A 288,358-nucleotide genomic window follows, 5' to 3' on the forward strand; every position below is an offset into this window, starting at 1 on the left:
ATGATACTCAAATTTAAGCAGCCTTTAGTGCCTCAGAGTGTGAAGAAGTGAAAAACAGCGTGGGTTGGGAAGACTCACTGACGTCTTTTTTCACTCAAGGCCTAAAGGGCTAGTGAGAGGAATCCTGCATCACAGACATTATCAGGCTCTGTGTGGGATGCAGAGGTGCTAGAGGTTAGTCATTTAATCTGGTCATCTAATTGGTAAATGGAGCAGTCTGGATTCGAATTTGCAGCCATATTCTCAGATGCTTTTTGTCACTATCCCAGTGATTCTCAAATTTTGAGAGTGCACCGGAACCATGTGGAGGGCTTGTTAAAACAGATTGCTGGGCCTTACCCCTAGAAGCCCCCGGACTAAGCCTCTCAACATAATCTGTGAACTTTTTACAGATGCAATTACTGGGTCCTGCCCCAGACCTTATGAGTCAGAAGCTCTGGGGTGGGACCCAGCAATCTGCGTTTTAACAGACCCTGCAGGGGATTCTAATACACTGTCAAGTTTAAGAACTACTGCATAAGATATTAAGAACTAATATCTTGTCGTCTACATATTCCTCTCTTTTTCTAATTATTTCCAACAGGGATAACGCTTATTGGAGTAAAAGTTTCTCCTGTTGAGTTAAATGACCTATTGAAGCATTTTTATTCATGTTTTGCTCTCAGTGAAAGATGATGCTAGAAAAAATTACTATAATGAAGGATTCATTTTGATTACTTTAAATTTGTACTGAAATTTAACTAGATAATACTGAGTTGGGGGCAGAACTGTTTATTTGAGAATTACTCTGCCAAGGCTTTACATGTGTTTTCTAAATTAACCTTCACTACATTGCTATGAGGTTTTATGGTCTTAATTTTACAGATGAGGATAACTGAGACTTAGGTGAAGTAATTGACTTAAGGCCATATTCTTGTTAAGGAGCAGAATCAGAATTGTGCAAACAAAGATCCCTCTAATTACAAAACTCATGTCCTTTCCACTTCGTGGCTGGAGCCTGGAGAACCAAATTCCAGTGTGGGCTCCACCACCCCAGCTACACAACATCGAGTAAGCAATTTAATCTCTATTTCGATTCTCCATCTATAAATAATGTTATCATAAATCTGCCCCACCCACGTTGGAATGTCAGAACAAATGAGGAAATGGAAGTGTACGCACTTTGAGCCTTTTAAAGAAAAACAGTAAAAAGGCAAGTTATTAAGGCATTGTATGTTTGGGCAATTGTTGCTGTGTGATCCTGGACAGTGAAGTCTTTCCCATTTGTCTCCTGATTCATAAAGAAGAGTGCCAAAGAAAAATGTGTTTGACTTCATTGACCAGTGTCTCCTGGAGGTAGAAGAAGATAACAGAGATTGTATGCACCTCTTGTAAAAATTACAAGGAATCTCTTACCAGGCTCATTCAGCTCCAGGTTGTTGCCAAATTACTGGCCCATCCTCATTTTAGAGATGTCTTTTCTCTCAGCCCTTTTCTTTTGTCCATTCCAGGCATCCCTGTATCTGCCTGCCTCTACCCACTAAGAAAAACTTAAAATTCCTGTTACTTTATTATGTAGAAGGATTTAACTCTCAATCCTCATTTCAGGCCAGACTCCAGGCCACCTTTATTGACACAATCACCATGTTGTGCAATTCCAGGGGGTACTATTCACAAAGAATACAACATGAATGATGCTCAAGAGGTTACAAACACAAATGATGCCTCCTGGAACTGTGCAAGGCTGTGGCCCTGTCTATGCATAGCTCCTACCCCCAAAATCCACTAAGGTGTTTTGTTAAACAAATGAGCCATCTACTTGGGTGTCCACCCTTTGCCAAGCTTTGAGATACTGGGGTTCTTTGTTTTTGTTGGTTTAATGCAGACCTGATCCTAACCACAAAGCTTAAATTCTAACTTTCACATTCTACTGTGACACTTTTCACTCTCTTCTGTGACATTGTTGCCTATCTCCCCACTACACTTGTGAGTTTCTGAAGACCTTTTCATATTTTGTCTTCCTCATCTTTTATTCATACCTCAAAAACATTTGCTTTGAATAATAGCACAGTGTACTAGTATATATGTATTAGTGTAAATATTTATGGCAAAGATTGTGTATTGTTGGATCCAGGCAGTTTTGTACCAAAAAATAAATTCAATCTAAATTTTTAAATTGAGAAATGTCATGTAAAAAAAAATTCCCAACTTCTGGCATCTCTTGAAAATTTAAACACTCTGGTAGACATCTGGCATGCATCCACAAGGCATCAGTGACTTTAGCTCAGATGCAGCATCTCTCTTCAAATAGTGCAATGAGTTGGCCTTACCCACATGTGGCATCTTTATGGTAGACATAGTTTGGGACAACTGGTATATGGGATCATAGGGATGTTTTAAAGAAACAAGTATAGAATTTTGCCTTACAGATTTTACATGTGCTCATCACTATTCAATGTATTTTGAGATAATTTTAAATTGTTTTTCTGGGGTAGCAGTTGTGGGGTACCATGTTGTACCATTTCTTTTTTTGAGACAGAGTCTCATTCTGTTGCCCAGGCTGGAGTGCAGTGGCATGATCTCAGCTCACTGCAACCTTAACCTCCCAGGTTCAAGTGATTCTCCTGCCTCAGCCTCCTGAGTAACTGGGATTACAGGTGATCACCATGATGCCTGGCTAATTTTTATATTTTTAGTAGAGACCAGGTTTCACCATGTTGGACCGGGCTGATCTCGAACTCTTGACTGCAGGTGATCTGCCCACCTTGGCCTCACAAAGTGCTGAGATAACAGGTGTGAGCCACCATGCCTGGCCACATTGTACCATTTCTAAACAAGCAAGACAAGTGCAGACATCAAATTATAAATATCATTACCACCAACGTTTTAATGGAGTTGTAGCTAAGTTTATTTGCCAGCAGCCTTGGAAAGACAAAAGATGAATAATAGCAATTACTTAAATAGATTTGATGACAAACAACCCTATGGGGCATAATTCTTTTTTTTTTTTTTTTAATTAATTTTTCCCTGGATGGAGACACAGGCAAAGCTAGTTCAGGTAGCTAGCAAATGATGGGGTCAGGATTAGAATCCAGGCAGTCTGTCCCCAGAGACACACTCATAACCACTAAACTAATATTTATTGATCCTTTTCCATGTTTCATGGCCATGACTGCCTCCCAACTGAAAGAGACAACCAGATTTATAGAAGAATGCATAAATCTCTTCCAGGCCTTTTATAGGTCACTAAAATAAACCCACATAGATCCTTTTCCCCTTCCCACCCCAAGTCATATTGACATGTTTGTAATCTTCATTTTGAAGTGGACAGTCTGCCAGATGTCTAAAACTTCTTTTAATTTCCATATAATTCTTGCATGAAGTTTGTTTCTATTAAACGTTATCATGAAGAATTCTGTGCATGTGGTTTCACAAACAACGGAAGCAATTTGAAGCCATATAATATTGACATTGAAAACCAGTATCTCTAGTCAAATTGTGCTTGCGTGGAGAAATGAGAGATGTCAAGGTTGAATTTGAACAAAAATGTCACATTGACACAAATGCAGAGAAAGCTCAAAATAGAGAACCTAAAAGGGAATGATTATCAACCTTTGGCATATTTTACATTTAATTTTTAATTAAATATCATGAACAAGTATTGGAACTGACACTTTGCTTTAAAAGGTTTAAATTAATTAAATTTCTATCGTCCACATTGTATTATGTAGTATCAGGAATTTAAGAGGTTGCCTTCCACTCTTACTCCTTTTTTATCAAAACACTGCCCATCTTACCTTGCCTCAGCTTCTCTTTCCGCAAAATATGCATGATAAATGCATCTTTATATCTTAGAGATGTTGTGAGACATAGCTAATAAATGATTATAAAGCATAGCTCTTTGAAGTATAAAGCACTGCATAATTACTAAATACTATAATAATCATCCTCATAATAATAGTAATTTTCAACCAACACATCAACCAGACCCAGATGGCTTTAGTCACCTCCCAATTAGACAAAAGTATATATACCAACTATGAAATCAAGTAAATATCTTAAGCCACTGACTAGTTCTACTCCCTTCCTCTTTCCTATGCAGAATCTGAAGTCAGACTGCCAGTGACGCATCTGTCTCATCACTTGCTAGCTGTGTGACCAGCTCGTACAAGACAGTTAATCTCCAACATCTATTTCTTCACTATAAAAATTACAATAATAACAATCCTATGAGGTGTACCTCATAGGATTTTTGTGAGAGTTCAACAAATTAATACACGTAGAACTCTGAACTAGTGGCTGGTAGACTATAAGGGCTCAATAGACGTTAGCAGTGATGATGACTTGCAGCAACATCTGAAAAAAATAATAATAATGGGGCCAGGTGCAGTGGCTCATGCCAGTAATCACAGCACTTCAGGAGGCCAAAGTAGGTAGATCACAAGGTCAGGAGTTTGAGACCAGCATGGCCAACATAGTGAAAACTCGTCTGTACTAAAAGTACAAAAAGATTAGCCAGTGTGGTGGTGCGCGCCGTTAATCCCAGCTACTCAGGAGGCTGAGGCAGGAGAATTGCTTGAACCCAGGAGACAGAAGTTGTAGTGAGCTGAGATCACGCCACCATACTCCAGCTTGGGCAACAGAGTGAGACTCCGTCTCAAAACAAAAAACAAAAACTAAAAATAATAATGGGCAGCAGTCTGGCCATGTTATTTGATGGTAAGTCAATCCATTCAACTTGGAGGCTAATTGGCACTGCCTTCTAGGTTACCATCTTAAAATTCATCAAATATAAGTTACTGTTGAACTTTGATGTCAAAAGAAAAGATGAGACATTTCATTTTCCCAGGCTGGTTAGATTTTTTTTTTTTTTTGAGACAGGTTCTTGCTCCTTCACCCAGGCTGATGTGCAGTGGCATGATCGCTGCAGCCTTGATCATCCGAGCTCAAGTGATCTTCCCATCTCAGCCTCCTGAGTAGCTGGCACTACAGGTATGCACCACCATGCTCAGCTAATTTTGTATTTTTTGTAGAGATAGGGTTTTGCCATGTTTCCCAGGCTGGTCCTAGGCTCAACTGATTTGCCTTGCTTGGCCTCCCAAAGTGCTGGGACTACAGGTGTGAGCCACCGTACCCAGCTATTTTTACTCCTTATAATCATTGTGCATGTAATAAATGACTACATTTTGATTATAGATAATTAGGAAAAAAATTAAGGAAAATTTAAAAGTACCTCTTCATCACTAACACTCCCCATTCCCCAGCCCATTCTTCTCTGCAGATGTAACCACTATAAATGATTTGGTGTGTTGCTTTCCAGGTCTTTACGTGTGCATTTATATTCATATAAAGAAAACCCAGTGGTAACGTGAAACTATGTGGTTAAGGCACCCCAAAGATGGAGTTTCACAATGTTGCCTGGGCTGATCTCGAACTGCTGGGCTCAAACAATCCTCCTGCTTCAGCCTCCCTAGCAGCAGGAATAACGGAATAACAGGCATGTATGTGTCTGGCCCCACCAAAAACCTTTTTTTAAAGAATTTTGAGATTTTCAATCATTTTTAAGTAATTTACAAAACAGAAGAAGAAAAATATGGTTAAAATTTCAATGTAGAATAAAAAAAAATTACCAAAGTGAAATTCTTAGAGAATCTTTTGATAATAAAGATCTTATACATGTGTCAAAAAAAGAAGGAAATTTGTGTTTTTACAAATGCATAGAAATAAAAAAAATTGGAGCTTGTTGGGACTTCCTTATACTAACTTAATTTTAACATGGTTTTAATCTTAAACAGTAAAATACTATTTACTATGCACCATAAGCTCTTTAGTGCTTATGATCTTTCTTAAGATCTTAATCCGAGCTTGCTTTATCCATATATATGCACCAATATTTTTGAATACATACATGTAATCATATTGTTTGCAAATGGCTTTGAGTGAGCAATTTTATACATCGTGATATTTACTTAATGGCAATCTAAATAAGGAACTTATACCATATCTACCATTTTACTCCCCTAAAAACTATTCCTGTCTAAGGGTCCTGTTAGAGCAACTTGAGTTTCAAAAGCTTCCATTTTTGCTAAGGCAAATTTCATTTTCCATCACATTTCCAAGCCCATGTAATACAATCCTTTTTTAATCTCTACAGAGTGTATGATGGAGAGAAATCCTACCGACCAGGAGCTTTCTAAATGGTGACTATGGAGAGATGCCAAGGAAATTGAATGGTGCCAAATGCGAAATCCTCAAGTTGCTCTCTAAACCAACAGAAATTCACTGGGAGCTGGATTTCACGGAGGCAGGAAGTATTTCACCTACAAAGATAGAGCACATGTGGAGATTATATTTGGGACCAGGGAATAAAGAAGAAAAGTAAATCTACATTATATTTCAGGAGACTGTAAAAAGAGAATGTTCCCTGAAGTAAAAATAACCAATGACCTTTGGGGCAGGAAAAATATTTAAGCAATAGTTTATAATTACGTTTATTTAAATTTTTCCCTTATAGGAAATTAACTGCTGCAAATCTGTTATTCCTTTAGCAAGTTCAATGCACACAGAACCCACAGAGTGAGAGAAAGAGAGAGATCCAGAACTATTTCAAATTTCAAAAACTATATTTATTTGAAATAACCCTGAATCTAAACTACTACAAATGCTTGTTGCATACTCACTGTGCATAGGAGGTCAGGGGAATGTCAAGAACTCCAAGTTACAGAACAAGTCCTCTAAGTGCATAAAAGTGCTAGTTAGGGAAATACATTATGGGCTTATAGAAAAAGAAGCATAATGGCCGTGCGCAGTGGCTCACACCTGTAATCCCAGCACTTTGGGAGGCTGAGGCAGGCGGATCATGAGGTCAGGTGTTTGAGACCAGCCTGACCAACAGGGTGAAACCCCGTCTCTGCTAAAAATACAAAAATTAGCCGGGCGTGGTGGCATGTGCCTGTAATCCCAGCTAATCAGGAGGCTAAGGCAGGAGAATAGCTTGAACCTGGGAGGCGAAGGTTTCAGTGAGCCAAGATAGCGCCACTGCACTCCAGCCTGGGTGACAGAGCAAGACTCCATCTCAAAAAAAAAAAAAAGGAACCATAATAACGCTAAGGATCCTGTGGTAAATGCTGAATGAATAACAGAGCCATTCATTTTTGGAGACCTCTTCCCTCATTCATGGTCTTAGGACTAGGTAAGAGATAGAATTTAAATCATGTCTTAAAGGATTTGTGGAAATTATAGGAAAAGAATGGACATGAAAAGGATCCCAGCATTCATAAAAGTACAGACGCAGCAAAGTACCAAGCACATCTAGGAGACCTTGAGCAGATCTTTTTTAACTGCAACAAAGGGTTTGTGCCAAGTAGGAGAAAACTTTAAGTAGGGTGGGCCTCCACTCTGAAGGGCCTTGACTACTAAATTAAGATAATTGGGCATTAACTTTTTAGGTAATAAAGAATCAGAACTGGTTTCTTGTGAAGCAACATGATTAAAGTATGCTTTCTAAAAATCTTTATTTTTTATGAAGAAATTTGCAAAACGCAGAAAACCATTAAAACAAGAATAAAAATTGGCATGCACCTATGATCCCAGCTGCTTAGAGGCTGAGGCAGGAGAATCCCTTGAACCTAGAATGCAGAGGTTACAGTGAGCCGAGATTGCACCACTGCACTCCAGCCTGGGTGACAGAGCGATACTCTGTCTCAATCAATCAATCAATCAACGTAAAATAAAAAATAAAAATAAAAATTATCTGGAAACCCATCATCCATAAATATGTTGAACTTCGATGGATAAATGTATAGCATTTTATTTCTGGTCATATATTTTTGTGTGTGCATGTTTGTGTATGTGGAGACTGGGATTATGTTTTATTTATTCAACATTATGGTTCTTCAACATGATTTTTTAATGAATTGCAATGTATTTCATTATATAAATGCAATGTACTATACTTGTCCAATTTTTCCATTTTTCATCCAGGCATAAATAAGATTAATCCAAGGTTAACCTAAGCAGTATTTACAATGGATTGAAATGAGGATAAACGGAGAGCAGAAAGACCAGTTAAGAAGCTACTGGTAGAGAACTGCTTGAATAAAGGGCATGTTCACATACTGGAATAGTTGATAACTATTACATTACATTACAACTATTATTTCAAAGAATGATGCTGCTCTCAGTGTACTATTCGGAAGTGATCTCCAAGGTAGATTTTCTGGGTTTCTCTTCTTTTTCCTAGTCTCTTAAATTTGTAGTGCTCCAGAACTCAGTCCTTTCTCTTCTTGTTCATCTACATTTCCTCCCTTGGTAATCTCATCCAGTCCCAAGGATTTAAATACTGTCTATATGTTAACCACTTGATGGCCTGCAGAAAGAAAAAGTATTCTATATACAGAGATGGATACACATGTCCTGAAAAAGCATTCAAAACTGTAAGTTGGAAATGCCTGCTCAATGAATGCTATACAACAGGACAAATTACAAATATAAAACACTAGTGTACTGCCCTTGGAGGGGTGCTTGTAAGTGAGGGGTCTTGAAGCTGAGTATATGCTACAGCTCAAATCAAGGCCTAGAGACAGGAGCAGAATGATGTGTGAAGGAATTGGGAAGGGTGCACCACCATTACAAAGTCAGGCGATGGGATGTGGAGGGAAAAAAATCACCTTGGGAAATTTGGTCTTTGACTTCTCATTCAGATGTTTGTAGACTAATAACTGAAAGCATTGTTTGATTTAGGTTTCTAATAAATGGCACATAAGCCATTGTGACAAGGGGTGGAGGGAGAAAGACTCTTGATCAGTGAACAAAACAATGCTCCTGACACACAAAGCAAATATAGATGATTCTTCATTTTCAATACTTTCTCCATGTCAAAGTTTTTTTCATTGTTTCTATTATGAGCTCTGCTTTTCATCAAATAACCCCTTCAACTAAAATTTTCAAAGAATTCTTTCTTTCCATTTTGAAAAGGCCTACCTATTTTATACAATTGCACTTTGCCTTCCTTTTTGTGTAATTAGGTACAAACATGTAAAAATATTTATATGTCTCTCTAATCTATAGAAAACCATTTTGGGGGTCTTAAAAACAGACTCTTTACAGATGGAGAGAATGAGAGAAATGTCCTCCATGTGCTGGCTAAAAACTGCAATGTCTGCCCAGCACTGTGCCTCCTCTCATAACAGGGGATGCTCTGCTGAATGAGCCCTTGTATGTCAAAATTCAAAAAGTTCTTGTTTGCTCCAGTTGAACAAAGCTCTCACAGACAGTGGGATCTGCAGGGTAGCCACCAAGTGTGTTAAACCAATGCTCCCTCCACCACACTGCTGAATAGTTTATCGTAATGGCAGTTCTCACCTTCATGTATAGAGGCCGGTGTTCGTGTTGCCGTCCTGCACAGAGCTCCCACTGACTTCAAAGGAAATGACATAGAACAGAACCCCGTGGTGTAAGGAGAAACAAGCAGCATCTGATCAGAATCAGGCCATTTTTTTTTCATTCCCTCTGTATAAATGGCTAAATTTATATACGGAATATCTAAAGGCCACCTTTCACTTCAGCAGTTTATGAATTGTCAGATATACATACACTTATTGGGAAGTTCAACACTGGACTGCTTTTTATGTAGGAGGGAAAAGGAGGGGAGTGTGTGTTAGAAAAATCCACCTCAATCCCACGTATTTCTTGGTCTGTAAGACCCCCAAGAGACCAAAGTGATTTGGGGCTAGGTTAGTGGTTCTGTTTTACTTAAAGCTGGCCTTCAGGCACATGCTAAAGAAGAAGAAGGAGGAGGAGAAAAAGAGGAGTGGAAAAGGAAGATAAAAAAGAAAGTGTAAGTGTATGTTCATTAAGTCTCCGGATAGGGGAAGTCATTCTAAGCTGAAAAGCAAGGAGAGGGGTCTCTAGAATAAAGATTAGTAGGTTTAAATACAAAAAATTGGACACTTCTTCATATTAAAAATCAAAAGGAGATAGGTTAAAATGGCAAATAAAAAGCTGTGTCAGTTGTGACAGGTAAAAGATTAATATTCCTAATATATTTGAATTATCCACAAATTGGCTAAAAATGTAATAAAATAAATTCTAGATGGATACAGTGTTAAAATTTAAATTTCCTAAAAATGCTTAGCTAAAGTAATACATAGGTGAATATCTGACCTCTGGATAGGAAAGAATGTTTGAAGCTTAAAATAGTATAAGAAATCACAAAGAAAAAGACCAACATATTTGATCATATGAAAAATCAAAATTCTCAGGAGGCTGAGGCAGGAGAATTGCCTGAACCCAGGAGGCAGAGGTTGCGGTGAGCCAAGATCGCGCCATTGCACTCCAGCCTGGGTAACGAGAGCGAAACTCTGTCTAAAAAAAAAAAAAAAAGAAAAATCAAAATTCTGTAAATTTAAAAAATGAAGAAAAATTAAAACAGTCAACTTGGAAAATATTTGCAACAAACAATTATCCTGAATTTATAAAGAACTCAAGGCCGGGCTTAGTGGCTCATGCCTGTAATCTCAGCACGTGGGGAGGCCGAGGCAGGCAGATTGCTTGAGCTCAGGAGTTTGAAACCAGCCCAAGCAACATGGTGAAACCCCGTGTCTAAAAAAAAAAAATTTAAAAATTAGCCAGATGTGGAGATGCATGCCTGTAGGCTCAGCTACTTGTGAGGCTAAGGAGGGAGGATCACTTGAGCTCTGGAGGTGGAGGCTGCAGTGAGCCAAGATCACACCACTGCACTCCAGCCCAGGAGTCAGAGCAAAACCCTGTCTCAAAATAATAATAATAATAATAATAATAATAATAAAAAATACAATAATAATAATAAAAAAGAACTCAAGAAAGTTGATTTTTAAAAAAAAAGTAATGAAACATTTCCGTAGAAAAAAACAAAGGATTCAGACAATTCATGGAAACATACATTAAAATATGTAACAAGTAATAAATAACACTTGATATGTTAATATTAATAATAAACACTTGAAAATGTTCAATATTACTAATAACCAACGAGTAATGAAATGCAAACTATTTTTTTCACTTCAAATTGGCAAATATGAAAAAAATGAAACTATATATTGTAGCCTTTTGAAATACAAGCAATGAACAGAAAATATAGTGAAAAAGATATGCTTATTCAAAATAGCAAAAAAATAAATAAAATGCCAAAGACTATACTTAATGTGCAGAACCTAAATAAGGAAAGTGAACTTTCCTCCCTTTCTCTCCAGAAGGCAGCCTCCTGGGGGCCAGGCCTGGGAAGGAAGAGTGTTCTAGCAAGAGAGTACCCTAAAGGTGTCAGGAAATTGGCAACATGCAGGGAGATTAAGCAAATTAGTAGAATATTAATGATAATGACAGTCCAGTTGCTCAATCTCAGAGGAAAGAGGTATAAACATGGAAGGGGAAAGCTACAGTAAGCCCTGTGGCAATGGATTAGAATTGAACCTATCAGTGTGAACTTATGGTTTTCAATATATAAAAATAGATATAAAAAATAAACATAGGGCCGGATGTGGTGGCTCATGCCTGTAATCCCAGCACTTTGGGAGGTCCAGCCCACCAGATCACTTGAGGTTAGGAGTTCAAGACCAGCCTGGCCAACATGGTGAAACCCTGTCTCTACTAAAAATACAAAAATTATCAGAGTATAGTGGTGCGCTCCCGTAATCCCAGCTACTGGGGAGGTTGAGGCAGGAGAATCACTTGAACCTGAGAGGCAGAGGTTGCAGTGAGCCGAGATCATGCCATTGTACTACAACCTGAGCCAAGAAGTGAGACTCCATCTCAAAAATAAATAAATAATTAAATATAGATGTAAATGCATGTATGCATATATATAATATATATAAATGCATATGTGTAAATACCTATATATGTATATGCATATATGTATTTCCCTAGCTCAGTTAGTGAGGCAGCCTAGGAGAAGCAATGCCATAGTAACAATGAGCACTCCTACTGTCTCGAACTTGGTTTCTTAATATTGTTAAGGTCTTCTCCACATTTACTCTGTACTTTAGGGATCTTACCCACTTTTGAACGCTTCATGCCGATGACATCTACATGTATGTGTCAAGACTAGACCTTTTGTTTAAGCCCCAGATTACTATATTGAAACTGCTTATCTGACATCTCTACTTTGTTGTGTCACGAACATTTCAAACTTAGCACAGTCAAAATAGAATGTCTGATATCCCTGTGCCCTCCCAAGTTATTTCCCCCATTATTTGTATCTTATAAATGGTAGCATTATTCATTCAGTTACTGAAGTCAGCAGTCTGGGAGTTAAAATCCTTTTCCTTTCCCTTATCCTTCATTGTCAGTTCATCAGCCAGTCCAAATGGGATTCTACCTCCCAAATGCATCTTGAATTCATTTGCTTTTCCCCATCTTCACTTGGGACTGTGCCAGTTTACATTACTGTTCTTCCTCTCCTGGTTTACTCTGATGGCTTTCTGACTGGTCTCTCCACTTTTATGGAAACTTCCTTACATTCCATTATCAACATAACCAGAGTAAATTCCTAAAATGTAATTGGAACATGTCATTCTCCTCTTTAAAACCATTCTATGTTTTTCCAACCTTTTAGAACAAATCCAAGTGCCTGGCTATGGCTAAAAAGACCCCCGTGTGATCGGAACACCTGCCTGAAGTCGCCAACTTCGCACGATGTACTTTATCTCCTCAGTCACAGCCCTGCAGTCAAAGTGCACTCTGTAGGCTGGGCTTGGTGGCTCATGCCTGTAATCCCAGCACTTTGGGAGGTCGAGGTGGGTGGATCACTTGAGGCCAGGACTTTGAGACCAGCCTGGCCAACATGGTGAAACCCCATCTCTACTAAAAAAAATAGCCAGGTATGATGGTGCATACCTGGTCCCAGCTACTCAGGAGGCAGGAGACTCACTTGAACCTGGCAGGCAGAGTTTGCAGTAAGCTGAGATCACCACTGCACTCCAGCCTGGGTGACAGAGTGAGACTCTGTCTCAAAAAAAATGTCCTCTGCAATCGATGCTCCTAGAACACACCAACCTCTTTCCTCTTTCAGGATTTTAGCACTTGCTCTTATTTCTGTTTGTAATGCTCTTCTTTCAGCTTTTCACATGGTTGGTCCCTTCTCATTCTTTAATTTTTAACTTCAATGTCAATTTCTGCTGGGTGCAGTGGCTCACGCCTGTAATCCCAGCTCTTTGGGAGGCCAGGGAGGGTAGATCACCTGAGGCCAGGAGTTTGAGACCAGCCTGACCAACATGGTGAATCCCCATCTCTACTAAAAATACAAAATTAGCTGGGTGTGGTGGCATATGCCTGTAATCGAAGCTACTTGAGAGGCTGAGGTAGGAGAATCACTTGAACCTAGGGGGTGGAGGTTACAGTGAGCCAAGATTGCATCATTGTACTCCAGCCTGGGCAACAAGAGTGAAACTCCGTCTCAAAACAACAACAACAAAAACAAAAACAATGGCCCCCCCAAAATAATGTCAATTTCTCAAGGCAGAATTTCCTGGTCATCTTATCTAAGTAGGACCCTCTATTATTCCCTGTCACAGCCAACTGTTTATTGTCTTCCCGATATAAGCTGTAATTGTTTTATTTATTTGTTTGGTTAATTGTCTTTGTCTTTCACTGGAATATAAGTTGTGTGAGGGAGATGATCTTGTCTTTCTTGTTTTCTTTCTTATGTATTCCCATTGTTTAGCTTGGTGTCTGGTGTATACTGTATAGCTGATAAATTTTTACTGAATTCACATATCCATCTGACAAGGGATTAATAACCAGAATATGTAAGGAGCTCAAACAATTCAGTAGCAAAACTCCAAATAATCTAATTTTTAAATAGGCAAAAGATCTAAATAGACATTTCTTAAAAGAAACACTATTCACCATAGCCAAAATATAAAATCAACCTAAGTGCTCATAAATGGATGAATGGATAAAGAAAATGTGGTGAATATAAAAGATGGAATTCAGCAATACAAATTAAACCCTGTCATTTGCAGCAACATAGGTGGAACTGGAGGTCATTATGATAAGTGAAATAAGCCAAGCCCAGAAAGACAAATATCACATGTTCTCACTCATATGTGGGAACTTAAAAAGTGAATTTTATGAAGATAGAGAGTAGACTGGTAGTTTCCAGAAGCCAGGAAAAGTAGAGGGGAAGACAAGGATGAAGAGAGGTTGATTAATGGGTACAAGTATACAGTTTAACAGAACAAATAAGACCTAGAGTTTGATAGATCAGTAGGGTGAGTATAGTTTACAGCAATCTATTGTATATTTCAAAATAGCTAGAAGGTAATAGTTTGAAATGTTTCAAACATAAAGAAAAGACAAATATATAAGGTGATGGCTATCCCAGTTATACTGGTTTGAACTTTCCAAATTATATGAATGTATTCCTTTATCGCAGGTACTCCCAAAATATGTACATGTATGAGGTATCAATAAAAAATAAAAATAATAAAAATTAACAGAAATCTATTATGTGTGAGGTGCTAAGGACTCAGAAATGAAACAAAATTTTATCTCACATGGCTTATAATCTAGGAGAGAAGTAAGTAGGAAAGCAAATAAGAAATGGCTATTCTGGGCCGGGCGCGGTGGCTCACGCCTGTAATCCCAGCACTTTGGGAGGCCGAGGCGGGTGGATCACGAGGTCAAGAGATCGAGACCATCCTGGTCAACATGGTGAAACCCCGTCTCTACTAAAAATACAAAAAATTAGCTGGGCATGGTGGTGCGTGCCTGTAATCCCAGCTACTCAGGAGGCTGAGGCAGGAGAATTGCCTGAACCCAGGAGGCGGAGGTTGCGGTGAGCCAAGATCGTGCCATTGCACTCCAGCCTGGGTAACAAGAGCGAAACTCCGTCTCAAAAAAAAAAAAAAGAAAGAAAAGAAATGGCTATTCTGCATAATTAGTGCTATGGTGGGGGAAGTATGGGAGAGTATAGCACCATCTAGAAGAAGTCCCTATTCTGGGGCTCAAGGAAGATCACAAAAGGTTGTTTTTGGAGGATGTAACACTTTAGTGAAACCTACAGGATGGATCAGTTTGTCATCCAAAATACAGTGGGTGAGGACAGAAGCAAAGGACACGTATCTGGAAAGGAAGGAGTGCATGACATGATCAACAGGCCACTGGAAGGCTGTATGCAGGGAGTAGCATGACCAGTTTTGTGTTACACAAGGTGATTCTGGCTGTACTATATATAAGGATTGAGACCAAGAGTTAGGAGGTCATGGCAGCAACCTAGGTGAAAGCTGGCAGAATAACAGTGACCTCGACTGGGGTAGTAACAATGGGACTATAAATAAGAAGACAGATATGAGGGCCATTTAAAAAGTGGCAGTCACCGGGCGCGGTGGCTCACGCCTGTAATCCCAACACTTTGGGAGGCTGAGGTGGGTGGATCACGAGGTCAAGAGATCGAGACCATCCTGGTCAACAAGGTGAAACCCCGTCTCTACTAAAAATACAAAAATTAGCTGGGCATGGTGGTGCGCGCCTGTAATCCCAGCTACTCGGGAGGCTGAGGCAGGAGAATTGCTTGAACTCAGGAGGCGGGTTGCCGTGAGCCGAGGTTGCGGTGAGCCGAGATCGCGCCATTGCACTCCAGTCTGGGTAACAATAGCGAAACTCCGCCTCAAAAAAAAAAAAAAAAAAAAAGTGGCAGTCACAAAAATTAGCAATTCAATAAATACTTTGATAAATGATGTGGGGACAAGTGGTTAAATATTTGGAGGAAAACAGTTAGATCCTTATATAAAAATTACAACAAAATTAACTCCAGGTTAGTAAAAGGTTTGAATGGTTAAGAATAAAATTATAAAACTATCAGAAGACTTCTGAAATATCCCATCTCTTCCAAATCCACTTACAATAGGCAGTTAAAAAACAAAGCTGATTCCACTTCTCTTGCTGAGGCTATAGCATTATACAGAGCTGTGGACTGGAAGAGGAAGGACAAAGACACAGTAAGAACTGAATAGGCTGGCCACAGTGGCTCACGCCTGTAATCTTAGCACTTTGGGAAGCCAAAGTGGGCGGATCATTTGAGGTCAGGAATTCGAGACCAGCCTGGCCAGCATGGTGAAACCCTGTCTCTACTAAAAATCCAAAAAAAAATTAGCTGGGTGGGGTAGTGCATGCCTGTAATTCCAGCTACTCAGGAGGCTGAGGCAGGAGAATCGCTTGAACCCAGGAAGTGGAGCTTGCAGTGAGCCGTGATTGTACCACTGCATCCAGCCTGGGTAACAGAGCAAGACACTGTCTCAAAAAATAAAACAAAAACAAACAAAAAAAACTAAACCAAACCTTAAATATGAAAAGCAAACCTATAACACTTTTAAAACAAGAGAATATATTTATGACCTTAGAGTAAGGAAGGATTAATTGTCAAACTTAAACATAAAACCCTTTATTTGACAGGTGACACCATAAATAAGTAATAAGGCAATCCACAAACTTATCTTTGCAATGAAAGAAGATACTTTCAAAGCATTTTGCCACACTGGACCTGGACAAGGTGTAGGTGTGCTCCTTGCATTGGTGGTTCTAAATCTTTCTCCCTCTTTCCTTCCTGAAACCTGTTTTGATTGACATGTAATTGGACTATACCACTCCCTTCTGCTCCATGTTATATACACTCATTCTTGCATCCAGAGACACTTATCTTTCCTTGAAGATTTTATCTGGTGGTTCACTTTTACTCCAATATTATTCTTTTCATAATTCTTGGTGATTTTAAAATTGACTTCTAAGTTCTTTGGCCTCCTTTTCTCCATGATATTGTCTTCCATTCTTGGCAACTCACTAACATGGTTATCCCTTTAGATCTGCATTGTCCAATATGGTAATCATGTTTTTCATGTTGCTTTTAAATCTTAAATATATTAAATTTAAATATTATTTCTTCCACTGAAGTTCTACTGGATAGTGCTGCTTTAGATCTTATCATTACCAATAAATAACTGCAACTTCTCCATAATGTCATTCTTAAGCATCACATTTTCTGAACTTTCTTTTTTTCTTTTTCTTTTTTGAGGGACAGGGTCTCCCTCTGTTGCTCAGGCTAGAGTGCTATGATCACACAGTTCACTGCAGCCTCAAACTCCTGGGCTATAGCGATCATCCGGCCTCAGCTTCCTAAATAGCCAGGACTACCGGTGCATGCCACTACACTCGCCTAAGTTTTAAAATTTTTATTTTTTTTAGACGGAATCTCACTCTGTCGCCTAGGCTGGAGTGCAGTGCTGCGATTTTGGCTCACTGCAACTGCCACCTCCTGGGTTCAGGCAGTTCTCCTAACTTAGCCTCCCCAGTAGCTGGGATTACAGGTGCCCACCAAGACACTGCGCTAATTTTTTGTATTTTCAGTAGAGGTGGGATTTCACCATGATGGTCAGGCTGGTTGTGAACTCCTGACCTCAAGTGGTCCGTCCGCATCAGTCTCCCAAAGTGCTGGGATTACAGGTGTGGGTCACCGTGCCTGGTCTTATTTTTTATTTTTTAGAGACAGGGGGCTTGTTATTTTTTCCAGTCTGGTCTTGAACTTCTGGCTTCAAGTGATCCTACCATCTCAGCCTCCCAAGTGACTGGAATTACAGGCAAGATCTTCTGTTTTTAAAGCTTATTCTCTGACTCTAACCATTTTCAAATATATTTGCACCTATATTAATTCCTCAATCATTTATTGTCTCTAATCTATGTCATGTGCCAATTTTCATTATTATTCAACCTAAATTCTGCAATCAATCATTATAACCTTGCGTACATCCTAAATTCCCTTGTCTTGTCCTTCTTACTTTTAATTAATTGATTTATTTTTAACTTTCCAAATCCTGGTTAAATCTAAACTTCTGCCTGCTTGTTACCAGGATAAATCCAGTTCTCTATTTAAATCTGCACTGCACCTCTGCAGCTAAATGTGGTTGGAGGGAAAAACACATAACCATCACTAACCTTACTTGAGTGCCTAATGACTACCTACCAGTCATTATTGTTCCTTAGTCCAGACTCTCATTCTTCTAGACTATTCAGACTTTCTCCTAACTTTCAAGCCTCTGAAAACTTCTCCCCACCCTCACTCTCAACTAATGAGTTGTATCTTATTTTTATTGAAAAATAATGGCAATCAGACATATGTTCTCACTGTCACATCTCCTCACCTATCTGCACTTGTGTTCACATGCTCTGCCTTCTCACATGTTACTGTGAATGGACTGTCTATGCTCCTAATGAAGTCTAGTCCTCTATTCTGTGCTAGATCTCACTCCCTCTAGTCGATTTAGGAACCCCACTACAGCAATTGTCTCCTTTATCTCTTGTGTCATCAAGTTTTTTCTCTCTATTGGACCTTTTTCATCAGCATGAAACCATGGTTTTATTCCTACTGTAAAACAAAACAAAACAAAGAAGCAAACAAAAACACTACTGTTCACCTTACTTTTCCCTTCAGTTACTCCATTTCCTACCTTCTCCTTTTAGCAAAATTCCTTTAAAGAGTAGCCTGCCCATACCCGTTATTTCTAACTTCTCTCCTCTCATTCTCTCTTGAATTCACATTGATCAGGTTTTTTTTCCCCCATGTGTTTGTCCATTTTGTTCTACTATAACAGAATACCTCAGACTGGGTAATTTATAATGAGCAGAGATTTATTGGCTCATACTTCTGGAGGATGGGAAGTCCAAGATTGAAAAGTGCATCTTGCCAGGGCCTTCTTGCTGCATCATCCCATGGTGGACAGCATCCCATGGCGGAAGGGCAGAGAGTGTAAGAGAAGCAAAACAGGGCTTAACTCATCCTTTTATAAGGATTCCACTCTAATGATAACAACTCTATTTCTGAGGTAATGACATTAATCCATTTGTGAGGGTAGAGTCCTCATGACCTAATCATCTCTTAAATGTCCCACCTTTTAATACTGTCACAATAGCAATTAAATTTCAACTTGTGTAAGAGGGGACAAATATTCAAACTGTAGTACTAACTCTGTTATCACTATCACCCAGTATTTCCACATTGCTAAATGTCATGGTCAATGTCAGCCTCCATCTTGCTTGACCTATTAGCAGCATAGGACACAGCTGATCCCTCCTTCCTTCTTGAGACTTCAGACACTTAAGACACTTTCTTTTCTTTTTCTTTCTTTCTTTTTTTGGAGATCGAGTCTTGCTCTGTCGCCCAGGCTGGAGTGCAATGGCATGATCTCAGCTCACTGCAACCTCTGCCTCCCAGGTTCAAGCAATTCTCCTGCCTCAGCCTCCCAAGTAGCTGGGATTACAGGTGCCCACCACCACACCAGGCTAATTTTTTTGTACTTTTAGTAGAGACAGGGTTTCTCCATGTTGGTGGGGCTGGTCTTGAACTCCTGACCTTGTGATCCGCCTGCCTCGGACTCCCAAAGTGCTGGGAATTACAGGCTTGAGCCACCGCACCCGGCTGAGACACTTTCTTTTCTTGACTTCCAATGTTTCTCTCTACCTTACTATCTCTTCCTTCTCAGTCTCCTTTGTTGGTTTCTCCTTATCTCCCTGACCTCTGAATATTGAAATATCTCAGTCTTTGGATTTCTTCTCTTTACTATCTACACTCATTTTGTGGTAGATTAAATTATAATCTACCACAAAATGCTCTCTCCCTTCTATGAGTATTATACATCTGCACCCTTTGGATTTGTCTTAAAATTCCTGTGCTGAGCAGAGTATACATTTTTTGCCACATTGCAGGACTGAACTATGTGACTTTTTTTTGGCTGGTGGAATGGAATAGAATGGAAATACGTGGTGTGCGCCATATGCAAGGAGAGATTTAAATTGGATTGAATTGTTTAGTTTGGCCTCTCTTGCTTCTGCCTTTTGCCATGAGTATAGCACAGACAGGGGCTGTTCTTTTAGCCTAGGCCCAAGATTAGAAGACACTTGAATCAGACCTATTGCTGGCCCACAACTTAGAGCAGAGCTGTAATCAGTCTGTAGCCCATATGCAGCAAGAGCAAGAAATGAATGTTTGTTGCTGTAATCCACTGAGATTTGGTGCTTGTTAGTTACCGCAACAATGTTAACTAATAAAATTTTCTTTAAACTCTCCTGAGCTCCATGCTCATATATCCAGTTGCCAACTTGGCATCTTCATTTAGATGTATCAAAGGCATCTCAAACTCAGTGGGTTCAAAATGAGCTCCTGATATTTCCCACAAAATCTGGTCTTCTTGAAGTCTTGTCATTATCACTAATGGAAACTCCAACAACAACCAAAAAAAGGTCACCCTGATTTCTCTCCTTTGCTTACATTCCATGCTCAATTTACTAACCAACAAATCTTGTTGGTTCTATTTTCAAAATAAATCCAAAGTCTGGAAACTTCTCACCACCTTTACTAGTACCACCTTGGCCCAAGCCATAACCGTCTTTGCCCATTTACTGTTACAGCCATACCAATCCCCACCAATGGGGTGGTCACCTTTGCATTCTCCATCCCAACCTCTGCTCCTAAGCATTACTAGAGAAAGTTCCTCTAGAGTAGGAAAACAAAGGTTAACCAATAACTACCCAATGAATGTTACCCAAGCTCAGTTGGGTCATAATTACTCATGGGTTATCTTTTAATTGTCTCTAATAACTTTTTACCACCTCCATCACTGTCATAGTCCAAGCCACTATCATCTCTCATCCAGGTTATCCTGAAACCCACTCAGTTTACTCCTGCTTTTGTCCCCAAGAGTGGGCCTTTTAAAACAGTAAGTCAGATTGTGTTACTCCTTTGTTCAAATTTTCTTTTCCTCAAATGGAAAAATATCATCACACCAAGAGAAAAAATCATCATTATAATGGTCCACAACATCCTTACACTCTGTACAAATGCGTGCATGTACAGAACCAGAACAACTCTGGACCCTGCAACTATTGGGCATTCAGTGAAAGTCTACATATTGAACAACAAGGTCTCCAGCCTTTTTATATTATTGGCTCTAGACACTGGCCGACAGACTTATAGTACCCCATCTTCAGGGAGGAGATAAGAATATTTGTTATTGGAGTTGCTGGCTCCCCAAGAGAAAAGCATTTGGGGAAAGAGGGAAAGAGCCCTGCCTAATCAACCTGCCATGCACAGAGGTTCCAATGGATGTTTTATTGCCTTATTCTTAAATCAAGAGACCATCAAGGGTCACCAGATACTAGAAGATACAAAGAAGAAAGATTCCAATATAAAAGATAGAAAAAAAAAACCCAAACCAGCTGAGCACAGTAGCTCACACCTGTAATACCAGCGCTTTGGGAGGTCAAGGTAGGTAGATCATGAATCATGAGGTCAGGAGTTCGAGACCAGCCTGGCCAACATGTTGAAACTCTGTCTCTACTAAAAATACAAAAAATTAGCCAGGCTTGGTGGCAGTTGCCTGTAATCCCAGCTACTGAGGAGACTGAGGCAGGAGAATCACTTGAACTCAGGAGGCGGAGGTTGAACACGAGACTGTGCCACTGCAGTCCAGCCTGGGCAACAGAACGAGGCTTTGTCTCAAAAAAAAAAGAAAATGAAAAACCCCAAACCTTTGCAAATGAACTTATGTCTGGGCACAGTGGCTCACGCCTGTAATCTCAGCACTTTGGGAGGCTGAGGCAGGTGGATCATGAGGTCAGGAGTTCGAGATCAGCCTGGCCAAAATAGTGAAACCCTGTCTCTACTGAAAAAAAAAAATTACAAAAATTAGCTGGGTGTGGTCGCGTGCACCTGTAGACCCAGCTGCTTGGGAGGCTGAAGCAGGAGAATTGCTTGAACCTGGGAGGTGGAGGTTGCAGTCAGCTAAGACAGGGCCATTGTACTCCAGCCTGGGCACCAGAGCAAGACTCTGCCTCAAAAAACAAAAACAAAAACAAAAACAAAACCAACTTATAAGGAATAGAAACAGTAGATAGAACAGAAGAAAGCTTATAAATTATAATTATAATTAATATTCTTAGAAAGATAACAAAGTATTGCATCTTTGAAACATTAATAAGATATTCCTAAAAAGGAATATTCAGAGAATTAGAAAAATTTGTAAATATTAAGAATGTAATAGCAGAAATAGAAAATTTAATACAAGGATTGGAAAATGTGTTACGAGTAGCTCTAAACCAGCAGAAAAGAGGAAGGAAAGGATAATAAGATTAGAAGCTCAACACAGGAAATTTAGCATCCAACTGATCAAAATTTCAAAATGAGAACAGAGAAAAATTGAGAGCAATAGTCAAGTAGTTAAAGAAAATTTACAAGAATTAATTGCCAGAAATCCTAAAGTAATATGAGAAACCAAAAAGACCATGCAGGAAAGAGAAACAGAATGACATTAAGCTTCTCATAGCAATACTAGATGCTAGACAACAATGAAAGAATGGCTCCAAAATTGTCATCAAAATGGATTTCCAACGTTAAATTCTGTACAAATCACATGTAAGGGTAGACTAAAGACATTTTGGATATGCAAAGTCTCAAAAAATTTACGTCCAGGCACCCCCATTTTCTTTTCTTTTCTTTTTTTTTTTTTTTTGAAACAGAGTCTTGCCCTGTCACTCAGGCTGGAATGCAATGGCATGATCTCTGCTCACTGCAACCTCCGCCTCCTGGGTTCAAGCAATTCTCCTGTCTCAGCCTCTGAGTTGCTGGGATTACAGGCACCCACCACCACACCTGGCTAATTTTTTATATTTTCAGTAGAGACAGGGTTTCATTATGTTGGCTAGGCTGGTCTTGAACTCTTGTCTTCAAGTGACCTGCCCGCCTCGGCCTCCCAAAGTTCTGAGATTACAGGTGTTAGCCACTGCGTCCGGCCCCAGACACCCCTCCTTAGGAAGCTATTGGAGAAGGTGTTTCACCAAAACAATGGGAGAACCCAAGAAAGGGGCATACGTGGAATCCAAGCAAAATAATCTTATGTAGGAGAGAAGAGAAGGGAATGACAGAAGTCCCAGGTGACCTGCAGTGCAGCAGACCTAAAGAGCAGCCAGTCACAGATAGAAACAGGACAATTGAGGCCGCTAGAAAGGCTATTTTTAAAAGATGGTGGGGCGGGGGGGCCGGTACCCAAACTGTGAAACTGACAAATTACCTGATGTGTTAACCACAGAATATACAGAGAAATTTTACAACTCCGGGAGAAGAAATGATCAACTGAGACAAGTACATAGAAAACAAAACAAACAAAAAAACAAGGTAATTATTATCATAATTATTTTTATAAAAAGGAAATGTGGCTGGGCATGGTGTCTCACGCCTGTAATCCCAATACTTTGGGAGGCCAAGGTGGGAGGATCTCTTTGAGCCCAGGAGTTTGAGACCAGCCTGGAAGACATGGTGAGACCCTGTTTCAACCAAAAATTTAAAAAATGAAAAAATTAGCCCAGAGTGGTGGCATATGCCTGTGGTCCTAGCTACTCAAGAATAATGTGCCTAAAATGCATGCAATACTCACTCATGAGTAATATGCCTAAATTGCATGCAATACTCATGAGTAATGTGCCTAAAATGCATGCAATATAAAGTTGAAAGCACCAGCTCTGAATATTCCTGACCAAATGTTTAACTTGAATTGAAATCAGCCTTTCTATCTCACCATCAGCTTACAGGAAATACAGGGATTAGACAAACATGTAAAATGACACCAAAACCCACAAACAATCAGACAAATTCAGAAGGGACATTGAATAGGGACAATGGGACAATCTGTTCAACAATTCAATGACATAAAAAAGAGGAGAGAACACTGTTGAAATTAAGAGAGAATTAAGGAAGACAGCAACCTGTGCAAGCATGGTCTTTCATTTAATCTTGCTTCAAAAAAATAAGTGCAAAAGACATTTCTTGAGACCACTGGAAAAATTTTAATATGGTCTATTATACAATATTAAGACATTAGCATTATTAATTTTGTTAGTTGTGATAATGATTTTCTTAGAGATGCATTCCAAAGTATTTAGGGGTATAATGTCATGATGTCTAGAATTTAATTTAAAAATACTGCAGTAAAAGAAAGATGAAGCAAATATGACCAATTGTTAAAAACCAGGTGCATATATATTGGAATATATTATGGTATTCTATTTTTCTATATGTTTGGAGATTGTAATAAAATTAAAAATAAACTTAGTAGTGGAAAGAAAGTGATGAAGTAGTTGCTTAAGTAGGTGACTGGTGGAGGTTGTTTTTACTGTGGGCTTGTTTGCAAGCTGAAGGAAAGGCAGCAAGGAGGGAGGGAGAGGAACTGATGGAGCAAAGTCAATGAGGAAGTGGGATAAGATAGGACGTAAGGACACATGGAACATTCAGATCCAGAGAGGATGATCAGCACCCCTTCCTCTGAGACAAGAGGGAAAAAACAATGAGTAAGAGATGAGGACGTTCTAAAGTGGAGATAGCAAAGCTGGGAATGGCCTTCCACAAGAGGAAACCTAAGACTGGACCCAGAATAGTGAAGGTGGGTTTAGAGACTTGAGGAGAGTGAGAAAGCTCTGGAAATGGTGCTGGATAAATTCGGTAGGGATGAATTCACCACCTGAAGAGAGGTAGTGACGAGGTGAAGGTAGCAACCGCACCCGCATCATGGTGTGATTTTCTGAGTAGGAAAAAAGCCAGAGAATGCTGGATTTTCCCTAACGTGAAGGAAGGGAAAGTGACAATGCCACAAATTAAACAGAAGAGTGTGGAGTGTGAGTGTGCTAGGTCTTTAGCATACCCATACATAACTAGCCAACCACAGGAAGCTCGCTGTGTGGAGCTTTGAGTAAGACAGGAATGGCATTAACAAGCTATAACAAGGAAGGTTGAAAAGGGCATACAGTCATGTCTGTTCTGAAGGATGGTCCAATATGAGTGAAGAGGTGGGACAAGTAGAGAGAATGACAAGTTGTGGTCAATATAGCCAGCACAGAGGGTGACAGTTTGGAGAATATAAAATTCCAAGTGATGTTGAGGTCCCAGGTATAGCCATGCAAGCATGTAACTGAAGTAGAAACTAGTCAGCTAAGTTCCTGCATGAAAATGAACATGGATTTGGTAGGCAGCCTCTAAGACAGCCCCTAGGAATCCCTACCTCCTGTTTGTCCCACCTTGTATAATCCCCTACCCCACGAGTATAGGCCTAGTGACCCACTTCTAACAAATAAAATGTGGCAAAAATGGTGGACTTTTCCTTCTGAGATTAGGTTACAAAAATACTCTGGCTTGCCAGGTGCCATGGCTCACACCTGTAATCTCAGCACTTTGGGAGGCTGAGGTGGGAGGATTACGAGATCAGGAGTTCGAGACCAGCCTGGACAATATGGTGAAACCCTGTCTCTACTAAAAATACAAAAATTAGCCAGGTGCGATGGTGCGTGCCTGTAGTCTCGGCTACTCGGGAGCCTGAGGTAGAAGAATCACTAGAACCCAGGAGGCAGAGGTTGCAGTGAGCCGAGATTGCGCCCCTGTACTCCAGCCTGGGCAACACAGTAAGACTCTGTCTCGAAATAAAAATAAAAATACTGTGGCTTTCACCTTGTTTGCTTTCTTTTGTTTTTGCTTTTGTTTGCTCTAATGACACCACCTGCCATGTTGTGAGCTGCCCAGCGGAGAGACCAGCCGGGCAAGGAGCTAAGGCAGGCCTCTGGCCAACAGCCAGGGTGGAACCGAGCCCTCAGTCCAACAACCCATGAGGACCTGAGCCTGCCAACAGCCACATGAGTGAGCTTGGAAGCAGATCCTCCCCAGCAGAGCCTTAGACGACGGCTGCCTCAGTCAACACTCTACTGCAGCCTTGTGAGAGACCCCGAGATTCCTGACTCACAGAAACTGTGAGATAATAAATGTTTGTTGTTTTAAGCTACTAAGGTGAAGTAACCTGGTATGTAGTCATAGATAATTAATACAATGGATGTTGATGTCTTGAGAACAACAGGAGACAAGGTTGAGAAGAAAATCATGAACAATGAGTACTGGTCATCATTAAAGATAAAGCAGAGCTTCTTCCACTTTACTGTGCCAACAGAACACTTAGGGGTCTTGTGAGAAAGCAGATTCTGACTCAGTAGTTTTGGGACCTACCCTTAGCTAGCTGTACATTTCATTTCTTTCCTTTTTTTTTTTTTTAAAAGACAGAGTCTTGCTCTGTCACTCAGGCTGGAGCGCAGTGGCAATCTCAACTCACTGTAAACTCCGCCTCCTGGATTCAGGCGATTCTCCTGCCTCAGCCTCCCGCGTAGCTGGGGCTACAGGCATGTGCCACCATACTTGACTAATTTTTGTATTTTTTAGTGGAGACAGCATTTCACCATGTCAGCCAGGCTCGCTTCAAACTCCTGACCTCAAGTGATCCACCGCCTTGGCCTCCCAAAGTGCTGGGATTACAGGCGTGAGCCACTGCACATGGTGAGTTGTACATTTCTAATAAGTTCACAGAGGAGGCTGATGCTGTTGGTCCTTTACAAACTAGGGCTCTAGAGCACACTAAGGATTAGCAGAAGACAGTAGAGAAGATGGGGAAAAGGTGAGTTAGGAGAACCCAAATCAACATGCTTGAAGAGGAGATCAAATCGTTCACTAAAATAAGGAGGCAGTTCAAGGCATACGTAAGACAGGGCCTAAGATAAGGCTAGGGAATAATAGAGATGAAGCAGACAAGTAGATGATTCTAGGTGAAAACCTGAAGCGCTGGGTTTTGCCTACAACTGGCTTTTATGGGTTCCCCATAGTATAATGTTTGGGCAGGTCTGTCACCAGTAGGGGACAGGATTCTCTTTCTCTCCCCCTGACTTCCCACCAATTACTCTTAATATCTATCTACATCCATTTAATAAAACCTGATTTATAAAAGGCCTTTAGGGGCTGGGCATGGTGGCTCATGCCTGTAATCCCAGCACTTTGGGAGGCCGAGGTACATGAATTGCTTGAGCCCACGAGTTCTAGACCAGCTGGACAAAAAGGCAAATCTATGTCTCTACTAAAAATACAAAAATTAACCAGGCATGGTGTCACGTGCCTGTAGTCTCAGCTACTCATGAGGCTGAGGTGGGAGGATCACCTGAGACTTAGGAGGTTGAGGCTGCAGTGAGCTGTGATTGTGCCATTGCACTCAGCTTGGGTAACAGGAATGAGACTCTGTCTCAAAAAAAAAAAAAGAAAGAAAGAAAAAGAAAGAAAAGGAAGAAAGGAAGGAAAAGGCCTTTAGGGTAGATGGAGATATAATTTCATTCATTCAATTCATTCATTCGTTCAGTCAGTCAGTCATTCATTTAGCAATCTTGTCCTAAGCACCTATTATGTGATAGGTATTAGAGAAACAAAAGTGGATGAGAATCTCTGCCCTAATTACTGATCTAACAGGGTAGACAAGTACATCAGGAACTACTGTAATGCAAAGTGATAGGTGCTATAATGGAGGTACAAAAGTTATGGTAGCCTGGCAGGATGAATGATTAATTTTTCCCAAGAGCTCAGGAGTAAGAGTTTTGCAGACTAAGTGGCTGGGGGCCAGGCCTTTAGAGGAGTAGATATTGGAAGGGAATTAGGGAATTTTAGGCAGAGCAATTTGTAAGTAAGTATCTCTTAGACCCCTTCCTTATACCAATAACTTAAGCTCACACAGCAACAACCTTCTCATCTTTGGGCTTTCTTCATGGGAAGGGAACTCACACACTGGCCAACACAAATATCTTGGCTCTTGGCTGCTACATTTCTTATTATAAATGATTAAACTGATTTTCTCATACAAATCAGGCCCATGGAGTTTGGGAAGTTTGGGATGCATGAGCCAGTTTTGTTTTGTTTTTTAATCAAGCCACCATAAGCCAAGTTGAGGTTCCATTTTACAAAGGCAAAAAACCCACAGAATCTGGAAGGGCAACATCTTTCCTGACCATTCAACTTATTCCGCCACTGCACACAGTGAAACAGTAAACCTACAGAGGACTGGATTCATGATAACATTGTTCACAGAAAGGGGCAAGAGCTTAACACTCAGATTTAGGTGTATGTAGTGGGGGGAAAGAATCTTGAAAGAGAACTGGAAGAGACCTAATAAACACACTTGAATAGATACTGCAGTTCAGGTACTTCAGTCATTTGTGTGCATTAATAGTAAACCTTCAGCATCCTGCTTTTATGACTTGAACCACAAAAAATACCAATAAAGAGAGAAGAACTGGGTGAACTGTTCCTGGAGCCTCTTTGAAACCGTGCATAAGGTCAGCTTGACATGACCGCTCATGTTCTGCTTGATCAAGTCTGACCAGTTTTTCTCTTGCAGTTAATAGGGCAGTTCTTTTCCTGCTCTGTGACTTCTTACTGGCCTTGAACTGCTGTGGCAGCAGGAGCTGAGGTGCCTTCAGGCCAAGCATGCGTGTGAGAAATGGGTCCACCACGTCAGCTGTAGTCTGCCCGCCATGCCCCCATTCAGACTTGACCCAAACACTGACATTTGCACATAAAACTGCCACCATGGCTGGGCGCGGTGGCTCACACCTGTAATCCCAGCACTTTGGGAGGCCAAGGTGGGCGGATTGTAAGGTCAGGAGTTCAAGACCAGTCTGACAAATATGGTGAAACCTCATCTCTACTAAAAATACAAAAATTAGCCGGGCATGATGGCGCACACCTGTAGTCCCAGCTACTCAGGACACTGAGGCAGGAAAATCACTTGAACCTGAAAGGCGGAGGTTGCAGTGAGCCAAGATCGTGCCACTGCAGCCTGAGAGAGAGAGTGAGACTCTGTCGCAAAACAAAACAAAACAAAACAAAACAAAACAAAACAAAACAAAACTGCCACCATGTCCCCACTCTTGTTGTCTTATGGTTTTAATCTCAATATAAAATCCTATGGGAGAGCCCCCAGAAGAAAATAACAAAGGCATTGTCTTCTCCATTTAAATGTTTTGTCACATTTAAACAGAAGATGTGATTCACATACAATATCAAGTACTTTGCCCCTTATTGGTATCATCTAGTTTTTGTCAGTGTGTCTATTTTCACAGAGTTGAAATCAGGTTGTTCATTAGCCAGTTGATTAGGTTGATTTCACAATTAAACCACTCATAGATACACACTCATGCCACAGTGAAGAGCAGATTCTTATTATTTAAAGTAGGTACACAGTATTCCAGTGTATTGATATAGCAGGATTCGCTTAGTCCTGCCCTCTATTATTGGGTTTTGGGTTGTTTCCCATTTTTTAAAATAATTTATTTTATTGAGACAGAGTCTCATTCTGTTGCTGGAGTGCAGTGGCATGATCTCGGCTCACTGTAACCTCTGCCTCCTGGATTCAAGCAATTCTCCTGCCTCAGCCTCCCGTGTAGCTGGGAATACAGGCATGTGTCACCATGCTCGACTAATTTTTGTATTTTTAGTAGAGACAGGGTTTCACCATGTTGGCCAGGCTGATCTTGAACACTTAACCTCAAGTGATCTACCTACCTCGGCCTCCCAAAGTGCTGAGATTACATGTATGAGCCAGTGCACCTGGCCCCAAGTTTATAATGCTGTGAATAAAGCTACTATGTACATCATTGTACAAATTGCCTTTTTTTCCTTTTTAGATTGTTAACTTGGAACATATTTCCCAAGCCAATAGATGAACAGTAAGGAATTCACTGAATGATTATAAGCAGGGAAAGGGCATGATCAGATTTTCACCTTTAACATATCTGCCCACTGAGGGTCATACCTGTTACAGGGTTATTTTGCACACTAAATGGGGTCAGGAAGATGACGGCACAGCAAAGAACGGCGCAGATACAGATGCTTATACTCAGAGTGTTGTCAGGAAGTCTATGGAAGAATCATAGTTAATTGAAGATCATCATGCAGTCAAAGTGTTTCTCTTGGTTTCTTATTTTATCTTTGCACGCCAAAAATGTTTTCTTCAGATTCTTATTTAATCTTGGCATGCTAAGGATAGTGCAGTGCCCTGAGAAGCAGTGAAACCCAGCAAATAAACAGCTTCTTTGTGAGCAAGTACTTGCTGCGGAACTTGGGCTTGCCTCATAAGCATGGAAGTGGTCCACCCTTGAAGCATGACAATGTCTGTGACCTGATAAGGAGAAAGGAGACATTATCTGGTCTAGACATTGGCTTAAGAGATGGCTTTTCACATCTCTTCTCTCTTTTCATTTGATCCGTTGTAATCTTCTTGTTATATTTAAATCCTGTTTTTGCTTCTCCTTCTGCTCTTCAGTGTTCACAATGCCCTGGCTTCACCATCTCTGGATTGTTTTCTCACCTGGAAAGTGAGGAGGTGATCTTGACAGTCACTGTAGGCCCTTGCAGCTCTGACCTTATGGGTTCTATGGTTCTGTCCGTTCTGTCTGGATGGCAAGGCCCAGTCTTGCCTTAGCCCAGTGTCTCATTACTTCGGTTTCTCCACACTATGAGCCACTGGCCACTGGCTCCCTAGAGAAATCTTTGTCAAAGTGTGACACCCAAATCACCTGAAAGCATGCTAAAATGCAGGTTCCTGGGCCCCAGGGCTGCAGAATCAGAATCTCAGGGGTGAAGACTAGGGAAGCTGTTTTTATGTTATAAAAGACAAACAAGAATTCAATGCATGTGATTCTGGGCCAAATGGGGTAAAAGGCTTCCTGAGAGGAATACTTTTCCCCACAAATCTCTTTAGTCTTTGCCTTTCCTGTCTTCCTCCTATTCTTTAAGCTCTGCTTTCTTTTTGGAAATGTATTTATTATTTATTTACATTTTTTTTTTTTAGAGACAAGGGCTTGCTGTGTTTCCCAGGCTGGCCTTCAACTCTTGAGTATAAACAATCCTCCTGCCACAGCCTCTTGTACCCCCATATAACAGGGACTACAGGCACATGCAACTGTACCTGGCTTTCAAGATTTTGCTTCTATAAGCAGATCAAAAGAGTCACCTCAGAGTAACATCAAAGAAAACATGTTCAAACAATAGGACTGCCAGGCATTAGAGTGATGCACCAGGAAGACCCTTTCAATCCCATTGACCCTCAAATTCTACCTAGTCTACATTTGCCTAATCTACTGTCAAGCCTGACACTTAATGTAGCATTAGGAGACTTTTGTGGGTTGACCTTTGTCCCCCAACCCCAATTCACAGGTTGAGGTCTTAACTCCCAGTCCCGCAGAGTGTGACTTTATTTGGAAATACATGTGATTAGTTTGCAGATGTGATTAGTTAAGATGAAGTCATACTGGAATAGGGTGGTTCCTTAATTCAATAAGACGAGTGTCTTTATAAAGAGGAGAACCTTGGACACAAACAGACACAGGCACAGGGAGAACCATGTGAATATGAAAAGAGAGATTAGGGCGATGCGTATATGAACCAAGGAACATCAAATATTGCCAGCAAACCAGCTGATACTAGGAGAGAAACAGAACAGATTCTCTCTCACAGCCTTCAGAAAGCACAATTCTGCCAGCACCATGATCTCAAGACTTCTTCTACCTTCCAGAACTGTAAGACAATAAATTTCGGTCGTTTAAGGTACTTTATTATGTCAGTCCTGGCAAACTAATACAGAGAACTTGGTCACAGCCCCGGCTCAGTTACAGGAACTGTAGACTATCACTTTAGGTACTCTGAGTTGCTCTGTGCCATCTCACTGAAGAGATAGAAAATATGTTGCAGTTATTAGAAGACAAGTATCGAATGAGATCTCTGTGAATGCACCTGTAAAGTGTTCACGATTAGTGAAATTATCATTCATGAAGTGGCAAACAGGGAACCGCTTTGGGAAGATCATAAAGGAGTTACTCGGTAACCCAGAATTGCTTTTTACCATGCATAAAGGTAGGCACCAGGCTTTAGGTGCCTTCGCTTAACCGAAATGTGCCGGTAGCATAGATGAACTCCCTGCACCCCTGTCCAAAGTCAGTCCCTCCGCTCGTGCACCAGAATGGATCCCCTCTCACCTGTTTAGGGACATCGCTCCAGCACTCTCCCTTTCCTCTTCTAAACCTTCAATTTCCTCCTCCCATCCACATATAAACATGCTATTGTTTTTCCTAGCTTTAAAAAAAAAAAAAACTTTCATAGTTTTTTTTAAAAAAGGCCTGCCTCTCCTGTGAACTACTCTTCATTTTTTTCCTCCACTCTAGAGCAAAACTTCATGAAAGAATTGCTATAACCCAGTTCTTCTCTTACTATTTTTAATTTTTAGTAAACCTTATTTTAGACATTAAGAAATGTGCACATAATCCTAAGTGCTCAGTTAGTCTTCACAAACTGAACACTCCTGGCAACCAGCACCCATATCAAGAAATAGAATCTATCGGCACCCCAGAAGCTCACCTCCTGACCCCTCCCAGACACTCATCCCAGAGTAACCACTATTTTTGTTTGTTTGTTTGTTTTTGAGACGGAGTCTCAATCTGTCACCCAGGCTGCAATGCAGTGGTGTGATCTCGGCTCACTGCAACCTCCACCTCCTGGGTTCAAGCGATTCTCCTGCCTCTCAGCCTCCTGAGTAGCTGGGACTATAGGCGCATGCCACCACACCCAGCTAATTTTTTTGTATTTTTAGTAGAGATGGAGTTTCACTGTGTTAGCCAGGATGGTCTCGATCTCCTAACCTCGTGATCTCTGCCTGCCTCAGCCTCCCAAAGTGCTGGGATTACAGACGTGAGCCACTGTGCCCGGTAACTATTTTAACTTCTAGCACTTACAGTACTAGAAGAGTTTTCCTGATATAGACGAATCTTCCTGCTTTTGAACTTCATACACATGAAATCATACAGTGTGTACTCTTGTATCTGGCTTTGTTCCCTCAACATTATATTTGGGAAATTAATCGATGTTGCTATAAATAGCGATGGTTCACTCATTCTGATTGCTCTGGACCAGGACTGGCAAACTTTTCCTGTAAAGACTAGATAATAAACATTTTAGGCTTTGTAGGCCATAACGTCTATCACAACTACTCAACTTTGCTGCTGTAGCCCATGAAAGCACCCAAAGACAACACTTAAACAAATGGTCATGACTGTGTGCCAGTAAAGCTTTATAAAAACAGTGCCAGTGTTGGATTTGACTCTCAGGCTGTAGTTTGCTGACTCCTGCTTAGTCTATAATATTCCATGGAATGAATATGCCATGACTTCTAAAATCCATTCCAATGTTGATGGGCATTTGTGTTATTTCCAGGTTTGGGTTATTCTATGTCAACCCTCCCCTCTTTTAGTGTTTTTAAATCAACTTAGTTGAAGTATGATATACATATAATCAAATGCACCCATTCACTTGTAAATCTATTTCAGTCTGGATTTTCCCCCATCACTCCAACAAAGCTTTTGTTGGCAAAATCACCAATGATCTCCATGTTGCTAAATTCAGTGGTCAATCCTCAGCCCTCAGCTTTTTTTACTTCTCAGCAGCATTTGACACAATCAATTTCTACCTCCTCCTTGGCAGAGTTTCTTTACTTGGTTTCCAGAATTTAGCATATAGGTTTTCTTCCTGCCTCACTGATCACTCCATCTTAGTCTCCTCTGCTGATTCCTCTTCTCCCAACCCCTTCATGTTGGAGTGCTCCGATGCTCAGTACTTGGTCTAAGTCCTTCTCTATCCACACTCACTTCCCTGGCCGTCTTGTCCAGCCTTTAGCTTTAAATATCATCTGTATACCAACAACTCTCACGTTTATCTCTCCATCCAGACTTTTTCCCTGACTTCCAGACTCGTATATCCAACAACCTGCCCCACCCCAGCCTTCTCCATCGTGGTGTTCATAGTCATCGGAATCATCTTTTTAAATTGTTTTTCTCACACACTACATCCAATCCATAGCAACTCTACCTACTTCTATCCTCAAAATCTAACCACTTCTCACCACTTCTGCTATTGGTAACCTAGTCCAAGCCAGCATCATCTCTTTTCTTGATTGTTGCAATTTCATCCTATCTGGTTGTCCTGTTTCCACTCTTGCTGTCATAAAGTCAACTCACAACACAGGAGTCAGAGTGATCTGGTTATGACATAAGAGAAAACATGTCACTCCTCTGCTCAAAACCCGTTAATACAGTCACACCTCATTAAGAGTAAAGGTCCTACAATGTAAACGTAGAAGTCCCTACAATGGCCTGCAAGCCCACAAAGAATTAGCTCCTTCTTATTTCTTCCATCTTTCTGGTCTCCCCTCCCTCCCTGTGCTCCAGCCACCTTAGTAGCCTTAAAATACCAGGCATAGTCCTGCCTTTCTGTTTCCTTTGTTTGGTATACTCTTTCCCCCCATGTCCACTTGACTAATCCTCTCAACACCGTCAGGTCTTTGCTCAGAAATCATCTCCTCAATGCGTTCTGCCCTGATGATTCTGCAATGGGTTCCCCATGCATTCATTCCCTTTATTCTGCTCTACTTTTCTCTTTTTCCATAACACTTTCTAGCCTCCTAGAATGTACATTATTCACCCAGTTAGTGGGTCTGTCATTAATCACCTATCTCCTTACACTAGAGTATAAGGTCCATGAGGGTATAAATCTTTCTTTTGCTCATTGATATATTGCAATCTCCAGGAACAGTGTCTGTTACATAGTAGGCACTCAATAAATATTTGTTGAATATCTGAAAGATTTCTATTTTTCTGTAAAAAGCATTAGTCTTTTTTTTCGATGAAAAGTCTCACCCTGGTTTGAAAGCTAAAGGATTCATCTGTCAAGTTCCCAGTGAGTGGTTTGGCAATTATATCAACGACCAGCAGGTCCCCTTAGGTTGATGGACACCTGAGGCTATTTATTTTATTGGTGAAAGCTTCGTGTGAGAGCATTTTGGTCCAGTTCACGAAAACAGCAGTGTTCTAACCAGCAGCTCCAATAAATCTTACACATTCTTGAGCCCATAAGTCCTGGCCTCTTGCCTCTCTACACATCCATTCATCCAACTAAGAAGAACTTCTTGTTGGAGCACACAGGGCCACTTGATTAGCAAGAGCAATGGGAAGGAACACAATCCTCTTGCCTTTCTGCCCTGGGGACACAACTTCAGAGCAACCAGCCCTTCGCTCAGGACACTAAGACTTTGCATTTCTTATGACAGTAAGACTTTGTGACAGTAAGAATGTGACAGTAAGACTTTGCATCTCTTTCCACATCCACCAAATAGCTTGCCCACTGTCCCGAGTCAGTTAAAGTTAACACATGGTGCCCTGAATCGATACTGATTTATTCCAAGGTAATTTATGTTTACTTCTGAGACTGCCAGTTATTCTATGACCATCAAAATCTATAGAGACTAATAGGCTAAGAAATGCTTCATGCAAAAGAATGTCTTTCTCATGATAATTTTCTGATTCCATAGCTTTTTACCCATAATCTCTATTACAGAACTTTTTACATTTTGCACTGTAGTTGCCTACATTTTGATCTTCCCATCTGTATACCCCTTACTCAACCTTTGCCCCAACCACTACACTAGCAGTTTCCATAGCTGGGACTAATGGTTTATTAACTTAGCGGTACAGGGTAGTAGAAAAAGGCACAGACTCAGAAGCCATATTGTGTCACGTCCTAGCGTTAGTACTGTGTGATCACTGTATGATCTTGGACAAATTTCTTAACCTCACTGTGCCTCAGTTGTCTGACTTGTTAAAGGAGAACAACACTACTGCCTCATGAGGTTGTTGTAAGGATAAAGTGAATATATATATATATATATACAGTAAGGTATATTGCCGAGTTAAAATGAGGAAACTGAGGCCAGTGAGAAAAAATGAGAATCCAATTTATTCAGCTCCCGGGCGAGGTTCTGTGGTCCAGGAAGGGGCCAGAGAAGTCGCAATGGGCTTCTCAGGGCATGGGGTTTTATAAGAAGTGGAGGTAGTTGATTGGTCATTGGGAAACAAAGAGAAGACAATTTCATTGGTAAGGAGATTTGATTGATTGTTAGGGAAACAAAGAGCAGACAGTTTCATTGGTAGGCTGACTGGCTGGGGAGGTTAATGTTAAACTGCCGTTGGACAAATCTTCCGCGGGCTTTTTAAATTTTGAAAGGGTTGAGTGAGGAATGCAGGAGTGGGCATGTGGAGCCTGCATGGAGAAACCAGATAGGAGCAGGTGTGGGGAGCCAGCACAGAGAGGCCTGATAGGAGTGTGTGTGGGGAGTCAGCATAGAGAGATAAGTGTGTCCATTTAGCTCTTCAGCGAGGCAGCCGGCCTTACATATATATATTTCTAAATATATAGAAATATAAATACACAGAAATATATATCAATATGTGGAAATATATTTCTATATATAATATATAGAAATTTTTATAGATTATATATATATATAAATCACTTAGCACAACACCTGGTATATAAGAAGTATAAACATACACACACGTCCTTGTTTATGTAATTAGAAGCATTTTGTGTCTTTGTGAGGTGACATTATCTGAAATTGCCTTTCAGTGTGACTCCTGCTTTAGAATTATAAATGAGCCAGCTGTTTGGTGAAAAGATTCTAACAAGATGTTAAAGGGAAAAAATAAATTTGACCCTGTGCACATACACCCGGAATACATTCTGCCTTTTTTGGGGCAGGGCCAATCCCAAGAAACAAGCTCCCCAGCAAATGTTCTCAGAGGACTGGGGGTTTCCTCTGATACCACCAGGGGTAGAGGAGGAGAAAATGGCAGCAAAGCTTAGGGCATGTTTTCTGGGCTTCCTCTCCACTCCTCAAAAACACATATTGAGCCTGTGTGGCTGTTATATACAAACATGAGTACATTTGGCCTAGCCTACATTAGTTAGGTCCTTTAAGATTTGCTGTAAACAGAATTATATCCCCCACCCCAAATTCACATGTTGAAGCCCTAACCCCCAGTGTAATTGTATTTGGAGATAAGGCTTTTGGGAGGTAAATAAGGTTAAACAGAGTCATAAGGGCAAGATCCTAATCTAATAAAACTGGCAACCTTATAAGAAGGGGAAGAGCGCAAGCAATCTCTCTCTCTCTCTCTCTCTCTCTCTCTCTCTCTCTCTCTTTCTTTCTCACCCTGCACTGAGGAAAAGCCATGTGAGGACACACTGAGAAGGTGGCCCTCCTCAAGCTGGGAAGGGACTGCTCAACAGGAATCGATGGGCACCTAATCTTGGACTTCCCAGCCTCCAGAAATGTCAGACGTTTCTGTTGTTTAAGCCACCCGGTCTATGGTATTTTGCTGTGGTAGCCAGCGTTGACTAAAGCGGGTTGAAACAGGGAGCATACCCAGATCATCCCAGTAATGGGTGTTTATTGCCAGGATTCATGGGGCAGCCTGAGATGTCTTTGCCTCCTTAGCTGGGCAGCCGTTCTTGGTCTCAGAGCTTCGCAGCGATGTCTACAGGCTCAAGGAGAAATGGAATAAAGGCTCAGCATGGACTGGGATACCTACACTTTGTTTATCTAGTATTTCTATTTCCTGGTTGAGTGTCCCTATTAGTCAGTTGGACATCCGAAGTCCTTTTTGGTCTCCTTCTGACTAGCTCAGTCCCAGGGGAACTTTGGCTCCCAGCAAATGTGCCTAGAACAGTAGGGTTGATTTTATATGGCAAGAAATACGGCAACAGAGAGTAAGCCACTAGCGGCCTGTTTCTCAGAGGTGGGCTGTGGGCCTAGCAGGCACTTACAGACAAGGTGTTCTCCTCACTGTAGAGTCTAGTTTGAAAAGAGCAATTCTGAGGTTAACCCTCTTGTTCTAGTGCTTCTTTGACTTCCCTGGGGCTGCTGTGACTAAGTACCATAAACTGGGTGGCCTAAAATAACAGAAATGTATCCTCTCACAGTTATGGAGTTGGAGGTCTACAATCAGGTTATCAGCAGGCTGTGCTCCCTCTGAAGTCTGTAGGGGAGAATCCTTCTTTGCTTCTTCAAACGTCTGGTGGCCCCAGGCATTTTCCAGCCTGTGGCAGCGGAACGACAATTTCTGCATCCTGTGTCTTCATATGGGCTTCTTCTCCATGTGTATTTCTGTGTGTCTTCTTTTATTCTTATAAGGATACTAGTCATTGGATTCAAGCTCACTCTAATCCAGTCTTACCTCATTTTAATGTAACTAATTATATCTGCAAAGACTCTATTTCCAAATAAAGTCACACTCTGAGGTTCTGGGAGACATGAGTCTGGAGGGACACTCTTCAACCCATTACACTGCCTTGGTTCAAATCTTCCATTGAAAATTACAGAAAAACATGTGAGCCAGATTATTAAAATAAGACAGATTCTATTCACAGGACACAAGAGTGGTTTACAGACTCTCAGGTCAGTAAAGCCATCAGGCCTCAGGAGGAAGACCGGGTCGTGCACGGCTGTCAGACATCTCTGTCCCCTCTCTTCCTCTTCTGGGAGCCTCCCCGGGCCTGTCGGCTTCATTCTTTCTGCAGCTGGCCTTCTCTGTGTCTCCATGCCCTTGGCCAGCAGCAGATGACCAACGCATTGCTCCAAAGTTTACATTTCTGTTCAAGCTATCAGTCTAAATTGAATAGTCTTGGCCCCAATTCTAAATTCTCAGGAGGGAGAAACTGATGGTCTCCTCTAGGATCAGATGTTTAATCCTGGTCTAGTTAATTGTGGGTAGGTGGGTGGAGTGATAGAGTAAATCCTATGGGGAGGTAGAGGCATCCCAGTGGCTGGAAAGCCAACAGCCAGAGAAAGAAGAGTCACTGTAAGCTGGATAGATAGCCCAAAAAAGGTCTAGACATATCTTCTTTCATAACATTTAGCAGCATGCAAAGTGTTTTCATTTACACTCTCATTTGATTTGTGAAAATTCATATGGAGTAGCCATAACTAGCATTTTGCCCATTTTATGCATGTAGAAACAAACTCAGAGAGACAGAATGATTAGCCCTTAAAGATGGCCAAGCCAGAGGTCACACACAACATTAGATCTTCTGGGTCCTGACCCGATTTACCTTACTCACAACACAGAAATGTAACTGACTTTGTCATTTTTATTACAACCAATTGTCAGTTATATACAGCTTTATTATCCAAGTTCATAAACGTAATTTTAGAAAAACAAAATTTTAGTAGACTAAAGATTACAACCATTCTATTCCTGTCTGGTGGGTCCAAAGTTTTTCCCACTTACTTTCCTGCTTTCCCAGTTTACTGTTTCTTCACAATGCTCCTCCTTCAGTATCATTATTCTTCCAGAAAGTTCACTAGGATTTAGTACACTAAAATAAAAAAGACAACGATTTTCTTTTTAACATTTAAACTCAATTCACTTTTCCTTTCCATTTACTTATTTCCTTCTATTAATTCTGGTTTCCAATTGGAAAAATGGGGCTATTTTGAGCGACATCTTTGCAATCCTTTTATTCATCTCTTTTTAAATTTTCATTTTCATTTTTGAGACAGGGTCTCACTCTGCCCCCAGCCTGGAGAGCAGTGGCACAATCACAGCTCACTGCAGCCTCCAACTCCCAGGCTCAAATGATCCTCTCACCTCAGCCTCTCAAGTAGCTGGGAAGACAGGGATGCGCCACCATGCCCGGCTAATTTTTATTTTTTTATTTTTAGTAGAGATGGGGGTCTCACTACGTTACTCAGGCTGGGCTTGAATTCCTGGGCTCAAGCTATCGGCCCACCTTGGCCTCCCAAAGTGCTGGGATTTCATCATTCATCTCATATTTTCTCTGAGGTTTGTTTCCCACAGTCTCTGGTTCAGGCTCCCTCTTCTCATTTTGCTTTTTTTCACACATTGCTCTCCCCAGTGCTACCATCTCTTAGTGAAGGATTTTGCTTCCTGTTTACTGAGACTCCCTTAGTTACCCTGGCCTTGTTTAATTCCCTTGAACTTTCTGTCTCTATTTTATGTTTACCTCTTTCCATTATCTCAGGATAAAATCATTCCCCTTCTCTTTAGAGATAAGTTTTCTTTCTTAAAGCTTCCGAGAACCATTACCCTCACATAATTTCCTCTGACAATTAAAGCATTCGTTCTCAACTGCTTCTTCTTTTGCTTTCCTTTTTAGCCTCTCTCTTTTTTTTCTAGGAAAACCAAACAACAGCCTAGCCTTTGCCTTGCTACCACTGTCTGTCTTTCCAGCTGTACTTCTTGAATAAAAATGGTCTTTGTCCTCTTAACTTAATTTTGTTGTCTTCGCTCCTTTCTTTTTTCAGTATGGTGGTATTCTCCTGAAACTTCTCTCTCTCTCTTTTTAATGTCTTCAATTTCTTTCCTCACTTTGTTCATGTTTTCATTTAAGTAGTCAAAAATAGTTATAATAGGTGTTTTAACATTCTCTGCTAATTCTATCTCTGTCATTTCTGGGTCTGTTTCCTCTGAGTGATTAGTTTTCTGATTATGGGTCGCATATTTCTGCTTCTTGCCATGTTTAGTCATTTTTTATTGGATGCTGAACGTTGTAAATTTTACATTATCGAGTGCCTAGATCTTACTCTCTTCCTTCAAAGACTGTTGAGTTTTGTAGTGGCAGGCAGAAAGGTACTTGGTTTAGTTTGGCCCTTTTGGGGTTTGTTTTTAAGCTTTGTTAGGGCAGACCTAAAGTAGCTTTTATGCTAGGAACAGTTTAGTGACTTTTCCAAGGCATGGCGCTTCTAGTGCTTCCACTGAATGTTCCCAGTGATCAGTGAGGACACTCCCCTCTGGCTGGTCAGCCCTTGAGCGATTTCCAGCCCTTTGTAAGCTCAGGAACTGCTCTTCAGTTCTCAATCTCTCTTCGTTTAGTGGAGTTTCACCATATTCAGCAAAGGCTCAAAATGACACCATGCAGATTTCCGGAACTCTCTTTCTAAGAGAGAAACTCTGTAACTCTGCCCTACAATTTCCAGCTACTTCAACCCTCCTGAATTCTGATCTTGGGCTCCTTAACTCAATCAGACCATTGTTGTCTTACATGGGTCCCCTTCCCTTCTCCATTGCCAGACATGTGTCTTCAGGCAGAAAGCCCAGGGGATTTCAAGGCCACCTTCTTTCAGGGATCACCGTCCCATATTACCTATTGTCCAAAGTCTGGAAACAGCTGTTTCATATATTTTGTCTGTTTTTCTAGTTATTCAAGGTGAATTCCAGTTCCAGCTACTTCATTATGGCCAGAAGTTGGAATGTCTGAAACTACTCTTTTGAAGAATACCGTGATTGTTTCTAAGTAACTAAAGACTTTTCTTCATTCATTGCTCTTGTTTTAGAACAACACTAGGGTCACTGGCCATTGCCTTCTTTTTTTTGAGACGGAGTCTTGCTCTGTCGCCAGGCTGGAGTACAATGGTGCCATCTCGGCTCACTGCACCCTCCGCCTCCCAGGTTCAAGCGATTCTCCTGCCTCAGCCTCTCGAGTAGCTGGGACTACAGGCATGCGCCACCACACCTGGCTAATTTTTGTATTTTTAGTAGAGACAGGGTTTCACTGTATTGGCCAGGATGATCTCAATCACTTGAGCTCGTGATCCACCCGCCTTGGTCTCCCAAAGTGCTGGGATTACAGGCGTGAGCCACTGTGCCCAGTGGCCATTGCCTTCTTAAAATTCTGCTCCCAGAACCATCCTACCCCCTTACCACTCCCTCCCTACTTCATATTATCTTTCCTTTTCCAGAGGGGCTGGTGAGTGGGCAAGCTCAATCATAAAGCAGGTTGTAAATGGTGTTGGCAATTTCCAGGTTGATCAGGGACCACAGCTGGAGGAACCCAGGCAGTGGATTTTTGGCAAAAGTTTCCTTTTTAATCCTCATAGTTAGCATTTAACAAATTTGCTGATTGATTTTGGGCCCACTATACACTCATTTCTTTTATATTTATTTAGTAACCTTTTTTAGAGATAAGGTCTCACTCTGTTACCCAGGCCAGAATGCAGTGGCATGATAACAGCTCACTGCAGCCTCAAACTCCTGGGCTTAAGTGATCCTCCCTCCTCAGCCTCCCAAGTAGCTAGGACTACAGGTTCGTGCCACGAGACCCAGCTAATTTTTTAGTTTTTGTGTAGAGACAGGGTCTCGCTATGCTGCCTAGGCTGGCCTCAAACTCTTGGCTTCAAGTGATCTTCCTGCTTTGGCCTCCAAAAGTGCTGGGATTACAGGTGTTAACCGCCTTGCCTGGCCCTACTGTATTCTCATCAATTAGTGGGATGATTGAGAGCTGGCTGCATTTAAGATGTACATATTTCAGTATGAATGCTATTATTTGGCAATCTCATATGGGAGAGTTCTCAAGAAAGTATGATCAAATCATTTCAAATTTAAATTATCAAGATTGCCATCTTTGTTAGGTTTGTGGTACTCCATTTTAACCTTGGTAGGTTCTCAACTTGTACAATTCCCCTGTGAGTCCTTTCCAGACCCAATAGTTACTCTTTTTTCTTTTTCAGTTTGCATATGTGTTTCTGTTCTGGGTGGTTTAGCAATACACTAACATTTTTAAACTTTGTTTCTTATGTCAGATAAGATTAAGTAGGTTAATATCTCTACTGTAAATTACGCTTTTTATTTATTTGGGTTAATGATTTCAGACCCCTACAGGCAGAGGGATCTACAAATCCAAGCTGATTAAGCTGCCACTGACATTCAAACCTCATTTTTTCCCCTGAGAATATTTCTATTAATTATATTTAACTCCTACATGTATTTAATATAAAACAAATTTAACTGCATCAAAAAGATATCTGTGATAAACAGACTAATGCTTAAAAGTAATATAGTGTTTCACATCTGTCAAAGGAAAATAACTCAGATACACGTATCATTAGCTGTAAGTTTTATTGACATTAGATCACATTAAGATAGCCAAACATCAAGCAAAGAATAATTATGCATCTTCCAATTATTCTTCCAACTCTCTTTTGAAACTTGTCAGCACAGGCTTGATGTGTTGAGAAATAATGCCACTTTAAAGGAATCATTATCAAGCTTAAACTGATAATCTTTAAAATCAAGGACAATTAAACGTTTGCTTATCCTAGGAGTTAATTTGCTGCCCTTGAGACCTCACTTCACCTCCTCTAAGATTCTTTTTTAAATGAACAGATTGAATTTTTAAGAAATGCCCCCATGGATAATAGTTTCCTTAAACAAACAGAATGTTTGTTCATGGCTTACTGTAGCCTCAAACTCCTGGGCTCAAGTGATCCTCCCGCCTTAGCTTCCCAGGTATCTGGGTCTACAGGCACACACCACTATGCCCGACTACTTGTTTGTTTGTTTGTTTGTTTGTTTGTTTTCTGTAGAGACAGGGTCTCACTGTGTTGATCAGGCTGGATTTGAACTCCTGGCCTCAAGCGATCCTCCTGTCTTGGCCTCCCAAAATGCTGGTGTGAACCACCACACCTGGCCTAATATTGTATTAGAAGGAAGGAAGTACAATTCCAGGACAGCAAGAGTGAGTAAAAAGGAAGTCAATCAGGGATGGAGAGAAAGCAAGTGCAAAGTGGGGCATCAGGAAGCGGGCTACAGCTTCATGAGATCACACAGTGGGTTGCTTGATCAGGTTGTATGGAATTATGGTGCACAGAGTGGTCCACCAGGAGTGAGGGAGATGATTTAACGTGTGGCTCCTTTGCACCTCCTATCTCTCCTTGGTCCAAGTAGACCTTACAGAGTGATAATTCTCTAGCACACCCAGGCTGTGTAACCAAAGACCCCTCCAGGCAGCCACTGGGGAAGCCACATCCTGAGGCACAGTGCTATCTCTGCATCTGAAAGTCGCAGGAGGTGCCAAAGACTCCACAGTCTGGTTGGACTGACTTGAGAACCAGTTCTGCCACAGCTCTCACTATGTGGGCGGAATGGAGGCCATGCCTGAGGCAGTCATCCCACAGGAGAAGGTGCGCACCACCAGAGCTGTACCTTCTGCAAGCAGCTTGGAAGCCAGTCAGGCAAATCTGGGGAAGCTCATGAAAAAGCCCACGATTCTCCTTAATGTTATTTGGGACGCTTTCTCAAAATTCCATTTAAAACACACTTTCTGAGCACCTATTATTCATATTTGCCAGTCTTTCTGCCATAAGCACTAAGATAAAGAAAACAGAGCCCCTGGCCTGAGAATGAACTATAATTTATTATAATAAATACTAAGACCCTGGGACTTTGTATTAGTCTGTTATCATACCGCTATGAAGAAATACCTGAGACTGGATAATTTATAAAGGAAAGAGGTTTAATTAACTCGGAGTTCTGCATGGCTTTGGGAGACCTCAGGAAACTTACAATCATGGCAGAAGGCGAAGGGGCAGCAGGCACAAGGTGGCAAGAGGGAAGTGAGGGAGAGTGAAGGGGAAATAGTCCCTTATAAAACCATCAGATCTCATGAGAACTCACTCGCTACCATGAGAACAGCATGGGGGAAATCTGCTCCCATGATCCAATCACCTCCCACCAGGTCTCTCCCTCAACACCTGGGGATTACAATTCAAGATGAAATTTGGATGCAGATGCAAAGCCAAACCATGTCAGACTTTAAATGAGAAAAATGAATTCTGCCTGGTAGAGAACAAGGAAAGCAACGAAGAAGAGAATGTAGATGAATAAAAAAGCTTCATCTGATGGAGCTGAGACATGTGGAAGGGAAGGATAAAGACTGATGAGATTCATAGAAGATTAACCAAGAATCTGCATCCTGTCTCCTGAGTATGGAAATGAGGCTATCTCTGAGTGACCCTTGTAGCAGGTTAGGATTTTTGCTCCTTCACTTTTCTACTGTGATGACCACAGGTAAAGCATTGTGGCAATTAACAAAAAAGCCAACTAAGCATGATTTAAACCATACAAGCTTTCATTATTGACTTGGTGAGTTCAAAGCTGGCCATCTCAGAGTAGTTTTGGAGACCAAAAGTGTCACCAAGAATCCAGGTTCTTTCTTCTGTTCTGCTATCTTCAACTTACTGGCCTTCATTCTTAGGTTGATTGTCTCATGATCCCAAAATGATTCCTGCAGCTCCAAACGTTACATCTTCATATAGTAATATCCAGAAAGAGAAGGAAGGAAGGGACAATAAATGCTTTCTTCTCAAGCATTTCTCTCTTACGAAAGAACTCTTTCCCAGAGGCTCCCTTAGACATCCATTTATACCCGATTGACCAGAACTGGGTTGCATGTCCCAACCCTATGTTAATTAGTGGAAAAAGAGATTAAGAGTGCCATGATTTAGTTAGATCTATCAAGATATATCTGCTGTGACTGGGTTCATAACTGCATATCAAAATTGGCCTCCTTGTTTGTCAAGCCAGTGTGTTCTTTCTAACAAACTGATGATGTCACTGGTATGCCCGAAATTCTTCTATGGCTCTGTCTTGTCTACAAGGGCAAATCCAAGTTCCATAACTATTTATGTTTCTTCGTGTCAGCTCTTCAATTTCACCCCCACCCAATCTACCAAGGCACTCTGTTTCAGATCTGTGGAATTAGCCGAGATTCTCTGAATGCCCCGTGCTCTTTGCTCCTTCTAGTGCTTTGTATAGATTGTCTCTTCTGGCTTTCCGCATTGTTTTCATAGCAACTACAACTTATCTTTCAAATAAAAACTTAAATGTCTCCTCCTCAGAAAGCCTTCCAAGATGTTCCTCCTCTGTTTTCTCAAGTGTCCTGTTTATAACCCCTCTATGACATATACAGCCCTGTGGTAATTACTTGTTTCTTCATCTTTCTCCTTCACTTGACAGGAAATCTCTAGAGTTTAGTCCGGTACCCAGAATGAAGCAGACACTCAAGAAATGATGATGAAGTGAAATATCCCTATGGTTGTGTGCTTTCAACCTCAACCAGGGCTATACTGGTTTGATTTGCTGCTGGTTAGATCCTGACTCCGGGGACGGTTTCAGATACTTCTCATCCTCCCACAGCCTAAAGTCCAGCCTTTGTCTCTCTCATCCTCAGCAGATGATCTCATGCCCACTTTTTTTAAAAAGTATGATTGCCATTTTATTTTTTTCCAGAGGATAGTTTTCCATTTTTAAGACTGAAAACGCCTTACAGGCTTTCTCGGAGGTCAAGGAGCAGCACCTGTGGGTCTAAATTGGGGAGGAGTATTGGATCCTTCTGGGCTTCACAAGAATGACTCCTGACTACTTTGCCATGAATGGCACAGCTCATATCACAGTGCAGTTTCCCATACAGCTGGGAAGCACAGATATGGAAGACACTCACTTCAGAAATGGCTCTGATGGCTATGGCCTCTACTTTGTTTTTACTGACAAGCTTAATGGCCTTGTCCTTGGGTACACGTTGGGTGTGGCTGTATAGAGAATAGGCTGCATGTGGTCTTGGTCCATTTTGGCACAACCATTATTTCTTCTTTTCTTTTTCTTTTCTTTTTTTTTTTTAGACAGGGTCTTGCTTTGTCACCCTGGCTGGAGTATAGTGGCACGATCTTGGCTCACTGCAGCCTTGATATCCTGGGCTCAAGTGATCCTCTCGCCTCAGCCTCCCACATAGCTGGGACTATAGGCGTGCACCACCATGCCTGGCTATTTTTGTATTTTTTTGTACAGACAAGGTTTTGCCGTGTTGGCCAGGCTGGTATCAAACTCCTGGACTTGTGATCTGCCCACCTCAGCCTCCCAAAGTGCTGGGATTACAGGCATGAGCCACCACACCTGGCTGTTTCTTCTTTTCTTTGTCATCTTGGAAGCGAGGACCTGAGAGAGCTTAACTTCTACTTAGAGTTCATTGAGACACTAATTTCAGGGTCTTCAATGTTCCTTCATTCACTTTGACCCTCATCCTCAACACTTAACATGTCTGTTGCTCACTCTCTTCATCCCACTCATCTCAAAGGAAAAGGTCTCTCTTCTCGCTAAGGATCTCACGTCCTCCACCCCCTCCTTGGACCTCTCTCTGTAGAATTTTCTATCTTCCTTTTGACACCTATTAGCACTCTGGTCTCCTCCCAACCCTAACACAGCCATCAGACTGGATACCCTTGTGGTGTCTTACATTTCAAAAGATTGCTGTCCTGTTGTCAATGCCTCAAGCCAAGCCCTTAGAGCAGGGATTGCAGAACTGGCAGCTCAAATACCAGATAGAGGCTATTGGGGTGTTTTACTTGACTTTCATAGTGTTTTTAAAAGTGAAAAATTTCACTTAAAAACGAGAATTCCTGTCTCTTCCATAACAGTCACACAGCTGACTGGTCTGGGCCACCTTTTTCTACATGGCAACAATGATGTGGGCACAGCTGCTGGCACTACCTTTGGGTGGGGCATGTGGTCACCAGGTTGTCAGAGTATCCTTCCTGTAAGCATTTGGATTTGCATGCTCCTAGATTTGTGCTTTTGTCCTCATCTTTCACCTGGAAGTGCCCTCTTGAAAGTCACTGGTGATTTATTTCTTAGTCATGAGATGCACAAGTGTTTGCTCCATCTCCACTGCCCTTGAACTCTCTGTACCTCCTCACCACCTCTCTAGAAACTACACCCAGCTTGACTTCCTTAGACCTTATGTTTCTGCTTCTCTTAGATTCCTAATGCCATTTTTTTTAAGGTCCAATGATGAACACGAATTTGCAATAGAAAAGAAAGCACGATATAATATATCATTTTAATAGCTGACAAATACAAAAACATTACGAAATAAAGAAAAATAATGTTTTTACTAAGTATTTGCCTGATACACCTTTATAATTTTTCTTTTCCTACAAATTTTGGCTTCATGTTCATTGATAACCTTTTCATATGACGATTCTTAGTATCTATTTTTTTTGTGCAGGAATGTTGGTTGCAGCATTATTTATAATACCAAAAGGTGGAAGCAACCCAAATGTCCATCAACTGACAGATAAATAAACAAAATGTGGCCTATCAAAGCTGGGTGCTGTGGCTCACAAATGTAATGTCTGCTACTTGGGAGGCTGAGGTGGGAGGATTACTTAAAGTCAGGAGTTTGAGACCAACCTGGGTAACATAGCAAGACCCCATCCCTCCAAAAACGAAAACCAAAATGTGGCATATCCATAGAATGGAATATTATTTGTCAACGAAATTAAGTAGTGATGGCAGCCACAACATGGGCAAACCTTAAAAACACTACGCCAAGTGAAAGACGCAAAAGACCTCAAAGGAAATCATGATTCCATCCATATAAAGCATCCAGAATGGGCAAACTTATGGAGACAGAAAGTAGACTGGTGGGCACTGAGGGCCAGGAGGCAGGGGATGGAGGGGAAGGGAGTGGTAGCTAATGGTGCCTTTTTCTCCCTCAGTGTTTTTTATTGTGTTAAAGTTCATATAACGTGACATTTATCACCTTTGACCGTTTTGCTGGCTGTGTTCCTTCTGCTCTTAAATGAAGGCTTTTCCTAAGGTTTGGTCCTGCAGTTGTACAGCAAGGATCCCACCTATCTTCATGGGATGAGTGAAGTCATGTGGCTTTTGCCATCCATCCCTTTTTGTGAAGAGCTAACAAATTTCCCTCTGTCTCTGTCTCTCCCTCATGTTCTTTTCACACAATATCAATGATCTACTGGAAATATCCTCCTGGATGTGTTTCTAGCACCTTATATATATTATATCTGAAACACAACTTGTCATCTTGCCTCTGTCCCCTCCCCCTAACCAAACCAGGCTCCTTTCAGTTAATGAACTGTTGATGGAGTTCTCACAGTAACCCTTTCCTCTGCATATCCCTTTCCTTGGACCTCCACAGCATTTCTTCAGGCCTTTATAACACCTAGCCTCCCAACTGCTCTCCTTGCCTCCTGCCTCTCATCCAAATGTCCTTCCTTGCATCCTGGAAAAGTTATCTTTTTAAAAGATTGCTGTGGGCTGTGTGCGGTGGCTCATGCCTGTAATCCCGGGACTTTGGGAGGCCAAGGTGGGGCAGATCACTAGGTCAGGGGTTTGAGACAAGCCTGACCAACATGGTAAAACCCTGTCTCTACTAAAAATACAAAAGAATTAGCCTGGCATGGTGGTGCACGCCTGTAATCCCAGCTACTCAGGAGACCGAGGCAGGAGAATCGCTTGAACCTGGGAGGCAGAGGTTGCTGTGAGCCGAGATCGTGCCCTTTCTCCTTCTCTCTATTCAGTAGCTGAGAGAATGGGACATGATGATTAGTCAGGATTCTTGCCCACTTTCTTCTCAACAATCTGCTTACATTTTACCCTCAAAGCAATGACAATCCACCGTTCCCACATCACTCTTTGTGCTTAAGAAACTGTTAGTGGATCTCTATCACTTAAAGAAGAATTTTCAAAAGTTCTGACCTTCAACCACCCAGGCCCAGCCAGATTTTCAACCTTATCTCCCACTGCTTTTTGACATCTACCTAACATTACCTGGGCAACTTAAAGAAACCTCATGCTTTCTTCCTTTGCTGATGCAGGTCTATTGTTTGGAAGGTTCTCCCAGCATTCATTGATGCCTTTCTCAAATGTCTTACTGGCAATGCCACCTGTCACATACATTCTTGCATTGTATTTATGGCCAGGTCTTTTCTGGCTCACTGTATTGTATGCTCTTTGAGAGTAGGGACTGACTCCTTCTCTATCCTTTGTCCCATCAGAGTGCTCAACACATGACATTCTTTCCTTCACAACTATTTATATAAACCTTCTATAATGTCAGGCACAGAGCCAGGGCCTGGCAGGCACAGATGAGTGAGGCATAGTGCCTGTCTTCATTCAACCTAATGAGAATGACACATGAAGACATGACTACAAAGTTGGATGAGGCCAAGAGCTGTGGCTCAGGCCTGTAATCTCATTACTTTGAGAGGCCCAGGCAGGAAGATCACGTGAGACCAGGAGTTCAAGACCAGTCTGGGCAACACAGCAAAATCCCATTTCTATAAAACATTTTTAAAAATCAGCCAGTCGTGTTGGGGCAGAACTGTAGTCCCAGCTACTCAGGAGGCTGAGGCAAGAGGATGTCTTGAGCCCAGGAGGTCAAGGCTGCAGTGGGTCATGTTCACACCACCGCACTCCAGCCTGGGCAGCAGAGTGAGACCCTGTGTCTAAAGAAAAAAAAGTAAAGTAGGATGAGCACAATAGATGTACACACAAAGTATAGGGAGGGTTTACTCACAGAGGATGATTGAGAACAGGAAAGTGAGGCCTCAGAGAAGGTGATGTTTGAACTGGCCACTAAAGGAAGAATGAGCAGAAGTAAGCAGGGGAAATGACCAAAGTAAAATTTAAGCCTCATATATATATATACACACACACACACGGCTTAAATTATATATATATAGTTTTTAATACTATATATATAAAATATATATTTTTTTTTTGTGTGTGTGTGTATATATATACATATATGTATTTATACATAAAACATATATATTTTAGGAGACAGGGTCTCACTATCTTGCCCAGGCTGGACTGGAACTCCTGAGCTCAAGTGATCCTCCTGCCTCAGTCCCCCAAGAAGCAAGGACTACAGGCATGCACCATTGCGCCTGGCTCAAGCCAGCTACATTTACAACTTATTGGCAATTACGTTGAAGGTGGCAAAGTTGAAGGATTAGCTCAAATGCATTTAGATTATGTAGGTTATAGTTTGCTACGAAACAGATGAGAGTTAATGCTCTCACACAAGGATAGATTCTACCAAGGGAAATATGTAGGAGAAAAAAACAACTTAAATTACTCCAATTCTTGGTTGTTGACTCCCTCCAACACATACATTCCTTTGTTGACAAAGGAATGTTTGAGATGAACAAGTGTTTACCACAGACATTTAAAAAAGAAGAATAGCAAATTGACAGTCAAGATTTGGTGCAGATCAGAAAACCAGTCAACAATGTCTTCTTTTTTTTTGAGACGGAGTCTCACTCTGTCACCCAGGCTGGAGTGCAGTGGCACGATCTTGGCTCACTGCAACCTCTGCCTGCTGGGTTCAGGCAATTCTCCTGCCTCAGCCTCCCTGGTAGCTGGGATTACAGGCATGCCCCACGACACCCGGCTAACTGTCATGTTTTTAGTAGAGACAGGGTTTCGCTAAGTTACTTTACTGGCCAGGCTGGCTAGTAAATAATGTCTTATAAATATTGCAAGCATAGTATCTTCAGCCCAGAAATGACAGATTTTGGAACTCTTCCATTTACTGAACATGACTTGAACAGCATTATCACCTGCCAAAGCTGAAGTCACTGCTAAAATGGGTTCCCTAATATAAGACAATCCCCAGAATCTGTCTCTGTCAGAAGAACGACCTTTGATTTCATCTCTAAAATACACAAGCTTTATTTGACTAAGGTAAGCGAAAGAGCCAAAACTTTAAATATAGCTTATTTCATTTGATCATAACTGAAATCTCTATGTGAGAAAATATTTCCCCATCAGCAGTTTTTTTAAAGGGACATCTGGCTTCAAAAGCTTTTATTGCTTTTTTTTTTTTTTCTATTGTAAGAATATTAAGTCAAGCATTTCTGGGGAGACATGCAACAAAAATGCCAGCATTAAATTAAGTGCTGCTGATTTCCAAAGGAACCGTTTCTGCAGTAACAAGTGGCTGCTGCTGTTTTTACAGAAACAGCAATAAATAGTCACAGAAACACAGCACATGGGTAGTGATCAATAAAATTAAGTATTTCTTCATTTTAAAGCTAGTTCTAAAACAACACAGAATTACTAGTGGAGAACACAAATAATTAGACTTGACAAGCAACTGATTTCTGTAGAGTCACAGGATTTTTAGGCTCCTACCAAGGCAGCCTTATGTTTAGGCATTGGTCATACTTTCCCATCTGCTCAGAAGCCTCAGAGTAATCACTCAGGATCTTGATAATTTAAGTGCTCACTAGCCAGGCATGGTGGCTCACATCTATAATCCCAGCACTTTGGGAGGCTGAGGTGGGAGGATTACTTGAGCTCAGGAGTTCAAGACCAGCCTGGGCCACATAGTGAGACCCTGGCTCAACAAAACATCAAAAAATTAGCCAGGTGTGACGGCATATGCACCTGTAGTCCAAGCAACTTGGGAGGCTGAGGTGGGAGGAGGTTGAGGCTGCAGTGAGCTATGATCACACCACTGCACTCCAGCCTGGGCAACAAAATGAGATCCTGTCTCAAAAAAAAAAAAAAAAAAGTTAAAAAAAATTTTAAGCCATGACCAACTTAAGCATTATTTTATTTTTTTATTTGAGATGGAGTTTCGCCTCTGGAAGTGCTGGGATTACAAGCATGAGCCACCACGCCCGGCTGACCAGCTTAGGTATTGACCTTCCATCTCTCACCATAAACATTCTTATGGCTAAAATTAAGCACTGGGCATCAATTGTTACACACTGATCTGAGGGAAGTAGCCTGTCATACATGGCTTGTCATCGCGAACCCCAACCCTGGTGAAGCAAGTCCAGGTTACCTACTGGGGTGGGAGGGCTGCAGTGAGATGGGCAGGAATGTGACCCACGTGCTTCTTCGACTGCCCTTTGAACTGCATCCATGGAACGCTGTTCCTACTGGTGATAAATGCCTCTGCACACTGATAAGCACCATTTGGAAGCACCATTCTGATAACCATCACCAGGCCACTCTGAGTGTTGTTGAGTTCTGGATTTTTCCCTGGGACCAATTGCTTTGCCTCTCGGGCAAATCCCAGTTCCATAGCTGGAGGACTGTAAATTGTATAGAATTTGGGAGAATGTCTTTTTCTTTTTCTTGCTTGCTAGATAACAAATTAAACACATCAGAGGACTGGAGACGCTCTAAGTTGTTTGTTGTTTTATGGGGAGAAGAGCAATGGATTCACCAGGCTGAATTCTTAGAGCCTGTTTGCTCTTTGAAGCAGTCTGCAGGTAAGCGATGGTGGCAGCGGCACACACAGAGAACTGAGGCTGGGATGCACAGCGTTTCCCACTCATCCCCCACTGAGGTGGAACCACGGGCCTGGGAGATGCCAGGCCTGAAGGCTCCAGCTGCCTCTGGTTTCCAAGACTGGTGTAATGGCTCAGTTCTCACAGAAGTGCTGACAGAACATGACAAATAGAAAACAGATGTGAACTGACCTTCCAAAAATGTATTGCAAGGCTTCTTAATCTTCACAGCAGTTCTTCAGAGTGAGAGATGCCACCTTCAGGCAGCGATGCTCATGGCATCTTAAAGGGTTGGTGTTTCTGCCTGTGATCCCCTGGCCAGTTGGCCACAACTGTTCTTCTCACCCACTGCCCTCTCAGACATCTTTCTCTCAGCATCCATGTGTGAAATAGATGGATCCCCGACAGGCAGGGATCACTTTCCCTCACCTGTACACACAGTCTTGGCTTTCGTAGTTATAGCCGTGTTTTCCTATGCATTGAGGCTGTTCCTCTCCCATCTTTGCCATTGGATCTCTACTTGCTTTGAAATTGTTACTGTCACTGGGTCCACTGCTTGCTCCAAATACCTTTTTGTTTGTTTGTTTGTTTTTGAGACAGGATCTCGCTCTGTTACTCAGGCTGGAGGGCAGGGGAACGATCTCAGCTCACTGCAGCCTCTACCTCCCAGGTTCAAGAGATTCTCTCACCTCAGCCTCCCAAGTAGCTGGGACTACAGGCGCATGCCACCACACCCAGCTAATTTTTGTATTTTTAGTAGAGATGGGGTTTTACCGTGTTGCCCAGGCTGGTCTTGAACTCCTGACCTCGGGTGATCCACCTACCTCAGCCTCCCAAAGTGCTGGGATTACATGCTTGAGCCACTGCACCTGGCCTCAAATACCTTTTTGACACTAAATGTTGGTTTGAAGCTACTGAGTACATTGGACTTTTGCCCACTGAACAACTTAAGTTAGAGCTACTGAGTAGAGAGGTGCAAAGGGCAACAGGAGAATCAACATCCCCTGTTTCTTTCTGTCTTACTGCATTCCCAGTCCCTGGCTTCTAGGTCAAAGTGCTGCTCCTTATGTAGGTGAGTGTGCCACGCTCAGCATGCATGATTCTGTGGCTTTTTGAATTGCTCAGTTTATGTTCTTTGTGAACACTTGCATGCATCCTGCAGGAATTTAGGTGGCATTTCTCAGGTTTTTTGCCCCTCAATCACTATAATACATTGATGGAAACCTCTTTCTTGCCAAGTTGTTGATATCCCCAAAAGAACTGACGGCAACATTTCATCTGAGAAAGAAAGCCACGTAAGTACAAGGCAGGGCGAATTCATTCCCAGTGCCACTGATGAGCAATCAACTACATCACCCCAGTTAATCTCAAAACCATCTGGCTTCAAAGTCTGGGCATTTCTCAGTGGGCCAAGCCAGGTCTCACTTTGGAAGTCAAAGGGATTCTGTGCTTAAGAAGTCAGTGCATTGTCCTACCTCCAGACATTCATTATATGCCAAGAAAGTCCCATCTTATTCTGAAGCAAAGTCAACGAAATGTTCTGGACAGAAGTGGATAGAGTTTGTGGAATCTGAATTTTTTCCTATTCCTGTATCACTTAAGACTAAATAATTTGTCCAATTTTTGGGGCAATAAGAAATGTACTCTTGGGTCCAGGCGTGGTGGCTCACGTCTGTAATCCCAGGAGGGTGGATCACAAAGTCAAGAGATTGAGACCATCCTTGGTCAACATGGTGAAACCCTGTCACTACAAAAAACACAAAAATTAGCTGGGCATGGTAGGGCACTCCTGTAGTCCCAGCTGTTTGGGAGGCTGAGGCAGGGGAATTGCTTGAACCGGGAGGTGGAGTTTGCAGTGAGCCAAGATTGCGCCACTGCACTCCAGCCTGGCGACAAAGTGAGACTGTTTAAAAAAAAGAAAAAGCCCCAAGAGAGGGAGAGAGATCCAAGATGGCCGATCACTAGCAGCTCGGGCTCGTAGTTCCCAGTGAAAGCGCAGAGAACGAGAGGACGCCACACTTTCAGACGAATATTTGTTGCTCACGGACCAGGAGATTCCCAGCAGAGAAGCCCCACGGGTTGCCAGGGCGACTCTTCTGGCCGGCGCGGCGGTTTTGCTGGTGCCTTAGCGTGCCAGTTTTTGGTGCAGAGTCCGGAGATTCCCGGGCAGAAAAGCACCATCAATCTTAACACCGCTATTTTGGCCGACACAGTGGATTGCTCAGATTTCGGCGCTGGGAATCAACAAGTTGGACGTCTGCTCAGAGACCTAGTTAGAAAGTCGGTAATTACAAAGACAACAGATGGATAAATATATAATGAAGGGAAGAAATCAGCGTAAAAAGGCAGAGAATACTCAAAATCAGAATGCCTCTCCCTCTACAGGGGATCGCAATTCCTCATCAGTAACAGAACAAGGCTTAATAGACTATGAATGTGTTCCAATAACAGAAGCAGGTTTCAAAACGTGGGTGATAAGAAACTTCTGTGAATTAAAAGAACTTGTTCTAACCCAATGCAAAGAAACTAAGAACCTTGAAAAAAGGTTTGACGAAATGTTAACGAGAATGGACAATTTAGAGAGGAATATAAGTGAATTGATGGAGCTGAAAAACACAACACGAGAACTTCACGAAGCATGCACAAGTTTAAACAGTCGAATTGATCAAGTAGAAGAAAGGATATCAGAAGTCGAGAACCAGCTCAGTGAAATGAAACGAGAAGACAAGATTGGAGAAAAAAGGATGAAAAGGAATGAGCAAAGTGTCCAGGAAATATGGGACTATGTGAAAAGACCTAATTTACGTTTGATAGGTGTACCTGAATGTGACGAAGAGGATGAATCCAAGTTGGAAAATACTCTTCAGGATATCATTCAGGAAAACTTTCCCAACCTGGCAAGGCAGGGTAATATTCAACTCCAGGTAATACAGAGAACACCACAAAGATATTCTTCAAGAAGACCAACCCCCAGGCACATAATTGCCAGATTTATTAGGGTTGAAATGAAGGAGAAAATACTAAGGGCAGCCAGAGAGAAAGGTCAGGTTACCCATAAAGGGAAACCTATCAGACTTACAGCAGATCTCTCAGCAGAAACCCTACAAGCCAGAAAAGAGTGGGGACCAATATTTAACATCCTTAAAGAAAAGAACTTTCAACCCAGAATTTCCTATCCAGCCAAACTAAGCTTTATAATCGAAGGAAAAATTAAATCTTTTGCGGACAAACAAGCACTTAGAGAGTTCACCACCACCAGGCCTGCTTTACAAGAGCTTCTGAAAGAAGCACTATACATATAAAGGAACAACCAATATCAGCCTTTCCAAAAATATATCAAAAAGAGAAGAACATTAACACAACGAAAAATTTACACTAACTAATGGGCAAAACAGCCAGCTAGCATCAAATGCCAGTATTAAAGTTATATATATTCTAATCGGATAAAAAGCCAAAACCCATTGGTATGCTGCATCCAGACCCATCTCACATGCAACGATACACAAAGACTCAAAACAAAGAGAAGGAGGAAGATTTATCAACCAATCAGAGAGTAAAAATAAACAAATAAATGAAAAGCAGGAGATGCAATTCTCGCCTCTGATAAAGTAGACTTTAAAGCAACAAAGAGCAAAAGAGGCAAAGAAGGACATTACATAATGGCAAAAGGATCAATGTAACAAGAAGAGCTAACGATTCTATAGATCAACGAGACAGAAAATTAACAAGGACATCCAGGACTTGAACTCAGACCCGGAACAAGTAAACTTAATAAACATTTATAGAACTCTCCACTTCAAATACATAAAACATACATTACCACCTCACACCTATTCCATAAGTGACTACATAGTTGGAAGTAAATCACTCCTCAGTAATCGCATAGCATTTCATAGGTTTAAATGAAATATTGGTTGGCTGCTCGTTTGTTATTTTCTTCCCTTATTCCTTCCTGTTTACATCAAGTAGAATTATTGGTATAAAAGAGGTTTTCAATACCCATTACTAAACTGCATTCTAGCCTGGGCAAGAAAGCAATACTCCCATTCTCTCTCTCTCTTTCTCTTCCTTTTTCTTCCTCTTCTTTATTCTTTTTCTTTCTTTCTTTCTTTCAAAAAAAAAAAAAGAAAAGAAAAAGAAAGAAATGTACTCTTTGGGTATAGTGACTCATACCTGCTATTCCAGTGCTTTGGGAGGCTAAGATGGGAGGTTCACTTGAGGCCAGGAGTTTCAGACTAGCCTGGGCAACAAAGTGAGACCCCATATCTACAAAAACATTTTAACATTAGCCAGTCACAGTAGCATGTTCCTATAGTCCCAGCTACTGGGGAGGCTGAGGCAGTAGGATCACTTGAGCCCATGAGCTTGAGGCTACAATGAACTATGATCATGCCACTGCACTATAGCCTGGGTGACCCTATTTCTTTAAAAAAAAATTTTAAATTAAAAAATAAAATTAAAATGTTCTCTCTTTCCGAACAAGCAATCATTGTTTGGATACTTGAGTTCTGCAAATGAATAAAAAGTATCAAATAAGCAATTTGTATGCATTAGCTCAGTAGATTTTTGGTCAATAGATTTAATTAACCCAAACTTCTACTCTCTGCCAGTGTTTCTGATTCATTCTGTGTCACCACCTCAGCACACTTAGGATCCAACAACATCTGGGTTTTTTTTCTGTCTTTCCGATGTCCTGCTTTCTTACTTCTAGGTCTTTCTTTGCACATGCTCTTCTTTCCCCCTTCCACCGCTGCATTCTCTCCTCCCTATATCCACTCTTCTTCTGGCTAACTCCTATAAAGCCTCAGTTTCAATGTCACCTCATCCAGGTGGCCCTCCTGCTCTCCCTCCCATGTCATCCTATTATAACCCTCATCACACCCGCCATCTTCAGGGAGGGCACTCTGTAGCCCAAGCCTGTGCACTTGAATCTTGACTTGCCTGATTGCACAACTTTGGGCTGCCAACTCTCTCAGTGTTTGACTTTCCCCACGATTAAATGAGGACAATAGTGGCACCTGAGCCCTTGAGATAAAGTTCAGGTTCACTGAGAGAATACCTTTCAAGTGCTTAGAGCCAGCCTGACCTGCAGGGAACCTTCCATCCATGTCAACTCCCATGTTGTTTACAGTAATAGAAGAGAGACTGTGACCAGGCTGATGGCCACAGCACCCCAGCACATGGCATAGCGGCTATGCATATTTGCTAGATAAATGAATTTAGTTGCACAAACATATTAAGTGTACTGCTCCCAACCCTCATTACCTTGTGTCTGGACTCCGAAATGGGCTCCTGTCCCTCAGCCCTGATTCTACCCTTGCTCCTTTCTAAACCAGCCAGAGGGATCTTTTCCTAACTGAAGTCAGATCATGTTGCTCTTTGACTTTCTTGTCTCACTTGGAATAAAAAACAAAGTTCTTGCAATGAATCCCAAACCCCTCCGTGGTTTGGTTCCCCAGTATCCACCACTACCTCATCTGCTGCCTTCCCTTCGCTCACTCTGCTTTGGCCACATTGGCCTCTGGGGTGCTCCCCAAACACACCGGGAATGCTTTTGCTTCAGAGAGTTTGCCCTGGAAGTTTCTTCTGCCTGGATCATTATTTCCAGAGAAAATTGCCTACGCACTCCTTCACCTCCTTCGTGTCTTGCTCGGATGCCACCTTCTCAATAAGGCCTGCATAGAGCACTCCATTTAAAGTTGCAGCCCTGTCCACACTCCCCTTCAGCACTCTCACTCTCTTCCCCTGTTCAAATTTTCTTTTTCCCATATCGTGTAACACCTTCTAACTTAACACTGTAATTAACTAATTTATTATTATGTTTATTGTTTATTTTTTGACTTTCCCTTCTAAAATGTTAGCACTACAATGTAGGGACATTTGTTTATTCACAAGCACTTATAACAGTACCTGGGCCTGGCATGGTGGCTCACGCCTGTAATCCCAGCACTTAGGGAGGCCGAGGCGGGAGGATTGCTTGAGCCCATGAGTTCGAGACTAGCCTGGGCAACACGGTGAAATCCCACCTCTACAAAAACTACAAAAATTAGCCAGGCATGGCGGCACTGGCCTGCAGTCCCAGCTACTCATGAGGCTGAGGTGGGAGGATCACCTGAGACAGAGAAGTCAAGGCTACAGTGAGATGTGAGTGCACTATTGCACTTCAGATTGGGTGACACAGTGAGACCCTGTCACGAAAACAAACAACAAAAAACAGTACTCGGCACACACAGGTGCCTAATACATATTGTTAAATGGTTACTTGTAGATATACACATACATGCATATGCACAGCTACACATAATTTCTTTCTTTCTTTTTTTTTGAGACAGAGTTTCACTCTTGTTGCGTGGGCTGGAGTGCAATGGCATGATCTCAGCTCACCGCAACCTTCGCCTCCTGGGTTCAAGCGATTCTGCTGCCTCAGCCTCTCAAGTAGCTGGGATTACAGGTGCACACCACCACGCCCGGCTAATTTTTTTGTACTTTTAGTAGAGACAGGGTTTCTCTATGTTGATCAGGCTGGTCTTGAACTCCCAACCTCAGGTGATCCACCCGCCTCAGCCTCCCAAAGTGCTGGGATTACAGGCGTGAGCCACCATGCCTGGCCAATAGCTATACATAATTTCTGTTCGTAGTTACTATGGTTTAATAGGGGCAATTCTTCCACGTGAGAAAAGCAGATTTTTCCAGTTGCAGTTTTGACATAATGTCCTCGATAGATTTCATTTAAATAGATTTTTTTCAATGAAAGGGGCATTGCACAAAGTCCCTTCTTTGTGCAGCCTCAACGTTTTCTTTGGTGGTTTGGATGCTCTGCCATCTACGCTGTGACCCTGTGTATGTGGTCTTGATGGAATGTCCCAATTAGTTATGAGATGTGCGCAAGCAGCCCGGGGGAATAGCTTGTCAGTTCAAGTCTCACCAAAGAAGGCTTCTCATTAGCAGTTCTCTTGAAATTCTTCTTGGGCCGTCTGTATCCTCTGGCAACTCAAAATAGCATGCTTGCTTATAGTTTCTTTTGTCAATCTTTTTCCTTATTGATTGCTAAAAATAAATGGTTATTTCTTAAAATTATAATGACAATGGTCATTTTGACTGAATATTTTGATCCTCACTCCAGCAATTATGTGGCACATATAATAATTTTTGCCTGACTTCTGCTACAAATAAACTATGATAAGAATATGTTAACTGTGTAGAATAAGTTACAGGGCAGTAGATCTGGGCTCATTATTAGAAGTTTTAATAAGAAGCTGAGAAGGATATAGAATGAGCTGACTCTCAACATGTAGAATTTCCTAATCATTGGAGATGATTTATATGAAAAGCTCAGAAAAGGCAAATCTATGGAGGCACAAAGAAGGTGAGTGGTTGCCTGGAGCTGAAAGTGGGAGTAGGGAGTGACTGCAAATGGTAAAAAGGCTTCTTTAGAGGTGATGAAAATACTCTAACATCAGATTGTGGTAGTAGTTGCACAACTCTGCAAATTTACTAAAAATCACTGGCTTATATGCTAACATGGGTGAATTTTATGGCATGTGTGTTAGTTTGCTAGGGCCACCATAACAAAGTTTCACAGACTGGGTGGCTTAAACAGGAGAAATGTATTTTCTTGCAGTTCTGAAGGCTGAAAATCAAGGTGTTGGTCTGCAGAGTTGGTTTTGTCTGAAGGCTGGGAGAGAAGGATCTGTTCCAGGCCTGTGTCCTTGGCTTATAGATGGTTGTCTTCTCCCTCTGTCTTTACGTCATATGCCTCCTGTATGTGGCTATGCTCAAATTTCTTCTTTTTGTAAGGATGCCAGTCATATTGGATTAAAGCCCACCTTAATGACCTCATTTTAGTTTAATTACATATAGATATACACATGCATGCTAAAGATGTTTAGATATTATCTCCAAACACTTACATTCTGAGACACTAGGGTTTAGGACTTCAACATATATATTTTGGAGGAAACACAATTCAATCCATAACAGTATATAAGTTATACCTCAGTAAGGCTGTTAAAAATAGCATATATATGTTTTTGTTTTTGTTTTCTGAGACAGAGTCTCACTTCATTGCCCAGGCTGGAGTGCAGTGGCACAATTTTGGCACACTGCAACTCCTCCTCCCAGGTTCAAGCGATTCTCCTGCCTCAGCCTCCCAAGTAGCTGGGACTACAGGTGTGCACCATCATGCCTGGCTAATTTTTGTATTTTTGGTAGAGATGGGGTTTCATCATGTTGGCCAGGCTGGTCTCAAACTCCTGGCCTCAAGAGGTCCATCCACCTCAGCTTCCCAAAATGCTGGGATTATAGGCATGATCCACCATGTCTGGACAAATAGAACTTATATAAATTGAACACTTACTAGGTTCTAAGTCCTGCCAACATGTATCAAAAACTTTAAACACATACATGCACACACACACACATGCACACACACACAGACACACACCTCCTTTATTTCCCAATAATTTCTCATCTACGAATTTATAAGTGTTAACCCCTCCCATTTAGCAAGCAACACTCAATTTATAGGAAGCAAGGCATTTATACCATTACAACCTCTCTCCTGTCATGTCACCCACCCTGAATTCACTCATCTATAAAATGAGAAATTAGTATCAAATCTGAAGAAATATGTTACTAGCACTAGATCAACACTCTCCTTAGTCTCAACTTTCCAAAGGTCACTAGTAAGTTAGAAGGATCTATGAAAACTCCGATGACCTTGTAATGCCCAACAGCATCTCCCAGGCGTAGTCTTCCCAGAAGACTGTAACACCCAAGACTCTCTCCACATTAAGACACCCTTGATAGTTCTCTTCTTCTGATTCACTACACCACCCCAGTGGTTATCATAACAATCTGTAACTCATAATAATCAGTGAGAGCCACTGTTAAGACAAAAAGTAGCCAGGTGCTGTGGCTCATGCCTATAATCCCAGCACTTTGGGAGGCCAAGGTGAGCAGATCACCTGAGGTCGGGAGTTCGAGACCAGCCTGACCAACACAGAGAAACCCGGTCTCTACTAAAAATACAAAACTAGCTGGGCATAGTGGTGCATGCCTGGAATCCCAGCTACTTGGGAGGCTGAGGCAGGAGAATTGCCTGAACCCAGGAGGCGGAGGTTGAGGTGAGCCAAGATCGCGCCATTGCACTCCAGCCTGGGCAACAAGAGCAAAACTCCATCTCAAAAAAAAAAAGACAAAAATTATTTTTACTTAGAATACAGCACTGGGCCACTGGTATCGGAAGCCTCCATCTGCATCATGACATTCCCAGTCCAATGGTTCCCAATATCCCAAAATAGAGTTTTCTGGGCCCTTCACAAGTCCAGTTAGAAAATGACAACAATGCAGGACTCCACAGCAGCTATCCAGAAAATAGGATATGACAAACACTTCCCAGCTTCAGTATATGCTAATCCTGAAAAACCAACAAAAGAATTCTAGATCAAAAATATCCTTCATAATATTTTTCATAAAATACATGCCCATTTTTCATTTACCATGTACCAGGGACTGTGCAAACTATCTTACATACAGTTTCTCATTTGGTCCTCAGAGAAGGAAATGGAAGCTTAGAGAAGTTACTCACCCTGCAGATAGGTCTGTCTGATGATAAAACCTTTGCTCTTAAAGGGAATTCCTAGCTATTCATGATTTGCTTGTGAACGTCCTGAGCCATTCCTGTTCTCAATCATTCTTGCTGCTAGAGAAGAAAAAAGAATGTATAAATGTTAAGAGAAATTAGGCCAGGTATGCTGGCTCATACCTGTAATCCCAGGACTTTGAGAGGGCAAGGTGGGAGGATCACCTGAGGCCAGAAGTTCAAGACCAGCCTCGATAATACAGCAAGACCCTGTCTCTACAAAAAGTACAAAAATTAGCCAGGTGTGGCGGTGCGTGCCTGTAGTCCCAGCTACTTGGGAGGCTAAGGTAACAGGATAATTTGAGCTGGGGAGTTCGAGGCTACAGTGAGTTCTGATCATGTCACTGTATGCCAGCCTGGGTAACAGAGCAAGACCCTGTCTCAATAAAAGAAGAAAAAGAGAAAAGAAAAATTGGAAACCATCTAAATGTCCAATAATAAAATAATAATTATGGTATAATCATAGAATGGAATAATATGCAGTTTTTATTGATAACGTTTTTAATTATTCTAGATAAAGTTCATGACATATAATATTAAGCGAAGAAAAGCAAAAAATAAAACCAGTTACATGGCAGTTCACAGAAAAAGAAATGCAGATGGACAATAAGTCTATAAAAAAAATAATCTAACTCAGAATTTTTAAAAATGCAAAGCAAAACAATAAAATACCCAACCTGGGCAATATGGTGAAACTTATCTCTACAAAAAATTTAAAAATTAGCCTGGCATAGTGGCACGCACCTATGGTTCCAGCTACTCACAAGGCTGACATAGGAGAATCACTTGAAACCAGCGGGTGGAGCCTGCAGTGAAATACTTTTGTGCCACTGCACTCCAGCTTGAGCCACACAGTGAGACTTTGTTTCAAAACAAACAAATACTCAAACAAACAAAATTCACGAGATCTGCAAAGAGTTGAGCAGGGTGTAGAGAAGCAGGTACTCTAATGCACAGTTGTTAAAGTATTATTTGATACAAACTTTTGAGATAAATTTGACAAGATTATCATAAGTTTAAAATGCAGACTCTCTTTGACCTAGCAATTTTACTTCTAGAAATTTATCTTGTAGAAATATATACATATGCAAAGATGGTCATCATACCACTGATTGTAGTAGCAAAATAATTAGAAATAAATGTTTATCAATAGCCAAATGATTAAATAAATCATAGAACATTCATATAGTGGAACATATGCAGGTCTTAAGTGATGTAGAATTTGGTATGTGCTTATTTGCAAAGAGAGCTACATCAGTCAAGATCCAGCCAGGAACACAAAACTCATGTCAGCTAATTCAATAGGTAGAATTTAATACAGTGGTCCTCCCGTATTCACAGTTTTCCTTTCCATTTCAGTTTCAGGTACCTGTGGTCAACTGCAGTCCAAAAATATTCCATGGAAAATTCCAGAAAGTTTCATAAAGTTTTAAAGTGTACACTGTTCTGAGTAGCAGGATGGAATCTCTTGCAGTCCCACTCCATCCTGCCCAGGGCATGAATCATCCCTGCATCCGGCAGATCTGGGCTGTCTGCATTACCCGCCAGTTAGTCACTTAGTAGTCAGCCGTTATCAAATTCGCTGTCACAGTATCACAGTGCTTGTGTTCAGGTAACCCTTATTTTATTTAATAATGGCCCCAAAGCGCAAGAGTAGTGATGCTGGTAATTTGGAGATGCCAAAGAGAAGCCGTAAAGTGCTTCCTTTAAGTGAAAAGGTAAAAGTTTTTGACTTAATAAGGAAAGAAAATAAATTGTATGCGGAGGTTGCTAAAGGTCTTCCTCAGTAAGAATGAATCATCTGTCCATGAAATTGTGAGCAGCATATTGTTATAATGGTTCTACTTTATTATTGTTGTCATTAATCTCTTACTGTGCCTAATTTATAAATTAAACTTTATCATAGACATGTATGTTTGGGAAAAAAACATAGTGCTTACAGAGTAGTTCTATCTGAAGTTTCAGGCATCCACTGGGGGTCTAGGAATGCAGATAAGGGTGAGGACTACTGCATAGGAATCAATTACAAAGGTTTAGAGGCAAACCTTTTTGTATCCAGAAGGTGGTGACCAAGGACATGGGCTGCCCTGCAGGCTTTGACATAGGCAGGTGGTGAGTGAAGCGAGCAGGGCCAAGATTACTCTACCCAAGGCCACATCTTCCTCTCTCTCTGCTTCTTTCTGTGTATCAACTTCATTCTCTCTGTGTACACCAGCTTTCTGCTCTTCTTCATGCACATAGCTGTACCAGCTCTAGTTCAAGAATTAGCAATGGCTGAAGATAATCCCAGGAGACAGTCTGATTAATCTAGGTTGGGTTAAGCACCCACAAGTCCAATCAAAGCAGGGGGAAGGGTCACATAATATAAACATGGCCTTTGTGAGTGGAGGGTTGCAGTTCTCACCAGAGCATCCTAGAATGGAGAGCTCCTATCTACTACTGACAACGTGGGTGTCTTAGTTAATTTTGAACTGCTAAAACAGAATAACACAGACTGGGTAGTTTACAAAGAAAAGGTACGTATTTGGCTTATGGTTCTGGAGGTTGGGAAGCCCAAGGGTATGGTACTGGCATCTGCTTGGCCATCTGGTGAGGGTCTTGTTGTTCCATCATCCCATGGATGAAAGCAGAAAGGCAAGTGAGTGCATGAGACAGAGAGAAAATGAGGGCCAAACTCATCTTTCATCAGTCCACTCCCACAATAACTAACACATCCCTGAGATAACAGCTTTAATCCATTCATGAGGCTCTGCTCCCAAAGATCTCACCCAACACTGTCACAATACAACCAAGTTTCAACAGGAGTTCTGGAGGGGACATTTAAACCATAACAATGAGCAACTGCATTGGTACTAACACCATCTAACAGAGTAGAAAATTCATAAGGAGAAGATTGAACTAGGAGATGATAACTTAAGCTTGGAGCATACTCAATTGAGGTACCAGCCTGCAAAACATCCAAATATATCATTTAGGAGGTAACAGAATGGAGAGTCTAGGGCACAGCATGGGAATTTGGGCTAGAAATCAAGACTTGTGACAATTAGCATAAAACAGTGTTTGAAACCATGGGTAAGTAAGAAGAAAAGAAGATGGTTCAGAATAGAACCTTAGAGAATGAAACACATTTATAGAAAAGCAGAGGAAGAGGAAATGCTGAAAGAGACTGAGAAGAATTGGCCAAAGGACTGTAGGGAAAAAAAAGAAACAAAAAAACATGGTGAAAGAAAGAGAAGAGAAAGGAAGTTTCAAGTAAAAGAAAGTGGTCAATTGTGTAAAACGCTTCTGAGAGGTCATATAAAGCCCTGAAAACTGCTGGTTTGGATGTGGCCCCAAGAAGATGTCTGATGATTTGAGAATCAAAGTGAAGGAAGAAGCCAAATTGCAATGCACTTAGGAAATGAATTCCTCATGATATAATTCCTTTGCCACATTCATGAAACAGGTAGATGACAAGCTTTGTATAACATTAAATAGAAGAAATAAGCCAGTGTGCTTATACATCATGGTTCTTCCGCAAATTCCGCCCCCTCTTTTTTTTCTTTTTTGAGACAGAGTCTTGCTCTGTCACCTAGGCTGGAGTGCAGTGGCACGATTTTGGCTCACTGCAACCTCCACCTCCTGGGTTCAAGGGATTCTGCTCCTTATCCTCCCAAGTAGCTGGGATTACAGACATGCGCTACCATGCCTGGCTAATTTTGGTATTTTTAGTGGGGACGGGGTTTTGCCATGTTGGCCAGACTGGTCTTAAACTCCTGACCTCAGGTGATCTGCCTGCCTAGGCCTCCCAAAGTGCTGAGATTACAGGTGTGAGCAACTGCGCCTGGATGCAAATCCCTTTTTATAGGGTAACTTGGACTAATCTCATCAGTTCAGAACATTTACAAAGGCCAAATCTCAGGTTTTCACTCTGAATTCACAGAGCAAATCACAGAGGTCCCCTTGGGGTTGGTGATTCTTGTATACTCCCAGTCTAGAGAAACATCAGATCAGGGACGAGCCCAGCTACAGTCTTTAGGCTGTATCTGGCCTGCCGCAGGTTTTGTATGGCTTGTGAATAAAGAATATTTTTTACATTTTTTCAATGTTTGATAAAATATCAAATGAAGGGAAATATTTTGTGATACATGAAATTCTGTGGGATTCAAATTTCAGTGTTTTGGGAACACAGCGCTCCAATTTTATTGGAACTCAGCTCTCAGCTATGTCTGACTGCTTTCATGCTCTGATAGCTGAGTTCAGTATCTACAACAGAGACCATGAAATGCTTACTCTCTGGCCCTTTTCAGAAAAAGTTTGTGGATCCCAACTCTATAAGATTGGACAGGGCAGTTCTGGGCCTTTAGGCCATCCTTTGGAGATATAAAAATAGCTTAGTTATGGTCACCAAACCTCAACAAGAAGCATACTGTCTATTTGTCTAATCTCCTAACATTTTAGGTATAGGAACAACCCTAGCATAACTAGGCCACATGAATGGCCCCATTTTAGGCCAAATCTAGGGGTTTTCCCTGATAACATGTAGTGAGCTATGTACTTATTTGTGATGTCTTGGAACACAGCCAGACAAAACCCTGTGCCTGGCATTGGGACAGGCTAGAATACAGAGAGGAAGAACCAGGAGCTGTAACTAGACTCATGCCTTGGTGTGGAACAGTCCCAGGACAGGCCCTGGAAGTTAAGTGGCAGGGAGTAACAAAATGCTGTGGAGCACTTTCTAGATGTGAGGCTTCCCAAGGGCTTTACACACACTTATCAGGATAGACAAGATGAACGCCTTCTCTTTCACCAAGAAGCTTACCATCTGAAGAATGGGAATATAAATCTAGGGTTAAAATCCTAGGTTCACACCTGGACCTGGGAGATCACCCATTTTCACCGTAAAACAGAGGCAAGCAAGATGCTAAGGTAGTTTAGAGGAGGGTGAGCTTACTGGCAGGCAGGCAATTTCAGCCTGGAAGGATGGAAATATTTTAACAAAAGAGGGAGGAGTGTGAGAGACAAGAAAGTTCAGCATACATCTAAGAACAGCATGAAGATCCTACTGGCTGAGATGGAGGGTGCCTATGAACTAATTTTTAACTTACAAATTTAGTTTCAATTTCCAGCTATGCCCAGCAAGAGGTCTTTTAAGGTTCAACTAAACATGGACTCACAATCTAGACCACACTTGGATGCTGCATCGGAAACTCCAAAGGAAGCACAGATTGGTACTGGGGCATGGGAACGTCCTCCTGGGACTCTCTGCAGCAGTCCCCCCGTCTGCGCAGCTTAGGATCCCACAGCAAGATCCTTGTCAAACACCAAAGGTGGAGTTCTCATGCAGAAAGGGAAACAGTTTTACTAGCCCTTTACTCATGCTCCCCAACATCAGCTCCAGTTTCACTGCTTTCCCCAGAATAACTCCTGGTAATGTTTTTCTGAGAATTTAATGAAATTATGTAGCTATAGGTAGACATTTGGTTTATTTCTATTTTTTCACTATTAAAACAAGCAATGAACATCCTCAGGTACACATGAAAGTATTTCCTATCAGTGAAATTACTTGATGAAATGGTAAATTTTCAATTTTTTTTTTAAGATACAGGGTCTCACTATGTTGCCCAGGCTGGAGTGCAGTGTCTGTCTATTCACAGGTATGATCCCACTACTCATCAGCATGGGAGTTTTGACCTGCTTAATTTCTGACCTGGGCTGGCCCACCCCTCTTTAGGTAACCTGGTGATCCCCTGCTCCCAGGAGGTCACCATATTAATGCTAAACTTAGTGTGGACACTAGAGCAGCATAGCGCACTACAGCCCAGAATTCCTAGACTCAAGCGATCCTCCTGCCTCAGCCTCCTGAATAGCAGGGACTACAGGCACGCACCACTGCACTCAGTAAATTTTAAATTCTGACAGGTAATATTAAGTGGCTGTTAATTTTAATGCACACCAACAATGTATGAGTGCCAATTTTCCTTCACTCTCTGTGGCTGAATATTAGACATCTTTAAATTTTGTCTTTACAATGAACAAACAATTGTCTTGTGTTAATTTGCATTTCCTTGATTACTATTAAGTTCATACATCCTTTTTTTTTTATTTTCACGTTTTAAATTAGAGACAGGGGTCTTGCTATGTTGCCTAGGCTGTTCTCAAACTCCTGGACTCATGTGATCTTCATGCCTTGGCCTCCCAAAGTGCTGGGATTACAGGCATGAGCCACCATGCCTGGCCATATACCTTTCCAAATGTTTATTAAATCACCATTTGTATTTTTTTTTGTGTGTGAATTACTTGGTCATATTTTTTCCCTATTTTTCTATTGAATTTACTTTTTTCACTAATTTGTAGGAGATAAATGTATATATATATATATGGCATACATATTAATGTATTGTTTATATACACACAATAAATATTTTTATTTTATTGAGTATTATTAGGTATGTAATGGAAACTATTAGAAACTTTCCATCAGTACAGCTTGGTGGCTAAGTGAATATTAGGCCTTTGGAGTTAGACTTGTATCTCAGCTCTATGACTTCCTAGTATGTGACCTTGGGCAAAGCACTTAATCTCCCTGAACCCATTTTGCTAAGTGGGGATAATAAGATGTACTCATTGGTTTGTCTTTAGTTGAGTATGGGACACATAAAGTAATCAGTAAATGGTAATACTCAGCATTAATTTTTAAACTGAGATGTAATTCACATACCATAAAGTGTACAAGTCAGTAGTTTTTTAGTATATTCACAAGGTTGTGCAACCATAACCATTATCTAATTCAAGAACTTTCCCATCAACCCCACCTAAAAAAATTCTGTCCCCAGTTACTCCCCATCCTCCCTACCCCACCCATCTCCTGGCAACCACTAATCACTTTCTCTCTCTATGGATTTACCTATTCTGGAAGTTTCATATAAGTGGGGTCATACAATAGGTGGCCTTTGTATCTGGCATCTTTCATTTGGCATGTTTATAAGTTTCATTCTGCATGTTTAAGCACATTATTCATTTTTACTGCTGAGTAATAATCCATTGTATTGATACACCACATTTGACTTATTAATTCATCAGTTGATGGACATTGGGATTGTTTCTGATTTTGGCTATGCTAAATTTTGGCTGTGCTGCCGTAAATATTCATGTACAGGTTTTCGTGTGGACATGTTTTCCATTCTCCTGGGTATATATCTACCAGAATTTTGAGGTCATATGGTAACTCTATGTTTAACATTTTTAGGAACTCTGAAACTTTTTCTACAGCAGCGGCATCTTTTTACATTTTTACCAGAAATATATGAGAGTTTCAATTTCTCCACATCCTCATCAACACTTGTTATTGTCTGTCTCTTTTATTACAACCATTCTAGCGGGCATGAAGTGTTATCATCATTTTGATTTGCATTTCCAAATGATGTTACGCATCTTTTTATATGCTTATTGGCCATTTGTATATCTTCTTTGGAGAAATATGTATTCGAATTTTTTGTCGAATTTTTAATTGTCTTTTTATTGTTGAGTTGTAAGAGTTCTTTATGTATTCTGGATATGCAACTTTTGTCAGATACATGAATTGCAAATATTTTCTCCCATTCTTTGGGGTTGTTTTTTTTCTCACTTTTTTGAGAACATCCTTTGAAGCACAAAAGTTTTTAGTGATGAAAATCAATTTGTTTCTTTCTTTTTAGACACGATCTTGTTCTGTTGCTCAGGCTGGAGTGCAATGACATGATCCTGACTCACTGCAACCCCCATCTCCTGAGCTCAAGCAATCCTCCCAGCTCAGCCTCCCAAGTAGCTGGGACTACAGGTGCACACCACCATGCCCAGTTAATTTTTGTATTTTTTTTAGTAGAGACAGGATTTTGCCATGTTGCCCAGGCTGGTCTCAAACTCCTGGGCTCAAGCAATCCACCCACTCTGTCTGACAAAGTGCTGGGATTACAGGTGTGAGCCAGTAAGCCACTGCATCCAGTTTATTTATCTATTTTTTATTTGATTGAGTGAACTTTAGGTGGTATATTCCTAAATATTTTATTGTTTTAGATGTTATTATAAATGAAATTGTTTTCTTAATTTTTATTTTCAGATTGCTCATTGCTGGAGTATGGGAATAATTGATTTTTGCATATAACTGTTCGTCCTGCAACCTTGCTGCATCCGTTTATTACCTCTAATAGTTTTGTGTGTGTGTGTGTGTGTGTGTGTGTGTGTGTGTATTCCTTAGGGTTTTCTTTGTACAAGATTATGTCATCTCCAAATAGAGATCATTTTACTTCTTCCTTTCTAATCTAGATGACTTTTATTCCTTTTGCTTGCCAAATTGCTCTTGCTAGAACCTCCCACACAATGTTAAATAGATGTGGAGAGAGTCAACATCCTTATCTTTTTCCTAATCTTATGGGGAAAGGATCCAGTCTTTTACCACTATGTATGATGCTTCCCACTGAGGAAGTTCTCTTATATTACTACTTTGTTGAGTTTTTTTTTTTTAATCATAAAGGGGTATTGGATTCTGTCAAATGCTTTTTCTGCATTTATTGAAATAATCATGTGTATTTTTTGTCCTTTGTTCTATTAGTACGGTGTATATGTTAGTTTGTTAGGGCTACCATAACAAACTACCACATACAGGGTGGTTTAAACAAAAGAAATTTATTTTATCACAATTCTGGACATTATCGGTCTGAGATCAAGTTGTGGGCAGGATTAGTTTCTCCTGAGGCCTCTCTCCTTGGCTTGTAGATGGCTGTCTCCTTCCTGTGTCTTCACATGGTCTTCCTTCTGTGAGTGTCTGTGTTTTAGTCTCCTTTTATAAGGACATCAGTTGTATTATTTCATTTTCATGCTGCTAATAATGACATACCAAGACTGGGTAATTTATAAAGAAAAAGAGGTTTAATGGACTCACAGTATGGCTGGGGAGGCTTCACCATGATGGTGGAAGGTGAAGAATAAGCAAAGGCATGTCTTACATGGCCGCAGGCAAGAGTGAACATGTGCAGGGGAATTGCCCTTTATAAAACCATCAGATCTCATGAAACTTATTCACTATCACAAGAAGAGCACAGGAAAAACCCGAGCCATGATTCAATTACCTCCACTGGCTCCTTCCCACAACAAGTGGGGATTATGGGAGCTACAATTCAAGATGAGATTTGGGTGGAGACACAGCCAAACCATATCACCAGTCATATTGGATTAAGGTCCAACCTAATGATTATAATTACCTCTTTGACACTATATTCAAAAACAGTCACAGTCTGAGGTACTGGGGGTTAGGGTTCACTATGTGAATTGGAAGAGGGACACAATTCAGCTCATAATAATGTATAATACTTATTGATTTGTATATGCTGAACCAACCTTGCATTCCTGAGATAAATCCTGCTTGATAATGGGACTTACTATCCTTTTTATGTTGCTGGATTTGGTTTGAAAGTCTTTTGTCAAGGATTTCAGCAGATGGCCAGCATTATTACCTTCTTTATTCTCACCATTCAACATGCTTTTACATGTGCTGTGTCATTTACTCTTAAACAGAATTCCGTGAGGCAGGCAGTATGTTCACCACAGCAAACTGAGGCTCAGGAAAGTTTATTTTCTCTTAATTATAAACTTGCCATAGTACATAGTATAATTTGGAATTAAAATTACAGATGGGGAGAACATTTAGGGAGATGAAAGAAAGCAGGATTTGGTGAGAACAAAGAGAAACTTTGTATGGATGGAAGTTTACAGAATCAATTTGAATAATATCAGCGATCTCAGTGATGTAAGAACTGAGGTCATCTGCTGATGTGCAGAATAAGAGTAAATAGATTTGTGGTTTCAATTCATGCATGTAATTAAACCAAGCAGGAGTGACAATTCTCATTAATTTCGAGAACATTATTTAACCAGATTAACTGGTGGGAGAATAAGCCAAAATTTTAATAATAGGGATTTGACTGTATCAGTAACAGTAAACCTCAGCTTACAGATTCCTTCTTTCTTGGAAACTTTGTTTCTCAGTTGATTTTCAGTTTGCACACTCTTCTCTAAGCTTTAGGAGAGCTGCACCATGACTGTTTAGTCAGGAAATGCTGAATTAAAATTCTACCTCTGGCCCCAACAGATTGAGTGACTTTGAAAGACATTTAATTTCTTCATGACTTTACTTCCTTATCAAATGAGGGAACTAAGTTAGATGATTAACTCTCAGCTTTATGACTCTATTCATTTAGTGAATTAATAAGCAGACTATTCAGTCGATTGGAAATTATCAGACAGCAACCATGAGGAATTTACTAAGGGTAGAGTAAGGACTTACTAAAGAGTAATGAAGCCTTGTTGAGGGTAGAACAGTTAACGCAGGATAGCCAGTGAAAGTGAGAGTAAACAGACTAGGCTGGAGATCAGGGAGGGCCACCTAGAGGTGGGGATTGACAAGGGGCATATTACATAAGCCTACTGAAATCTGGGTTGTCAATTGGTTCAAATTTATCTTAAGTAAAAATAACTAAAAATAATTAAAAAGTCAGATCAGAGAGTACAGGCTGGGGCAGGAGATAGATGAAACCCATGCCTTTAACTGCCTATTTTTACATTAGGATCATGATGTTATTTATCCCAGTTCACTGGACAATGCACTGAAGAGCAAGGACCTTACCTATGAGTGCCTCCAGCAGAGTTACTGAAGGAGTCCTGGCCCTGGTCCCTTACATCATTTACAGGTCATCTTTAATTTCTTTGAACTGTCACATGACACTTCATCAAGGAGGCTATGTAAGATAATTAAGACATCTGTTTTTCCTTTCCATTTAATTTTAAAACTGTTTTTATTCTCTTTCACTCAAATGAAATGCATTCTTATTTTTTTTAAAAGCTAAATATTTAGACACATAATGAAGATAGTGACAGTCTCTATAATTCTTCCTAAATTTGGTGATGATTCTGCCAAGTTACTTTTCTTTGCTTACTATTACTTACACAAATTGAATCATAAACACTGTTTTTCAAACTGCCTTCCCTTCACCCCAACAAACCAGCATAGATCTGCTTTATTCATTTTGACAATCACAGAGGATTCCATTGTATCATATTATAATATAATTTACACAGCTTCTATTGATAGACATTTGCCTTGCTTCCAATTTTTTTCCTATATTTTTTGTAAACAATGCTGTGGTGAAAATTCTTGTGCATATCTTGCATATTTGGATAAACATTTGTAATTAATATAGTTTTTTTCTTATTTTGTCCTTTTCCCTTCTTCCTTCTGTGAAAACAAATAATACATTCCTAAAACTCTAGTTGCTTTCAATAAAAAAGTAAACAAAAGTGAATTTTTTTTTTTTTTTTTTTTTTTTGAGATGCCGTCTCACACCATTGGCGGGACTGGAGTGCAGTGGCTTGATCTCAGCTCCCTGCACCTCTGCCTCCCAGGTTCAAGCGATTATCCTTGCCTCAGTCTCCCAAGTAGCTGGGATTACAGGTGCCTGCCACCATGCCCAGCTAATTTTTTTTGTATTTTTAGTAAAGACAGGGTTTCACTATGTTGGCCAGGCTGGCCTCGAACTCCTGACCTCATGATCCACCTGCCTCGGCCTCCCAAAGTGCTGCGATTACAGGCGTGAGTCACCATACTCGGCCACAAATGTGAATTTTAAAAGTGAAACTGTTGAGTCAAAGAGTCTTTTAGTAGATATTCCTAAATTATCCTCCAAAAACATTGAACTAATTTACAGTTTACAATTGTATGAGGGTAGCTGTTTCCTCACTCTCTTGCTATCACTGTCTTTTTTTGTTTTGTTTTGCTTTTTTAAATCTAAAATTTTAAAAATAGAGTTAGCAAATAAAAATATAGTATGTTTCATTAAATTTGAATTTCAGATTTTAAAAAAGTAATACTCTATCTCTGGCTAGGCATGGTGGCTCACACCTATAATCCCAGTGCTTTGGGAGGTCAAGGTGGGCCGATTGCTTGAGCCCAGGAGTTCAAGACTAGCCTGGGCAATGATATGGTGAAATTCTAGAAAATATTCAAAAAAAAATTAGCTGGGCATGGTGGTGCCTGCCTATAGTCTGAGGAGTTTGAGTTGGGAGAATCACCTGAGCTAGAAAGGTTAAGGCTGCAGTGAGCTGGGATCGCACCATTGCACTCCAGCCAGGGCAACAGAGTAAGACTCTGTCTCAAACAAGCAAACAAAACTATCTCCATCTTCCAGGTGGACTGTTTCTGGTTTCTCTGTTGGTATCATCAGTGATGTCTTCTCTGTTATCAATTTATCTGTACCATTTATCTCATCCTACATAGATGAGAAATATTTGCTATTTAAATTTGCGTATTTTTAAGATTTAGTGGGATGAAGCATAAAATTGGTTATGTTTATGTCCTCTGTAGGGAACTACCTGTTTAAGTCTTTTGCTCCTTTTGCCAGTGGTTCACTTGTTTTCCTTAATGATTTATAATAATTCTTTTAATTTAAGGAATTAGATACATATATGTCCCAGTTTTCCTTTAGACTATTTTTATTTTTTTGTCTTCACTAGAAGTGGTTGCATTTTTATGTAGTACAACTGGTGCAATTGTGCCACTATGACCATTTCTGAAATTACCTGGATGCCTTGTACAAATGCAAATTCCTGGGCTCCATTCTAGACCTAGCTAATCAAATTTCTTTATTATTGTACTCTGTGCTATTAAGAAGCTCCCTAAGGGATTTTCTTTCTTCTTTCCTATCTCCCTCCTTTATTTTTTTCCTCCCTCTCATACATTCTTCAAAACTTCTATTACATTCAGTGATCAGTACTGAAGAATTTGCTAGAATTGTTTAAAAAAAACATAGAAGTAAACATGCTAACCATGCAATTGGAAGCTACTGTCATCTTGTGCTGATCCAGTAAGATCAAGATAAGATTGACTTATTCTTCATCAGTTGACTTCAGGGAGAAAAAATGATTTTCTCTGACATTATTAAAAACCCTTATTATGAAAATTCTCAAGAGTACGCAAAAGTACAGAAAATAATATAATAAATTCCCATGTACCTATTACCAAGCTTCAACAATCAGCAACAAACAGCCAATCTTGTTTCATCTGTACTTCCTATTCCCCCTACCATCCCCTTTCCCCAGATTTAGCAACTCCCAAGAAATTCCTAAACTCATTCAAATTTGAAATCTAAAGCTTTATGATTTCTGGGTTTTGCATTGTACTTTCCAACTCCAAGAAAATAATATATTTACTCTTCTTTTTGGTTTTGTTTTGTTTTTCTTTATCAATTATTGGCAGGGGCTGGATTGGGGGGAAGCAATATAATCATTTTTTTTTTCCCTAGTTGGTAACTGTATGATCTCATTTTCTTTCTTTCTTTTTTCCAAGAGACAAGTTCTTGATCTGTCACCAGTCTGCAATACAGTGGCCCACTCATAGCTCACTGCAGCCTCAAACTCTTTGGCTCAAGCAATCCTCTTGCCTCAGCCTCCTGAGCAGCTAGGACAACAGGTGCATGCCACCACACCTGGCCAATTTTTCTGTTTTTTTTTGTTTGTATGTTTGTTTTGGTAGAGACCAGGTCTCACTATGTAACCTAGGCTGGTTTCAAACTCCTGGCCTCAAGAGATCCTCAACCCCACAAAGTGTTGGGACTACAGGTGTGAGCCACCATGCCCAGTCATTTTCTTTGGTTTCAATCTCAAGAGCTTGAAATCTATTATTATTAAAAACAAAACAAAACAAAACGGAAGACATTAGGGGTAGTGCTAAGGAACAGGTACCTGAAATGTTTTCTAAAAGAGATTTCAAATATCTATGCTTTAGTATCCAGTCCAACAGAATTAACACTAGAATTTTCTTACATGTTATTAATGGCTAACAAGATTTTTATCTATAGTGTTTTGCATTTATGCTACCTGATGTTCATATTTCATATACTATTAAATTAATTTTCCTAATGATGAATGATGCTGAGCATCTCCTCATATGTTTATTGGCCATTTCAATACCTTCCTTGGAGAAATCTCTGTCCAAATGCTTTGGCCATTAAAAAAAATTTATCAATGACGTGAGGCAAAATGGCTAAATAGGAACAGCTCTGATGTGCAGCTCCCAGTGAGACTGACACAGAAGGCGGCGATTTTCAAATTTCCAACTGAGGTACCTGGTTCATCTCATAGGGACTGGTTGGATAGTGGGTGTAGCCCAAGGAGGGCGAGCTGAAGCAGGGTGGGGCGCCGCCTTACCCGGGAAGAGCAAGGGGCCAGGGAACTACCTCTCCTAGCCAAGGGAAGACATTAGGCACTGTTCCCTGCCCTCCAACCCAGACACTGTGCTTTTCCCATGGTCTTCACAACCCACAGATAAGGAGATTCCCTCTGGTACCTACACAACCACCAGGGCCCTGGGTTTCCAGCACAAAACTGGGTGGCCATTTGGACAGAAACTGAGTTAGCTGCAGCAGTTTTTTTTTTTCATACCCCTGTGGTGCCTGGAACACCAGCAAGACAGAACTGTTCACTTGAAGCCAGGATGCCAAGTGGTCTGACTTGGTGGGTCCCACCTCCACGGAGACCAACAAGCTAAGATCCACTGGCTTGAAATTCTTACAGCCAGCACAGCAGTCTAAGCTTGACCTGGGACATTGGAGCTCGATGCAGGGAGGGGCATCCACCATTGCTGAGGCTCAAGTAGGTAGTTTCAACCTCACAGTGCAAGCAAAAAAGGCAGGAAGTTCGAACTGGGCAGAGCCCAACACAGCTCAGCAGCTGCAGGCAAACTGTCTCACTAGATGTCTTTGCTGGGCAGGGCATCTCTGAAAAAAGGCAGCAGCCCATCAGGGACTTATAAATAAAGCCCCCACCTTCCTGGGACACAGCACCTGGGAAAAGCAGCGACTGTGGGTACAGCTTCAGCAGACCTAAACATCCCTGCCTAGCAGCTCCTAAGAGAGCAGCACACCTCCCAACACAGCGTTCAAGCTCTGATAGGCTCTTATAAATAACATCACTATTGTAGAACCTAAGGTTGGTCATTTGAGATGTTTTTCAGAGTTTTGCATTCTGGTCATCAGTTGATCCTACCTGGATTCATGACTCATGACTCAACTGGTCCTGTGGCCCCCACCCAGAGGCAGACTCAGCTCAGGAGGACAGTTTTCCACACCCCTATGATTTCATTCCCAACTAATCAGCAGTGCCCATTACCTAGCCCCTGGCCCACCAAAGTATCTTTAAAAACCCTAGTCCCTGAGTTCTCAGAAAGATTGATTTGAGTGATAACTCCAGTCTTTCTGCTTGGCTGCCTTGTCCTTTCTTTATTGCAATTAAAAAACAAAAAAAAAGATGAGGGAGCCAGGCATGGTGTCTCATGCCTCTCATTTTGGGAGGCTGAGCTGGGAGGATGACTTGAAGCCAAGAGTTTGAGACTATCCTGTGCAACAAAGTGAGGCCCCATATTTACAAAAAATAAATTAGCTGGGTGTCGTGGCATGTGTCTGTAGTCCCAGCTACTTGGAGAGCTGAGATGGGAGGATCACTTGAGCCCAGAAGTTCAAGGTTTCAGTTAGCTATGATTATACCACTGCACTCCAGCCTGGGCAACAGAGCAAGAACATTTCTCTAAAAAGAAAAAAAAAGGTAAGCACGTTCTGATAGTATAATTAAAAATCAGAGAGTGGGCAAAAGTAGAAATAGATTTACTCTCACAGTGACATAGTGCTGATGAGGAGCAATAGGATAATGGCGCATGATTTTAGAGTCACTGCTGTGTATTTTTATATTCTTCTATGGTGTGCTTTTTGACTATTTAAATAGCAGTTTTTAGTTCTTTCTTCGTGCCATAAAAAATTCTAGGATTCAGAAATTTATCATACATATATCACACAAATATGTATACAAATCCTTTCTAAATCTCTCAAAGGAATGCTAAAGTATTTACAGTTGCACTGTATTTATCCAAAATAAAAGAACTACTCTGTTTGGTTTTTGATAGACAACTTGCATAACAGACAGAAAAAACAGCCACAATTTCTAGAGAAAAGCTTATTAAAAAGACATACAGCTCTAAAAAACAAAGTCTATTAATACAAAAATAAAGGAACTATTTTTAAAAGATGCACAGTCCAGACTACAGAGTCCTTGTTTTAAACAGAGAGTGCTTGAGCTGAGATATATTCTTTAAATCTCTGAGTCTTACTGTTTAAACATCACCCTTTGGTAGTTTAGGGAAAGGATACAATCTTGGACCTTAATGAAAACCATCTAGCTTTTCACTAACAATTTTCATATCTCTAGCTATATATACCAATCTTTCCATTCTACAGCATTGCAAAGTCACTTTCTTTTTTATTTTTATCAAAAATGAACAAATCCAGTTTTGCTGGGGGTACAGAACTTAGTTGGGGGAGCTAGTTTGAAGGAGGTAGATTGAGCACTGGGGGAGGTACCAGGAACGCCTGGCTTAAGATAAATATCCAGACCCCCTCAGAAACATGGGAAACAGCAGACAATAGAATCATTGAGCAGAATTAGTACAAGGCATTATATTCTACATGTGAAATTTCAAGAAAATGTATCTTTAAAAAATACAACAAAATAACATAAAATAAGTTTTACCTTATTGGGTGGGTTATTTCTGAGCAACAGGCTTTAAAGTTTGACAAGACTGGGTTTCAATCTTAACCGTCCATGTGTGACCGTGGACAAGTTATTTAAGCTCTCTGGGGCTCGCTTTCCTTATCTGTAAAAAGATATTTAATCCTTACCTTCTAGGGTTGTTATAAGGATTGCATTAGATTCATATGTAAATCACTTAATGCATCATCTGACATTTTTATTCAGTAAGTTTTCATTAAATGCCTGCTATGTATCTGGGACTCTGCTCTATTCTCAAAATACAAGACTGAAGAAGACAGGTAAGTTCTTCCTCTTGCAGATCTTGGAATTCAGTAGGAACACTGTCAACTAAACAGGCTACTTCTTTGTCAGGGTTTGTGATTTTACCCTACTTGCAAGTTAATAAGCTAGCCAGTTAAGGCTTCATAGATGCTGGCAGAAGACATGAGACTCCTGGATCAGAGACAGATGACTTTATTAACCATTGCACAAGTAAGTCACATGGATGTCATGTTCATTGGTTGCTCCTGCTTTCCAAGTCCTGCAGGGGCAATGTGGAGGGGCCAAGTGGATGTTGCAAATGAAGCAGGTTTGCATCACAGCTGAGAAACACTGAGCTTGGAAATTCACTGCTTTTAAAGTAAACAGAAAACAGCCTATTCTTTGTCTTAGAGGAAGATGTTGCCTCACTGCAAGGCTGCTCATGGCAAATTTAACTGTGAAAAATAGCTGTCAGAGTCTTGCATTCTTGGCATACCCAGGAAAAATACACAGGGACACTCAGAGCTCACGATGGACTGCCTCTCCCAACATTCCTCATCTGAAAACAGGGATAATAACAGCATCTAACTTATAAAGATGTTGTGAGAGTTAAATGAGAAAATCTATGCCAAAATTGGAGGAACTGAAGCTTTTAACGAAGTCATTAGGCCAGGTGTGGTGGCTCAAGCCTATAATCCCAACACTTTGAGAGGCCTAAGCAGGCAGATTGCTTGAGGCTAGGAGTTCAAGATGAGCCTGGGCAACATGGTCAGACCCCGTATCTACAAAAATTTAGCCATGAGTGGTGGTACACACCTGTAGTCCCAGCTACTTGGGAGGCTGAGGTGGGAGGATCACTTAAGCCTGATAGGTTAAGGCTGAAGTGAGCTGTGATCGCACCACTGCACTTCAGCCTCGGCAACAGAGCCAGACCCTGTCTCAAAAAAAAAAAAAATGTCAGCAATACTTGTTACAAAAAGTAATAAGTGTAAGCTATTGTTATTGACAGTTGTAACAGTAGAATGAGCAGGATTAGGTGGTGTTTAAATGTTTGCTGAATTGAAGAGTTGGTGTGGGGTTAAAATAAACATAAATAATAGGTGATATTCAGATTTTACCATATGAGGTGCTGTTTTAAACACTATATAAATTTTTATTAATTTGCATGTATTATTTCATTTAATAACCCTATCAGGTAGGTACTTTTATTTTCCCAATTTTATAGACAACATTTTACAGATGAGAAAACTGAGGCTGAGGGGAATTAAGTGATTTGCTCATGTTTAGACAGTCATGGAATTGGGATTTGAACTAAGTATTCATTATATCGACACTCGATAGGAGATGAATCAATCTTTAGTAGGAAAATAAAGAATTTTTTTTTTTTTTGCAAATGCCCTTTCCCCTTACTTTTTCTTAATGCTTCTTGAGGTTCAGATTTTCTTGACATTAGACTGGTAATATCTATTAAGGTTTACACTTGGGTAAGAAGAGTTAGAAGACTATATGACTGCTTTCAATAAGCGTAACTTTCTTCTAAAGTCTAGGCCAATGTGTTCTTGACATTGAAATGCAGTAGTCAAGTAAAATTATCACCTCACAGAGAGATCCAAGATGGCTGATCACTAGCAGCTCGGGCTCCTAGCTCCCAGTGAAAGCGCAGAGAACGAGAGGACACTACACTTTCAGATGAATATTTGTTGCTCACGGACCAGGAGATTCCCAGCAGAGAAGCCCCACGTGTCACCAGGGCGACTTTTGTGGCCAGCGCGGCGGTTTTGCTGGTGCCTTAGCGCGCCAGTTTTTGGTGCAGAGTCCGGAGATTCCCGGGCAGAAAAGCACCATCAATCTTAACACCGCGGTTTTGGCTGGCGCAGTGGACTGCTCAGATTTCGGCGCTGGGAATTAACAAGTTGGACGTCTGCTCAGAGACCTAGTTAGAAAGTCGGTAATTACAAAGACAACAGACGGATAAATATATAATGAAGGGAAGAAATCAGCGTAAAAAGGCAGAGAATACTCAAAATCAGAATGCCTCTTCCTCTACAGGGGATAGCAATTCCTCATCAGTAACGGAACAAGGCTTAATAGATTACGAGTGTGTTCCAATAACAGAAGCAGGCTTCAAAACGTGGGTGATAAGAAACTTCTGTGAATTAAAAGAACTTGTTCTAACCCAATGCAAAGAAACTAAGAACCTTGAAAAAAGGTTTGACGAAATGTTAACGAGAATGGACAATTTAGAGAGGAATATAAGTGAATTGATGGAGCTGAAAAACACAACACGAGAATTTCGCGAAGTATGCACAAGTTTAAACAGTCGAATTGATCAAGTAGAAGAAAGGACATCAGAAGTTGAGAACCAGCTCAGTGAAATGAAACAAGAAGACAAGATTGGAGAAAAAAGGATGAAAAGGAATGAGCAAAGTCTCCAGGAAATATGGGACTATGTGAAAAGACCTAATTTACGTTTGATAGGTGTACCTGAATGTGATGAAGAGAATGAATCCAAGTTGGAAAATACTCTTCAGGATATCATTCAGGAAAACTTTCCCAACCTGGCAAGGCAGGGTAATATTCAACTCCAGGTAATACAGAGAACACCACATAGATATTCTTCAAGAAGACCAACCCCCAGGCACATAATTGCCAGATTTATTAGGGTTGAAATGAAGGAGAAAATACTAAGGGCAGCCAGAGAGAAAGGTCAGGTTACCCATAAAGGGAAACCTATCAGACTTACAGCAGATCTCTCAGCAGAAACCCTACAAGCCAGAAAAGAGTGGGGACCAATATTTAACATCCTTAAAGAAAAGAACTTTCAACCCAGAATTTCATATCCAGCCAAACTAAGCTTTATAATCGAAGGAAAAATTAAATCCTTTGCGGACAAACAAGTACTTAGAGACTTCACCACCACCAGGCCTGCTTTACAAGAGTTTCTGAAAGAAGCACTATACATATAAAGGAACAACCAATATCAGCCTTTCCAAAAATATATCAAAAAGAAAAGAACGTTAACACAACGAAAAATTTACACTAACTAATGGGCAAAACAGCCAGCTAGCATCAAATGCTAGTATTAAAGTTATATATATTCTAATTGGATAAAAAGCCAAAACCCATTGCTATGCTGCATCCAGACCCATCTCACATGCAACGATACACAAAGACTCAAAACAAAGAGAAGGAGGAAGATTTATCAACCAATCAGAGAGTAAAAATAAACAAATAAAAAGCAGGAGATGCAATTCTCTCCTCTGATAAAGTAGACTTTAAAGTAACAAAGAACAAAAGAGGCAAAGAAGGACATTACATAATGGCAAAAGGATCAATGTAACAAGAAGAGCTAACGATTTTATAGATCAACGAGACAGAAAATTAACAAGGACATCCAGGACTTGAACTCAGACCCGGAACAAGTAAACTTAATAAACATTTATAGAACTCTCCACTTCAAATACATAAAACATACATTACCACCTCACACCTATTCCATAAGTGACTACATAATTGGAAGTAAATCACTCCTCAGTAATCGCATAGCATTTCACAGGTTTAAATGAAATATTGGTTGGCTGCTCGTTTGTTATTTTCTTCCCTTATTCCTTCCTGTTTACATCAAGTATAATTATTGGTATAAAAGAGGTTTTCAATACCCATTACTAAACTGCATTCTAGCCTGGGCAAGAAAGCAATACTTTCATTCTCTCTCTCTCTTTCTCTTCCTTTTTCCTCCTCTTCTTTATTCTTTTTCTTTCTTTCTTTCTTAAAAAAAAAAAAGAAAGAAAAAAAGAAATTATCACCTCACCCACTAAGTCCCCAAAATGGGAAACACAGCATTCGGCAACATTTTTCTAAAGGTGGACTTAAAAAAAGAAAACTATCTTAATAATTATTAAAGCTCTCTCTCATACATATACACACATTCATGCAAACATATGTTAGCAAAAAGCTATAGGAAAGCACAAATAAACAGAAAGGCATTCCATGGTCATGGATTGAAAGATTTAATGTTGTTAAAAATGTCCATACTAGCCAAAGTAAACTACATATTTAATGCAATCCCTCTCAAAATCCCAGTGGTATTTCTTTGCAGAAACAGAAAAAAAAAATTCTAAACTTCAAATGAAATCTCAAATGACCCAAAGTAATCTTAGGAAAGAACAACAAAGCTGGAGGCTTGAAGACTTTCTGACTTCAAAACATATTACAAAGCTGCAAAAATAAAAACAGCCTCCCTGTCCCCTGTATCAGTACTAGATGCCAGTAGCACTCACCCTTAGTCATGGCAATCAAAAATGTCTCAAGATATTGCCAAATGTCTTCTGAGGGCAATACTGCCCCAGTTAAGAGCCACTGATCTAACTAATCTGCTATTGTTTGACATTTAGGTTGTATCTACTTTGTCACGATTTAAAGCAGCAGCACTTATGAAGCTCCCGAAATACTTATACTCAGCACATCTTCAAATTACTTCTGTAGGATGAAAACAGACAAATCAACCAGAAATTAGCCAGTCACAAAAAAACAAATATTGCATGATTCCACTTTTATTAGGAATCTAAACTAGTCAGACTCTTAGAAAGAATTGTGGTAGCCAGGAGCAGGGGGGACAGGGAAAAGGTGAGTTGTTCAGCGGGTATAGAGTTTCAGTTCTGCAAAATTTGAAAAAGTTCTAGAGCTCTATTACACAACAGTGTGCATAGAGTTAACACAACTGCACTGTACACTTAAGTAAGTAAATTTTGTCTGTTTTATACCACAATAATTTTACAAATATAGGAAGGACATAATCTCAGAATAAGGGCTATCTTCTATAATAAAAAACAATTTGCAACCCAATTCCAACATGTTAAGATGTTCTCTTCTTGTTTCAGTTAGAACTGCTAAAAGTCTCAGTGTCTCATCTAAGCAAGAGGAAGCTCACAGTGCCAAGTCCCCACCCCCGATCATTTGGATGATGGTTCTACTCAAACGTATGGAGACCAAAGCCCCAGTTGGTGTTGCCTGGCCTGGTGCTCTGGACATACACATTTCAGGAGAACCGTTGGTGGGTAGAGGTCAAGGATTGGAATCGTAGGTCCTGACAGAACAACGACTTCACATAATCAGCACACAGTTCACACACTAGATGAAAATAAATTCCAAGTGGACTAAAACTATAAATCTGGGGGAGGGAGAGAGGGATGAATAGGTGGAGCACAGAAGATCATTGGGGCCATGAAATTATTCTGTGTGATACTGTAACATTGGATGCATGTCATTATACATTAGTAAAAACTCATAGCATATAAAAACAGAGGGTGGGGTGGCCAGGACAGGGTACGTCGCAGGCTTGTTCAGGTTGGAGCACCTGCACCGCTCCAGATGTAAAGTGTAACATGGGGCCGAGGTGAGCAGCATGGGCCTGTGAGGCCTGTGGGTGCCCATGTCCCCCAGCGTCCCCCGCAGCAGGCTCTGCAGTGGTCCACTCTGGTTGCCACTTGTGGATTCCGGTTCCAGACTGAAGTCTGCATGTTCTTCGCCCTTTGTTGTGGCCCCCACAGGCCAGGGTTACTGTGGCGACCTCCAGAGCAGCCTTGGCACTATGGAGGAGCCCCGGGCTACCCCTCAGCCTTACTTGAGGCTGGTTCTGGAGGTGCTACACAGGGTTGTGGCAGCACTGTGTCAAAGTACGGGAGCAGATTGTAATTCTTACGGTTTTCCATGGGAATGGGTGATATGGGCAGTTATTTTTGGATTTTTTGCTGTTCTCTTTTTTGTTTGGAGAGGTTTTAGATTGGTTAGGAGTAGACTTTATGTGGGAAGAGAGAAAAAGCTTGCTGAAATGCTTTCTAGACTAATTGAGGAAAAATGTAAACTACTTGAAAAATTTAGCATTACTCAAAAACAGCATGAAGGCTATGAAGTAGTCATCTTTAAAGGATCCCAGCTTTGAGAAGGAGGCAACAGAAGCACAAAGTTTGGAAACAACCTGTGAAAAGCTGAACAGGTCCAATGCGGAACGTGAGGATGAAATACTCTGTCTAGTAAAAGAGTTAAAAGAAGAGAAATCGAAACAGTCTGAACAAAATGAACTGATGGTGGATATTTCAAAAAGGATACAGTCTCTAGAAGATGAGTCAAAATCCCTCGAATCATGAGTAGCTGAAGCCAAAATGATCTTCAAGACTTTATTTCAAATGAATGAAGAACCACTGAAGATAGCAATAAAATATGCTTTGGATGAAAATTTCCAACTTCAGGAAAGCCAGAAACAACTTTTGCAAGAAGCTGAAGTATGGAAAGAACAAGTGAGTGAACTTAATAAACAGAAAGTAACAGTGGAAGACTCCAAAGTACACGCAGAACAATTTCTCAGTGATAAAGACAATCACATCAAGACTCTGACTGAACGCCTGCTAAAGATGAAAGATTGGGCTGCTATGCTTGGAGAAGACAGAACGGATGATGATAACTTGGAGTTAGAAATGAACAGTGAATTGGAAAATGGTGCTTACTTATATCATCCTCCAAAAGGAGCTTTGAAGAAACTGATTCATGCTGCTAAGTTCAATGCTTCTTTCAAAACCTTAGAAGGAGAAAGAAACCAAATTTACATTCAGTCATCTGAAGTTGATAAAATGAAGGAAGAGCTTACAGAGCATATTAAAAGTCTTGAGACTGAATGAGCATCTTTGCAGTCAGAAAACACGCGTTTTGAAGGTGAGAATCAGAAGCTTCAACAGAAACTTAAAGTAATGACTGAACTATATCAAGAAAATTAAAAGAAACCCTACAGGGAATTAACAGAGACAGAAGAGAAACTTTCTAAAGTAGACAAAAGGATCAGCCATGCCACTGCAAAGCTGGAGACCTACAGAAAGCAAGCCAAAGATCTTGAAGAAGAATTAGAGAGAACGATGCATTATTATCAAGGGCGCACTATTTCCTATAAGAACAAAGCACAGGATAATTGGTTCACAGCTCGAACTGCTGAAAGACATCTCAATGATTTAAGGAAAGAAAATGCTTGCAACAGACAAAAATTAATTGAAATAGAGTTTAAATTTGAACTTTTCGAAAAAGATCCGTATGTACTGCATGTTCCAAATACACCACTTGGCAGAGAGCATTCCCCATATGGCCCCTCACCATTGGGTCGGCTTCATCTGAAATGGGAGCTTTTCTGTCTCCTCCAACTTCATGGGAGGGTCCACCCAGACTCTCACCTTTGCTTCCAAGGAGAGGAGGAAGAGGCTCAAGAGGTCCAGGGAATCTTCTGGACCATCAGATTACCAATGAAGGAGGAGAATCAAGCTCTGATATGTTAGCCAATTCTCACAAGGGTCCTTAAGACACAGAGCCCCTGTCACCTCTGTGGGAAAAGGGAGCTTCTGGAGATGATTTTCCACCAAGGGATTTCCCAGGTCCAGTACATGCTCCATTTGCAAGTATGCTCATTTAAAAAAAATTTTTTTTAAGCTGAATATATGTTTTATTAATCAGAGATACTAATTTTACTATCTGTTCATGTAGTAACACAGTGGAGGAAAAAAATCTTCTAGCATCCGTGAGTGTATCATTACTATTCTGAATTGGGAAGGCAGCCAGCCATAAGTGGACTGTAATAGGTTTCAAATGGATTCATCTTAATACTATAGAATTATTTCTGTATTTTGGTAGTCAAAAAATAATTGACTTTTTGCAGGTCTTATAAAACTAAAATTATCAGTATCTTATTGGTAGCAACTGGTTATTTGGTGAAAATTACATTACATGAAAATGTTTTTTGAGAAGGACTTTGATAATGAAAGAAAAAATATTATTGTTACAGTAAGTTTTATATATTTTGAAATAATTCCTCTTTTTGTAAAAACAGGTGTTAAAATAGGACCAAAATTACATTAAAAGTTAATATTTCCTTTAATCATCTGTATTTGAAGAGGTACATTTTTCTCAATGTTGTAAAAATTAATTTGTTAGATCAAGTAATTATTCTGGTGTCAATTTTCAAATTAAATAGGTAATGGAAGTTATAAAATAAATGATTTATTAGGGCACAGAACAGGTTCTCTTAGTTATGAAATGTCGTTTACCAATCTCTTAAACAGTGAAAAATGTCTATCTACTGAGACCTGGATTTTTCCTCCCACCTCCACACTGTGAAGGCAGAAGTGAGTTCCTTCAGGGTTGATTCCGCCTTCAAATGAGCCTGCTTCTGAACATCCAGAACCACAGCAAGAAACCCGACAAGATTTTTGCTCTCTTTAAATGTGATTTTGACTGATCTCATTTTCAATTTAAAGTAACTACTGTTACTGTTTAACTGCTATTTATACTTAATTTACTTATACTTTTGCTAAAATATAGATGTAAATAAAGATGATTTAAATATGAATCTTATGAGTACATGATTTCTTTTATTTTATTCTAGATAGTATAACTATTTTAATTTGATTAATCCACTATTATATAAACAATAGTGGGAGTTTTATATATGTAATCTTGCAGGTGGGGAGGCTTTAAATTCTAAAGGCTATGGCTTTATGCCAAGAACTATATTTACTGTGGTTGTAGACAAAGGTGAAAGTAAATTTATGCTTAATTACATAAATTTTAGTTCATTTAAAGACTTGTTTGACATTGATAATAATAAAATCAGCTAGTTTTTTCTATTAAAAAACCTCATAGCATATGTAATGTGAACTATAAGTTTAGTTGATAATAATGTATCAGCATTGGCTCATCAGTTGTAACAGATATGCCACACTAATGCCAGATGTTAATAATAAGGGAAACTGCATATGTGGGTGGGGCAGGAAAAGGGTATATGGGAACTCTATACTTTCTGTTCAATCTTTCTGCAAACCTCAAACTGCTCTAAAAATTCATTGAAAAAATGAGATGTAAGAAGGAAAAGTAAATGAAAAAATAAAAATACTTAAGAAATAAAAATAGAATAAACTATAAATTAATATATAATTTAAGAATAAATTTGGTAGGAAAATATCAAAAAACATGAATCAAGAAAGAAAAGACTAAAACACCACTAGAAAAATGAGAAAAAGATATTAATAGACTTTTTTTAAAAGAAAGAACAGTAAATGTTCAATAAGACTATGAGAGAAATGTTCAGTCACATTAATGTGAAAACTTAAAGTTATGAGATTTCATTTTTATCTATGAAATTGGCAAACATTTTTAAAAGAGACAGTAGTAATCACGAGGGGCCAAACAGGCCCTTTCACATATGACCAGTGAGGACTGTACACTGGGAGACCTTTGGTCAGAAAAAAATTTCCAAAACTTGGAAGGCAAAATATGATTGCATAACTTGTTTTCATGTGGGGGCATTGCCTAACTGGCCCATCTAAATTGAATTGAATCTTGATTTGTTATTGATTTGCACATTTTAGAACTGTAAATTCAGATGTTAGCTAGTAGAAAATTGGTAAGATGTTAATTTTTTTTTTTTTTTTGAGATGGAGTTTCGCTCTTTTTACCTAGGCTGGAGTGCAATGGCGTGATCTCAGCTCACCGCAACCTCCGCCTCCTGGGTTCAAGCAATTCTCCTGCCTCAGCCTCCTGAGTAACTGGGACTACAGGTGCGTGCCACCATGCCCAGATAATTTTTATATTTTTAGTAGAGACGGGGTTTCACCTTGTTGACCAGGATGGTCTCGATCTCTTGACCTCGTGATCCACCCGCCTCGGCCTCCCCAAGTGCTGGGATTATAGGCGTGAGCCACTGCGCCCAGCCAGATGTGAATATTTTTGTCCAATAGAGATATAATTTCTGTCCTGCACAGACAAAAATGATTTCTGCTCTGTAAAGAAGACAGCACCAAAAGCTATGGTTTATCACCCTGTAGAACATTCATCAGATTTATATCTAATTTAGCAATAATTTATAAAGATTTTAGTATTCTTTTTCTTATATATGTGTATATATATGTATAAATTACATACATATATATTTTATAGTCCATATACATAATATACATACTATATGTATGTACATAATATACATTATGGGATGTATATATACATATATACATAATGGATGTATATACATACATATGTATATACACATATAGATATACATACATAATATAGATATATGTACATAATATATGTATATACATATATAATATATATGTATACATTATATATATAATATATATGTATATACCTATATAGATGGAAATACATAATATATGTATACAGATATATATAGTTATACATTGTGTGTGTGTGTGTGTTTGTATGTACACATAACTTCTCATGTCTTTCTTTGAACTGGCTTTGTTACCCTCCTGGTTTCTTCATTAATGAGTTAAAATAAAGACTTTACCTGTGCTTACTCTATATTTGTATGAGAATACTTTTTAGCATTTTAAAAATTACACATTTAACATTGTATAGGAGTAAACTTGGCCAAATATTTTAAGTCTTAAAAATGTACATGTTTTTTAACCTCACAATTGCATGTCTAAGAATTGATCCTAAGGAGCTAAGGATGTGCTCAAAGACTTAGCTCTGAGAATGTTTAGAGATGTATTGTGTATAATAATGAAATACCAGAAACAAACATGCAACATTAGGGCACTGATTAATACCTACATGGGTGTGTGTTTGTTTGGGTTGGTTTTTTTTTAGACAGAATCTCATTCTGTCACCCAAGCTGGAGTTCAGTGCTGCGATCATGGCTCACTGCAACTTCAAATTCCTGGGCTCAAGCAATCCTCCCGCCTCGGCCTCCTGAGTAGCTGGGACTACAGGCGTGTGCCACCATGCCTCCTCCCTATAAGAATGGTTGTTTCCAGGTCCATAAAATGTGTAAGTTTAAAGTTTTTCTTTTGCCTTGTTCATATTTTCTTGTGACACTTTCAAAAGAAAAAAGTTTGAAAGTCACAAAGTCTAGTTCTACTGTTCTCATTCTTGTTGACATCTATTGAGGTGCTTAGCCCCTGACTATGGTTTTTCCCTCTGTCCCAATTCCTGCTACTGTCTTAGAAAATTCAGAGCCCTTAAACAGAACTGATCCAACACTCTGGCTTTTTCATTCCTGAATTTCCCATTTCCAGTGATCTTTACCTCCTCTTCACTTTTGTAATTCACTCTAAGACATGTTGATCCTGTTTTCATTCAGAATTAGTCATTGGTCCTCTGTAACACTTTTGTGCTTCTTTTCTCTGCTTTGCTTTTACATTAAAATGCTTTTGTTGTTTTTCCAATTTAAAAAAGAATGCAGGTTTACTGGGAAAACTTTTCAGAAAATACAGAAAAATTTAAAAAAGAAAATTAAAACATTGTAGCTTGTGGATTAGCACTCAGCATGTCGGTAACCTTAGAAACATACTTCTAGGAATGGTTTTTGTTTGCTTCATCTAAATGAGATCTTACTATTCATTTCACTTTTATTATCTGCTTTTCGCCACTGAACAATTTATCTTTCCAAGTCAGTGGATACAGATCTATATTGAAATTATTATGGCTGAAAAATAATTAATTGTACAGCTATCATATTCTTTATATTCTAGGATTTCTCAGCTTCAGCACTACTGACATTTTGGCCTGGATAAGTCTTTGTTGTGGGAGGCTGCGCTGTGCACTGAAGGATATTTAACAGCCTCCCTGTCCTCTGTATCAGTACTAGATGCCAGTAGCTCCCACCCCTAGTTATGACCATCAGAAATGTCTCCAGATATTGCCAAATGTTTGCTGTGGGCAATACGGCCTCAAGTTGAGAACCACTGATCTAACCAATCTGCTATTGTTTGACATTTAGGTTTTATCTACTGTGTCACAATTTAAAGCAGCAGCACTTGTGAGGCTCCTAACATATACAAATTCAGCACATCTTTAAATTACTTCTATAGCATAAATTTCTAGCAAGGAATGGCACACTTAAAATGTTGATGTGTATTCCCACATTTCTCTCCAGAAAGATTGTATTAATATAGAATATCATTAAAACAGCATAAATGTCATTTCCTGAGATCCTGTCTACTTCCAGGTATTGTCAATCTTTTTCATTTTGCTTTGTGATAAGGAAAACAAAATATTAACTTGTAATTCTTTGATTGCTTACCAGGTTGGTAATCTTTACTATGTTTATTAGCTATTTGTGTTACTGCTTTTATGAACGGCTTATTAATGTCCTTTGCTGATCCTTGATTTTGTAAGAGCTGTTAATTCCTTCTTCCAATTTGTAATTTTTCTTATAACCTGATTTAAACCTTTTTTATGAAAACTTTATAAGGTTTCCTGTACAGAAGTCATACATTTTTATGTTTTTAAATTATCAGCCTTTTAATTATGGTATTACATTTAATTGTGTCATACTTAGAAAGATCACCTCTAGAGCCAGGCCCGGTGGCTCACACCTGTAGCACTTTGGGAGGCTGAGGTGGGCAGATAACTTGAGGTCAGGAGTTTGAGACCAGCCTGGCCAACGTGGTGAAACCCTGTCTCTACTAAAAATACAAAAATTAGCCAAGCATAGTGACGGGCCTGTAATCCCACGTACTCAAGAGGCTGAGGCAGGAGAACTGCTTGAACTTGGGAGGCGGAGGCTGCAGTGAGCTAAAATCATGCCACTGCATTCCAGCCTGGATGACAGAGCGAGAATCCATTTCAAAAAAGAAAGGAAATAAAAAAGGAAGGAAGGAAGGAATGAAAAAACAAGATCACCTCTAAAATATTAAACTTCAGTATTTTACTCTATTAGGCTAATCTTTTATTTTGCTGATATCTTTCATACTCTAACACTAAATCTTTTTTCTCTCTAGATAAGTGCACCTTAAACTTGAATGTACATATACATCTGGAAATCCTATTAAAATGTGTGTTCTGATTCAGTAGGTTTGGCGTGGGATGAGAGATTCTGCATTTCCAACAAGCTCCAGGTGATGCCAGCGCTGCCCGTGGCCGCACTCGGAGTTACAACAAGCTCCAGGTGATGCCAGCGCTGCCCGTGGCCGCACTCGGAGTTACAACAAGCTCCAGGTGATGCCAGCGCTGCCCGTGGCCGCACTCGGAGTTACAACAAGCTCCAGGTGATGCCAGCGCTGCCCGTGGCCGCACTCGGAGTTACTAAACCTTCAGAGCTCAGTCCTCTGTACCCTCCAATCTCTGACTCCTTCCTGAAGTTGCTTCCTTTCCCACCTAGTGTGAACACCAATGGCAGCAATTTCAACTATAGCTCATCTCTGTGTTCTTCTGGAACAATAATCCTGGCAATCTCCATTCCAGTATTGATGAAGCCACCATTTCTTCCAGTCTCCAGCCACAGCACCCCTGCAGGATATTAGATAGCTTCCACATACTTCCATTAAAAACGTGATTTTTCAGGTACATCAGCAAGCCTTCACCTTGTTCCCTTTCCCATTCCTAGAGTAACTGCCTAAATGTAATCGCCTCAAGCTCCAGTCCCCCTCCTCTCACACCTCTTAATCAATGAACAACAATGAAAGGAGAACTTCTTCAAGCCATCCAGTGGAAATAACATTTAACATAGTGACTACTGCACAATTAAAAAAAACAAACCTACTCAAAGACTCAACAATGTCATATTAAGATTTTTCAACACTTGGGCCAGGCGAGGTGGCTCACGCATGTAATCCGAGGACTTTGGGAGGCTGAGGCAGAATGAACACTCGAGGCCAGAAGTTCGAGACCAGTCTGGCCAACATTGCAAAACCTGGTCTCTACTAAAACTGCAAAAGTTAGCCCGGTTTGGTGATGCACACCAGTAATCCCAGCTACTCTGGAAGGCTGAAACACAAGAATTGCTTGAACCTGGGAGTCGGAAGCAGCAGTGAGCTGAGATTGCACCACTGCACTCAAGCCAGGGCGACAGAGTCAGACTATGTCACAAAATAAACAAACAAATAAACAAACAGCTTGTCATTAAAAAAAAAAATTCCGGCCCACTGGCAAGATGGCCAAATAGGAACAGCTCCAGTCTACAGCTCTCAGCAAGATCGACATAGACGGCGGGTAGCTTCTGCATTTACAACTGAGGTATCCAGTTCATCTCACTGGGACTGATTGAACAGCGGGTGCAGCCCACGGAGAATGAATCGAAGCAGGGTGGGCATCGCCTCACCCAGGAAGCGCAAGGGGTCGGGGCATGCCCCTCCCCTAGTCAAGGAAAGCCATGAGAGACTGTACTGGGAGGAACAGTCCACTCCAGCCCAGATACTGAACTTTTCCCATGGTCTTCACAACCGGCAGACCAGGAGATTCCCTCCAGTTCCTACTCTATCAGGGCCCTGGGTTTCAAGCACAAATCTGGGCAGCTATTTGGGCAGTCACCAAGCTAGCAGCAGCTTTTCTTCTTTTTTCATACCCCAGTGGCACCTGGAATGACAGCAAGACAGAACCGTTCACTCCCCTGGAAAGGGAGCTGAAGCCAGGGAGCCAAGTGGTCTGTGGCCAGGTGACTCGGCGGGTCCCATCCCCACGGAACCCAGCAAGCTAAGATTCACTGGCTTGCGGTTGGTCCGATGGTAGTGGGTTATCAGAACTTATTAACATTAGTGTCACTAAAGTTGGCATACAACCCCCCACTGCTAAATTTGACTGGCTTAAAAAAAAAAAAAAAAAGATTCACTGGCTTGAAATTCTTGCTGCCAGCATAGCAGTCTGAGGTCGACCTGGGATGCTCAAGCTTGGTGGGGGGAGGGGTGGCCGCCATTGCTGAGGCTTGAGTAGGCAGTTCTACCCCCACAGTGTAAACAAAGCCACCGGGAAGTTCAAACTGGGCAGAGCCCACCAGACCAGCTCAGCAAGGCCACTGCTGCCAGATCACCTCTCTGGATTCCTCCTCTCTGGGCAAGGCATCCCTCAAAAAAAGGGCAGCAGTCCCAGTCAGGGACTTATAGATAAAACCCCCATCTCCTTGGGACAAGAGCACCTCAGGGAAGGGGTGGCTGTGGGTGCAGTTTCAGCAGACTGAAACATCCCTGAAGAGAACAGCAGATCTCCCAGCACAGCGTTTGAGCTCTGATAAGGGAGAGGCTGCCCCATCAAGTGGCTCCCTGACCCCCATGTATCCTGACTGGGAGATGCCTCCCTGTAGGGGCAGACAGACACTTAATACAGGAGAGTGCTGGCTGGCATCTGGTGGGTGCCCCTCTGGGATTAAGCTTCCAGAGGAAGGAACAGGCAGCAATCTTTGCTGTTCTGCAGCCTCCTCTGGTGATATCCAGGCAAACAGGGTCTGGAGTGAACCTCCAGCAAACTCCAGCAGACCTGCAGCAGTGGGGCCTGTTAGAAGGAAAACTAACAACAGAAAGGAACTGTATCAATGTCCACTCCTAGATCCCATCCAAACATCATCAGCATCAAAGACCACAGGTAGATAAATCCCCAAAGATGGGAAGAAACCAGCACAAAAAGGCTAAAAACTCAAAAAACCAGAATGCCTCTTCTCCTCCAAGGTATCACAACTCCTTGTCAGCAAGGGAACAAAACTGGACAGAGAATAAGTTTGATGAACAAACTTCTCCAAGCTAAAGGAGCATGTTCTAACCCAATGCAAGGAAGATAAGAACCTTGAAAAAAAATTAGACAAAATGCTAACTAACTAAAACAGTTTAGAGAAGAACATAAACGACCTAATGGAACTGAAAAACACAGCACAAGAACTTCGTGAAGCATACACAGGTTTCAATAGCCACATTGATGAAATGGAAGAAAGGATAGCAGAAATTGAACATCAACTCAATGAAATAAAGCAAGAAGACAAGATTAGAGAAAAACGAGTGAAAAGAAATAAACAAAGCCTCCAAGAAATACGGGATTACATCAAAAGATCAAATCTATGTTTGATTGGTGTACCTGAAAGTGAAGGGGAGAATGAAACCAAGTTGGCAAACTCTTCAGGATATTATCCTGAACTTCCCCAACCTAGCAAGGCAGGCCAACATTCAAATTCAGGAAATACAGAGAATATTACAAAGATACTCCTTGAGAAGAGCAACCCCAAGACATGTAATTGTCAGATTCACCAAGGTTGAAATGAAGGAAAAAAATGCTAAGGGCAGCCAGAGAGAAAGGTTGGGTTACTCACAAAGGGAAGCCCTTCTGACTAACAGCAGATCTCTCAGCAGAAACCCTACATGCCAGAAGAAAGTAGGGGGCAATATTCAACATTCTTAAAGAAAATAATTTTCAACCCAGAATTTCATATCCAGCCAAACTAAGCTTCATAAGCAAAGGAGAAATAAAATCCTTTACAGACAGGCAAATGCTCACAGATTTTGTCACTACCATACCTGCCTTACAAGAGCTCCTGAAGGAAGTACTAAACATGGAAAGGAACAACTGGTACCAGCCACTGCAAAAACATACCAAATTGTAAAGACCATCAACGCTAGAAACAAACTGAATCAACTAACAGGTAAAATAACCAGCTAGCATCATAATGGCAGGATCAAATTCACACATAACAATATTAACCTTAAATGTAAATGGGATAAATGCCCCAATTAAGACAGAGACTGGCAAATTGGATAGAGTCAAGACCCACTGGTGAGCTGTATTCAGGAGACCCATCGCACATGCAAAGACACACATAGGCTCAAAATAAAGAGATGGAATAATATTTACCAAGCAAATGGAAAGCGAAAAAATCCAGGGATTGCAATCCTAGTCTCTGATAAAACAGACATTAAACCAACAAAGATCAAAAGAGACAAAGAAGGGCATTGCATAATGGTAAAGGGATCAATGCAACAAGAAGAGCTAACTATCCTAAATATATATGCACCCAATGCAGAAGCACCCAAATTTATAAAGCAAGTTCTTAGAGACCTACAATGAGATTTAGACTCCCACACAATAATAGTGGGATACCTTAACACCCCACTGTCAATATTAGACAGATCAATGAAACAAAATTAATAAGGATATCCAGGCCTTCAACTCAGCTCTGAACTATGCAGACCTAATAGACATCTACAAAACTCTCCACCCCAAATCAACAGAATATACATTCTTCTCAGTACTACATCGCACCTATTCTAAAATTGACCACATAATTGGAAGTAAAACACTCCTCAGCAAATGCAAAAGAATGGAAAACATAACAAACAATCGCTCAGACCACAGCACAATCAAATTAGAACTCAGGATTAAGAAACTAACTCAGAACCGCACAACTTCATGGAAACTGAACAACCTGACTACTGGATAAATAATAAAATGAAGGCAGAAATAAAGAGGTTCTTTGACCAATGAACAAAGACACAATGTATCAGAATCTCTGGGACACATTTAAAGCGGTGTCTGAGGGAAATTTATAGCACTAAATGTCCAAAAGAGAAAGCAGGAAAGATCTAAAATCGACACCCTAATGTCACAATTAAAAGAACTAGAGAAGAAAGAACAAACAAATTCAAAAACCAGCAGAAGACAAGAAATAACTAAGATTAGAGCAGAACTGAAGGAGACAGAGACATGAAATACCCTACAAAAAAATCAGTGAATCCAGGAGTTGGTGTTTTGAAAAGATCAACAAAATAGACTGCTAGCCAGACTAATAAAGAAGAAAAGAGAGAAGAATCAAATAGATGCAATAAGAAATGATAAAAGCAGTATTATCACTGATCCCACAGAAATACAAACTGCCATCAGAGAATACTATAAACACCTCTATGCAAATAAACCAGAAAATTGGAAGAAATGGATAAATTCCTAGACACTTACAACCTCCTAAGACTAAATCAGGAAGAAGTTGAATCCCTGAATAGACCAATAACAAGGTCTGAAATTGAGGCAGCAATTAATACCCTACCAACAAAAAGAAGTCCAGGACCAGACGGTTTCACAGCCAAATTCTACCAGAAGTACAAAGAGAAGCTGATACCATTCCTTCTGAAACTATTCTAAACCACAGAAAAAGAAGGAAACCTCCCTAACTCATTTTATGAGGCCAACATTATCTTGATACCAAAACCCAGCAGAGACACAACCAAAAAAGAAAATTTCAGGCCGACATCCCTGATGAACATCAATGTGAAAATCCTCAATAAAATACTGGCAAACTGAATCCAACACTACATCAAGAAGCTTATCTATCACAATCAAGTTGGCTTCATCCCTGGGATGCAAGGCTGGTTCAACATATGCAAATTAATAAATGTAATCCATCACATAAACAGAACCAAAGACAAAAATCACATAATTATCTCAATAGATGCAGAGAAGGCCTTCGACAAAATTCAACAGCCCTTCGTGCTAAAAACTCTCAATAATTTAAGTATTGATGGAACATATCTCAAAATAATAAGAGCTATTTATGACAAACCCACAACCAATATCATACTGAATGAGCAAAAGCTGAAAGCATTGCCTTTGAAAACTGGCGCAAGACAAGGATGCCCTCTCTCACCACTCTTATTCAACATAGTACTGGAAGTTCTGTCCAGGGCAATCAGGAAAGAAAATGAAATAAAGTATTCAATTAGGAAAAGAGGGAGTCAAATTATCTCTATTTGCACATGACATAATTGTATATTTAGAAGACCCCATCATCTCAGCCCAAAATCTCCTTAAGCTGATAAGCAACTTCAGCAACGTCTCAGGATACAAAAGCAATGTGCAAAAATCACAACCATTCCTATATTCCAGTAACAGACAGAGAGCCAAATCATGAGTGAACTCCCATTCACAATTGCTACAAAGAGAATACAATACCTAGGAATACAACTTACAAGGGAGGTGAAGGACCTTTTCAGGGAGAACTACAAACCACTGCTCAAGGAAATAAGAGAGGACACAAACAAATGGAAAAACATTCCATGCTTATGGTTAGGAAGAAACAATATTGTGAAAATGGCCACACTGCCCAAAGTAATCTATAGATTCAATACTATCCCCATCAAGCTACCATTGACATTCTTCACAGAATTGAAAAAACCACCTTAAATTTCATATGGAACCAAAAAAGAGCTCAGATAGCCAAGACAATTCTAAGCAAAAGAAACAAAACTAGAGGTATCACACTACCTGACTTGAAACTATACTACAAGGCTACAGTAATCAAAACAGCATGGTACTGGTACCAAAACAGAGATATAGACCCATGGAACAGAACAGAGGACTCAGAAATAATGCTACACACCTACAACCAACTGATCTTTGACAAACCTGACAAAACAAGCAATGAGAAAAAGATTCCCTATTTAATACATGGTATTGGGAAAACTGGTTAGCCATATGCAGAAAGCTGAAACTGGTTCCCTTCCCTACACCTTATACAAAAATTAACTCAAGATGGATTAAAGATTTAAATGTAAGACCTAAAACCATAAAAACCCTAGAAGAAAACCTAGGCAATACTATTCAGGATACAGGCATGAGCAAAGACTTTCTGACTAAAACACCAAAGGCAATGGCAACAAAAGTCAAAATTGACAAATGGGATCTAATTAAACTAAAGAGCTTCTGCACAGTAAAAGAAAATAATATCAGAGTGAACAGGCAACCTACAGAATGGGAGAAAATTTCTGCATTCTACCCATCTGACAAAGGGCTAATATCCAGAATCTACAAAGAACTTAAACAAAATTACAGGAAAAAACCAGCCCCATCAAAAAGTGGGCAAAGGATATAAACAGACACTTCTCAAAAGGAGACATTTATGTAGCCAACAAACATAAAAAAAAGCTCATCGTCACTGGTCATTAGAGAAATGCAAATCAAAACCACATTGAGATACTATTACACACCAGTTAGAATGGTGATAATTAAAAAGTCAAGAAACAGATGCTGGAGAGGATGTGGAACAGTTTTACACTGTTGGTGGGAGTGTAAGTTAGTTCAAGCATTGTGGAAGACAATGTGGCAATTCCCCAAGGATCTAGAACCAGAAATTCCATTTGACCCAGCAATCCCATTACTGGGTATATACCCAAAGGATTACAAATCATTCTATCATAAAGACACATGCATACATATATTTATTGCAGTACTATTCATAATAGCAAAGACTTGGAACCAACCCAAATGCCCATCAATGGTAGACTGAATAAAGAAAATGTAGCACATATACACCATGGAATATTACGAAGCCATCAAAAGGATAAATTCATGTCCTTTGCAGGGTCATGGAGGAAGCTGGAAACCATCATTCTCAGCAAACTAACACAAGAACAGAAAACCAAACACTGCATGTTCTCACTCATAAGTGGGAGATGAACAATGAGAACACATGAACACAGGGAAGGGAACATCAAACATGGGACCTTGTCAGGGATTGGGGGGCTAGGGGAGGGATAGCATTAGGAGAAATATCTAATGTAGATGACAGGGTGATGGATGCAGCGAACCACCATAGCATGTGTATACCTATGTAACAAACCTCCATGTTCTGCACAGGTACCCCAGAACTTAAAGCACAATAAAAAAAATAAAAATTATCATTGAGTTATAAGAGTTCTTTGCAATGTCACAGTGAAGTCCTACCAAGATTAAAGCTAACAAAAAAATAAGAGCCAATAGAGAGCACGATTGAGCCATGACCACTATATGCATGCATCACCTACTATGTACGCATACATAAAGCCAGACCTACCTACATGGACGAAGTCTCACTCTGTTGCCCAGGCTGGAGTGCAGTGGTGCAATCTTGGCTCACTGCAACCTCCGCCTCCTTGGTTCAAGCGATTCTCCTGCCTCAGCCTCCTGAGTAGCTGGGATTACAGGTGTGTACCACTATGCCCAGCTAATTTTTGTATTTTTAGTAGAGATGAGTTTTCACCATGTTGGCCAGGGTGGTCTTGACCTCCTCACCTCAGGTGATCTGCCTGCCTTGGCCTCCCAAAGTATGGTATTACAGGTGTGAGCCACTGCGCCTGGCCCTTAAAATCTAATACATTTGTATGTGAAGAATAATAACACTGTGATAGGCAGAATGAAAGATATAATCTTCACCATCGAAGAGCTTCTATATGCTACAATGAGTGCCAATAAGAGATGTAAGGTCACAATACTATAGAGATACTTTAATTGTATTGAAGGATATCCAGAAAGTCTTCAAAGAGTAAGAAACACATCCGGAGGCAGAAATAGGATCTGTAAACTATGTTTATTGAATACTTCTTATACAAAAAAGATAGGATGGGGTAGGTAAAATCTTGAAGAAATTAAATATACACATTAATTTTATCACTAATTCTAACTACTAGAGAAGTACAAAATTTGTACAAGTAATACTTTATAATGAAATAAGCTATACATATATTACAATAAAAAATTTTTAAAATTGTGCTTAACATCATAGAACTTCCCTAAAATGGGTTAAAATGCCTACATAACATCCATTCTTACACACATATTTTCCATTAAAGATTGCTTAAACAGTACATATTCCCATTGCTGAGCAATCCATGGTCAACAGCTATCTATGAAGTTCCTCAAAAAAACATCATAGCATTTGCAGTAAGTAAATTTCTCCAGTGAAGCCCACCTTATTTTCAGTTTAGCTTACTACCAAGTTCTCTTGAGAACTGTTTATATGTCTTTTGCTTGGTCATCTTCTTCAAGTTTTCTGATTTCATTTTTTAAACAATTTATAGTTTCACGACTTGCTTTTAATCTCTCCTTAAGCTCTGCAATCTCAAAGCTTGTTTTTTTCTTAGCAGCTTCTAATTTTTCTCTGGTTTTCACTTCAAGTTCTGCAACTAAAGAAAACAAGTGTTTTTACTCAAGTATTTTTCTCACATGTTTAAGATATATGACAGGATAGTAAATATGGCGTTTCCTGACAATAATGTTTCCACGAGGAAATGTGGATAACTTAAGAATTACAACATTAAACATGGGTGTGGGTTGGGGGAGGGGAAGAATGACTGAATTCCCAGGGGAGGATCTAAGATGTTTCCTACAACTAAAAATGAAATTCTGGTCACCAACTCACAGTTAAAATTTTAAGACATAATGTCCTTTTTTCCATACACGTATTAAGATTGAAATAAGGGGGCATACAAACCCAAGATACACCAGCTAGTAAGAGCTGACTGGGTGCAGTGGCTCATGCCCGTAATCTCAGTACTTTGGGAGGCTAAGGCAGGTGAATCACTTGAAGCCAGGAGTTCGAGACCAACCCGGCCAACATGGCAAAATGTCATCTCTACCAAAAATACAAAATTAGGCATTGTGGTGACACACACCTGTAATCCCAGCTACTCTGGTGGCTGAGGCACAAGAATCACTTGAACTTCGGAGGCAGAGGTCGCAGTGAGTTGAGATTGTGCCACTGCACTCCAGCCTGGGTGACAGAGTGAGACTCTGTCTTAAAAGGGAAAGGAAAAAAAAGTGCTAACTACAAGTACTCTTAAATTTATATACAGGTGAAACTTTTATAAACAAAATCACATTATCAAAACAAGCCAATATTGTTTTTTTTTTCTTTTAAAAAAAAGGTAGCAATAACTGCTAAAGTCTGAATCCCAGCTCTGCCACTTACTAGCTGTAACACTGTAAGCTATTTCACCTGTGTTCCTTACTTACTACACAGAAATGATAATGGCAAATCCCTCATAATATTATTTGTCGAGAAGACTTTTTTTTTTTTGAGAAAGGATCTCACTCTGTTACCCAGGCTGGAGTGCAGTGGTATGATCTTGAGTCACTGCAAACTCTGCCTCCTGATTTCAAATGATCTTCCCACCTCATCCTCCCAAGGAGCTGGCATTACACGTGTGAGCAACCCCGCCCAGCCTAAAGAATTAATTTATGTAAAGTACTCAGAATACTGCCTGTACAAAAAAGCCCTATCAACTATTGTTATGAGAACAGAGAAGCGTTAAATGATATTCAAAACTATCTATCTGTAACAAAGTACCAAAGAAATGTTACTGTAAAACAGGACACATCTATTTAACTATGTCACTTAGATATGTAGCATTATGTTTTACAAAGAAAAATGCTTGCTTGTATCTAACATTTCCATCTTGTGGACATTTTTGGTAACTACTGTTCACTATTAAAGTACAGCTATACTTTAAATATGGTCACTAATGGGAAGCCAGATGGTTTGGTGGGGAAAAAACCCAACTACGGAATTAGAAAAGACCTGAGTTCAAATAAACTCTGGTTTATTAGCTGAATGCTGGCATTTATAAGGCTCCATCAATCTGTCTATGTGATACAGTTAAAACTAGGTATTTCTCAGAGGATTTATGAGAATTACATGAATTAATTATATGCGAAGCATGTAGCACATAAAAAACATGCAATAAATACTAATGAGTTATTTCCTTATTTTGCCCATTGCTGGTGACTTGCTTTTTGTGATTGCCAAAACAATTCATATTTTACTTTGTAATTATTCTCATTATTTTAAAAATTATTTTTAAGCATAGGTAGTACACACAGGATTACAAATTAAAAGGTTAAAAAGAGTAGACAGTGAAAAAATATGCTCTTCTAATACACTTGTTCCCCAGCTTGCCATGACCCATCAGTGCTTCTTCCCAGAGATAATCACTGTTAGGGTTCTCTGATATCTTTCCAGAAATAGTCTGTTGACATAAAAAGCATACACTCAAGTGCAGTTTCTTCTTCTTCCCAACCCAAGTGGTATCATTCTATACACTTGTTTTGCACTTTGATGTTTCACTTCTGGAAGCTCATCCTATAACACAGAGCTGTCTCACTCTTTTTAATGACTACAGAGGACCTAATTGAATGAATATACAAAATTCATTGAGTCTGCCCCTTATTGATATACATTCAGAGTATCTCCATTTTTTTCTTTTACAAACAATGGAATGATGTATATTCTGTGCATAATCATTTTAGTATATTTGTAGAATAAATTCCTGGAGATGGAATTGTTAAAGAATATATGTACTTGTAATTTTGGAAGAATGTCAAGCAACTCAAGAGGACCTACCAATTTATAATCCCATTAGCATTGTGTCTGTTTACCTATTTCAACTTTTTGGTCTTAGTTAACCTGAAAAGTTAAAAATAGTATTTCAGTGTAGTCTTAATTTGCATTCATCTTATTACTATTGGGGCTGATTAATCTTTTTTAATAATGTTTGAGACATTTCTCCCTTTCTGCAAATGATCTGTTCTCCCTTTGCTCATTTTTCTATTGGGTTTTTTGGCCTTGCTTATTGATTTGTAGGAGCTATATACAGCTTTATAGAGTAGTCCCCCCTTATCCACGGTTTCATTTTCCATGGTTATAGTTACCCACTGTCAATAGTTGTCTGAAAATAGATGAATACAGTAGAATAAGACTTTTTTGGCAGGAGGGAAGAGCACACATTTAGATAACTTTTATTAGAGTACACAGTTATAATTGTTCTATTTTATTAATTACTGTTATGAATATTTTATTGTGTCTAATTTATAAACTAAACTTTATCATAGGTATACATGTATAGGAAAAAACAGTATCTACGGATTGGTACTATCTGCAGTTTCAGGCATCCCCTGGACTTCTTGGAATGTGTCCTCTCCATATAAAGGAGGACTACTGTATGTTAAGAAAGTAGTTATTTGTGACATGAGTACAACATTTTTCCATGGCTTGTCAGTCTTTAGACTTTGTTCCCAGTGCTTTTTACTATGCAGAAATTTGTATTCCTCTGCACCCTCTTTCCCCACATCAATTTAGAAAACACACTGAATGATATGCACTGTTAGATGCTGGGGTACAGAGGTAGGAAATAGGCAAGAAAAAAATGCACTAATGTCATGAGGTAATCTTAGGGAACGACAAGAGTAGACTGGATTCAAATCAAATAGAAAGGGTAAGTTTTATGAAGGAGGGCTTCTTGGTAGTAGTAACATCTAAACTCAATTTTAAACAATGAGAACGGAGTTAGGTAAATGAAGTGGACATACAGGCCCAGGAAGCAGCATAAAAACAACAAGGAGTCCTGTATTACTGTAAGTGGTAGTTTTAAAACTAGCCAGGGAGACCTGATTAAACTCAGTCGTCAGAAGGACAACCAACACTGTAGATATAACATAGATTCATGTTGTTTGATTCATGATACTTTTATTGTTGACAACTTGTAAGACTGCGAAGGGTACAAGATGTGTGGAAGAAGACATGAGTTAATTAGCCATGAGATCCTGGGGGAAAACATTTTAAAACTTCTTTTAGCTTGTTCCAGTGTTCTTCTTCCTATGTGTTAAATGCTTATACAAAACAAGAAAAGCTTCTGTTTTTAATTCCCAATGAAGTCTCAATTTCGAGGAAACAAATCCAAAGAATTACTACTTTTCTAAAGTCAGTTCGACTTACTGGTTAGGAGACAGACTGTAAGGCTTTTTACATTTTGTTAGAGTGGACAGATTTTGGGTTTAAAATGCAGGCTCTACTGGGTAATTTTAGGCAAGTTATCAAATCTCTCTAGAGTCTTTACCTACAAAATGGTCCTAATCATAGTATCTCCCTCCTAGGGTTGTTTATTCAATAAGTTAAGAAATGAAAAGTACTTGTCAAGTACATAGTAAGCTTTCAGTAAGTGTTCACTATCATTTTTATTATATCTTGAAGAAACAACTAAAAAGCTAGATCATTAGTGCTTAAATAAACTTCCAATACACTCCATAATAAATATTCTCTATCTAAAAATACTATTAAATTTTTGGAGCCTAAGTTCTGAGGACTGCTGGAGATCAAGTTCTGATTCTACTATTAACCCTGGGCAAGTTTCTTAATCTCCTTATACCTCCATTTCCTTTTCCAAATATTACCTAATAAAGTTGTTATAGAACTAAGTGAGTTTATACATGTACAGACTCAGAAGAGTACAAATAGTAAGCATTCAAAAAATCTGATATTTTATTATTACTGAATATTGACTATCGTATGCCTTTGAACTGGTAAAACTATACATTCCTTTTTTAGACCTTTGATTAATATTCCCAGATAGCTTTCCTAAAATGGTGAATTTATATTCACAAAACAATCCATGAGAATCCAAAGTTTACCACATTCTTAATCAGTACAACTATTAAACATTCTTGGCTGGCATGGTGATTCACGCCTGTAATACCAGTACTTTAGGAGTCTGAGGTGGGAGAAACCTGCCTCCACAAAAAAAAAAAAAAAAATTATCCAGACATGGTGGCACATGCCTGTGGTCCTAGCTATTACTTGGGGGTGAAGGCAGGAGGATCACTTGAGACCACAAGTTTGAGGCTGTAGTGAGCTATGATCATGCCACTGCAACCCAGTCTGAGTGACAGAACGACACCCTCTCTCTGGGGGAAAAAAATATATTTTTGCTAATTTGATAGGACAGATATAGTCATTCATTTCTGTTTGGTTTGCATTTTAAAAATTATTAGCAGGGACAAATATTTTACCATTTTATTTACTGGTGATTTCTTATTCTGTCTGTCCATATCTTCTGTCCATTTATCTACTGAGGTTTCACATGTTTTTCCATTTATCAATTTTAGCATTAAAAAGATGATGTTAATTCTTTATCATATTTTCTGCAAACTGTTCTTCTTTGCCCTTTTGAAATGCAGAAATTAAATATATTTAATAAAGTCTGTCCTTCTTTTAATGTGATTTTTCCTAATACTTTAAATTTAGAAAGTCCTCCCTAGCTGGAGAGCCAGTAATCTAATTTTTCAAAAAAACAGACTGACTGATTTTCAAAAAAAAATTTAAATATCTTTAACTAAACTAAAATTTGTTTTGAAGTGATGTTCTAAATTAAGTTTTCCTCCCAAAAGCTTACCAATTATGCCAACACCATTTATGGAATTAGACTTTTCTTCCTTATTGATTTGGTACTGTTAAGAAAATGAACTAAAGATCACACAAAAAACGTAATTTATTGATAAAAATTTCCCAAGGTTATACAGCTCCATACATAAGCTTTAACACACAAAAAAAACATTTACAGCCTTTTAATATAACACATTACTTACACCTACTTGTTATACATAAATAAATAACAGATTTGTCAAAAACAAAAAAATGTGAGCACTTGAATTTTAGAAGAGAATTTTCACCATGAATGGGCACATTTCATGGTATGAGAGAAAGAAGATAAGAGAGAGTGATCAATAATGAAGCAGAGTAGTGCTTTTTACCTTTTCAAAGTGATCATACACTTAACTGTCTTATGTTCATAACATTTTTGCGGATGTAGAAATTAAAGCATACACATTTTCAATGATGACCAAGTGGCAAAATTATAATTAGTACCCAGATCTTTTACGTTGTAATCATTACCATCCCTCCACCTCTTCTTTTATTGGATCAATCCCTTTCAGCCTACAAATATACTAGTTTATTTCTCCCTGAAAACAATACTCTTTTGACCCAATATGTTGTTTCTGCTACTGCTTCAAAGACTACTGCTCCTCTTTACAGCCAAGCTTCAAGACAGAGTTGTCTATAGTGCCTGTCTCCAATTTATCTTATCTGATGGTCTCTTATCCACTTCAACTGATCTTCTGACCTTACTATTCTCCTTACACTGCTCCTGAAGCTCCATCTTGTCGGTAACCCCCCATATAGGCACCGAGGAATGAGAGCTAAGCAGAACCCTGGCACAGTTAGGGCTTGAGGAATATCTCAATTTATAGTGTTACTACTCAGCGATTTCCTTTTATATGATCCTTTACATAATCATATATTAGTTTATAGAAATAGGGCTTGATGAATCCCTTTATATAATAATCTATATATAATCATATAATAGTTGATAGTATGAGTGCCTAAAGAATATTTCCCTACATATATACCTATAATTATATCTTAGTTCGTAATTGGAGGAATGCCTAGAGTGGACACAGTACAGAGCATGAATTAAGGGATAAGTAGCTTACAATCGGAGGAATGCCTAGAGCAGACACAGTGCAGAGTATGATTTAAAGGAAAAACAGTTATACCAGGACAAGAATCCATGGCCCAAGCGGCAGCGTTCAGTATCGTAAAGATACCTGCTGCATGGCAGGCTTGGGGCGAGAGCCACTCCTCCTGATAAAGGAGTTGTAGGACCTTGCTCCAGTTCTTGTGGAAGGCTGCCCTCAGAACAGCAATCCACCTTGGTGACTGTGAACTTTATCAGCTCTTGTTACTGTGCTGCTTGAAAAGCATCTTCCCATAGAACCCATTGGAAGTTGCCAGAAGGTGGCGGTAACCTTGACAGCTCTGTCACTGCTATGTGACTTAAAGCATCCTCTTATAAATCTTCTTAGAAGTAGTTTGCCCATAGATAGAAGTATTGCACACTGCACCCTCTTCACTGCGCACGGCCCACCTTCAAGCCTTGGTGACCTAATGGGGGTGGACCCCTTACTGCACACGGCCTTTGCCTTCATGGGAACGAGTCCCTTGCTGTGCACTGTCCACCTCCTGGCCTAGGTGACCTAATGGGGGTGGACCCCATGTTTTATTGCTCACGACTCTATCACTATCCTTAAAGATGATTTCACTCACTGCCCTGCCCCCTAACCTATACACAATAAAAACTCATGCTTCGGGACATTCGGAGCCTTGCCTGACTCCACTCGTAAGTGGCATGGACCCCTGAGCCCAGCTGCATTTTCTTTGTACTTCTGTGACCTGTCTCTTTATTTCTCGGATCCTGCACCTCAGCACGGCATAAGGCTCACCCCACGACCCTGTGGGGCCATCAGCCCTACACCATCTTCCTCTATCCAATTACTGAGCCCTCATCTTACTAGACCTAACAGCAGTATTGGACACTCTCTAGTTCTTGACACACTTCTTTCACTTGGCTTTGAAGACATTACATGCATCTAGTTTTTCTCCCTCCACACTTGCTATTAGTTCTTCATTCCCTTTGTTGAGTGCCCAGGTCTCTTAGTCTTTGAACCTCTCTTTCTCCTTCACTTACTCCTTTGATGATACCATTTGGTCTCATAATTTATAATTCTATTAACTTTCAGATTTATGTCTCCAACCTAGACCTCTCCTTGAATGCCAGGGTGCAACACCCCTCTCAACATCTCAACTTGTATGTCTTACAGGCATCCCACACCCATCATGTCCAAACTTGGACTTTTTAATTTTTTTTTGAGACAGAATCGTGCTTGGGACACAGTGGCATAACAGCTCACTGCAGCCTTGCCCTCCTGGGCTCTAGTGATCCTCCCACCTCAGCCTCCTGAGTAGCTGGTACTACAGACATGTGCCACCACACCAAGATAATTAAAAACTTTTATTTGTAGAGATGAGGTCTTGCTATGTTGCTCAGGCTAGTCTTGAAGTCTTGGGCTTAGGCAATCCTCCCACGTTGGCCCCCGACTAATGTGCTGGGATTATAGGCATGAGCCATCACACCTAGCCAGCCAAAGCTGTAACTGTGAATTTTAGAAACCTGTGCCTCTGAGACTTCCCATCTATGTAAAAAGCACTGACTTTTTTGGAGTTCCTCAGGCCCAAAACCATGTAAGTCATCCTTTCTCCAATACCTCATTATTCAAAGCATCAGCAAATCCCACTGTACCTATCTTCAAAACAGGCCCAATATCTGATGCCTTCTCCCATTGCTATCATTCTGGTCCAAGCCATCATTCTACCACATCTGAATTATTGGGATAGTCTCCACACTATTACTTCTCCTTCTATTATATCTGCTTTGCAAAACCAGGGTGATGTTAGTTTGGGGAGGAGGTGGAGCAAGATGGCAGAATAGAAGCCTCCACCAATAGTCCTCCCAACAGGAACACCAAATTTGACAAGTATTTACACAAAAGCACCTTCTTAAGAAGAAAAAATCATGTGAACAATCACAGTACTTGGTTTTATCTTCATATCACTGAAAGACGTGCTGAAGAGGGCAGCAAAGACAGTACTCAACTGCCAACACCACCCCTCCTTCACCCCCAGCAGTGGCTGCACAGTGCAAAGAGAGAATCTGTACACTTAGGGGAGGGAGAGTAACTGGGGGTCTCTGCATTAGAACGCAGTGCTCCCAACACTAGGTAGAACTCAGTCAGCACCCATGTATAGAGTATTCAGACAGCCCTATCCAGAGGGGAATTGCCCCTTTCACTGGTCAAAACTTGAGTTTTGGCAAACCTCAAGCCTCACCCCCTTGGGCTAAAGTGTTCTGGGGTTCTAAATAAACTTGAAAGGCTGTCTAGGCCACAAGGACTGCAACTCCTAGACAAGGCGAGTGCTGTGCTTGATGATGCTAGTAGACTTGGGGGACATCTGACCTAGTGAGACACCAACTGGGGCAGCTAAGGGTGCTTATGCCACTCCTCCCCTAGCCCTAGGCAACATAGCTCATGGCTCTGAAAGGGATTCTCTCCCTTGCACTTGAGGAGAGGGGAGGAAAGAGAAAAGAGGACGTTGTCTCGTAAGTTGGATAGCAGCTCAGCCACAGCAGGATAGGGCACTGGGCAGAGTTGTAAGGCCCTGGGCCTTGGCTCTCAGACATTTCCAGACATACCCTGGACCAGAAGAGAACCCAGTGCCTTAAAGAGAAGGAACCAGTCCTGGCAGGATCCATCACCTGCTGACTAAGGAGCCTTTGGGCCCTAAATAACCAGCAGCAGCAACTACGTAGTACACGCCGGAAGCCTTGGGCAAGACAGATATGCTGGCTTCAGATGTGACCCAGGGCATTCGCAGCTGTGACTACAAGGAGAGACCCCTTTTCCTCAGAAAAGCAGAGGAAAGAGAAGAGGAGACTTTGTCTTAAGCGTTGGTACTAACTCCCCAATTCCAGGCCTTGGCTCTTGGATGGCATCTCTGGACCTACCTGGGGCAGAGAGGAGCCCACTGTCCTGAAGAGAAAGTAACAGGCCTGGCGGCATTCACCACAAGCTGACTGAAGAGCCCTTGGGCCTTAAGTAAACACTGGTGGTACCCTGACAGTACTCCTTGTGGGCCTGTGGTGGTGGTGGACACAGGGAAAGCATCCTTTGTCTGGAAAAAGGGGAAGGAAGTATGGGAAGGATGTTGTCTTATAGCTTGGGTGCCAGCTCAGCCACAGTAAAACAGCACCAGGTTTATTCCTAAGGTTCCCAACTCCAGGTCCTGGCTCCTGGACAGCAACTCTGGACCTACCCGCAGCCCGGGGAAACTCAATGCCTTTAAAGGATGGACACAGTCTGGCTGACTTCATCACCTGCTGATTATAAAGCCTTAAGGCCTCACAAAAACATAGGTGGCAGTCAGGTAGTGGTTACAGTGGGCCTTGGCAAGACCCAGTCCTGTGCTGGCTTCTGGTCTGACCCAAGGCCGTCCCAGTGGTGGTGGCCATAGGGGTGCTTGTGTCATCCCTCCTCATGTCCAGGAAGTTCAGCACAAAGAGGAACTCCGTTTGTTTGGGAGAAAGTAAGGGACGAGAACAAGAGTCTCTGCCTGCTAGTCCAGAGGATTCTTCTGGATCTTATCCAAGCCCACCAAGGTGGTACTCTACAAACCTGCAAGAACCACAGCATTACTGGGTTTAGGGTATCCCCTAATGCAGATACGGCCGCAGTGACCAAAAATTTAGATCACAACACCCAAGTTCCTTCAAATACCTGGAAAGCCTGCCCAAGGACAGGTACAAAAAAGGCTAGATTGCAAAGACTACAACAAATATCTAACTCTACAATGCCCAGACATTGATGGATATCAACAAGTATCAAGGCCATCCAGGAAAACATGACCTCACCAAATGAGCTAAATAAGGCACCAGTGACCAATCTCTAACAGAGATATGTGACCTTTCAGAAAGAGAACTCAAAATAGCTGTTTTGAGGAAACTCAAAGAAATTCAAGACTTATTGACCTTAAAGAGGAGATAGAGATAGGGGTAGAAAGTTCATTCAAAGGGATAATAATAGAGAACTTCCCAAACCCAAGGGAAAATAGCAATATTCAAGTACAAGATTATAGAACACCAAGGAGATTTAACATAGAGAAGACTACTTCAAGGCAGCTTATAATCAAACTCGTAAATCTCAAGGATAAAGAAAGGATTCTAAAAGCAGCAAGAGAAAAAAGCAAAAACAAATAAAAATAACATACAATGGAGCTCTAATACTTCTGGCAGTGGACTTTTCAGTGAAAACCTTATAGGCCAGTAGAGAGTGGCAAGACATATTTAAAGTGCTGAAGGTAAAAAGACTTTGTCCTAGAGTAGCATATCTGGCAAAAACAGCCTTCGAACATAGAGAAATATTTCCCCAGACAAAAGCTGAGAGATTCAATTAACATCAGAGCTGTCCAACAAGAAATGCCAAGAGAATTCTTCATTCTGAAAGAAAAGCATGTTAATAATACGAAATCATCTGAAGGTACAAAACTCACTGGCAAGCAAACAGAAAAACACAGAATATTATTACATTGCAATTGCAGTTTGTAAACTATGCATGTCTTAAGTAGAAATATGAAAAGATGAACAGATCAAAAATAATAACTACAATTTTTCAAGACATAGATAGCAACGAGATATAAATAGAAACAAGAAAAACTTAACAGTGGGAAGATGAAGCTAAAATTTAAAGTGTTTGTTAGCTTTCTTTTTTGCTTCCTTGTTTATGCAATCAGTGTTAAGCTGTCATCAGTTTAAAACAATGGGTTATAAGATATTATTTGCAAGCTTCATGGTAAGCTCAAACCTACAAACATAAAAGAGATACACAAAAAACAAAAAGAAAGGGAGCGGATCCAAGATGGTCAAATAGGAACAGCTCTGGAATGCAGTTCCCAGCGAAAACAACACAGAGGGTGAGTGAGTGATCACTACATTTCCAAACGAGTTATTACTGCCCATAGACCAGGAGATTCCCAGGTTGAAAAGTGTCGGGAGTTTCCAGCACGACTGTTTCAGCTGGCGCCTGGAACGCCTGAGAGACAGAGACACCCATTCAACTGAAAAAAAGGGGGCTAAAACAAGGAGCCAGGTAATCTGGCTTGGGAGGTCCCAACCCCAAAAAGACCAGCAATCTGAAACGCTCTGGATTGACAGTTTCACAGCAAGCACAGCTGGACCTTGTACGGTCCAGCTCTGTGGGTGTAAGGGAGTCCACCATTACCAGGAAGTCCATCACTACAGAGGCAGTCCGCCACTACCGAGGCAGTCCGCCATTACTGAGGTAGTCCGCCATTACAGAGGCAGACTGCTATTACCAAGGCAGTTCTAACAATACCTCTATAAATAAAACCACAAGGAAGTTCACACAGCACCTGGGCAGAACCCACAGCAGCTCAGCGACACATCTGGTGGCAGACTGTGACTAGGCTACCTCCTAGCTGGACAGGGCATCTCTGAAAACAGGCAGCAGCACATCAGGAACTTATAAATAAAGCCCCACCTTCCCATGACAGAGCACCTGGGAAAAAAGGCAGTTATGAGTTCTACTGCAGCAGACTTAAATGCACCTGCCCAGCAGCTCTGAACGGAACAACGGAGCTCGCAGCTGAGCACTTGAGCTCCTATAAGGGTCAGACTGTCTTCTCAAGCAGCTCCCTGACCCCTGTATATCCAAAGAGACACCTCATAAAGGAGAGCTCAGGCTGACATCTGGGGGGTATCCTTCTGGGAAAAATATAACAGAAGAAGAAACTGGCAGAAACCCTTACTGTTCTGCAGCTGCCACAGGTAATCTCCAGGCAAGCAGCATCTGGAGTGGACCTCCAGCAGTCCTATAGCAGACAGGCCTGACTGTTAGAAGGAAAACTAAAAAACAGAAATAACTTCATCATCAACAAAAGGGATGTCCACTCAGAGATCCCATCCGAAAGTCACCAACTACAAAGACCACAGGTAGATAAATCCACAAAGATGGGAAGAAACCAATGCAAAAATGATGAAAACACTCAAAACCAGAATGCCTCTCCTCCTCCAAGATATCACAACTCCTCACCAGCAAGGAAACAAAGCTTGATCCAGAATGAGTCTGATGAACTGACAGAAACAGACTTCAGAAGATGGATAATAACAAACTGCTCTGAGCTAAAAGAACATGTTCTAAACCAATGCAAAGAAACTGAGAACCTTGAAAAAAGGTTTGATGAAATGCTAACGAGAATAAAGAGCTTAGAGAAGAACATAAACGACTTGATGGAGCTGAAAAACACAACACGAGAACTTCACGAAGCATACACAAGTTTCAGTAGCCCAATCAACCAAGCAGAAGAAAGGATACCAGAGATTGAAGAAGAACTCAATGAAATAAAACAAGAAGGCAAGATTAGATAAAAAAGAGTGAAAAGAAATGAACAAAGCCAAGAAATATGGGATTATGTGAAAAGACCTTATCTACATTTGACAGTTGTACCTGAATGTGACAGAGAGAATGAATCTAAGTTGGAAAACAATTTTCAGGATTTTATCCAGGAGAACTTCCCCAGCCTAGCAAGGCAGGCCAGTATTCAAGTCCAGGAAATATAGAGAACACCACAAAGATATTCCTCAAGAAGAGCAACCCCAAAGCACATAATTGTCAGATTCACCAGGGTTGAAATGAAGGAAAACATGCTAAGGGCAGCCAGAAAGAAAGGTTGGGTTACCCACAAAGGGAAGCCCATCAGACTCACAGCACATCTCTCAGCAGAAACCCTACAAGCCAGGAGAGAGTGGGGGCCGATATTCAACATCCTTAAAGAAAAGAACTTTCAACCTAGAATTTCATATCCAGCCAAACTAAGTTTCATAAGCAAAGGAGAAATAAAATCCTTTATGAACAAGCAATTGCTGAGAGATTTCATCACCACCAGGCCTGCCTTACAAGAGTTCCTGAAAGAAGTACTAAACATAGAAAGGAACAACCAGTACCAGCCACTCCAAAAACATACCAAATGGTAAAGAGCATTGACACAATGAAGAAACTGCATCAACTAATGGGCAAAACAACCAGCTAGCATCAAAATGGCAGAACCAAATTGACACATAACAATATTAACCTTAAATGTAAATGGGCTAAATGCCCCAAACAAAAGACACAGACTGGCAAATTGGATAAAAAGTCAAAACCCATTGGTGTGCTGTATCCAGGAAACCCATCTTGTGTGCAAGGACACACATAGGCTCAAAATAAAGGGATGGAGGAAGATTTACCAAGTAAATGGAGAGGGAAAAAAAAAAAAAAAAGAAAGCAGTAGTTGCAATCCTAGTCTCTGATAATTAAACAACAAAGATTAAGAGACAAAGAAGTGCATTACATAATGGTAAAAGGATCCATGCAACAAGAATAGCTAACCATCCTAAATATATACATACCCAATACACAACCACCCAGATACATAAAGCAAGTTTTTAAAGACCTACAAAGAGACTTAAGATTCCCACACAATAATAGTGGGAGACTTTAACACTCCACTGTCAATATTAGACAGATCAATGAGACAGAAAATTAACAAGGATATCCAGGACTTGAACTCAGATCTGGAACAAGCAAACTTAATAGACATTTAAAGAACTCTCCACCCCAAATCCAGAGAATATACATTCTTCTGAGCACCACATCACATCTACTCTAAAATTGACCACGTAATTGGAAGTAAATCAATCCTCAGCAAATGCAAAAAAACAAAAATTACAGCAAACAGTCTCTCAGACCACAATGCAATCAAATTAGAACTCAGGATTAAGAAATTAACTCAGAACTGCAAAACTTCATGGAAACTGAACAACCGCCTCTTGAATGTTGACTGGATAAATGATGAAATGAAGGCAGAAATAAAGCTGTTCTTCGAAATCAACGAGAACAAAGGTACAACGTACCAGAAATCTGGGACACATTTAAAGCAATGTCTAGAGGAAAATTTACAGCAATAAATGCCCACATGAGAAGTAAGGAAACATCTAAAATTGACACTCTATCATCAAAATTGAAAGAGCTAGAGAAGCAAGATAAAAAGACTCAAAAGCTAGCAGAAGACAAGAAATAACTAAGATCAGAGCAGAACTGAAGGAGATAGAGACACAAAAAAGCCTTCAAAAAAATCAATAAATCCAAGAGTTGGTTTTTTGAAAAGATTAACAAAATAGACCACTAGCCAGATTAATAGAAAGAAAAGAGAAAAGAATCAAATAGGTGCAATAAAAAATGATAATGGAGATATCACCGCTGACTCAACAGAAATACAAACTACCATCAGAGATTACTATAAACAACTCTATGCACATAAAACAGTAAACCTGGAAGAAATGGATAAATTCCTAGACAGCTGCACCCTCCCAAGCCTAAACCAGGAAGAAGTCAAAACCCTAAATAGAAAAATAACAAGGGCTGAAGTTGACGCAGCAATTAATGGCCTACTAACCAAAAAAAGCCCAGGTCCAGATGGGTTCACAGCTGAATTCTACCAGACATACAAAGAGGAGCTGGTACCACTCCTTCTGAAACTATTCTAAACAATCCAAAAAGAGGGAATCCTTCCCAAATAATTCTATGAGACCAACATCATCCTGATACCAAAACCCAGCAGAGACTCAACAAAAAAAGAAAACTTTAGGCCAATACCCATGATGAACACAGATGCAAAAATCTTCAATAAAATACTGGCAAACTGATTGCAACAGCACATCAAAAAGCTTATTCATTACGATCAAGTAGGCTTCATCCCAGGGATGCAGGGCTGATTCAACATACGCAAGTCTATAAACGTAATTCACCACATAAACAGAACCAAAGACAAAAACCACATGATTATCTCAACAGATGCAGAGAAGGCCTTCGACAAAATTCAGCAGCCCTTTATGCTAAAAACTCTCCATAAACTAGGTATCGACGGAATGTATCTCAAAATAATAAAAGCTATTTACGACAAATGCACAGCCAATATCATACTGAATGGGCAATAACTGGAAGCATTCCTTTTGAAATCTGGCACTAGACAAGGATGCCCTCTCTCACCACTCCTATTCAATATAGCATTGGAAGTTCTATCCAGAGCAATCAGGCAAGAAAAAGAAATAAAGGTATTCAATTAGGAAAGGAGGAAGTCAAATTGTCTCTATTTGCAGACGACATGATTATATATTTAGAAGACCCCATTTTCTTAGCCCAAAATCTCCTGAAACTGATAAGCAACTTCAGCAAAGTCTTGGGATACAAAATCAATGTGCAAAAATCACAAGCATTCCTACACACCAATAACAGACTTAAAGAGAGCCAAGTCAAGAATGAACTGCCATTCACAATTGCTACAAAGAGAATAAAATAGCTAGGAATACAACCAAAACGGGATGTGAAGGACCTCTTCAGGGAGAACTACAAACCACTGCTCAACGAAATAAGAGAGGACTCAAACAGATGTAAAAACATTCCACGCTCATGGTTAGGAAGAATCAATATTGTGAAAACGGCCATACTGCCCAAAGTAATTTACAGATTCAGTGCTATCTCCATCAAGCTAACTATGACCCTCTTCACAGAACTGGAAAAAACCACCTTAAACTTCACATGAAACCAAAAGAGAGCCCGCATAGCCAAGTCAATTCTAAGCAAAAAGAACAAAGTTGGAGGCATCACGCTACCTGACTTCAAACTATACTACAAGGTTACAGTAATCAATACAGCATGGTACTGGTACCAAAACAGACATATAGACCAATGGAACACAACAGAGGCCTCGCAGGCAACACAACACATCTACAACCATCTGATCTTTGACAAACCTGTCAAAAACAAGCAATGGGGAAAGGAGTCCCTGTTTAATAAATGGTGTTGGGAAAACTGGCTAGCCGTGTACAGAAAGCAGAAACTGGAACCATTCCACAAGAAACTGGAACACCCTTACACTAAAATTAACTCCAGATGGATTAAAGACTTAAACATAAGACCTAACACCATAAAAACCCTAGAAGAAAACCTAGGTAAAACCATACAGTACATAGGCATAGGCAAGGACTTCATGACTAAAACAGCAAAAGCATTGGCAGCAAAAGCCAAAATAGTCAAATGGGATCTAATTAAACTCCAGAGCTTCTGCACAGCAAAAGAAACAATCATTAGAGTGAACAGGCAACCAACAGAATGGGAAAAAATTTTCGCAATCTACCCATCTGACAAAGGGCTAATATCTAGAATCTACAAAGAACTAAAACAGATTTACAAGGAAAAACAAACAAATCCATTCGTAAGTGGGCAAAGGACATGAACAGAGACACTTTTCAACAGAAGACATATATGAGGCCAACAAACATATGAAAAAATGCTCATCATCACAGGTCATTAGAGAAATGCAAATCAAAACTACATTGAGATACCACCTCACACAAGTTAGAATGCCAATCATTAAAAAGTCTGGAGACAACAGATGCTGGAGAGGATGTGGAGAAATAGGAACACTTTTACACTGTTGGTGGGAGTGTAAATTAGTTCAACCATTGTGGAAGAAAGTGTGACGACTCCCCAAGGACCAGAAATAGAAATTCCATTTGACCCAGCAATCCAATTACTGGTTATATATCCAAAGGATTATAAATCATTCTATTATAAGGAAACATGCACATGTATGTTCATTACAGCACTCTTTACAATAGCAAAGACCTGCAACCAATCCAAATGCCCATCAATGATAGACTGGACAAGGAAAATGTGGCACATATACACTGTGGAATACTATGCAGCCATAAAAAATGATGAGTTCATGTCCTTTGTAGGGACATGGACGAATCTGGAAACCATCATTCTCAGCAAACTGACACAAGAACAGAAAATCAAACATTGCATCTTCTCACTCATAGGCAGGTGTTGAACAATGAGAACACATGGACACAGGGAGGGGAGCATCACACACTGGGGTCTGTTGAGGGGGAATAGGGGAGGGACAGCGGTGGGTAGGGATGTTGGGGAGGGATAACATGGGGAGAAATGTCAGATATAGGTGATGGGGGGATGGAGGCAGCAAACCACATTGCCATGTAGGTACCTATGCAACAATCCTGCATGTTCTGCACATGTACCCCAGAACCTAAAGTGCAATTATATATATATATACTATATACATAAATAAACTGAGAGTGAGAATTCAAGTAGATGGCCCATTTTTATTCTAATAGATAGTGGCAGAACCTAGGTCTGTCAGATTCTGGAAACTGCACGCTCAAAGGCTATACAGTACAACACTGCCAATCATGAGTTCAACAGCAAATTCTTCAATTCCTCATTTATAGGAAATGAATGGACCTGATAGTATCCACAATAATTTACATCTATTTAAAGTTCCGTTTACTCTATTTTGCTGTTGATTTTAAGTGAGCTCATCTGTTTACCAAAATAAGCAAAGTGTACCTTGGCTAACTGCCTTAAATTATACACTAAGTTTTATGTGTAAAGAGATTTTTTTTTAAACCAGGGAGGAAGTCTACAAATTCAATTAATTTCTAAAAGGAATCTGTCCCATGGGTTACTTAGTTCTTTAGATTCCAACAATTTGAATATTTTACTGTCATCTTTCTGCACTGAATTGTAGTTTGATTCCATTCTTGTTGGACAACACAATCTGCATGATTTCAATTATTTTAAATTTGTTGAGGCTTACTTTATGTCCCAGGATATGATCTAGCTTGACATTTTTTCCATTGATATTTGAAAAGAATGTATGTTCTGCTGTTGTTAAGTAGGGTGTTCTACAAATGTTGATTAGATACTGTTGGTTGATAGTGTTACCTTTTAAAAAATACTCTTTTTGCCTTTTTTTGTCTAGTTCTATCAGTTGGTGTTGGGGTATCATCTTCTCTAATTCTATAGAGGTCTATTTATCTTTTTAGTGCTATCAGTTTTGGCCTGTGTATTTTGCAGCTCTGTTGTTCTAGGTATACATTTAGGATTGCTATGTCTTCTTTGTGGATTGATAGTTTTTTGCTATATAATACCCTTTTGGTCCCTGGTAATTTTCTTTTCTGTAAAGTCTACTTCATCTGATATTAATAAATCCCCTTCTACTCTCAAAAAGAAAAAAATCATGTTACCCCCTTTTTTTTCCTTGAGATGGAGTCTCACTCTTGTAAAAAAACAAAAACAAAAACAAAACAAAACAAAACAAAAAAACAAGAAGAAGAAATTAAAACATACCACCACCGAAAATCACCTTCACTAAAAGGAAAACAGGAAGAAAGGAAAGAAGAAAGAGAAGATCATCAAACAATCAGAAAAATAAAGTGGCAGAAGTCCTTATCAATACCAATGAATGTAAACATCAATATCAATGAATGTAAATGAACTAAAGTCTCTAATCAAAAGACATAAAAGTTGCTAAATGGATAGAAAAACAACACCCAGTGATGTGCTGCCTCCAAGAAACACACTTCACCTATAAAGACACAGATAGACTGAAAATAAAGGGATGGAAAAAGATATTGCCTGCAATTGAAAATCAAAAAAAGAGTAGCAATACTGACATCAGACAAAACAGATTTCAAAACAAAAACTATAAAAAGAGACAGGGTCATTATATTAATGATACAGGAGTTAATTCAGCAAGAGGATATAACAACTGTAAACCATATATGCACCTAACAGTGAAGCAGTCAGATACATAAAGCAAATATTGTTAAAGCTTAAGAGAGATAGACCTCAATACAATAATACCTGGAGTCTTCAACATCCAACTTTCGGCACTGAACAGATCAGACAGAAAATCAACAAAAAGTAACATTGGACTTAATGTGCAAAAGAGGCCAAATGGACTTAATAGATATTTACAGAACATTTAATCAAATGGCCGCAGAATACACTTTCTTCTCCTGAGCACATGGATCATCCTCAAGGATAAAGACCATATGATAGTAGGCCACAAAACAAGTCTTAAAACATTAAAGAAAAAAAAAGTAGTGTGAAGTATCTTCTCTGACTACATGGAATAAAATTAGAAATCAATCACAAGAGGAATTCTGGAAACTATACAAACACATGGAATTTACACAATATGCTCCTGAATGACCAGCAGGTCAATGAAGAGATTAAGAATTGAAAAATTGGGCCAGGTGTGGTGGCTCACACCAGTAATCCCAGCACTTTCGGAGGCTGAGATGGGAGGATAGCTTGAGGCCAGGAGTTCAAGACCAGCCTGGTAAACATAGCAAGACCCCTCCCAATCTCCATTTTAAAAAAAAGAAAGACAAACTGAAAAATTTACTGAAACAGATAATGGAAACACAACATACCAAAACCTATGGGATTCAGGGAAAGCAGTAGTCAGAGGGAAATGTGTACCTTCAAACATCTATATCAAAGTAGAGGAAAAACTCCAAATAAACAATCTAACAATGCATCATAAAAAAATGAGAAAAGCAATAGAAAACCAAATCCAAAGTTAGTAGAAAAAAAAAGAGCAAAAATAAATAAAATTGAAATGAAAAAATATAAGATGAATGAAACAAGAAGTGGTTTTTTGAAAAGATAAACAAAACCGACAAATCTTTAGCCAGATTAAGAAAAAAGAGAGAAAACTCAAAATAAGAGATGAAAAAGGTGACATTAAAATGGATAGTGCAGAAATTCAAAGGATAATTTGTGGCTACTATGAGTAATTATATGCCAATAAATTGGAAAATCTAGAAGAAATGGCCAAATTCCTAGACACACACAACCTACCAAGATTGAATCATGAAGAAATTGAAAACCTGAACAGACCAATAACAAACAACAAGATTGAAGCTGTAGTAAAAAGTCTACCAGCAAAGAAAAGCCCAGGACCCAATGGCTTCATTGTTGAATTTTACCAAACATTTAAAGAACTAATACCAACCCTACTCAAACTATTAGAAAAAATTGAGAAAAAAATACTTTCAAATTCATTCTATGAGGTCAGTATTACCCTGATACCAAAACCAAAGGCATATCAAAAGAAGAAAACAACAGGCCAATATCCCTGATGAACACTGATGCAAAAATCCACAACAAAACACTAGCAAAAAGAATTCAACAACACTTTAAAAAGATTATTCATCATGACCAAGTGGGATTTATCCCAGGGATACAAGGATCGTATGACATAAGCAAATCAATCGGTGTGATACATCATATCAACAGCATGATGGACAAAAACCATATGATCATTTCAACTGATGCTGAAAAAGTCTCTGATAAAATTCAGCAGAAGTCAAATTCACCTTGTTTGTAGATGATATTATTGTTATTATTTATTTATTTATTTTGAGACAGTCTCACTGTTGCTTAGGCTGGAGTGCAGGAGCATAATCTTGGATCACTGCAAACTACGCCCACCTCCCAGGTTCAAGCAATTCTCCTGCCTCAGCCGAGTAGCTGGGATTATAAGCATGTGCCACCATGCTCAGCTAATTTTTGTATTTTTAGTAGAGATGGGGTTTCGCCATGTTGGTCAGACTGGTCTTCAACTCCTAACCTCAGGTGATCTGCCTGCCTTGGCCTCCCAAAGTGCTGGGATTACAAGCGTGAGCCACCACGCCCAGCCTGTAGATGATACTATATTTTGAAAAACCTAAAGATTCCATCAAAAAAACTATTAGATTTGATAAACAAATTCAGTAAAGCTGCAGAATACAATATCAACATACAAAAAAATCAGTACCATCTCTATATGCCAACAGTGAACAATCTGAAAAAGAAATCAAGAAAGTAATCTCATTTACCACAGCTACAAATTAAATACCTAGGAATCAACCAAATAAATGAAAGATACGTACAATGAGAACTATAAAACAATGGCTGGGCGCAGTGGCTCATGCCTGTAATCCCAGCACTTTGGGAGGCTGAGGCAGGTGGATCCCGTGAGGTCAGGAGTTCAAGATCAGCCTGACCAATGTGGTGAAACCCTGTCTCTACTAAAAAATACAAAAATTATTTGAGCATGGTGGTGGGCACCTATAATCCCAGCTACTCAGGAGGCTGAAGCAAAAGAATCGCTTGAATCCAGGAGGCAGAGGTTGCAGTGAGCCAAGATCGTGCCATTGTACTTCAGCCTGGGTGACAGAGCAAGACTCCATCTCGAAAAAAAAAAAAAGAAAAAAAATGAAGAGAACACACAAAAAAGGAAAGATATTCCATGTTCGTGCATTGGAAAATCTATATTGTTAAAATGCCCATACTTCCTGAAGCAATCTACAGATTCAATGCAATCCCTATCAAAATACAAATACATTCTTCACAGAAATAGAAAAAAAAACCCCTAAAATTTATGTGGAACCACAAAAGACCTATAATAGCTAAAGCTATCCTCAGCAAAAAGAACAAAACTGGAGGAATCACATTAACTGACTTCAAATTATACTACAGAGCTATAGTAACCACAACAGCCTTGGTACTTGCAGAAAGAGACACATAGGCCAATGGAACAGAATACAGAACCCAGAAACAAATCCACACACCTACAGGGAACTCATTTTTGACAAAGGGGCCAAAAACATACACTTGGTGAAAAGATGATCTCTTCAATAAATGTTGCCAGGAAATCTGCATATCAACATGCAGAAGAATGAAAATAGACTCCTTTCTCCCGCCATATACAAAAATCAAATTAAAATGGATTAAAGACTTAAATCTAAGATCTCAAACTATGAAACCAATAAAAGAAAACACTGGAGAAATTCTCTAGGACACTGGACTGGGAAAAGATTTCTTGTGTAATACCCAGGCAACCAAGGCAAAAATGGACTAATAGGATCATATGAAGTTAAAAAAAAACTTCTGTACCACAAAGGAAACAATCGACAAAGTGAAGAGACAACAAACAGAATGGGAGAAAATATCTGCAAACTACTCATCTGCCAAAGAATTAACAATCAGAGTATATAAAGAGCTCAAACAACTCCTTGAGAATAATCTGATTTAAAAATGGGCAGAAGATCTGAATAGTCATTTATCAAAAGACAACATACAAATGGCAAACAGGTATATGAAAAAGTACTTAACATCACTGATCATCAGAAAAAATGCAAATTAAAACTACAATGACACATAATTTCATTCCTGTTAAAATAGCTTTTATTGAAAAGATGGGCAATAACAAATGCAGGCAAGAATATAGAGAAAAGGGAACCCTTATACATTGTTGGTGGGAATGTAAATTAATAAAACCACTATGGTCAGCAGTTTGGAGGTTCCTCAAAAAACTAAAAATAGATTTAAGATATGATCCAGCAATCCCACTGCTAGGTATAGATCCAAAAGAAAATAAGTCAGCATATCAAAAAGATATCTGCACTTCCATGTTTATGTTTATTGCAGCACTATTCACAATAGCTAAGATTTGAAAGTAACCCAAGTTTCCATCAACAGATGAATGGATAAAGAAAATGTGGTACGAAGATGGCCAATTAGGAGCAGCTCAGGATTGCAGCTCCCAGTGAAAGTGCAGAGGGTGACTCGATGCGGCATTTCCAGATGGATTTTTATTGCCCACAGACCAGGAGATTCCCAGGCAGAGGAGCCCCATGGGTCACCAGCGCAGCTGGTTTGGCCAGCGTGGCTGTTTTGGCCGGCATAGCTGTTTTCGCCAGTGTGGCTGTTTTGCCGGCGCCCTGGCATGGTGGTTTTCCATACAAAGTACATGGGTCTGGGCGCCATTTTAGCTGGTGATTGGAGCTCCGGGAAGGCAAGGTCGCCCATTACTCTGATTAAAAAAGGAACTGAAACAGGGAGCTGGGTCAGGAGATTCCTGGGCAAAAAAGTGCCACAAATCTCAGCGCTGCTGTTTCAGCCAGCGCAGTGGGTTGCCGCACGGGAAATCACATAGATCCCGGCGCTTTTTCAACAGGCGACTGGAACACCTGGGAGACAGTTGACCATTCAAAAAAAAAGCCTCTGAGGCAGGGAGCCAGGTGATCAGGCTCAGCTGGTCCCACCCCCACAAAAAAACAGCAATCGGAAACGCTCTGGATTGAGAGTTTCACAGCAAGCACAGCTGAACCTGAGACGGTCCAGCTCTGTGGGGGAGGGGCATCCACCATTACCAAGGCAGTCCACCACTATGGAGATAGTTTGCCATTGCTGAGGCAGCCGGCCATTACAGAGAGAGTCTGCCATTATAGAGGTGGGCCGCCATTGCTGAGGCAGTTCTAACTACACCTGTATAAACAGGACTGCAGGGAAGTTCACATGGCAGCTAGGCGGAGCCCACATCAGCTCGGCAAAGCCTCTGCAGGCGGACAGTGACTAGGCTGCCTCCTCGCTGGGCAAGGCAGCCCTGAAAAAAGGCAGCAGCACAACAGAAACTCATAAATAAAGCCCTAACTCCCCAGGACAGAGCACCTGGGGAAAAAAAAAAGGCAGGGTTTATGAGTTCTGCTGCAGCAGACTTAAACGTACCTGCCCAGCAGCTCTGAATGAACAACGGAGCTCACATCTCAGCACTTCAGCTCCTATAAAGGACAGACTGTCTCCTCAAGCAGCTCCCTGACTCCCGTATATCCAAAGAGTCACCTCATAAAGGACAGCTCAGACTGACATCTGGTGGGTATCCTTCTGGGACAAAGATAGCGGAAGAAGAAACTGGCAGCAACCCTTACTGTTCTGCAGCCGCCGTAGGTGATCCCCAGGCAAGCAGGGCCTGGAGTGAACCTCAGCCGTCCTACAGCAGAGGGGCCAGACTGTTAGAAGGAAAACTAAGAAACAGAAAGAAATAACTTCATCATTAACAAACTGGACATCCACTCAGAGACTCAATCTGAAAGTCACCAACTACAAAGACCACAGGTAGATAAATCCAAAAAGATGGGAAGAAACCAGTGCAAAAAGGATGAAAACACCCAACACCAGAATGCCTCTCCTCCTCCAAGGGATCACAACTCCTCACCAGCTAGGGAACAAGGCTGGATGGAGAATGAGTGTGATGAATTCACAGAATCAGGTTTCAGAAGGTGGGTAATAAGAAACTTCTCGGAGCTAAAAGAACATGTTCTAACCCAATGCAAAGAAACCAAGAAACTTGAAAAAAGATCTGACGAAATGCTAACGAGAATAAACAACTTAGAGAGGAATATAAGTGAATTGATGGAGCTGAAAAACACAATACGAGAACTTCATGAAGCATACACAAGTTTCAACAGCTGAATTGACCAAGCAGAAGAAAAGATATCAGAGGTCGAAGAGCAACTCAATGAAATAAAATGAAAAGGCAAGATTAGAGAAAAAAGGGTAAAAAGGAATGAATGAAGTCTCCAAGAAATATGGGATTATGTGAAAAGACCTAATCTATGTTTCATAGGTGTACCTGAATGTGATGAAGAGAATGAATCCAAGCTGGAAAATACTCTTCAGTATATTATCCAGGAAAACTTCCCCAATCTAGCAAGGCAAGTCAATATTCAAGTCCAGGAAATACAGAGGACACAATAAAGATATTTCCCAAGAAGAGCAACCCCAAGGCACATAATCGTCAGATTCACCAGCATTGAAATGAAGGAGAAAAAGCTAAGGGCAGCCAGAGAGAAAGGTCGGGTTACACACAAAGGGAAGCCCATCAGACTCACAGCGGATCTCTTAGCAGAAACCCTACAAGCCAGAAGAGAGTGGGGGCCAATATTCAACATCCTTAAAGAAAAGAACTTTCAACCCAGAATTTTATATCCAGCCAAACTAAGCTTCATAAGTGAAGGAAAAATAAAATCCTTTGCAAACAAGCAAGTACTCAGAGATTTCAGCACCACTAGGCCTGCTTTACAAGAGCTACTGAAAGAGGCACTAAACATAGAAAGGAACAACCAGTACCAGCCACTCCAAAAACATACCAAATGGTAAAGAGCATCAATGCAATGAAAAAAACCGCATCAACTAACAGGCAAAACAGCCAGCTAGCATCAAAACGGCAGGATCAAATTCACACATAACAATATTAACCCTAAATGTAAATGGGCTAAATGCCCCAATTAAAAGACACAGACTGGCAAATTGGATAAAAAGCCAAAACCCATCGGTGTGCTGTATCCAGGAAACCTATCTCACATGCAAGGATACACAAAGGCTCAAAATAAAGGGATGGAGGAAGATTTACCAAGCAAATGCAGAGCGAAAAAAAGCAAGAGTTGCAATTCTCGTCTCTGATAAAATAGACTTTAAAGCAACAAAGATCAAAAGAGACAAAGAAGGACATTACATAATGGTAAAACAATCAACGCAATAAGAGATAACGATCCTAAATATATACGCACCCAATACAGGAGCACCCAGATACATAAGGCAAGTTCTTAATGACTTACAAGGAGACTTACACTCCCACACAATAATAGTGCGAGACTTTAACACCCCACTGTCAATATTAGACAGATCAATGACACAGAAAATTAACAAGGATATCCAGGACTTGAACTCAGACCTGGACCAAGCAAACCTAATAGACGTTTACAGAATTCTCCACCCCAAATCCACAAAATATACATTCTTCTCAGCACCATATCACACCTACTCTAAAATTGACCACATAATTGGAAGTAAATCACTCCTCAGCAAACGCAAAAGAACGGATATCATAATAAACAGTCTCTAAGACCACAGTGCAATCAAGTTAGAACTCAGAATTCAGAAACTAACTCAGAACCACACAGTTTCATGGAAACTCAACAACTGGCTCTTGAATGCTGACTGGATAAACAATGAAATGAAGGCAGAAATAAAGATGTTCTTCAAAGCCAACAAGAACGAAGACACAACATACCAGAATCTCTGGGACACATTTAAAGCAGTCTTTAGAGGAAAATATATAGCAATAAATGCCCACATGAGAAGCTAGGAGAGATCTAAAATCAACACCCTATCGTCAAAATTGAAAGAGCTAGAGGAGCAAGATCAAAAAAACACAAAACCTAGCAGAAGACAAGAAATAACTAAGATCAGAGCAGAACTGAAGGAGACAGAGACACAAAAACCCCTTCAAAAAATCAGTAAGTCCAGGAGCTGGTTTTTTGAAAAGATCAACAAAATAGACCACTAGCCAGATTAATAAAAAGAAAAGAGAAAAGAATCAAATAGGTGCAATAAAAAATGATAAAGGGGATATCACCACAGATTCACCACAGAAATTCAAACCATCATCAGAGACTAATACATAAACTAGTAAAGCTGGAAGAAATGGATATATTCCTGGATACTTGCAGCCTCCCAAGCCTAAACCAGGAAGAAGTTGAAACCCTGAACAGACCAATAACAAGGGCTGAAGTTGAGGCAGCAATTAAGAGCCTACCACCAAAAGAAAGCCCAGGTCCAGACGGGTTCACAGCTGAATTCTACCAAACATACAAAGAGGAGCTGGTACCATTCCTTCTGAAACTATTCCAAATAATCCAAAAAGAGGGAATCCTTCCCAAATCATTTTATGAGACCAACATCATCCGGATACCAAAACCTGGCAGAGACTCAACAAAAAAAGAAAATTTCAGGCCAATATCCATGATGTACATAGATGCAAAAATCTTCAATAAAATACTGGCAAACCGATTGCAACAGCACATCAAAAAGCTTATCCACCATGATCAAGTAGGATTCATCCCGTGGATGCAAGACTGGTTCAACATATGCAAGTCTATAAACATAATTCACCACATAAACAGAACCAAAGACAAAAACCACATGATTATCTCAATTGATGCAGAGAAGGCCTGTGACAAAATTCAACAGCCTTTTATGCTAAAAACCCTCAATAAACTAGGTATCGATGGAACGTATCTCAAAATAATAAAAGCTATTTACGACAAACCAACAGCCAATATCATACTGAATGGGCAAAAACTGGAAGCATTCCCTTTGAAATCTGGCACTAGACAAGGATGCCCTCTCTCACCACTCCTATTCAATATAGTACTGGAAGTTCTAGCCAGAGCAATCAGGCAAGAAAAAGAAATAAAGGGTATTCAATCAGGAAAGGAGGAAGTCAAATTGTCTCTATTTGCAGACGACATGATTGTATATCTAGAAGACCCCATCGTCTCAGCCCAAAATCTCCTGAAACTGATAAGCAACTTCAGCAAAGTCTTGGGATACAAAATCAATGTGCAAAAATCACAAGCATTCCTATACACCAATAACAGACTTCAAGAGAGCCAAGTCAAGAATGAACTGCAATTCATAATTGCTGCAAACAGAATAAAATACCTAGGAATACAACTAACAAAGAACGTAAAGGACCTCTTCAAGGAGAACTACAAACCACTGCTCAACGAAATAAGAGAGGACACAAACAGATGGAGAAACAGTCCGTGCTCACGGTTAGGAAGAATCAGTATCACGAAAGTGACCATACTGCCCAAAGTAATTTACAGATTCAACGCTATCCCCATCAAGCTAACTATGACCTTCTTCACAGAACTGGAAAAAACCACCTTAAACTTCACATGGAACCAAAAGAGAGACCGCATAGCCAAGTCAATTCTAAGCAAAAAGAACAAAGCGGGAGGCATCACACTACCTGACTTCAAAGTATACTACAAGGCTACAGTCAAAACAGCATGGTACTGGTACCAAAACAGAGATATAGACCAATGGAACACAACAGAGGCCTCGGAGGCAACACAACACATCTACAACCATCCGGTCTTTGACAAAACCGATAAAAACAAGCAATGGGGAAAGGATTCCCTGTTTAATAAATGGTGTTGGGAAAACTGGCTAGCCATGTGCAGAAAGCAGAAACTGGAACCATTCCACAAGAAACTGGAACACCCTTACACTAAAATTAACTCCAGATGGATTAAAGACTTAAACATAAGACCTAACACCATAAAAACCCTAGAAGAAAAGCTAAGTAAAACCATTCAGGAGAGAGGCGTAGGCAAGGACTTCATGACCAAAACACCAAAAGCATTGGCAACAAAAGCCAAAATAGACAAATGGGACTTAATCAAACTCCATAGCTTCTGCACAGCAAAAGAAACAGTCATTAGAGTGAATCGGCAACCAACAGAATGGGAAAAAATTTTTGCAATATACCCATCTGACAAAGGGCTCATATCCAGAATCTACAAAGAACTAAACAAGATTTACAAGGAAAAAACAAACAAGCCCATTCAAACGTGGGCAAAGGAGATGAACAGACACTTTACAAAAGAAGACATACAGGAGGTCCACAAACATATGAAAAAATGCTCATCATCACTGGTCATTAGAGAAATGCAAATCAAAACTACATTGAGACACCATCTCACGCCAGTTAGAATGGTGATCATTAAAAAATCTGGAGACAACAGATGCTGGAGAGGATGTGGAGAAATAGGAACACTTTTATACTGTTGGTGGGAGTGTAAATTAGTTCAACCATTGTGGAAGACAGTGTGGCCATTTCTCAAGGACCTAGAAATAGAAATTCCATTTGACCCAGCAATCCCATTACTGGGTATATATCCAAAGGATTATTAATCGTTCTCCTATAAGGACACATGCACACGAATGTTCATTGCAGCACAGTTTACAATAGCAAAGACCTGGAACCAACCCAAATGACCATTGATGATAGACTGGACAGGGAAAATGTGGCACATATACACCATGGAATATTATGCAGACATCAAAAACGATGAGTTCGTGTCCTTTGTAGGGACATGGATGAACCTGGAAACCATCATTCTCAGCAAACTGACACAAGAACAGAAAATCAAACACCACATGTTCTCACTCATAGGCGGGTGTTGAACAATGAGAACACATGGACACAGGGAAGGGAGCATCACACACTGGGGTCTGTTGGGGGGAAATAGGGGAGGGACAGTTGGGGGTTGGGGAGTTGGGGAGAGATAGCATGGGGAGAAATGCTAGATATAGGTGATGGGGAAGAAGGCAGCAAATCACACTGCCATGTGTGTACCTATGCAGTAATCTTGCATGTTCTTCACATGTACCCCAAAACCTAAAATGCAATTAAAAAAAAAGAAAATGTGATACATATATACAACAGAGTACTATTCAGCCATAAAAAAAAGAATGAAACCCTGTCATTAGCAACAACATGGATAGGACTGAAGGTCATTATGTTAAGTGAAATAAGCCAGGCACAGAAAGACAAACATAATATATTCTCACTTATTTGTGGGAGCTAAAAATTAAAACAACTCATCCAGGCACGAGGCTCATGCCTGTAATCCCACCACTTTGGGAGGCCAAGGCGGGTGGATTACCTGAGGTCAGGAGTTCAAGACCAGCTTGGCCAACATGGTGAAACCCTGTCTCTACTAAAAATACAAAAAAAAATGAGCCAGGTGTGGTGGTACAAGCCTGTAAACCCAGCTACACGGGAGGCTGATGCAGGAGAATTGCTTGAGCCTGGGAGACAGAGGTTGCAGTGAGCTGAGATTGTGCCACTGTACTCCAGCCAGGCCAACAGAGTGAGACTCTGTCTCAACAACAACAACAAAAAAGAACTCATGAGATAGAGATAAAATGATGGTTACCAGAGATAGTGGGTGGGTGGGTAAGGGATGGTTATGGGTACAAAAAATAGAAAGAATAAATAAGATTAAGTATTTGATAGCGTAACAGGGTGACTATAGTCAATAATCATGTAACTGTACATTTAAAAATAACCAAAAGAGTACATTTGGATTGTAACAAAAAGGGTAAATGCTTGAGGTGATGAATATCTCATTTCCTGGATGTAATTTTTAGACAGTGTATGCCTGTATCAAAATATCCCATGTACCCAATAAATATATACACCTACTACATACCCACAAAATTAAACATTTTAAAGAAGTTAAATCTAATAATGTCATTCCTTTGTTCAAAAGTCAACAAATGACTTCACATTTCAGTTTAATAATCTAAAGTCCTTACAGTTTACCCACAAGTCCCTATATGACCTCGTTCCCTATTAAGCTCTCTGATCTCATCTCCTTGTCCTCTTGTTCACTCTACTCTAGTCATACTGGACTTCTTGCTGTTCTTTAGCCATGTTCTTACCTCAGGGCCTTTGTCTTCACTGCTCCTTCTACATATAACATTCTTCTCTTAGCTCATTCCCTTACTCCTTTAGGTCTCCAAATGTTCAGAAAGCATTTCCTCACTGATATTTTTGATATCAGTATGTAAAACTCCAGCCATCTCCTCCCACCAAAGATGCTCTCTGCTCCACTGTTTTTCTCCATAACACCTAATCATTAACTTATACTTGCTTATTCTATTTATTTAATACCTATCTTCCTCCCACTAGAATGTAGGGACCATGAGGATAGAGCTTTCTGTCTGATTAGGACTCTGCTCTAACTTCAGCACCTAGCACCCAGAACAATGCTTGGCATGCAACTGGTATTCACTATATGTTTACCCAGAACAATGCTTGGCATGCAACTGGTATCCACTATATATTATAATAAATGAATGATCAAATAAATGACTAAACAGTGACATAAATGTTAACACAGGGATGACAAATAGATTTTATATTAAATGCCAATTGAAATAACTGAGAATAGATGCATGGATCCATGTGTACAGGATTCTGAGACCATGTTAGCTTGGTGAGAAAATGTAACATGACCAATTATCAATGTGGCAGTCAGATAGTCAACACTTGAGCATTTATCTGAAACTATGTAAAATGACATTGGCAAAAATACAAGATAAACTAGTTCACAGTACACAAAAGTATAATTATGTCCTGCAAGGTTCTTCATACAGACTTTATTAGCAAAGACTAGTAAACAGAAAATGACAGGCTAAGCAAGACTAATGAATAACTACACTTAAATGTAATTAGGGAATAAAACAGACAAACAGTACTTTAGGGAATGTGAGAGGCTGTATTTCACCCTTCTTGACAGTAGGCTACTTGGCCTTTATGCTAAAAACTCTCAATAAACTAGGTATCAATGGAAAATATCTCAAAATAATAAGAGCTATTTATGACAAACTAATATCATACTGAATGGGCAAACCGAAAGCATTGTCTTTGAAAACTGGTATAAGACAAGGATGCCCTCTTTCACCACTCCTATTCAACATAGTATTGGAAGTTCTGGCCAGGGCAATCAGGCAAGGAAATGAAATAAAGCGCATTCAATTAGGAAATGAAGAAGTCAAATTGTCTCTATTTGCAGATGACATAATTGTATATTTAGAAGACCCCATCATCTCAGCCCAAAATCTCCTTAAGCTGGTAAGCAACTTCAGCAAAGTCTCAGGATACAAAATCAATGTGCAGAAATCACAAACATTCCTATACACCAATAACAGACTTAGAGAGAGCCAAATCAAGAATGAACTGCCATTCACAATTGCTACAAAGAGAATAAAATAACTAGGAATACAACTAAAAAGGGATGTGAAGGACCTCTTCAAGGAGAACTACAAACCACTGCTCAAGGAAATAAGAGAGGACACAAACAAATGGAAAAAACATTCCATACTCATGGTTAGGAAGAATCAGTGTTGTGAAAATGGCCATACTGCCCAAAGTAATGTATAGATTCAATGCTATCCCCCATCAAGCTACCACTGACTTTCTTTACAGAATTGGAGAAAACCACCTTAAAATCCATATGGAACCAAAAAAGAGCCCACACAGCCAAAACAATCCTAAGATAAAAAAAGAAAAAACAAAGCTGGAGGTATCATGCTACCTGACTTTAAACTATACTATAAGGCTACTGCAATCAAAACAGCATGGTACTGGTACCAAAACAGAGATATAGACCAATGAACAGAACAGAGGCCTCAGAAACAAAGCCATACATCTACAACCATCTGATCTTTGATAAACCTGACAAAAACAAGCAGTGGGGAAAGGATTCCCTATTTAATAAATGGTGTTGGGAAAACTGACTAGTCATACGCGGAAAGCTGAAACTGGATCCCTTCCTTACACCTTATACAAAAATTAACTCAAGATGATTAAAGATTTAAACATAAGACTTAACACCATAAAAACCCTAGAAGAAAACTTAGGCAATACCTTTCAGGACATAGGCATAGGCAAAGACTTAATGACTAAAATACCAAAAGCAATGGCAACAAAAGCCAAAATAGACAAATTGGATCTAATTAAACTCCAGAGCTTTTGCACAGCAAAAGAAACTATCATTAGCGTGAACTGGCAACCAACAGAATGGGAAAAAATTTTTGCAATCTACCCATCTGATAAAAGGCTAATATCCAGAATCTACAAAGAACTTAAACAAATTTACAAGAGAAAAACAACCCCATCAAAAAGTGAGCAAAGGACATGAATAGACACTTTTCAAAAGAAGACATTTATGCAGCCAACAAACATATGAAAGGAAGCTCATCATCATTGGTCATTAGAGAAATGCAAATCAAAACCACATTGAGATACCATCTCATGCCAGCTAGAATGGTGATCATTAAAATGTCAGGAAACAACAGATGCTAGAGAGCGTGTGGAACAGTTTTACACTGTTAGTGGGAGTGTAAGTTAGTTCAAGCATTGTGGAAGACAGTGTGGCAATTCCCCAAGGATCTAGAACCAGAAATACCATTTGACCCAGCAATCTCATTACTGGGTATATACCCAAAGGATTATAAATCATTCTACTATAAAGACATATGCATACATATATTTATTGCAGCACTGTTCATGATAGCAAAGGCTTGGAACCAACCCAAATGCCCATCAAAGATAGATTGGATAAAGAAAATGTGGCACATATACACCATGGAATACTATGCAGCCATAAAAAAGGATGAGTTCATGTCCTTTGCAGGGACATGGATAAAGCTGGAAACCATTACTCTTAGCAAACTGATACAAGAAGAGAAAACCAAACACCACATGGTCTCACTCGTAAGTAGGAGTTGAACAATGAGAACATATGAATATGGTGGGGAGGGAAAACATCACACACTAGGGCCTGTCGGAGGGTGGGGGATAGGGGAAGGATAGCAGGAGGTGGGAGGACTGGGGAGGGTTAGCATTAGGAGAAATACCTAACATAGATGACAGGGTGATAGATACAGCAAACCACCAGGGCATGTGTATACCTACATAACAAAACTGCACATTCTGCACATGTACCCCAGAACTTGAAGTATAATAAATTAAAAAGAAAAAAAAAGAAAGTAAGGTACTTGGGAACAATTTAAAACATCCTTATTACATGTTCTACTGTAATACATACCTTGTTTTTAACACCTAAAAAACTTACCTGTATCATTGTTTTTAAAGTTTAAAAGGTACTAATTGTATGATTATAAATCATTCTATTTTAAAGACATATGCACATACAATCCTTTCACCATTAGAGAATACAATATTTTTCAGAATTATGACTATATGGCACTTACATTCCGTTTCATGCTTATAGGCTCCTAATGTTAGCTGACGAGATGTTGTCAATAATTGTTGCATCATTGCTGTTGGGTCTTGAAATATCTAATGGGACAGAATGAACAAAAATCCAATAATTTCAAAGTTCTCCATTTCAAATAGTTTTAAAACTATCATTATAAAATCTTCTTACCATTTCATCATAGAACTCTGAAACCACTGTCTTTTTCCCCAGCATTGCATTGGTGTCTGATTGAAACAGCTTTAGCAAATGATAAAGGGTTACCTGTGAAATAAAAAGAGATGTCACATCTGATCTGTGCAATGGTTTTTATCATCATGAGACACTGTCTTTTAACTGAATTAGAGACTGGAATAAATGTATACATGTCAAATTCATGATCTTGTTTCAATTGCAACTTATTACAGCAAATCACCCAAACTTTCTGTACCTTTATTTTCCTATTACATACATTCATATCTACTTAACATGACTATTCTGAAGAGGGTAATTAAAGATCTGTTCAAGAATCTCTAGAGAAGAAACTATAAAAGTAGCACAAGATAAAACTATGGAAATTAAACTAAGAAATCACTGAAACATGAATTCTTTGACTTACATAAGTGGGTTAATTGTGACAACTGCTTTTGAAGATTAGAGTTTACAAATTTACCGTAGGGAATAAAAGATTTGATACTTTTAAAAGGAATGAAAAAGTTCAGTGAGGGCAAGATAATTTCTTTGGGGATCTATAAGATTATTACATAAATGACATAATACATAAATTAAAAGTTGGTCAGTGATAATTCACTTTGGGAAGAGCAACATGTCTTCAAATACTTAAAAACAGGTACAGTAAGACATCAAGGGAAAAGCTTCAAAGCACAATGTGTGATTATTTTAGCAAAATAAAATCTAGTTGGGAAAACATCAGAGTTCTTGTTGAAGTTGTGAAAACCTCAAATAATTTTCCAAAAAGTTAGCTAAAATCATTGTAAGAGAATGCTGTTCTTCAAAAAGTCACAAAATAGGGAGCAAGGAAGGGTACACTGAAAAAGTTAGAAAATATAAAATTCCTTGCAACTGAATTTAAACAAGCACCATCCATTCCCCATAAAGACAATCCAGCTCAATTAACAGAATGTCAGATTTCCCTGGATACGGCTTAGCAAGCAGAAGTATCCTACTTAAAGGACATCTTCCAGGCTCAAGATGATGCACTAAGAATATAGAAAAGCAAGGAGGGAAATACACAAAATTCTACTAAAATAACGGTAAAGACAGACTGTCTACAAAATGAGAGCATGAATTATATATCAAATTATTTAAAGCAAATAATTTGACAAATTTCTGGAACAGACAGAAAGCAGATAAGTCTACCAAGCAGGATAATAAACAGTAACAGAGAAAAGTCACAACCTGAAAACTTAAGGAAACTGCCTCAGAGGTGGGAGTCAGAGCTCCCAGGAGCTCTACAGTGCTCCAAGCTCAGAGTTGGCAAGTATGAAAGTCAAGAATGCTATAAGGTAGCTGGGCTTTTGGACCTTCCCTTCTCTCTCCACTCTAGACAAGAAAGCCTATCTACCTTTAGTGCCTAGTATTTTTCACCCCAACAATGAAGTACAAAGAAAAAATAAGAACATTTCAGATGGCCAATGGCTCTGAAAGTTTATTTCTCAGGTATCCTCTCTGAAGAAATTCCTTCAGCAAATTAAAAAAAGAAACTTGGAAAGAGGAAGAAAAAGGAAGAAAATGATCTGTAATCATTAGGCCCTGAAAGATACTATCTAAAGTTGAGAAATCCAGTATTAGGGATTTAAATATATGAGATGCATGGGAGTAATTTCTACAGGAACTCAAAACAGGTAACTGTTAAAAAGTGGTTTTCTTGGAAAAGGGGTCAAAGATGGGAGAAAGAAGATGGTATGGGCTGAATTGTGACCTCCCTGCAAAAGGTATGTTTTGTTTTGAGATGAGGGTCTCATTATGTTGCCCAGGCTGGTCTTGAATTCCTAAGCTCAAATGATCCTCCTGCCTCAGTCTCCCAAGTAACTGGGACTACAAATGCACACAAAAGATATGAAGTGCTAATTCTCAGTTCCTGTGTATGTGACATTATTTGGAAACAGGGTCTTTGCAGGTATAATTAAGATAAAGTCATTTAGGGTGGAGTATAATCCAATATTATTGGAGGCCTTATAAAAGAAGAAGACACAGAGACCAGGGAGAAAGATAAGGCCATGTGACAATGAATGAAGACATCAGCATTATGTTGCCAATAGCCAAGGAACATCTGGGGCTGGAAGAGGCAAGGAAAGACGCTCCCCTAAAGGCCAACACCTTGATTTCAGACTTCTAGCCTCCAGATCTGTGGGAATAAATTTCTGTTGTTTTAATCCACCCAGTTTGTGGTACCACAACTAATACAGAAGACTTGCACTTATTTCAAAAATCTTCTCTTAAAACCATGTGCACATCTGACTTTTATAATTAAAAATTCTTACATCATAAAACTGTCCTTCCCTAAATTTATTATTTGGACTTTCAGAGGCATTCATGCAGATATAGGCAATAAAAACATTTCAAGACAGATGTCCCTGATTTTGAGAGGTATTTGAAAATTCTTAGAACAATGAAACTGCCTATACTTGCCTAGAAATCCCTGTTTCTAGGAATGAAAACTCAATTTGGCATTTTGCTTTTAGGAACAACAATTCTTTGTATAGTGGCTTGATCTGTATGTTACTGGGTAACAGAAGTAAATCACAAGTTACCTTCCAATCAAGTTGTCTTTCTTATATATTTTAAATAAACCTTCATTTGACATTTTCTATAAGAGCCAACTATTGAAAAAATACAATAGTCTAATTATACTAAAAAAACACTATAATACTTTTTAAGAAATAAAATTCAGGCCTATGTAGATCTCTATGGGAACCTATTCAATAGAATAATCACTACAGCAGTGCCATAGTTTATATTATTTTACCTTTCTAAGAGTGACTTCGAGAGTTGTCTCATAATGAGGTTACGGGATATAATGATTTCTTTCATAGATTTATTTTCCAACTGGGGATGGGGGTAACAGATGAGGAGACAGGGAGGTAAGGCAGCATATTCTCAAAATAAAAATGAAAACGGAGTAATCTTACACAGTTAAAAAGAGCTTCTACTCTAGTAACATCATGGGCTGCTTCTTTCTCCCTGTCAACATCTGCTAAATTGTATGCTCTCTTTTCCCTAATAAACTATTCTCATTAAGGTCAGTGTCTCATCTTAGTATCCTTCTCAATCCCTTAAACAGTATCTTGCAAATAGCAGACATTATATTTAATAATTTCTTGGCCGGTCATGGTGGCTCACACTGTAATCTTAGCATGTTGGGAGGGCAAGGTGAGAGGACTGCTTGAGCCCAGAAATTTGAGATCAGCTTGAGCAACATGGCAAGTCCCCATCTCTACAGAAAATAAAAAAATTTGCTGAGCGTGGTGGCATGCACCTGTGATCCCATCTACTAAGGAGTCTGAGGCAGAAGGATTGTTTGAGCCTAGGAGACGGAGGCTGCAGTGAGTCATGTTTACGCTACTGCACTCCAGCCTGGGCAACAGAGTGTAACTCTGTCTCAAAAGAAAAAAAAGTTGCCAAACAAAATATAACATTAGTGTGTTTTCCTGAAGGGCAATATGGATGGTAGGAAATCTAAAAACTTCATCACATGAAAACATGAACAACTTTTAAAGGAGCTATGGATGTTTACTCATGAGAAAAGAAAACTAATGTATGAATAGTAATCAGTAAAAAGTTCAGGAAGCGTAACATAAAGTACACCTTTCTTAAAATTAAAATTACCCCAACCTTGAATAGGGTGTTTTATTTAGTGACATAAGTTAATTCTCCATATTGGAGATATGCAAGCCCAAATGAGATTCTCATTTGAGAGGTTGCCTAAATAAATTCCTACATAGGAAGAGAAGAGTAAGCCTAGGTCAATGGGTCCCAAATCTCGCTGTGCATCAAAATCACCTCGGGTACTGGCCCCATTCCAAACCTACTGAATCAGACTCTTCAAAAGGTGAGGCCTAGGAGTTTGAATTTTTAAAAAGTACCTCACCAAAAATAAATAAATAAATAAGCACCTCAGGTGTTTCTGATGCAGTCAGTTAGGAACTAGTTTGCCGAAATACTGGCCCAGGTAATATTTAGCTCCTTTAAAAATACATGCACAGTTTAAAAAACATAATCTGATAATTAAAATGTAAATGGTGATAAAAGAACGATGTGATTCTCCCATCCAAGTACTAACCAAGCCCGACCCTGCTTAGCTTCCGAGATCAGACGAGATTGGGCGCGTTCAGGGTGGTATGGCGGTAGACAGAACGATGTGATTCTAATGAGATAAAATTAATGGTGTTGAATGTTAAAGCCACATATGTGGAATGTGAAAGCCACTACTGAGTTTCAACCCTATAGTTAAAAAAAAAAAGGCTTAGTGGTTTTACCCAAAAGAAAAAATACTAGAAAAAGGTATGAATGCAAACATCTGGGTTCAAAAACTAGCTCTACCATAATTAACTGAATGTTTCTGAGCAGAGATTTGACCTCTAGGCCTTGGTATCTTGATCTCTAAAATGAGGATATTACAACCTAACAAAGTTGTTAAGGATGAAGGCAAAAGCCTGAAAAGCCTGGAGGGGCTTTTTACATTATCAAGCAACAATCTGATAAGATATCAAAAGATGAAAAAGCCAGTGGTTATAAAAAATAAAGGCTCATAAATAAGATACAAAATGAAGCAATAGTACTAATGACAGCTTAAAAAAGCAAAACACTATTTCTTGGTGTTTAGCAAAAACTATAAAAACCATTTTACACAGCATATGGGCTCAACTTGTCTATTACTAACAACCAAATGAAAATAACAGTTTTAATTTTTTTTTTTGCTGCAGTGATCATCTGATTTCCATGGTTTCTTTCCAATATATGTTCATATTATTTCTTCCCATACTTGAAAAAAAAGGATTTTGAAAAGTACTTCACTTAAAATGAAAAACTTAACTCATGTCAAGATACACTGTGCCATAAGTTTAAATAAAACACATGTGAATGAACGCTGTTCATTAAGTATTATTACATTTTCACATTTACTAAGAAATCTATTTTATATTTACAAAGATTAATGCTACTTACGGGTCTTTCATTGGGATCAATGAAAAATATTTTGATGATTATTTCGAATTCACCCCATCCTGTTTCAGTAATTTCATATGGAGGCTTAGTAACAACTAAAGAGATAAAACAATAGTAAATTATCAGTTTAGTTTCCTAGCTGTTTTTAACTTTGGATATTGTGTATCAAAAGACTATACTGTACCTCTTAAAGGATTGCCATAGCTTTCATGTAATTTAAACTGGATTTTCTTCACATATGCTGACATATCCTAAAATATAAGGAATTAATTAGTTTTATGATCTACATATGAAAAGTAGGAAAAAAATACACTAAACATACGGACCTAATTTTAAAAAAACATACTTCCCCTCAAATTTTATAGAACCTAATTTTCTAAAAAACATGAATTATACCTGGGAAGTTATTTTGCTTTTTTTGAAAAACAAAAACAAAGGAAGACTGTGTTGAATTCTTTTATAATTTTTAATATATAAAAATACATGTCCCTAATTCACTTTTTTTTGGCAAATCTTGTTTTCATATACCTCTATAGATAATACTCTAAATCAATTTTGATTTTTTTCCATTAAAACAACACTACATATCTGGTACTGTTACAGAAATAACCATATAAACCAAGGCAAATCTATAGTCAATTTCAAAGAACAAAATTACATTACATAGGCCAGGCATGGTGGCTCATGCTTGTAATTCCAGCAGTTTGGGAGGCCAAGGTGGATGAGGTCAGGACTTCGAGACCAGCCTGGCCAACATGGTGAAACCTCATCTCTACTAAAAATACAAAAAATTAGCTGGGCAGGGTGGCGGGCACCTGTAATCCCAGCTACTCTGGAGGCTGAGGCAGGAGAATCGCTTGAACCTAGGAGGCAGAAGTTGCAGTGAGCCGAGATCACGCTACTGCACTCCAGCCTAGGCAACGAGAGAAAGTCCGTCTCAAAAAAAAAAATTATATTACATAAAGCTAAGGACAACTAATTTAAAGCAATATAAGACTGTTGAATAACAAAAACTCCTCTTTTTCTTGATTTTATTTTGAAGTACAGAGAATATTCATTAGTTATGGCACATAAAAGGGCTTCTGTTGGCAAAGGTGGCTTTGAAAAAATATAACTCATTATAGAAGAATAAAAAATGCAAAACAATAACTCATGTTCAATAGTAATGTTGATTATTTTTAATTTACTTTTAGGAATTTTTAAATGTGCTTATATCTACATATCTACATTCATATCTAACTTTATTATTTAAAAAATAAACTGGAATCTTACTGTAATGATATCTTCTTTTATTCTTTTTTTTCTTTTTTTTGAGACGGAGTTTCGCTCTTGTTACCCAGGCTGGAGTGCAATGGCGCGATCTCGGCTCATCGCAACCTCCGCCTCCTGGGTTCAGGCAATTCTCCTGCCTCAGCCTCCTGAGTAGCTGGGATTACAGGCATGCGCCACCATGCCCAGCTAATTTTTTGTATTTTTAGTAGAGACGGGGTGTCACCATGTTGACCAGGATGGTCTCGATCTCTTGACCTCGTGATCCACCTGCCTCGGCCTCCCAAAGTGCTGGGATTACAGACGTGAGCCATCGCGCCCAGCTTCTTTTATTCTTTCTTTAGCAAAGGAGTCTTACTATGTTGCCTGTCTGGTCTCACTCTCCTGGGCTCAAGCAATCCTCCCACTTGGGCCTCCCAAAGTGCTGGGATTACAGGAATGAGCCACTTCACCTAGCCAATGGTTTTTAGTTATATTTACAGAGTCTCATAACTACAACTTTAGAACATTTTTATCACATAAAAGAAAGCCATATCCATTAGCACTTACTCCAATACCCTTCCCTGCCACCTAATGGCAACCACTTATCTATTTTCTTGTCTATGGATTTGTCCCTTCTGGACATTTCATATAAATAAAAGTATATAATATATGGCCTTTTTAATATCTGGTTTCTTTTACTTAGCATAATGCTTTCAAGTTTCATAACGTAGTAGCATGTATCAGTACTTTACTTTTTATTGGTTGATAATATTCAATTGTATGGATATACCAATTTTATTTATCCATTCATCAGTTGATAGACACGTGGGTTGTTTCCTCCTTTTGGCTATTATGAATAATGCTGGTATCAACGTTCATATGCAAGTTTTTGGGTGGACTTTGAAGGGTTTTAAATAGAGGAAAAATTTACTCACTCAAAAAATATCTGTTAAATACCTACTATGTACTGGCTATGTTCCAGGCACAGAAGATTCAGCAATGAAACAAAATTACCAGCAATCAGATGACACAGCAGAGCTATCTTTCACATTCTTTGATGGTCTTATTACCACAGTATCACTTTAAGGATTAGCTGCTTATTCCTGAAACTCCTGATTAAATACTATATTAACTTGAGATACGATGTTAGGAAGGTGTACTTGTACTATATTTATACTATAATAGTTCTTGTTACCTTAATTTTAATTAGAAAACATTTTTGGAAAATTGGTTTCTACTATTTTATGAAGATGACAGTTCTCTATTTTTTCAAAAACTTTTTGACAACATTCCTACAATGGGTCAATTTTATAATCAGAAAGTTACTATAAAAAATTACAGGTTATCTTTAAGCAAAACCAATTACAGACAACTTTAAGCAAAATAGTTACAGAAAAAAACGAGTGCCTACCTCATTTCTATATGGTTTTACATATACTGTCCACTGATGAGTGTGCCCATCTTCTTCTCTTTTCTTTCCAAAATACCGAGCAACATTACCATAAACTATTGGTTTAACAATAGTAACCCCCTAAAAGAAAAATAATTTTAAAATTAATGAATATTGTACCATTACCTAAATAAGCCGAATAAGAGCTCTGAAAACTTGTTTTAAAGAATAACAATCTATAGTTTGCTCACAGGATTTCTCTCAAATCAGACACTTATCCTCATTTCATATTAATACAAAAAAAAAAAAAACAGAATTACAATGTTCCCTCTGTAAAAATGTAATTTAAATTACCACATAAAGCACTTTGAGAGTTTTGTTAAAAGAAATGCAAAAGGCCTTTTACTTAAACACCGAAAGCTAGGCATTAAAATAAGATTTGCCAATTCTGACTGGCATTACCTGTGGTAATGCCTTTATCACCCAGCCTGTGGCAGTGTTTCCCAAAGTGTAGCATAAATATTAACAGCAATTTGTGAGAGGTAGAATAAAGGTCAAACATTTTTCACTTTTTTACTTATGTGTTTAATCAGTATTTAAAAAAAGAAAACTGTAACTAGAAATTAAAACCTACAATTTTACTGAGGCAGGTGGATCACCTGAGGTCAGGGGTTTGAGACCAGCCTGGCCAACATGGCAAAACCCCATCGTTTCTAAAAACACAAAAATTAGCCAGGTGTGGCGGCAGGTATCTGTAGTCCCAGCTCCTTGGGAGGGTGAGGCAGGAGAATTGCTTGAATCTGAGAGGCAGAGATTGCAGTGAGCCAGGATCATGCCACTGCACTCCAGTCTTGGGCAACAGAGTGAGACTGTCTCAACAATTACAACAACAACCCTATAATTTCAAAAACATTAACACTTAGAGGCTTTTAAAAATTAAATTGATTTAAATGTAAATGTTAAAATAAATACTACAGTTGGATTCAGACATAGCAAAAATGGCCAAGTGGCACTTGGATGACTGAAGCTTGGTAAACAGTGGCTGATGACATGTTTGCTACATTTGTCCTTAGTTTAACATACGTATTTCTTATATCTGATAAGTGCAAAGGCAGTGAGTATTGACAGATTATGGTGGAAAAGACAAAAAGTTTCAATTGAAGTGAAAATACTGAATGTTGCACATGAATCTGAAACCAATGGCTCAACTGCAGAAATGTATCTGAAGGAAAGAGCAAGATTTACCACATGTGAAAAATGCTGAGCAAATGTAATTAACAAGAAGAAATGAAGAAAAGTGGCTCACGCCTGTAATCCCAGCACTTTGGGAGGCTGAGGCGGGATCACTTGAGGTCAGGCATTCGAGACCCACCTGACCAACATGACGAAACTCCGTCTCTACTAAAAAATACCAAGACATTAGCCGGGCATGGTGGTACGCACCTGTAGTCCCAGCTATTTGGGGGGCTGAGGCAGAAGAATCGCTTGAACCCGGGAAGCAGAGGTTGCAGTAGGCCGAGATCGCACCCCTGCACTCCAGCTTGGGCGACAGAGTAAGACTCTGTCTCAAAAAAAAAAGAGAAAAAGAAAAAGAAATGAAGAAAATCAGTGAACAAAAATGGAAAAACTTTGTGGCTGAATAATTAACTACTCCAACATCCAACACCTATAAACCTAAAGTTAGTTCAGAAGAAGGCAAGCAGTTTGTATGAGAACTTAAAATCACAGTGCTACTGATGACACTTTTGTGGGAACCACAGATTGGGCTTCAAGTTGAAGGCCTGATAGAATGAGTACAAGGGCGCTGACACGGGGAGGGTATAATAGATCCCATAGCTGCTAAGGTGCTACTACGAACTTGCAGAGGTCATCAACGATGAAAAGGGAAATCACTTGTCAAGATTTCTACCTAGATGAAATTTAGCTAAATTGGAAAAATATGGTTGAAAGAACAAATTAACAATCAGCAAAGAGAAATAAATCCCCAATTTCTCAAGGGCAGTGTGCCTCCCGTCTGAAGCCCTAGCTACTCGGGAGGCTGAGGCGAGAGGATCGCTTGAGCCCAGGTGTTCATGGCTGCAATGAAGTATGATCAGGCCAAGGACTCCAGCCTGGGTAACAGAGACCCTGCCTGTAGTCAAACATAATAATAATTATGTAAAAATGACACAGATAAGGATTTTAAAAACCTACAGATTAACTATTTTGGTACAAAAGTGGGTGATTCTTCCAGCAGCATGTTAGAAGGGAATAAAAAAAAAAGAAAAGAAAAAAAAACCAAAGTGGGTGATTCTTTTTAAAGAAAATATCCTTTCCTCTATAAATAAAAATCGGGGGTACAATAGTTGTTTTAATAGGAGCCAGTGGCTCCTGCCTTAAAAATTAACATGCCAGAGGATGTGGGAAAGTGTGAGAAAAATAAATGTCACAATGTCAAAACATTACGATAGACTCTATGAAAATTTCATCAAAAACAGAAGTTGACATTTACTGAATGTTCCCCATGTGCCAGGCACACTGTTAGGCTTTTGCTTTGGGGCTTTGTGAACACTGTGAATTCCGGCAAATTTTCTTAGCTTTCCTCCGCCTCGGTGCCTCAGTTATCCTTTGGAAATACTGCGGGTAAGCGCTCAGCAACTATTTGCTACAGTTAGTTAGTTAGTTGAGACAGAGTATATTGATTGATTGATTGATTGATTGGAGGCAGAGTCTCGCTCTGTCGCCCAGGCCGGAGTGCAGTGGCGCTATATCAGCTCACTGCAACCTCCGCCTCCCAGGTTCAAGCGATTCTTCTGCCTCAGTCTCCCGAGTAGCTGGAAATACAAACGCGCGCCACCAAGCCTGGCTAATTTTTGTATTTTTAGTAGAAATGGGGGTGTCGCCATATTGGCCAGGCTGGTCTTGAACTCCTGACCTCGTGATCAGCCCGCCTTGGCCTCCCAAAATGCTGGGATTACAGGCGTGAGCCACCGCGCCCGGCCTGCTACAGATACTGTTATCTTTACACCAGTTGGGTGGCGTCACCGCTTTACCAATAACCTAGGTTGGCAGCGAATGTGCACCAAGCCGAGCTTTCCCAGCCCTCGGAGTGGCCCGTTTCCTCAGCAGCCATGCCTAGGTTTCCTGTAGCCACGTCTATGTTTCCCCAAGCCACCACGGATCTGTTTGTGTTTTGGCGGGGATGGGAGTTGGCAATGACGCGAGGAAGTTGGGGCCCAATGAACGCCGGCTTTGACTCGTTCTCCGCCTTGAAACCAGGGTTCAAATCGGAGGAGAGAAGGCGCGAAAAGAAACCCAGAAGGTCCTCCCCGCGCCGCTCAGGGAGGAGCCGGGGCGGAAGAACCACCCCGGAAGAGGCGCGAGTCGGCCACTGACCTTTACTCTCCCGCCGGAGTCAGGCCCAAATTCGGCCATTCTCTTGAACATATTGTCCCACGGAAGAAGCCGCCGCCGCCGCCAGGGAAAGAGACCGGGGCTGGCGGGGTCGCCACTCCCCTCAGAGGCTGCGCTCCTCTCACGCGGGCCCAGGCGGAGAGTTTCTCGCCGAGGAAGGGCGAGTTACTAGGGCTCGTGGCGCTGAGTAACCGTCAACTTATCTGGCTGACAGCTTTCCTGAAGGCCATTCAACCCCGCGCAGGTGGAGAGCGCAACGGAAGGAGGGGCGACGGCGTTGCCGTGCGCAGGCGCAACGGGCTCGCGTGTGCGCACGCAATGCACACTGCGCACGCGCTTGGCGGCTGCGATCACATTACAAAACCAGTCCAGAAGTTTCAAACCAGAAAAATTGGAAGGAAGGAAATAATCAATAAATGACTTTAGAAAGTTGTCCAGATGTTAAGGATATGAATTCACCCTGGAAGATCCTACCAAGCACCCCTAGCACAAATATTAAATCATCCACCTCAAGACATATCATTGTGAATTTTCCGCACTTCAAGGATAAAGAGATCCCACACCCTTCCATGTTATAAAGACTGTGGAATCAGAGTGGCTGCAGATTGCTCGATAGAATCATTAGAATCTAGGAGGCCATACGGTACTGTCTTCAAAACTCTGACGGAAAATTACTTCCAGTTTAGTCTTCAGTATTCATACAACTACCAATCGAGTGTGCGACTAGAATAGTTTCAGACGTGTTAAATCACTACACACACAAAATGGTACCTATCTTACTTTTCCTAGTACCTCCAGGAAGATCCTGTAGATCTGATCCACCAAAATGAGAGAATAAGCCAAGAAGGAGGAAATTATGAAATACAGGAAATATAATAATTATCAAACAGAAAATAATAAAATCCCAGGATGCTACTGAAAGAGCCCTGGGACAAAAGCTGTGTACAGGCATAGACGGCAACGCAACCAGATTAGAGTCGGTCAGAAATCTTTGGGAGACACTGCTTCGGAAGGATGAAATTGATAAAATTCCAGCTGGCATTGAATCCTCGAGAGGAGATTTGACCTAGGGTTTAGGAGTGTAACTCATGACAGGCACACACAAAACTAAGCAGCTGTAAGAATTATTATTATTAATTCTAGGGAAAACAAAATCTTATGCAAGAAAAGAATTGTATTTATGGTTACATAAATACTGAGTATTGATCACCCCCCTCCCCGCAAAAATAGAATTTACATTTGAAAGGATGGGCTTTGGAGAAGGGTACTGTGATGGGGATGGAGGAGGAAGAAATAGAGTTTAATCTTTAGCTTCCATAGTGGAAAGTCAGTATCTTAAAATGGAAAAATCAAAAAGAAACAATAGAAGTCTAACATTTTTAAGCATGGAGGTAAATATAAAAAAAAATTAAGCTAAAAAAGTAGAAAATACTGCTGATTGTAATTTTTAGTAATTCCATTTAGCAACTTGAAGAAAATATTTTTTAAATGGCTTCACTAAATAGAAGTGCAAGGAATGTGCTCAGGGCTTAGTTATAATTAGTGCCACATGAAGAGCTCAGTTGTCATATGGATGTCACTCTGCGTTTCAACCAACATAGGAACTGAGTTTCTTTTGAAAATGATCAAACACTGATACTGATTTTTGTTCTGTTCCCAGAATAAGAGTAGAAATTTGGTTTGGGGGCATAATTATATTAAAAACATTTGTTATGATTAAGAAATATTTATCAAAAGCTAAAACAAAATCTCCAACAAACACTGCTTTCCCTCTTCGGTCTACTTTGTCTAATCTCTGGCAGTTTCCTCAATCAGCCTGTGTTGGGTTATCCTGACTTCTTGGACATCTCTGCTTCTCAGCTGTCACTCTTCAAGTCTCTCTCCCTTACCTTGACTCATCCTTTGTACACCTCAGGGTAGCCCAATATGCATAAACTCAGATTCTTTCTGAGTTTATTCATAACAGAGTGGTCCAAAGAATTTTGAAGCCTAAGGTTGCAACCTATGTAATGGCCCTCTGCTGCCCTCCCATGGCTGGTCTACGTGCTGCATTTACATAGCCAAGAAGTGGCTTGGAATCCCGCAAGCTGTTGTACTGGAATCGTGTGGCCTTGAAGAGGAAAAAAAAAAAAATCTTAGAATGTTCAGCTTGGAAGGAACATACTAAATAATCAGCAAGAGATTAATTTGATCAACTGATATTTATTGAGCATGTACCATGTTCCAGTCACTCTTCTAGGTGTTTAGAATACAGAAGTGGAATGAGTGAAAAATTTCTGTTCTTCCTACGAGGGCAGTGGTTCAGCATATTACGCCAGTGATGTTAACATGGTAAAGAGGGTGTCCAGGTGTGGGGGACAACCCACTGAGGGATGTCAGAGCCTGAGTGGAGGGCACTCAATGTTGGGCAGAGTTGGGAAACTGGTTACATACAGGCAAACCCGTCAAATTCATAAATGCACTAAGGATACATTTTAAGGATATTGGGTATAATGAATGCTAAGTTTCTTACTGTCAGAGAAGAGAGTTAAAACACAGAAAAGAAGAAAACCAGAGTGAATCCTGTGATGTGAGGTTAGAGTTGGAGGTATTGGTGTGAATTCATGATTTTCAATATAAACAGATAGATACAGAGACAAATACAGTGTAAATACATATATCTTCCAGTTCTGTTCACTGATAGGGCCTGGGAACAGTGATACCCTAGTGCCCAGGTCTTGTTTTTTAATACTGTTATGCACTTTGAGGAATCAGGGCTCCTTGGAGAAATGCCTATTCCATTTCTGGAAGCAAGGAAGGAACAAAGTGAGCCTTAGAATACTTCATGCCAGAAAACAAGAAAGTGCTTGAAGAATGATGGAAATATGTGGAAATGACACAGAAGCCAACTTGCAGGGACTCGCTGGCCAAATCGAGGACAGCTGTGAACATCAAAATAAATAATAGTAATGGATTATAACTCATTATGATTTGAATAAAATAGAAGCCATGGGTCCATACTGATATAATAAAAAAATGCATGACCAGGCACGGTGGCTCATGCCTGTAATCCCAGCACTTGGGAGACCAAGGTGGGCAGATTGCTTCAGGTCAGGAGTTCAAGATCAGCCTGGGCAACATGGCAAAACCCCGTCTCTACTGAAAATACAAAAATTAGCCAAGCATGATGGCGTGCGTCTGTAATCCCAAATACTCAGGAGGCTGAGGTGGGAGGATCACTTGAGCCCGGGAGGCAGAGGTTGCAGTGAGCTGAGATTGCACCACTGCACTCTAGCCTGGGTGACAGAGTGAGATCCTGTTTCTAAATGATAAACAAACTGAAAATTTGATGAGCAGTAGTCTCAAAGCACCTCCTCCTCGAATACTTTACAGTGAAGATGGCTTGCAGGTATCTTCTTAATCAAGTGATCCAAATGAATATCACCAACAATGGGGCAAATCAAAACTGCATGCCACCTGAAAAGATGCAGTGAGAAGAACATTACTTCTGTGGTATTCCCACCAAAGATGCGTAACCTAGTGGAATTGAGAGAACGCCAGAAAAACCTGAGGAACATTCTATAACTGGTCTGTGGTCTTCAAAAGTGTCAAGGTCATAAAAATCCAGAAGAAAACAACTGAGGAAACAATTCAGATTGAAAGAGACTTAAAAAACATGACAACCAAATACAACACGATTCTGAATTAGATGCTTTTGTTACAAAGGACTTATTGGGACAATTGATGAAATTGAGTAGAATCTGAAGATTAGATGATAGTAATGTATCAGTGTTAATTTACTAATTTGGATAATTGTTTTGAGGTTATGTAGAAGAATGTCTTTGTAGGAATTACACACTGATATAGTCAGGGCCATTAGGTATCACGTTGGCAATTTACTCTCAAACAGTTCAGAAAAATAAAAGACCTTCATACAGTACTTTTAAATTTTTAGAAAGATTGAGATTATTTCAATGTTTTTTAAAAAGTGGAAAAAAACCTATGTCATTTTGGAAGTTATGTTTTGATGAGAAGAGACAAACAAGTAAAATATGTAGTATAAAAAATCATTATAGGGCCGGGCGCGGTGGCTCACGCCTGTAATTCCAGCACTTTGGGAGGCCGAGGTGGGTGGATCACGAGGTCAAGGATCGAGACCATCCTGGTCAACATGGTGAAACCCCGTCTCTACTAAAAATACAAAAAATTAGCTGGGCATGGTGGCGCATGTCTGTAATCCCAGCTACTCAGGAGGCTGAGGCAGGCGAACTGCCTGAACCCAGGAGGCGGAGATTGCGGTGAGCCGAGATCGCGCCATTGCACTCCAGCCTGGGTAACAAGACGAAACTCCGTCTCAAAAAAAAAAAAAAAAAAAAAAATCATTATAGGCTTGAGCCCCGAGACACTCTCGCATTTAGAAATTAAATAGCAGAGAAAGAGCGAGCAAAAAGGACAGAGAAAGAACAGTCAGTGAGGTAGGACATAAATGAGGAAACGCCAAGGGAGAAAAAATTGCTGGAAGTATGAAGTGGCTCACTTTGTCAAATGCTGCTGAGATGAACAAGATGATCACTGGAATTAGCACTGAGGAGTCATGGGAGAAATCCTGGAGGAGCAGTTTCAGCTGGGTGAGGATGGAAGCCAGATTAGAGAGAAAAGACAATGGGAGGTCAGATCATGGAGTTGGTGAGTACAGACATCCTTCCCCAGAAGTCTTGCTGTAAAGAGAGCAGAGAATGGGGTTGCAGTTGGAGGATTATGTAGGGTCAGTGGAATATTTGTTGTAAGATGGGAGGTTACTAGGACAGACTGTAGAATGGTGGAGGTGATCCAGCAAAGAGGAACAAATGAGGGATCCAGGAAACAGCCTAACTCAGAGTAGTGACAGGGATGGGAGGGAAACTGCATGTGGAGTCAATGCTGTTGGCAGGAAGATCTTCATCCTGTTAATAGGAGGGGAGGAAGGAAGGATGGGCTATGGGAAGGTATGACATTTGTTTTGGTGATGTGGAGGGGAAAACTTTGTATGAAGTTGCTTTTGTTTTATAAGTGTAATATGATGCCAGGTTATCTGCTGAGAGCAGAGAAGGGTGGAGGATGAGGGGGCAGAGGAGGAGGCTGAATGTGCGTATTTGGGCTTTGAAGAGAGAAGAGGAAAAGTAAAATAGTAACAGTCATTTTGGAGACTGGGGACACAAAAATGGAAGGATTGCAGAGAAATAACTAAAATGGCCAGGCAGACTTGAGATTTATGGTTATGAATTTAAAGTGACACCTGTCAGCATGCTTGTGGATTTTTCTCCAGCAATATCCAACTATTTAAGTGAGGATATAAGAGAGAGATTAAGAGCACCAAATCATATTTTTTCAAATATATGTCTTTTTTTCTTTAGAGACACTATAGGAATCTAAATAAAAACAGACATGGTATGTGTTGCAAAGCCTTTAATGAGAATGTTTGTATTTTTTACATCATGCATAATTTCACATTTGTGATTAATTAGTAATTATTTCAATACTTGTAAGCTCATCTGCCTCAGATTTAATCATAATACATGAATGAAATTAATCAAATTAAGGGACAGAAATTTAGAAAGGAACACACTTTATGAAAATAAAATTCTCAATTCAAGCAGTTTGTTTCTAGCATTTGGTGTTCCACCTACCCCTTTAAAAATTTCATATTGCCCAACAAAAAGTGGTTATTTTTAGTGTTTTTGGAGATGACTGAACAGATGCCTATACAGCTGGTATTTTGCCTAAGATTAATTTAAGATAACCTTTTGTTGTATTTTACTTAACATTGAGTATACTTGTATCACTTGAGATTAAGTCTGGGTTATTTCTTTGATAAAAACTGAATGTACTGGAGATGTATTTGACAACCAAGGTTTTAGATACATTTTCACCAGTATTAGCTCTGTTTGCAAACTGAAAAATGCTGTAGTCTTAATATAAAATAATAACCACATTAGTGAACATTACATCTCTTAGAAGAAAGGCCATATTTTGCTCCTGCTTCTGTAAAAATATTATTTGTCTGAAGGGGAATAATGGTAGTGTGACCTTTCACTTAATTACTACTCCCTTAATGTGAGAAAGAGACAAAAATGAGCTGAAGAAGGAAAATTCTGCAGTTATACTCCACAACCTTGAACATACTGATTGACATCTCTGTTTTGACAATGAGCTTTCCATGCCACCCTGTAGAAAAAGATGAAGCAAATGGTGAAAGGTTAACACATATGTTCACTGTAATATACATACTTCATACACCTTGGGGAAACAAAATATTTTGCCAATAGATAAAATGCTAAGATAGACCCAGCTATTGCTATTTATTAAATGAAGCTATGTATACAAAGTATTTCACTCCTCTCTAAATCTCCCAGTAGAGTATAGAATGCTGAACACAGTGAGTAATGTGCATTGTACAGCAGCAACTGCAAAATAAATTCCACATTTACTTATTCTCTTTTTTTTTTTTTGAGACAGATTCTCACTCTGTTGCCCAGGTTGGAGTGCAATGGCACAATCTCTGCAAACTTCCCCTCCCAGGTTCAAGCAATTCTCCCTCTCAGCCTCCCGAGTAGCTGGGATTACAGACACCTGCCACCACGCCCAGCTAATTTTTTGTATTTTTAGTAGAGATGGGATTTTGCCATGTTAGCCAGGCTGGTCTCAAACTCAGGTGATTCACCTGCCTTGGCCTCCCAAAGTGTTGGGATTACAGGCGTGAACCACTATGCTCTGCCCACATTTACTTATTCTAAAAAGAATTTCAAGATATGACAAGGAACTGGTAGAGTGTGAAGAATCTTAAAACTCTAGAAATCCCCTAAAATAAATTGAAGAGTAAAAAAGTAAAATTCTGGATCAGTTAAAGTAGATTGTTTCTTCAAGGATGTAGGTAATATGTTATTTAGCATAAGCCAAAAGCTGTAATTTTCAGGTGTCACTAGCATACTTCGGTATTTGAAAATCTGCTCCCGTTGTATGTATGAACAGTAGAGTAAAATAGTTTTCCCTTTTAACCCTTAAAACATACCATGCTCTAATGCCTTGTGGATCACGGACAACCCTCTTTGCACAGGTCACAGCTTCAGTGATGTCATCTTGCAGCAAAGCTGAAAGACAGGTGGTAAGGAATGAAAACAACTTTAATAGATATTTCATTTTAATTTTATGTTTAGCCAGCTTTATTCTGTTTGGGTGTGGAAAAAATGCTAAGATATTATTTTCTGTTAGTCCATGTATGTGTGATTGTTGAGGAAAACTTTCCCTTCATTCTCTCTCATTTAGCATGAAATGAAGCATTGTTTTCCTCATTTACCAAAGTCATTGGAAGCTCTGGAAGTATTAACAAAATGATTAAAGGTCCTCTTTGTACTAGACACTGTAAAAAAAAAAAAAAAAAAACTAGTGATATTTTACTTGGCAGTTCTATTATTGAAAATTTATCCAAAATAAATAAAAAATGCACCCAAAGATGTATGCACAAAGCTCTTCATAGCAATTTATGAGAGGGAAAAATGGAAACAAAGTACTCAATAGAAAGAGTTGGATCAGTAAATTATAAATATTCATATATTAGAATTCTAGCCATTCTTTTAAAATAATAATACAGATTTGTATTTTTTTCCTCATCTGGAAAATGGAGCAAAAGATAGTTAAAAATTGATTCGTATTTGCTGACATGCAAATAATTTTGTGTGATAAGCAAATTGTAAACCAGCATGTGTAATACAATTTAATTTTTGCAAAAGCACACATTACTTGCATGTTTATATGTGGGTAAATATGTGTATGATATAACTTAACGTTCATATACATGATTGATATAGTTCTGGAAGAATATATACCAGAATTTACCCATGGTTATGAACCTCTGGGTAGTAAGATAATGGGTTTTATTTTTTTCTTTGTATTTTCTAATTTTTATTGAATAGCCAAAGATTATTATATAATACAAAATGTTTTTTAAATTAACTGGATTTTTAAAATAACGTAAGATTAATGTTCTCTATTGGGAATTTTAATGTTTAAAAATTTAATAATATCAACTTTGCAAGATTTCTGCAATATTTTTTGCACTGGAGATTCCACGTGTTATTTCTATTTTTATTAGTTTAATAAAATATTTGTTTTACCCCAAATAAATAAATCCTTAAGTTAATTTGTCATCCAAAAAAATGATTCTAAAGGAACTGTATTTTTTGAAGATGCAAACTAAAGAATTTAGAAATGGAATGTCATAATGTTCCTAATTCACTTAAAAGTCTCTCGGCAGTAGCCAGATACAATGGCTCATGCCTGTAATCCCAGCACTTAAGGAGGCTGAGATGGGAAGATTGCTTGAGCTCAGGAGTTTAAGACCAGCCTGAGCAACACAGAATTTGCCTCTACAAAAAATTTTAAAAATTAGCCAGGCATCATGGTGTGTGCCTGTAGTCCCAGCTACTTGGGAGGCTGAGATGGGAGGATCACTTGAGGCTGCAGTGAGCTGTGATGGTGCCACTGCACTACAGCCTGGGGCACAGTGAGACCCTGTCTCAAAACAAAACAAAACACTCTCAGCAAAAAAAAAAAAAAAAAAAAAAAAAAAGACAGAAGAATCAACTATGGGAAAATGTTAACAACTGTTAAAGTGCATAATGGGCATATGGCTGTTTATTATACTAATGTCCCTAATTTTCTGTATATTTAGAACTTTTCATAATAAAAAGAAAAACAATTAAAAAAAGACCACACAACTAAATTATCCCTAAACCTCCCCAAAGTAAGCAGGAGGAATGGCATCTTTCTGGACAAAGCATGAGTGAAGCCATTGACAGTAAATTAATAGGTCATTCCAGAAACTTTCGTATATAAAAAAACTCCAACCTTTTATAATACTAGTTCTTTAATTTCTTAGGGAATTACAAGGAAAACAATAATGATTTTCTGGAAGTTAGGTGTAGTTTTTCTAAGTCCCTCATGAACCCTTCAAGGCTTTTTCATTTGCATTGAATCTCAATTCTTGTAAGTATAATCAGATTGGCCAAATATTAGCTTGTCTTACCATTGCAGGATATATGACAGGCATTAACTGCTCCTGGGGTTTTGCCATTATTACACCAATAGTGGCTATTGATCTGAAATATCCCATAATCAGTGCTTTGGTCTCCAGGATTGTAGTTTGTAGCACGTGTGTTATAATCACTCTCCCATTTGGCCAAACACATCCCTGAAAAGAACTTATTTTTAGTAATAAACAGCAATACTAAGTGACTTATACTCTATAGTGAAATCAGTTCTATTTAGCTACTTCTATTTTACTGATTGCTTTATAAGTATAAAGATTTACTTAACTTATAAAATATCTCAACACGTTAGTGGTAAGGGACTTGTGAGAGAATCCTTTTGTAATGCAAATCATCTTGTAACACTAATGAACAATATAACATAGTTTCAAAAATATTAAAATACATGTTTCTTCCATTGCTTTTATCCTTCCCCTGCTTCCATCCCTCAGGCAACATTTAGCCAAGAACAGAAAAATCAACAGAGCTGTTGAGTGGATTTTGTAAATTCATAACAGATAGGTAGGCTGGTGGAAACATGCTTTTTTTTAAATCAGAAAAACGTAAGGATTTTCTGACAGAGAGAAATTTTCTTATAATATCTAAAGGTGAATTTGGATATCAAGTTAGAATCTTGAAAACAAGACTATTCTGTGATTTCATCCCTTTACTCATTCATTCAGAAATAGCTATTGAGGGGAAATGTCTGAATTAAATCTGAAAAGTACAGAGATCACATTGACAACTATGGACTAAACTGTAAAATAACTTTTCCTCATGGCACATCTTGAATTGTGTGGAAGAAAATGAAAGATAGTTAATCAAGTAGAATAGATAAAAATAATAAAACATTTCCTGCTGAGTTTCAGGGATCCTATATAAAGAGTGACTGAAGGGAAATAGGTTCCTACTGCCCTTGTGGGGAATTCAATATATTCTTTAAAAACTTCACTGTTAAAAATCCTGCGTCAGCTGGGCGCAGTGGTTCATACCTGTAATCCCAGCACTTTGGGAGGCTGAGGTGGGCAGATCATTTGGAGCCAGGATTCAAGACATCCTGGCCAACATGGTGAAACCTCATCTCTACTGAAAATACAAAAAAATTAGCCGGGTGTGGTGGTACACGCCTGTAGCCTCATCTACTCGAGAGACTGAAGCACCAGAATCACTTGAGCCCAGAAGGCAGAGGTTGCTGTGAGCTGAGATCATGCCACTGCACTCCAGCCTGGACCACAGGAGACTGTCTTAAAAAAAAAAAAAAAAAAAAAATCCCACGTCATGGCAGGGGAATTGAAGAAAAGAAAAATACTGCTTCACTCTAGACTCTCAGAGCCCAATTTCGAAATGGGAAATAACTGGAGTCACGTACCAAAGACTTGAGAGAGCTTGGCCAGGTCCTCAAATGTATCTTTCAATCAGCTTACGTGTGCCATTAAATCTCAGGCACCCAGCAAACTTCCTAGCACTGGAACAGTACAACAGGTCCTGTTTTGCTTAGAATGGAGTTTTCCCCTGCCATGCCCTCATTCCTTTAACTGGTATCTCTGATTATAAAGAACCAAACTGATGTTTTTAGCCATTGTAAGTATACAAACCCACGAAGAAATAAAAACATCTATTCACTCAAAGCCCCTTCTTCTTATTCCTTCTCCCCTAGTGTCTGTTCCATACATTTCTAATTCGCTGGAAGTATGGAGAATAGACTTACAGTTTGCTAGGCTGATTCCCCTGTAGCCATCCATTCCAAACCTTTTCAGAGTTCTGGCCAACTCACACCTTTCGAAGACCTTGCCCTGGACCATGACAGAAAGGAGGACAAGCCCCAGAATAATGAGAGCCTTCATGTTGACTGGTAAGTCGGACAGCTAGTCTGACCAGGGTGAGCAGGCTCCAGTATTTAAAGTCTTTTAATTTCCTTCTTCCCTTCGTGGTTTGAGGGCTCCACCCTTTCAGCTGTGGGGAAAACAGGAACTGCTGTATTGCTCCACTAACTCTAATGAGATTTTTTAATGCTTGAAGAGAGTTAAGCTGATTTCCTAAGAATTAATCTACAGGAAAATAATGAAATGACATTGTTTAAAGTACTGGATCTGGAAGAATTGTGTGTAGCACTGTTTCCAAGACAGGAACTTCCTTCTGTTTTATTATGAATTTGAGCAACTATAAAGAAAAAGAAAATGACTCTTTTGTACAGCTTAAAACAAGCTGTGATTTCTGACTAACATTCAGTTTCATGAAATTGTTTTGTATGCATTCACTATTTTATATTTATCTTTTTTACCTAAAATTATTTTATATATAATTTTCCACAAAATGAACATGACACATGTAACTGTTGTCTTAATGGGTGTATAGTGTGACACCATGTTGCTCAGCTAGTTTCTTACTTCAGACTCTCTTTGTTTCTTTATTATTATAAATCAGTGTTTATAATAATAATAAACACAGTGTTTATTGTGTATAGCACTGTTTCCAAGACAGGAACTTCCTTCTGTTTTATTATGAATTTGAGCAACTATAAAGAAAAAAAACAATGACTCTTTTGTACAGCTTAAAACAAGCTGTGATTTCTGACTAACATTCAGTTTCATGAAATTGTTTTGTATGCATTCACTATTTTATATTTATCTTTTTTACCTAAAATTATTTTATATATAATTTCCCACAAAATGAACATGACACATGTACCTGTTGTCTTAATGGGTGTATAGTGTGACACCATGTTGCTCAGCTAGTTTCTTACTTCAGACTCTTTTTGTTTTTTTATTATTATATATCAGTGTTTATAATAATAAACACAGTGTTTATAATAAAAAACAGTGTTTATAATAAAAATACATTTTTTATTATTATAAATCAGTGTTTTACTATTATAAATAAGGCTCATGTGAATAACTTTACCAACTTCATGACACTTTGCCTCCCATTTCCATATTAGAACATAAGGGGTCATTAGAAAGCAATAGCATTTTAAAAATCAAGCCTACCCAAGCACATATATCCAACTAAATGCTACCTTTAAAAATAGCAATCTCAGGAGGCTGTGCACAGTTTTTTCTTATTTTTAGTAGAAACACAGTCCTGCTATGTTGTCCAGGCTGCTCTTAAACTCCTGGACTCAAGCAGTCCTCCTACCTCAGCCTCCCAAAGTGCTTGGATTAAAGGCATGAGCCACTGTACCTGGCTCTGTTAGGCCATTCTTGTATTGCTATAAAGAAATACCTGAGACTGGGTAATTTATATATATATAAAAAAAGAGGTTTAATTGGCTCATTGTTCTGCAGGCTGTTCGGGAAGCATGGCATCGGCATCTGCTTCTGGAGAGGCCTCAGGAAGCTTACAATTATGGAGGAAGGTGAAGGAAGAACAGGTATTTCGGGGGCTGGGGGTACCACACTTTACAACAATCAGACCTTGTGAGAACTCACTATAACCAGGACAGCACCAAGCCACAAGGGATCTGCCCCCATGACCCAAACACTTCCCACCAGGCCCCACCTCCAACAATGGGGATTACAATTCAACATGCACTTTGGGGTCAGATGATCCAAGATGGCCAAATAGGAACAGCTCTGGAGTGCAGTTCCCAGTGAGAATGCAGAGGGTGAGTAATCACTGCATTTCCAAATGAGTTTTTACTGCCCATAGACCAGGAGATTCCCGGGTGGAAAAGCGCCACGAGTCTCCAGCATGGCTGTTACAGCTGGTGCAGTGGGACTCTGCACAAAAACTCACACAAATCTGGGCAGCCATTTCAACTGGCACCTGGAACACCTGGGAGACAGAGTTGCCCATTCAACTGAAAAAAAGGGGGCTGAAACAGGGAGTCAGGTGATCTGGCTTGATGAGTCCCATCCCCACAAAGACAAGCAATCTGAAACGCTCTAGATTGAGCGTTTCACAGCAAGCACAGCTGGACCCAGGATGGTCCTGCTCTGTGGAGGGAAGGGCGTCCAACATTACCAAGGCAGTCCACCACTACCGAGGCAGTCTGCCATTACCAAGACAGTTCACCATTATAGAGACAGTCCACCATTATTGAGATAGACTGCCATTACTGAGGCAGTTCTAACTATACCTCTATAAACAAAACCACAAGGAAGTTCACACAGCACCTGGGCAGAGCCCATGGCAGCTCAGCAATGCCTCTGCTGGCAGACTGTGACTAGACAACCTCATTGCTGAGCAGGGCATCTCTGAAAAAAGGCAGCAGCATGTCAGGAACTTATAAATAAAGCCCCACCTTCCCAGGACAGAGCACCTGGGAAAAAAAGGTGGTTATGAGTTCCACTACAGCAGACTTAAACATACCCACCTAGCAGCTCTGAACAGAACAGCAGAGCTCACAGCTGTGCACTTGAGCTCCTATAAGGGATAGACTGTCTCCTCAAGCAGCTCCCTGACCCCCATATATCCAAAGAGACACCTCATAAAGGAGAGCTCAGGCTGACATCTGGTGGGTATCCTTCTGGGACAAAGATAACAGAAGAAGAATCTGGTAGCAGCAACCCTTAGTGTTCTGCAGCCACTGCAGGTTATCCCCAGGCAAGCAGTGTCTGGAGTGGACCTCCAGCAGTCCTACAGCAGAGGGGACTGACTTCTAGAAGGAAAACTAAAAAACAGAAAGAAATAAATTCATCAGCAACAAAAAGGACATCCATTCAGAGACCCCATCTGAAAGTCACCAACTACAAAGACCACAGGTAGATAAATCCACAAAGATGGGAAGAAACCAGTGCAAAAAGGATGAAAACACCCAAAACCAGAATGCCTCTCCTCCTCCAAGGAATCAAAATTCCTCACCAGCAAGGGAACAAGGCTGGATGGAGAATAAGTCTGATGAATTGACTGAAATAGGCTTCAGAAAGTGGGTAATCACAAACTTCTCTGAGCTAAAAGAACATGTTCTAACCCAATGCAAAGAAACTAAGAACATTGAATAAAGGTTTGATGAAATGCTAATGAGAATAAACAGCTTAGAGAAGAATATAAATGAATTGATGGCACTGAATAACACAACATGAGAACTTCATGAAGCATACACAAGTTTCAATAGCCAAATCAACCAAGCAGAATAAAGGCTATCAGAGATTGAAGATCAACTCAATGAAATAAAACAAGAAGGAAAGATTAGAGTAAAAAGTAAAAAGAAATGAACAAAGCCTCCAAGAAATATGGGATTATGTGAAAAGACCTAATCTACGTTTGATAGAATGTGATGGAAAATGGAAAGCACTCTTCAGATTTTTTCCAGGAGAACTTCCCCAACCTAGCAAGGCAGGCCAATATTCAAGTCCAGGAAATACAGAGACCACCACAAAGATATTCCTCAAGAAGAGCAACCCCAAGGCACATAATCATCAGATTCACCAGGGTTGAAATGAAGGAAAAAATACTAAGGGCAGCCAGACAGAAAAGTCGGGTTACCCACAAAGCGGAGTCCATCAGACTCACAGCACATCTCTCAGCAGAAACCCTACAAGCCAGAATAGAGTGGGGGCCAATATTCAACATCCTTAAAGAAAGAAGTTTCAACCTAGAATTTCATATCCAGCCAAACTAAGCTTCGTAAGCGAAGGAGAAATAAAATCCTTTACGAACAAGAAATTGCTGAGAGATTTCATCACCACCAGGCCTGCCTTACAAGAGGTCCTGAAAGAAGCACTAAACATAGAAAGGAACAACCAGTACCAGCCACTCCAAAAATGTGCCAAATGGTAAAGAGCATCGACATAATGAAGAAACTGTGTCAAGTAATCGGCAAAACAACCAGCTAGTATCAAAATGGCAGGATCAAACTGACACATAATATTAACCTTAAATATAAATGGGCTAAATGCCCAATCAAAAAGACACAGACTAGCAAATTGGATAAAAAGTCAAAACCCATTGGTGTGTTGTATCCAGGAAACCCACCTCACGTGCAAGGACACACATAGGCTCAAAATAAAGGGATGGAGGAAGATTTAACAAGCGAATGGGGAGAGAGAGAAAGAGAAAAAAAAGCAGGAGTTGCAATTCTAGTCTCTGATAAAATAGACCTTAAACAACAAAGATTAAAAGAGACAAAGAAGTGCATTACGTAATGATAAAAGGATCCATGCAACAAGAATAGCTAAAGATCCTAAATATACACACACCCAATACACGACCACACAGATACATAAAGCAAGTTCTTAATGACCTACAAAGAGACTTAGACTTCCACACAATAATAGTGGGAGACTTTAACACTCCACTGTCAGGATTAGACAGATCAATGAGAAAGAAAATTAACAAGGATATCCAAGACTTGAACTCAGATCTGGACCAAGCAAACCTAATAGACATTTACAGAACTCTCCACCCCAAATCCACAGAATATACATTATTCTCAGCACCACATCATACCTACTCTAAAATTGATCACATAATTGGAAGTAAATCACTCCTAAGCAAATGCAAAAGAATGGAAATAATAACAGTCTCTCAGACCACAGTGCAATCAAATTAGAACTCAGGATTAAGAAACTAAGTCAGAACTGCACAACTTCATGGAAACTGAACAACTGGCTCTTGAATGTGGACTGGATAAACAATGAAATGAAGGCAGAAATAAACATGTTCTTCAAAACCAAAGAGGACAAAGTCACAACACACCAGAATCTCAGGGACACAGTCAAAGCAGTGTCTAGAGGAAAATTTACAGCACTAAATGCCCACATGAGAAATGAGGAAAGATCTAAAATCAACACCCTATCATCAAAATTGAAAGAGCTGGAGGAGCAAGATCAAAAAAACTCAAAAGCTAGCAGAAAACAAGAAATAACTAAGATCAGAGCAGAACTGAAGGAGAGAAAGACACAAAAAAACCCTTTAAAAAATCAATAAATCCTGGAGCTGGTTTTTTGGAAAGGTCAACAAAATAGACTGCTAGCCAGATTAATAGAAAAGAAGAGAGAAGAATCAAATAGATGCAATAAAAAACGATAAAGGGGATATCACCACTGATTCCACAGAAATACAAACTACCATCAGAGATTACTATAAACAACTCTATGCACATAAAACAGTAACCCTGGAAGAAATGGATAAATTCCTGGACACTTGCATCCTCCCAAGCCTAAACCAGGAAGAAGTTGAAACCCTGAATAGACCAATAACAAGGGCTGAAGTTGAGGCAGCAATTAATAGCCTACCAACCAAAAAAAGCCCAGGTCCAGGTGGGTTCACAGCCAAATTCTACCAGACATACAAAGAGGAGCTGGTACCACTCCTTCTGAAACTCTTCCAAACAATCCAAAAAGAGGGAGTCCTTCCCAAATCATTTTATGAGACGAACATCATCCTGATACCAACACCCGGCAGAGATTCAACAAGAAAAGAAAATTTCAGGCCAATATCCATGATGAACATAGATGCAAAAATCTTCAATAAAATACTGGCAAACCGATTGCAACAGCACATCAAAAAGCTTATCCACCATGATCAAGTAGGCTTCATCCCGGGGATGCAAGGCTGGCTCAACATACCCAAGTCTATAAATGTAATTCACCACATAAACAGAACCAAAGACAAAAACCACATGATTATCTCAATAGATTCAGAGAAGGCCTGTGACAAAATTCTACAGCCCTTTCTGATAAAAACTCTCAATAAACTAGGTATCGACAGAATGTATCTCAAAATAATAAAAGCTATTTATGACAAACCCACAGCCAATATCATACTGAATGGGCAACAACTGGAAGCATTCCCTCTGAAATCTGGCACTAGACAAGGATGCCCTCTCTCACCACTCCTATTCAATATAGCATTCGAAGTTCTATCCAGAGCAATCAGGCAAGGAAAAGAAATAAAGGGTATTCAATTAGGAAAGGAGGAAGTCAAATTGTCTCTATTTGCAGATGACATGATTGTATATTTAGAAAACCCCATCATCTCTGCCCCAAATCTCCTGAAACTGATAAGCAACTTCAGCAAAATCTCAGGATACAAAATCAATGTGCAAAAATCACAAGCATTCCTACACACCAGTAACAAACTTAAAGAGAGCCAAATCAAGAGCGAACTCCCATTCACAATTGCTATAAAGAGAATAAAATACCTAGGAATACAACTAACAAAGGATGTAAAGGACCTCTTCAAGGAGAACTACAAACCACTGCTCAAGGAAATAAGAGAGGACACAAACAGATGGAGAAACATTCCATGCTCTTGGTTAGGAAGAATCAATATTGTGAAAATGGCCATACTGCCCAAACTAATTTACAGATTCAATGCTATCCCCATCAAGCTAACTATGACCCTCTTCACAGAACTGGAAAAAAACCACCTTAAACTTCATATGAAACCAAAAGAGAGCCTGCATAGCCAAGCCAATTCTAAGCAAAAAGAACAAAGTTGGAGGCATCATGCTATCTGACTTCAAACTATATCATAAGGCTACAGTAATCAAAACAGCATGGTACTGGTACCAAAACAGAGATATAGACCAATGGAATACAACAGAGGCCTTGGAGGCAACACAACATATCTACAACCATCTGATCTTTGACAAACCTGACAAAAACAAGCAATGGGGAAAGGATTCCCTGTTTAATAAAAATGGTGTTGGGAAAACTGGCTAGCCATGTGCAGAAAGAAGAAACTGGACCCCTTCCTGACACCTTACACTAAAATTAACTCCAGATGGATTAAAGACTTAAACATAAGACCTAACACCATAAAAACCCTAGAAGAAAACCTAGGCAAAACCATTCAGGACATAGGCATAGGTAAGGACTTCATGACTAAAACACCAAAAGCATTGGCAACAAAAGCCAAAATAGACAAATGGAACCGAATTAAACTCCAGAGCTTCTGCACAGCAAAAGAAACAATCATTAGATTGAAGCAGCAACCAACAGAATGAGAAAAAATTTTTTGCAATCTACCCATCTGACAAAGGGCTAATATATAGAATCTACAAAGAACTAAAACAGATTTACAAGAAAAAAACAAACCCATTCAAAAGTGGGTGAAGGACATGAACAGACACTTTTCAAAAGAAGACACATATGAGGCCAACAAGCATATAAAAAAATGCTCATCATCACTGGTCATTAGAGAAATGCAAATCAAAACCACATTGAGATACCACCTCACACCAGTTAGAATGGCGATCATTAAAAAATCTGGAGACAGCAGATGCTGGAGAGGATGTGGAGAAATAGGAACACTTTTACACTGTTGGTGGGAGTGTAAATTAGTCCAACCATTGTGGAAGACAGTGTGGTGATTCCTCAAGGTTCTAGAAATAGAAATTTCATTTGACCCAGCAATCTCATTGCTGGGTATATATACAAAGGATTATAAATCATTCTATTATAAAGACACATGCACATGTATGATCATTGCGGCACTGTTTACAATAGCAAAGACCTGGAATCAGCCCAAATACCCATCCATGATAGACTGGACAAAGAAAATGTGGCACATATACACCATGGAATACTATGCAGCCATAAAAAATGATGAGTTTGTGTCCTTTGTGGGGACATGGATGAATCTGGACACCATCATTCTCAGCAAACTGACATAAGAACAGAAAATCAAATACCGCATGTTCTCACTCATAGGCAGGTGTTGAACAATGAGAACACATGGACACAGGGAGGGGAGCATCACACACTGGGGTCTGTTGGGGGGGACTAGGGGAGGGACAGCAGGGGGTAGAGAGTTGGGGAGGGATAACATGGGGAGAAATGCCAGATACAGGTGACGGGGATGGAGGCAGCAAACTACATTGCCATATACGTGCCTATGCAACAATCCTGCGTGTTCTACACATGTACCCCTGAACCTAAAGTACAATAAAATATATTTAAGAGAAACCATGTAATTTGAGTGTGGAAAAATAACCAAACTATATCACAGGGTCTCACTCTATTGCCCAGACTGGAGTGAAGCAGTGCAATCATGTCTTACTGCAGCCTTGAATTCCCAGAATCAGGTGATCTTCCCACCTCAGCCTCCTGAGTAGCTAGGATTACAGGCATGTACCACTACACACAGCTAATTTTTCATTTTTTATAGAGACAGGGTCTCACTATGTTGCCAAGACTGATGTTGAACTTCTGGGCTCAAGCAATCCTCCTGCCTTGGCCTCCCAAAGTGCTAGGATTACAAGCATAAGCCACTAGGCCCTCTGTTGAAAGTGGTGGGTTGGGCACACAGGTTTACCTCTGTTCACTTTCCAAATTCCATTAAAGTATCAGTAAAAGGAGTTTTAAAAGATATAAACCAACAAGGGCAAAGAAAATGCAGAAGATATGATAATAGATGAGAAATGTCAATAAAAGTTTATAATACAGAGTGGTTGAGTAGTAACTAAATTAGGATAATGGAGAAAGCTGACACCTGAGTGCCTGCAAAAAAGGAAATCAATACAAAGCAAACTAGTTCGTGCCCCAGAAAAAACTAGGTAATTCTGAAGGCAGGATTGCACAGCAGTGCTATAAACAGGAAGACAAGTTGGAAATCTGCATATGGAACAGTTAAGCCCCAGATTTTCTCCCCTAGACCAGGAAACCAGGTTCCTGCCTCTTCCCAACCCTAGAAGAAGAAGGATGAGGAGATTACTTATTGGAGAGGATGAACCAGAGACTCTGGAGTTGGGACTCAAGACATGACTAAAGACAGGGAACAATGTCATAATGAAAATAGGGGCATTAAATACAAATCTGCATTCTGAGCAGTAAGCCAGTCACCCAGCTCTCAACCTGCCTGAACTGAGCTCCTTGATGTCTGGCTGCCAAAACCAACTACCAGGTGGGAGCCAGTAGGATCCTCTCTGGAGTAAATGTCTGAACCAGGAGAAAAGACCTATAGCTATTAATATTTGGGGCCCACAGTGAAGTGGCCAGTCTTGCTCAATTGCCTGTGGTGAGACATACCCAGGCTTACAGTTTCTGCTCAGCTCCTTAGTGCCTTGTATTACTCTTACACAATCAGTGGAACATACTTGATGAAAGACACTATTGTGAAAGACAGAGTGACATTAGTATCAAAACATTTTGAGAAGAGGAACTCAGAGGAAACAGAGGCAAAATAAAATAAGACATAGCTATAATGAATATCTCAGGGAGATAAAAGAAAATAAGAAAAAGAAAGGGAGGGAGAAAAAGAGGAACGTATTTTAGGCCTTGAAGGGAACTCTAAGAGAGAAGTTCCAAAAATATTTTAATTGATAGTAGAATTACTAAAGTAAGGGTAATTATTTTGAAGTCGTCTTCATTCATCTGTATATATGAACTCTGCCATATTTGTTGAGGCAGTCATGTTACTCTATAATCATCTTTCTTCTGCAGCTCATCTGTACCCAGATCTGTGTTCTCTTAAATTTCAAAGGAAATAAGTGAAACATTTTCACCAAGCTTCATGAGCAGCATTCAACCAACATATAAAATATGTCAAAAGTAACCAGAAAGAATATCTCAGTACAGTGTTCTTTTGGTAGGGTCATTGTTATTGCATAATTTGTTTTTGTTTTTGTTTTTTAAGATTTAGAACTCTCACAAGAGTAGCATTTATATTTACTGGAAGAAACATAAGTTGCCATGCTTCCAGAATGCGACCTCCTATCCAGGCTGTTGTTTGGGAAACAAAGTCTACTGAGAGAGGATAAGCTGGGGAGGGACTTTCTGAGGCCATGAGTATTGACAAGGCAAATTTGGTCAGATCTAGGGTGATAGTGGTTGCAGAGTCCAAGAGTGGTAGCACTGTGCATCTCACTCCAATGTGGGGTCCAGGGCAATGATAAGAGGTCTCTTGGATGGCATATAGCTGCTGGGGAAATTGAACACAATTGCCCTGCCTTGGGCATCAAAAAAACTCAGAAAAGGAGCCTCCTGCCTTTAAATGACCACATCAGCCGGGGGAATAACCACTGTCTGAACATCTCAGGCATGACCATGACAGGTTGAAGCTCTAAGGTCTTCCTCAGGTTTTCTGAACTTTGTAGTTTTTTGAGACTCCGAGAAGCTCCTGGACAGGCGATCAGCTTAAAAAGTTTAACAAAAACTAACATTGCCTCACTACATGGGGGGAAGTGGGGCTTAGAGACATGTTTTGTTAGATTTGAAAAGAAAGCAAAGTGATGTTTCTTACGTTCATTTATGGTACCCCAAATCTATACTAACCACCCTATTTGGTCTAGACTTGCTTGCTCTGATTAGAATGCGACTGGAAAGTGGAAAATAAGATAATTCCTGGGAACCCTAGGGATTAAACTATTTTCCTGAAACTAGCTTGTTGGTGCCACTATTCAAGTCATCATTAGCTCCAGAGGTAACCTTAGGTGGTTTTCTTTTCTCTTTTTTAGAGACAGATTCTCACTCTGTCACCCAGGTTGGAGTGCAGTGGCACAACACAGCTCACTACAACCTATAACTCCTGGGCTCAAGCCACCCTCCTGCCTCAGCCTCTGGAGTAGCTAGGCCTACAGACATGTACCACACACCTGGCTAATTATTCTGATTTTTATATAGATGGGGCCTCACTTTGTTGCTCGGGCTGTTCTCCAGCTCCTGGGCTCAAGTGATCCTCCCACCTTGGCCTCCCAAAGTGCTAAGATTGTAGGTGTGAACCACTCACTATGCCCGGCCAATGTTTGGATTTTCAATGGCTCACACTAGTGAGACAGACCTCTCTGTCTTTGTACTCTTGTTTCACTATAATTTATGCCACTAATATATATATTTTTTATTCCTGCAATCTTGTTTTTTCTGTTGGTATTAAGTAATTAAAATCTTACTTGTGTCAGTATATGAGAAAAATGAAAAAAAAAAAAAGAAAACTCAGATTGTCACTGACGCAAGTAAATCTAAATTGTTTGTACTAATGGAACGAAGAATTGGCATGATCTTTGTCTGAGAGTGCAAATAACCAATTGGTAGTGAAGCAGTGCTGCCTCCTTGAAGTTACTGAGGACGTTGGGTTAGGACAGCTGCATTCCACTCATCACTCAGCTGAGGCTGCCCTGTGGGGTTTGGCTTAGGGGTGCAGAGGATCTAGTCTTATTTCTGTTGTGGCAGCATGGCTGCTAGGAGAATATGCAGGGAGTGGGAGAGTTGGGGTGTAGGGAGCAATATCCTCTGACTCTCCAGGGGACACTAGAGGCTGAAAGGTTAAAGTGAAGTAATTGCTCTCTCAATTAGTGGAGGTGTTGTGTACCAGTCTTATGAAACAGGATGAGCACCCCTACCAGCTGTCCCCTGCAAGTCCAGGAGCCTGGCCACAGGTCAGATGGCTTCCTGTGGGAGCAGTCCCTATGAGGAGTAGGGCATGAGCCCAATCCAAAGGTGGCATTTTGTTGACTCCTGAGCAGGGGTTGCTAGGAAAGGGTAAGTAATTTAGGCTTGCCTAATTCAGACTAGTGTATTTTTTTTCCAAGAATTAGTGATCACAGTGTGTTCTTTTTTTCTTTCTTCCCATTGTGATTGGCATGCAATCTGTTCTTTTAGCACTCAATATCCCTGTAATTTGAAGTCCTGCTCATTGCAAAATAGATCAAACAAGCTAGATAATTTCCTTCCCAGGTTTTCTGACACCATCCAAACTCCAGAAATCATCTAACTTTAATTTATGCTGTTGTCTTGCTGCTGTTACATTTTTGAGTCAGGTAACTGGTTAATTCTGAAAGGAAATAATACTATTCACCATACACCCAAGGACTGGGTAAACAGGAATTATTTCTACTGTACTGTCAATACTCTGCTACAGTAGTCTCTAGCAAAAGCCACGTCACTGTATTTAAAATCTGGCACTTGATCACTTAGCTTAATAAGTAGCACTAGCCTAGTAAGGGTATTGCTAGGCTCTGCCATGCATTTTACCTCCAGCCACAGAGGAGAATTTGCCATTTCTGATATTTACTGTGCATTTACTTTGTTCTTTGCCTTCTCTCTTGCTATTTCTTCGATCTGCTATGCCCTTCTCCGTCTACTCTGCCTACGGAAAACCTCTTAATTCTATAAAGTCTTCAAGAAGTACAAGCCAGCCAGGGGACTGGGGGAGTTGAGGTTAGGTGTAAGTGTTCTAAATAGAGAATGTAATACAAGCAAAGGCAGACAGCAGAGAGTAGGCCACATCTGGAAGAATCACTGAAAATAGTTTTTAAAAAGTAATGTTTCTGTTAAAGGGATATTTAGAGTTACGACTCTGATTTCAGAGTTATGTTTAAAGATCAAAAACATTTTTATAAAGGCATCCTGGCTTTTAAGCTCTTAAATTGCTTTTCATATGCTTCTTACAGTTGTTTTTTGCCATGTGCCATGCCCTTATGCACTTATTGGGAAATAATTGGTTTGACAGTGTTTGTCTAGCAGCTACTGTCTGCTAGGCAGCACTGCGCAAGGAACTCAGGTTCTGGTAGGAACTAGGCAGATATCATCCTTGCCCTCATAGAGTTTATAGAACAGTAAGTCATGCTGATTGAAAACAATTTTAAGTGTCGTGAGTACTTCAGAAATAGAAGCACTGTATTTATGGAAGAAATTAACAAAAGTGATAAACCTGTCTAGGAGGTTCTAGTTGAGACCTGAATGATGAGTTGTAGTTAGCCAAATGAGACAGGTAGGGACACTGTGGAGAGACAGAGGGGCTGAAACAGCATGTTCTAAAACCCAGAGGCAGGAGGCAAGAACAGGCAGATGAAGACTGTGAAAGTGCTAGAATGTCTGGTAAAGACATTTAGACTTTAAATCTGTAAGTATTAGAATGTCTGGTAAAAGACATTTGCCACTGGATAAAGTGGCAAAGAGAAATGAGATTGAGGGCAGGGTGGGAGGAGCAGGGCAACATCTAGGCACTTAATCCCAAAGACAGTGGGATTTAGGACTTAATCCCAAAGACAATGAGAAACTATTCATGAGTATTAAAGTGGAGAATAACAGGCTTAAACATTTGTTTAAAATATCACTCCAGATTGACTTCGGAGAGATTTGCTAGAGAACTGACAAATAATCCAGATGGCAGGTGATGATTGCCCATGGAAAGAACCGAGAGAGCTCAAGAGATGTTTAGGCGGTTGAATAGTCAGCCTCCTAAATTGGTGATTACTCAGACTATTTGGAGATTAAGAGAAAAGGGAAAGGAAACAATACTAGCTTTTGTTGATCACATACTTACAAAGTGCTAGTCCATTAATAAACATTATCTATAACTGTTACAGGGATTTTTATAAGAAGTATTTCCCTTTTTCAGATAAATAAAGAAATATAGCTAATAAATGTGAGAGCAGGGATTTGGATTCAGGTTCAGTTACATCCTTTTTTCAGTCTACCATACTACCTTGTAAAAATTGAAATGAAAAGGAAATAAATTCTGTTGAGACCCAATTCTCATACTTTGACAAGCTATAACGTCTTCGCCTTGTCTGATTTCAGTTCCTGATATAGTTGTGCCAACCCATTATGTTCTTTTTAATTTTAATTTAATTTTATTTTGTTACCTTTTGTAGTTGGGTTTTGCTGTGTGGCCCAGGCTGGGGTGCAGTGGTTATTCACAGGCATGGGTACAGGACACTACAGCCTTGAAGTCCTGGGCTCAAGTGATCCTTCCACATGAGTGACCTTTTCAACTCCAGAGCAGTTGGGACTACAGGCCACACACCACCACACCTGGTTTATATATTTATTTTAAAGATGCGAGTTTTCTCTAAGAGGTTGGTCTAACACCAGGCAATGCCATTGAACGTTTACAGGCTATTTAAAAAATTAATATGCTTGGTGTTTAACAACTGATAAAATCATTCTGGAGGGCTTTTGATTTCTTTCTCAATGCTCTATTATTTCCATTGTCTTTAAGCTTCCAAGGCCAAAGTAATTAAAACTTTGGCTGGATCTCACTTCCTCCTTTTCCATTATAAATAAACACTTTTCTTCCCACTTTGGTCAAGTTACAAAGATCTTTCCTCAATTTACACAATAATTGGGCATTCAACATTGAGAAATTATAAGGAAATCGTCAACTGATTTTCCAAACATGTGATGAAATGCAGTCTTGTTTGCAAAGAAACAGAAGTGTCCCGTTTTGACTTCTTCTTTCTAGAAAGGCATTCCGATTTTACTTCTGTATTAAACAAGGCCTTTGGATATAAGTTCTGTATAATCTTTTCATTTTTAATTTTGTTTTTATTTTTACCATTTTGTTTTTAAAAGTTAGGTTCTGTATAATCTTTTCATTTGTGCCTATCTAATTGTATATTTATTAAATTTCCTCTCACTGAACTAGTGATTTCAACCTGTAAATGAGCTCCGGTAACATCACAAAATGTTGATAAAAGAGGAAAGAAACTGTAAATAGGATAATGGGATCGTATATTTGGGTTGCATTTTATTCCCTCTTGACAAACATTTTACTGCAACCCTTAGAAAGCAAATAAGTTAAAATGCTTAACTTCCTATTAATGATAATTTGTATATACACATTTACTTGAAGATGATGCTGTTCTTTCTTTTGGCATCACTCTAAGTTGTTTTGGGTGCAGCTACACTATCTACACTATCTTATTCTTTCCTCCCCAGTACACAATACCTCTGTGAGATGGCTGGTTGACAGCATGGAAATACTCTATTTCCACCTCAGTCAAGTAGAAACTGAACTCACAAACATAGTGCCATTTACACCCAGGCCTTGCAATCAAGTCAGCCTGACCCAGAGAGGTTAAGGGTGGTATCAGTGTCTCACACGTCTATTTTGTGTATGTTTTTTTTAAGTTCCAGAAACACCATGTTGAGATTACACATTTATCTTAGACTATAATTTCCTTGACTGCTGATTCAAACTGATGTGTAATTGAAGAGTAACTCAGTAAATTAGAAATATTATTTAAAAAATAGGATGCTAAACCCTAATCTGCTTAAAAAAAAATGGATTTTTGTAACATCTAGGAAGTAAAGATATTTTAAGTTTCCACCATAAATGTGCTATTTTCTAAAACAGAAAAGTTCATACACACAAATATGCATACTTGACTACTAATTTCTGTGGGAAAAAAATGGGAGTAAAATAAGCCTAAACACACACACAAAAAACACACTCAAATAATCTTCCCTATGTAAGGAATTCAATCACACTGTAAGTTAAATCTCCTCTGAGGAGTGCAGAATCTGTTTTTGACCTGAATTTCATGTGTGGACTTCATGATAACTTCATGTTAGTACATGGCTTTTTTACTAATTCCCTTAACTCTAAGTTTTCTCTCTTCTTACCCACTCCACACCCAGAGCGTGCCATTCTTGAATTCAGAGGACTTAGTGTTTAAAACACACATATGTCATTACATGTCATCTATGACTTTATTTTCTATTACTGTTGTTTGCTGTTGTATTGTCTTTATAATTGCTATCATGAACTTTTTGAGGGCTTATTATGGTCCTTTAAGCCTTTACTTCCACCTTCCCAGTAAGAAGCCCTCACTTGTACAATGTAGACAATGTACTCAATAAATTTGGTAAAGTCACTATGTGAAAAATACATCTCACCTACAATTAAATTGTTGCTCTTCTCTTCTGACCCGGTGTTTTAAAATAGGATTCTGACATTACACATGATGCAATGAAGTAACACAAAGTTATAAATAAAAGCCAACTGCAAACTACAGAAGGATGTGTTTTTTGATTGTTAGAAAATAATTACAGATTATAGCTTAGAGTTAAAAAAAGAGAGAGAATAATTTTTATTTATTTACTTAATTTATTTTTTTTGAGATGGAGTCTTGCTCTGTCATCCAGGCTGGAGCGCAGTGGCACAACCTCAGCTCACTGCAACCTCCGCCTCCTGGATTCAAGCGATTCTCCTGCCTCAGCCTCCCAAGTAGTATGGGACAGGCACGTGCCATCATACCTAGCTAATCTTTGTATTTTTAGTAGAGACAGGGTTTCACCATGTTGACCAGGCGGGTCTCAAACTCCTGACCTCAAGTGATTCACCCACCTCAGCCTCCCAAAGTGCTGGGATTATAGGCGTGAGCCACCATGTGAGCCACTGCACCCAGTCTAAAGAATAATTTTTAAAAATATACAGTTAACTTAGTCCGCTAGAATACATTAGAAATAAGACCATATGTTTGAGACACAGGATTTCTCATACCAATGTAGGTAGAAACTATTTGAAGGTATGATTCAATACTTCATTTAAAGTTAATAAGGGATTGGGTGCCATGGCTCACATCTATAATCGTGTAAGCCCAGGAGTTCAAGACCAGCCTGGGCAACATGGTGAAACCCCATCTCTACAAAAAGTTAGCAGGGTATGGTGGCATGAACCTTAGTCCCAGCTACTTGGGAGGCTGAGGCAGGAAGATTGCTTGAGCCCAGGAGGAGCAGCAGTTGCAGTGAGCTGAGATTGTGCCACTGCATCCCAGTTAGGGAGACAGAGTGAGACCCTGTCTCAAATAAATAAATAAATTAATTAAGTTGATATGGGCAAAAAAAAAATCCACTTTCATTGCCAAGAACACTACAATGTTACATAGAATAAGGTCCTGTGTAACGTTTGTTTACAAAGTTTAAGAATTTTTCTATTCATTAATTCAATATAATAAAAGATTTTTATTTTTTTTTTTTTTTTTATTTTTTTTTTTTTTTAGAGAGAGAGAGAATAGGAAGGAGAAAAAAGGAAGAGAAAGAGAGAGAGAGAGAATGGGGAGGAGGGAGAAGGAAAAGAAAGAGGGAGAGAGAATGGGAGTATTGCTTTCTTGCCCAGGCTAGAATGCAATTTAGTAATGGGTATTGAAAACCTCTTTTATACTGATAATTATACTTAATGATGTAGTCAGGAAGGAATAAGGGAAGAAGATAACAAACAAACAGCCAACCAATATTTAATTTAAACCTATGAAATGCTATGCGATTACTGAGGAGTGATTTACTTCCAATTATATAGTCACCTTTGGAATAGGTGTGAGGTGGTAATGTATGTTTTGTGTATTTGAAGTGGAGAGTACTATAAATATTTATTGAGTTTACTTGTTCCGGGTCTGAGTTCAAGTTCTGAATATCCTTGTTAATTTTCTATCTCGTTGATCTATAGAATCGTTAGCTCTTCTTGTTACATTGATCCTTTTGCCATTATGTAATGTCATTCCTCGCCTCTTTTGATCTTTGTTGCTTTAAAGTCTACTTTATCAGAGGTGAGAATTGCATCTGCTGCTTTTTGTTTATTAGTTTATTTTTACTCTCTGTTCAATTGGTAAGTCTTCCTCCTTCTCTCTGAGTCTTTGTGTATTGTTTCATGTAAGATGGGCCCGGATGCAGCATACCGATGGGTTTTGGCTTTTTATCCAATTAAAATATATATAAGTTTAATACCAGCATTTGATGCTAGCTGGCTGTTTTGCCCATTAGTTGATGTGAATTTTTTATTGTGTTAAAGTTCTTTGCTTTTTGATATATTTTTGGAAAGGCTGATATTGGTTGTTCCTTTATATGTATAGTGCTTCTTTCAGAAGCTCTTGTAAAGCAGGCCTGGTGGTGGTGAACTCTCTAAGTACTTGTTTGTTCGCAAAAGATTTAATTTTTCCTTCGCACATAAAGCTTAATTTGGCTGGATAGGAAATTCTGGGTTGAAAGTTCTTTTCTTTAAGGATGTTAAATATTGGTCCCCACTCTTTTCTGGCTTGTAGGGTTTCTGCTGAGAGATCTGCTGTAAGTCTGATAGGTTTCCCTTTATGGGTAACCTGAACTTTCTCTCTAGCTGCCCTTAGTATTTTCTCCTTCATTTCAACCCTAATAAATCTGGCAATTATGTGCCTTGGGGTTGGTCTTCTTGAAGAATATCTTTGTGGTGTTCTCTGTATTACCTGGAGTTGAATATTACCCTGCCTTGCCAGGTTGGGAAAATTTTCCTGAATGATATCCTGAAGAGTATTTTCCAACTTGGATTCATTCTCTTCATCACATTCAGGTACACCTATCAAACGTAAATTAGGTCTTTTCACATAGTCCCATATTTCCTGGAGACTTTGCTCATTCCTTTTCATCCTTTTTTCTGCATTCTTGTCTTCTCGTTTCATTTCACTGAGCTGGTCCTCGACTTCTGATATCCTTCCTTCTGCTTGATCAATTCGACTGTTTAAACTTGTGCATGCTTCGCGAAGTTCTCGTGTTGTGTTTTTCAGCTCCATCAATTCACTTATATTCTTCTCTAAATTGTCCATTCTCATTAACATTTCGTCAAACCTTTTTTCAAGGTTCTTAGTTTCTTTGCATTGGGTTAGAATAAGTTCTTTTAATTCACAGAAGTTTCTTATCACCCACGTTTGGAAACCTGCTTCTGTTATTGGAACACCCGTGTAATCTATTAAGCCTTGTTCCGTTACTGATGAGGAATTGCAATCCCCTGTAGAGGGAGAGGCATTCTGATTTTGAGTATTCTCTACCTTTTTACGCTGGTTTCTTCCCTTCATTATATATTTGTCCGTCTGTCGTCTTTATAATTACCGACTTTCTAACTGGGTCTCTGACGTCCAACTTGTTGATTCCCTGCGCCGAAATCTGAGCAATCCACTGAGCCGGCCAAAACAGCGGTGTTAAGATTGATGGTGCTTTTCTGCCCGGGAATATCCGGACTCTGCACCAAGAACTGGCGTGCTAAGGCACCAGCAAAACCGCCACGCCGGCCACAAGAGTCGCCCTGGCGACCCGTGGAGCTCCTCCACTGGGAATCTCGTGGTCCGTGAGCAACTAATATTCGTCTGAAAGTGTGGCGTCCTCTCGTTCTTTGCGGTTTCACTGGGAGGTACGTGCCCGAGCTGCTAATCATCAGCCATCTTGGATCTCTCTCCAAAAGATTTTTAAAATTGAGACAGGGTCTTGCTTTATTGCCCAGACTGGAAATAAAGGGTGTGATCATAGTTCACTGCAGCTTCAACCTCCTGGGTTCAAGGGATCCTCTTGCCTCAACCTCCCGCGTAGCTGGGACTACAGGTGCACCACCACCATGCCTGGCTAATTTTTCATTTTTTGTAGAGATAGGGTCTCAATATATTGCCCAGACTGGTCTCACACTCTTGGGCTCAAGCAGTCCTCCCATCTCAGCATCCCAAAGAGCTGGGATTACAGATGTGAGCCACTGCGCCCAGCCAATAATAAAAATTGACTGAATATTTTTCTATGTAAGACTCACTGTAAGGCCAGGCACGGTGGCTCATTCCTGTAATCCCAGCATTTTGGGAGGTCGAGGCGGGTGGATCACCCGAGGTCAGGAGGTCGAGACCAGCCTGGCCAACATGGTGAAACCCTGTCTCTGCTAAAAACACAAAAATTAGCCATGCATGGTGGCAGGCACCTGTAATCTCAGCTAATCAGGAGGCTGAGGCAAGAGAATCGCTTGAATCCGGGAGGCGGAGTTTGCAGTGAGCCAAGATCACGCCACTGCACTCCAGCCTGGGTGACAGGGCAAGAGTTTTCTCAAAAAAAAAAAGGCACTGTATTGATGCTGAGGATACCAAGGTGAAGAAACATCGTTGTTTAGTCTTCTACAGAACATGCAAACCAACAATTATAATCCAATACAGTAGTTTTAATGGTGATAGCTACAAAGTCTACAAAGTTATGATGGAATATAGAGGGAACCTGAATCTGTCTGGAAGAGACAGTGAACACTTCACAGCATTTCTGCTGAAGGAGAATTGGAGGAAGAGTAGGATTTTGTTTTGTGGACAAGTAGGGTAGAAGACTTGTGGTACTAACTTCCAGTACTCATCTCTAGCTAATTCCCTCTCCTTCCAGGCACAGGGGAGAATTATACTTCCCTGTCCCCTTGTAGAGTTAGGCAGAGCAGTGTAGCTAATTCTAACTAGTAAGCTATGGGTAGAAATATCATTTCTAAGTTGAAACATTTAATTGCTGGTGCAAAACACTCTGGTGCTCTTACTTCTCCTTGGTAACTGAAGAAGTTGTGGGTTTCAGAAAGTGTAGCTGCCTGATGGTGGAACCTCTGGCAGCCTAAGCATCTGTGTGACTATGTGGAGCAGAGCTACTTGCTAAACTGTGATAGGCATTTTGGAACAAACAAGGAATATAATGTGTGTTAAGCCATTGAAATTTTGAAATTGTGTTATTTCATCATTCCAGGTATAGGTAAACATATTTAAAAATAAAAGAAAGGAAGAATAGACAAATCTTCCATGCAGAAAAATTTCAAGTCCTTTATGTAGATACTCTGCCCTCAAGGAAGTATTGAGGCTGTGCATAGTGACCTCCTTCCAAAGAATACAGTATGGAAACGAGGCAAAAAAATAATTTCACCTGTGACTGTTCGGAGAAGGAAGGCCAAAATTAAAGGCAAGATGATAATAAAGACAGTGATCTTCAAACTTTTGACTGTGGTATATTTTGTAAGGGGAGAAAACAATCCCATAACTTACTTTACTCCACCTATTGCTACTTTTCTGAGGAAAAAGTACTGAGTAATTATAATGAACTGTCACTTAAAAAGTCAAGTTTGGTTGAACAGTATACATCTGCTTTAGCTTTATCCTTATGAATATTAATATCTGAAGCAAAATACATACATGTTGTTAATCATAATCATAAACATAAAGCATTGTGATATAAATCTACACTTATGGGAAATGATAATTACAAAGCAAGAAGGTAGGAACCAAAAACCATGGCACTGGTAAATGGTTTTTCTGAAAATTAGGGGAATTCTAACTACTTATGTACATTGCACACAGCCAGACTTCTTTGCAGGATACTAATTTAGAGTAATCAGTAAACCCTATTAATGGGCTAATTTTAGTTTATAAAAACAAATTTTCAGTAATCCTTAATAACTCACAGACAACTAGATTTGGGAGACAACTAGGTTGGGAGGGGGAAGTGAGAACCAACTAAGAATTCCTAAAAAAAAATAACAAGAGAAACTCTGTATTTATAATTTAAAATTCTTCGTGAAGTGTCCACTGCCTAATTTCTTGAAATTATGTTTTACACATCTGTGTTTCTCCTTACCAGTCTCGCTCTCTTTGAATCATGGAATTTGAGTGTCCGTTCACTTATTTGTTTTTGTTTTACTTTTCATTAGTGTATTACTTCTATTTAGTAAGTTAACACATTTTAAATGTACAGTTGAAGGAATTTTTACATACTCCTGTGTAACCAACACAGAAATCAACATTTAGAATTTATCCAACAACCCAAAGGCTCCCTATGCCTCCTTCCAATCAACACTTCTTCAAAGGTAGGCAGTATTTTGATCTTTGTCACCATTAGTTAGTTTTTCCTGTTCTGGGTGGCATAACAATGAAAACAGAGAGCACGTTTTCTTCATGTCTGGCTCATCTCACTCAACATTATGTCTTTGATATTCCCCCATGTGTTGCCAGTTTGTAGCAGTCGTTCATTTTTTTCTGTGTGGTATTTATTTGCATGAACATGCCAAAATTTACAGATTCAACTACTGATGGATTTTTTTTCACTCTTTTGATCATATGAATAGTTACTATGGATATTCTTATATGTGTTTTTGGTAGACATATGCCCTGTGTTTCTTGACTATAGTCCAAGCAATGGAATTGTTGGGTCATAGGATAGGTGTTTGTTTAGCTGCACTAAATTCTGCTAGTTTTCCAAAATAATTGGGCATATTTGGACTCCTACAGCAATGATGAAAGTTCTTGTTTCTCCACATTGTTAGTATTGCCCATACTCTTAAGTGTAGACTATCTGGTGTTTAGGAATTGTTTTTTTAAAAATAGCTGTTTGAGATATAACATCTATAAAATAAACTGCACATATTTAAAGTATATGAATTGATGTTTTAAAATATGTATCCACCCATGAAATGATCACCACCAAAACAATGAACATACCCATTACCTCCAAGTTTTCTGTGCCCCTTTGTAATTCCTCCCTTTCTTTAGCTCCACTGCCCCATTCCCAGGCAGCCACTGATTTGCTTTCTGTCATGATGGTTTGCATTTTCTAGTTTTATATAAACGGAATCACACAGTATCTACTCTTTGTTGTCTAGCTTCTTTAACTCTGCAGAATTATTTTAAGATTCACCATGTCATCACATTTATCAAAAGTCAATTTTTTTGCTGAGTACTATTCCACTGCACAACTACACTACAATTTGTTATCCAGTCACCTGTTGATGAACATTTGGTTTGTTTCCATTTGGGGGCTATTACAAATAAAGCTGTTACAAACATTCATGTCCCAAGTCTTTGTAGGGGCATCTATTTTCTTTCTCTTGGGTAAATACCTAGGAGTAGAATGCCTGGATCACATAGTAGGTGTACATTTAACTTTTTAAGAAACTGTCAAACTGTTTCCCAAAGTGGTTCTACCATTTTACAATCACACATTTTACATATGTGTCTCTATGCACAACCAGCATGTGAGAGTTCTGGTTCCACCATATCCTTGCCAACACATGATATGGTCAGTCTTTTTAATTTTAGCCATTCTAATAGGTATGCAATAGTATCTCATTTTACTTTTAATTTGCATTTCACTAATGATGTTGAATTTCTTTTTCATGGGCTCATTTGCCATCTATATATATTATATATGGTAAAGTCTTTGTTAAAATCTTTTTCCCATACAAAACATTGTTTTCTTATTACTGAGTTTTGAGAGTTCTTCACAGATTCTAGATACAAATTCTTTATCGAATAATTGCTTTGTAAATATCTTCTCAAAGTCTGTGACCTCTGGCTTGTCTTTCAGTTTCTTAACATTGTCTTTTGAAGAGTAGCAGTTTTCAATTTTGATGAAGTTCAATTTATTGATTTGTTTTTATAGGTTGTACTTTTGGTGCTGTATCTAAGAAACTGTTGCCCAACTCAAGGTCCAAAGATTTCCTACCATGTTTTCTTTATTTATAGTTTAATGTTTCACATTTCAGTTTGTGATTCATTTTGAGTTTTTATGTATGGTGAAATGGTGCAATGTATAGATCCAAGTTCTTTTTTTGCATATGGATACACACACACACACACATAAACACATACATGCAAACACACACAATTTACATTTAGTAAACAACAAGAGATAAAACTGTAATCTCAAAAAAAAAAACACACATTAAGCAGATTTCTTTCTTGGTGGTGATCTCCATTAAAGACCATCTCCAGATGCAGCTCCTCTTCTGTGTCAGGCTCTTGTAGCAGAACTAAGTCTATCTGATGTGTAGTTGAGCTGTGTCTGGCTGTGTTGTGGTTTTTGTTAGTTTCTATTCACCCCTGACTTCAAGTATTATGGAGTGGAATGAGGGCTTTCTCTGCAGTAGGTCCTGAGATCTGAGAACTAACAACATCCTAGAGATCCACTTGTGCTTCACAGCCATTGTCACCTGGGGGAATCTCCTCCTGCTTTACAGCCAAACTGCCAGGTTATGAGTTGCTGGGAGTTTTCTTTGTTTTTCAGTCTAGTCTCCTGTTTCTGTGTGTGGAGGTCTCTTGAAGCCTTGCTGCCCACCCTCTGGCCTTTGGAGGACAACTTCTCTATTCTCCATGAAGGTCCAGAATGTTTCAAAGGAGTATCTTAGCTCTCCTACTGATTCTCTAGGCTTTGGTAGTTGACAGTCTGGATTGCTTGTGAGGATTCCTGACCTATCTCGACTTTCACAGTTGGACATTAGAGTACCTCTGATGGATTTCTCTCCACTTGCCTTCCCTGTTACCTTGCCTCCAGAAAGAGCTTTAAACTTGCAGAAGATTCCACATACCCCAACAAGGGATCTCTTTTAGCTTTTCTTCTCTCCTTTCAACTTTTTTACCCACTACTGTTGTATGATGACCCATGGGAAAAAGTGAATGAGTGGATGCAGCCTTGCTATGTGGCTGTTTATCCTTGGGATTTAATCTGTTTCACTAGCCCATATGTGGTTATTATATCTTGGTGAAAAACTAGTTAATTTCTCTTTATTCCCATCCATGGTGTCCCCCCTACCCTGTTCTTGCTCCAGTGATGAGAACAGCTGTGGGCTTATTTTTCCTAGATAAGGGCTACTTTCTGGAGTTTGTGTTTCTTTTCTTTCTAGATTTCTTTTTGTCTTTAGTCCCTTCTTTATTTTCTCTTTCTTTCTTTCTTGTAGAGATAAAGAGTCTCACTATGTTGCCCAGGTTGGTCTGGAACTCCTGGCCTCAGCGGCCCTAGTAGCCACCACACCTGGCCCTTCAGTTTTCTGAAGCATTTTTTAAAATTATGTCTGGCTTGTTTTGATTTTCAGCATGAGACTGACAGACTTTTTGATTTTCTATAACAGAATCAGAAGCAGAACTGAGATTTGGTCTTAATAAATTGTGCCTCTACAAATAAAACTGTTTATGGTTATACAAGTAACTAACGTTCAAAGAGAAGTGATTGGCCAAGGTAAAAAAATGAGGCAGGGGCTATCTTAGTCAACTCAGGGCTGCTGTATCAAAATGCCATAGACTGGGTAGCTTAAACAACAGAAATTAATTTCTCACAGTTTTGGAGACTGCAAGTCTGAGATCAGAACTAGCATCATTAGGTTCTTGTGAGGGCTCTCTTTCTGGCTTTGTAGACTGCCACCTTCTCCCTGTATCTTCCTATGGTGAAGAAAGAGTTCTGATGTCTCTTCTTCTTATAAGGATACCAGTTCTATTAAATCAGAGCCCCACCCTTATGACCTCATTTAACCTTAACCGCCTTCTTAAAGACTCCATCTCAAATACATTCACATAGGGGGTTAAGACTTTAACATATGAATTTGAGGGTGGAGTGAAGAGGTGCACAATTCAGTCCAAAGTAGGGTCCTAGCTGAATTATAATCCAACACTTTTGATTTCTAGTCCTTCCAGGGTGAGGACTTACAGGGTAAATGCAGGGTCAAGGGAGTCGGTGTTGTGTTAAAATTTGAAAAAGCATGGGCTGTAAAGTCAGAAAAACCTGAGCTTAAATTTTGGCTCTGCACTAAAACTGTAGATCTTGTGAAGAGTCTTCACTGAGCCTCAGTTTCCTAGGAGATGTGAGAGTTTGATGGGATTACATGTGTAAAGTGCCTATGTGTCTTTATTGTACTTGTAGGATTTTCACTTTTAGAGGTGACTGGGTGATGGCAGAGAAAGACTACAGTCATTGAAAGAAGACTTCATTGTAATTCAGTTCTCAAGAGGAGGGGACATGCTATGCCACTCAGGACCACATGTGGAAGCACCTGGGTCAGTTAGAAGGCATGAGGAGCAGGAGGAAAGCATGCCTCAAAGCCTTTATTGTGATTTCCATGAGAAGGAAGGAGCAAGGCAGGGTAAATAGTTTAAAATTTGCTAGTTTGGGTAATTTCCACAGACTCTGGACTATAGGGATTGGCTCTAGTTGTTAGGTACCTGGCCCAGGGGTGATTTAGGGGAGGACAAATATTGGCTTGGTGTGTGGTAGTTGGATAGATACAGCCACAGCCCCAAAGGTTTGGGGGTGTGGCTTTGGATTTACTGTATAGCATACGAAAAGTGTGCTCCCAGGCAAGTTATTTACTGTGTCTAGGAATTAACTAGTCCTGGAAGGAACAGTCTCTCCCCTGCCAGTAGCACTCCTAAGATGTTAAACCATCATAAAATACAAAGTCATGGTTAACACATTATCTCAGTTCCTGGCATATTAGTACATGCTTCATGAGTGGTGGTCTCTTCCATAATCCCTCAGTCTTTGTCAAACCCACTCTCACCTCAGCAGCTTCTGGAAGATTTTTTTCTCAGTATTTCTGTCTGGATAATCCAGGCCTTGGTTTCTCCCTCTCATAACTACAACTTGATGGACAATGCCTGGGTAAGGCTGAGAGCCCCATTAAGAGGGAGCCCTTTCAGATTCTGTTAGGGAAGGGACAGGACTAGAAAATAAGAGTAATCTGGAAAGGGCCAGCTTTGTTGAAGAATTGATATTCCTATTTTCAGGCTAAAAGTGAGGGAGTCTCAGTCTGAAGCCCCATGGGTTGGGGCTCACCATGCATCAGCATCTGGCAACAGAGAAGACAAGTAGAAAATCTATTTCCCCTGACTGGGCTGCCCAGATTTAGCTACATGCTTCAGCAACAAATGTGTCAAGACTGGTGAAAGGACAATATTGGCCTCTCCTCAAGAAAGACTGATGTTAGGCTGGGTGCAGTGGCTCATGCCTGTAATTCCAGCACTTTGAGAGACCAAGGAGGGTGGATCGCAAGGTCAGGAGTTTGAGACCAGTTTGGTCAATATGGTGAAACCCCATCTTTACTAAAAGTAAAATAGTTAGCTGGGCATGGTGGTGGACACCTGGAGTCCCAGCTACTTGGGAGGCTGAGGCAGGAGAATCGCTTGAACCCGGGAGGCAGAGGTTGCAGTGAGCCAAGATTGCACCATTGCAGTCCAGCTTGGGTGACAGAGCGAGACTCTGTCTTAAAAAAAAAAAAAAAAGAAAGACTGAGGTTAGCAACAATTGCAATAGCTATAGTGAACAATTCATTTTCCTGAGTTGTGTGGGCTGTCCAGCGTCAGCATGCAGTAAGAAAAAACAAGATAGATACTCTGGACTGAGTAAGCACCCTTGGAATCTTTGAACATCAAAGAAAAAGGTACTTGTAGAAGTAAAAAACATAATCTTCTGTTAACTTGGCCAAATGGGCCCTTAATTAGTTAAGCACCTCTGAATGGCAAAGCAGGACACAAAGACAGGGCACCATTCAGAATACAGAATTATGAAACCCATGGAACCTGCATAAATATCTTTCTTTCCAAATTCATCCTACCATGAAGACATTATCCATGGCTGAATTGGCACCATCAGAATTCATAATTCATTCAAGTGATATGAACTTGGCTCCAGATGCCTCACAGATACTTGCTCAAGTAACCTCTCCAAAATAAAGGTTAAGAAGCTGCACTCATATCTATGGTGCTGGCCAGTTATTCATACACTATGAAACTCAACTTCTTCTTACAGAAGATAAGAATATTAATGTCTACTTTGTGGCTTTGTTGAAATCATACCATGATGACTATGGTATATTTAAATAATAAATAAATGATAGCTCCTTCTCTTCCCATCCCCAGTTTGCTCTCCTTTCTAAACAATAAACAAGTTATTATCTCAAAGCCATACAGTTAGATGGAAATTAAACAACCTGCTCCTGCATGATTTTTAGGTAAACAATTAAATTAAGGCAGAAATCAATACATTATTTGAAACTAATGGGAATGAAGTTACAACATACTAGAATCTCTAGGACGCAGCTAAAGCAGTGTTCAGAGGAAAGTTTATAGCACTAAACACCCATATAAAAAAGTTTAAAAGATCTCAAATTAACAACCTAACATCCCACCTAGAGGAACTAGAGAAACAAGAGCAAACCAACTCCAAAGCTAGCAGAAGACAAGATATAATCTAAATCAGAGCTGAACTGAAAGAAAAAAGAGACTCAAAACCCATTAAAAAAGATCAACAATATATATGGCTGTTACACTCCAGTTTACACCCTTGAAAAGGGGAATATAGCCATTCTATAATGTTTAGTGATTTGGATTACTCTTAATTGTATGCAAGTTGCCTTACTCTGTATTGTCCCTTAATTTTAGGACTCAGAATTCATGCTTGAAGAAATGCAGGCAGACTGTTATCACAAAAACTAGGATTTTTAATGACCACAGCAAGCAAGCATGCAGTTCCCCCTTGAACGGGGTCTTGCCTCACCCAGGCTGGAGTGCAGTGGCTCTTTGAGGCTCACTACAGCCTCAAACTCCTGGACTCAAGTGATCCTCAGCCTCCCAGTGGACTTTGTTGACAGCCTGATGGAGTCTCATGGCACAAGAGGATTAAACAACATCTCCAATTTTAATAAATTTGTGCAATCCAAAAAAAAAAATCAACAAATCCATGAATTTATTTTTTGAAAGAATCAACAAGATTGATAGACCACTAGCTAGACTAATGAAGAAAAAAAGAAAAGATCCAAATAAACAAAATCAGAATGACAAAGGGGACATTACCACTGATCCCACAGAAATACAAAAACCCCTCACAAACTACTATGAACACTTCTATGCACATGAACTAGAAAACCTAGAAGAAATGGTTGGTTGATAAATTCCTGGAAACACACAAATTAGAAAACCTAGAAGGAAGGGTGATAAATTCCAGGAAACATATAACCTCCCAAGATTTAACCAGGAAGAAGTTGAATCCCTGAACAGACCAATATTGAGTTCTAAAACTCAACCAGTAATAAAAAGCCTACCAGCCAGAAAAGGCCCAGGACCAGATGGATTCACAGCTGAATTCTACCAGATGTGTAACAAGCTGGTACCATTCCTACTGAAACTACTCCAAAACATTAAGGAGGAGGACTCATTCCTAACTCATTCTATGAGGCCAGTATCATCCTGATACCAAAACTTGGCAGAGACACAACAAAAGAAGAAAACTTCAGGCCAATATCCTTGATGAACATAGATGCCAAAATCCTCAACAAAACACTAGCAAACTGAATACAGCGGCACATCAAAAAGCTAATCCACCATGATCAAGTAGGGTTCATCCCTGGGATGCAAGGTTGGTGCAACATATGCAAATTAATAAACATGATATACCACATAAACAGAACTAAAATCAAAACCACATGATCATTTCAATAGATGCGTAAAAGGCTTTTGATAAAATTCAACATTCATTCATGTTAAAAACCCTCCACAAACTCGGCATTGAAGGAACATACCTCCAAATAATAAGAGCCATCCATGACAAATCCATAGCCAACATCATACTGAATGGACAAAAGTTGGAAGCATTCCCCTTTAGAACCAGAACAAGCCAAGGATGCCCACTCTCATCACCTCTATTCAACATAGTACTGAAAGTCCTAGCCACAGCAATCAGGCAAGAGAAAGAAATAAAAGGCACCCAAATAGGAAGAGAGAAAGTCAAACTATCTCTGCAGACAGTATGATGTATACCTAAAAATACCCATAGTCTCTTCCCAAAAGCTCCTAGATTTGATTAAAAAACTTCAGCAAAGTTTCAGGATACAAAAATCGATGTACAAAAGTCAGTAGCCTCTCCATATAGCAACAACATCCAAGCTAAGAACCAATTCAAGAATGTAACACCATTCACAATAGCCACAAAAAGAATAAAATACATAGGAATACAGCTAACTAGGGAGGTGAAAGAGCTCTACGACGAGAATTATAAAACACTGCTCAAAGAAATCAGAGATGATACAAATAAATGAAAAACTTTCCATGGTCATGGATAGGAAGAATCAATATTGTTAAGACGGTCATACTGCCCAAAGCAATTTACAGATTCAATGTTATTTGTATCAAACTACCAATGACACTCCTCATAGAGTGAAGAAAAGACATTTAAAAGCTCATATGGAAACAAAAAAGAGCCTGAATAGCCAAGGCAATTATAATCAAAAAGAAGAAACCTGGGAACCAGGTGCAATGGTTCATACCTGTAATTCCAGCACTTTGGGAGGCCAAGGTAGGCAGACCACGTGAGCTCAGGAGTTTGAGACCAGCCTGGGAAACATGACAAAACTCCATCTCTACAAAAAATAGAAAAATTAGCTGGGCGTCATGGCACAAACTTGTAGTTTGAGCTACTCAAGAGGCTGAGGTGGATGGATCACTTAAGCCTGGGAGGTGAAGGTTGCAGTGAGCTGAGATTGTGCTATTGCACTTTACCCTGGGCAACAGTGAGACCCTGTCTCCAAAAAAAAAAAAAAAAAAAAAAAAATGACAAAGCTGGAGGTATCATGTTACCTAACTTCAAACTATACTACAAGGCTACAGTAACCAAAACAGCATGATACTGGGTACAAAAAGAGACACATAGACCAATGGAACAGAATAGAGATCCCAGAAATAATGTCACACACTTACAACCATCTAATCTTTGGCAAACTTGACAAAAACAAGCAATGGAGAGAGGAATCCCTATTCAATAAATGGCACTGAGATAACTGGACAGCCATATGCAGAATACTGAAACTGTACTCATTTCTTACACCACATACAAAAATAGACTCAAGATGGATTAATGACTTAAATATAAAACCAAAGATTATAAAAGCCCTGGAAGATAACATAGGAAATAGCATTCTGGACACAGGACCTGACAAAGATTTCATGATGAAGACATCAAAAGCAATTGAAACAAAAACAAAAATTAACAAATGGGACCTAATTAAACTAAACAGCTCCTACATAGCAAAATAAGCTATCAACAGAGTAAACAGACAACCCACAGCATGGGAGAAAATATTTGCAAGCTATGCATCTGACAAAGTCTAATATCCAGAATCTATACAAAACTTAACCAAATCTATAAGCAAAAACAACCCCATTAAAAAGTAAGCAAAAGACATGAATAGACACTTTTCTAAAGAAGACATACATGCAGCCAACAAGAATATGAATAAATGTTCACTATCACCAATCATTAAAGAAATGCAAACGAAAACCACAATGAGACACATTCTCACACGAGTCAGGATGGCTGTTATTAAAAAAAAAATAACAGGTGCTGGTGAGATTGCAGAGAAAAGGATATACTTAAACACAGCTGGTGGGAATGTAAATTAGTTCAGCTATTGTGGAAAGCAGTGCTGTAATTCCTCAAAGAACTTGAAACAAAACTACCATTCATCCTAGCAACACCATTATTGGGTGTATTTTTGATGAGGTTTGCCTGTGTCCCCACCCAAATCTCATCTTCAATTGTAGCTCCCATAATCCCCACCTGTCATGGGAGGGACATAGTGGGAGGTAACTGAATCATGGGGCAGGTTTTTCCCATGCTGTTCTCATTATAGTGAATAAGTCTCTTGACATCTGATGGTTTTATAAAGGGCAGGTTCCCTGCAGATGCTCTCTTGCCTGCCACCATGTAAGACGTGTCTTTGCTTCCCCTTCCCCTTCTGCCATGATTGTGAGGCCTCCCTAACCATGTGCAACTGTGAGTCCATTAAACCTCTTTTTTTTTTAAATAAATAACCCTGTCTCAGGTATGTCTTTATTAGCAGTATGATAATGGATTAATATGTAAATTGATACTGGGAGTGGAGTGCTGCTTTAAAGATACTCAAAAATGTGGAAGCAACTTTGGAACTGGGTAGCAGGCAGAGGTTGGAACAGTTTGGAGGGCTCAGAAGAAGACAGAAAAATGTGGGAAAGTGTGGAACTCCCTAGACTGGGATGGCTTGGAAAATAGGAAAATGTCAGAAAGTTTGGAACTTCCTAAAGACTTGTTGAATGGCTTTGACAAAAATGCTGATAGTGATATGGACAATAAAGTCCAGGCTGAGGTGATCTCAGATGGAGACGATGAACTTGTTGGGAACTGGAGCAAAACTGACTCGTTATGCTTTAGCAAAGAGACTGGTGGCATTTTGCCCCTGTCCTAGAGATCTGTGGAACTTTGAACTTGAGAGAGACGATTTAGAGTATTTCTCAGCAGCAAGGCATTCAAGAGGAAGCAGAGCATAAAAGTTTGAAAATTTCCAGCCTGATGATGCAATAGAAAAAAAACACCCATTTTCTGGGAAGAAATTGAAGCCTGCTGCAGAAATTTGCAAGTAACAAGGAACTGAAAATTAATCACCAAGACAATGGGAAAAATGTCTCCAAGGCATGTCAGAGACCTTTACAGTATACCCCTCCCATTATAGGCCTGGAGGCCTAGAAGGAAAAAATGGATTCATGGGCTTGCCCAGGCCCCCTTGCTGTGTGCAGCCTAGGGACATGGTGCCCTGAGTCCCAGCTGCTTCAGCTACAGCCATGGCTAAAAGGGGCCAATATAAAACTCAGGCTATTGCTTCAGAGGGTGAAAGCCCCAAGCCTTGGTAGCTAACGTGGTGTTGGGCCTGTGGGTGTACAGAAGGCAAGAATTGAGGTTTCAGAACCTCCACCTAGATTTCAGAGGACGTATGGAAATGCCTGGATGTCCAGGCTGAAGTGTGCTGCAGGGGTGGAACCCTCATGGAGAACCTCTGCTAGGGCAGTGCAGAAGGGAAATGTGGGGCTGGAGCCCCCACACAGCATCCCCACTGGAACATTACCTAGTGGAGCTGTGAGAAGAGGGCCATGGTCCTTCAGACCCCAGAATGGTAGATTCACTGGCATCTTACACTATGTGCCTGGAAAAGCTGCAAGTACTCAATGCCAGCCCATGAAAACAGCAGGGAAGGGAATATACCTTGCAAAGCCACATGGGTGGAGCTGCCCAAGGCTATAGCAGCCCACCTCTTCTATCAGTGTGACCTGGATGTGAGACACAGAGTTTTAAGATCTCACTGCCCCACTGGATTTCAGACTTGCATGGGGCCTAAAGCCCCTTCATTTTGGTCAATTTCTCCCCTTTGGAATGGGTGTATTTACTCAATGCCTGTACCCCCATTGTATCTAGCAAGTAAGTAACTTGTTTTTGATTTTACAGGCTCATAGTTGAAAGGGACTTACCTTGTCTCAGATGGGACTTTGGACTATGGACTTTTAAGTTAATGGTGAAATGAGTTAAGACTTTGGGGGACTGTTAGGAAGGCATGATGATTGGTTTTGAAATATGAGGACATCAGATTTGGGATGAGCCAGAGGCAGAATGATATGGTTTGGCTGTGTCCCCACCCACATGTCATCTTGAATTGTAGCTCCCATAATTCCCACCTGTCATGGGAGGGACCTAGTGGGACATAATTGAATCATGGGGGCAGGTTTTTCCCCATGCTGTTCTCATGACAGTTTGAATAAGTCTCATGAGATCAGATGGTTTTATAAAGGGCAGTTTCCCTGCACATGCTTTCTTGACTGCTGCCATGTAAGACATGCCTTTGCTCCTGCTTCAGCTTCTGCCATGATTGTGAGGCCTCTCCAGCCATGTGGAACTGTGAGTCCATTAAACCTATTTTTCTTTAGGAATCACCCAGCCTTACTATGTCTTTATTGGCAGTGGGAGAACACACTAATACCCAAAGGAATATAAATCATCCTGCCATAAAGACACATGTATGGATATGCTTATTGCAACAATATTCACAATAGCAAAGATATAGAATCAATTTATCAATGGTAGACTGGATAGAGAAAATGTGGTACATATACACCATGGAATACTGTGTAGCCACAAAAAAGAATGAGATCCTATTCTTTGCAGCAACATAGGTAGAGCTGAAGGCCATTATCCTAAGCAAACTAACACAGGAATGGAAAACCAAATATTTCATATTCTCACTTGTAAGTGGGAGCTAAACAGTAAAAACACATTTAAAAAAAAAATCACTAAAGAGGGTGAAACAGATACAGGGGCCTACTTGAGGATGGAAAGTGGGAGGAGGGAGAAGATAAAAACACTACCTACCAGATACTATGCTTATTACCTGAATGATAAATAATTTGGATACCAAATTCCCATGACTTGCAGTTTACCTGTATAACAAACCTACACATGTATCCCTAAACCTAAAATAAAAGTTAAATATATATATGTATTTAATATACAGTATATTTTGCACACCATATTTTGGCTGATATATATTTATATACCACCTAAAAATACAGCTATTAAAAATTGATCACAGTAATCAAGACAGTGTGATACTGAAAGAAGGAAAGACAGATCAATGGAACAGAATAGAGAATCCAGAAATAGGCCCACACAAATATACCCAGTTAATTTTTGACAAAGGAACAAAGGCAATTCAACATAGAAGGGATAGCCTTTCTCAACAAATGATGTAGGAGCAAATGGACATTCACTGGCAAAAAAAAAAAAAATTAACTTCAACCTTGACCTCACACCTTAGGCAAAATTAACTTAAAGTGGATCATGATCTGAAAAGTAAAATGCAAAACTATAAAATTCAGGAAAGAAGACAGGAGCAAATCCTTGAGGCCTAGGACTAAGTAAAGAGTTCTTAGATTTGACACCAGAATTACAATTCACAAGAGGAAAAATAGATACATTTTACCTCATCAAAATAAAAAACTTTTGCTCTGCAAAAAATTTTTTTAAATTCCTGTTGAAAGGGTGAAAAGACAAATTACAGACTGACAGAAAATATTTGCAAATTACTTATCAGACAAAGGCCTTTTACCTAGAATGTATAAAGAACCCTGAAAATTCAAAATAAAAAGTAAAAATCCCACTAAAAAATTGGACACGGACACAGAAGGACATTCACAAACATTTTGCCAAAGATGATATACAGGTGGCAAATAAACGTGAAAAGATGCTCAACATCATTAGCCTTTAGAGAAATGCAAATTAAAACTACAATGAAATATCATCATACACATATGAGAATGACTAAAATTAAAAACACAGTAACACCAAATGCTGGCAAAGATGCTGAGAAATTGGATCACTTACACATTTCTGGTGGGAATGTAAAATATTACAGCCACTCTGAATAATAGCCCAACATATTATTTTCAGGCTGCTATAACAAAACAGCACAGACAGGGTGGCTTATAAACACTGAAAATTTATTTTTCACAGTTTTGTAGACCGGGAAGTCCAATATCAATAGCCCAACATATTATTTTCAGGCTGCTATAACAAAACGGCATAGACTGGGTGGCTTGTAAACAATGGAAATTTATTTTTCACAGTTTTGTAGACTGGGAAGTCCAATATTAAGGCACCAGCAGATTTGGTGTCTGGTGAAAATTCATAGATCGCTGCCTTTTCACTGTTCTCACATGGCAGAAGGGGCAAATAAGCTCTCTGGGGTTTCTTTTATAAGGTCGCTAATCCCATTCATGAAGGCTTGGCCCTCATAATCTAATCATCTCCCCAAAGTCCTATCTCCTAATACTATCTTCTTGGTAGTAAGGATTTCAACATATGAATTTGCAGGGGACACAGTCAGACCATACCACCTGGCAACTGATGTCATGTCTCTGGGATATAAGTCATAGATAAATCATATCTTAAACATCTGGAAAAAAATGGGTTTACCAAACAATCCAGCGGTACATTCTTGGTTGTGTATCCCAAAGATACGACATTTTTGCACAATAACTTTCACACACATGTTCGTAACAGCTTTATTCCTAATAAAGCTGTAGATTATCCAAATGTCCCTTAATGAATAAATGATTAAACAAACTGTGGTATGTCCACACCATGGAATACTGCTCAGCAAGATAAAAGGAATGGACCTTCATTGAATTGTCTACTTGTATCTTTTTGCATCTCATTGAGTTCTCTTATAATCATTTGAATTCCTTTCCTGGAAATTTATTGACTTCATAATCATTGGAGTCTGTTAGTAGAAAGTTATTATGTTCCTTTGGTAGTGTGCCATTTTCTTGCTGTTTCACATTTCTTGTGTCCCTGTGTTGATGATGCCTGTGCATCTAGCAGAACAAACACCTCTTCCAAAATTTCTGGAGTGGCTCTCACAGAGAAAGACTTTTACCTGCATTAGGTTTTTATATGCCAGTTGGGAAGAGTGTAGTGATTCCATTTCCAGATAGGTGCAGTGGTATAGTCTCCATGCAGCTTATTCGGCTGTGTTCAATGTCAGCAATAACCGTGGATGTCACAGTAGTCTAGGCTATAGAAGTTTGTGATAGTGGCAGTGGTGTTAGGTTGTTAATGTCTTTGCTGTCAAGGATTTTTTGGGTCCTCCTATTCTCATTTTCACCACAATGAAGACTTAGCAAGGGGATCCCTCTTGGTGTCAGGTCTAATGTCCCTACAAGTAGCTTCAGTGGCACTGGATTTTGAATGCAGGTGCTCAGAGTAGCTGTTGGGCTAGGGTCCTAGTCTCAGTTTCTTGCAAACCTACTGTGGCACCTGGATCTTGGGGTGCAGGTTTGCTATCTGTGGCAGGGTTGGATGTAGGTTGCCCACAGTGCTAGGGTATGTGACTCTGAGACACCCCCTAGCAGCTTGGGGCCAGGAGGTTGGGTTGTAGCTGTGATTCTACCCTTGAGGGGCAGGGCACAGTCCTGGCCTGACTCCAAAGAAGTACTCTGGAGTTTGAGCCTAGACTGCAGGGTCAGCTATAATTCAGGAGGCAGAGTCAATAGGACTCAATGGCAACTTGGTCCCTGGGGATGAGGCACTATGTAGTGGTGACTGTAGGCTGTGAGATGGTGGGTCTTGCAATATCCCAGACTCTGTGAGATCAGGTGCAATGACAGCAAGTACTTCTGAATGGCTGATTATGGCTGTCATTTGGGCTCTGGGAGGCAGGGAACAGCACAGCGATGACTCCATCTCCCCAGGGAGAGTGGTATCCCAGCAGCTCAGACTCTAGGGGGCTAATTCAGCTCCAGGAAAGCAGGGTACTAGAGTTGCTTAGCCTGTAGAACTGTAGTGTGGAGTGTCTTAGTTTAGCCACTGCTTTGTTTCCCTGGGATTCAGGATACTACATCAGCTCAGTCCTGAGATGCTCTACTGCTCAGCTTACCCAAGGCTCCAATTCTCCAGCAGAGCACTGTGTCACTCTAGCTGGGGTGGAGGGGGTTGTGACTATCCCTGAGATGCAGGGCTCCACCAAAGCACTGTTCCTGTAGGAGGGAGTGCACAGTTTCAGCTCAGGCCACATGAGACAGGGCACAGCCACAGCTGAAAGAGGTAGATGGAGTTCTGCCAAAGCATTTCTCCAGGAGGGAATTCAAAGCTTCAGCTCTGGCCCAAAGGTTGAGAGGGAAGAGTAAGTGCGGTGATTCCACCTTGACCCCACTGGAGAGTGAGTGCTGCAGGCTTCTAATTGGCCATCTTACTGACATCACTCACCTCCATATCAAAAAAGAAACAAACTACTGATATATACAACATCTTGGAAGAACCTCAAGAAAATCATGCTGAGTAAAAACAGCCAAACTCAAAGGATATATATTGGATGATTCCACTTACCTACCATTCATGAAATAACATAATAATAGAGTTGGAGAACAGAATAGTGGTTGTGCCATTTTCCATGGCCACCACCAATACACAAGTGTTCCAACTTCTCCACATCCTCTCCAACATGTGTTATTTTCTGTTCTTTTGATAGTGGCCATACCGGTAGGTATGAAATAATACCTCATTGTGGTCTTGAATTTCTTTTTTAATGATTGGTGATGTTGAGCATCATTCTGTACATTTGTTGGTCATTCATATATCATCTCTGGAAAAATGTCTATTCAGATCCTCTGCCCATTTTTTACTTGAGTTTTTGTTTTTGAGTTGTAGAAATTGCTTATATATATGTTCTGGACATTAATTCATTATCAGATACATAATTTGCAATTATTTTCTCCCAACCTATAGGTTTTCTTTTCACTGTTTCCTTTAGTGTGCTAAAGCACTTAAGTTTGATGTAGTCCCAATATCAATTACTGCTTTTGTGGCCTAGTGTTTTTGGTGTCGTATTCAAAAAATCATTGCCAAATCCAATGTCCTGACACCTTCCTCCCATAATTTTCTCCAGGAGTTTTATAGTTTTAAGTCGTAGAGTTAGGTCTTTGATCCATCCTTTTAAACTTAATTTTTGTGGGGTAGGGTAAGAATTCAATGTCATGCTTTTGCATCCAGTTATCCCAATACCATTTACTGAAGAGACACCTTTCCCTATTGTATGGTCTAGGCATACTGCCAAAGTTTATTTGGCCATACATACAAAAGCTTATTTCTGGGCTCTCTATTCTGTTCCATTGGTCTATATATCTATCTTTATGCCATTATCACTTCATCTTAATCACAGTTTTTTTTGTGTGGTATGTTTCAAAATCAGTTAAGTGTGAGGCCTCCTAGTCAGTCCTTTTTCAAGATTGTTTTGCCTATTTGGGGTCCCTGGAGGTTCCATATACAATTTAGATTTTTTTTTTCTTTTCTGTAAGGGATGCATTGGGATTTTCATAGATACTGCATTGAATCTGTAAATCACTTGCGTAGTATGAATATTTTCACAATATTACGTCTTCCAAGCCATGAGCATCAGATGTCTTCCCATTTATCTGTATTTTTTTATTTCTTTACAATGTTTTGTAGTTTTGAGTGTACAAGTCTTTCATGTCTTAAGTATTTTACCCTTTATGTTATAGTATATAGTATGTGTTTTTGTAATTTCCTTTCCTGGTCAATGTTAGTGCATAAAAACACAAATGATTTTTATGTGTTAACTTTATATCCTGCAATTCTGTTGAAAGTGTTTATTGTAATTTTCGTGGAAATTTTCTAAATTCACTTGTGTTTTCTTCCCTGATCCATCAATTAAGAGGGCACTGCTTAGTTTCCACAAATCATGTACTTCCTTGATTTCCTTCTGCTATTGATTTCTTGTTTTCATTGTGATTGGAGAAGATATTTTATGTGATTTCAATCTCCTTAAATTTGTCAAGATTTGTTTTATGGCCTAACATGTGATCTATCTTGGAGAATGCTCCATGAGTACATAAAGAATGTATATTCTGCTGTTGTTGAGGGGACATCAGTTAGAGCCAACAGATCTATACTGTTGTTCATGTCTTCTGTTTTGTTGTTGATTTTCTGTATGGCTGTTCTGGCCATAAATGAAAGAGGAGTATTATGTCTCCTGCTATTATTATGTTGCTGTTAATTTCTTCCTTCAGCTCTGTCAATGCTTCACCTAATTGGGAGTTCTAACATTGGATGGGCATATATTTATAGTTGTTATATGTTCCTGGTGAATGGACCATTTATCATTACATAACATCTCTTGTCCTCCTGACAGTTTCTACTTAAAGACTATCTTGTCTAACATTACATATGGCCACCCCTGCTTTTAGGTTCCCATTTACATGGTATCTTTTTCTGTCCCTTTACTTTTAGCCTATGTGTGTCCTTAAGTGTAAAGTAAGTCTCTTGTACAAAGCATACAGTTGGATCTTGTTTTTTAAAACATAGTCAATCTATGTCTTTTAATTAGTGTGTTTAATGCATTTACATTTAAAGTAATTGCTGATAGGAAAGAACTCACTATTGCCATTTTGTTAATTGTTTTCTGTTTGTTGTGTAGATTTTTGTCCCACCTTCTTCCCTTTTTTGTAGTGACATATTTTGATACCCTTCTTATTTCCCTTTGTGTATATTCTGTAGATATTTTCTTTGTGGTTACCATTGCAATTACATAAAACATTTAAACACTGTAACATTCTATGTTATGCTGCTAACAACTTACCTTCATTCATATGTAAAAAGTCTGCTCTTTTACATCCTGCCCCTCTTTACTTTATGTTGTTAACAACAAAAATTTTCTCTTTTATAATGAGTATCCAGTAATATATATACTTAATTACTTCTAATTTTTTAAAATTCAAAATTTTTTTTTTTTATTTTGAGGCAGGGTCTCGTTATACCACTCAGGCTGGAGAGCAGTGATGTGATCATGGCTCACCACTGCCTCCAGCTCCTGAGTTCAAGCAATCCTTTTGCTTCACCTACCCAAGTAGCTAGGACTACAGGCATGCACCATCATGCCTGGCTCCTTTTTTTTTTTTTTTTTTGTCGTTTTGAGAGAGAGATGAGGTCTTGCTATGTTGCCCAGGATAGAAGAGCAAATATAAATTAATTGGGAAAAAAAACCCCACAACCCTGTGAGAAAATGAGTAATAGACAATTGACTCAAAAAAGGAAATACCTATGGATTTTCAGCATATAAAAAGTTGCTAGGCCTGCCCAGCACTGCCTGCCCCATGTCAGAGTCCCAGCCCACTTCTCCTGTGTCCATCATTCCATGCAGAAGCACCACCAGCATGTCTGACAAACTGCCCTACTCAGTCACTGACATCAGCCTGGACACAAGGCCCTGGACATTGTGGAGACTGAGATGGTGGGCCTGATATGTATGAGGGAGTTGTACTTGGCTTCAAGCCACTGAAAGGCACTGACATCACTAGCTGCCTGCAAATGATGGTGGAGACCATTGTCCTCATTGAGACCCTCATTACCTCAAGTGCTGAGATGCAGTGGTCCAGCTGCAACATCTTCTCCACCTAGAATTATGTGGCAGCTGCCATTGTCAAGTATTCCAGTGTGTTCCTGGAAGGGTGAAAGAGATGACAAATACCTGTGGTGCATCAAGCAGATACTGTATTTCAAAGACAGGCCCCTCCACATGATTACTTCAACCAACCTCATTTACACCAAGTACGCACAGCTTCTGTCAGTCATCTGAGGCATCTTTGAAGAGACCATGACTGGGTCCACGGGATTATGGCCACTGGAATCCTGAGGGTGCCTACCATCAATGTCAATGACTCCATCACCAAGAGCAAGTCTGACAACCTCTATGTCTGCCAGCAGTCCTGCATAAATTACATCAAGTGGGCCACAGACATGATGACTGCTGGCAAGGTAGCGGTGGTGGCGGGCTGTAGCAGTGTGGGCAATGGTTGTGCCCAGGCCCTGAAGGATTTGGGGGCTTGCATCATTATCACAAAAATCGACCTACTCAACACACTGCAGGCTGCTATGGAGGGCTATAAAGTGACCACCATGGATGAGGTCTGTCAAGAGGGCAACATCTTTGACATCACCACAGACTGTGTCAATATCATCCTTAGCCAGCACACTGAGCAGATGAAGGATGTTGCCATTGTGTATAACACTGGACCCTTTGACATGGAGATCAATGCCAAGTGCCTCAATGAGAATGCTGTGGAGAAGGTGAATATCAAGTCCCAGCTGGATGAGGCATGGCTGAAGCCTGCCTGGGCAAGCTGACCAAGTTGACCGTGAAGCAGGCCCAGTACCTGGGCATGATCCATGATGGCCCTTCAAGCCTGATCACTACTACTACTTAAAGGCAGGCCTGCCCTTCACCTTCCAGTCGCTGTCCTTGCCTAGGCCCCAGCTTTCCTCCCCAAGAGCAAATGACACCAACTTTGCAATTGGTTTGTCAGTGTCCCCATTGACTCCATGAGGCTGATCCCTCAGTTTTTGACCTCTACTGCATCCCTCATATGGTTCCAAGTGTGACAGGGGAAGCTGAGGGGCACCTCCTCAAACCATGGTCATGATGGGGATATGAAGGAGACATCCACTGGAAACCAGCTCAGTGGTCTTGGAACTGCTAAGTCAGTTCTTCCTTAGCCTGGAAGTTGGCAGTGGGGTCACAAAGCCCATGTACTTTACCATCCAGCACATCACTTGGCCTATAGAGTTATGCCCATGTGCTTGGTTTACAGGTTCAGTGGTTTCTCAGCCCATGACAGATGAGAGGGAACTATATATATTGAAGGGCAAGAAAGAATTGTTGGAGTCTGAAGTGTTATTGAGAGCCTGGCTTAGTGCTGGGCCTTCTCTTAAACCTCCTAACAATGAGATTGATACTTTCAGTCCCTATTTTACAGGGGTTAGAATAGTTAAGTGACAACCAAGAAAGTACAGAAAAGAGACAGCTTGAGGTTGAGAGAGGCCAGAAAAACATAAAAGCAGGCATAGAATTGCCACCATTTTGTAATAAGAATTGTTCCTATTATAACCTTCAGTCAAAAAGAATAATTTGGTTTATAATGTCTATATAGTGTTTGTAATGTTAAAATAAAGCAGGAGTTTGGTAAACAAAAATTTCAGTGTCTAAAAGAAAAAAAAGATGCTTATGACCTTCATAATACAAGAAATGTGAATTAAAACTACAATCGGATGCTACTTTTGGTCTACTACATTGGAAAAAATCAAAAGGCTTGACACAATCCTACACTGGCAAGGATACAGAGAAACAGACACCCTCATACATTGCTGCTGAGAATGTTCAATCTCCTCAAGATCATGTTGGCCACTTTGTTATCTGTCAAAACTACAAATTTACTCAGCCAATTCCTTTCTAGAATTTTGTCCCCTAAATACAGTTTCACATGTGTAAAATGACATGCATAAGGTTATGCTCTTCAGCATCACTTAGCATAGCAAAACAATGGAAAAAACCTACATGCATTGAAGAGGAAACTGATTATACAAACTATGTCACACATATACAATGAGATAATAGGTCATCATAAACAAGATTAAGGAAGTTAATTATATACAGATATAGTATGCCTGCAAGATATATTTAAACATTAAAAAGCAAGGTACAGGTTAGGCATGGTGGCTCATGTTTGTAATCCTAGCACTTTGAGAGGCCAAAGTGGGTGAATCACTTGAGCCCAGGAGTTTGAGACCCACCTGGACAACATGGTGAAACCCCATCTGTACAAATACAAAAATGAACCAGTCGTGGTGCCTCATGTCTGTGGTCCCAGCTACTTGCGGTTGAGGCTGGGGGATCACTTGGGCTGGGAAGCGGAAGTTGCAGTGAGCCAAGATCATGCCACTGCACTCCAGTCTGGATTACAGAGCAAGGCCGTGTCCCAAACAAACAAACAAACAAACAAACAAAAAGACAAAAATTACTAAATTCAGATATATGTACTCATCAGTACAAGTACTAACATATGCTACCACAGGTATAAACCTTGAAAAAAGTATACTAAGTGAAAGAAGCCAGTCCTAAGAGACCATATAGTATATGATTCCATTCTTATAAAATGTGCGTAACAGGGAAACTATTACAGAGACAGAAAGTAGATTAGTGGTTGTCTAGGTCTGGGTGGGAGGAGTGTTAGAGGATAGGTAAATAATAGCTAAAGGGCATGTGGTTTTTTTCCTTTTTTTATTGTGGTAAAATATGCAAAACATAAAATTTACCATCTAAACAAACTGTAAGTGTACAATACTGGGCCATTAAATACATTCATAATGTTGTGCATCCATCACCACCATCCATCTCCAGAACTTTTTATTTTGTAAAACTGAAACTCTGCCCATTAAACAATAACTTTCAATTCTTCCCTCCCCTCTCCCAGCATCTGGCAACCATCATTTTACTTCCTATGATTTCGACTACTCTAGGCACCTCACCTCATATAAATGGAATCATACAGTTATTTGTCTTTTTGATACTGATATTTTATTAAGCAGAATGTGGGCTGTAACACCTGTCGGATTTTCCTTCCTTTTTAAGGCTGGATAGTATTCCATTTGTATGTAGATGCTTTACCACATTTTGTAGAACCCTTCATCCCTGGATGCATGCTTGGGTTGCTTCTGCCTTTTGGCTATTGTGCCTAATGCTATGAATACGGATGTGCAAATATAAACACTCTTATTCACTCTATTGACATACATAGTTTTTTTTTTTTTAATGTGAGAGATTCATCTATGATCAAACCCTTTGGAAAATCTGTGGCAGGATAAATATACCAATTGTTTACTATGTTGAATCTCAGTCTACCACTTCACTAATTTCTGCTGTTATCTCTACAATTGTCTTTCTTTCATTTGTAAAAAATTTGCTATTCTTTTGGCATCTTATTGTAAGAAATACTTAAATCAGGGGATCAACAATTTTTTTTTGTAATGGACCAGATGGTAAATATTTTAGGCTTTGTGATGGTAAACATTTTAGGATACTTACTCTCCTGTCAGAGTATAAAAGCACTCATAGAGAATAAACCTTTATTTACATAAACTAGCAGTGGGCTGGATTTGGCTTATGGGCCACAGTCTGCTGACTCCTGGCTTACATCATTAGGTCCCTCATAGACTGGTTTCCATTGTTCATTGTTTCTCTTGGGTTTTGTCCATGCTTTGTCTTCTGGTAAATCCAATCATTTTTTTACTGAGTGTCAGAATGCTAATTTGAAGAACTGTAGATAGTTTGAAACTCTGCATGATGTTAATCTTCTCCAGATAATTCACTTTTGTTTTTGGTAGGCAAATAGACCAATGTCACTAGCAGTTCCTCTTAATTCCCATTAAACCAAACAGGGATTGAGACAATCTGAAGCTGAACAAGTCTTTGGAGTTCCAAATGAAAACCTGAGTTATACACCTTCTCTCAGCAGCCTTTATCTTTAATTTTTGTTCCTTCAGCACTGTGCATCTGTTGAAACCCCTATTGAACTTCTAGACCTCTTGGCCTCCTTCAGAACAGGCAGGAAGAGGTAGCCCCAAATACTAGACTCATATCTTTGGGTTTCTCTCTTTTCCTAGATACTAACCCCACAATTCCTCATGCATTACTTGCTTTCTGAGGCTTCAGTCAGATGTATAATTTCTCCAGCTTTTCTGGTTGTTTTCAGTGAGAGAGGAAGCCTAAACCATCTATTTTACCATTGCTTGAAACAGAGCTCTCTTTGTGGCAACGATTCTGGGTCAATATTTCCTGTTACAGTGTGTCTTTTCAATGTACACATTTGAGCCTTCATTTGCAAAATTACATTTTGGTTTTCTACTAAGAATTTCAGTTGTGTGCTCACTTCAGCAGGACATATACTAAAATTGGAACGATACAGAGAAGATTAGCATGGCCTCTGTGCAAGGATGACATGCAAATTCATGAAGTGTTCTATATTTTTAAACTGGCTAGCAGTGTGCAGAAAGCATAAACTGGACTCCTTCCTGACACCTTACACTAAAATTAACTCCAGATGGATTAAAGACTTAAACATAAGACCTAACACCATAAAAACCCTAGAAGAAAATCTAGGCAAAACCATTCAGGACATAGGCATAGGCAAGGACTTCATGACCAAAACACCAAAAGCATTGGCAACAAAAGCCAGAATAGACAAATGGAACCTAATCAAACTTCAGAGCCTCTGTACAGCAAAAGAAACAATCATTAGAGTGAACCGGCAACCAACAGAATGGGAAAAAATTTTTGCAATCTACCCATCTGACAAAGAGCTAATATCCAAAATCTACAAAGAACTAAAACAGACTTACAAGACAAAAACAAACAAACCCATCCAAAAGTGGGAGAAGGATATGAACAGACACTTTTCAAAAGAAGACATATATGAGGCCAAGAAACATATGAAAAAATGCTCATCATCACTGGTCATTAGAGAAATGCAAATCAAAACCACACTGAGATACCACCTCACACTAGTTAGAATGGCGATCATTAAAAAATCTGGAGACAACAAATGCTGGAGAGGATGTGGAGAAATAGGAACACATTTACACTGTTGGTGGGAGTGTAAACTAGTTCAACCATTGTGGAAGACAGTGTGGCGATTCCTCAAGGACCTAGAAATAGAAATTTCATTTGACCCAGCAATCCCATTACTGGGTATATACCCAAAGGATTATAAATCATTCTATTATAAAGACACATGCACACATATGTTCAGAGTGGCACTGTTTACAATAGCAAAGACCTGGAACCAACCCAAATGCCCATCGATGATAGACTGGACAAGGAAAATGTGGCACATATATACCATGGAATACTATGCAGCCATAAAAAATGATGAGTTCGTGTCCTTTGTAGGGACATGGATGAATCTGCAAACTGACACAAGAACAGAAAATCAAACACTACATGTTCTCACTAATAGACAGATGTTGAATAATGAGAACATATGGACACAGGGAGGGGAGCATCACACACTGGGGTCTGTTGTGGGGGGCCAAGGGACGGACACCGGGTGGGTGGGGAGGTCGGGGAGGGATAACACAGGGAGAAATGCCAGATGTAGGTGATGGGGGGATGGAGGCAGCAAACCACATTGCCATGTGTGTACCTATGCAACAATCCTGCATGATCTGCACATGTACCCCAGAACCTAAAGTACAATAAAAAAATTAAATTTAAAAAAAAAAGAATTTCAGTTGTGACTGTTAAATTTCCTTTGCCTACCTTCTTCTATTTCTGTAACTCAGTGGTGCTCAGCTTACTTTTTAAAAAGGTTTAAGAACTATTGTTTTTTAAAAAGGGATTTAGGATGCTAAGGTGGGAAAGTTACCTGAGGCCAGCAATTTGAAACCAGCCTGGGGAATGTAGTAAGACTCTCCACCTCAAAAACAAAAAATTGACTCGCTTGTTCTTTCAATATTGTTTTTAGGCCAGGCACAGTGGTTCACACCTGTAATATCAGCATTTTGGGAAGCTAGGGTGGGCAGATCACTTCAGGCCAGGAGATAAGACCACCCAAGCTAACATGGCGAAACTGCATTTCTACTAAAAATACAAAAAAAAAAAAAAAAAAAACTAGCTAGGCATGGTGGCGCACACCTGTAGTTCTAGCTACTTGGGAGGCTCAGGGAGGAAAATCACTTGAACCCAGGAGGCGGAGGTTGTGGTGAGCTGAGATTGCTCCACTGCACTCCAACCTGGGTGACAGAGCAAGACTCCATCTCAAAAAAAAATTTCATTACTGTGATGGTTTTCCTTTTACTTCCTCCCTCAGTCTGTCATTTCTTATTTGATCTCCTTCAATTATCTGACCATCTATGTTGTATTTTTGCATTGTGTTCTTTTACAACAGCAATAATTGCCTCATTGTCTACTGATTTCAATTCATAGTAAAAACGGTTGACAGCCCCACTCTTTATATTTGCAGGGCATGGGGCAAGAGTAAAAAGGGAACTCCTCAGCCGTATGTCTAAATGTAAAGGTTATAAATCAAGCTTTGGAGCTTTTAAAAAAAATACATCCTTTTGGATGGTTTTCATATGATTGAGACACAGTCAATATAAAAGAGAACTAAATTTAATGATTACTGCACATGTCTAGGTGTTCTGTTCATGGATAAGCAATGTTTGCATAAGAAATAAAAACATGTATTTCATAAATAATATTTATTCCGGTTTTTGCCTTCATTTTAGTACGATCATAATATATCACAACAAATGTTATACTGTTTTCACAAAATTTGTGTTCCATTGACAGAAATGATCTAAATGATTACAAAAGAAACATTTTATTCAAAGTGTACCAAATTTCCACACGGGTACAAAATGTGTACAGTTTGAACACAAAGAGAAGCAATAAAATCAGTGGGGTACTTAGTGGAAAATAATACTTTATTATACAAAAATCTTTTGCTTTTGTGTTGAAGAAAAACATGACAGGTTAATTAGTTTGTCATTTCTGTCTGACACTTTAATCCCCGCTGCTCTATGCAGCAGTGTCAGTAGCAGTCAACCCATAAATCTGATTAACAGTTGGACATAGTTACCTATTGTTTTAAAGATACTGGGTAACGGATTTGGAGAAGCATTTCTCTGGGGACCAAATGGTGCTGTTCACAAAAAGTTTAGAATTATTAGTCATGCCGTGCTGACACTGAGCACCAAATCTAAAAGTGACAGAGCTGTCTGTGTGTTCTTTAATAAATGTGTGTGCTTGTGATACATGGGTCACTGAAGTGTGGAACCCAGAGCAGGGGCCCCTTTGTTCTGGGTCAATGGGTGATACTGGGTATTTGGTACTTTTCATCTTCTCTATACCATGCTTTTCTGGTTACTTTTCTTTGTCTGATACCATGTTTTACTGCTCTAACATTTTTTTCCCTCTAGTATCCTTATCTACCAGTGCAATGGCAAATACTTTAGATCACATATCCTCGTTGGCTCTTTCTAGGAGCTGCTACAATCCCTCCCCAGCCCACTATGTCAACAGTCTATTCACATTACCTGCTGTCAACACTACTTAACTATTTTTACATTTGAGTATCTTCATCTGGTATCCAGTTTTGCTTGGTGTTATGGGTTGAATCGTGTCCCCATATAAGTAAAATATATGTTGAAGACTTAACTCTTAGTACTTCAGAATATGACCTCATCTGGAATTGGAGTCATTGGAAATGTAATTGGTTAATATGGGGTCATACTGGAGTAGAGTAGGCTCCTGATCCAATCTTAATGGTATCCTTATAAGAAGACAGCCACAGGAGATCAGAGACACACATGGAGAATGCCATGTTATGACTAAGGCAGAGATTGGAGTTATGCAACTGCAAACCAAGGCACACCAAAAATTGCCAGTAAATCACCAAAAGCTGGGAAGAGGCAATTGGACTTCTCTGCAGTTTCCAGAGGAAGCACAGCCCTGCTTACACCTTGATTTTGAACTTCTAGATCCCCGAACTGAAGAGACAATGAGTATCTATTGTTTTGTGGTACTCTGTTATGACAGCACTTGGAGACTAATACATAGTGTGTTTTACCCATGGGTTGTTTCTAAAAGAAGATGAAACTTTGGATTCAAGATGTCATCAAGTTCATAGTGTCAATAGTTCCTCACATTTGCAGTAGAATTGTGAGACTGGAATTGTCTACATGATTGCCCCAAAAGGAATGGGTTTCCATTCTATCTACTAACCCACAAAATATCCTGAATAAATAAATATATATGAGAAGTATTTTCGTATATGGAGGCAACTAAACTTCTCCATAGTGAAAGTGTGACTGCAATATGGAAGGGTTTGAATTATTGTGAGATCACTGCAAAGTTTTTGCATTCTTAGAAACAGAGGCTCCCTGTAAGTAAATATAACCAACCAAGTTGTGGTAAAAGTCTATGATGTTCTCTCAGTCCTATATGGGGACACAGGCTTATGATATCAGAAAAACGTGGAATTCTGTTTTCCATTCAGTACTGTGGAGGCTTCAATATAGTCACGATTCCATACCTTGCTATACTCCCACTACTCCCCACAAGGAGTAGCATACTGGAGGGTGAATATTTTGTAAAAATTTGTACTTCTTGAGCCTTCAACTTTATATAAAGAAAGGCAAGAAGAGGAAGGTGGCCTTTCAAAAGTGGCTTGAGCATTCCAAATCTATCATCATGGCACTTGGTTTGTGCAAATCCCAAACATCCATTGCTTAATAAAAACATTCCCTTCTAGTTACTTTTCCATTTCTCTTCTCTTCTTAATTTTTCAAAATTAGAGATTAGGTCTTACTATGTTGCCCAGGCTGGACTTGAAGTCTTGGGCTCAAGAAACCCTTCCTCCTCAGCGTCCTGAGTAACATGGACTACAAGTGCATGACACCATGTCCAGCTTCTCTGCTCTTCTTTACAATACGCTTATTACTATTACTATTGTAGTAAAAATAGAAAACACATAACATTATATTTACGATCTTAATCATTTTTTACCTAAAATGATTTATTTCAATAATGTTGTGTATTCAAATTATTGTGCAACAGATCTCTAGAATGTTTTCATCTTGCAAAACTGAAACTCTAAATCCACAAAACACTAAGTCCCTCTTCCCCCAAGCCATAGCCCTAAAAACTACCTTTCTACATTGTTTCTATGATTCCTGACCACTCTAAATACTCCATATGAGTGGAATCATATAGTATCTATCCTTTTATGAATGGTTTACTTCATGTCCTTGAGGATCACTCATATTGTGGCACATGACAGAATTTCTTTTAAAGGGCGCATAGTATTCCATTGTATAAATATACCATTCATCTGTTGATGGACATTTGGGTTGCTTCCACCTTTTGGCTATTGTGAATAATGCCACAATAAACATAAGTGTGCAAGTATCATTTAGAGACCTTGCTTTCAATTATTTTGCATGTATATCCAGTAATGGTATGCTAGATCATATGGTTTTTCTATTTTTAATTTTTTGAGGAACCTCCATACTGTTTCCCACAATGGCTGTACATTACCACCATCAATGTACAAGGATTACAACTTCTCCATATCCTCTCCAACATGTATTAATTTCTGTTCTTTTGATAGTGGCCATAACGATGTGTATGAGGTAATACCTGATTATAGTTTTGATTTCCATTTCTTTAATGATTTGTGATACTGAGCATCATTCTGTGCACTTATTAGTTATTTGTATATGACCTTTGGAGAAATGTCTGTTTAAGTCCTTTACCAATTTTTAACTTGGGGTTTTTTTGTTGCTGAGTTGTAAGTTCCTTACATATTCTGGATACTAACCCCTTATCATATACACGATTTGCAAGTATTCTCTCCCATTCTATAGGTTGCCTCTCATTGTTTCCTTTAACGTGCCAAAGCATTTATGTTTGATGTAGTCCCATTTATCAATTACTGCTTTTGTTGCCTGTGTTTTTGGTGTTGTATCCAAGAAATCATTGCCAAATCCAAGGGTCTCTCCCATAATTTTCCAGTTTTCTATTTTCTAGGAGTTTACAGTTTTAAGTCATAGAGTTCAGTCTTCAAACCATCCTTTTTAATTTTCGTATGTGGTTTAGGGTAAGGATCCAATATCATGCTTTTGCATCCAGTTTTCCCAACACCATTTAGTGGGGAGACTCCTTTCCCTATTGCGGAAATGTGTGGTCTAGGTACACTGTCAAAGTTCAAGTGGTCATATGCACAAAAACTTATCTCTAGGCTCTCTAATCTGTTCCACTGGTTTATAGATCTATCTTTATGCCATCATCACATCATCTTAATTGCAGTTTTTGTGGTATGTTTTGAAAACATTTAAGCATAGGCCTTCTACTTGGTCCTTTTTCAAGATTGGTTTGCCTACTTGAGGTCCCTTGAGGATCCATATACAATTTAGAACTTTTCGTATTTTCTGTAAAAAATGCATTGGGATTTTGATAGATACTGCATTGAATCTGTAGATTGCTTTAGGTAGTATGGATATTTTAACAATATTAAGTCTGGATACTTTAACAATATTCAGCATCGGCTCTTAAATCCATTTATCTGCATCTTCTTTGATTTCTTTACAATGTTTTGTAGTTTTCAGTGTACACGTCTTTCATGTCCTAAGTACTTTTTTCTTTTTTGTATTATAGTATATGGGATGTATTTTTAATTTCCTTTTCTGATTTAACACAAATGATTTTTATGTGTTGACTTTGTGTCTTGCAATTTTGCTGAAATTATTAGTTGTATTTTGTGGCATCTTTAGAATTTTCTAAATATGAGAGCATACTGTCAGCAAATAGAGGTAATTTTATCTCTTTTTCCAATTTGGATGTCTTGTATTTCTTTTCCTTGCCTAACAGCTATTGCCAGACTTCCCACATCAAATATTAGTGGTGAGAGGGGACATCCTTGCCTTATTTCTAATCTTAGAAGAAAAGCTTTCAATCTTTCTCCACGGAGTGTCATATATGAAACTACATATATAGAGAGACAGGGTCTTGCTATGTTGCTCAGGCTGGAATGCAGTGGCTATTCACAGGCATGATTCCACTACTGATCAGCACCGGCATTTTGACCTGCTCCTTTTCTGACCTGGGCAGTTCACCCCTCCTTAGGCAACCTGATTGTCCCCTACTCCGGGAGGTCACCATATTGATGCCCAACTTAGTAGACACCTGATTAGCATAGCACTACAGCCCAGAACTTCTGGGCTCAAGCGATCCTCCTGCCTCAGCCTCCTGAGTAGCTGGAAATACAGGCATGTGCAACCATGCCCAGGCGACTTTTATTATATTGAGGTAAATTCCTTATATAGCTATTTTGTTGCTACTGTATTAATCCAAAATGTTGGGCCATAGTTTTCTTGTGTTTTCGTTATTAGAGTACTGCTATAAACTCCTCTCTCACTTCTACTTTTGCTGCATCCCATAAGTGTGGTATGTTGCATTTTTGCTTTCATTTCCAGATATTTTCTAAATTCACTTGTGTTTTCTTCTCTGACCCATTAAGAGGGCACTGCTTAGTTTCCACAAACTCGTGGACTCCCTTATTTTCCTTCTGCTATTGATTTCTTGTTTTATTTGTGATTAGAAAAGATACTTTGTATGATTTCAATCTCCTTAAATTTGTCAAGATTTGTTTTATGGCCTAACATGTGGTCTATCTTAGAGAATGCTCCAAGAGTACTTAAGAATATGTATTCTGGGGCTGGGCACGGTGGCTCACGCTTGTAATCCCAGCACTTTCGGAGGCCAAGGCAGGTGGATCATGAGGTCAGGATATTGAGACCATCCTGGCCAACATGGTGAAATCCTGTCTCTACTAAAATACAAAAAAAATTAGTCAGGTGTGGTGGTGGGCACCTGTAGTCCCAGCTACTAGGGAGGCCGAGACAGAATTGCTTGAACCTGGGATGCAGAGGATGCAGTGAGCTGAAATCGCACCACGGCACTCCAACCTGGGGACAGAACGAGACTCGGTCTCAAAAAAAAAAAAAGTGTGTTCTGCTGTTGTTGAGTGGACATCAGTTAGAGCCAACTGGTCTATACTGTTGTTCATGTCTTCTGTTTTGTTGTTGATCTTCTGTATGGTTGTTCTAGCCATAAATAAGAGTATTATATCTCCTGTTATTATTGTGTTGCTGTTAATTTCTTCCCTCAGTCCTATCAATGCTTCACCTATTTGGGAGTTCTAATATTAGATGTGCATATATTTATCGTTGTTATATGTTCCTAATGAATGGACTCTTTATCATTACACAACATCCTTTCTTGTCCTCCTGACAGTTTCTACTTAAAGACTATCTTATCTAATTTTACATATGGCCACCCATCTTTAGCTTCCCATTTCCGTGGAAGTGTTTTCCATCCCTTCACATTTAGATTTTGTGTGTCCCTAAGTCTAAGGTAAGTCTCTTGTAAAGAGCATACAGTTGGATCTTTTTTTTAAAATCCATTCAGCCAGTCCATGTCTTTTAATTAACATGCTCATCACATCTGCCTTTAAAATAATTGCTGATAGGAAAGAACTCACTATTGCCATTTTGCTGTTTTCTGATGTCATGTAGCTTTTTTGTCCCTACTTTCTTCCCCTGCTGTCTTCTTTTTTGTCTTGTTGTGTGTGTTTGTCTTTTTGTAGTGACATGCTTTGATTCCTTTCTCATTTCCCTTTGTGTATATTTTGTATTTTCTCTGTGGTTACCACTGCAATTAAATAAAACACTTTAACATTGTAACATTCTATTTGAAACAGCTAACAACTTTATTCATGTATAAAAACTCTATTCTTTTACATCTCTGCCCCCTCCACTTTGTAATAACACAATTTTTCTGTTTTTATAAAGAGTATCCATTCACTCAGATATATAACTACTTTTTACACTTTCATTTTTTGTATTCAAAACTGGTGCCTGGGCACGGTGGCGCGTAACTGTAGCCCAAGTAGGGTGAGGCAGGAGGATTGCTTGAGCCCAAAAGTTCATGACCAGCTTGGACAACAAAGCTAGATCCCATCATTAAAAATAATAAATGATAAATTTTGTGTTGGAATTAAAAGTGATTTACACACCTACATTATAATATTATAGGACTGTATATATTTCTATGCATTTACCTTATCAGGAACTTCTATACTTTGAATATATCATCCAATTCCCTTCTAGTCTGCAAGGTTTCTGCTAAGAAACTTGCTGATAATTGATTAGGAGCCCTCTTGTACATGATGAGTGCTTTTCTCTTGCTGCTTTAATGGTTCTCAGTTTTTGATAGTTTATTATGATGTGTCTTGGTGGTCTCTTAAGATTTATCTTTGTTGGCATTGAGTTTCTTTTATATGTCAATTTCTCTCATATCTAGGAAATTCTTTGCTGTTATTTCTTCAATAACAGCAATGTGTCTTTTTCTCTCTATTTTCCTTCTGAAACTCCCATAATGTTGTTCTATTTGATGGTGGCCCATAAGCCCCTTAGGCTTTCTTCATTCTCCTGTCTCAGCGTCTTTGAGTTCACTGATTATTTCTTCTGCTTTTCCAAGTCTGTTCAATCCCTCTAGAGATATTTTGTCAATTCACTTATTATATTCTTCAGTTCCAGAATATGTTTGGTACTTCTTTACAGTTTCTGTCCCTTTAATGATATTTTCAATCTGTTTATGCATCATTTTCTTGGTTTTGTTTACTATCTATGCTCTATTTTAATTAGGCATTCTTAACAATATTTCTGAATTATTTGGCACCTCATTTACCTCCGTTTATTTCAAGTGGATTTCTAGAAATTTAATTGGTTTCTTAAATGTGCCGTGTTTCCATTTCTTTGTATGTCTCATTAATTTTTGTTGGGATTTTAGTATTGAAGAATCAGCCATCTCACCCAGATTTTCTGATCTCATTTTCTTTATCAAAGATTTTCTCCATTCAGCCTGGCTAGAGATTCTGTAGGCTTCTTAAGCCTTTTCAGGGAATGCATCCTCTTTAGGATCGTGTGTGAATTCTACTTGAAGAGGTTTGCCGGATTTCTAATCAGAAGCTCCCCATGCAATACTGTGGCGTCTTGGGTGTCATGGTACTGGAGCTTCGCCTAGTGTCTGTCTGCGGTACTGCAGACTCCAGAGCAGCTTGCTCCCAGAGATTACAGCTGGTGCCCCGTTCCTGTTAGTGCTCAGATTGAGGCAATACAGAAACCAGTCCCTCAGCCAGGTCCCTAAAACTTAGAATGTTGGATATATGTTCAATTCCTTTCTCTCTTCAGGTAGAAGATAGAAGTTTGAAGATTTCCTTCCAATTGCTCCACGCTGTGCAGGGGTTGGGGGCTGGGAGGCTCTGGCAAGAGACAGGGCACTGAATTTTCCTACTGGCTTTGATGCCATTGATTGTAGTCTCACCTGTGGTAAAGCAACCTGTAACTGGTTTCTGGATTTCTCACAGAGGAATTTGGTTGGTCTATCATTGTTAAATTCATTTATCCATGATAGAAGAAGGGTCTTGGGCTTACTCTTTTAAAGACCATTTCTGGGATGGGCACAGTGGCTCATGCCTGTAATCTCACACTTTGGGAGGCCAAGGCAGTAGGATAACTTGAGTCTAGAAGTTCAAGACCAGCCTGGGAAAGATAGTAAGACCTCATCTCTACAAAACATTTAAAAAATATAACAGGCATGGTGGTGAATGGTTGTAGTCCCAGCCACTTGGGAGGCTGAGGTGGAAGGATTGCTTGAACCTGCACCAATCCTTCCACTTGGTTTGGTTGAGGCTGCAATGAGCCATAATTGCATCACTGCACTTCAGCCTGGGTGACAGGGCAAGACCCAATCTCCATAAACAAACAAAAAAGACTGTTTTTACTTTCTCCCCACTTATTCTCTCGTCAGTTCACTCAAATGGCCCTTTTGTCCTCACCACTCAACTCAAACCATACTACTCAGCCACTAATGAACTTATTGTCAAATCAAATGGTCAATTCAGTCTTCATCTTAGTCCATCCTTCAGTAGTATGCCAGACACTTAATGTTTTTTCCTCTTTTATGAAACTCTGCTTCAAGGCCTCCCCACTTAAAAAATTTTTTTCTCCTTCTCTCAGCTCACTTACCTTACAGGCTGTCCCCTCAGACTTCTTGTTAAGTCATTCTAATTTTCTCTATCTTAAATATAGGAGCGCCCAGGGTTCAGCCTGCTGGCCTTTTAACTATCATTCTCTCAGTGAGCCATTTGGTCCCACTGCTTTAAGTACTATTTATACACCCATACATCACACAATTCTATCTCTAGCCCTGACACTGACCTTGAATTCCCAATATGTATATTCAAATGACTACTTGAGGTGTCCACTTGGTGGTCTGTTTTCTGAAACTCAACATATCCAGCATGAAATTTTTGATACCTACCCCCTAAAAAGTTTCCACCCCGTTCCCCAATCTTCTTTTATTTCAGTATTAAATGGTTTATTTTTTCCTTCTTCCTTTTCTTAGGTCAAAAACTTTGGAGATTTTTTTTTCCCTCATATTCACCTATACAGCAACAGATGAAGTTAGGTTTACTTTAAAAATAAACTCAGAATCTTTGTTTCCACTGCTATTACCCTAATCTAAGAAACTATACTTTTTTCTTTTACCCATATTAAAGCCTTTGCTTCAATTCCAATTGGTCCACCCGCTTCCACAATTGTTCTCTAACAGCTTCTTTTTCAAATAGCAACCAGTGATAAAATGTAGGGTTATACCTTATCTGCTCATACCCTTCCAAATTTTGTCATACCATGAAAAAAGCTGAAATATTTACCATTCCTATAAAGCCCTACAAAATTATGTCCCCAAATATCTTCTTGAACCCATTTCTGACCATTCTTCTCTTCTCTCATTCTACCAGCCTTTTGCTGCCTCAATTACGCTTTAGTGCACTTGCAGTATTACTTCGGCAAGAATGTTTTCTCTGGCGGGTGGATCACGAGGTCAAGAGATCAAGACCATCCTGGTCAACAAAGTGAAACTCCGTCTCTACTAAAAAAAAAAAAAATACAAAAATTAGCTGGGCATGGTGGCGTGCGCCTGTAGTCCCAGCTACTTGGGAGGCTGAGGCAGGAGAATTGCTTGAACCCAGGAGGCGGAGGTTGTGGTGAGCCGAGATCGCGCCATTGTACTCCAGTAAGAAGAGCGAAACTCCGTCCCCCCCCCAAAAAAAAAATGGTAGCTAACATCTATAATCCCAACACTTTGAGAGGCCAAGGTGAGTGGATCAAGAGTTGTCAAGAGTTCAAGACCAGCCTGGCCAACATGGTGAAACCCCGTCTCTACTAAAAATATAAAAAATTAGTCGGCATAGTGGTGGGCGCCTGTAATCCCAGCTACTCTGGAGGTTGAGGCAGGAGAATCACTTGAAACCAGGAGGCAGAGGCTGCAGTGAGCCAAGGTAGCGCCATTGCACTCCAGCCTTGGCAACAAGAGTGAAACTCCGCCTTAAAAAATAAAAAAGTTTTTCTCCCTGATAGCCACATGGCTAGCACTCCCTCTCTATTTTTTCAGCTCTGTCCAAACCACACCGTATAAGGCTCTTCCCTGACAAACATATGTAGTAATACCTTGCTTTTATACTGCTTAATTTCTTTTTTTTTTTTTGAGACGCAGTCTTACTCTGTCGCCCAGTGCCCAGGCTGGAGTGCAGTGGTGCCATCTCGGCTCACTGCAGCCTCTGCCTCCTGGGTTCAAGCAATTCTCCTGCCTCAGTCTCCCAAGTAGCTGGGACTACAGGCGTGCACTGTCACGCCTGGCTAATTTTTTTGAATTTTTAGTAGAGATGCGTTTTACCATGTTGGCCAGGATGGTCTTGATCTCCTGACCTCGTGATCCACCTGCCTCGGCCTCCCAAAGTGCTGGGATTATGGTGTGAGCCACCATGCCTGGCGTACTGCTTAATAACTTTAACACAAACTGATATATTTGATCATTGTCTGTCTTTCCTCACTAAAAATAATCTCCAAGAGAGGAAGGATGTTATGTTACATTCATTGCTATATTCATTTTGGCACCTGGGTATGTGACCAGAATATTTGTTAAATGAGTCCTACCTGGAGAGAGATGCTAACTATATCCCATCTGATTTAGATCCCATACTGACCTCATATAAACTCTTCTTCCAAGACATAAGACATCCTGAATACTGCAGCACCACCTCTTTTTGGCTAACCCTGAGAAGTGTATATATGTGAAAGCCCAAAAAATTAAATTCCTGAGCTACATCTTTTCTATCTATAATATTCACCAAGATCTCAGACGTAGCAGATTGGGAGCCCTACAGATTGAGCGAAATAGCTGGGCACAGTGGCATGCACCTGTGGTCCCAGCTACTCAGGAGTCTCAGGCAAAAGGATCACTTGATCCTATGAGTTCGAGTCTAGCCCAGGCAACATAGTAAGACCCTGTCTCTAAAAAAGATTAAAATACCCACTGCTGAAGCACTCCAAGATGGCCAAATAGACACAACTCCAGCACACAACATCCAGCAAGAAAGACGCAGAAATCCAGAGATCTCCTAGCTCCAACCGAGGTAACAGGGGCATTTGAACGGGTCTGGTCCGACAGTGACCAAAGCCCAGGCAAGGCAGAGGGAGGCAGGGAGGGGTGCTGATTCACCCAGAAAGTGCATCTGACTGGTGAGTCGGAGGCTCCCCATCTGGCGCTCTGGTCCAGATACAGCGCTTCCCCCAAAGCCTCAGTAATACACAGAATAGGGGATCTTTGCCATTCAAGCGCTGGGAATTACAAGCGTGGAGTTGAATAATAATCCAGGACAGTGTCCCAGATTGGTGCACAGACCTAAGCAGACACATAAGCCCAAAAGCCGGCTGGGAGAACCTGCAGACCGAGCCATCGCCCCCTCCCCACGCCCGGAGAGAGAAGGAGGTATAGGCGGGAGGATGGAGCTCAGCAGGGCCTACCCCATGACCAGAGAGAGAGGAAGCTGAAAGGGGGAGACGGCTGGGTGCAGCTGGGCGGGTCCCTACCTTCCCCCACGAACTCCAGAGGACCGAAGCTCTGACTCGAGCAGGTTGCACAGCCAGTGCCACAGTCTGAGCTGAACCCTGAATGATCCAGCCCAGTGGAGGAAGGGCAGAACCCACCATTAGAGGGGTGGGAATGGACTACATGTGTTAACAAAAAACACAGGAAGCCTACCTAGCAACGGGACAGCGTTCTTGACCAACCAGCAGTGCCTACAGGTCAGCGGAAGAGGTGGGCCTAATCTCCCAGTATAAATAAAAAAGACACAGGAAGCTACCCTAGTAACCTGAAGGAGTCCCTAGAAACCCAGTAGCACCTGGACAGGCAGACAAGCGACCTCATCAAGCAGCTCGCTGACACCACAGACAGTTGTAAACCCAAGAAAATGGGAAAAAACCTGCTCGAAAGAGATGAAACCATCAAAGACCAGAACACCTCTTCTCCTTCAGGGGATCACAACTCCTCAACAACACAGGATCACAACATAACCGACAAAGAGTACGATGAATTGACAGAAACAGGCTTCAGAAGATGGATAATAACAAACTTTTCTGAGCTAAAGGAACATGTTCAAACTCAATGCAAAGAAACCAAAAACTGTGAAAAAAGGTTAGATGAAATGCTAACTAGAATAACCAGCTTAGAGAAGAACATAAACGACTTGATGGAGTTGAAAAACACAGCACAAGAACTACATGAAGCAAACACAAAATTTTTTTTTTTTTATAAATGAACAAGTTTAATTTTTCCAGATGATAAAGGAAGTTATTAGGCATTTTTCCCAGTTACACAATTATCACATGAAAAATTTATAGAATGTAAGCATTAAGACAGTATTATGCAAAAATGTCCTAAGGTAATTTCAGTATAAGTTATGAGACCAGATTTATTAATAATATACGTTATGAGAACAGTCAATTGCAGTCACACTGTGAAGGCAAAAACAAAACCCAAAACCCAAACGATAAACAGAAACAGCACTGTCCACCGACTATACTGAATGGAGTTTATAGGTGTATAAACAAACTAAGTAATCTTTCCCACCTTTAACTTTTTTTTTTATTGCATTTTAGGTTTTGGGGTACATGTGAAGAATATGCAAGATTGTTGCATAGGTGCATACGTGGCAGTGTGATTTGCTGCCTTCCTCCCCTTCACCTATATCTGGCATTTCCCCCCATGCTATCTCTCCCCAACTCCCCACACCCTGCTGTCCCTCCCCTATTTCCCCTCAACAGACCCCAGTGTGTAGTGCTCCCCTTCCTGTGTCCATGTGTTCTCATTGTTCAACACCCGCCTATGAGTGAGAACATGCAGTGTTTGATTTTCTGTTCTTGTGTCAATTTGCTGAGAATGATGGTTTCCAGGTTCATCCATGTCCCTACAAAGGACGTGAACTCATCGTTTTTGATGGCTGCATAGTATTCAATGGTGTCTATGTGCCACATTTTCCTTGTCCAGTCTATCATCGATGGGCATTTGGGTTGGTTCCAGGTCTTTGCTATTGTAAACTGTGCTGCAATGAACATTCGTGTGCATGTGTCCTTATAGTAGAACGATTTATAATCCTTTGGATATATACCCAGTAATGGGATTGCTGGGTCAAATGGAATTTCTATTTCTAGGTCCTTGAGAAATCGCCACACTGTCTTCCACAATGGGTGAACTAATTTACACTCCCACCAACAGTGTAAAAGTGTTCCTATTTCTCCACATCCTCTCCAGCATCTGTTGTCTCCAGATTTTTTAATGATCACCATTCTAACTGGCGTGAGATGGTATCTCAATGTAGTTTTGATTTGCATTTCTCTAATGACCAGTGATGATGAGCATTTTTTCATATATTTGTTGGCCTCATGTATGTATTCTTTTGTAAAGTATCTGTTCATATCCTTCGCCCACTTTTGAATGGGCTTGTTTTTTTCTTGTAAATCTGTTTTACTTCTTTGTAGATTCTGGATATCAGCCCTTTGTCAGATGGGTAAGCTGCAAAAATTTTTTCCCATTCTGTTGGTTGCTGATTCACTCTAATGACTGTTTCTTTTGCTGTGCAGAAGCTGTGGAGTTTGATTAGGTCCCATTTGTCTATTTTGGCTTTTGTTGCCAATGCTTTTGGTGTTTTGGTTATGAAGTCCTTGCCTATGCCTATGTCCTGAATGGTTTTGCCTAGATTTTCTTCTATGGTTTTTATGGTGTTAGGTCTTATATTTAAGTCTTTAATACATCTGGAGTTAATTTTAGTGTAAGGTGTCAGGAAGGGGTCAAGTTTCTGCTTTCTGCATATGGCTAGCCAGTTTTCCCAACACCATTTATTAAACAGGGAATCCTTTCCCCATTGCTTCTTTTTGTCAGGTTTGTCAAAGATTGATGGTTGTAGATATGTTGTGTTGCCTTCAAGGCCTCTGTTGTGTTCCATTGGTCTATATCTCTGTTTTGGTACCAGTACCATGCTGTTTTGATTACTGTAGCCTTGTAGTATAGTTTGATGTCCGGTAGTGTGATGCCTCCCGCTTTGTTCTTTTTGCTTAGAATTGACTTGGCTATGTGGGCTCTCTTTTGGTTTCATATGAAGTTTAAGGTGGTTTTTTCCAGTTCTGTGAAGAAGGTCTTTGGTAGTTTGATGGGGATAGCATTGAATCTGTAAATTACTTTGGGCAGTATGGCCATTTTCATGATATTGATTCTTCCTAACCATGAACATGGAATGTTTCTCCATCTGTTTGAAACACAAGTTTTTTTTTTTTTTTTGAGACGGAGTTTCGCTCGTTACCCAGGCTGGAGTGCAATGGCGCGATCTCGGCTCACTGCAACCTCCACCTCCTGGGTTCAGGCAATTCTCCTGCCTCAGCCTCCTGAGTAGCTGGGATTACAGGCACACGCCACTATGCCCAGCTAATTTTTTGTATTTTTAGTAGAGACGGGGTTTCACCATGTTGACCAGGATGGTCTCGATCTCTTGACCTCGTGATCCACCCGCCTCGGCCTCCCAAAGTGCTGGGATTACAGGCGTGAGCCACCGCGCCTGGCTTGAAACACAAGTTTTAATAGCCAAATCGATCAAGTAGAAGTATATCAGAGATTGAAGATCAACTCAATGTAATAAAATGAGAAGGCAAGATTAGAGAAAAAAGAAATGAAGAAAGCCTCCAAGAAATATGGGATTATGTGAAAAGACCTAATCTACATTTGATAGGTGTACCTAAATGTGACAGAGAGAATGAATCCAAGCTGGAAAACACTCTTCAGGATATTATCCAGGAAAACTTCCCTAACCTAGCAAGGCAGTCCAACATTCAAGTCCAGGAAATACAGAGAACATCACAAAGGTATTCCTCAAGAAGAGCAACACCAAGGCACATAATCGTCAGATTCACCAGGGTTGAAATGAAGGAAAAAATGCTAAGAGCAGCCAGACAGAAAGGTCGGGTTACCCACAAAGGGAAGCCCATCAGATTCACAGTGGATTTCTCAACAGAAACCCTAGAAGCCAGAAGAGAGTGGGGACCAATATTCAACATCCTTAAAGAAAAGAACTTTCAGCCTAGAATTTCATATCCAGCCAAACTAAGTTTCATAAGTGAAGGAGAAATAAAATCCTTTACGAACAAGCAATTGCTGAGAGATTTCATCACCACCAGGCTTGCTTTATAAGAGCTCCTGAAAGAAGCACTAAACATAGAAAAAAACAACCAGTACCAGCCACTCCAAAAACATACCAAATGGTATAAAGCATTGACACAATGAAAAAACTGCATCAACTAACAGGCGAAACAACCAGCTAGCATCAAAATGGCAGGATCAAATTCACACATAACAATATTAACCTTAAATGTAAATGGGCTAAATGCCCCAATCAAAAGACACAGACTGGCAAACTGGATAAAAAGTCAAAACCCATCGGTGTGCTATATTCAGGAAACCCATCTCACAAGCAAGGATACACATAGGCTCAAAATAAAGGGATGAAGGAAGATTTACCAAGCAAATGGAGAGAGAAAAAAAAAGCAGGAGTTGCAATCCTAGTCTCTGATAAAATAGACTTTAAACCAACAAAGATCAAAAGCGACAAAGAAGGACGTTACATAATGGTAAAAGGATCAATGCAACAAGAAGAGCCAACGATCCTAAATGTATACTTACCCAATAATGGAGCACCCAGATACATAAAGCAACTTCTTAATGACTTACAAAGAAACTTAGACTCCCACACAATAATAGTGGGAGACTTTAACACTCCACTGTCAATATTAGACAGATCAGTGAGACAGAAAATTAACAAGGATATCCAGGACTTGAACTCAGACCTGGACCAAGCAAACCTAATAGACACTTACAGAACTCTCCACCCCAAATCCACAAAATATACATTCTTCTCAGCACCACAACACACCTACTCTAAAATTGACCACATAATTGGAAGTAAATCACTCCTCAGCAAATGCAAAAGACCGGAAATCATAACAGTCTCTCAGACCACAGTGCAATCAAGTTAGAACTCAGAATTCAGAAACTAACTCAGAACCACATAACTTCATGGAAACTGAACAACTGGCTCTTGAATGCTGACTGGATAAACAATGAAATGAAGGTAGAAATAAAGATGTTCTTCAAAACCAACAAGAATGAAGACACAACATACCAGAATCTCTGGGATACATTTAAAGCAGTGTCTAGAGGAAAATATATAGCAATAAATGCCCACATGAGAAGCAAGGAAAGATCTAAAATCGACACCGTATTGTAAAAATTGAGAGAGCTAGAAGGGCAAGATCCAAAAAACTCAAAACCTAGCAGAAGGCAAGAAATAACTAAGATCAGAGCAGAACTGAAGGAGATAGAGACACAAAAAACCCTTCAAAAAAATCAGTAAATCCAGAAGCTGGTTTTTCGAAAAGATCAACAAAATAGACAGACCACTAGCCAGATTAATAAAAAGAAAAGAGAGAAGAATCAAATAGAAGCAATAAAAACGATAAAGGGGATATCACCACTGATTCCACAGAAAAACAAACCACTATCAGAGATTACTACAAACATCTCTATGCTCACAAACCAGTAAACCTGGAGGAAATGGATAAATTCCTGGACACTTATACCCTCCCAAGCCTAAACCAGGAAGAAGTCAAAACGCTGAATAGACCAATAACAAGGGCTGAAGTTGGGGCAGCAATTAATAGCCCACCAACCAAAAAAAGCCCAGGTCTAGATGGGTTCACAACTGAATTTTACCAGACATACAAAGAGGAGCTAGTATCACTCCTTCTGAAACTATTCCAAACAATCCAAAAAGAGGATATCATTCCCAAATCATTTTATGAGACCAACATCATCCTGATACCAAAACCCGGCAGAGACTCAACAAGAAAAGAAAACTTCAGGCCAACATCCATGATGAACATAGATGCAAAAATCTTCAATAAACTACTGGCAAACTGATTGCAACAGCACATCAAAAAGCTTATCCATCACGATCAAGTAGGCTTCATCCAGGGATGCAAGGCTGGTTCAACATACGCAAGTCTATAAACATAATTCACCACATAAACAGAACCAAAGACAAAAACCACATGATTATCTTTATAGAGGCAGAGAAGGACTTCAACAAAAATTCAATAGCCCTTTATGCCAAAAATTCTCAATAAACTAGGTATTGACGGAACGTATCTCAAAATAATAAAAGCTATTTATGACAAACCCATAGCCAATATCATACTGAATGGGCAAAAACTGGGAGCATTCCCTTTGAAATCTGGCACTAGACAAGGATGCTCTCTCTCACCACTCCTATTCAATATAGCATTGGAAGATCTAGCCAAAATAATCAGGCAAGAAAAAGAAATAAAGGGTATTCAGTTAGGAAAGGAGGAAGTTAAATTGTCTCTATTTGCAGATCACATGATTGTATATTTAGAAGACACCATTGTCTCAGCCCAAAATCTCATGAAACTGATAAGCAACTTCAACAAAATCTCAGGACACAAAATCAATGTGCAAAAATCACAAGCATTCCTATACACCAGTAACAGATTTAAAGAGAGCGAAATCAAAAATGAACTGCCATTCACAACTGCTACAAACAGAATAAAATACCTAGGAATACAACTAACAGGATGTAAAGGACCTCTTCAAGGAGAACTACAAACCACTGCTCAACGAAATAAAAGAGGACACAAAGATGGAGAAACAGTCCATGCTCATGGTTAGGAAGAATCAATATTGTGAAAATGGCCATACCGCCCAAAGTAATTTATAGATTCAACACTATCCCCATCAAGCTACCAATGATCTTCTTCACAGAACTGGAAAAAACCACCTTAAACCTCATATGAAACCAAAAGAGAGCCTGCATAGCCAAGTCAATTCTAAGCAAAAAGAGCAAAGTTGGAGGCATCATGCTACCTGACTTCAAACTATCCTACAAGGCTACAGTAATCAAAACAGCATGGTACTGGTACCAAAACAGAGATATAGACCAATGGAACACAACAGAGGCCTCAGAGGCAACGCCATACATCTACAACCATCTGATCTTTGACAAACCTGACAAAAAGAAGCAATGGGGAAAGGATTCCCTGTTTAATAAATGGTGTTGGGAAAACTGGCTAGCCATGTGCAGAAAGCAGAAACTGGAACCCTTCCTGACACCTTACACTAAAATTAACTCCAGATGGATTAAAGACTTAAACATAAGACCTAACACCATAAAAACCCTAGAAGAAAACTAGACAAAACCATTCAGGATATAGGCATAGGCAAGGACTTTATGACTAAAACACCAAAAGCATTGGCAACAAAAGCCAGAATAGATAAAGGGGACCTAATTAAACTCCAGAGCTTCTGCACAGCAAAAGAAACAGTCATTAGAGTGAATCAGCAACCAACAGAATGGGAAAAAATTTTTGCAATATACCCATCTGACAAAGGGCTAATATCCAGAATCTACAAAGAACTAAAACAGATGTACAAGAAAAAAACAAGCCCATTCAAAAGTGGGTGAAGGATATGAACAGACACTTTTCAAAAGAAGATATATATGAGGCCAAGAAACATATGAAAAAATGCTCATCATCACTGGTCATTAGAGAAATGCAAATCAAAACTATATTGAGATACCATCTCACATTGGTTAGAATGGCGACCATTAAAAAATCTGGAGACAACAAATGCTGGAGAGGATGTGGATAAATAGGAACACTTTTACACTGTTGGTGGGAGTGTAAATTAGTTCAACCATTGTGGAAGACAGTGTGGTGATTCCTCAAGGACCTAGAAATAGAAATTCCATTTGACCCAGCAATCTCATTACTGGGTATATATCCAAAGGATTATAAATCATTCTACTATAAGGACACATGCACATGAATGTTCATTGCAGCACTGTTTACAATAGTAAAGACGTGGGACCAACCCAAATGCCCATCGATGATAGACTGGACAGGGAAAATGTGGCACATAGACATCATGGAATACTATGCAGCCATAAAAAACAATGAGTTCGTGTCCTTTGTAGGGACATGGATGAACCTGGAAACCATCATTCTCAGCAAACTGACACAAGAACAGAAAATCAAACACCGAATGTTCTCACTCATAGACGGGTGTTGAACAATGAGAACACATGGACACAGCGAGGGGAATATCACACACTAAGGTCGGTGAGGGGGCATATAGGGGAAGGTCAGCGGGGGATGGGGAGTTGGGGAGGGATAAAAAGGGGAAAAATGCCAGATATAGGTGATGGGGAGGAAGGCAGCAAACCACACTGCCATTATGTACCTATGCAACAATCCTGCATGTTCTTCAACATGTACCCCAAAACCTAAAATGCAATAAAATATATAAAAACAAATATATCCACTGCTTCATGCAAATATTAACTAATCTTGAGGTGGAGGTTTTAGTCTGACCCTAGCACAGTGCCTGACATCTAATGAGCAACTCAGTAATTCTGAGTGAATGAACACACAGAACCCAACAGTATTTAAGGTTTCTCAAATGCTGGAAGACACTGTTCATCATCACCAAAATCCTAGCTTCTCCAACCCATCTTGGCAGTGTGTCATGTAATGGCAGTTGCTTTCAAGAATGCTAAGGTTTAATCTGTCCTATAAAGACTCTGGTTCTGGTGATCTCTATCTTGGCCAATTTCTCCAGAAAGCAGACTCCAATCGAGGTCATCATTCTGAGATTTGAGAGCTGTTAGGACTCTAATAAATACTTGAAAAAATGAGCTGCCACACCACCATAAGGGCAGAAATGGTTTGGCACAGGTAGATTACCACCAGCTGCAAACGTGTCAGGAAGATATACAGGCTCACCAGAGTGGTCTCAAGTTTCATAAAATTCTACAGCAGTCTGCTTCATAATGGAGGATGGCTGTTAAGTCCCCATTCAGGTACATTACTAGTATTGATCACTGTGTCTCAACCAAGATAACAAATAGAGAAATTTTTGCGTGGCATTAATTGCAACACAATGTTTCAAACTATTTTACATTACTATGGACCTAGAGACAACATAATTGGTAACTGAAATTCCTCCCAACCCCAGTCTAGTACTTGGGACACTGGTGACCAGGCTCTTGACTTCCTCCACCTAGTGCTGTATGAAGACTAATTTTATGGCTATCTGGAGAGAAAGTAGTGTTATATGCTCAATTCTGACAAATACAAGCCTTACACTCTCCTTTGAGATTATTTAAAACAAAATATATCAAAGCAATGATAGTTTCAAAATATGCTTTTTCAAACTACATGTCTCTCTCTTTCATGTTGAGATTCTGATAGAGCAGAAGACTGTTTATAACTATTTACTACTTCCATGCCCTCACTGGACTATTATCTCCCACTTCAAGTAAAATGTACTAAAACAAAATTTCAGATAATATAAACAGAAAATTATTTTAAAGTATTTGTCATGTTTTTGGAAAAATACTTATTATTTTAAATATTTATTACTATCACCTTCTAGGTATGATGATTGCTTAAATGATCTAGAATTCAGCCAGACTTATACAATAGTAAGCATATTTCTATTATTTTATTGATTATAAAATGTATCATACTTGTGTATTAAAATATTGTCAAAAGAGTAAAAACACATGGGTGCCAACCATTCTGGTTGGTTATGGCGCATCAGATGCCCTGGGAGACCTGCCCCTTGATTATATCCTTCTACCTCCCTACCCGTAGAAAACTATGCTGAATTTTATTAATGGTTTCTTACATTGCTTTTCTAATATTTCTCTAAATGTTAGAATCTCTAATATAAATGGAATACTATGTGTTCTTCTGTGACATGCTTATTCCAGTAAAGATGTTAAGATTTTTTTTATGTTCATGTGTGTAGCTAGTTCTTAAATTTTCAAGCTCCATACTATTTTACTGTATGAATGTTCTTCTATTTATCTGTTCTATTGGTGGATATCTGAAGTTTTTCCAGTTTTCTACTATTACAAATGGTGTTACTATAAACATTCTTGTAAATGCCTCCTGGTGTAAAGATATGAGTTTCTCCAGGGGATACTTGCACATTTACTTTACCAAGTAATGTTAAACTAGATTCCAAAATCGTTGTATGAATTTATACTCATTCCTGCGGTATTTTCCCTTGCACTATGTCCTAGCCAATACTCAGATTGCAGTTTGAACATTTTTTGCCAATACTGTAGGTAAAAAAAAAAAAAGGCACCTGTGATTTCAATATGCACTTCCCAGATAAAATTAAATTTTATTTCACGTATTTATAAACTTTCTTCTGTGAAATGTCAGCTCATGTCTGTTGCCCACTTTTTAAAAAATTTTCTTTGAGGCATATCTGTTTATTACTAACATGGTACAGTGTAGTTTGAGCAAATTTAATTGTTTTAGTTTCTCAGTGACAATAATACAGATGGTTAAAAATAGGCAACAACATCTCTTTTCTAGTTCCTCTACCTGGCCACCATTTTAAAAACAAAAGTTCTTCATATATATAGATATATTTATATATTATTGTATCAAAACACATTTTAACAAGACTTCATAGCTCATTTAAAGCTTCAGTTTATAGTAATTCATGTGAAAGATTCTATATGGAAGGTTCCTTTGGAATCCCTCACTGGAATTCCAGTGTTCTATGTCAGAAATGCAAAAGTACTACTTCAGTGCAATGCTAGACATTTTACCTTCGTTCCTTCATAATTTTCATTCAAGAGTTTCCTAACTTCGCTTTCGTATCTTCAGTTTTGTTTGCTTGACTAATTTCCTTTAGCATACTTTCAGGTAAGGTAGGTTGGTATCTATATAAATAATCATATGGACGAAGATGATAAACGAGGTATTCTAACTCACGCATAGTTGTAGAATCAACATAGACAAAAGAAACTGCAAGATCAGAACAGCAACCAGGACCCTCTACAGGAGGATAATAGTTCTAATTCCAGTACCAAAAGGTTCTGGGTAGATCAGCTTTAATTAAATGGTGTTCTGGCACAAAGGGATGAAAAGTTTCTTTTCCAGTGGTATCTCTGGAATCTCCTGCTTCTGAACTCATCAACAACACTTTGCTACAACGCTGGGACCATGCAACTTTGACATGTCTGGCCTTTTTCTCTAGGTTTTGAGGACTTGTCATAACCAAGCAAAGAATTTTAACTTTCTGATTTTTCAGTGATGTCAGTGTTCTCATCTTTATATTGGCTAGAATCTGCACTGACGTTCATTTGTCCTTCTAGATGACTGTGTCCATTATCATGTGAATGCCTGGCATGAGGCATTATGAAGAATATTAGGCTAGGTGTCACCCTGTTCTCCCAACAAAATACTAAATATCTGAGAACATTTAAAAAAAAAATCCTATTGCCGATCAAGAAGGTTAAAAACTCAGCCAGGATTTAGAGGCCTTTTCTATTAATATTTCTAAGTATTTCTATTTAGAGGCCAAGTCTATTTCTGACATCAGCGCGACTCCCTCGCGCTCCTCCTGGCGGTGGCAGAGAATGGGACGACCTTTGGTTCTCTGGGCAGCCGCAGAAGTGGCTCATGGCCGCTAGCCGAGGCCGCCCGCTGCAGCCCAAATCATTCAGCGGCAGCAGCAGCGGCAGCAGCGGGGGAGGCGCGGCCAAGACGAGATTACCATTTTTCTATTGCGTGTCTATTGTTCTTATGTGTGTATGGTTTATTACCTATTCTTGACAAAAGTCCCTTGTCAATTATCTGTGTTCCAAGTATCTTCTCTCAGTTTAGGACTTCTCGTTTCACTCTTTTAACACCTAAAAATCAGGCGTTAATTTTATTCAGGTTTATCAATCTTTTCCTTTATAATATGTACTTTTATGTCTTAAGAACTCTTTCTCCATGCCAAGGTCATACAATTATTTCCTATATTTTCTTCTTAAGAGTCTGGCTTTGCCTCTTACATTAAGACCGCATTTAATCCATCTAGAATTGAAATTTATATATGAGATTCCCATTCTATCATAAATCTAGTTTTCATACAAATGTGGTTTCTAGTCTCTATATTGTTCCATGGTCTGTCTATTCCTGCATCACATCTGTATGATCTTACTTATAATCTGGTTAGGCAAGTCTCACTCCACCTCTCTCTTGGTTATCATTTGCTTTTGAGCTTCCAAATAAAATTTGGAACCAGACTGTCATATTAATAACAAAAACAAACTTCTAGGGGTATTACTCTGATTTGCATTGATGCTACAGATTTGGGAGAAGCTGTTATATTTAACAATACTAACTCCTCCTACCCAACAACATGATTGATGTCAATGATGCTGGTCCACAGAACACACTCAGGAGCAAACAGATGTCCATTGATTTGGGTCTACCTTAATGTCTTTCAGTAAAGACTTAAAACTTTTGACAGAGAACTTTGCACACTTTTATTAAATTTAACACTAGTTGCATTATATCTGGTTTCTAAATTGACTTTGTGTTCATTGATGTTGCTAAACTTTTAATTCTAATAACGTATCTGTAGATTCTTTCACAATACATCACCTCATATCTTCATATAATGATCTCTAAGAATCAGTTCTACTGTCACGTTCTCTGGGTTGGCTTTTCTGACTCCTAACATGGATCACTGCTCTGCTACTGAATCTTACAAAATACCTTACCTCACCTGTAAATAAGGAACCCCAACAGGACTGTTTTTAACACTTACATGAAATAACATAAGGAACTCTTTAGTTCCTTTCTTTCTTTGTATGCTCAAGGTATTTTGCACATTGCAATCACAATGAGTTACTCACTGAATGGAAATTATTTCCTGGCTCCTAAAAAAACAGAAGTAATATTCATTGGTTTTATATCTCCTTCCTGAATACAACACACATAATGTAGACGTGTGTGTGTGTGTGTGTGTGTGTGTGTATTTATATACAGCCTATGATATGCTTTCACCTAGGGCTAAAAACAAAAACAAAAACAAAAAACAGCATCATAAGCTAAGTAAAATTAAGACCACTCTCTTAACACTTTCCATGAGAATTCTACTCAGAATGTTAGGATACCATAAATTTCCTCAAAACAAAAACAAAAAAACAAATGTATTTTCAGGCCAGGTGCAGTGGCTCAAGTCTGCAATCCCAGCACTTTGGGAGGCCGAGGATGGTGGATCACTTGAGGCCAGGAATTCGAGGACAGCCTGGGCAACATGGTGAAACCCGCCTCTACAAAAACTGCCAAAATCAGCTGGGTGTGGTGATGCACACCTGTAGTCCCAGCTATGAAGGAGGCTTGAGCCCAGAAGGCTGAGGCTACGATGAGCCATAATCATGCTACTGCACTCCCGTCTGGGTGACAGAGACCCTACATTTAAAAAAAAGGATTTTCTAAGTTAACAGTCTTAAGTACTAAATACCTTCCTTTTAAATGACTCTCATTGTGTGCACTGAGTAAACTTAGAAACATTTTCAGTATAAGAATGGAAATAAAAACAGTTTGATTAGCTGACTCCACCATAATAGTCAGAATATTATTAGGTTAATTCTGGTTTGACAGATTAGAAAAGGATCTTTCAGATCTTTCTTGGTTCTTAAATCAGATCTTCAGTTCCTGGGTCTGCCCTTTACTGGTTGTATTACTTGGGGCCTAAACGCATGTACTGAACTGTTTCCTCAATGATTAAAATGAAATTATCAAATCATGATTTACTGATTCATTTCTTACCTATGCCAATCTCTAGATGGCAGCATACTACTAACATTTAAAAATACTTAAGCCACTCTAACAATCACAAAATATTTAAAAATAAGATACCAATTTTCACCACTAAAATAGATTTTTAAAGCACTAAGTATTGAAAAGAATGTGGAGACATTTTCACATACAGCTGGGGTAAATCTGGAGCAATTTAATGTGTCAAAAAACTCAAATTTTCATACTGTGAATTAAGCACTCCAAGAAATTCATTTTTGGAAAACAGGTATTTGCACTAAGATTTACTTGTAAGGAAATTCATTGCAGCATCCTTTATAATACTCAAAAACCTAGTGAAATAACCTGAACACCCAGTGGCAAGAACTGGTTAAAACTATGTTACAAGTTGAAATACCAGGTAGCCATTAAAAGTAGTTTAAAGGCACAATTTGTCGATCTTTAATGTGCATACAAATCACCGGGGATCTTGTTCACACGGTACATTCTGCATTTGTAACCAGTTCCCAGACCAGGTGATGCCAATGTTGCTATCCATGTAGACTTTCAGGAGCAAACTTAAGAGCATTTAAGAAAATGTCGATACTCTAATAATTAAAGTCCTCAGCTGCCCCTCATAACCTAACTAAACATTCTCTCTGTAAAACTTATTTATTCACACAAAATACGTCATATCCAAGAACTCATGCTACTAGTAATGTTGAGTCAGCTGTTTATTTCTAAACTATGTCAATGGTACTTTTGCCTGTGATTTCATCACAATATTATGTAACCAATGAAATACTGAGTGCAAAAGAGAACTGGCTTAATGAAAACTAAGTTTACTTGTTTTTATTTTTCTTTTTGAGACAGGGTGTCTCATTTCACCCAACCTGGAGTGCAGTGGGGCAATCTCCAGTCGCTACAGCTTTCACCTCCCAGTTTCAGGTGATCCTCCCACATCAGTCTCCCAAGTAGTTGGGACCACAAGCCCGTGCCATCACACCCAGCTAAATTTTGTATTTTTGTAGAGATGGTGCTTCATCATGTTACCCTGGCTAGAATTCCTGAACTCAAGCGATCCACCTGCCTTGGCCTCCCAAAGTGCTGGGATTACAGGCATGAGCCACTGTGCCTAGCAAGTATTTTGACTCAGTAAAAAATGAATAGCTTTAAAAATTGCTACTGATAAATAACCACTTGTCCCCATTAGGATGACTACTATCAGATGAAAAGCACAAGTATTGCTGAAGATGTACAGAAATTACAATCCTCATGCATTGCTGGTGAGAATGTAAAATGGTGTAGTAGCTATGGGAAAGTTTCATGATTCCCCAAAACGTTAAGCACAGAATTGCCATCACCGAGCAATCTCATTCCTATATACCCAGAACTAAAAACAGGGACTTAAAGATAGTTATACATCCATGTTCATAGCAGCATTATGCACAATACTCAAAAGGTGCAAACTAACTGTTCACTGACAGATGGATAAACATGTGGCATATATGTACACTATGTGATGACATTCAACCATATAAAGAATTTGACACATGCTACAACAGGGATGAATTTTAAAAACATGCTAAGTGAAATAAACCAGACCCAAAGCACAAATATTGTGATTCTATCTATATGATGTACCCAGAATAGGCAAATGCAGACATAGAAGTACAATAGAGATTATCAGGGGCTGGGGCCAGGGTGGGAATGAGGAGTTGTAGGAATTCACTCAAGGCAGAGGAAAAATATTAAAAATATTTTTAAAAAAGTTATAAAGCAGTTCTTGGCAAAAGGCAGCCTAAATCCCCTTTACACTGGTTAATAAGTAAAGCAAATAGCTAAAGTATGTAAGAAAGTTTACCTAACTTGTTTACTCATGTAGTCTTAAAACTAAACTTTAAGCCAAATGGCCCTCTCAGGAGGAAGTCAACCAAATATACTACCCGCTAATAGTGTTTGCTTTAGGCATCAAAACCTGTCCTTTAATCAACCTCTAGCAGTGTTAACTCAAGCCTTTGTCAATTAAACTCTACTAAATAAATGCAAGTCTCGCTAGCTAAAAAAAGCTGGCAGCTGCTATCTCGTTACAGCACTCTCCAAGGAGTCTGTAAGCCACCCAGTCACACTCAGCCAAACTGGCAAAGCATATCTGTGTGTCAGTGTACTTTATTCATACGTCGCTACGTTGAAGTCTGCAAACAAACCCCCTGCAAGTAGTAACCCCAACAATAGCACCCAAAATGGGGCAACACCACCAGGGAGTTAATGTTTAAAGGGAAGAGTTTGTTTGGAATGATGAAAAAGTTCTAGAAATGGATAGTGGCAATGATTGCAAAACACTGTGAATGTATTTAATGCCACTGAATTGCATGCTTAAAAATGGATAGAATGCCAACTTCCATGTTTTACAATTTTTTAAATGCTGACATAGCTCTTGCAATAGTTGCTAACAAGACAGTGAGGCAGAACTGTAATTCAAAATCATTCACTCAAATATTAACATTTGCATGCCACACACTGATGCAGACACTTGGGATTTAACAGAAAATAAGATCCTTGCTTTCATGGGGATTTACATTTGAATGAACAAGCATAATATACACGGTTAGGTCATAAACGCATGGGAAAAGTAAAGAATAAAGCAGAGTTAAGGGAGGTAGCAGTTTCCATTCAATAGAATGGTTAAAACAAACCTAATTAAGATTCTTCTGAAGCAGGCATCTCCAGCATTCCAGGAAGGAGAAATGGCCCACACAAAGGCTCACATGCAAGATAATATCTAGCCTGTTTGAAAAACAAGGCAAGAGTAGCTAAAATGGAGTATGTGGAAAGGTATTGGTAGATCTGGTCAGAGGTAAGAGAGGCCAAACTGGTCAGGTGTGGCCGCTCACGCCTGTAATCCCAACACTTTGCGAGGCTGAGGCAGGACATACTCAAGTTCAGAAGTTTGAGTCCAGCCTTGGCAACATGGCAAAAAGTCCATCTCTACAAAATAGAGAAAAATTAGCCAGGCGTGGTGGTGCACACCTGTAGTCCCAGATACTCAGGATAGGATGGGAGAATTGCTTGAGACCAGGAGGTGGAGGTTGCAGTGAACTGAGATCATACTACGACACTTCAGCAAGGCTGAGAAAGATCCTGTCTTAATAAAAAAAAATGGAGGAGAGGGAGCAAATCATGGAGAGACTTTTGTCAGGACTGCAGTTTTACATTGATAGAAATGAAGAGCTGGCTGGGTGAGGTGGCTCAAAGCTGTAATCCTAGCGTTCTGGGAGGCTGAGGTGTGAGGATTGCTTGAACCCAGGAGTTCAAGGATGCAGTAAGTTACAGTCACACCATGGCACTCAAACCTGGGTGACAGATCCTATCTCTTAAAGAAATGGAGAACCACTGCAGGATTTTAAAGAAATAATATAGACTGACAGCTATGCTGACAACAGACTGTGTAAAGTGGCAAAGGCAAAGAGCAATCCTAGTAGTAGTAAGAGATCCTAGTTATTTTCTGATGGTAGAGACAATTTCCCTGTAGTTGAAGGGTATGAGGAGACAAGAGTGATCTGTTTTGGGCCTACACAATTGATAATATTTATATTTGCTGTTGGATAAGACTGTGGGTTGAGCAGGTAGGTAGTAGGGGAAAGGAGGAGGTGAAATAGCCCATTTGAATTGGAAATATAAATGTGGAAACTGACAGCATATAAAACTACTGCCATGAGACTGGATAAGAGAACCAAGTGTAGAGACAAGTCCCCTGGAAGTGCCCTCAAAATTAAAAGGTTAGGGGAGAGAAACAGCAAACTAAGAAAGAATAAATGTGACTTTGCCTCCCTGGCTTTAACCTCTGCTATTAACTGATCAAATAACTAGTCTTGGCCAGATCTAATAAAGGCACATTCTGTTCTTGATGTGTGTGTAAGTCGAAGAAACAATTGGTAGAAGATAAATTACTCTAGATAAATTACTGCCCAGGTATGTATAATAGAGATAAGGAGTTGGGCCATTCGTCTTTTAGTGTTCACTCATAGTAAGATGATTTACTAAGTCAAGGAAAACATAAAATTGACTGCTAAAGTTTATAGGTAGGCAGTCTCTTAGTGTGCACACACATACATAGCATGTGCTGTTTACAAGTAATGTAAAATATAAAACCTCAAGTTTACACACTTGGGAGTAAAATGTGCTGCCAGTATCCTTAGATAGATTTGTGAGCTGTATAAAAATGACTTCATCAAACAAGTGTTTACAATAGATAACCTAAGATATACTATTGTGAAAAGGCAGCCATCACTAAAATCCTTTATAATTGTTAGCTCATTTTCACATTCTGCAAATCACTTCGACTGAATATTCCTAGGATAGGTTAGATGCCTAGGAAGATTCTTGCATTCTGTGTTAAGACTAGGTAATTCCCCCCTCACTTGAGGAAAGCTGAAGAGGTCATGATGTAAAATGATAACCTATTTCAGGGGGAATAAAGAGCTAAAGTGGTACACCAGGCTAAGATTCTATACTGTACTGGGGAGAGGTCCAATTTCTAGACTCAATGCCAACATCTTCCACCCATTATACCCACCTACCTCATATCTAATAGGAGAGTAGAATCTGTAGAAGTATTTACATGAGACAAGATACCACACTAAAATTCTATGGCCTATCTTACACACAAGTATCTAACACAGTATCTTGTAGAGTAGTACTCAACATCTGTGCAAATGAACTTTTGATAGTATGTTCCTAAATGGTTTGGGTATCAGTAAAGCTTAAAATCTTATGGTGGTGGTGGCTTAGCATCATGACATTCAGTAAACAACAAAATTTGGAATCACAAAATCATTCTAACCTCTACTCACTATTCTGCTAGTCATAACCTCTCAAGAGTCCATTGCCTCCCTTTTGAAAGTAGAACACTGGCCAGGCGTAGTGGCTCAACGCCTGTAATTCCAACACTTTCAGAGGCCAAGGCAGGAGGACTGCCTGAGTCCAAGAGTTTGAGACCAGCCTGGACAATATGGCAAAACCCATGCCTACCAAAAATACAAAAATGTTAGCCAGGCATGGTGGCATGCACCTGTGATCCCAGCTACTCAGGAGGCTGAGGTGGGAGGATTGCTGGAGCCCAGGAAAGGCAGCAGTGAGCCATGATCACAACACTGCACTCCAGCCTGAGTGACAGCAAGATCTTGTCTCAAAAAAAAAAAAAAAAAAAAAGAAAGAAAAAGGAAAAAAAAGAATACTATCTCAACTGTCTTGTAGGATAATTAATAAATAAAGCAATAGGTACAAAAACAATTTTTAAAAATGTTGATGATTGACTAGGCACAGTGGCTCACGCCTGTAATCCCAGCACTCTGGGAGGTCAAGGCGGACAGATCACTTGAGGTCAGTTCAAGACTAGCCTGGCCAACATGGTGAAAATCCGTCTCTATTAAAAATACAAAAAAAGTAGCTAGGCATGGTGGCTCACACCTATAGTCTCAGCTACTCAGGAGGCTGAGGCTTGAGAATCGCTTGAATCTGGGAGGCTGAGGTTGCAGTGAGCCAAGATCACGCCACTGCATTCCAGCTTGGGTGACAAAGGAAGACTGTCTCAAAAAATGAAATGTTAATAGCAATCCCCTAAAAAATAAAAGGACGGCATAGGAGATTGTGTTCTTGAGCTGGGTTGACAACTGTTAAACTGAAAACCGATGGAAGACAATTACTGCCTTCTCCATCCCACAGCTTGATCCATCTACCCTCTCCCAGGGAATGTGTTAACTAGGTGGACTGCCACCATAATGGGAGCTTAATCTTAGACTAACCAAATCCTGATAATCTCACAGATCAACACTGTCACTTCTAAACTAAGCTATGCCCACAGCACAATGCCCTCAATTTCTATTTCAAAGAAAACTTGTTACTAAATATGACATCTTAAAGTTTTACCATGAATCTGTAGCCCACAAACTTCTTTTTTATCTACTCTTATCGTCTCTCCTGATGGGAAGGAGTGTTTCACTTTTATCTATTCTTATCAATTTAATCTGCAGCCAAGCAGCTTTTTGAAATGCTGACTGTGACACTTCACACAATTCAATGATTCCACATGACTCTAAGGACAAGCTTTAATGTGACTTACAAGCTCTGGAGGGCCTAGCCTTGCCAACTGCTTGAGCTCCACATAGGCTATGTTTCTCACTCCCTGCTTCAGCCAAACTGGCATTCTTTCAGTTCCTACTAACATGCTTCTCTTGCCAAAATCCGTTTTGCAAGTCTCTGCCTAAAAGGTACTTCCCTTTTCCCTTCACCAAGTAATTTTTTTTCCTACAGATCTCAGTATAATATTAAAGTAGTAAATTTTATTTTAAAAAGTGTTTCTATAAAATATAGATTTTTTGAAAGGTAAAGTATGTATAACTTATCTGGAACTGACAATGGCTGATCAGAACTGATGTGCCATATGAAAATCCAAGAACCGTTAATGAATTACAAAAGGGAGAACAAGACCAAGAACAGCACTGGAAATCATTTTTAATAATTACTGTTTCATGGTAATGGCTCTGAAACAAAACTACAAAGACTGAGAAAAATCTGTCCATAAATTTTGTTTAAAAAAAAAAAAAAAAAAAGCTGCCCTCTTTCACTAATAAGGTCTTGAACTGAGTCATATGTAGTGTGGCATCTGGCCAAAAAATACTCCTAATGGGCCAGGTGTGGTGGCTCAGGCCTGTAATCCCAGTACTTTGTAAGGCTGAGGCAGGCGAACCACCTGAAGTCAGGAGTTCGAGACCAGCCCACCATGGTGAAACCCTGTCTCTACTAAAAATAAAATTTTTGCCAAGTGCGGTGGCACACGCCTGTAGTCCCAGCTACTTGGGAGGCTGAGGCAGGAGAGTCACTTGAACCTGGGGGTGGAGGCTGCAGTGCTGAGATTGTAACACTGCACTCCAGCCTGTGTGACAAAGTTAGACTCCAAAAAAAAAAAAAAAAAGAAAAATTCCTAATGATCTTCTTCTCTTAAAGTTAAATGCCCTCACAGGGCAGGGACGAGTCTCAACTAATTCAACACAAATGGGAATTAATGGAAACATATAACAAAGAGTAATAGGAAACCTAACAAAAACCTGAACCACAATTTTAGTAGAGGCATGGAAAGGGGTCCCGGTGATGGTAATACTATTTCTCATGTTATTTCATTGTTTAGAACTGTTACCTTTAACATACTCTGAAGCTTGCAGGTAAGAAATCTGAGGCCTGATATTAATACCCTGGCACAGAAATATTTATTGAACTCACAAATCTGTTACTGTTTCAAAAGTATCCTATAATGTTTCCAAGCTAACTAGTAAAATATTTTTGCTGCAAAAATTTTTACTTGATTAAAATCTAGTGAGGTTAATGATTATCTAAAACTAGACAAATGCTTTCTGAATCTTCGATTTAAAAACAATATAACAGCCAAGAAATCTGCCAGGCCTCTTAATCCTAATTTTAGCCCAAGTATCAGCTGCTTTAAAGAGCATCAAAATGTCAATACATAAGACATTGTATACTGCCAATATATATTAACTATTTAAAACTATACACAATGGTTACCAAATTACAAATCAAACAAAAGGGACAAACTGCAAAGTCTTATCAAAAGTTTGTTTTATTTTCGATACAAGATAAATACCATGCTTGTTACTAGTGCAGTTTAAGACCAACAATGGCCATATAGCAAACTGCCAAACAGTCACCTAAATGCTAAAGAAAGGAAAGACAAAATAAACATTAAACACAAAATTGCAATTACAAACATTTTAATAAAATGGAATGAGCATTTTTAATAGAAGCTAGTATGAAGTCTAATTCTCATGGACAGCCAAAAAAAAAAAAAAAAAAGTCTATTTGATCAATTATCACCTTACCTTTTTGCACAGAAATCTTATTGTGAAGTCACCATAGAGTCAATAGCTAAAATTTTAAGACTTTCTTTGGCCTTCTGATATTAAACAAATTATTTACAAACTGTGATCAGTAATTCATGGATATTGGTAATATGATACAATTTTTTTTGTTAAGGGCTTTCCATTAAAAATTGTAAAATAACTTTGTAAGGCTGTACAGGGCTGTAAACTACTTTACTAATAAACCATGGGATGCACAGGAAGGAATAGACCTTTTTTTTTTAAGGCTAAAGTCATCAATAGTATAGATGCATTCCTTAAAATACATTGTGATTTATACCCAAAGGATCCTTTCCCATTAAATACCACCTGAGTACTACAATTTTCAAAGTAAAAAAATAAACATGAATTCACCATAATATTTTTAAATAATTTAACTTACAGAATGCTGAGAAGTGTTACGCAGTAACAATGCAACAAAAAGAACACACTTTCAAAATGAAACATTTTTGCTAAATGCAGGGTCGGTCCAATTCTGAATATTAATGTAAAACATTTACACCCATGGCAGAGTTTTAGTATACTCCCACATGAAAAAACTCTTGCTAGTATTTACTATGCAAAGTTACCGCTTCAAGATTTGTGTGACTTCAATTAAATTCAACCTAATATTTAAAAGACTCCCATTACAATATGTTAATTAATATAGCAGGAAGTCTTTAAAGACATTAAAATCTGTCTATATATAATCAAGTATTTATACGTCCCAAACAAAAAACATAGTAGCTGCATACTCAGTGAATGCCAACAACCTGAAATTTTTTAAAAAAATTGGTTAAGATAAACCTAAATCATTCTGAACAGTGTTGCCTGAATATTTAGAATATTCACAAAAATTCATATTGCTTCTTTCTAATGCCAAGAAAGAAGAATATAAGAACTTTCTCCCAGAAGCCTAGACATTTTAATATTTTCTATTTCAGCTTACAATGAAACTTTAATCCTGAATCTTGATTTCTCTAAACCAAAAATCTCACATTATGAACACAAGGAATGCCATATGTAAGGCCACATCTTAATAAATTTATAATTTTTGGTTGAATATTTAGTGAAAAAAATCAGTCTAAGGCTTCTAAGAGTCAAGTTGCTAAAAAATATAAAATAAAACAAATACACCAGTGTTTAAACTGAAGGTTAAGTTTAAAAAAAAAAAACCACACACGCACACACAGTAAGAACAGAAAAATAGAATGCTTTGCTACAAAAATCCCACTAATATATTTTAGCACAAAAATGTCTAACATACACAGTGAATAAGCGTGCATTTAAGTACATACAACTGGGGGAAACATTTACAGAGGGCTATGGGATGCAAGTGAACTTAATGAGTAAAATTTAAAAACCAGTTGTTATCTGTAAAACAGTGAGAATCTCAATATTGTATTCTCAGTAAAGAATTAGAACATAAACTTCCTCTTAAAATAACTTAAGCTGAAGCTTAAAACACAAAATTGGAGCCGTTTTAGAAAATACAGAAAATGAAATGATCATTCAAATATGAAAACCAAAATGTTGAGAGCACTCCAACATAAAAGTCTTGTAATAGCATCTCATTGTATAAAACAGTATGTATTTAGATTGGCACATTTAAATACATAAGGGAAAGAGAAAGTCTTTACCCTTTGAACAATTTTCCCCTTTCACTATAAAATATTATACAACATTCAGTAAAACCTCCATGTTTATTTTAATAACTGACCTGAAACTAGTAAAAAATAAAGCAATATTCTCCACAGGAGAATTAAATGAAAATAGTATCTTAAGCTACAAGTTATCTGTATATTCCAAATTGTCGTTAACTGCTTAAGAACATTCTAGGTAAAAGGACCATTAAATGGGCTAAACTATGATCAAAAGCCACTGCACCTTACTCCAAACCTTACGAAAACTGACAAAATAAAATACACATCTGCAAATTTACACTGGAATATGGTTTCCACAACATAGTTTCTTTAACCTAAAGCAGCACTTTCAATCCAAAGTGTTGCTTGAGAAGCAATATCATTCAGGTACTCTATCACTCATCTGTAACTTTACTACTGGCTGAAAGGAATGTGACTGTATAGCACTAATAAATGCTATGTTTTAAAAATTCAACTTGTGTTCATATCCACTACAGTTATTAACTAAGAAAAAATAAAAAGATCTCTGAGACACTTTTTTTGGTGTCTATGCAAGGATTTATCTCTTTGGATTGTTTTTACACATTAAAAAAAAAAAAGGAAGTGTTTTCAAATAACATCAGCCCATAAATAACTGAAGTGGGTATGAAGAACAAAAGAAGGCTTGCATTTTCACCTTTACTGCTACACATTCATGTGTTATCAGGGAGAGAAGGACTTTGTAAAATTACTTGGTCAAACCAAGAAGTTATTTCCTTCTGACAACACTTAAACATCATGGATTAGCAGCAAACAAATCTAGTACACTCACATTGTCTGCAACAAAAGTCATGTAATGAGATCAGCCAAGCAGGGAGAAGAGTGATATAGAAGGAACAATTAAAAGGTTGCACTGATAAAAAATGAAAAGGTAAATAAAGGATTTCATTAGTATAAAATTTCCAGTTTCATTTCAAGTACAGTTAGATTTTTCTGATTCCATTTTTAAATTGTTCAAAGAAATTTTTATTCTCATGGACATTTTTACTTACCTTTTAACCTATTAACTAATTTCTCTTGTAATATTTATATGTCCATACTTCTTCACATTAGGGTATTGTAGTTAAAATATTAAGAAGCCAAGAAATGACAAAAACAAGAAATATACAGAAAACATGAAAATTTTGATACAAATCTAAAATAATGTCAAAAAAGCAACTGCATTTTCAACAAAACGCTTAAAAAATCATTTCTGAAAGCAAACAGTTCTGATAAACATCAATGATCCCATGCACAGATATTTCAAACACAAAATATTTTAAAATAAAACTGGCAGTGATATGGGTAACTCAAAACAGCTAATTTTGTTGGAAGTGGTTTGATAGCAGACAAGATAAAATTGAAGAACAGCAGTGGAAATTCCTGGAGGGTTTCTACAGTTGCACATAACATAGTATCTAGGGTATTTTAATACTTTAAGCATTGTCCTAGAATTTGGGTATACTTTAACAACCAATGTCTATTAACAGAAGATCTCTCAAAGATAATCAGATCTTAAAATGTTAACTTGCTCAAGAATTTTAACTCAAATTTCTGAAGTAGTGATTTCAAATTACATTCCCATAAAAACACCTGATCAAGTTGACACCCTGCCTCCGCCAATTTTGCAACCAAGAACACATACTAGCCAGATGCTTTTAAAGAGGGCCTATATGTAAGGCAGGTTTGAAAAAAAATATTTGATTAACTAAGTAACTATATAGCATGAATCAATAGGTTGCATGAATATACACAAAATTCCTTAAACTGTGCAGACACAGTATACCTGTCATTTCCCATTACAAATACTGGAGAATACAACCTAATGTTAATGAACATCACATTCTTCAAAAATTTGTACCAATTGGAAAATAAAACTAAGCCTCTCTTTACTCATATTTATCTGCTGCGGGGCTGTATTTACACTGCCTATGGCTTAAAATATAAACCATAAGGACACTCAATAGAAAAACAGCAAATAATTGCAGCATCAAATCAGAATTGTCAAAATTTCCTCAATGTTAGTGGTTCACAATTGTTTCGGTACATCTGTGTTGTAATTAATTTGCATTACAAATCAAATATGTACGGGTTTTTACTTAAAAACCTCCATTTTTTGACCCCTTACACATTGACTGGATTGCTATGTCTGTCAAATATCAATTTTTACAAGTTTACATACCATTCAGCAAAGTCACAAGCTAACTAGGTAAAAACAGCTAGAAAAGCAGAATATAGAAAGAGTAAATATCCATGTAATGACCTATTCTAATATCAAAATCAAGGGCAAAAGACACTTAATTACTGTGTTTAATTCACTGAACACAAGATTAGATTGATGCATATCCAAAAACGCTATTGCAATGCTTTAAAGGACAGTAAAAATGTCATAGTAACATTATCTTTAGGTATTGCTGAACACAAGACTTTCCCTGAGGTGTAAACATCAAATAACTTGAACAGCTTTACACATCAGCCCCATTGAACAGTTTATTACAACACTACATCTATTGTAATCAAAGTGGTGCTGTTTACAGACATTATCATATGAACATTTTTAACAAGAACAAACTACTATAAAAACAAGCATTTACTTGACTTTTTTTTTTCCAATTGCTTGCACATTATAATGGCCAAATGTATATAACCAGTAATAAAGGTGCAAAAGCTATAACTTTTTAAATCACACAGGTTTCCTTCAAATAAAACAGTTAAGCAACATAAAAAATAAAAGTAGAGCTACTGGTTACCATTTATGCAGATTTGCTTTATTCAGATCTATTCCTGTTCATTTTATCCATGAATCCTTACAGGTTCAGTTCAATCACAAGAAGCAAACTGCTGGACAAGCGTCATTTTTCCCCCATGAAGACTGTTTTGTCTTGGAAGGTGATCCTCTTCCTTCAGCTGTAATGTGTCAAAATTTGTGATGTAGATTTTGCTATTCCCCAAAATACACAGAAAAATGCTGGCTTAACTATACATATACAAGTCGTGCATCTACTTCACTGTTATGTATTCTAACACAAAATAAGAATTAACTGAAACGGTAGCTGCCTTTGTGCTGGTGAAATGTTCCAATTTATCTGATGATTAAACTGAGATTCTGATTTTGTTCTTCTTAGATAATACTGCCTTATAAATTTAATGACTGAAGCAGAAATGAAAATACAGCAGCTACTGTTTCTGTGATGATGGAAACATTCATAAGTCATCTTCTAAAATATGCAAACTACAAAAATAAACAGAAAATGCTTGGATGATTTTGATGTAAATATTTTTCATTCACCCACATATCAAGTCTATAAACTCATTTAACAATTAAATGCTGAACTAAATATAAAATGCAAAATTATTTTACAAATTAATTGTATTTATTTGACAGCATACAGGAACTTCCGCAATTATTATAAATCAAATGGTGCTCCATGTTACAAAATTTATAAATAGATTTAGAGAGTATGAACATTTAAATCAATGACATTCACGTACATATCTTTAGACGTAATACAAATTTAAAACATTTACTTAACTTTTACCCTATTCCTCCTATGTAGAAATACCTAACGTAGTATTATAAACTAACCAAAAACAAGCTAAGTGGGAATCTACAATGTAAAGTTCATTTAAAACTCACATAAAAGAAAAAAAAAATAAAGTTGATAAACTAAAATTTCAAGCATACATATATATGCAAACTTCAGATAGAGAGGTTCACAAGAGACATTCAATTAACTTGGATGTAAGTAATCATTGAAACTCTAGGTAATTTAAGTATAAATTATAAAAAACCACTTCAATAATAAAGTGATTTAAGAGTCAAGAGGGCACAAATTTCTTTAAAAAAATTTTTTCAGTTTGAACATGTTCATAGGGCACAATGTTTAGTGATATTTTGTCATAAAAATAACTAAAAAATACTTTTTGCTCTACAATTAAGAGTTATTTCTGCCACTGCTATAAATTTTTCTTTTGTCTTTGCCTCCCCAACTAGGCTGTAAGTATCTTAAGAGCATCAGTACATATATGCATTCACACTACCTAGCAGTAATAACTTAACATTTAAAAATTGCAAAAGAAAAAAAATAGATGTTATACAATTGGGACTTTTTCTTTTATATATGTAATTTCTATATGCCTGTTATTTTTCAGGTAACTTCAGCCATTGCTAATGTTATCTTTTATTGCATCTTCATCTTATGTTGATGCTATTTAGCGAAATTATCTAATAGAAAAAATCGAAAATGGCAGCTTTCAAATGTCTTATTTCTGCAATGCACTTTTAAAAAACTGGTTTATGTATTAAAGAGAAACAAGGCATATATTCTAATCTGAAATAATAATTACTGGGAAATTAATAAATCTAACTGCAAAAGAATGCTATCTCCCTAAATTTTCTGTTGCACTGGAAGGGATGAAAAAGAGATCAGGTCATTAAGAGGGAAAAAGCTATTTAAAATCATAGTGAGCAAAACAAAAACATTCAACTCTTCCATAAAACAGATCACATATAATGCATCTTTATATCCTTATCACTCCAGTGGAAAATTATAGTTTTTTTTGGAGACAGAGTCTTGCTCTGTCACCAGGCTGGAGTGCAGTGGTGTGATCTCGGCTCACTACAAACTCCGACTCCTCAGTTCAAGTGATTCCTCTGCCTCAGCCTCCCAAGTAGCGGGGACCACAGGCGTGTGTACCACCACACTCAGCTAATTTTTTCCATTTTGAAACCCTGTAGCGACGGGGTTTCACCATGTTGGCCAGAGTCATCTTGAACTTCTGACCTCAGGTGATCCGCCCATCTCAGCCTCCCAAAGTGCTGGGATTACAGGCATGAGCCACCGCACCCCGTTACACTGTTTTTATATAGAGAATCCTGTTGCAACACAGATATTTTTCCCAGACTAATGAACTCATCTTTTGTCTCATTACACTTTATAGATGGATCTTTACTACTAATAAATCTAATTTTTATCATACATACATAAAATATGGGGGATAGTCTAGCAGTTTTTATTTCTATTTCTAAACACTTTACATTTATGCACTTGCAAATACAAATTTTACAGTTTTAAACGGAAGTGAATTTGAAGGCAATACAACCCATTTCCAATAATCCAATTCCACATTATACTCTCTCAAATGTCTAAGCAGACAACTACATCAACAAAGATATCAAAAAGAAGCTTCAAAGTGACAAATACATTCAATGACCATGTTTTCAATATATCATTTGGTAAAATCGGTAATGTCGAAGCCACACAATTACTCGCTTTAGCTATCAATTATAAAAAACCTATGTAAACAGTTGATAAAATAACTAAGAAGATAAATGGAATCTACAGCTTTTTAAATAAAGTCTGTAAACTAAAGTGAGCACTAAGTAAAATTTCAACACACAGAGAAGTACCTGCATTTTAAGATAATATATCAAGCCATTATTAATAACTCAAATTATAATTGTTTCTGTTAGAAACTTATCTACGCACATTTGTTAGAATTAGTATTTTTAATTCATGGTAAATGCATCCTTTAAGATTCAAATATATACCTGATAGGGCACTTTTATAGGTTTTCAGATTAATATATTGAATTAAAAGGATTCTCATATAATATTAGAGATGCACTATTAACTCAATGAAATAAAATTCACTTTTCTCTATCTGGTAATTTCTTCCTTAATGAGAGGAATGGAAATGAGGTGGGCAAGAGAAACAATTATCTACAGACAAGTTAGCTCTAAAATCAAAATTCCTTCTTGTGTTGACTAGAACATATTACATAAAAACAATTCTAGTTATTGTAGATATTTACAACAAGTTCCTTGCTACCAAAATATTTTATATTTTCATCTTTCTACCTCTGGACATAGTACTTACCTCATTTTAACTAAAACATTTTATTACTCTATCAAACACATAAATAATTGTTGCTCTTAGAACCCACTAAAATGGTAGAAATAAACGTAATCACAGTCAAAGAAAAATGAGCTTTGTCCTCAAAAGATTTACAAAATGAACATCTCAAAATAACCTGTTATTTATAATTCATGATAAGTTAAAACATGCTACCACAAAAGAAAAATGTGTAAATTTGGATAGCATAAATGGCACCCTTACCCCTTTCTGGTTATTAGGTTTCTTTAAACGACGTTAACTAAATATTCATTCAAGATAGAATTTATTCAAAACAATCTATTTTATACAAACTAAAACAATGGTAGTAAATTTAACACTGAGATGAAGGTGAGAGAGCAAGGTGACTCACACTGGCATTGAGGTTTTTTTTAAACAGGGAACATTAATCATTTGTAAACAAAACTATTCTTAAACCACAGTGAGCAAAACACTATACATCCATTCAAGGGAACACTTCCTACTCCCTCTTGTAACTTCAATTAAGTCAGTTGTGCAGTGAGACAGATTTTGTAAATACTCAAAGCAAGGAAAATCAGAGCTAAAGCAATGAAAGCTAGCATATCCAGATGAAGCAGAGCAGTTAGGATACATGGGAAAACACAAGGAAACAGGGCTGGGAGCTATAAGGCAGACCTTACATAACCTAAGAATTGCAGAAACAATTTTAAAATCTTATTACAACCAGTATCATTCACCAGGTAATTAAGATAATTTAATTCTCACATAAGCCTCAAAGCAACAATAACAAGAAAATGAAACATCTTTAACATGTAAGAAAGAATTTTTTTTATTCTTTTGGCTTTTTTGTTTTTTTCTCAAATTAACACAGTAAGTTGAATACACCGTGCAAAGCATCCTAAATCTTGTGAAATAACAAAATCTAAGATCTTATGGTCAAGATATTTAAGGTAGGAAAAAAGTTGTAAGACAGCAAAGGCAAGTTATTGAATCCAGACCCCATACCCAATGCTTAAAAATTGTGTCAAAGTCATGGATAATGATTTGAGAATTGTAAAACCTCATAAAATAGGGAGAGGAAAAGCCTAAATAAAGAGTATTTTAAAAAAATAATTTGGTTGCAGTAAACAAAGAAAAGCTAAATTGTTAAAACAAATTTGCTGAGTAGGGATGTTCCAAAGAAGTTAACAGGAGGAATGCAACCTTTTAAGCAGCTCAACTATGAAACTAGAATTATTTCAGTAAGAAATGTACAATCTTAAAATACTGAACTACTTTTATTTTGCTCAGAGTGGTCTGAGAATAGAGGCAGAAATTACAGAATATGAAGCACAATGTATTTACATACTGAAATTTACAATACTGGTATTTTCTCATTGAAATATTATCTATTTGAACTTAGATATTGAATACTTTTAGAAAAACCAATACATTTTAAAATGAGAGAATGCAATTAACGTTACCAACAGTTCAAACACAAAAAAAATTGAGATGGGACAGACATTAACAGCTTGCCAAGATCATTAAGTTTCCAGTTAAATTAAGAACTTGCCCTTTTATTCATTCATCATCACTTTAATAGATTACATTAGTATTTTATTTGTATACAACCTTAATACTGACATTCACTTTAGCTTTCAACTCACTCATTCCATTTAGTCCATTTAAGATTTACATGAAAGCTCAAAAGGACTCATATTTTAAAACTTCTAAAAAGGTCAACAGACCTTATTATGATGGTGATCAAATTTGCAGATAGCTTGTTTTAAAAAGAGTTTTACTTGAGTATATTTAATACCATTCCCCATCCCTTTACTCATGTCTACATCCACAATAAATACTGTTTGATATAGCAAACGTACAATAATCCAGGATAACAATTTTTTTTGCACTAGAAATGCTTATGTAAAATTTTGCTTGGATGAAGGCACATACAGTATTACAACTCAATTCTGATTAATGTACAAACAAAACGTGGAAATTCTGGTATGGTACATCAGTGATTAAGAAAAATGTCAACAATAGTTTGCACATTAGAAATTTGCAGTTAATGTCTGAATGTAATGAAACTCAAGCCATGATGTATTTAGGTGTACCCATTACTAGAATGTAATGTTAGCTAACTCGAATACTTTAACAATAGACTTTTCAGAAGTTTACTTGTTGACTATGCTAGTTTCACTAAAACCAGTAAGAAAATTGTAATTAGTTAACTTTGGATTTAAATCGGCTTAGAGGACTCCTGATGGGCACATCCAATTTTGGAGATGAATTCAAGTTTCATTATCATGCCTTTACTAACTAGAAGCTTGTTGATAACTTACAAAGTCTAAAAAAATAGGCAACTTATAGAATCTCTATCTTTCTATAATGGAAATGGCTGACATAGATAAGCATTTCAACTAATAGCCCAGTCACAATCCACCTTAAGCAACTGACGGATATTGAAATTTTTTTCATTAAAATGGGATCAGATGTATTTAACTCAGGGGAAAAGAATGCTACATCTTCAAATTTTAGTGTTTAGATTTATATAATACAATAGTCAATTTTTACATCCAAAAACAATATCAATTTCAATAATCTTAAAAGTATAAATTTTTGCCTTATTAAAAGAATGTTTTGAGATTTATATTAAATTTTGTAATACATGGAAAACTATATAAAAATTAAAGTTTTGATACTCAATCTGCATATTCAAAATGCAAAGAAAAGTATCAAAACCAGCCTTTTAACTTAAAAAGCCCTTAAAATTGTAAACACTGTAAGAGCTTATTTGTGTTCCACAAAAACAGCATGCTTATTTTCTAGGCATTTAAGGAATAAGTTTGCTAAAATGTTATCTGTTATGGTTAAATAAATTGTTATTCTGTCATGGAATTACATACACTTGATAAGGCCTTTAATTTTGCCCATAACATTTTAAATACTAACAATCACAATGACTGAATTTTCAGTAAGTTTCCCATGATTACTGAAAATAATCACATGAAGAGTAATCTACCTATGAGGGGTTTGTTTTAGCCTTATTTAATTTGAATATGCCAACCAACATATAAAGAAAAAATATTTTAATTTACAGAATAACCTTTGTGTCACATGCATAAGCCTTATAGTGCCCTCCCCCAGTTCTTCACATGAATAAATGCTGTTAACAAATATAAAAAATAAAATTACATGTGAAAATGAAGGATAAACAGACAACTCTTCCCACTTATGAAAAATGTACACAAGAAATAGTTTTAAAATACAGAAAAAAAGACAATGATTATGATTTATGAATGAAACATCAAAGAAAATTATTTCAAGTTATTCTAAACTTGGGTATATGGCTTGACACAATTTAAAATTTTTAGATATGGTACACCCTGAACCCATTTTAATTGAATAACTTTTATATCTTCTTTGCAAATTAAAGGATACTGTTTCTTTTAAAAACAAAAACCAGATATCAGGAAAACAATGTTTCTTCTAAAAAAAAAAAAATTTTTTTTTTTTTAAGGAAAAAGTCTCTTTGAATGTTGAGAAAACACCCTCCTATATTATAAACTATGACTGTTAGATTTTCTCATAGATTTTTAGGGACAAATAAAACTAGTTCAAGAATAGTCACTTTCCATTTATTTTAAAAAATCCAAACATATATATGAAATAACTCCCTGTATTTTATATTTTAAATTACATACAAACTAAGTATGTGATTACAAGAATCCCAATTTTTAGATTTTAGAAGTACACAATGAGTCCTCTTGATTATTTCCTTGCTTTGTTAAGACCATTAACTATTTGAAACCTAAAAGTGATTAACTAGCAATAAAATACTCAAAGATAAAGGGTCAAAATTTTTACCTGTCATTACTTACCTGTTATTTGTTTCAGATGTTTCAAGAAGATTAAATTCACAAGTAGTTGGACCATTTAAAATGTAGGTATATACTGTATAAATAGTAGCCTTGGAGTTACAGTTACTGTTAAGAATACACACGCTAAATATAACAGGAACAAGGAATACCCACCTTCTAACGATGACGATACTCGCGCTCTCGGTCACGCTCTCGGTCACGGTCTCGATCACGATCCCTGTGCCTCTCTCGTTCTCTACTTCTCTCTCTATAATAATCATCATGACGGTCTCTACTACGGGATTTATGGCGCCGACTCTTTTCTCGTGATCTACTATGGTCCCTCTCTCTTGATCGTTCACGTCTTCTAAAAGAAATTACTGGATTAATGCTCTCTATAATTAGTTTAAAAATAGTCAATTTTTTGGTGTCTAAAAAAAATGTAAGGTGGCAAAAGATTCTTTGTAAATCTGGTTTAAATTTACTATCTGGAGCTGCCAATAATGACTTACCAACTCACCAGTAAGCACGAATCAGAAATTTCATTATTAAAAAACACTACCAAAAAACCAGCAAGCAGACACATCATAGAAATGCATCACATCATCAATTTAAACTAGCAGCATAAATAGACATGTAGTATTTACTGAATGAACAAACAGAAAAGGGAAATTTCAAAGCACTCATGTTTTAAGCTAAAGAACATCTATAGTAAGTTTTTAGATATAAAATTCATAAAATCACAACACACAATGGGGCTTAAATACATGAAAATGACAGCCTATTAACATATGTTATCTAACATATGTTAAAATACTAATCTTACATTTCTACCTAACCAAAATATAGTTCATGAGAAGCAGCACCCAACACTAAGAAACTTTCTAATACACACGTTATATTCAGGGGAGGAGAAGAGGCATGGGAGAAGGCTAACAATTATGACTAGTAGCATGAATTAATACAGTATTCACACTGTATTTAATAAATAGAAATATTTCATGAACTGCCATTTTTTAAAAACAAATAATTAAACCAAAGCTTACTGGCTAAAAGACCTCTATAAATTCTGCTAAATTTATAGTAAGTAAATAATAACTATCTATTAAACAAGAATATTTATGTCTTGTATTTCTGCACCAGACAGCTAAGCTTAGCAAACATTAAGTGCTAAGCTCCTTGATCAAGGCGTAAGTTGTTACTTCTTTTTCTTTTTTCTTTTTTTTTTAAAGAGAAAGAGAGAGAGAGAATAGGAAGGGGGAAAAAGGAAGAGAAAGAGAGAGAGAGAATGGGGAGGAGGGAGAAGGAAAAGAAAGAGGGAGAGAGAATGGGAGTATTGCTTTCTTGCCCAGGCTAGAATGCAATTTAGTAATGGGTATTGAAAACCTCTTTTATACTGATAATTATACTTAATGATGTAGTCAGGAAGGAATAAGGGAAGAAGATAACAAACAAACAGCCAACCAATATTTCATTTAAACCTATGAAATGCTATGCGGTTACTGAGGAGTGATTTACTTCCAATTATATAGTCACCTTTGGAATAGGTGTGAGGTGGTAATGTATGTTTTGTGTATTTGAAGTGGAGAGTTCTATAAATGTTTATTAAGTTTACTTGTTCCAGGTCTGAGTTCAAGTTCTGAATATCCTTGTTAATTTTCTATCTCGTTGATCTATAGAATCGTTAGCTCTTCTTGTTGCATTGATCCTTTTGCCGTTATGTAATGTCATTCCTCGCCTCTTTTGATCTTTGTTGCTTTAAAGTCTACTTTATCAGAGGCGAGAATTGCATCTCCTGCTTTTTGTTTATTAGTTTATTTTTACTCTCTGTTTGATTGGTAAATCTTCCTCCTTCTCTCTGAGTCTTTGTGTATTGTTGCATGTAAGATGGGCCCGGATGCAGCATACCGATGGGTTTTGGCTTTTTATCCAATTAAAATATATATAAGTTTAATACCGGCGTTTGATGCTAGCTGGCTGTTTTGCCCATTAGTTGATGTAAATTTTTTATTGTGTTAAAGTTCTTTGCTTTTTGATATATTTTTGGAAAGGCTGATATTGGTTGTTCCTTTATATGTATAGTGCTTCTTTCAGAAGCTCCTGTAAAGCAGGCCTGGTGGTGGTGAACTCTCTAAGTACTTGTTTGTTCGCAAAAGATTTAATTTTTCCTTCGCTCATAAAGCTTAGTTTGGCTGGATAGGAAATTCTGGGTTGAAAGTTCTTTTCTTTAAGGATGTTAAATATTGGTCCCCATTCTTTTCTGGCTTGTAGGGTTTCTGCTAAGAGATCTGCTGTAAGTCTGATAGGTTTCCCTTTATGGGTAACCTGACCTTTCTCTCTGGCTGCCCTTAGTATTTTCTCCTTCATTTCAACCCTAATAAATCTGGCGATTATGTGCCTTGGGGTTGGTCTTCTTGAAGAATATCTTTGTGGTGTTCTCTGTATTACCTGGAGTTGAATATTACCCTGCCTTGCCAGGTTGGGAAAATTTTCCTGAATGATATCCTGAAGAGTATTTTCCAACTTGGATTCATTCTCTTCATCACATTCAGGTACACCTATCAAACGTAAATTAGGTCTTTTCACATAGTCCCATATTTCCTGGAGACTTTGCTCATTCCTTTTCATCCTTTTTTCTGCATTCTTGTCTTCTTGTTTCATTTCACTGAGCTGGTCCTCGACTTCTGATATCCTTCCTTCTGCTTGATCAATTCGACTGTTTAAACTTGTTCATGCTTCGCGAAGTTCTCGTGTTGTGTTTTTCAGCTCCATCAATTCACTTATATTCTTCTCTAAATTGTCCATTCTCGTTAACATTTCGTCAAACCTTTTTTCAAGGTTCTTAGTTTCTTTGCATTGGGTTAGAACAAGTTCTTTTAATTCACAGAAGTTTCTTATCACCCACGTTTTGAAACCTGCTTCTGTTATTGGAACACACGTGTAATCTATTAAGCCTTGTTCCGTTACTGATGAGGAATTGCAATCCGCTGTAGAGGGAGAGGCATTCTGATTTTGAGTATTCCCTACCTTTTTACGCTGATTTCTTCCCTTCATTATATATTTGTCCGTCTGTCGTCTTTATAATTACCAACTTTCTAACTGGGTCTCTGACGTCCAACTTGTTGATTCCCTGTGCCGAAATCTGAGCAATCCACTGAGCCGGCCAAAACAGCGGTGTTAAGATTGATGGTGCTTTTCTGCCCGGGAATCTCCGGACTCTGCGCTAAGAACTGGTGTGCTAAGGCACCAGCAAAACCGCCACGCCGGCCACAAGAGTCGCCCTGGCGACCCGTGGAGTTCCTCCACTGGGAATCTCCTGGTCCATGAGCAACTAATATTCGTCTGAAAGTGTGGCGTCCTCTCGTTCTTTGCGCTTTCACTGGGAGGTACGTGCCTGAGCTGCTAATCATCAGCCATCTTGGATCTCTCTCGTTACTTCTTTTTCAAGAGAGGGTCTCTCTCTGTCACCCAGGCTGGAGTGCAGGGACATGATTACAGTTCATTGCATCCTCGACCTCTGGGGCTTAAGCAATCCTCCTACCACAGCCTCCCAAGTAGCCAGGACTATAGGCATGCGGCACCAGGCCCAGCTATTTAAAAAACTTTTTTATAGAGACAAAGTCTCCCCATGTTGCCAAGGCTGGTCTCAAAATCCTGGGGCTCTAGTAATCCTCCTGCCTTGGCCTTCCAAAGTGATGGGATTAAAAAGTTATTACTTGGACCTTAAAACCTAAAAAGATGATACAAGATACCTGTATCTATGACGAATTTGTTCAGATACCAAGATTCTTACACTGGGTCAAAAAGGTAATAATTACAAAATTAGGGACCATGTCAGAGGCAAGCTCCTTTCTCTTAAAGAAGACTACCACTAGGTAGAGTACACTAAAAACACATCTAAGAATACCAAGTGAAGATTAAAGGACTGCCTTTCAAAAATACATAAAATTTCAAAGTTAGCAGCAATGCTAAAAACAGAACAAAAAAACCCAAAAAACCAAAAAAAAAAGACAAAAAAACAAAACAACAACACTACCTAAAAGATAGATCATTCATTTATTCAGTCCCTCATTCAAGAATTTTTATTTGGCACTCATTCTGTACCAGACACTCTGTAGGCAATAGAAATAATATAGTGAGCATGGCTGAGCACAGTAGCTTATGCCTATAATCCCAGCACTTTGGGAGGCCAAGCTGGTAACTTAGCAAGACCTCATCTCTTAAAAGAAAAGAAATACAGTGAGCAGCATAAAGCCCCTGCCATCATTCAACATGTGTTCTAATGAGAAATATGCCTTGATAACACATAAGAATCGGTTACGGTAAGTACTATGGAAGAAATAAAAAAGAACAATATGACAGACTAACTTGGGAGAAGCGCCCTCTTAAGAAGTCAGATTGAGGTGAGAAGAATAAGGAGCCAGCTATGTGAAGAGACAGGGAAAACTGCTCCCAGCAGAAGGAATATAAAGTAAGGTGGTCAAACGTTTGATGTATCTAGAGAAAAAGGAGAAATATGGCTGGAGAACAGTGAGTAAGGGAAAAGGTACAAAATGAGGCTAAAAAGATAGGCAGGGGCTTTATCACACAGTGCCTCAATCTTTACAATCTTGCTTTAAGACTGAGCAGAAGCCTTTGAAGGGTTTTAAGCAAGCAACTAACATTTAGAGTTTAAAAACAACAACAAAAGAAACTCCAGCTGCTAAATAATCAGTAAGTAAAAGCAAAGTCCTCTTTTTAATGTCTCAAACACAGCATTTTTTCCACTTGTAAACTAATAGTTTGGTTTAAACAGACATGAGACAGGAAAGTTTTACCTTGATCCAGAACCGTAAGACTTGGACTCAATTCCATGAAGGCAATCTTGCAAAGAACTAATAAGAACTTTGCAACGATCATCAGCAGATACTTTGGATTGCTTAATTAAAGAAATTGCAGTTACCAATGTCTCAATAGCACTTCCATAATCACCTGTGGGGGAAAGAAAAGAGTTTGAAGTCAAACAAATTTTGTTTTCAAAATACCATCAAACCACTTGGGGTAAGAGTGATAACGCATTTTACAAAAGTAGTGTGCTATAAAATAACTATACAAGATAAATGTCTTCTTTCTATTTCACCATTTGCAAAAGCCTTTCATTCTCATATTAACTTATTATTACAGGTGTGTGAAGCATGTTATCATTTTGCAAATATAAGAATAGGTGTCCTAGTCCCCTGAACCATCAAATGTCAAGGATAAGAATTAAATCTATATCAAATAACTTAAAATTTGGATTTTCCCCACTACACTGTGACACAGCTTTTTTCAATGCTTTTTAAATAAATGATAGGTAATGATTTGGGAATACAAAAAGAACTACTACATGCAAACGACCTAGCTTCTAGACTGCACTTACATTTTTAGGTCATTCCTAAACAAGAAACATTAATACAAGAAATATACAGCTCACGCCTGTAATCCCAGCACTTTGGGAGGCCAAGGTGGGTGGATCACGAGGTCAACAGATCGAGACCATCCCGGTCAACATGGTGAAACCCCGTCTCTACTAAAAATACAAAAAATTAGCTGGGCATGGTGGTGCGTGCCTGTAATCCCAGCTACTCAGGAGGCTGAGGCAGAAGAATTGCCTGAACCCAGGAGGCGGAGGTTGCGGTGAGCCGAGATCGCGCCATTGCACTCCAGCCTGGGTAACAAGAGCGAAACTCCGTCTCAAAAAAAAAGAAAAAGAAAAAGAAAAAAAAAAAAAGAAATATACAAACCAGCACTGGCATCAGACACAGCTCTTGAAATAGCACTACTTGAGATTGCCCTGTTTCTATTCATGATTTCTTCAAACTCAGCTTCACTCAATGGCGTTCTTGCAGTATCCATTTCCCTGTAAAATAAAAACATAAACCTTAACTCAAACTCAAATATTTCCTAAGTTAAGACACAACAGTGTAAAGCAATTCATACTAGCTGCTTCTGACATGTGCCTTAGAGATAGTGGTTACTTTTTCAGATTGAAGCATGCTACATTTCCTATAAAGAGAACACATCTAAACACAATTCTCCTATACGAGTATCTTTCAGCTAAAACAGAGTAGCAACTTAGACACCTCAACTTCTTGGAAGGCAGAAATAACATTTTTATACATCTATAATCTAATATTTTCAGAGTTATTATTCCTATCTTTTATCAAGTACCTTTACAGACACACACTAACTTACCTTCCAGGGGGGCCATAGTCACCCCTATCATATGGTGGAGGTCGACCATATGGGTCTGTTGGTGGTGGACCTCGGCTATCTGATGTAGGCATGCCACTGTTAGTTGGCGGAGGAAAGAAAGCTGGGTTCACATGTGGAGCTGGCGGTGGGGCACCTGGAGGTGGTCCAGGAAGATGAGGAGGAGGAGCTAGTGTAAGGGGTGGCCCAAGTGGACCAGGTGGACGAGGTGGAAAGGGGCCTGGAGGTGGAGGTGGTCCCTGTTGTGGAGGTGGTGGGCCAGGAGGGGGACCATAGCCTGGAACTGGAGGTGGAGGGCCAGGAGGAAGCGGACCCAATGGAGGCTGCCCAAAAGGCTGTCCAGGAAAAAGAACTGGTGGTGGAGGGCGATCTCCTCGATTAGGAGGCCCAGCTAGAGGAGGAGGCAGAACCTGACCAGGAGGTGGAGGACCTGGTGGACCAGGTGGGCCTGGAGGACCTAAGGGTGGACGTGGTGGAGTCTGTCCAGCTAAAGAACAAAGGGGAGAGAGAGAAAAAAAAAAACATTCACTAATAAGATATTTTAACTTTCATATGCCAAGATTATACTTTAAAAGCATAATGCATATACCAAGTCTTTGTCTTTAAATAAAACTCACGTATGACAAATGTTACATTATCAACTACAATGAAGTATATCCTTTCATATTTAACTAGCTCAATTTATGTTTAAGAAAAATTATTGAAACAAAAATTTTAATTAAAAAAGATTACAACACCTAGAGATATTTTCCATCTTTCAGTGTACACACACTTCTTACAGTGAAATCACCCACCTTATATTCTACTCTGATGCCAAGCTAGAAAGTGAAACAAGGAAAAATGATCTTGAAAGGATTTTTTTAAGAGGTAAGAAAATAAGACGGATGTAAATATTCTATATATAAGTCAAGCAAGTTTGGAGAAAAATAAAGACCTTTTAGGCCAAAAATGGGTATTTCCTCTATGCTGTGCCCCATATGCCATGGAATCCTAGTTTCCAGGAACAAAGGCCGAGTTCCTTTAACAAGATGCTTGATCAAATTTCCTGGATTCCAAAAATAGCATAATAAGGAGAGTAAGTCACATTAATAATGCATTACTTGAAAAAGAGAGAAAAGGAAAAGAGGTATTAGGTAGACATGTTTTATCCATGGTAATTTAAGAAAAGTTTTACCTGGAAAAGGTGGGGGTGGCCCTCCTGGTCCTGCTGGCCCAGGAAATCTGTCCCCACCAGGAACAGCCCCTGGAAAACGGCCCCGTCCTCTACCACCTTGTGGAAATGCTGCACGGGAACTCCCTCCTGGAGGACCAGCTTTACCTTCCCCAGACATTTGTCCTGATTGTGTAGCTGCAAATATCCAAATACTCATAAATAGCACTTATTAAAAATAGTTTTCTGAAATGTAGCCACTATTATTAAAAACAACTCTATTTCAAAGTTCATTTATACAATATATTAACTTGCAAATGCCTTGTGACTATCCAAACTACATGAGAAAGTATGGGTCAGGAAAACATTCACATTTATTTGGGTACTTTTAACGACTCAAAATATCCAGGTTCAAATATATTTTCCATAAGTAAATATCAGTTACTTTCAATACCAGTACTCTGCAGCAGCCAAGACCGAAATTCTTCAAGATATCTTAATTTCAGTATTACATCATTTAAATTTTGTAACATACTTCTTCAGTTAAGTCTTAAGTGCTAAAACATTAAAAGAAAAGGAACCACTTGAATTTCTGTTAATTACATAATCATCCATCTTATCTCTTTAAGTGATAACATCCTTAAATATGTAATGACAAATCTTTTCTATATTCAATTTACCAAGTGGTGAAAAGTCTTGTTGCCAAGTAGAAAAATCAATGAACATTTTCTGGTTATCAGTGATCTCTCCCCGACCATAACACACATCCACATAGCTTTCCTTTAATCTAAGAATTAGAATGTAGTTTCTTTCTGTATCTAAGATGGGAATAATAGGACAAGAATGGCAGGGCTATAGAACTTGCACACTGTTGTGTCCTATTGAGTCCCTTACATTTGGAGAAATATGGAACAGGACGTTTCTAGTACTTAGGCCCACACTCATAACCAGTGATTAAATCAAATTCAAAGCATGGACTTTGTGAAATGGAGTTTCTAGTGAACTAGTATTAAGATGACTTCTCTAGTGTTAACACCTAACAAATGCACTGGTTAAAATGTACATATTTTAATAAAAGCCTCTGAGGGATTGCTTACTTTTCCTGGACTGCATTTCAAATTGACTCAGGAACTGTTTATTGCATGGAGTTACAACAGGATTCTGACCATGAAGTTCTCTTTTAGGCAACAGATCCATTAACTTTTTTGAAGATGCTTCAGATCCAACACCAACAAGGGCAAACCTAAAAGGTGTTTAAGGGGTGAGGATACAAAGTAAAGAGATCAATATTATTACTATTACTCTTCTATAAAAATGTCTTAATCTAATCTGCTTTTATGTAAAACAAACAAACAAAAAACAGCTGGGCACAGTGGCTTATGCCTTAATCCCAGCTGCTTAGAAGGCTGAGGCAGGAGGATTGCTTAAGCCCAGGAGTTTGAGGCTACAATAAGCTACAATCACACTACTGCACTCCAGCCTGGGCAACAGAGCAAAATCCTGTCTCTAAAAGTAAGTAACTTTAAAAACTGAAAATATTTCTTGAAACTATACAAGTACACTTTCTTTTATTCATCTTCTATAACATACCATAAAATTCAGTCATTTAAAATGTATAATTCAGTGGTTTTTAGTATTTCAGTGTTATAACCACCACCATCATCAATTTTAAAACATTTGCATCACCCCAAAAAGAAACTCCATATCTGTTAGCTATCACTCCCATTTCTTCCCATCCCTGTACTCTATGGAACCACTAAATCTAATTTCTGTCTCTGTATTGGCCTATCCTGGACATTTCATCTAAATGGAATCATACAATAGGAGGTCCCTTAGGATCAGCTTCTTTAACTGGTATATTTTCAAGGTTCAACCCTTGTTACAGCATGCATCACCACTTCATTTATTTTTAAAGCTGAATAATTTTCCATTATAAATATAACACATTAAAAGAAACTTATCCAACAGTTCATGGACATTTGGGTTGCTTCCACTGTTTGCTACAATAAAAAGATGTACACCATTAACCATTGGGGAAGTACAAATCAAAACCACAGGATACCATCCCATACCCACTAGGATGGCTATAATCAAAAAGACAACAAGTAATAAATATGTAAAGAAACTGGAATCTTTGCACACTGGTGATCAGTGCATATTAATAATGGTGCAATGACTCTGGCAACAATCTGACAATTCCTCAAAAGTTTAAACATAGAGTTACCATATAACCCAGTAATTCCACTAAGTATACATCCAACAGAATTGAAAATACATGTTCACACAAAATGGGTATACAAATATTCACAGGGGCATTTTCCTTAATAGCCAAAAGTGGAAATAACCTAGACGTCCATCAACTGATAGATTAAAAAAGTGCTATATCCATGTAGTGGAATATTATTCAGCCATAAAAAGAGATGGTGATGCATGCTTCAACATGGATGAATCTTAAAAACATTATGCTAAGGAAGAAAGCCAGTTACATAGGACTACATATTTTATTATTCCATTTAAATGCAATGTCCAGAATAGGCCTATCCAGAGCACATTAGCGGTTGCCAGCAGATACGAAAAAAGGAAATGGGAGTGACTGCTAATCGGGTACAAGGTTTCTTCTTGGGGTGATGAAATGTTCTGGAAAGAGACAGTGGTAATGGTTGCCAAACTTCATAAATACAAGTATCACTGAATTGTACACTTTAAAAGTGTGCATTTTAAGGCATGTGAATTATATCTCAATAAGAAAAACAAATTTATAAAAATCAGAATGATTACCAATTTGTATAGCTATAGGATATTCTAAATTCTTTGAGGGAGGGAGGGTCTTAGCAGCTTAAGAAGCTCAAGATCTTTTCCCCCCTAACGTTCAATATAATCTTTTTAACCTATACTTCTTATTCTAGTCAACAAATTCTGCTGATTGTGCCAGGATTATCTTAGGTCACAACATTTAGAAACAACTAAATTAATTTAACAAATACTTATTAAGCACTACCTCCTATACGCAAGGTACCATTCTAGAGCTGGGGATGTAATAGTGAACAAAACAAAATTTCTGCTCTCGTGAAGCTTAAAGTCTAGCAAGAAGAGACAAGTAAAATCTATCAGAGCAGAAATAAAGGAAACAGAATAGGAGGATGCTACTTTGCACAAGGTAGTCATGGAAGAAAAACTCTTAAACAGTGTGAGTTCTAAATGAAGCAAAAGAGTAAGCCATGTGGATATCTGAGGGGGAAAAGTAAACCAGGAAGAGAAAACGGCTAAATGTCCTAGGTAAGAATTGGTCTGACAACAGCAAAGGGACTAATGCGGATGAAAAAGAGTGGTAGGGAATAGGGTCAGAAAGGTAGTGGGAAACAAATCACAAAGTACCTTGTAGACAGTGGTAAAGACTGAGTGAGACAGGAAGCCATGAGAATATTCTGAGTAGAAAAGAATTGATGTCTTTTTTTTAAAGAACTTCTACTATGTGAAGTACAGACTGTAGAGGGCAGTCTATACTTCCAGTTAGGAAGCTACTGCCTAAGTTCAAGTAAGAGAGGATAGTGGCTTTGATCAAGTGGCATAAGTGAAGTTGGTGAGAAGTGTTCAGACTCTACATATATTTTGAAAATATTCTCATTTAGTATAAACTGGTATAACCTTCTAAGATAACTAAGCAATATATGAAATAAGCATATTCTTTATCTTTGTGCATCTAACAATTTATCCTTAAAAGAAAACCCAAAATCTGTACCTAAAGACTTAGATAAAATGATGCCTGCTGCAACATTATTTATAACAGGCAAAAGTGGAAACCACCAAAATAACCAAAAATAAGAAAAGTAAATTACAGTAGCATACCAGGTATGATGTGAAAGAATTAGACATTAGAGAGGATGTGTATTTATTTTTATTCCTTATATCAAACACAAACACATGAATTATAATTCCTTTCGTTTTTAAGGAAAAGCCCAAAAGAATCTTCACTATGTTAAAAGTAATTATCAATGGATGGTAGGATAGTGACATTTTATTTTCTTACTTTTGGATATTCTCATTCTCATCCTTCTCACCTGTATAGTTCAATAGTTAAATAAAGCAAAACATCCATGTAATACACATCATTCTTCAGTTGCTCATCTTCTCCCATCTCTTAATTACAGAGAGAATAATGCTTCTTAAACTGTCATTTCAACAACCATTTCAACCACAGACGGAGAAAACTTGGGAAAATTAGAAAATAGATCTGTCCACATCTCCACTCCACTAGTTTTAGTGTGCTAGGTAATAGGGTATGTAAAATGAATAGTATCCATCTTGGTCCAAGAACCTCCACAAGTGTAATTAACATTAACTTAAAGGAAAGTTAACTTGTAAAAACTGTATCATCAGCTACTAAGTCAAAAAGAAAGAAAGAATTCTTACCCCTTTGACTGGCCATTTGCCCGATTTTCAAAAAATTTTATCTCCAAAATATCATTTACTCCCAAAGAATGAACTGCTTCAGTTAAGTCTTCATCTGTTGTCCACTGCAAGATATTTTCCCCCTCATTAAAATATAGCCAATCATTAAATTAAAATATAGTTAATCATTAAAATATAGCCAAGATTTTTACTATACCAATTTAGTTTCTAAGGGGAAATTCGGGACATAAAAGAAAATGAATGCTGAGTGCAAATCTAAGTCTGGTTATGGCCAGTCAGGCTCCAAGCTTTAAACAGCACAAAAACATCTGAGAACCTAACCTTATTCTCTGATAAGCACTTCAGAAACCAGAAGGTATATACCCTTGGGGTTACAATAGGATTTGACTTTCTAGAGTTTCTAGTCCCTTATAGCTTTGAACTGCTATGATTTTAATTTGTGAATAAAACCAATTTGACTTCCTCTCATTAAAAAAAAAAAATCTGAATTTCACCTTGTTTTTGAATTAAAACGTAGAAAAGAAAAAAATTAACACGTATTTAATATCTACCATGTACTTTATATACCAACTATTTAACTCTTATGACAACCCTGTAACCCTATTATTATCCCCATTTTACATATGATACAATAGAAGTTAAAAAGCTTGCCCAAGGTCACAAAACTAGTAATAGAAGCTGGAGCTAAGATGCAAATGCTTACTTAGCAACCATACTTTCGTAACTACACTGCTACTGTCTCCAATATTGTAGAATGCTCAGACTGGGTGGTAGGAGATCTATTACAATTAGTTTTTAAAGAAATGTAAATAGGCCAGGCACCACAGTCCCAGCACTCTGAGAGGCTGAGTTAGGAGAATCACTTGAGGCCAGGAATCTGAAATCAGCCTGAGCAACCTCAACAAGAAGTCAGATCTACAAAAGTTTTTTTTTTTTTTTAATTAGCCAAGCGTAGTGGCACATGCCTGTGGTCCTAGCTACTTGGAGGCTGGGACAGAAGGATCACTTGATCCTTCAGTGAGCTATGATTACACCACTGCACTCCAGCCTGGGTGAAAGAGTTTTGCAAATTCTGTCTCCAAAAACAAACAAACAAAAAAGAAGTGTAAATAAAACGTTTAAAAATACCACGTTATTAAGGAAATGCAAGAGTGCCAAGTTTTACTGATTTTTAGATATACAATTTTTTTTAACTTTCAAGTATATCTAATAACTAAGTAGACATATAAAAATTCTATAGCACTATTTTAATATTTAAAACGTAATGTTAATATAAATATACATATGTGCAGTTAATAAAGCTCTAAACCCAAATTAAAATATATACAGCAGTGCTTCTATAAATCAGATTTCAAATTTAAGAGCAGAAACAAAACTCAAATTTGTAATACAAATTTAAAAATGGACACTATTTTTAAACCAGGAGTGATACCATGTCTCTTTCCTTTTACACTTGAATCCTGGTTTGAGACCCCATGGGAGCATTATTTTTAGTGAAACTGGGATATCTGAAGCAAGATAAAGTGGTAGCATAAAAAAGATAACGGAAGACAAAACTAATTTAACTAGTATCTCCACCAAGAAAAATTGAATAACCACAAAACTCAAAACTAGAAGAACTAGAATGACGTTGCAAACAAATTTGTATTTCCCTCCTCCTTGCACAAGCAAACACATACAGAGAAACAAATACAACTTCAAACTTTTGATCTGGAGAAAAACATAAACTACTAGAACAGTTCAAAATCAATTACCAATAATTTAATTAAACTTTACTCACCCATGTTAGATTTCCAATATATAATGCAATTCTCTTTCCAGTATACGTATAGACAACATTTGGTGCCGCTCCTTTACCCACATCATCACCAACAGTTGGTGGGAGAGTATCCATGTAATCCCGGTCTTCTGGGGCATCTCCATTATTTGCAGATGGAGATATGACATCGTCATACAAATCTATCTGATCATGCCCACCATATTCAGCTTCCTGAGATACAGAAATAATGCTCTAGATTATACAAAAGCCAAAATACTACTAAACAGATTTGAACACAAATTCAACTTTTTGTTTTAAAAATATGATAGAAAAAGGCCAAAGATCTCAGTACAAATGTGTTTTCACTTTATGCAATAGATGTATTCTTGAACAGGCCTAAAAAGTTAATTTCTTGCCAGGCGCAGTGGCTCACATCTGTAATCCCAACACTTGGGAGGCCGCAAAAGGCGGATCACTTGAGGTCAGGAGTTTGAGACCAGCCTAGCCAACATGGTGAAACCAAATCTCTACTAAAAATACAAAAATTAGCCAGGCGTGGTGGTGCGCACCTGTAATCCCACTTACTCAGGAGGCTGAGGCAGGAGAATCACTTGAACCCGAAGGTGGAGACTGCAGTGAGCCAAGATCGTGTCACTGTACTCCAGCCTGGGTGACAGAGTAAGACTCCATCTCAAAAAAAAAAAAAAAAAAAAAAAAAAAAAAAAAAAAAAAAAAGAAGTGAATTTCTTTTTTTAATCTCTCTTTTTTTTTTTGTAGAGACCAGGTCTTGATATATTGCCCAAGCTAGTCTCCAACTTCTGAGCTCAAGCAATCCTCCTGCCTCAGCTTCCCAAAGTGTTGTGATTACAGGCTTGAGCCACTGCACCCGGCCTAAGGTTAATTTCTTTATAATGAATCCAACTTTTCCACTGATACTATAATATAAAAAATAAGTTGTTTTGGAAAAAGAATGACATGGAGACAAAAGAAAGTAATAACAAAACTTTCCTTGGAAATACTCTTAAGTAATAACACATAAATGCAAATAGACGAGTTTTTTAATTGACATTGGAAAAATCACCCCAAAATCCAAAGCCATTATATCTTTAATATTTGACTACAGAAAAAATTATTTTCTATAGTATTCAGATCTTGTTTTCTAAACCTGAGGAAGCTACTTGTTTTAGAAAAAAGTAGTGAGCTTAGCCACAGGAAAGGAAAGAAATGTGGGCATGTAAATAATTCAGAATGTCATAATAAATGAACAAGGGAAAGAGAAATAACAAACGAAATACATGTAGAACTATCCAAATTAATTATCCAAAAGTTGTAACATTCTCAGTGAACAAAGAGCTAATGCTTACCTGAATTCTTAGTTATCTAGTCAAGTAAATTAGCAAGAGAAAAGCAACAGACAACAAAACAAAGAGTATAGTAAAGCTTTGCCACTTTAAAACTTCACCAGCTGAATTAAAGCAATGCTACTAGGGGTCACTTACATGCCTAAATGATAATCAGGGAAAAGGAAAACTAAAAGGAAACAGATACAGGAGCAGGAATAATATAGAAAAGAGGATTCGGTTTGTAAATAAGTACATGAAAAATGAAATGTAGGTAAAAGCAGAACACTCAACACTATTTAATTGCCTTTGATAACCATTACTAGACCACAAGCTTGACTAAACCTGTAGCACACGAAAATCTCCATTTTTATCTTCTACTCTCCCTTTCCACAACTACTTGTGTTGGTGTGAACCATTTTATTCTTATGAGGTGGAACATTTGAGATAAGAAAAAGACAATTACAAGACAACTTAAAAGTTCAGACATAATTTATAGATTCTCCCATTTACAATTTTCTAAAGAACTGTACAAATGGCACATATAGAGGAGCTCATAGTTTCAGGGACTCTTAGCCAAAATAGTCCATAAATGGATAGAGAATGATCCAGAGAAAAGCATTTGTAATATGATAGCAAACGGATCAACAAGATATTATTATGGGCCTGGGCCACTGTTTTTTTTATTTAAAAGAGAGCTAGAAAAAGATCTTTTAAAAGAAAAAGAAGAAAAAAGCCTAGAAGGGGAAATATCATTTATATACATAAATAAAGGGACCTCAAGTAATCATCAGGTAATCTTCTAATTAATGACTTATCCAGTTTCCTAATTACAGAAATCTTTACATACCAATTTTACTTGTTATGAGGCAGAATGTCCATAAGACTTATTTAATAAGGGGTCTGGGATCTCAAGGTTAAATCAGAGAACAAAGCTATCTTTAACAAAGGGCAGAAAACTAAGACCACAAGTCACTGAATAATGCCATAATTTTATTTTGTTTGTACAGCAATACTAAAATAATCTTTATGAGTTTTTGTTAAACAAAGTAACATGCTCAAATTGCAATGACCACAGAAATTAGGAAAAAAGAGGGTAAGTTTTGTTATGAAGTTTCAGTGTAGCTGAAGCTTCAGGCGCCGTGGCTGCAGCAGTAGTTCCATGCACTTAAGATACTAAAAGGTTTCCCACAAGGGGTGTTGGGCACGTTAAACTCTCTTGCAATCCGGTTCTGTACATCAAGTAGAATTATTAACATTATTCAAAGGGAGTTGAGTTTCCATCCTCCTCAGCAGAAACTATAATCACAATATATGGTCTGAGGGAAAGTAAAAAAGAATGGAAGGGTTATTAACAGCAAGACTAAATGTATTTTTATATTTATACTTTCACTTACATAAATAGGTGAACAGATTCTTTGTGTTATTAGCTATAAACCTGTGAAAATGTTTACATAAGTAGACAAAAAATTTCAAGCATAATTGCAGCTACACTAACCTGGTACATATCATAATCACTTACTATTTTTGTCCATCCATGCATTCCTATGTTGACACAAACCAATTTTCCACATTGATAGGATTCTACCAATATTTAGTATCAGCCATTTTGTCTGGTAGTTGTCCTGCTTCCAAGTGGTTGTAGTATGATCCTAATTAAGACCACGGTCCTGGGGTTTGATCTCCATGTGGACTAGTTAGCTTCACTCTGTTCCAAGGCCACAGCCTGTACTCTTAGCCCCAAGAGTATACATTTAAACTTTGTAAAAAAAAAAAATATAATGAATCTGAATGCATTTGCTGCCATTACTAAAAATGAAACTCAAAGCACACTTTCTTGCAGTATCAATAATCTTCCTTTTAATCAGCTTCATATCACATTGATCTTCCACAGTAAAAAAAAATACAGAATACACTGAACTTTGCTCTTACTTCATAGAGTGAGAAACCATGTATGATGTTTGCATGAAAAATTATGCAAAATGTGTATCACAGGTCATATATAAATAGAGCTCTGCAAGCCTACTGAACAAACTAATAAAAAGGTTTCCACTTTGTCAAAGAAATATTTAACAGTATCAAATTATATTAAATGAGAGGTCTTTTCAATTATTACCTTTAATTTTAATGACATTCAAAGACAAGACAATATCAACATTACCCCTCTCATTATCTTTGATACCAAATGCTGCCCCATCTCATCTACTGTTCATAGCAGCTAGGTAGCTGCGTTACATAAAGCTTAGAGTAAGCAACAACACTTAGGGTTTGTAAAAAGACTAATTTTTTTCATTCCCTACCATTCTAAATCACTACAATCATTCAAGGTATTCTCTCAACATTTTACACAAGACTATGCTCTACGTAATACAGAAATATCTGTTGCCAAGCCAGAGAAAATGGATGATAAAACGACCGAAATCCTATAAATTTCCTTAAAGTAAGGATTCTCAACATTTTCATTACCCGTCTCCCTCCCTTCAAGAAGTTACTTTTAGACATTTTTTCCCTAATTACCCTCCATACAATTTTAATACCACAGATATACAATACATACTATATACCACTACTGGGATGAACTTGTTAGCTGTCAAAATATTCATCATTCTCCCTGAAAGGCCTGACATTTTTTTGGAGGTTCTAAAATTACAGTAATATCATTTGAGGCTAGGCATGGTGGTTCATGTCTGTTAATCCCATCACTTTGGGAGGCCAAAGCAAAAGGATCCCTGGAGGCTAGGAGTCTAAGACCAGCATGGGCAAATTATGGAGATCCCATCTCAATAACAACAACAAATATATATATATAAATTTGTACATTATATGATAGTATTAGAAAATGCACAGCAAAGGCCACTTGTTTCAAAGCCTATTTTAAATTATTTCCATTTAGAGAAATATATGAAGGGGGGAAGTTACATTTCGCATTTACAAAATATATCATATACTAAGGAAAAGAAATACTAGTATGCAAAATCCAGTAACAGATAACCTAATGGATATATTTTTAAAGAAAATGTATCATTTTCAGGTTTTACCTAATTATGTTCTGAGTAGATAGTAAAATTGGCTAGTAATCCCTGTAAAAATCCCTTCCTTAACTAATAGTAAGGAAGCCAATTTGGTACTAAAAAATATACCACATACACCATAGTGGACAATTCATAGGCAACTAAATTAACTGCATTCATAAAAACAAAATGGAGAAAAGTTCTAGCTTCCCTGAACATTTCTATCCACATTTCTGAATGAATTCTATCTAGTTCATTCTCAACCTGACAGCTTTATTTCAGATGGTTTTCTAGTAAATGTAAGTCATAAACAACGTTTCTCTAATATTTTCCCTAACTGGCTCAACAACTGACTAGAATACATAATGACTGAATGTAAAAAAAGGATTCATGACATAAAAATTGACTTACCAGGTGTCTAGGTCTATAACTTCAAAGTGAATTTTTTTGTTCCAACTACCATCTCTATACACTTTCATTTTTTTAAGTAATTAATTTTTTTGTGTGATAAAGTTTCACTCTGTCACTCAGGCTGGAGGCAGCAGCAGTGGCCTGATCTTGGCTCACTGCAGCCTTCACCTCCCAGGTTCAAGCAATTCTCCTGCCTCAGCCTCTGGAGTAGTTTCAATTACAGGTGTGTACCACCACACCCAGCTAAATTTTGTATTTTTAGCAGAGACGGGGGTTTTACCATGTTGGCCAGGCTGGTCTCAAATTCCTGACCTCACTCCTGACCTCAAGTGATCCATCTGCTTCAGCCTCCCAAAATGCTGGAATTATAGGCATGAGCCACTACACCTGGCCTACACTTCCATTTTAAAGTTGGGTGGTCAGATTACTAAATCTGTGTTATCAGTGACCCAACTGCTTGACAGACCAGAAACTAAATTCCACATTAAGAGTTTCTGAGTCCCAAACAAGCAACAAAATACACTACTTCAATGCACGAAGTGCATGTTTTCCCAAAGTTCACCGAAATGTTTTGACTTTCCTCTCCAGATCAACAAAACTCTACAGATAAACATAAAGTAATGGCAACTACAATATAGGACCTGTCAGTGTGCTATAAGTACAGTAGTCCTCTCTTATCTGAGGGAGATATGTTCCAAGACCCCCAGTGGATACATAAAGCCATGGAAGGCAAGGAACCCTATATATACTATATTTTGCCTTATACATACTTATGATAAAGTTTAATTTATAAAGTAGGCACTGTAAAAATTAATAATAAAAGAAAAATTATAGTCATGCATGACATGACAATGTTTTGGTTCATATATATGATGGTGGTCAGATTATAATGGAACTGAAAAATTACTATTGTTTAGTGATCTTAGCCTAATGCATGACTCACGTTTGGGCTGGTGTAAACAAACCCACTGCTGCCAGTCATATAAAAGAATGGCACATACAATTATATACAGTACACGATACCTGACAATAATAAGTGACGGTGTTACTGGTTTATGTATTTATTATACTATACTTTTTTGTTTTTACTCTTTTCTGTAGTAACAGAGATGGGGTTTTGACATATTGGCCAGGCTAGTCTCAAACTCCTGGTCTCAAGCAATCTGCCCACCTTGGCCTCCCAAAGCACGGGGATTACAGGCGTGAGCCACCACACCAAGGCCAATTACACTATACTTTTTATCATTATGTTACAGTGTACTCTTCCTACTTTAAAATGTTAACTGTACAACAGCCTCAGGCAGGTCCTTTATGAAGTATTACAGAAGAAGGCACTGTTATCCCAGGAGATGACAGCTCATGTATCTGACTGCCCCTGAAGACCTTCCTGTGGGAAAAGATGCAGAGATGGAAGACTGATATTGACAAACCTGACCCTGTGTAGGCCTAAGCTAATGTGTGTGTCTTAGTTTTTAACAAAAAGGCTTAAAAAAAAAAAAAAAAAAGCCAGGTGTGGTCGGTCGCTCAGGCCTGTGATTTCAGCCTCCTTTGGGAGGCTGAGGCAAGAGGATCACTTGAGGCCAAGAGCTTGATACCGGTGCAACACATTTTGTCTCTAATAAACTTAATTTCAAAAGTTTAAAAAAATAATAGAAAAGAGTTTAGGCCAGGTGCAGTGACTCACGCCTGTAATACCAGCACTTTGAGAAGCCGAGGTGAGAGGGATCACTTGAGGTCAGGAGTTTGAGACCAGTCTGGCCAACATAGTGAAACCCCATCTCTACCAAAAACACAGAAATTAAGCAGGCATGGTGGTGTGTGCCTGTAATCTCAGCTACTCAGGAGGCTGAGGCAGGAGAACTGCTTGAACCAAGGAGGCAGAGGTTGTGGTGAGCCAAGATCACGCCACTGCACTTCAGCCTGAGTGACAGAGTGAGATTCCATCTCAAAACAAAAAACAAAGAAAAAAGTTTATAGAATAAGGATATAAAGAAAATATTTTATAGTTATATAATGTGTTTGTGTTTTAAACTGTTATTACTAAAGAGTCTAAGAAGTCTATAAAGTAAAAACAGGCCAGTCACAGTGGCTCACGCCTGTAATCCCAACACTTTGGTAGGTCAAAGCAGGAACACAGCTTGAGCCTAGGAGTTCGAGACTAGCTGGGACCACACAGCGAGACCTCATCCCTACAAAAAATAAAAAATTAGCCAGGCATGGTGGCACATGCCTGTAGTCTCAGCTGCTCTGGAGGCTGAGGCAGGAGGACTGCTTGAGCCTGGGAGGTCAAGGCTGCAGCAAGCCACAACTGCAACACTGTACTCCAGCCTAGATGACAGCGAGAAAATGTTTCAAATAAATAAAGTGAAAACATTACAGCAAGCTAAGGTTAACGTATTATTGAAAAAAAAGTTTAAATTTAGTGTAGCCTGAGTGTACTGCACAGTGTTTGTGACGTCTACAGTACTGTACAGTAATATCCCAGATCTTCACATTCACTCACAAGTCACTCACTCACTCTCCCAGAGCAACTTCCAGTCATGCAGGTTCCTTTCATGAGGGCCCTATACAAATGTGCCACTTTTTATCTTATTTTTCTTATAAGATATAACGTTTAATATATGAGAGCAAGGAACACCCTGACTTTTTATCTTTTATTCCAAGATTTTCACTTACCTTTTCTATGTTTAGATATATTAAATACACAAATACTTACCATTGTGTTACAAGTGCCTAAAGTATTCAGTACAGTAATATGTGGTACAAGTTTGTAGCCCAGGAGCAACAGGCCACACCACACAGCCTACATGTGTAGTAGGTTACACCATCTAGGTTTGAAATGTAAAAGCACTCTATGATCACATGATTACAGCACCTAAGCATGGACTTCTCAAAACATATCACATCGTGAAGCGACACACGACTGTATAACAATTTACTGTAATAAAAGTTACCTAAATATAGTATCTCTCAAAATATCTTACTGTATGTAATATTTTCAGACCTCAGAACCACAGGTAATTGAAAACACAGAAAGTGGAACTGTGGATAAGGGTGGACTACTGTGTCTAGGTATCTCTCAGCTCCCCTGCAGTGTACTCTAAGGGTGGAGACTATCTAATCTTTGTATCCCTCGTTGTTGGCATATAACAGACACTCAAGAAATGTATTTTGAGTAATTCAATTATTATTATTATTATTATTTTTTTTTTGAGACAGGGTCTCACTCACTCTGTCACCCAGGCTGGAGTGCAGTGGCCCAATCTCAGCTCACTGCAACCTCTGCCTCCTGGGTTTAAACCATTCTTCTGCCTCAGTTTCTCCAGTAGCTGGGATTACTGGCAGGCACCACCATGGCCGGCCAATTTTTGTATTTGATAGACATGGACTTTCACCATGTTGGCCAGGCTGGTCTGGAACTCCTGACTTCAAGTCTGTTCACCATTACAGGTGTGAGCCACCACACCTGCCCTGAACAATTCAATTTTTAAATTATTTAGTTTTGGCCAGAATTTTTAAATCTACAATTACTAAATATTGGGCTAGTAATTACTGCACTTGAGTATAAATCCCAGTTCAAACTGAATTGATACACTATTGAGTGTGAGACAGAATCACTTTCTCCTCAACTTCAAGTAGTATGGAGGTTTGGAAGATGTTCAAATTCTCCTTCCAAATGTTCTCAACCTGGTGACATTCAAAGACCTCTAACTTAAGAACTAAAGAGAACCCATAGGAGTAGCCAGTGCCTTATGCCCCCTCCCTCTTCATTCTCCATTCTTAATCCACCTAGTGAAGAAAGGATCTCTATTAGTTTCACTAACTTATTCTCAATCCATCCCCAAACAAATTAGTTTCTGCTAAGACTGCTGAATGCCTCACACTTTTTTCTTTGTACTTCAATAAATGCAAATCACACTTTTTGAAATAATACTGTGCCTTACCAAAATACAGAAAAGCTTGATATAAGTATGACATTTAAAACAGAAGATTGAACAGGATACAGAAAAAAACAGTAGAAAACTGAAATACAGACTATACCGGATTTCAAAGTATATAAATCCAATTAGAACTGCAGTTCACACTGGAAAACAAAGATTTTTAAAAAATGTTTACAACAGTTTTGAAGCCAAAGTAAGTCAAAACTGGCTAATACTTAGTAAAGTATTTTACCCAACTACAATAAAACAAGAGTTCTAGTCTACGATAACTAGTAGAAATAAGGTCACCAGCTAATAAAGATTAAATCAGTTGTAAATAATTTTGTGGTTGCCTCTAAGATTTTGGAAAAATATTTCAATGATAGAAACATATTTTTAAAAACAGGATAAACTTTGAAAATAACCAACTATCCTTTTGTGACCTTTTTTTTGGGGGTGGGGATACAAGAATTACCACAGCAAGCAGTGGTATGCAAAAGAATATACAAATCAATTATTGATTGACCAATGATATGCAAAATAACAAGAACAATGTCTCTATTTAACCTGGCCATTAATCTATCAAACACATAAAAATTTTACTGGTAAAATTATACAACTGTGTTAGATATAACGCGGCAAAGTTACATCTAAAAGGAGTCCCTCGCTGGGTGCACAAAAATAATCTCAGCACTTGCTATCACTCCATCCAGCTATCTGAATAAGGGAGATGTCCCTCTCAAATTAAGTCTCCAAAAGCCTAAAAATATTTCATTAAGAGGTACTGAAAAACCTTAACTTCTAAAATTGTGTCTCAATTCTTCTTTTATTGCGCATAGAAAGGTAAAGCAATGTATTCTCTGTAAGAAAAGCTAATAAAGGCAATCTTGAACACTTAATCATTGTTCCTTTACTTGCAGTTACAGCCCTCTTTTAAATTCACTGTTACGATTCATTTGATAAATAAAAGGAAAAAAAGTTTCCTAGAGGTCTTACAGGCGTGTAAGACCTGTAAGCCTTAGAATCTGTGTTGCACTCGAGGAATTTGTCTGATTTGTAATTTACACAACTTAAGCTTTATATTTAAAACATTAGCACAATTTTTAAAACACAAAGATTTAAAAACTTAACCTTTGATTACAACATATTACATCTATAAACAAATCCAATCTTCAACGGAGTAGCAAACATTTAAAGCCAACTGGTAATTTTGTTTTCTAGTATTTAAACCAGAGGCACAAAGTCATTTCTGAAAAATAGAACAGCAAAGATCTCTGAGTTTGTTTTTAAAAAGCCTGAGCAACTAGTCACGAATATGATCGTTAATGGAGAAGAAATAAACACATTAGCCAGTAGAATTTTATTAAGCTTCTCATAAGGACCTGGCAAATACAAAAATAATAATAATAAAGCTTTTAGGAACACCGCAGCTAGGCACAATTTGATTTTTTAAAATGTGTTACTACACAAAATGCAGTAAAGATAGGAACAGCAGGTTCAGACCTTAAACGTCACTACTCTAGCAACAAACGACATCTTTTGCAAGGATGCCCATTGTCAGATAACACAGCTCCGCGTTACCTCTAAGCAACATCGTTCAGGAAAACCTTGCATTCTCACTTTTGCCCAACCTTCCAAAAGGTAACGCGAGGTGGGGGGTCGGGATTTAACACTTTGTTTTCGAAAATAGGGTCTTATCTACAACTCTTAATTTTTAAACCACATCGTAAGGATTTGGGGAGCACGTTCTTTCATTTTAATCACTATGAGATCTGTTTGGTGAGCTACCATCTTTTTGTTCCATCCAACCACCGCGTTTCCAATTCTTCCTTTTGGTCCAGGCCACACATCTTTCACAGGTATTTTCATCATAAAGGCCAACAACGACTGGGCTTCAAAAGCACTGCAAGTCCTGATTAACGAGGCAGGACCAGCGCGCCGACTTTTAAATACGATCTGTGGCTCCAAAAGTCAAAGGACTTGTTGCAAATGAGCCTGCACCTCAGCTGCCTTCATAAAGTGTGAGGGGAGCAGGAGGAAAGGCGCTACGCCGAAACCTGTCGTAAACCCGAGCAGAAGAGCCCCGGGGACTGGGTGCGCGGGATACAAAGGGCCGTGAATGCGGCCTTCGAAGACGCGACCGTGCGCAGGCAGGGAGACAAAATGGAGCGACGGGAGGGATCGGAGCCGAGCGGCAGGGAAGGGGCGGCGGCGGGCGCGCGCCCCGCCGGGGCTTCCCCTCAGGCCAGTGGCGGGGGAGGGGATGCGGCGGCGGCCAGCCCTCCCCGCCGCTTACACGCGGCCCCACTGCCCGGGCCTAGAGCGGCGGGAAGCGCCAGCCGGGTGCCGCCAACAATGGGGAGCGAGGTAGCCGCGGCGAGGGAGGGGCCGACGGCAGCTGCACGGCGGCCTGCGTCCGCGCTCTGGGCCCCGCGGCGGGTCTCCGCACCCGCGGCCCGCGAAACGACGCGGTAGAACGAGGCGCGAGGCGGGCGCCACGCTGGGGGTCGGCGGTGCGGCCCAGAGGCGGCAAGGGCGCACAGTCTGCAGTCGCGTCGGCTCGCCGCCCGCAGCGGGCCCCGGGTCAGCGTCCCGGCCGCAGCGCCGCCCGCTTCGGCGGTGGGGACCCGGGATCTCACGTACCTGGTTGAACTCTTCGCCCACATCCGCGTAAATGTCTATGTGGTCCACGCCGTCCGCCATCTTCCCTCAGCCTCGGCCACCGCCACCTCCTGCAGATCCGCCCGCCGCGGCAGCAGCAGCGGATCTAGCGGCGGGGGCAGGGCGCTTGCGTCACTTCCGAGGCCCGAGGGATGGAGGCGGGGGCGACAGGGGCCGACCGGGGGCGGGGACTCTGCAGCCCAGCCGCTCTGCTGGCTGCAGAAAAGCTGCGCCTCTGAAGGCAGAAGCCGTTTCTTTTGTGTCTGGGCAAAGCTCGGGAGTGGGGGACCATTTCTTTGTCCTACTCGCGCATCCAGCTTACCAGTGGGTCCCACCTGTTTCCACTCATCGTCTTTTCACGTTGCCTCTGGCATACTCAGACGTTTTGTTAATATGTTCATTTCTCCGTTTTTCTTATGTTTCTCACATCCAGGACTTCTAAAGGTGGAAGTCATATGCCCATGGTTAAATACAAAGTGTAATCCCTGGACATTCTGTGAGCGCCTTAAGACCAAAAACAATGTCTTGATTCTGCATCCTCGAGACCAGCAGAGTTTTATTTGCATCGTAAACGCTAGATACCCGTCAGTGGTTGTATTTGTCTGCTGTTTATGTTGCCATTTCCATCTCTAATCATCATGGGCTTCTTTCCTCTCCCCTTCCTCGCATTCATTGCCCTTCATTTTTTCCTCAGATCTGCAGTACGTTGTCTCTGGCATAGTTCAGATGCTTCTAACATTAATGCAGTCATCTTAGTGCCCACCCAAGAGAGTGGAGGTATCTTGAAGCCAGGGATTTCTCTCTCAGAATCATAGAATGTCCCAACAGGAAGGGAACTGGAAAGGTGTCCTTAGGTCCAAACATCTCATTTTACAGAAGAGAAGACTGAGGCCTAATAGAACATAAGTGATTTAACCAGGTCACATGGTCAATAAAGGTTGGAATATTCAGCCACAATACTTTATTCAAAGATGTCTCTCCAGTTTGAAGCCTTCCCCTATATTCTTTATTTTTAACTCATTAAATATATATATATATATATACCATATTAGAGCATGTCTCCTGAGAAACAGACTGGCTAGAAATCATTCATAGAATGATAAGCCAAACAACATCTGTAAGGTTGAGCATCTCTAATCCAAAAATTTGAAATGCTCCAAAATCCAAAACTTTTTGAGCACTGACATGATGCCACAAGTGGAAAATTCCACACCTGAACTTACGTGCCAGGTCACAGTCAAAATGCAGTCAAAACTTTGTTTCATGCACAAAATAACTAAAAATGTTGTATGAAATAATCATCAGGCTATGTATATAAAGTATATGTGAAACAAAAATGAATTTCATTTAGACTTTGGTCTCATCTCCAAGATATCTTATGTATATGCAAATATTCCAAAATCCCCCAAAATCTGAAATCCAAACAGTTCTAGTCCCAAGCATTTTGGATAAAAAAGACTCAATCTGCTTCTGGTATGGTGGAAAAAGCTTGTTTGCCATCATGGAGACCAGTCTAGTGATCTGGGTACCCATTTCTAATCAGACATTTTATCAGCTAGATGACCTCAGTCAGGTTTTTAACTCTCATCTTCAATCTCAGAATCTTTAAAATCCAGGCAATAATATCTATCTCACCAAGTTGAAGGCTGGTGATAATTTAAATGAGTTAATATGTAAAGTGCCCTGTCCTGTTCTAAGAATCAGTATTTAGATAGGAATTCACTTTCTTTCATGGGGCATTATTGAAGAAAAGAGATAATGAAGTTTAAAAGTGAGAGCATTTTCTAGATTGGTAGTGTGGTAGGCAGAATAATGGCCCACCATAGATGTTCATATTCTTATCCTTGAAATCTGTGAATATGTTATCCTTGCAGACATGATTAAGTTAAGGATCTTGAGGTAGGGATAGGAAGACCTGGATTGCACCGCAGGCTCGAAGTAATCGCAAGGGCATTTAGAAGTGAAAGAGGGAGGCGATAGAATCAGAGAAGATGCAAGGATAGAAGCAGTTTATTTTCTTTCGACACAATTAAAAACCGTTCCAGCCAGCACGGTGGCTCACGCCTGTAATCTCAGAACTTTGGGAGGCCAAGGAGGGAGAATTGCTTGAGCCCAGGAATTTGAGACCAGCCTGGGAAACATAGTGATACCTTGTCCCTACAAAAACATCAAAAAATTAGCCAGGCATAATGGTGTGCACCTGTAGTCCCAGATACTCAGGAGGCTGAGGTGGGAGGATCACTTGAGCCTGGGAGGCTGAGGCTACAGTGAGCCATAATTGTACCACTGCACTCCAGCCTGGGTGATAGAGTGAGACTCTGTCTCAAAAAAAAAAAAAAATTATTTCAAGGCTCTGACTTCTATTGTTGTTTGTAAAAAGTCAGCTGTCAATGTGACTATTGCCTCTTTGAAGTTAATTGATCCTTTTTTTCTGGTTGCTAAGATTTTTCTCTTAGACTTTAGTTTTGTGTTCTATTACCATGTGTGCTTGGAAGTGTATTTCTTGTTATTTATGATGCTCAGGATTCACTGAACTTCTTGAATATATAGATTGATGTGTTTTATGAGTTTTGGAAAATTCTCAACCATTACCTCTTCAAATATTGTTTCTGCCCCTACCCTCTTCTCTCCTTCTGTGACTCCAATTAAATATATGTGGTCAGGCGCAGTGGCTCACGCCTGTAACCCCAGCACTTTGGGAGGCTGAGGTGGGTGGATTGCCTGAGGTCAAGAGTTCAAGATCAGCCTGACCAACATGGCAAAACTCTATCTCTACTAAAAATACAAAATTAGCCGGGTGTAGTGGCACATGCTTGTAATCCCAGCTACTCAGGAAGCTGAGGCAGGAGAATCACTTGAACACAGAAGGTGGAGGGTGCATCTATAAGGTTGAGCATCTCTAATCCAAAAATTTGAAGTGCTCCAAATCTGAAACTTTTTGAACACAGACATCATGTCACAAGTGGAAAATTCCACACCCGATCTTATGTGCCAGGCCGCAGACAAAATGCGGCCAAAACTTTGCTTCATGGACAAGGTAACTAAAAATATTGTATGACATAATCTTCAGGCTATGTGTATAAGGTATATGTGAAACATAAATGAATTCCATGTAGACTTAGGTCTCATCTCCAAGACAAATGCAAATCTATAACTATTTTACACTTGCTATCATTCCAGTTAACTCCAAATAAGTTAATGCCATAATCTCTGTAGGAACATGAGCTGAGATCATACCATTGCACTCCAGCCTGGGCAACAAGAGTGAAACTCCATCTCAAAAAATATATATATACACACATATATGTGTGTATATGTTGGATGTTTTTATTCCATCCACTATTTCTCTTACCCTTTTTTTAAAAGTTTTACTTTTTTTTTTTTTTTTTTTGTCTCTCCATGCTTCATTGTAGGTAGCTTTTTTCTGGTATATTTTCTAGATTATAATTCTCCCTCCTATGGTATTAATCTCATCTATTGAGATATTAATTTTGTGTTTTTTTGTAATTTTAGATTCTAGAATTTCTACTTGATTCTTTAAAAAATCTCAGGTTTATTTTTATGGCATCTAATTATTTGCCAAAATTGTCAGTCTTGGCTTTTAGCTCTTTGAATATAGTAGGCGTCACTGGTTTACAATCTGGGATCTCTGATAATTTCCATATCTGGGATTCCATTGAGACTGTTATGTGTTATATTCTGGTTGTGGACCACTTTCAGCAATCAAAAAAATGTAAACTCAAATATTTAAGAAGAGTAGGAAAGAGGTTGGAAAGCAGGTAATGTTCTAAGGATTTCTGTATGTCTGCTTTTTCTCTGTACAGAATAACTTTCATTTTCCATGCGCATGGCAATGCAACAATGCAACCTAAATGCAAGTTCAAGGGTTCAAATAACCACCATTTAAGAAAATATTCAGCAGTCTTAGTTCCATTTATAAAATCTAAGGAATGCCAAAGTAAAGTTTTCTGTGCTAGAAAAAAAAATCTAAGGAAAAAGTAACTGATTAACCCAATTGTTATGACATTCTATTCCTATGCCAATCAAGTTTTTTAAAGAGAATGGAGCCCAGAGTAAAAACGTGGCTGACAAATCCTACCCTGTAAGTCAAGAAATGGTAGAGAATACTCAGTGAAAGATGGTTGCTTTGAGCTAGACAGACATCTCAAAGAATGTCTAACATATTCCACTTATTTGATGACAACATATAAAGTCATCATGGTTAGGGAAGACAAATGCAAATCCGTAAGTATTTTACACTTGCTATCATTCCAGTTTACTCTAAATAAGTCAATACCATAATCTCCATGGGAACATGATTTGGGTTCCAATATATTACAGGCCATAGTTTAGCCCGGTGGTCCCCAAACGTTAAAAAATATTCACTCTAGCCAGGCACAGTGGCTTGTACCTGTAGTTTCAGCTGCTTGTGAAGCTGAGACAGGAGGATCTCTTGAGGCTGTAGCGGCTGTAGTGAGCTATGATTACACCACTGCACTCCAGTCTGGGAGACAAACTGAGACCTATTCTCTGAAAAAAAAAAACAAAAAAAGAAAATTTAAAAAAAATTTAATTAAAATACCTCTATCAGTATAACATTTGAAAACACTCAGTCATAATATATGTGAATTTAAACATTATTTTATTAAAATTTTTTTTGTTAACACCATGAACACAATACAAATATACAATTTTAAATCATGAAGTAAGATTTTTAAATATCTTGCCATGCATAAAAGCCTTACATTATTATTAGTGGATTTAAGTCCATATTTCAAATAGTCTTTTTTTTTGATTTTTTAAAATTTTAAAATTTTTAATTTTTGTGTGTACATAGTAGGTATATATATATATGGGGTACATGACATGTTTTGATACGGGCATGCAATGTGAAATAATCACATCATGGAGAATGGGTATCTATTCCTTCAAGCATTTATCCTATGTGTTAAAAACAATCCAATTACATTCTTTTAGCTATTTTTAAATATGCAATTAAGTTATTATTGACTATATAGTCACCCTGCTGTGCTATCAAATAGTAGGTCTTATTCATTCTTTCTATGTTTTTGTACCAATTAACTATATCCACTTTTGACTCCCAAACCCTCATTACCCTTCCCAGCCTCCGGCTACCATCCTTCTATTCTGTATGTCCATGAGTTCAATTGTTTTTCTAGATCCCGCAAATAAATAAGAACATGCAATGTTTGTCTTTCTGTCTTTCTGTGCCTGGCTTATTTCACTTAACATAATGATCTCCAGTTCCATCCATATTGTTGCAAATGAAGGATCTCGTTTTTCTTTCTTTTTTGTGTAGCTGAATGGTACTTCATTGTATATACATATCATCACATTTTCTTTATCCATTAATCTATTGATGAACACTTAGGTTGCTTCTAAATTTTAGCTGTTGTAAATAGTGCTGTAACAAATATAGGAGTGCAGATATGTCTTTGACAAAATTATTTTCTTTCATTGGGGTATATACCCAGCAATGGGATTGTTGGATCATTTGATAGCTCAATTTCTAGTTTTATGAGGAACCTCCAAACTGGTGATCATAGTGGTTGTACTAATTTATATTCCTACCAAAAGTGTACAAGTGTTCCCTTTTCTCTACATCCTTGCCAACATTTGTTATCTCCTGTCTTTGGGATAAAAGCCACTTTAACAGGGGTGAGATGATGTCTCATTGCAGTTTTGATTTGTGTTTTCCTGATGGTCAGTGATGTTGAGCAACATTTCATATAACTGTTTGCTACTTGTATGTCTTCTTTTGAGAAATGTCTAGTCAGACCTTTTGCCCATTTTTAATCAGATTATTAGATGTTTTTCCTTTGGAGTTATTTGAACTCCTTATATGTTCTATTTATTAATCCTTGGCTAATAAAGATGGGTAGCTTGCAAATATTTTCTCTAATTCTGTGGGTTGTTGTATTAGTCCATTCTTACACTGCTATGAAGAACTACCTGAGACTGGGTAATTTGTGAAGAAAGAGGTTTAATTGACTCACAGTTCCACAAGATGTACAAAAGGCATTGCTGGGGAGGCCTCAGGAAACTTACACTCATGGCAGAAAGGTAAAGGGAACGCAAGCAGGTCTTTACATGGTGGCAGGAGAGAACAAGAGAAGGGGGAAGTACCACATTTTTAAACAACCAGATCTTATGAGAACTCCTCACTATCATGGCAACAGGAAGAGGGAAGTCCAACCCATCAATGATTCAGTACCTCCCATTAGGTCCCTCCCCCAACATTGGGGATTACAATTCAGCATGAGATTTGGGTGGGGACACAGACACAAACCATTTTATTCCTCCCCTGGGCCCTCCCAAATCTCATGTTTTTCTCATATTTCAAAACCAACCATACCTTCCCAACAGTCCCCCAGAGTCTTGACTTATTCAAGCATTAACTCAAAATTCAAATCCAAAGTCTTGTCTGAGACAAGGCAACTCCCTTCCACCTGTGAACCTGTAAAATCAAAATAAGTTGGTTACTTCCAAGATACAAAGATAGGACAGGCATCGGGTAAATGCTCCCATTCCAAAAGGGAGAGATTGGTCAAAACAAAGGGGCCCCATGCAAGTCCAAAACCTAGCAGGTCAGTCATTAAAACTTAAAGCTCTAAAATACTTTTGTTTGATTTCATGTTTCACATCCAGGTCACACTGATGCAAGAGGTGGTCTCCCGAGGCCTTGGGCAGCTCCTCCCTGTGGCTGATTTCATGGGCTGGTATTGAGTGCCTACAGCTTTTCCAGGTCCATGGTGCAAGCTGTTGGTGAATCTACCATTCTGGGCACTGGAGAACAGTGGCCCTCTTCTCACAGCTCCGTTAGGCAGTGACCAGTAAAGACTTTGTGTGGGTGCTCCAATCCCATATTTCTCCTCCACACTGCCCTAGTGGAGGTTCTCCATGAGGGCTCTGCCCATCCAGCAGACTTCTGCCTGGACATCCAGGCATTTCTACATATCCTCTGACATCTAGGCAGAGGCTCCTAAACCTCGACTCGGCATCTGTGCACCCACAATCCCAATACCACATGGAAGCTGCCAAGGCTTGGGGCTTGCACCCTCTGAAGCAATGGCCTGAGCTGTATCTTGATCCCTCTTAGCCATGGCTGGAGCTGGAGCAACTGGGACACAGGGTGCCATATCCTGAGGCAGCACAGAGCAGTGGGGCTCTGGGCCTTGCCCATGAAACCATTTTTCCCTCCTAGGCCTTCAGACCTGGGAGAGGAGAGGCTGCTGTGAAGGTCTCTGAAATGCCCTGGAAGCATTTCCCTTATGGTCTTGGCTATTAAAAGTTGGCTTCTCTTTACTTATTTCTGCAGCCTTGAATTCTTCTCCAGAAAATGTTTTTTTTTCCTCTACCATGTGGTCAGGTTGCAAATTTTTCAAATTTTTATGCTCTACTCCCTTTAAATGTAAGTTCTAATTTCAGACCATCCCTTTGTGAACACATATGAGCATATGCTGTTCGAAGCAGCTAGGTGACCCCTTGAATGCTTTGTTGCTTAGAAATTTCTTCCGCCAGATATCCTAAATTATCTCTCTCGAGTTCAAAGTTCAACAGATCCCTAGGGCAGGGGCACAATGTCATCAGTCTCTTTGCTAAAGCATAGCAAAAGCAACTTTTACTCCAGTTCCCAATAAATTACTCATCTCTATCTGAGACCTCCTCAGATTGAACCTCACAGTCCATATCACTACCAGCATTTTGGCTACAACCATTTAACAAGTCTCTAGGAAGTTAAAAACTTTCCCTCACCTTCCTATCTTCTTCTGAACCCTACAAACTGTTCCAGCCTCTGCCCATCACCCAGTTCCAAAGTTATTTGCACATTTTCAGGTATCTTTATAGCAATGCCCCGCTTCTCTGGTACCAATTTTCCATATTAGTCTGTTCTTACACTGTTGTAAAGAACTATCTGGTACTGAGTAATTTATGAAGAAAAGAAGTTCAATTGACTCACAGTTCTGCAGTCTGTAGAGGAAGCATGCTGGGAAAGCCTTAGGAAACTTACCATCATGGCAGAAAGGCAAAGGGGAAGCGAGTGTGTCTTCACATAGTGGCAAGAGAGAAAAAGAGTAAAGGTGGAAGTGCTACACATTTTTAAACAAGCAGATCTTGTGAAAGCTCACAACTACAAAAACAGCAAGGGGGAAATCTGCCCCCATGATCCAGTCACCTCTGATATGGTTTGGCTCTATTTCCCCACCCAAATTTCATTCAAATGGTAATCTCCATGTGTCAGGAGAGGGGCCCAGTGGGAGGTCATTGAATCATGGGTGACATGATTCCCATGGCATGATTCCTGAAACAAGAGGCATGGCTGGGAAGGGCTCAGGACACTTACATTCATGATGGAAAGATTAAGGGGAAGCAAGACACATATTACACAGCTGCAGGAGAGAGAAAGAGAATAAAGGCGGAAGTGCCACACACTTTCAACCAGATCTCATGAGAACTCACTTGGTTGTTAGTATGGACATTTTAACAATATTTTTTCTGTCAATCCACAGACATCAAATATTTTTCCATTTTTGGGGGGTCCTCTTTAATTTTTTCCATCAGTGTTTTATAGTTTCATTTAATTAAATACCCAGGAATTAACTTCACCAAAGAAGTGAAAGATCTATAGAGATCTTTCTATATTTTATGGTTGGTTATTGTAAATGGAATTACTTTTTTTTATATCTTTTTCAGATTGTTCAGTGTTGGCATAAAGAAATTGCTACTGAGTTTTGCATGTCGATTTTGTATTCTGCAACTTTACTTACTTGGTTTATCAATTCTAAGACTTTTTTGATGGAGTCTTTAGATTTTTCCAAATATAAGATGATATCATCTGCAAACAAGGATACTTTGACTTCTTCCTTGCCAATTTGGATGCCCTTTATTTCTTTTGACTGATTGCTCTAGCCAGGACTTCCAGTACTATGTGAATAACAGTGGTGAAAGTGGTCACCCTTGTGTCCCAGATCTTTGAGAAAAGGCTTTCATATTTTCTCCACTTAATATAATACTAGCTGTGAGCCTGTTATATATGGCTTTTATTATGTTGAGGCATGTTTATTCTACATCCAGTTTTTTGAGGATTTTTATGGTAAAGGAATGTTGAATTTTATCAAATGCTTTTTCTGCAGCTATTGAAATGATTATGTTTTTTGTCCTTCATTCTGTTGATATGATGTATCACATCAATTGATTTGTGTATGTTGAACCATCTTTCCATCACAGGGATAAATCCCACTTGGCCATGGTAAATGCTCTTTTTAGTATGTTATTGAATTTGATTTGCTAGTATTCTGTTGAGGATTTTTGCATCAATATTCGTCAGAGGCTGGGCATGGTGGCTCATGCCTGTAATCCCAGCACTTTGGGAGGTTGAGGTGGGCAGATCACTTGAGGTCAGGAGTTTCAGACAAGCCTGGCCAACATTGTAAAACCCCATCTCTACTAAAAATACAGAAATTAGTCAGGCATGGTGGTGGGTGCCTGTAATCCCAGCTACTTGGGAGGCTGAGGAAGGAGAATTGCTTGAACCCAAGAGGCAGAGGTTGCAGTAAGCTGAGATTGCACCACTGCACTCCAGCCTGGGCAACAGAGAATATATATATATACACACACACACACACACATATACATACATACATATATTTCCCTCATATACATATATGTGTGTGTATATATATGTACATATACACGCACATGTACATATACATATATATGTATATATATACATATAAGTATGTGTAGGTATATATATCTATATATATTCATCAGAAACATTGGCTATAGTTTTCTTTTTTTTTTTGATGTTTACCTGGTTTGGGTATCAAGGTAATACTGGCCTCATAGAATGAGTTTGGAAGCATTCCCTCCTCCTCTATTTTTTTGAATAGTTTGAGTAAGATTGTTGTTAGTTCTTCTTCAAATATTTGGTAGAATTCAGCAATAAAACCATGAGGTCTTGGGCTTTTCATTACTGGGAGTCTTGTTATCATAGCCTCATCTTGTTATTTGTTATTGGTCTGTTCTGGTTTTACAGTTCTTCCTGGTTCAATGTTGGTAGGTTGTATGTGTTTAGGAATTTGTCTGTTTCTTCTAGATTTTCCAATTTATTGGCATAGAGTTGCTCATAGTAGCCACTAATGGTCCTTTGAATTTCTGTAGTATCAGCTCTAATATCTCCTTTTTCATTTTTGATTTTATTTATTTGTATCTTCTCTTTTTTTCTGAATAAAGTTTTTTCAATTTTGTTTAACTTTTCAAAATGCCAACTTTTTGTTTTATTGACCTTTTGTGTTGTTTTCATTGCAATTTTATTTCTGCTCTGATCTTTATTATTTCTTTTTTTCTACTAATTTTGGGTTTAGCTTCCTCTTGCTTTTCTAATTCTTTAAGACACATTGTTAGATTGTTTATTTGAAGTTTTTCCTCTTTCTTGACATAGGCACTTATAGCTGTAAACGTCCCTCCTATTACTGTTTTGCTGTACCCCATATGTTTTGGTATGTTGTGTTTTTGTTATTTGTTTCAAGAAATTTTTCATTTCCCTTTTAATTTCTTCATTGACTCGCTGGTCACTCAGGAGGATATAGTTTAATTTCTGTGTATTTGAATAGTTTCCAAAATTCCTCTTGTTATTAATCCAGTTTTATTCCATTATGGTCAGAGAAGCTGCTTTTTAGATAATTCAGATATTATTTGAATTGTTGAATGTTTTAATACTTGTTTTGTGACCTAACATATGGCCTATCCTTGAGAATGATCCATATGCTAAGAAAAGGAATATGTATTCTACAGCTATTGGATGAAATATTCTGGAAGTATTTATTAGATCGTTTTGGTCTCCAGTGCAGATTAAGTCCAACGTTTCTTTGTTCTGTCTAGAATAACTGTTCAATGCTAAAGTGGGGTGTTGAAGTTTCCAACTATTATTTTATTGAGGCCTATCTCTCTCTTTAACTCTAATAATATTTGTTTTACATATCTTGGTGCTCCAGTATTGGATGTATATCCATTTTAAGTGAGTACATCCTCTTGCTGAATGTGCCCCTTTATATGCCACATTATACAGTGATATAATTGGGATTTGTTTCCCCACCTAACTCTCATGTCGACTTACAATCCCCAATGTTGGAAATAGGGCCTGGTGTGAGGTGACTGGATCATGGTGTGGATTTCCCCCTTGCTGTTATCATAATAGTGAGTGAGTTCTCATGAGATCTGATTGTTTAAAAGTATGTGGTACCTCCTGCCTCGCTCTCTTCCTCCTCCTCCGGCCATGTAAGACATGCCTGCTTCCCCTTTGCCTTCTGCCATGATTGTAAGTTTCCTGAGGCCTCCCCAGAAGCAGCAGCTTGTACAGCCTGCAGAACCATAAGCCAATTAAACCTCTTTTCTTAAAAATTATCCAGTTTCAGGCATTTCTTTATAGCAGTGCAAGAACAGACTAATACATATAGTGACTTTTTTGTCTCTTACAGTTTTTTTCTTAAAATCTATTTTGTCTGATATATGTATAGCTACTCTTGCTCTTTTTTTGGTTTCCATTTACATGGAATATCTTTTTCCATCTCTTTATTTTCAGTCTATGTGTGTCTTTACAGGTGAAGTGTGTTTCTTTTAGGCAACAGATCAATGGATCTGGTTTTTAATACATTCAGCCACTCTATCAGATAGTCTTAAAGTTTTGGTGTTTTGGAGCCAAATCTTGTTAAATCTGATTATATTATCATTTTCATCTCATTAAGTAGATGATAAAAATTCATACCAGAAATAGCACAAGTGTTGGCTGTGCCATTTTTTTGTCTTTCACTTGTGCTTTCATTATTGGTATTAGCTTTGAACCATGGTTTTTAAGGAATCTTTATAAGATACTTGGGCATGGTCACTTTGTGATGGTTAATTTAGGTAATCGAGAAAATATGGTCAGTAAGTCTAAGTATGTGGGCTCTCATAACCTGCTGTGTATCACACTACACTGCATGTAAGGTGTATTATGTGCCTGTGTGAGGGAATCACCTTAGAATTCTCTATATTGTGGAGCTTCTCCTCTTCCCTTGGAATTGCACAAATACCAGAGGAGGGATTACTGGGCAGCTAAAGAAGTTGATGATTCAAAACTCCTCACTTTCATGGGTACCTTCCACAATTTGTTTAAGTCTGCTATTTCCTTTCACTCCACTTTCTTCTCTGTCATAAATCCCCTCACGTAGGGGAGAGTTGGAGGGGTAGCAGCATCTTTTTGGATCAAGCGACATTTGGATAAGGGATACATTTACTTTGGGTTTAGTAGGAAATATCTGTGTAAGTTATTGTTAGCCATCTTGGTATAGTAATAATTCCCAGAAATATTTTTACTTCCACTGTGCTGACTCACACAGCCTCTGTGATGCAAAGATACAAGGCCAGAGGTCCTATTGTGATCTGAGTATGTCCAACCATGCTAGACTCTAGAAGTATGTGCACAGTGGAGGAGAAACAGTTTAAAATGTCTAAAGCCAGATACTATTAGGTGGAAAATTCGTTTAAGCATGAGACATGCAAAATTCTAAGTGGAAGATATGGTTTTCATTAATGCCTGGTCAAAATGGAAATCTCTAGTGGAGGGAGTACACTAAATAATGGAGCATATAAAATGATTACCTTTTTCTATTTTGATAAAATCACACGAAATTTCTGTTTTTTCTTGTGAAATAACAATTTACGTTCATACCTCATTTTGTATTAATTTTAAAAAATTCTTTTTCTTTAAGAAAGCCCCTAAAGGATAGAAATATTAGACCCCATAAAACCTAGATTCATGTCTGCCTCATCCCTTAGTGATGTGAAAACATTTGACATGTAAACTGAGTGAGGACATCAGTGTCAATTCATATATTAAATGTTAATTGTTTTAATTTTAAAAATAAAAATATAAAAGTATATAATCGAATAACTTTCAATATCCTGATGAATAGATTTGTATACCTCACTTCAGAGACAATCGATTAAACCAATTATTTTATTATGGCTAAATTAAAAAAACATATTCTAAGCTCAGAGAAGTGTATCACATGCTCCACTGTCCGTCCTTGAATCAGTCAATCCCAAATATCAAGCACTAATATTCCTGTTACCAAATTCTGTTAGGTTGAACCATATGAGAGAGCAGTATTTACAGCTAAAAATGGTCTAACATTGGCAAATCCAGAAGTTTACCCTGATACATCATTTAACATGTATTTAGCTGCAAGTAAAAGAAACAAGATTCAAATTGATATAAACAGTAAGGTGACTTATTGTGAAAGTATCAGTGAACTCACAAAATTGACTAAGCAGCTTGAGAACCAAGCTTGGAAAACAAGCAGAAGCTAAATGAGGCATAATAGAGTCAAGATCATGCCACAGAGATAAACTGCTTAGAAAGCTACTACTTGTATCATGTCACTTGACTCTTGAGGTCACTTTATTGTACTCCACCACTTGTGGTCACTCACTGCTAGACTGCTGCAACTTTGACAGCTGTCATTACTTCATATAACTCTGAATTTGGTTCCTTCACATATTCCCTCCAGGTTCTAAGTTGGAGGCTGCATATTAAGCCCATATCACATGTTCTCATACACGGTACCAGGGTGATCAGAAAAGTTTTCCGGTAAACAGAAAGGTTTATCTCATAAAGAAAATATTGAATAAAAATACATCCAAATGTCAGTATTAGGTTTGGACCATGTGATTATCAGTATTTTAATTTCTTCTCATTTTTATTATTTAAATTCTTTTTAGAGAAAAGTTCTTGATCTGTCACCCAGGCTGGAGTGCAGTGATGTGATCATAACTCAGGGCAGCCTCAAACTCCTGGGATAAAGGGATCCTTCCACCGCAGTCTCTCAAGTAGCTGGAACTACAGGCTGTTGCTACCACACTTAGCTAATTTTTTGTAAAGACAGGGTCTCACTATATTGCCCAGGCTGGTCTCCAACTCCTGATCTCAAGGCATCTCCTAACTCAGCCTCCCAAAGTGCTGGGATTACAGGCATGAGCCACCATATCTGGCTTTATTTTTATAGTTGCTTACACATTTCTATGCTTTCAGTATTGTTACAATATATATTTATTAGCTTTATAATTTAAAAATTTGTAACTTTTTAAAAATAAAAAAGCAGACTTGATGTGGTATTATGCATTATAGCCATACATTTGGACTCAAGATGGAGCTCGGCATTTAGAAACTTGTAATCATAATAAGTCACACACCTAATTTAAAAAAAAAATCATCTGAAAGCTACTCTGTATTTTATCATAGATACTTTTTCAGCACTTGTATGAACATGTGTTTGAAAAATAAACAGTTCTTAACATGACTTTAAAGTGCATGGCTTGTTACAAGTGGTCTTTTTTGTGCTTTGTAAAATTATATTTGTCTTTGTGGTTTTAATGATTTATTTCTGGAAATTACTGAAGGTGAAATCGAAATGTAAAGTCCAAGTGAAGGGTTGGACATCAGCAAACACAGTAACATCAATAGGAGTGGGACTATCTTTCAACATCAACAATTGCCTTTTATGAGCTAATGGGATTCAAAACTAGTAACTAAATAAATGTGTAAGTGATGACAGAATGTATTCATTCCACTATTCAACAAATATTTTTAATGCACTACTCTGTGGGGGTCCACTGTAGGAGGCAGTGCTGAGGGAAACAAATGTAAATAAGATTCCATCATGATGTGGTGAGAAGTGGTGTGATAAGATTCCACGTGACAGATCTTGGTTTGAGATCCAACTCTGTCACTCTATTCCTGTGCATTTTGGGCAAGAGTTAGTTAACCTGAGTGGGACCTGTTTAAAAACAAATCGGGATAATAATACCTACCTTAGCTAGGTGCCATGGTTCCCACCTCTAATCCTAGCACTTTGGGAGACTGAGGCAGGAGGATCACTTTGAGCCAAGGAGTTAGAGACCAGTCTGAACATGGGGAGACCGCCATCTGTGCAAAAAATTTAAAAATACAGATAAATAAATACACAAAATTGTGTATTAGGTTGGGGATGACAGGAATGGAAAGGAGGCAAAAATTATTAAGTATATAGTAATATCTACCAGCCCCTGAGATAAGTGCATCATAAGCACCTACTCAAATTACAAACTCTATGTACAGTGTGGGAGGGAGATGAGGGAGCTGGTAATCCTTGGAAGCACAGATGCTACTTTGAAATTCCCTGGGAAAATGTATCAGTATCAGTCAGAATCTGGCAGGAGGCAGATGGCACACAGAAGAGGGAAAATGGAGAATTTGATGGAGTAAGCATTTATGAGGATGGGGGTAGGATTAAGAGAAAATAATAAGGGAGGATAAGGCTCTGTAGGGCAAGCAACAGCCAGGAGCCTAAAGGGACAAAGGGAGCAATCAGTCACTGAAACCCAGAGGGAGAACTGCAATTGTAGGAGAGGGATGCCTGACTCAACCTCAGCCTTCGGTAGAAGCCCACAGTCAGGAGAACCTGGGGGTTAAATACCTGATATTACTTCCTCTTGACCTTAGATCTCCTGGTAGGCATTCCTCTTGATTGAACCCAAGTCAGAGGGGATGAGGTAACCATTGATAGAGTTTATAAAGATCACCCCCTGGGGCAGAGAGCAGGATGGAGAAGCTTTGGAAATGAATCTGAAGAGGCAGAGCAGAATATCTGGCATAGAAAATAGAAATGAGAAAATGTTACCTCCCATGTATGTTCACTTTGGGGATCAAAGAGCTTTAATCCACTCTTTTGGAGACTAGGAACTTCAGAGAAGGGATCATTTCAGGCTGGGCTTTACTTCAGTACTTGCCCTGTTCTAAATTCTAATTCAGGAGTGATGAGATTAAACTGTTTTATTCAACTTTGGTTAAACTTTCAACATGGCCTATTTAGTTATTAAATTGTTCAATAGGGAGCACTTATGCAAGTTTAAACAAAAAGTCTCCTCTTCACTCAAAACCAAGAAACGTTTCATCTCAAGAGCTTGGTAAGCCATTGTGAAGCATGGGTTCTAACTAACAGGCTATTGCATCCCCTATTCCATTGCATTTTCATGGGCTTTTATCACAATGAAGCCAATCTTGCCACTCCTTTTTTGTATGCTGTCTCCCCTCTTCCAAAACACCCTTAACCTCAACTACATGGAGGCAGAAGTAGAAATCACTAGGGTCAAGTTACAAACTATCTGTCCACTAGGCTCTAACAATGTCCAGATAGACTTTGGAATTGAGCAGGCCTGAACATAGGTGATGATGATGATGTTGATACATCTTTAAATCATCCTTATTATATTGTAAACTCCTTGAGGTCAGAGTACATATCCTATCCATCTTCAGACACCCACAGCATCTGGAAGAATGCCCTAGGTGTATTAAGTATTTCATAAACGCTGGCTGAATTGAATTGTTAAAAAGAATCAACAAACTTCAGAGCTAAAAAGGACATATAATCCAAGGCCCTTTTTTTTTTTCACGGAAGAAGAAACTGAATTCTAAAAAGGTTGATTTTAAAGCACTGCTGGTTCTACCACACAAATCTTAGAAAACAGGTAAATGCAATTGGAACTGAGATACAGGTATTGAGTAGGTAGTGTTGAAAAAAATGGAAAGGAAAAGTACAAATTATTGAAAAGCCTGGGCTCATTCAGTTTATGTTGAATTTTCCTTTTAATATTTCTGAAATATGTTC

The 288,358-nt window shown here is 39.0% G+C and overlaps 3 protein-coding genes, 1 long non-coding RNA gene, 1 other non-coding gene and 2 pseudogenes across 12 annotated transcripts; 3 read left to right on the top strand and 4 right to left on the bottom strand.

Moving 5' to 3' along the window:
* Positions 1 to 2,750: 2,750 nt before the first annotated feature.
* YEATS4 (YEATS domain containing 4) lies at positions 2,751 to 145,700 on the bottom strand. 4 transcript variants are annotated; one of them, XR_002477652.2, is made up of 8 exons: positions 145,417 to 145,680; positions 142,063 to 142,182; positions 139,585 to 139,651; positions 139,401 to 139,495; positions 134,406 to 134,498; positions 134,230 to 134,317; positions 62,218 to 62,331; positions 2,751 to 6,299 (listed from the first exon to the last, which is right to left on the bottom strand). XR_002477652.2 is itself a non-coding variant. In XM_064377003.1 (8 exons), the coding sequence occupies exons 1-8, from the start codon at positions 145,465 to 145,467 to the stop codon at positions 129,281 to 129,283; spliced, it is 564 nt and encodes a 187-aa protein (XP_064233073.1). In that variant the 5' UTR covers positions 145,468 to 145,680; the 3' UTR covers positions 129,270 to 129,280. The 4 variants fall into 4 exon arrangements, 2 of the variants coding, with proteins under 2 accessions (XP_012296700.1, XP_064233073.1); XR_002477653.2 differs by lacking the exon at positions 2,751 to 6,299 and adding an exon at positions 38,406 to 39,100; XM_064377003.1 differs by lacking the exons at positions 2,751 to 6,299; positions 62,218 to 62,331 and adding exons at positions 129,270 to 129,288; positions 129,800 to 129,841.
* LOC105709394 (melanoma inhibitory activity protein 2-like) lies at positions 84,707 to 85,746 on the top strand (annotated as a pseudogene).
* Positions 145,701 to 150,843: 5,143 nt separating the features above from the next.
* On the bottom strand, positions 150,844 to 156,399 carry LYZ (lysozyme). The gene is made up of 4 exons (XM_012441273.3): positions 156,184 to 156,399; positions 154,475 to 154,639; positions 152,462 to 152,540; positions 150,844 to 151,617 (listed from the first exon to the last, which is right to left on the bottom strand). Exons 1-4 carry the CDS (start codon positions 156,317 to 156,319, stop codon positions 151,551 to 151,553), a joined length of 447 nt encoding a protein of 148 aa, XP_012296696.1. The 5' UTR covers positions 156,320 to 156,399; the 3' UTR covers positions 150,844 to 151,550.
* Positions 156,400 to 196,161: 39,762 nt separating this feature from the next.
* On the top strand, positions 196,162 to 197,131 carry LOC105709393 (adenosylhomocysteinase-like; annotated as a pseudogene).
* A 3,570-nt stretch (positions 197,132 to 200,701) lies between these two features.
* Positions 200,702 to 200,808, top strand: LOC135275455 (U6 spliceosomal RNA). The gene has a single exon (XR_010343088.1). It is a non-coding gene; the product is annotated as a U6 spliceosomal RNA (small nuclear RNA).
* Positions 200,809 to 203,234: 2,426 nt separating this feature from the next.
* On the bottom strand, positions 203,235 to 271,760 carry CPSF6 (cleavage and polyadenylation specific factor 6). Of its 5 annotated transcripts, none has more exons than XM_064377004.1 (11): positions 271,632 to 271,737; positions 260,328 to 260,537; positions 258,548 to 258,651; positions 255,235 to 255,380; positions 254,162 to 254,335; positions 253,922 to 254,032; positions 252,970 to 253,474; positions 252,519 to 252,634; positions 251,574 to 251,727; positions 246,931 to 247,123; positions 203,235 to 210,725 (listed from the first exon to the last, which is right to left on the bottom strand). In XM_064377004.1, the coding sequence occupies exons 1-10, from the start codon at positions 271,689 to 271,691 to the stop codon at positions 246,934 to 246,936; spliced, it is 1,770 nt and encodes a 589-aa protein (XP_064233074.1). In that variant the 5' UTR covers positions 271,692 to 271,737; the 3' UTR covers positions 203,235 to 210,725; positions 246,931 to 246,933. The 5 variants fall into 5 exon arrangements, with proteins under 5 accessions (XP_064233074.1, XP_021521615.2, XP_021521614.2 ...); XM_021665940.2 differs by lacking the exon at positions 203,235 to 210,725 and adding an exon at positions 235,083 to 239,945 and having other exon boundaries at positions 246,931 to 247,120; positions 271,632 to 271,760; XM_021665939.2 differs by lacking the exon at positions 203,235 to 210,725 and adding an exon at positions 235,083 to 239,945.
* On the bottom strand, positions 262,619 to 270,977 carry LOC105709475 (uncharacterized). The gene is made up of 2 exons (XR_001105528.3): positions 263,169 to 270,977; positions 262,619 to 262,965 (listed from the first exon to the last, which is right to left on the bottom strand). It is a non-coding gene; the product is annotated as an uncharacterized LOC105709475 (long non-coding RNA).
* Positions 271,761 to 288,358: the final 16,598 nt, after the last annotated feature.

The sequence above is a fragment of the Aotus nancymaae genome, unplaced genomic scaffold, assembly GCF_030222135.1.
Source record: "Aotus nancymaae isolate 86718 unplaced genomic scaffold, 86718_ANA_hifiasm-v0.15.2.pri h1tg000016l, whole genome shotgun sequence".
In the NCBI taxonomy this organism is placed as follows: domain Eukaryota; kingdom Metazoa; phylum Chordata; class Mammalia; order Primates; family Aotidae; genus Aotus; species Aotus nancymaae.

Excerpts from the sequence above, each read along its gene's own strand:
- YEATS4 (XM_012441277.2), bottom strand. The coding sequence starts at position 145,467 with ATGTTCAAGAGAATGGCCGAATTTGGGCCTGACTCCGGCGGGAGAGTA. Across the intron at positions 139,652-142,062 it reads TAAAACCATATAGAAATGAG|GATATGTCAGCATATGTGAA; the intron begins GTAGGCACTCGT and ends CTTATATTTTAG. Across the intron at positions 134,318-134,405 it reads CAGAGTTCTATGATGAAATG|ATATTTCAAGACCCAACAGC; the intron begins GTAAGAAGATTT and ends CTGTCCCATTAG.
- LYZ (XM_012441273.3), bottom strand. The coding sequence starts at position 156,319 with ATGAAGGCTCTCATTATTCTGGGGCTTGTCCTCCTTTCTGTCATGGTC. Across the intron at positions 154,640-156,183 it reads GGGAATCAGCCTAGCAAACT|GGATGTGTTTGGCCAAATGG; the intron begins GTAAGTCTATTC and ends AGTTCTTTTCAG. Across the intron at positions 152,541-154,474 it reads CTGTCATATATCCTGCAATG|CTTTGCTGCAAGATGACATC; the intron begins GTAAGACAAGCT and ends CCTGTCTTTCAG.
- CPSF6 (XM_064377004.1), bottom strand. The coding sequence starts at position 271,691 with ATGGCGGACGGCGTGGACCACATAGACATTTACGCGGATGTGGGCGAA. Across the intron at positions 254,033-254,161 it reads GCCACCCCCACCTTTTCCAG|GAAATTTGATCAAGCATCTT; the intron begins GTAAAACTTTTC and ends TTTGGAATCCAG. Across the intron at positions 252,635-252,969 it reads GACTATGGCCCCCCTGGAAG|GGAAATGGATACTGCAAGAA; the intron begins GTAAGTTAGTGT and ends TTTATTTTACAG.